The sequence below is a fragment of the Amblyomma americanum genome, chromosome 3 (assembly GCF_052857255.1).
Source record: "Amblyomma americanum isolate KBUSLIRL-KWMA chromosome 3, ASM5285725v1, whole genome shotgun sequence".
Lineage (NCBI taxonomy): Eukaryota > Metazoa > Arthropoda > Arachnida > Ixodida > Ixodidae > Amblyomma > Amblyomma americanum.
In genome coordinates this window covers 202,017,139-202,304,017 of record NC_135499.1, presented here as the reverse complement: position 1 = coordinate 202,304,017, position 286,879 = coordinate 202,017,139, and the positions used below count along the sequence as shown (strand labels likewise).

Here is a 286,879-nt window from a genome sequence, read left to right as displayed (position 1 = left end):
ATTGTCTTGCACCAGCCTGCACCAGAATTGTGATTATGGCACTAATAGCACACACTAGAAAGGCGAAAAGCTTCGCCCTACGCTCAGCACCAGACATGCCGCTGTGTGTCATAGTGGCGGCATCAGCTATAGTGACGACGAAATAAATCCACGCATCTGACAACCCACGAGTGCAACAATATACGTTCGGTACTGCATTTTACCAGTTTATCAAACAACTAAAAGGCAAGCAAAGTTAAAAGACCAAGCTACAATGCAGTCAGGTGCGCTGTCTCGAGCCCTACAACGATTAAGACACGCTGATCGCGACACAATGTGCGCCATCATGTTTTTGCCTACTCACTTTGCGGCTTGTTATCAACGGATTTCACAGCAAGATAACCTTAAGATCTAAAACAACCTACAACAAAACATACTGAAACTTTATCATGCTACCTTACACTTTATGAGACATGGAGTTGTGAGCAAAGCACACCGGCTATTTAGGGCGGGATTCTCGTTCTTGTGAAATATGCAAAATTTTTGTTCTCTAGAGTTAGCGGTTTTCGAGATAAAAGTGGGACACAGGAGTCCCCCTGCCCCATGAGTGCGTTTGAGAAAAAGGGACATGTGTGTCCCGCTGACCACTGAAGCACAGCCACTTAAGAAAAAATAGTAGTTTTATCTTGTGATGTGAAATTGCTTTGGGCATAGGAGCAACAAAGGACAGAGCATACAAAAGCATACTTTCTAAGAGGGAAAATCTAAAGAATGTCATTCTATATCTATGCACTCACTGTCACATTTGGAGAACGAACACTGGCGCACCTTCCGCTGTCTACTTTCTGTCATGGAAAGGCGAGAAGCAAGTTGCACAAAGGGGCACGTCACAGACTTTGCAGGTTAACCGTGTTCTTACTTCTTTGGCTTTTGTAGAACACCACCTGCATCTTCTTTGGTTTGCATTTGGAACAGGGTGGCTTACCTCCTGAGAAACACCAACCATCTTCTGTCCGGACTCGCTTCCACGTTTCTTGTACTGGAATGCAGGCAATACATTTTTCTGCCTGAAGGTTTGCCCAGCGATTAGTTCTGTACTGAGAACCAACAAAAACCACAAATGCTCCGATGGTACTGAATGAATGTATTCACGACTGCAGCATCCAAAAAATAACAGAACAACTGGTGCCATCCTTTTTTGGGCCTCCTGTCGACACATGGGCATTTCTGTTCTGGTCGAAGGGGTCGACTTCTCCCATGTACTTATTGTAGTCAGAGACCACTTTTGGACAAGACTTGTTGGATAGTGTGCAATTAACTTACACTATCTAGCAAGAATCATGAAAGTTGGATATCACAGTGACAGTTCTGTTGTCTCTCCATTGATATGCTGACACCTGTCTGCAAACATACTGTCCCCTCTTTAGATGCTGGCCGTGATTTATTTCAGAGGGTATGTCCTTTCCGTTCTTGCGAACGGTACCAGCGGCCAGGATGTTTTTCTCAGACAATTTTTCCATTAGTCTTGTAGTAGTGAAAAAATTATCAAAATAGAGCTGAGTGTCCTCTTCCAATTCACTGCTGAGCGACAAAACGACATGCTCTCCTAGGGTCAGACTGGCCTCTCTTTCAGCAGATTTTCCTTCATAAATCTGAAATTCGCACAGATAGCCGGTACCGGCTAGCTGTGTGTGGAGGCTACAAAGTGTTGTGTCGCTCTGACTCTGCAATGTTGCAGAGTCAGAGCAACACCACACTTTGTAGCCTCTCTTTATCGGCTTCATGGGTGCATACTGCTTCAGTGCTGATCGACCTTTGAAGCGAACCATGGACTCGTCGATAGCTTGGTGGTTTGAGGGCTTGTATTGAGTACGGAAGCGCTCATTTTGAGCGTTCACAAGAGGCCGGACTTTGGCAAGTCTATCAAAGCCTTCTTCACCCCGACGCTTGATTTTCTCAGTAAGGTGCAAAGAGTTCATTATGGCCTGGAAACTTTTGAATGTCATGATGTTGGCGATCTCGGCAACATTGAAAAATCTATCATTGCTCCAGTAGAGGTAAACATGATGCATAGGATTGCCACTCATGAGGAGCATGATTCCGAAATATGCTTTCAGCTCTTCTTTCGTGACGTCACGCCAACCTTTCCTCGATTTTTGCGACGCAAAGCGATTTGTCTCCAGTACTACCATTCCAAGTACTAGCTTCATCGTCGAAGTATAAACTGAACGTCTGCATCGGCTTGCAAAAATCAGGCAACTTTTCAGAATACAGCGGGTCGGTTGTCACCTCGCGTTTCACAACAGTTGGTGGAGTCACTGTCCAGAGAGTAGCCGCATCGCTGTCAGCCTCTGCACATTCCTCGTAATATCGCCTCCTGCACTTTTTTGGCTTTTTCCTCGCATATGACTTGCGCCTTTTCATGCCCGCACTCGTGGATGGCTGATCAAGCTCAGCACCTCAGTCTCACACATCCACCGGCGCTAGCGTTGAAATTGCCTCTTCGTCACTCTCCACGCCGTCAGCATCAATTTCGCATCACATGGGTCGTCTGGGAGGCTGAATAGCAGTTCAACTGCTTCCTCAACGGAAAGCGATTTCCCTGCATAAATCAGAATGAAAAGTGGTTGCGCTAATGAGCTGCACACAACGCTAGACTAGCTACTTTCACTTGGTACCAGTTTTGAAGGAAGCAGTATGCGCAGGAGAGCACAAATGACTATTATTAGCAGAGTTAGAAATTCGGCAGTAAAAAGAAAACATGAAACTTACCAATGCCTCCTGAAGAACATGCCTGAAGCGTCTGCTCGGTTTCAATGGGCCCCGCTATCGCCTCGACATTGCGCCGACTGGCCGCTAGACGGCACTAAAAGATGACCCTCAATTTCGGTTTCAATGGCTGGGAGACTGTGCTGCGCGTCGGCCAGTCTAGCTGTTTCATCCTTTTTTCAGGCTTTGAGCAACAACTTTTAGTTTGTTAATGACAAAAAACACGTTTCTCAAGGTCTTAGAGTACAGCAAATTCTTCAGAAGTCTGAGCTGACTTCCAAAGGGGATCATCAGTTTCGTTTTCGAAATCTGAAAGCGTGCTGTGCACGCCGTTCTATCATGCCATTAGGGCCTTTTGTATGCGGCATAACCATTAACTTTAGGACGGTTTACAACAACATAAACATGTTCGAAACATCCATATTGCAACAAGTGCTTGAAGGGGCTAGAAATGCCGGAAAATAAGTATTTACACTGCATGATGCATGGTCGTATATATTGCACTGTTGCCAATAGCAAAAAATAAACTACTTCGGACAAGCAAGAAGGAAAAATAATCCACGAGATATAATAAGGACAGGAGGAAGTCCGGAATTACCTGAGCTCTCAACTGTAGCCAAGTGACCCCTGGCAAAAGAGGACTGCATGGCGCTCAATGGATGGAAGCCGGAGACGGCGTGCGGTAACCTGCCTAGGGAGTCGTTGGCCCGCGGGGACACATCCCTCATATCTAATGTTCTTAGAACTTTGCGAAGCGCGCGTCTGTTACAATCTTGCTGCCGAGCATTGCGAGAGATATGTTTCTATCGGGTGAAGCAGATCTTGGAAGGCCAGCCTGCGCTGTTTCTGGTAATTTTTCCGACGAGGTTTCGCCGAATGGTACCTCCTTGAATAACGTTGAGAAATTTCAAATAAACCCATGCCTCTCTTCTCTATTCTTTCCGCAAGAAACGCAGCTCACTAGGTTCCTGTGTGATGCACACGCGCACAATGACTTTGGGAGTAACACATGCAGCACGCCTGACTGACCGGATTTCTCCAAATGACAAGCACGTGCGTTGATGAAATGAGAACTGGAACAAGCGGAGTATCAGACACGGCGAGCGACTTGTGAATATTAAAAAAAAAACTGCGCTTGAAGGCACAGACACGTGCACACTTACAAGGAAAAATGGCATGCGTCTGTGATGAAGGCGGCGGAAATCGTTTCTTACTGCCGTTTCAAGAATTTTCGGGAAAAAGGTTACCTGTTGTACATCTTCGCAACTGCGTTCTTGTCTGTTATATGTCAAGTGCATGGTTTTTTAGCAACGTTTTAGTGAAATTCTTGCATATAATGCGCAGCAGTGTTTCCCTGTCGCCGCTATCCTTGTTCGCACAGGTGCGGATCGACAGGCAAACCAGCGATTTTATTCACACTAGAGCACGCATATATATTGTGTCCAGTGGCCTTTGAAGATGCGTTCGGTCTTTGAGCATGATATCGACGAACTTCTTGAGGCCATGTAACACTCTTCGGAGCGCTGATGTCGGCTAAAAGAGTCTACCCCTGTCTTGGTGGGCTGTCAAACTGTCGTCAGCTGCAGTAGCATTTCCTTGGCTGGATATGCAAGCTACAAACTGCAAAATAATTTTGATGTGCTTGGCTGCCAGTTTTTTCCTCTACTTACCTTGAGCCGTCTTCCCCGGAGTTCTAAGTCGGCAGGAATTTCGCGGAACGAAACGTCGGGATATCTTGTTTCGCTGACTGGACATGCAAAACAGAACGCAACAGCAATGCATTTTCGCTCGCTACTCTCTCCAGCAACTGCAGTCATCGACACGTCACTTCTCAAGCGGTAACACTAAACACACCACACAAATAATATAAGAAACATCGCACCAGAAGGCAAAATTTTGTGCTGCAACGGCAGTCACAAGAAAATTCTGTGCTGCCTGCGTGTCGTCTGCTAGGATGGGTGGGTGGATGGATGGATGGATGGATGGATGGATGGATGGATGGATGGATGGATGGATGGATGGATGGATGGATGGATGGATGGATGGATGGATGGATGGATGGATGGATGGATGGATGGATGGATGGATGGATGGATGGATGGATGGATGGATGGATGGATGGATGGATGGATGGATGGATGGATGGATGGATGGATGGATGGATGGATACAGCTGCCACCTAGCCATGACTTATGAAATTTTACTCTTGCTTTTAGCCACCAATCAGATAACCTTCGCTTGGTTATTTCTACCCGCTTAAAATCTACTTTCCCTTCACTGTCCTTAAACCCCAATGCCTTGGATAAATCAGCCCACCCCGCTTTCCACTGTAGGGGGAAGCCCTTTACAGAAAGGTATCAAGTGTTCAGCCCACGGTGCAAGAATACTTACACCGTGGTTCAGCCGTTTCTTCCTCCTCTCCGCACGCAACGCACAACGTGTCTATCTCGTGGTACCTGACTCTATATGTCTTAGCCCGCAAATCTCCCGTCCTGGCCTTAAACAACAAAGAGCTTCCCCTACAATTATCATAGACATTTTCTTTGGCAATTTCCTGCTTAAAAATCCTGTATGTTCCCAGTGCTGATTTCGTCAGCATATCCCTGTTTTCCACAGAGCTCTCTCTGTTTCTTTAATCTTTTTCTTAACCGATAATTGCTGATTTGCCCCCCTACTGCTGTCCAGATATTTGCTTGTCAATTTTCTAGTTCGCTTTCTCCATTTCGTATCAACATACCTTATATACAGGTATCTGAAAATTTTCCTAGCCCACTGCTTTTCCGGCCATTCTTCTCAATCGCTCCTCAAATGCTATCTTACTGCTATAGCTTCTCTGCTCTCGAACGACGCCCATCCCATATCAACCTGTACCCCTGATTTGTGTATTGCCATGTGCTCCCAAAGCTATACCCTCCCTACGCTACGTTGTTTAATTTCTAACCTTGCTTGAACATCTGGTCTCATGCACAGGACCGCATTACCGAAAGTCAGGTTAGGAATCATCACCCCTTTCCAGATCCCTCTTACCACTTCATACCTATTGTAATTCCACAGTGCCCTATTTTTCATGACAGCTGCATTCCTACTAGCTTTATTCATTACATATTTTTCATGCTCTGTGAAATACTCAGCATCGTTATTTATCCACACCCCAAGATACTTGTACTCATCCACTACTTCTAGCGACGTGACACACACACACACACACACACACACACACACACACACACACACACACACACACACACACACACACACACACACACACACACACATATATATATATATATATATATATATATATATATATATATATATATATATATATATATATATATATATATATATATATATATATATATATATATATATATATATATATGGGCATGTTCAGATAAGAACGGTAATCGAGGTCCCATGACCATTTTTTGTTTTCAATTATATTTTTATATGTGATGGGTAAATGTGTCCACACAAAGGAATGAACCTTAGTTTTGCAAGGAACTTTGTAGTTTTCTCGGAAAAAAATCGTATGTCACAAGAGGTGGAGAATGTCGTTTTTGCCACTTCTCAAAGTTGCAAGTTTGGAGCATCACTGCATGCACAATAAGTTGTTTTCGCGCATAATTATTTTTTCAGTACTTTATTACAACTTGTACTATACGAAGAAATAAAAAAACGTTTTCTTTCTCTGTCAATCTTCTGAGTAAAAAATCGCAAATTTCGCTTCCGGAGCTGTGCGGTGCCAAAAAGGCACTTTTCAGGGCAGCCTTAGGGCAAGATGCGTAAAGATCTCCCGGCTGAATCTTTTTCTCTGTATTTTTCAGCTACTTTTAATCACTTCAGGCAAGTTTTGTAGCTCTACACTTGACCTATGTTTTTCAATATGGCCTCAAAATTGGCAGAAGTTCAAAAACGTCAAAAAAGTGACAACTTTGACTTGAATTTAAAAAAAAAACATCATCATCGAATTTTATTAAAATTTGCCCTAATAATACTCAACATTTCATAATTCTAAGGCTTTAAAAAAGTATTGCATTATATTGTTTTAAAGTATGGAAATAAATACAAAACGGACTTTATGATTTCAATCCCTACGACTGCTCAGTATTCCCTCTTAGAATGCGCAATCGTCAGAAGCTGGTTTTAGTATTGGTATTTTGTAAGTAAATTTTAAACGCTACAGTTGCTGAGTTCATAAGTGTAATTTGTAAGCATTTTTTTCAATTACAATCAAAGGTATAAAGCTCCTATTCGCTTTCGTACTGTTCTAACGGTGGGACCTAAATTACTGTAAGCATATTCCAACACTTTATTTTGGAGTGACGTGTGTGTAGGAGTAGTTTATGCAAACAATTAATGCACCCGTCGCACTTTCAAGGTGACTTTAACTGCTACTGCCGCTCCAGGGATGAACCGCGCTTTGCAGCCGCTCCTATAGCTATATAACGCCCGGCGCGACCCTGAAATTCACAGCATCATGTGTGCCGCCGCCGCACCGAGGCTTTAGCCGCCGCTATCATCTTTTCATCGCAACGCACCGAACGCCTAGCAGTTATGCCTCAGCCTTCGACCTTCGACCGAGATAACCCTTGTGAGCGGATGTTGTTCGGATATCGAATTTTGTGTGTCGTTTTCCAGGCCTGGTAGACCCGGTGGGGTCGTTTTCTGTACTCACGTGTTTTCTCTGCGCTGGAGCGCTCCCTCGACAAGCATACTTGGTATATCAGTCTCAGCTCGTACGCCAGACCGAAAGAACGTCAGTGTCGACGGTGGGCAGCCTGTGTTAAAAATCCATTCATCTGTCCATCTCCTCTTTTTGGAAAAGCAGCTCTGGGCCCTGCATCCGTCACCTGCTCTTCTGTCTCGCGATAATCTCCGGAAGCGGTGAGCTTTTGCATTCATGAAGAGATTTCCGCGGCGAACGTTTTGTGCCGACTACTCAAGAAGGCACAAACAGAGAATTGAAAAAGGACGTAATTTTCGCAGTGTAAAGACACTCAATGTCGCTGCTCTCAATAAAGTCCTACTTCCCGAAGAAGCTCTCCGAGTACGAGAAAGTGACTTCATCTGTCAGAATTGTTACCGTCGGTTCAAGGAAGACATAGATAATATGCAGGCAGAGTCAACCGAAACATTAGAAGAATTCCGCCCTGGGTAAGAAATCGTAGAAAATTTAAATTCAAGTGTCAGCCTTACCTCCGAAATCTCGCCCCTAAAGCCACCGAGCGCTCTAAAAAAACGCCTCAGACTTTCCTATGCAAAGCGAAAGCAGGAAGAGGTGGCAAGAGCTATGGTGACGAAAATACGATCGGGGATACAGGCAGCATATAATGCCCCAGAGACTTCGCGTGCGTCAGAAGAAAAGTGTGCGCAATGCAGCAGTTGGGAGGACAACCTACATGCTGCCTACAATAGGTGCACGTCCTTTCAAGAGCGTTGCCAGCTGCTGACACTGCTACCACGCAACCTAACCGTGAAATATGTGCACGAAGTTATTCCAGAGGCAACGAGGTACGTTATCCAAAAATCGAAGAAGATGGTGGATGAGGAAGGCGTATGGTCAACACAGGAGAGATATACAAGATGTAAACTACAACAGGAAGACATTACCACCGTTTTAGAATATTACACCATGGATGAACTCGATTGCTCTAGACAGACTCCGAACAAAAAGGATGTTGTGAGAATCGAGAAGGAAGGAGAGAAAGAATGGATACCTAAACGCTTCATGACGCGGTCCTTGCGAGAAGCATTCCGCCTCTACAAGCAAGCTCACCCTGCCTCCCAGGTTGGCCTCACAAAATTCATATCCTTGCGTCCTAAGTGGGTGAAATGCTCGCCACAGTGGCAAGTGTGTGTTTGTGTGTGCTGTGCAAACTTTCAGTTGTGCCTCGTGGGACTGCAGAACGCGTCCGGAAGGTCGTTTTTTCCCGAAGATATGCAGAGCCTCTGCGTATGCCAGGAACCTACTGCGTCGTGTTTCCTTAGGAATTGTGAGCACTGTCCACAAGATGGCATTTTCACTTCGGAAAATTTTGAAATGAGCAGCGAGGACGAGGTGTTGATTGCTTCATGGGAATACGGTGAGCTCGTTAAAAAGATTCTGACCGCTTCATCATTTATGAGAGAATGTCTAAGAATGACCATGAAATGGATTCCCCACAACTATATTAGATCTGTGCAAGCAAGAGCAATACATGAAGAAAAACACAGCTGCAAGAGAGGTGCAATTGTTTTGCATTTTGATTTCGCCGAAAACTGGACAGTTGTGCTTCCAGACGCAGTACAAGCGTACCATTGGCAGAAAAAGCAGGTGACCGTGTTTACCTGCGTTGTCACGTCAAGAAAATCGACTCGGAACTACGCCGTAATTTCCGACGATATGTCTCATGATTCAGCTCATGCATGCTTGGCTCTGTCAAAAATCAAAGCACACCTCGAAGACAACGCGCCAATCTACACCAAGATAACATATGTGAGCGACGGGGCTCCCGCTCACTTCAAGAATAAATATCAGTTTCATGAGCTACAACGCAGTGAATGTCGAGAGACGAAATGGATGTTTTCGGCCACTGGACACGGCAAAAATGCTTGCGACGGCGTTGGTGGGCTTGTCAAACATCGAGCATCACACCACAACTTGCGGAAGCCTGCAAGTGAGTCCATACAAACAGCCAGCGGCTTCGTAGACGCAATTAAAGGAACGCTTAAGAACATCACCATTCTGGAGCTCCCACAGAGGGAGCTTGCAGACTTTCGCGAAACGAAGAAGGAAGAATGGAAAATGGCAAAGAAAGTGCCTGGAGTTCAGACGCTCCATATGTGGAAGTACGTTCAAACAAATGAAGGCAGTGCATCCTACGTGGCCTCCACCGCTGCTTCGGAATGGAAGAGACTGTGATCTGGTTTGTGCTTCGTGCTGGACAATATACTGTGCGCATACCGACTTCAACTGCTGCCGTTAATTTCTTGTTACGATTTTCTGAATTGCAATCTGCATATAAAGCGGCATCCCATTTGTAAATTGCGTTCCTATTAAAACTCCTCCTGATTAAAAATCTCGCAGATAAATTGTTCCTCTCAGAAGACGACGTTCTGTCTCCTGACATTGCCCTGTAGAACCTTTGAACACAGAGGTAAACAGATGCAGGTACGGAAACGTCGGCTTCAGAAATACATTAATATAAATTTTTATATATAAAATTTTTTCTAGGAACCCACAAATTATCTAATATTTTTAAAAAATCGATTACATACCAATGTACCTTACGATGATAAATTAGAGAATACAAAAAAAAAAACGTTTGACCGCCAGCAGTCAGTTCATCAGGTGAAATAACGAATTTATTCCCATTTTGACGCATTAAGAACGCCGCTAACAAGCGAGTAGAAGCTGTACAAACATTCAGGACGGTTCGCATATTGTGGTAATTGAAATGTAACCACGTTCAGTGAGGGCTAAATCAAATTTCTGACAGTTACTATTTCTAAGAGGCAGTAATAAGCAATTCTAGGTAACAAAAACATGAACTCAGTTTTGTATTTATTTTTATACTTTAAAACAAAATAATGCAACACTTTGTTGTGTTTTAAAATTATCGAGTATTGAGTATTATTAGGGAAAATTTTAATAAAATTCGATGACGATGTTTTTTTTTAAATTCAAGTCAAAGTTGTCACTTTTTTGACGTTTTTGAACTTCTGCCATTTTTGAGGCCACATTGAAAAATATAGGTCAAGTGTAGAGCTGGAAAACTTGCCTGAAGTCAATAAAAATAGCTGAAAAATACAGAGAAAAAGATTCAGTCGGGAGATCTTTACGCATCTTGCCCTAAGGCTGCCCTGAAAAGTGCCTTTTTGGCACCGCACAGCTCCGGAAGCGAAGTTTGCGATTTTTTACTCAGAAGACTGACACAGCAAGAAAACGTTTTTTATATTAATCGTATAGTGCAAGTTGTAATAAAGTGCTGAAAAAATACTTATGCGCGAAAACAACTTATTGTGCATGCAGTGATGCTCCAAACTTGCAACTTTGCGAAGTGGCAAAAACGACATACTCCACCTCTTGTGACATACAATTTTTTTCCGAGAAAACCATGAAGTTAATTGCAAAACTAAGGTTCATTCTTTTGGTGGACACATTTACCCATCACATATAAAAATTTAATTGAAAACAAAAAATGGTCATGGGACCTCGATTACCGTTCTTATCTGAACATGCCCATATATATATATATATATATATATATATATATATATATATATATATATATATATATATATATATATATATATATATATATATATATATATATATATATATATATATATATATATATATATATATATATTGCTAGCTACCTTGACAACCGATCTCAAACAACTATCATTAACGGTATTTCATCTGGGATTGGTCAGATTGTGTCTGGTGTGCCACAGGGCTCCGTTCTAGGACCAACGTTGTTCTTATTATATATTAATGATATCGCCAACCTTCGTCCAGCAGACAACATTATAATCTATGCAGACGATACTAACGTATTTTTTTCAGGGCAAGATAGTAATATTTTGCAAGCAGCCTCCAATAGTTGGTTATCCCAATTGTCTGTTTGGTTAAAATCAAATAGGTTAGAACTTAATGTCAGGAAAACAAAGTACATACTGTTTAGAGCCAAAAATAAGGAAGTTCCGAACAACTTCCAAATTCACTTCGAACAAGCTCCTATAACTCGAGTCAGCTCTACAATGTTCCTCGGAGTCATTTTTGAAGAACACTTACTCTGGACAGATCATGTAAACTACGTTTGCACTAAAATGGCTCGCTCTGTTGGCATCCTAAATAAATTTCGCACAATACTGCCTCGAAAATTCAAACTACAAATTTTTTTCTCTCTAGTCTTTTCGCATGTACAATATTGTTTGTTGATCTGGGGAACGACTACCTCAACCAATCTTGTGAAAGTACTTACTTTACAAAAAAGAGCTGTACGAGCGATTGATAATTTACATTACAGTGAGAGCACGGGTCCTTCCTTCCTCAACCATAGACTGCTAACCATCACGGCCGCTTACCACAAGAAGCTTGCTGTTTATATAAGAAACCTTATGAAAGCTGGCAGACTTTCGAGAGCACCTATTTAATTGCCCAAACAGCTTACAGTCTAAGGCACCCTCAATACCATGCATCAAAATCCCGTACAAACTATGGGTTACAAAAACTAACTCACATAATTCCTCATACATTAAACACCTATCCATACTTAACAGAATTGTCAGTACAAAATATGTCCGAGGTCAGATTTAGGAAATCTGTTCATGAATATTTTTGTTATAGCTAGTTGTGGTGTGTTTTTACCTAATCAGTTTTTGTCTTTGTTATGTTTTGCTCTTAGTTTTGTTGTGCTTAATTAGCTCTATGCATGACTGATTTCTCTTTCGTTGTCAATATATCCGCTGCTTTTCTAGTTTCTGTTACTTATGAAAATTTTGTACCATTGCCAAGTGCCACTTTGTTTTTTTGTTTTTTTTACATGGGGAGGGCAGGCCTCTGTCAGGCGCTACTAGGCGCCTTTAGCTTGCTCTCCCTTGTTTGCAGTCTCTGTACTGGCCAAACAAAACCAATAAATGAAACACACACACACACACACACACACACACACACACACACACACACACACACACACACACACACACACACACACACACACACACACACACACACACACACACACACACACACACACACACACACACACACACACACACACACACACACACACACACACACACACACACACACACACACACACACACACACACACACACACACACACACACGCACACACGCACACACACACACAGTATTGTGCGTTTTTATCGCTGACACATTCAAAAATTTCCCCGCCTCAGCCGCTGGCTCATTTGCGGTGAAACTGCACGCAGAGCTTGCGTATTATGGTAACTTTTGTATCGTAGGAAGTTTGACAACGGTACTTACTTAGTTGAGCCGTGCATGATGCGAAAACATAATCGTCTACGTAGAGATCGGCAACCAAAACCCGCAGACGACGCTTTTTCGCTGAATGGCGGCAGTGGCGCCATCTGTTTGCGGTAGCGCAAAGCGTCACGACAAGGCCGTCGAGGAGAACGTTGCAAGGAGCGCGGGCTGTTTGAATATGCCGTTCCTGTCGTTTCGTCTGCTTCTACTGAAGCGCTTACAACATTTTCGACTAATTAAGGGGAAAAATATCAGAACAAATGATTTAACGAGGCTTTACCTTTTAAAGAATGGTAAAGCCTCGTTAAATCATTTGTTCTGATATTTTTCCCCTTAATTAGTCGAAAATGTTGTAAGAGGCTTTACCTTTTAAAGAATGCCCCGCCGCGGTGGCTCAGTGGTTAGGGCGCTCGACTACTGATCCGGAGTTCCCGGGTTCGAACCCGACCGCGGCGGCCGCGTTTTTATGGAGGAAAAACGCTAAGGCGCCCGTGTGCTGTGCGATGTCAGTGCACGTTAAAGATCCCCAGGTGGTCGAAATTATGCCGGAGCCCTCCACTACGGCACCTATTCTTCCTTTCTTCTTTCACTCCCTCCTTTATCCCTTCCCTTACGGCGCGGTTCAGGTGTCCAAAGATATATGAGACAGATACTGCGCCATTTCCTTTCCACTAAAAACCAATTATTATTATTATTATTTTAAAGAATATTGTTTGCAATGCTCGCCTCGACGGCTTGTCGTGACGCTTTGCGCTACCGCAAAGAGATGGCGCTACTGCCGCCCTTCAGCGAAAAAGCGTCGTCTGCGGGTTTTGGCTCGCCGATCTCTCGTAGACGCTTACGTTTCCGCATCATCTGCGCCTGAACTAAGTAAGTACCATTGTCAAACTTGCTACGATACAAATGTTACCATAATACGCAAGCTCTGTGTGCAGTTTCACCGCAAACGAGCCAGCGATTGAGGCGGGGAAATTTTTGAAAGTGTCAGCGATAAAAACGCACAATACTGTATATATATTAAAAAGATTAATTACTCCATCTTCCACATCCAATGTGCCCAGTATGTCCCACAGGTACTCTTGAAAGCGTTGTCGTAGGCTCCCTTAATATCCAGAAATGCAAGCCATAGGGGCCTGTGTTCCTTTTCAGCAATCTCTATACACTGCGTAAATGAAAACAGATTGTCCTCCAACCTCCTTTGTTTCCGGAACCCATTTTGTAGCTCCCCTAGCACCCCTCATTCTCCACCCAAGCCTGCAATCTGTCCTTTATACTCTGCATCACCACCCTGTACACCACATATGTCACTGTTATGGGACGGTAGTTACTTACGTCAGCTTTGTCCATTGTGAGTTTTTATCGTGAAGACTTTCAAAAGTTTCCCCGCCTCAACCGCTGGCTCATTTGCGATGAAACTGCACACAGAGCTTGCGTGTTATGGTAACTTTTGTATCGTAGCAAGTTAGACAACGGTACTTACTTAGATGAGCCGTGCATGATCCGAAAACGTAATCGTTTACGTAGATATCGGCGAACCAATACCCGCAGACGACGTTTTTTTCGCTAAATGGCGGCAGTGGCGCCATCTGTTTTTATCAGTCGAAAGCGTGACGACAAGGCCGCTGAGGCGAGCGTTGCAAGAAGCGCGGGCCCTTTGAATATTCTGTTTCGGCCGTTTCGTCTAGTTAAACTGAAGCGCTTACAACATTTTCGGCTAATTGAGCGGAAAAAATGTCAGAATGTCTGATTTAACGAGGCTTTAATTTTGAAAGAATATTGTTTGCAACGCTCGTCTCGGCTGTCGAGACGCTTTCCACTACCAAAAACAGATGGGCCACGGCCGCCCTTCAGCGAAAAAACGTCGTCTGCGTGTTTTGGTTCGCTGATCTCTACGTAGACGATTACGTTTTCGCATCATGCACGGCTTAACTCAGTAAGTACCGTTGTCAAACTTGCTACGATACAAAAGTTACCATAATACGCAAGCTCTGTGTGCAGTTTCACCGCAAATGAGCCAGCGGTTGAGGCGGGGAAATTTTTGAGTCTTCACGATAAAAACGCACAATACTGTATATCACGTTCATTCTACTTAATCGCCATTCAGCGGGGACTTTCCCATCCACTATCATTTTATTCACTACTTGTATTAATGTTTGCTTGGATTTTGGTCCTAGCTTCTTTATTAACGCATGCAAAAGGATCGGTTCGCTTGAGATACAGGTATGTGCTGCCACCCCTCGGCTGTCTTCTGAACAGCCATTAAGGCAGCTTTTTTGAACATCCACGAGGTGGCAGTAGAAGTTAAAACTGCAGTTAAAAGTGGTAGGCTCTTAGATGATCGCCTGTTCGTGCTTACTCAGCGCATAGAAATAGCTAAGGCGGAAAACAGACCTATATATTTAGCCTTCCTGGACATAAGCGTGCAAACGACAACGTGAACATTGAATTCCTGTGGAACACATTAAAAGATGATGGTATCGGTCTTGAGGTAATTGATTTTCTACAGGAAATATATCAAGAAAATAAAGTTGAAATAACGTGGGAAGGAATTAGAAGTACGGCAACTGTGTTGTCCTCTATCACCGCTGCTGTTCATGCTTTTTATGATAAGTATGGAAAGAAGGCTACAAGGAAGCAATCTAGGTTATAATTTGTCGTACATGGTAGGCGGAAAGGTTGTCGAGCAACGACAACCAGGAAGATTTGCAAACTCTGGTTAATTGCTGTGGAGATGAAGGAGACAGTCTATGTTCAGTTTTATCGCAGCTAATTCCGGTGTGATGATTTTCAACGATACAACTGATCCCGAGCTTACAAAGGCCATGAAATACCCCGAGTGGCCGAATACAAATATCTCGGGGTATGGGTAAACGAAGGGCAGATGTACACGGAAGAGCACGAGCAGTCTCTCAGAGCAAAATGGCGAAGAAATGCCGGGATAATGAAACATAGGGCATTGTGGGGGTACAGCAGGTATGAAGTACTGAGAGTTACTTGGAAAGGAATAATGGTGCCGGGCTTACTTTTGGGAATGCGGTTCTGTGCTTAAGGGCGGAAGTTCAGTCGAGATTAGAAGTCAATCAGAGAGCTGTTGGAAGAGTAGCATTAGATGCACACGGGAAAACCACAAACGAGGCAGTACAGGGCGATATGGGCTGGGCATGCATCGTTCGAAGCACGGGAAGCTCAGAATAAAATACTATACGAAGAACGGCTGAGGAAATTGGGCGATAACAGGTGGGCAGCTAAGGTATTTAAATACCTATACAGAAAGAGCGTTGACTCGATCATAGTGGCGGAAAAGAACTAGGAAGCTAACATGTAAGTATGCCAGACACGAAAACGGAGAAAGACAGAGCATTAAACGAATGGTGAAAAACGGGAAGGTAAAAATTGAACTATATCGATACTGGAAACAGCAGATCAGGAAGGAAGCGTTTTATGATAACTCAAGAGGCAGTGCCGTACTTTTTGAAGCTAGGTCAGGATGTCTTAGAACGCGCAGCTATAAAAAGAAATTTAACGTACTGCAGGGTAGCCAACCGGAACATTTTACTAGTTAACCTCCCTGCCTTTCCCCTACCACTTCTCTCTCTTAACGAAGAAGATGGCACATGTGCTGGGTGTGGTAAATCTGTAGAAACAATAGAACACCTCATACTAAAATGTGATGGTATCCATTCCGATGTCGATGCAGGCACAGTCACTCTTCGTGAGGCCCTAGGTTTTAGAGATAACAATAGTCATGTAAATAAATCTGCGGTGGAAATTAGCAAAAGGCGATTGGAGGATTGGTGGCTCAAAAGCAGAGAGGTAACATAAGGTTAAAACTGTAGGAAGACGTATTTAAAAAATGCTGAATTTTAATAACATCCAACACAGTTAAACAAAAATAAAGGGGAAAAAAAGCTGAGCATCCATCCATCCATTCATCCATCCGTCCGTCCTTCCGTCCACATTGAAGTTAAAAAAATGTGGATTAGCTCAGCTAACTCAGGACATACAAAGCGAATTTTTCGTCCGTTGATTCTGCAAATTTTCACAAAGCTGTTGCAACATTGCAACAGCGAACAATAGATGTATTCACTAGAAACCCCCCACACTGGCTAGTTCCCTATTTCCGCACCCAAAACAAGTTGCGGTGGCTCAGTGGTTAGGGCGCTCGACTACTAATCCGGAGTTCCCGGGTTCGAACCCGACCGCGGCGGCTGCGTTTTTATGGAGGAAAAACGCTAAAGCGCCTGTGTGCTGTGCGATGTCAGTGCACGTTAAAGATCCCCAGGTGGTCGAAATTATTCCGGAGCCCTCCACTACGGCACCTCTTCTTCCTTTCTTCTTTCATTCCCTCCTTTATCCCATCCCTTACGGCGCGGTTCAGGTGTCCAACGATATATGAGACAGATACTGCGCCATTTCCTTTCCCCAAAAACCAATTATTATTATTATTATTATTATTATTATTAAAGCATAATGTTCCATCACTTCCAAACAAATATCCAAAGGAATTTTTTCCATCAAAGAAAGAATGTAAAAATTATTTCTGTAACCTCAACTGAACTCTTACGTGTCACCCTGATTTGATGTATCTTGCCTTGGTTTTAAACTGAATAATTGTCTTTTGACCGCGTGTTTCCATATCATCTCATGATTTTCTTCTGTTTGTCTCACAGTCTGTTTCGTGTATATATGCGCTTTTGAGACCTGCTTTATAGCCCATATATTTTCAATGTGTGTGACTTTTTCTTTTGTTGATAATCTGCGTCGACTGCTGTCTTGTAAGGTGGCCCCTGGGCCGTCGTCAAGTTGCTTAGTGCAACTTTTAGTCCAGGGGACCATTCAGAGTTTGTGTTTGTACCGCTCTGAAAAATAAACGAATTGAATTGAATTGAATTGAAATATGTCGGCGTTCACTGTGTTCATTGGCGTTGGCGTTGACAATGTTCTAGACGGCGATGGCTTTGAGCAAAGGAAGGGCGCCTAACTGGCTCCCTGGATATGTGGACGCCTCATTCGTGCTTTGATACATGTGGCGGTGGTAAGAGAGAGATGTGGCCTGAATACATTAGCACTGACAGCGTTGTGGCTGACATGTGGCACTGCAGCAATAGTTAGGCCGCAGCGTTCATTTGGTGATCAATCTCTCGCGATCGACCATTAGCTGCATGCCACCTCCCAGGGTGGCAGGGAGAGCGCGCTGCCTATCCAGTGTGCGAACGCAATCAAAGCAGGCTTTTGCAGTTGGGCACGAACGCCACATACATGAAAGCGAGATTGAGGTCTCCACTGACCCAAGAAGCCGGTCGCGCGCCCTTCCTTTTTAGAAAATGAACGACCTTTGCAAAATTGTCAACGCCAATGAACTCTATGACCGCCGTCGGCGGACTTGTTTTGTTTGGTTTTTGAGAAAAGGAAATAGCACAGTAAGCGTCCCACATATCTCGGTGGACACCCGAACCGCGCCGTAAAGGAATGGATAAAGAAGGGAGGGAAATAAAAAAGAGAAAACTGAAAATTGAAAGTCCCCGCCGCGGTGGCTCAGTGGTTAGGGCGCTCAGCTACTGATCCGGAGTTCCCGGGTTCGAACCCTACCGCGGCGGCTGCGTTTTTATCGAGGAAAAACGCTAAGGCGCTCGTGTGCTGTGCGATGTCAGTGCACGTTAAAGATCCCCAGGTGGTCTAAATTACTCCGGAGCCCTCCACTACGGCACCTGTTTCTTCCTTTCTTCTTTCACTCCCTCCTTTATCCATTCCTTAAGGCGCGGTTCAGGTGTCCAACGATATATGAGACAGATACTGTGCTATTTCTTTTCCCCACAAAAACCAATTATTATTATTAAAATTGAAAGTTGGATTTTGAGGAAAGGCGCGGCGCTGCTCAGCGGCAGAACACCTGTGGCTCGGTGAACAGTCAGAGATAGAGGCCTTGCCTGCTCAACAGAAAAATCAGAACTCTTAAGAATCTGGAGAAGCTCGGTGAACAGTCAGAGAGGCCTTGCCTGCTCAACAGAAAAATCAGAACTCTTAAGAATCTGGAGAAGCTCGGTGAACAGTCAGAGATAGAGGCCTTGCCTGCTCAACAGAAAAATCAGAACTCTTAAGAATCTGGAGAAGCAGACAAAATCACAAAGTACCGGAGAAGGAGGAACTCAGGATAAACATCTATCTAAAAGGACAACCAATTCCGGAAAAACGGTCATTAGAATACTAGGAATGTGAATCCAATCGAACCAAAGAGCACACGCGCCCTAAAATTAATCAAACCCTCGGCGACGCAAGTGGCCCGCATAATAACCAGGGTCTCTAGAAGGAGGCACGGCATGCGGGAAGATGACACTTTAAAACTCGTCAGAAGCCTCGTAATAAACAGAATAACATACAGCCTTCCATACTACAACTGCACTAAGGGAGAAATAATTCAAGCAGACACAATAATAAGAAAAGCATATAAGATAGCGCTTCACCTACCGCAAGAAACCTCAAAAGAGAAACTCCTAGCCCTGGGTTTGCGTAACACCTTTGAAGAACTGAGAGAAGCCCAACATGTGGCGCAGCTACAACGGCTAAAACAAACCAAAGCGGGGATAGCGCTCCTTAACAGGTGCGGCTACGAAGGTGCGCTACAAGAAACAAAAATAACAGAGCGGATATCTGACGAATATCGCAACACGCTCAGGATAGCCCCGATACCGAAAAACATGGATCCAAACCTGCATAAAGGACGCAGGGAAGCTAGAGCAAAATATGTTCAACAAATCCTAGGCGAAAAAGAAAACACACTGTACACAGACGCGGCTGCGTGCAGGAGAGATACTCGAGAAACCAGAAACAGGATGGTAGCAACGGCAATAAACTCTGAACACAGGGAAATAGCCAGCACATCATTCAGGGACTGTGCGGCCGAGGAAGCCGAAAAGGCTGCCATCGCCCTGGCGGCGGCGGAGGGCTACCGCATCCGACGGTCTCTAACAATATTAACAGACTCGCAAGCAGCATGCCGAAATTACATGAATGGAAAAATAGGAAGGAAAGCACTCCATATCCTTAAATCAGCCAAAATGCCGCGAACCGAAGAAAATCAACTGCAAGACGTAACCATGTGGGCACCAGGACACAACCGGAATCGCCGGGAACGTAGAGGCAGATATGATTGCTCGAGAGCACACAAACCGAGCCTCCACTCAAACTGCCCTCAACAACCCAGGAGCCGACCCGGTACCCCTGAGCTACTCAGACATTCTAAACTATCACAGGGGAACGCGACTCAAATATTCGCCACCCCATAAAAGCCTACACCAACAAGAAGCAGTCGGCTGGAGGCTGCTGCAAACGGGGACTTTCCCCAACCTAAATACCTTAAGTAAAATCTACCCCACGCAATACAGCAGCAAATGCCCGTGGTGTGGATAAAAACCCACGTTAATGCACATAACGTGCATGGGGTCAGAAAAACAAGGATCTAGATGCGATAAAAACCCGAGTGCGGAACAGTGGGAGTGGATGCTCTCCAGTGAGGAACCGGCCATCCAGCGCGGTCTGGTGCGGAGAGCCTACCTGGCGGCATACCTCAGTGGAGCCCTGGACCAGGGGCCCCAACTCTGTTAAGACGGACTGAAGCAACTGATCGGACAATGAAGAAGCCAGCCCAAGACCCCTAATAACACATCCTACTAAATAATAATAAAGTTTTTCCTCCTCTTCCCGTGGTTCGGTGCTACTATAGTTGGATACAACTTAAGTCTGCAGTGAAGCTCCGCCCACAATTCAGGACCGCCGCACCGAATTCCTCCACGACAAAAAGTAGTCCGTTGCTAAAACTTCTGTCGTCGCCTAAACAAGATGCCCATCACGAGAAAAAAGTTAGGAGCTCTAGAGGTTTGATACCTGGCTCGTTTAATCACTCAAACATTAAAAAGTCGATTTCGTTTACTTTTGTGACTGGCTAGCGGAGTAATACAGTACGCCACGCACCGTGGCCCAGTGTTAACAATTGCTGTTTTTTAAGTTGCATCCTACTATAGTGGCGCATGCGCAGTAGTGACTAGGGGGCGAGAGAGAGAGAAATATCCGTGGCGAGGCGCGCGTTGTGACGTCATGTGCCTCCTCGGAGCACCGCCACGGCGAAATCGCAAGTTCGCGGCCTGTACAGCTTTCGCTTTAAATCTACACAGCCGGCCTCCTCTACGGCGTGGCGGCGACGGAGGCGAAAACCGCGGCAGCAACGGATCGGCGCGGTGTTCTAATCGAAAGAGGCGCCGGACACCGGCAAACCATAGTGTTCCTGTATATGTCCCAACGGGAGCATATACAGGAACACTAAAACTACATAGTGTTCCTTTATATGCTCCTGCAGACAGAGTTTGCGCTAAGGTCCGCCATCATGTTCGAAGCTATGCGGAAAGCCACTGCTCGGGCGTACAGGGGCTGCGTTCATGGACTCGCTCTGTAGAGCACCTGGGCTTGTTGTTTTTTTATTTGCTTACAAGTTGCACTCGATTCCAAGTTTTTAAACGTAACGCCGAAAACTAATCTGTGATTTGCCGACAGTGTGCATACAGCATGAAAAAAACACCGCCAAGGTTAACAGCAAATCGTATAGTCATGACAAACTGCCGGAAAAACAATAGTAACGGCCTGCTAGTTTTTTTTTTCTTTCTGGAACACATAATTTCAGATGAACAAGCAGTCCCGTTCCGGATGAGGCAGCGTCTGCCCCGTCCTGTCTTCTTGCATGCTCGTCTTAATAAGTAGAAAAACAAAGAGCATAGCGATGAATTAATTTTTTCACAACTAGCACCGCCGCGTGTTCTGCGCGAGTTATGCGCGGAAAATACTAAAACGCATCTCCCTAGACCCACATTAAAATAATTCTGCAGCTTGTTGCAGGCAATTAGCAGACTAAAGCAACACGAGTGCATTGAACAGGCAAGTCTGACCTAACGAAAAATTTCAAACTCAATTGCTTGCGTAAAACGTTCCACAAAATGCACCCCGTTGCTGAATGGAGTTGAATGACGAATCATTAAAGAACCTTGACAGTTTCTCGTCGATATTATTAGCTTTCCTAATTTTGTGATAATTTTGTTTCTTAACTGTGATCGCTCTGCTAGTTCTATTCCGTCTGTAGGGTTAAACGCCATCATGCTTTGACGTTTCTTAATAAGATCTTTCGTCTCCTGAGATAGCTTGCCGGTATCCTGTCGAACCGTCCTACCGCCTACTTCTACTGCGCACTCCGTAATAATAGCTGTCAGATTTTCATTCATTGTATCAACATTAAGATTGTCTTCCTCAGTTAAAGCTGAATATGTGTTCTGCGGCGATATCCTGAATTCCTCTATTATCCCTCTTATCGCTAGCTCGTTAATGGACTTCCTCTTTACTAGATTCTTCCATTCCCTCTTCAAGTCTAAGCTAATTCGAGACCTTACCATTCTGTGGTCGCTACGACGCACCTTTCCGAGGACCTCCACATCCTGCACGATATCATGCAGGGTGAGCGCATAGTATGAAGTCAATTTCATTTTAGCCTCACCATTAGGACTCTTTCATGTCGAGTTCCTGTTCTCTCGTTTGCGGAAGAATGTATTCACGATGCGTAAATTACTTCTATCTGCGAACTCTACTAATAGCTCTCCCCTGCTATTCCTAGAGCCTATCTATCCCATAGTCGCCTACCGCCTGGTCGCCAGCCTGCTTCTTGCCCACTTTCGCATTGAAGTCGGCCATCAGTATACAGTGTACTGTGCTTTTACTTTGTTCATTGCCGATTCCAAGTCTTCATAGAAGCTTTCAACAGTCTGTTCATCATAACTAGATGTAGGCGCGTAGGCCTGCACCGCCTTCAGCTTGTGCCTCTTATTGAGCCTAATTACGATAGCTGCCACCCTTTAGTTAGTACTATAGAACTCCTCTGCGTTGCCAGCTATATCCTGATTAATGAGGAATCCCACACCTTATTCTCGTCTATCCGCTAATCCGAGATAGCACAGTACGTGCCCATCCTTTAGCACTGTATACGCCTCACCTGTGCTCCTAACTTCACAAAGCCCTGTGAGTGACGTCCCATTTAATGCCCAATAGTTCCTCGAACAGCACTGCAGGCTAGCCTCACTAGAGATTCTAGCGTTAAACGTTGCCAGGTTCAGATTACAATGGCGGCCTGTCCGGAGCCAGAGATTCTTAGCGCCCTCGATCCGATGCGTCACAAGTCTGACCGCCACCTTGGTCAGTTGCTTCGCAACCTCTGGGGACTGAGGGCCGAGGGTTAATTGGTTTGTTCATATACGAACCACTAGATACGCATAAACATGTGCATGTAGCAAAATGCTATCTGAAAAGCTTACTGCCATATGAAGTCTTCAGCAATGCATTTCACTTCATTCACCAGTGTTTACTGATGTATTTATTGCTCGCAACGAGAGGATAATCTCACCTTGACCATGTGCTGCCCCAACCTGACGGTCCAAGTCCGTATAGAGCAAACGCCGGAATGGTCCGAAATGCAATAATGTTCGAGATCAGTGAACGTGATCGGTGTCCAATTATATAATTTCAATTTCTCTGCAGCGTTACCGCACATTGATGAAACGCTTCGTTACACGGCTGACAGCTGCCTCCCTGCAGAAAATACTGTACGTGGTACAGCTCGCTGCAACAACTGCAGCTTCTGCTTACCAAAATGCAGCCTGCAGGTGTATTATACCTAACTTGTTTATTGAATACTTTGTCCCGCAACATAGAGGCAGTGGAGTGGAAAATAGGGGCACAACAACGGCGCCCAACTATTGGCTCAACGCGTGAGAATGGCACATGAATAGGAGCGGTCGTCCTCGTCCTTTTCACACTAACTACAACTGTTCAGTCCGAAAGTGATACATGCTGATTTTAAAAAAGAAACTTCCTTATGGTCGATACACGTGACGTGTAAAGAGAAAATGCCAGACCCTTTGCAGATAAACAACTGCAGCGGCGACTCCGTGCACGTACGTTCGCGCAACTGTTCCGTGTTTACATCTGTGAGAGCCAGCGCAAAGAGACCGTAAAATGAGTAAAATGAACACACACCCTGCGTTTCCGGCACTCCCGACATCATGTTGTGCACTAGTTTTCGTACTGTTGGGCTCGCATCCAAAGAAAACTGGCTGGCGCGATTCATCATTCCGGGCGATGCGTCCAGGAGAGCAAATACGTGCAACGCACGTGGAAAAGGCAGGAAAAAAAAAGAAACCGCACATGGAATGCTGGGATCATTCGGATCCGGTCTCGTGTAGCGCCCTCTTCAGGGCGTTCCTTGCACCAAATGCTCACGAGAGAGCACCCACATTCCATTCGTAAAATTGGAGGTATAGCGATCTCCACTGGAGCTATACGCGCTCCGTACGTGATCCGATGGAGCGCTTCCGATCTGCCATTGGAATTCAAAACTAAGCTGAACGCTTTTCGTTAGCCTCCCCGTTTCGGCCCCGTAGGTGAGTACTGACAAGATACAGCTGCTGTACACTTTTCTCTTGAGGGATATTGGTAAGCTACCATTCATGATCTGAGAGAATTTGCCATATGCGCTCCAACCCATTTTTATTCTTCTAGTTATTTCCCTGTCATGATCCGGATCAGGTCCACAGGCTTAGCGTTAGACAAATGACGACAAGATAGGAACACAGGACGAGCACTATTAGCGCTAGTCCTGTGTCCCTGTCTTGCCCTTGTTTGTCTCGCGCTATAGCCCACCTGCAAATCATGAATTACCAACTGGCCCAAAACTCTACTTTGGACAAGAGGATATTGCATACAGAACATTAGGACCCACATATTCTTGTATCACTAATATGGAAAGCGATGTTAAAACAACCTTGGCTGCTTTAAAGAGACACTGAGGAGAGCCCTATCAAATTTTTTTTTTGTTACGAAAATCTGATAGTTCGGCATTTCATGGCTTTGTTTCCGCTTGTCCGGGAGCGAAAGATGCATTTATTTCAAAGAAATTTGGATTCGAAGTTGAAAAAGTTTTTCCCGCCGCTCCGATTCAAACTCTGGAACTCTTAAGACGACACGGAGAACTCTTATGACGTCACAGAACGGAGTGACGTAAAACGTGACGTAAACGGAGACTCCGTGATTTCTGGCGGCTAGCGGTGCGGTCTAGCAGCTGCCGAAATGAAAGCTACCGCCGCCGCACGTTGAAGGCATCTATCGGGGGTCGCTACCGTCGCTTCGTATACGTTTGCACCGGTGTCTTACCAGCGTTACGATGGATCCCGTTCCCGAACCCGACGACGCAGTTCTCGCAAAAACTCCGGCCTGCATTTCAGCGACCTCAGCCCCACAGAGCGTGCGATGCTTTTGAGGGAGCACGGTTAGGTTAGGCGCCGGCGGGTCGTTTCCCCCTTCCTCAGAGAGCAGCCGTTGCAAACTAAATATCATAACCCCAGTGCGGGGAGCCGCGAGGGGCCAGGACAAGGTTGGCGCCTTGCGGACATCGGAGGTTGGCCGGGGCTTTGGGGCCAACGGATTGCGATTCCTTGAACGGCGCGGTTGCACGGCGCAGCAGGCGGCGTCGAGGTCTCCCACGGTTGCAAGGGCCAAGTTATTTATTTATTTTTTTGCCACAATAAACGGATGGGTGCTCAAGGGCGGTCGCGTTTAAAGTCGGCGGCTTAAAACTAAAGCCGGCGCAGCTTAGGTGCTTCAGTATCGATGGCAGATGCCAGGGCTAGCAAAAATCTTTTCCTTCCTTTTTACAATTATTTTAATAAAAAAAACCACTACCACCACCACGACGCTTCAACGGCTTCCACTAGATCCAACGGGTCCACTGGATCGGGCTCTCTCGCCCACTTGCATGTACCTTCAGATATGTACTGTGAATGGATTAAATTAGCCGAGCTCGAAAAGAACAGCTCCGCCCAACTGCCGAAGCTATTGAATTACGTCACAACGCGCACCTCGCCGCGGAGCCGAATCAGTCTGGCCGGGCCGGCGGCGGCTGGCGCACTCGGCGCGAAATATAGACATGCTCCAAGTCTCCCAGCCAGTGCGGTCATAGTGCGCCGAAGCCGCCGAACGCGTCGGCGATCAAGCGCAGTTGGAGCATAGAGGGTTTCGCTTTGACCGACGTGACGTCGTCGTGCAGCGCGCGCGCGCGCGTTACGCCGCAGCATAAACGCGCCTTAATAGAGCCTGCGCTTAACCGCTAACCAACTTATTCGGTGGCGGCATCTATGGGAGCCACTGAAACCCCCCGCCCACTCACTGAACCAAAAAGAAAAGAAATCATGTGTCGAGGTTCGGAATCGAGCCAGAATCTTTGGCGTTTGAGGCGGAGACGCTACCGCTCTGCCACGACGGCTCAGGTTACAGCCGACAATAAAGGCGCATCTAGTGAATGCACTCTTCTGATGCAGAAATCTCCGCGCTTTCGCTAGGTATATCCTGGCCTAACAGAGCTAGGCCGTCAGCAATTTTTCTGAACTGCCTTGTACCTTGTCTTCCGTCCCTAATAAACGATTTCCGTTAAATAGTTTGGCCCCGCCGCGGTGGCTCAGTGGTTAGGGCGCTCGACTATCGATCCGGAGTTCCCGGGTTCGAACCCGACCGCGGCGGCTGCGTTTTTATGGAGGAAAAACGCTAAGGCGCCCGTGTGCTGTGCGATGTCAGTGCACGTTAAAGATCCCCAGGTGGTCGAAATTATTCCGGAGCCCTCCACTACGGCACCTCTCTCTTCCTTTCTCGAGAGCGGACGCCGGCGTCGAGGAGAGTGGACGCATCCTATGTGCGCTCCGCAAATTTTCGATGTTTTCGTCGGTTTTGTCGTTTGTGCTCGCAAACTACTGAGCTATTTCAACGCCGGAAGTCTTCGCGACCACCGGGATACCACTCTTTCGGCAAGTGCAGCCCTCTTTTGCAATTTCTACAGACTTTTGGACTCACGCCACCCGGCCAGGCTGCTAAGCCTAACCTGGTGAGCGGCTCTTCGAGCCGCCCGCCGAGCGGACGCACAGGCTGGCTTGTCGCGGTGTAACTCAGCTGCGCCATGTCTCGCATGGAAGTAACTGTGGAAGGAGAGAGTATCCAGCCTGAAGAGCTCCACTCTCAAGTAGGTTGGTTTAAGGTTAATTATTCCAAAGTCAAGGCCCTCTCGAAGACAGGGGAGGGAGAGCAAGCTGGCGACCCGACCCGAGATGGGAGGCAAGACAAAGCTTCAGCGCACATAATGGCGATAAAGAGAGAGGGAAGGAAGCTGGCGAGGCAATCTGTTGGCACGCAGCAGACGCGCCTCTCCCCCGAGCTTCATAAAATAGTGCTCAGACCGAAAGGGGGTCTCAAACTGATCATGGAACGCACTGACGCAACTGTGGCGGACGCGGTGAAGATAGCGGCAGGTTTTAAACCGGCGGAAGTTAAGGAAGATATCGTACTCGTCAACCACAAGCAAAACTCGATTCTCATAGGCACTGACAGCCAGGAGAGGATGCAAAAGTACCTGAAAATTGGCTCCATTCCAACGCCAAAGGGACGCGTTGACGCGTTGACGCGGAAGGCTGTGGGAAAGGAGTTATACATGGAATTCCGGTCTCGCACACCGTGGACTTCATTCAAGATATGTTGAAGTGCTCGCGTAACCCGGAGGTGATGGGAGTCAGGAGACTTGGGCGTGAGTCTCGCAGCGTGTTGTTACTCTTTGAAGATGAGACAGTGCCGCACTGGATTTATTATGGAGGTATGCCGCTACGCTGCCATCTCTACAAGAAAAAATATGAGGTCTGTGTGACATGTGGCCAACTCGGACATCGAGCCGACGTATGCCCGAACCCAGACAACATCAAGTGCCGAGGATGTGGTATGAGCAACCCCCCTCGGGAACATACTTGTGACCCAAAGTGTGCCCTATGTGGGAAAGGGCACATACTCGGAGACAGGAAGTGCCGGGAACTGTACAGAACCCCGCACATAATTAAGAAGCGACAGTGGAAGGAACGAACGCAAGACTATGAGAGCAAGGCAACAACAGACAGCGAGAACAACGCATCTGGACGACAGAGCAGACCAAGAACCAGGGCAGAAGGGGGATTTCACATGCGACAGGACTCCTTCCCACGCCTGGTGTCGGGGACAGGCTCTGGTGGTCATGGCCAGTCCACGGGACGCTCCAACTCCCGAGGTCGCTCGGGTTCCCGGGACCGCCTCAGCTGCAAGGGCCCTTCCAGCTCCCAGGGTCGTTCCAGTTCCCGGGGTCGTTCCGGCTCCCGGGGTCGTTCCAGCTCCAGGGGCCACTCCAGCTCTCGCAAGCGCTCCGCTTCCAGGGGGCGGGACAACACTGGCAACAAATGGAACATCGGAGCCCGGCCCAAAATCGAGGGACGCTCTGAGTGTCATCAGCAAGGGTCAACGCCGCCCACGGACAAGACCAACGTGCCGGACGACCACAAGAGGGTGAGCTTTGTAGATAAGGTCTCCCATACTCATCCACCCGGTGGGTCTGAGGACATCTTACAACTTAAACGCATGGTGGAAAAATTAACCGGGGCGGTTACGGCCCTTCAAAATGAAAACGCGGAACTTAGGAAGCAGCTGCCGCTTAAGATCCAGGTAGATAGGAAACGACAGGAAGCCGAAAAACCTCCACATAATACCCAGGAGAGTACGATGGTGGTGGAGAAATCCCTACCATCACCCAGCAAGAGAAAATCGTTGGAGGGCGCACAACCCGAACTTACGCTGGAGGAAGTCTGCCATAAACTGGAGACCAACATTCAGACCCAGATTCAGGCCCTGGATACCAAAATACAAGCGCAATTTCAGGCATTGGAAACTAACATGCAAAACCAAATTCAGTCGATTCTCTCCGCAATACAGGGACTCACAGACGTAACACAAGGACACAGGAATGAGCTCTTAGCCATCAATATATGGCAGCACACTGTGGAACATACCATTCAGCAAATTCAACATGGCCATATACAAAAAGAATAACAACTACTTGCTGTGGCAATGGAACTGCCGGGGGTATCGGCGGAAAAGGCCGATCCTCCAGCAGCTCCTTGCGTCTCTGAAGGTCCACCCAGAGGTTATCGCCCTCCAGGAGACTGGAGGCGCGTCAAAATTAATTGGTTATCAAGCTTTTAACGCCACAGGCGACAAACCTAATGTTACCACATTCGTTAGAAGGAACATTACGGCCATTGAACATGACACGGGCATCCGCCACATAGAGCACGTCCTCGTCGAACTTATTCCGGCCACAAAGACTCAACGCAGTCTTTTCATTCTGAATATTTATAGCACTCCAAGTCAAAAGAAAGTTAAATTCGACTCCCTCTTCAGGAAAGTGATGCGTATCGGCAACAAGCACGCACTGGTTATTCTAGGTGACTTCAATGCCCACCACCCTGCGTGGGGCTACCCGCGGCCCTGTACGAAGGGGAGAGAGCTATGGCTAGACATACAGCAAATGGGCTTCACCCTGCTCACGGATCCTCTTACCCCCACAAGAATGGGTAACAGCGTGTGCGCTGACACGTCCCCAGACCTCACCCTGGTGAAGAATGCGGGTACAGCTAATTGGTCCAACTCCTTGCTAAACCTAGGCAGTGACCATTACATACTTGTAACGGAAACTGACGTTGGCCCTGCCAAGCGCCAAACGCGCTCCCCGCATATTATCGAATGGGACGCTTTCCGCGACGCTCGTAACCAGGACGGGAGAAAGGCAGAAATCACAAACATAGAACAATGGGCGGAGGAACTCCGCAGGGACGCCAAGAATGCGACTAAAACGCTCGACGACAATGCGGAACTTGAAGTACTAGACAGCCGCCTTCTTCATATGTGGGAGGCCAAAGCTAGTATGGAAAAGCGATTAAAGAGACAAAAGTGGAATCGCAATCTCAGAAGACGCCTAGCGCGCCACAACAAAGAGATTGAGGCATATGCACTTAGACTCTGCGATCAGAACTGGGAAACGATGTGCGACCAGCTTGAGGGCAATATCGGCCTCGCCAAAACATGGAACCTCCTTCGGCACCTCCTCGATCCAGAAGGTAGCAAATTAACACAGCGACAAAATTTACAGAAATTAGGTTATAAATTTGAAGGTTCGGAGCAGGAACTCCTCGATGCAATTCGTTGTCGATATATAGGCTCCGCCACCAAAACTACCTTACCGCGCTATGAGGGTAAATCCAACAGCGAACTAGACGCCCCTATTCACGAATTCGAGGTTCGAGCAGAAATACTAAAACTGAAAACCAAATCAGCCCCCGGACCCGATGGTGTAACCAACAAAATGCTTAGAAACCTAGATGACAAATCTATAACGGCGCTGACCAATTTCATGCAAGAATGCTGGGAGAAGGGTGAGATTCCCCAACAATGGAAAACCGCTAAGGTAATTTTCATACCTAAGCCAGGGAAACCGCTCAATCTAGAAAATCTAAGGCCTATATCCCTCACCTCTTGCGTTGGAAAACTGATGGAACATGTCATACAAACGCGACTAACCAATTTCATGGAAGACAACGACTTATACCCCCATTCGATGATAGGTTTTAGATCGCATTTGTCCACGCAAGATGTCATGATACAGCTCACACATGACATATTAGACACTAAGTCGCTGGATGCGAAAGTAATAGTGGGACTTGATCTCACTAAAGCTTTCGATAATGTAAAACACGAGGCGATACTAGAAAACCTGGCTCTTTTAAACGTCGGGGAGCGCACATACAACTACATTGCCAATTTCCTTTCGGACAGGATAGCGCGCATCCACTTTGGTGAAAGTCAGTCTCAAGACATACACTTGGGCAGCATAGGCACCCCTCAGGGTTCGGTACTTTCCCCTATTCTCTTCAACGTGGCCATGATACGGCTCCCGACGAGACTGGAGGGGATAGATGGCTTGAATTTCTGCATGTATGCGGACGATATCACCATGTGGATGACCCGTGGCCACGACGCGCACATCGAAAGTACGCTACAGAAGGCCATAAATGAGGTCGAAAACTATGTCAGCCGTAGGGGCTTGCAATGCTCGCCGCAGAAGTCTGAACTTCTTTTTTATAGACCTCTGCATCAAAGACAAACTAGAACCATCCCTAACATCAAATTACAAACTCAAGGGGCGGAGATTCCTCATGTTGAAAAAATCAGAATTTTAGGAATGATTATACAAAGCAACGGGTATAACGGTGATGCAATAACTAAGATGGAAAACTGCGCGCAACAAACTATGCGGCTCATACAGCGGATTGCCAACAGAAGACACGGCATGAAAGAGCAGAATCTCCTACGGCTGGTACAGGCGTTCGTAGTAAGCCGTATCTCGTATGCTGCCCCCTTCCTTGATCTTAAAGTTTCAGAAAAGGAAAAGATAAATGGAATTATCAGGCGATGCACGAAACAAGCTCTAGGATTGCCCATCCGTACATCCACTCACCGCCTCCTAGAGCTGGGAATGCATAATACCCTGGAAGAAATTACGGAAGCAGTGAGAACGTCCCAAATCGAACGCTTAGCCGGGACCACAACCGGCAGTGCCATTCTAGAAAAACTCAATCTTAGCCGAGATAACAGAACAACCGCCAAAGTTGACATGCTCGGAAAAATTCGAGACAATATAGTTGTACCCCCATTACCCAGGAATATGCATCCTATTCATCACTCAGTGCGCCGGGCCAAGCGGGCAGAGGCGCTAGAGAAACGCTTCCGCTCCTACAAAGACGAGGACGTGGTCTACGTGGATGCCGCTGAGTATGGTAAGAACACGATGACCGTCGCGGTCGTCAATAATAAACAACTCCTCAAAATAAGTGCCTCCATACTCTCGGGTAACCCAGAGACTGCAGAGGAAGCTGCCATAGCACTGGCTTGTGTAGGCACAAAAGCGAGATACATCATCAGTGACTCCAAAGTTGCCATACTAAATTTCAGCAGGGGCCGGGTCTCCCCTCTAACGAATACAATTCTAAGCCGTCATGTAATAGACCGGAAAATTACGCTAGTCTGGACACCAGCACATGCATCCCTGCCTGGTAATGAGACGGCCCACGAGTTCGCCCGAGGCTTTTCTTTCCGGGCGGACCCGAGCGAGGTGGTCTTTACAGACAGGGATCGCATGGTGACCTACAGAGAAATTACACAACACTATCGTTTGCAACGAGCTAGACTTCCTCCAGCGGATAGATCCTTGTCCAGATACCAAGCCATCAACTGGCGCCGGTTACAAACTTACACATTTCCAAACCCGGCTCTCTGGAGTCTTATGTACCCAAGGCAATTTTCGGAAAAATGCGCGAATTGCGAACTTAGGGCCACCTTGGACCACATACTATGGGAATGTCCTCATGCTCCCCGGGAGGGACGAGGTATTAACACAAAAGATCAATGGGAGACCTTACTACTGAGCTCCGACCCGGCGTCTCAGTTACAACTCGTCCGACTGGCCGAAGCCGCCGCCGAGAGTCAAGACCTTTCGGCCGTCGTCTAGGCGGGTTGCCCTCTGGCTACCCTCTTTCTGTTGGATATTAAAAGTTTTCCTATCCTATCCTATCTCTTCCTTTCTCCTTTAACTCCCTCCTTTACCCTTCCCTTACGGCGCGGTTCAGGTGTCCAACGATATATGCGACAGATACTGTGCCATTTCCTTTCCCCCAAAAAACCAATTATTATTATTATTATTATTATTATTATTATTATTATTATTATTATTATTATTAAATAGTTTGAAGTTGACTGGCACAGCCGGGAATGTTTCGCCGGGCGAGCGTGCGAATACACAAGTGCTCTTTATACTGTGAACTGCCTTGTACGATTACCGACCATCGAGCCATCATAGTTTTTCATCGACCGTGGCGATCATCTGACAAGCCTTAACAGGCTCCTTCAAAGGTTCACTAGCACTTGAAGCGGCAGTTGGAGTTCCTCTGCTGTTCGGCGCTTACAAATCGAGGCGCGTCAAAAACAAAACCACGGGGCACGCAAAGCTCATAGACGCGAAGCGCCATAAAAAATCGACTCTCCTGGCCGCCTGTGGCGCCGCCAAGCATCGGTTTTCTTTGCTTGCAACATTCAGGTTGTCTTTTGTCTGCCTTCCTTGTGTGATAAAAGTGAACTATTGGTTTTAAAACAAAACTTACTTCAATATTGATCTGCGCAACCTACCTTTGTCAGCCTCAGAGATTCGTGAAACCAAGTAGGATGGAAAATTCCTCCATGGTGGCGTCTCTTGTCCTATGGCGTCACCACGCTTGTACTTGAGAGATAGGCCTGCGGCGGCGATACCTGTATTTTGGTTCTTGCTATTTTCTACCTTACAAGAGCTTTGTTTTCAGTAAGGGCGGCATTTTTGTGATCAGGAACTGGTATTCTATCGATACAAGCCAACTTCAATTTCTTCTCAGTGTCGCTTTAACCTGACATCTAAAAAGAAAGAAGAGGCAATGCACTAAAAGCGAAATGAACAACTCATAAAGGGCAGAGCATATGAAAAAAATAATGGGATGTTACTAAAAACATAATCAGGCTATCACTGTAAACCAAGTTACACCTTTAAGGGTAGATTGCAATGTATATAACTAAAACCCTTACACCCCTTGGAAAGGGTAACTTTAAGTGGCGAAGCCTCCTTATAAAGGGCACTTTTCTCACAATTCCACCCTTTTAGTTGTTTTACCTAACTGTTATAGCCCGCCGCGGTGGCTCAGTGGTTAGGGCGCTCGACTACTGATCCGGAGTTCCCGGGTTCGAATCCGACCGCGGCGGCTGCGTTTTTATGGAGGAAAAACGCTAAGGCGCCCGTGTGCTGTGGGATGTCAGTGCACGTTAAAGATCCCCAGGTGGTCGAAATTATTCCGGAGCCCTCCACTACGGCACCTCTCTCTTCCTTTCTTCTTTCACTCCCTCCTTTACCCTTCCCTTACGGCGCGGTTCAGGTGTCCAACGATATATGAGACAGATACTGCGCCATTTCCTTTCCCCCCAAAACCAATTATTATTATTATTAACTGTTATAGCATTTTAATGGGGCGAGCTTGGAAGCGAATGCCGAAACGGGTCACCGACGTGCCCTAAGGAGGGCGCGGGAAGAGGCGCCACCCGTAAACCGACAGCACACGTTGCTGGCGAGAGCCAGGCTGGCTCCTCTCCTTGAAAAGCGGTGGAGCGTTTATCTTTTTCCTTTCCATTTTTCCACGTGCAGCTGGGTACCGCTGAGAAGGCGCCTGCGGTGTCCTTCGCGTCTTCTACCTGGGGAATCGTCACAATGTGCTTTTAAGCTGCTTTTGGTTCATGTGTGTTCATTCCACATTTTCATATCCGGCATCTCTGACGTCTTCATTCCATGTAGGAAAAACAACTGCGCTAGCAGACGAAGACAGAGGCAGAACATAGACATAGTCTTCGTCAGTTAAGCTCGCAGTTGTTTTTCAAAGAATATGAACCAACTACCTCATCAAAAAGTTCGGAACACGGAAATATCAGCAAGAATTAATCGCTCAGCAGTATAAGCAAGCAGTCACAAACTGCAGTGTGCGCCGGATTAGTCCACCCTTCAGTTCATGGGTTCTGTTCTATAGGCAATGAAGAAATTTAGGTGCCTTATGATTTCAGTGTGCCAGAAACATTTGTGACCACTTGTACATTAGTAACCGTAACATTTGCGGCCACTTGTATTTAGTAACCATGCACAAGTTCGTGGATTGTTGATGTCAATATTGAAGAGTTCCAGAATAGTTGGAACGTGTTTCTGCATAATCATTGTCAACAGCATTTCGTTACTGGCAGTGCCTTGCTTATATACACACAGGACAGACTCAATTATTATTTATTCTCCATCGAGCCCAAATAGTGCTTCATCACTTGCAGCATCCCTTTCTGCACTTCTCTGCTCTCTCTCTCTGGATCTCTATGAGCTGCTTTCCTTCCAGCCTTAGCTGCGTATTCCTCAGCCTGTTCATGCATAGCCATGAGTTCACGAAGCACCGAGCTGGAAGGCCGCTTTCTGCGATTATTTCAACTGCTTCGCTCCCCACTCGTCCCCTGCTTGCATGCTCGCTGCCTGCCCTGCTCTCTTCCAGGGTGTAGGGAACTGTAGATTCTGTGGATACGAAGTGCGAGCTTGTCTGCAGAAATTCAAGATACACAATCTCGTCTCCATTTTCTGGTGGATCCTCTGGCATCTGTGAATGGCAAAAAAAAAAGAGAGAATGATACAGATATGTCAGCCACTAAACTAGACAAGCATATGATGGTTAGTAAGCAAGCAAAGCCTCGATCACACGCTCTTGGAACAAAAGATACAGACAAATCGGAAGGGGATAAGTGAGCTTAATTCCTACTCATTAGTAAAAACAAACTGCCTCACGGAGCAAAACTTCTGCATTGCCTCTTGTGCTTCTGTAAAAGACCTCTATTAAAGAGACTATGCAATGAAAAAAAAGTCGCTTGTAAATGTTTTCAATGCTTAGAAATGATCCTAAGAAGCATTCACACCAAGTATGAATCTTCGAAACTGAGCCGGCAATTTATTATCAATTTTTAAAAACCGTGTTTTTTTTTTTAATTCGCGGGCCGATTGGTGTGCTCGTAGTGACCGATTTTGAAACTGAAATCGTGAAAAAAGACGTCACTCTACCCATGACGTAGCCAGGCCACCACACGCTGTCATTCGCTGGAGCCACGGCAGCCACGACGTCACGGGCACACTTCCGGTATCCGTGAAAATCGTCTGCTCGTGCCGCCGCGCGACCCTCTCGGTCAAGCGCGGGCCAGGGCATGGCCTTCGCGCATATGGTTTCAATTTTCCTCTGCCGCCTCCTTCTGTCGGGAGTTCCGCAGCCACTCGCAGTGGCTCGCCGAGTCGCTACTGTCGTCGCTGGCGTTCAGCCGGTACGGCGTGAACGCATAGGGCTCGTTGGTGATGCGTAGTAGTGATTCAACAGCGCAAAACACACACAGACGGCCGTAAGAGCGAGCAGTCGCACCTCGAGGTCCGGGTCCATTACTGCTAACTACAACAGACGACAAGCAAAGAAACCCGACGCGCGCCGCAATCACGCCGCCGACGCTCCTGTTGGTGTGCTAGGAGGGACAACCGGAAGTTGCAAAAGGAACGTCAGCGGATGACGTATTGATGGGCGGGACCCAGTCCCAGAGCTATTTTCTTTATTTTTGTCTGGTGCCCCACGTGTACGAGTTGAGGGGGAGAGGAGGAGCGTAATTTTTAATCGTCTATATCTTGGTTGTTATTGATGCTAGCTTAAAAATTCTTGCGTGGGGGTACGAGTGATGAAATGTCTATTTCTCGTCTGCTTTACGTAATCTCAAATAATTTATTGCCTAGTCTCTTCAATGCTTGAATGTGAGAAAGTTCTTGTGCTGGAACACCATGTCAATTTTACACTGAACAGGACACGACTACCACATGTTGTGCAAAAATTAATTGTGATGGCCTAAAATATTTTATTTTGACCTGCCGCTACATACGCCACTCATATGTCAGTAGTGGCACGCTGTCCAATCCCTGCAATGAATTTCTTGTGCATAAACTTTTCTTGTCAAAGAGCTTATATGAAGCCTCATTGAAAGGGTCTCGGCCGTCACATTTTGAGGGGCATTGCACATTGCGCCGACAGGCTCAATTTCGTCCTCTGTGTGATGATGTTCAATAATACTAATACTACTACTACTACTACTAATAATAATAATAATTGTTTTTTTGAGGAAAGGAAATAGAGCAGTATCTGCCTCATATATCGTTGGACAACTGAACCGCGCCGTAATGGAAGGGATAAAGGGGGGATTGAAAGAATAAAGGAAATAAGAGGTGCCGTAGTAGAGGGCTCCGGAATAATTTGGATCACCTGGGGATCTTTAACGTGGACTGACATCGCACAGCACACGGGCGCCTTAGCGTTTTGCCTCCATAAAAACGCAGCCGCAGCGGTCGGGTTCGAACCCGGGAACTCCGGATCAGTAGGCGAGTGCCCTAACCTCTGAGCCACCGCGGCGGGTACGATGTTCAAGCACAAAAACCATTTTGTAAGGAGGCTATTCAAAACACTTTATAGAACTCTGCGTAAGGTCCTCCTTATCACCTATTGATTTGTCACTTTGGTTTTCAATGTTTTTGTTGGGTTTTAGACAAGTACGATTTCTTCATGTGTTCTTGCTGATATCTACTTTGCTGTTATGTACATATGCTTATCGCTTTCGTCTGTCTGTCTGTCTGTCTTTCTGCTGCTGCCAGGAAGAAAGAAAAGGAAAGTGCACAGGCCTGCTCACTGACTCAAGCCGAGCCACAATCGCTACCACGTGCAGACAGTAGGAGAGTTGAAAGATGGGATAGAAAGACAGGATAGTAAAGACGCGCTAAAGACAAGGCCGATGCCGGAAGTATAGTGCAATACCGGGCCAACCGGTGGCGGGAGTGAAGCATCCTTCAAACTCTCCGCCACATTTCCAAAAATAAGTCCAATTGGACCCGTAACAGATACTCTTTCGAGCATGCTCATTCTATTCTCTTTAATAAAAACACATGAAGCTCGGAGTGAGGTAGGTCTTCACGTTGTTTGTATCGTTTGCTTTTGGTGTCGTGTAGTGCTTCGATGCAGCCAAGATAGACGTCAATCAGCCCTTCTTGTATCCTTGTAAGCAACGATGTGGTCCAACAAAAATGGATAAAAAAATGCATGTTTGCATGCATGATTTTGCTTTCAACTCTCTGTTTACACCTTTTTCCGTGCTATTTCTCAAAGACTCTTTAGCAGTTTCTGAAAGATGTCTGCAAATTGGAATGGAAAGCAGGCACATAGTATTCACTACGCTGCTATCAGGCTGACCTGTGCTACAGGTTAAAAAAAAAAGAAAAGGTTACCTCCACGCTCTCCTGCATGCACTAGGCCACCGCCATTTACTGGCAGTGTGCCAAGAAAGGAGAGGAGCTGCCAATAAAATTGCCACTTGGCTCCTTTAGATCCTGTTGCAGATCCAGATCGCCTCAACTTCCTAGAAAGAAAGACTGTTTTAGTAAATGAAACTGCGTCACGAAAATACATAACGAGATACAATTACTTTTAAGAGAAAAATGAGGAAAGGTGACACTCGTGCTACTGAACGCAATCAGTGAATGAAGCTGTACGGCTCGGGTAGCATCTGTATTAGCACGTGTAACATGAATCAGGTTAGCTTCAGCTAGCGAAAAGGTACGTTGTTGAGCTCCTACTATAGGTGAAGCTATGCACGCATCAAGAAGAAAACACGCGTGTTCTGCAGGCGCAAGTCGCTTGTGCCAATGGGGCAGTCGATCTTTGCACGCTGTCGATGAAACGTTAAAATATTAACGGTTTGGTTTGGTTTAGGGGGGCTTAGCGTCCTAAAGCGACTCGGGCTATGAGAGACACCATGGTGTGTGGCTCCGGAATTTCGACTACTTGGGGCACTTTAACGTGCACTGACATCGCACCAGAGGTGGGTCGAAACCTCATGAGGTCGACCTCAACCTCATGTCGTGAGGTGCGGTCGGCACCGGCTTGAAATTTTGTGAGTGAGGTGAGCAAATCAGACCTCAACCTCACGCCTGAGTTTGAGGTTGATTGAGGTCGTCCTTCAGTGAGGTCGAAATTTTGAGGTCGAGACTTTTTGCAGTTGCCACGTCTTACTCCGACGAGTGCCGCTTCCGAAGCGGAGTTGCAGCGCATCACCGCAGTGTTCATGCAATGACGCTTGGGGTTCGGTTTCCCCTGTTTGGACAACCGGATGCCACAGTTCCCTCTTAGCTTCCGGTGCTGCGCTGTAATGTCCGTTCAGCCCGAGTCTAAAGGAAGACGCACCCCTCTGGTCTTCCCGGAAGGAGTGTTACTGTCACAGCACGCCACTCTCCCTCCCCCTTGCACCACTGGCGTAGCACCCGGCTGCCTTCCGGTCGGCTCAAACTCCCGGGAGCGCGCAAAGCACTTAACTATCGTTGACCGGCGGTAGCTTTGTTTGATGCCGCAAACAAATAAGTTCGATCCAACAAGCACGCAATAAATTCGTCGCAGCGCTGATGGCCCCAAGCTAGGCTGTTTCGTGTTCATGCTCGTTGTCGGCGCTGACGTCATGGCTCTTGCAGTCGAGTAAAGGGATCCTGCTGTACATTACAAGCCGACTTAACAGAAACTGGAGCTGTCGGCATAGGTGAGAGAACGTGGTTCAGGCGGTTCCTAGCAAGGACACCTGCTGATTCGATGACAAGAGAACGAAGCCAAAAAAAAAAGAACTATAACACCGTCGAAGCTTTTGATCGGTGTCTTCCCTTTTCGAATCTCAGACTACTTCTGCATATTCCCGTTCCGTAATGCAAGCAGATGCAAATATAATTTCACTTTTTTATCCTTCCGAATAACTTCTCGTTTGTCTCCGGTTCCTTGTTCATTTTCGGAAATTAAGTTATTATTCCGTAACACCAAACACGAGGCGAACGCACCAGCATAGCGGTGTTGCAGCGGCGAAAAAAATGCAAACTATGTGTAATGTATGGTGATGTGGTAGCTGATTCCTTTTCCTTCTTTTAATGAAGATGTGGGAATGGAATTGATTACAGGCTCGCGCTGTGCTGCTGCGTCGCTTTTTCAAACCTTCTAATATGACGTTTAATGGGGCACATTGTTGTTCGCTTCTGCTTTTATTGTGCCTATTTTCTTTGTAAGTTTCTACGCATTCTTTTTTTTTCTCTTTTCTCGTATGGGATCAGTTAGGTTGGCGGAGCTGCCTTGCAGACGACGAGGCACTACACGTTATCTTTCCTTTAACTATCTCACAGAGACCCATCGTTCACCTTAAACGGCTTCGCAGAATGCTCCCGCGGAGCTCGTGGGTAGAAAACGTCGAGGATGCTGGCGTACCATTGATTAGTTCAGTTTTGAAGGAAAACAAGTGACTGACTTCAAGCAGCTTGTCGCAGGCTGGTTGAGGAAATGGCGCCCAGAATTCTGTTGAGGCGTATGAGTACTTAGGCGGTTTTTTTTTTCCCCCCGGGGCGGGGCTCGGAAAAAGATTTCGCTGCGGGGAAATTTTAGCGGAGAGCCACGGTGCTCTTGAGAGAAAGAACGGTTCCCGCTGCCCAATCTAGGCCAGTTGTTTTGACACGTGTGATTTTAATAGTTGGCACAGTGTTCGAAGACGTAATCTTGCCATTTCTTTCAAAATACCGCGGGTTCACCGAGTCATCGGAGAAGTCCCAGGATTTCGAAACCATCACCATCGCCACCTGGAGGGAAGTGGCGGAAACGGGGGAGGGTCTTGACCTCCCAGGACCATCAGCATCATCATCCTTAATTATTAGCTGCAGATATTCCTATTTTCCCGCACAATAATTGTCTTCGATCGCTGGGTAGTGTACAATATTTAATCAATATTCTGGCAACATTTAATTTGGTAGCAGTATATCAGACTTTCCCGGGCTCATAAGGATACACCGTTAGCATCATCATCATCATCATCGCCATCATCTCGAGACTCAAAGGCATGTCTCGTTGCATGATCTTTGCAGTATGTCATACATCAGAACTGGCCCTTTTACCTGCTGGACAATCCGAATGTGATTAATGTGGACCGGGTTGTGGGCACTGTTTGTGATGCGTCATGCGCGCATGTGTAGTAATGTGGGATCCATATGTATCTTGAAAAGAGGGTGGATGGGGGCCTGGTATGACGAGAATATACATCGTTGTGACTTGTGTGATGTCACATTACAGCGTCGTCACGTGACTAGGTTTGATGGCACATTACATCGCTGTCACGTGACCCGGTATGACGTCACACTCACACGACGTCATCACTAATTATACTAATTAGTCTATGAGGTACATAATTATATTAATTAGCATTAATTAACTGCGTGCCGTCATCATCTTCGTCGCGTGACTCGTCGGCTCGTGAGGTCTCATGGCGCCGTTTCTTGCGGACACATTTTTGAGGATATGACTTTGAAAGGGGGCCATCTAATGCTTAATGCTTTCGCATTAATAAAAGAAACCGCTCGCTTCTACACAGACATAAATACAACGCGCCTCTGTTGGTGTACTACAGTCGCAGCTTATTAAGTGTTTTCGATAGGCAACATACAGAGGACTGAAAAGAGCATTCTCGCTATTCCGGATAGAGCTAGAAAAATCTAAAAATTCTGATATGCGTCTGCATGACCGTCTCATTGGAAAGTACATCGACGACCAGTTTCTTTATATTCGGTAAGTATTCTCAAGCCTGAAAAGAGTATCGTGAATACCTCCCCCCTCCTCCCAATTTCTGGTAGATGGTGCAGAAGGGCTGTGTTTGCCAATTGCCGGTTGGTGCGTGAATGAGCAAGAGGCTTCCAATACGAATAAGTATACACGAAGCAGGTTGCCAAATATTGACACATATAAAGTACTCACCAACATACTGGTGGTAACCGCGTATGGGACACCCTGCCCCGCAGGCCATATACTCTATGAGGGTTCATCCCAGATTATAAGCTTCTCCTATTGCGTGCATATCTATAGTGTCTGTACAAGCCTTATTAAATAATACCATCATCATTTTGGCTTTCCTGTCTCACAGGATTCTCAGAATTGTTTTTAACTGAAAAACTTCTTACTCGCTTTTTGTTTTGTTTTTCGTTTGTTTTCTGAGGTCGAACAGCCGACCTCAACCTCACAATTTGAGGTAGAGGTGAGGTTGAGTGAGGTCAGCAGTGGACTCAGGAAAAGTGAGATGAGGGCGTCTAAGGAGACCTCAACCTCAACTGATGAGGTTGGGGTTGAGTGAGGCTGGCAAATTCTTTTTGAGGTTGAGATGAGGTCCAGATTTTTGAGGTAAAATGCCCACCTCTGCATCGCACAGCACACGGGCCTGCAGCATATTGCCTCCATCGAAATGCGACCGCCGCGGCCGAGATCGAAGCCGCGTCTATCGGGTCAGCAGCCGAGCGCCATAACTTAGCCATCGCGGTGGCTAAGAAAAAAACACGGTACAAAGGAAATCTACGCGGTTACTGCAACCAAGCTTAGTTCAGGATGACACCGCATCCGTTAAGGAAATGACACGCAACTCGCACTAAATTGTGTGTTCTGCTGAATGCGGCGAGATTGGCACTCACTCGGACGAGCTAGGCATCACTACGATAGCGGCTGCCGCGGGTCACGCACACACTAGTGTTTACACGCGGAACCAAAATAGCTTGTAAACATCATTACTTGAGAAGGAAAAACAAAAGATTTCATGCTTACCGATACTTCTTGTTGACGTTTTCAAGCTCCTGCCGCACCTGCTTTGCCGTGGACGGTCCTTCGCTAGCCGGCAAGCGCGCGTTACACAACTCCGCCATCGCGTTATATATGCGCGCATTGCGCGTGTTTGAGAGTAGTGCGCTATGTTTGTCCTCCCAGATTCGTATCAACGCCTCTGTAGTCGCAGTAGGCCAGTTGACACGCTTCTGGGAGGACGCTTCGCTAGACGCGGCACTATGCTCTAGCGACATGGTGGCGGCCATCTTGTCAGTTAGCAAGGCTTGACTGAGGTGGCCGACCTCAGTTTACGAAAACCCGGTTACCGACATAAATGCGGTTAGGTTTTCCGCGTAACTGCGCATAACTATGGCTAGTACTAACTGAGATAATCTTTACCGTGGTTCAGTCGGTCGTGTAGCTAGGGTATTACTCGCCGTCGGTATATAGCCAAACACCGAGCGTCCCTCCGCGCATCATTGCTCTGTTATCGAGGCTGTAGCGCCATCGCTCAGTCGGCGTCCTGGTTCCCTCCCTCTCAGCTGGAGCGCTGCCGTTCCTTGCAAGCGCAGTGCCAGCGGGAACAGGCCGGACGGCTGTTAGCAGAGGAGGGCAACTTCATGGGGTTTCATCCTCATGAGGTCTACCTCAACCTCCAAATGACCGCAACCTTACGTCGTGAGGTGAGGTTGGCGACAGCTGAAAATTTTTTGAGGTCAGCAAATCAGATCTCAACCTCACGCATGAGTTTGAGGTTGAGTGAGGTCTTCGTTCACTGAGGTCGAAATTTTGAGGTCGACACTTTTTGCAGTTGCCGCGTCTTACTCCGTCGAGTGCCGCTTCCGAAACGGTGTTGCAGCGCACCACCGCAGTGTTCAAGCACTGACGCTTGGTGTTCGGTTTCCCCGGTCTAGACAACCGGATGCCGCAGTCCGCTCTTGCCTTTCGGTGCTGCGCGCCGTAATGTCCGTTCAGCCCGAGCCTGCCGGAGGGCGCACCCCTCTGGTCTTCCTGTAAGGAGGGCTGCTGTCACGGCACGCTACCCTCCCTCCCTCTTGCCCAATGGCGTAGCACCCGTAGCTGCCTGCCGGTCGGCTCAAACTCCCAAGATCGCGCAAAGCACACAACTCACGTTGAACCACGGTAGCTTTGTTTGATGCCGCAAACAAATAACTTCAGTCCAACAAGCACGCAATAAATTCGTCGCTGCGCGGATGGCCCCAAGCAAGATTCCTTCGTGTTCATGCTCGTTGCCGGCGCTGACGTCACGATTCTTGCCTTGCAGTCGAGTAAAGGGGATCCTGCTGTATTACACGGTGACTTGACATAAACTGGAGCAGTCGCCACATGCGAGAGAGAATGGGACCTGCTGATTTGATGAAAAATCAGAAAGCCAGAAAATACTGTATAACGTCGTCGAAGTTTTTGATCGATGTCTTCTCCTTTCGAATCTCACACTACTTATGTATACTTGCGTTCCGTAATGCAAGGAGATACAAATATAATTTCATTTTTTATCCTTCCGAATAACCTCTCTTTGGTCTCCAGTTCCTTGTTCTGTCTCGGAAATTCACATATTATGGCAACACCGCAGCACGGGGTGAACGTACCAGCATAGCGGTGTTATTGCGGTAAAAAAATTCAAAACTATAATGAATGTATGACGACCTGGTAGCTGATTCCTTTAACTTTTTTAATCAAGTGTGCGAATAGTACTGAGTACGTGCTGGCGCTGTGCTGCTGAGTCACTGTTTCAAACTTTCTAATATGACGTTTCATAAGGCCCACTTGTTCACATCTGTTTTTAATGTGCAATGTCTTCGTAAGTTTGTAATCATTCCCTTTGTTTTTTTTCTTTTCTCGCCTGGGATTAGTTAATCTGGCGGCCTGCCTTGCAGATGATCAGGCGCTATCCTCACCGTTAACTTTCCTTTAACTATTGTGAAGAGACCCATCGTTCACCTTAAATGGCTTCGCGGAATGGTCGCACGGTTTTTGCGGGTAAAAAATGTCGAGGATGCCGCGTACCATTGAGTAGTTCAGTTTTGAAGGAAAACAAGTGATTGACTCAGAACAGGTTATTTCAAACTGGTTGACGAAATGGTACCCAGAATGATACCCAGGGAGCTCGGAAAAAATGTTTTCCTTGCGGAGAAATTTGAGCGGAGAGCCGTGCGGTACTCTTGATAGAGAGAGCGGTTCATGCTGCCCACTCTAGGTCAGTTGTTTGGCCCATGTGACTTCTATAGTCGACAGAGTGTTCGAAGACGTAATCGAAACCGTTCTTGGAAAGTGCCGCAGGATCACCGAGTCATCGGAGAATCCCTAGGATTTTGAAACCATTACCATCGCCACCTGGGAGAGAAGTGGCAGAAACGGGATGGTCTTGACCTCCCAAGAACATCAACACCATCATCCTTAATTATTAGCTTCAGGTATTCCTGTTTTCCCGCAGAATTATAATCTTCGGTTGCTGGGTAATGCACAATATTTAATCAATTTTCTGGCAACTTTTGAATTGGTAACGGTATATCAGACTTACCTGATGGGCTCCTAAAAATACACCGTTATTGTCATCATCATCATCATCATCATCACCATCGCCATAATCCTGAGGGTGCACGTCATGTGTCGTTGCATGTTCGTTTCAGTACGTCATAGATGAGACCTGGCGCGTTCATCTGCTGGACAATCCGAATGTCATTAATGTGGACCGAGTTGTGGGCACTCTTTGTAATGTGGCATGCGCGCATGTGTGGTAATGTGGAATCCCTATGGATTTTGAAATGAGGGCGGGAGGGTGGTTGCGGACCTGGTATGGCGTGCATTACACGTGACTATGTGTGACGTCACATTACATAGATGTTACATTGTGCGACCCGAGTACTCCGAAGAGCGTCGCCCGGGAGGAGTCCGGGCGGAGCGGAGAGGCCGTCGCAGTAAACGAGCGGCAGCTAATCCCCAATGGTCGTAACTAAGTTGAGGGAACTAATGCGGCCTCGGTCCCGGTAGAGGACGATCAGCGTGGGAATACGGCGGCGGGCTGGCGGTCTTTGTCCGATAGCTTCGCCGGCCCGGCTAATGTCACAACCACTTTGGCGTCAAGTAGGCCGACCTGGAGCTCCGGTCTTGAACGTCGCATTCTGCGAATGAAGAGACAGGTGCCAGCACCACGCGGGAACTTTCGGCTGGCCGGAAAACATCTCCCCCTGCAGTCGACGTGGACCCGACGGCATCCTCCTCTCTCCCAGGCTCGACATGTGGCGCGGACGTGTCCCTATGTGCGGTGGTGCGGGTTTGTGCTCGAGAATGCAAGTTTGAAGCCACTGTCACCCTGGCGTGGGCGTCCTCAACCTGGGGAATCTAGGGACGAAGAACTGTATAAAGCCCGTCAGCAAGTGCAGTGATGATCCTCCTCCATTCTCCTTTTGCATCCTATATTATGATCCTAACTTAAGATCCTCTCTTCGGAGAGCAGCTCACTTTTGATTTCTGACTCTGTACAAATATGACTATGTAGAAAAAACTCTCTTGTAATCTTCCTCCCATCATGCAACTCCTTTAGCTCGTCGGAAGTCCTGTCCTGGTGGTGGTGGCGGTGGTGGTGGTCGGAGCAAGCGCCGTTCCCGACATCCGATCCCCACATCTAACATTAGTCATCACGTGACTAAGTTTGAGGTCACATTGCATCGTTGTCACATTATATACCTGGTATGACGGCACACTCACATGACGTCCTCACTAATTAGGCTAATTAGTCAGTGTTAATAATTGAATTATTAAACCTTAATTAGGTATGTTGATTAGCATTAATTGTTTATCTGACGTCAGCTTTGTCGTGTGACTCGTTGAATTGTGACGTCACATGGTGCCGTATCTTGCGCGCACTTTTTTGCTGATATGAGCTTGAAACTGAGCCATCTACTTACTGCTTTCGCATTAATGAAAGATGCGCTCGATTCTACACAGACCTAAATACAACGTGCCTTTGTCGGTGTACTATAGTCGCAGCTTGTTAAGTGTTTTCGAAGGCAGTATACAGAGGACTGAAAATAGCGTTTGCTGGGTGGCAAAATGTTTATCTACTCTGAATGAATGAATGAATGAATGAATGAATGAATGAATGAATGAATGAATGAATGAATGAATGAATGAAAACGTTATTGGTCCACTGAGAAGAAGCCCCCAAATCCCCGCTCCCGGCACACAGGCCTGGGACGCGGGCAGGGGATGCGCCGCTGACTAAGGACTATAGTGAATCAGCGCATTCCCAAATTACGTCTAAGCTGAGTCCTCTAGCTATGCCAGATAGAGCTTGAAGATCGAAATATACTGATATGCGTCTGCGTAGCCATCACATTGGAAAGTACATCGGTGAGCATACGTTCCCCCGCCTCCCAATTTCTGGCAGATCATAGAAGATCTGTGATCGTCAATTGCCAGTTCGTGCATGAATGAGCGAGAGGCTGCCAATGCAAAGAAGTATACGCGAAGCAGGTTGCCGAATATTCAATTGGCACTGATAAGCTCACAAATAGTTAGTGAAGCAAACTTAATGAAAAACCTACCCTCCGACGTACTGGTGGTAAACGCGTAATAGACACCCCTGTCCACTGGCCATAAACTCTCTGAGGGTTTATCCCGGATTATAAGCTTCTCCTATTGCGTGCACATAAATAGAGTCTGCACACACCTTAATAAATCATTACAGACCGCTTAGTGCCGCTATTGTTATAACTAGTCGTCACAATGGTACCATCATCATTTTGGCTTTCCTGTCTGACAGGATTCTCAGAATTGTTTTAACTGCAAGACTTCTTAATCGCTTTTTTTTTATTTTCTGAGGTCAACCAGCCGACCTCAGCCTCAAAATTTGAGGTTGAGGTGAGGTTTAGTGAGGTCGCCCCAGTGGTCTCAGGAAAACCTTAAGCTCAACTTATGAGGTTAAGCATTAGTGAGGTCGGCAGATTTTTTTTTTTTTTTGAGGTTGAGGTCACGTCGATATTTTTGAGATCAAGCGCCCACCTTTGGCTGTTAGAAAGCGGCCAACTGGTGGCGTGTTCCAGTAGAGAGCCAGGCAGAAGCGCACACAGCTCGACGAGGAGGTACGACGGGCAAAGCCATGCGGGTGTTGCTTTATTAGTAGCGTGCTGTGTTAGTGGGTCCGCGCATTGATCACGACGGTGGCGCCATGCATGGGAGGCAGTGGGGTGAGCGGGGGGCGCAGTCAGCGGGCTCTCCAATGCGGCGAGTGGGACGGCCACTGGCTCCAGCGGCGGTCGGCACCATAGGGCGGCCACCCTGGCCTCGGCTGTCAGCTGGGGCCTAGGCCAGCCTGGACCTTACCGTACAGCGCCTGGATGCCTTTGATGTCGTCCCGGTGCACGTGGAATCCAGGCACGAAGCCCATGTAGAAAGGCCACATCACGGACCGTGGCACGTCCGAGTGTGACAGGCCCAGCGAGTGGCCGAATTCATGCGCCGCCATTTGGAAGAGATTCACACCTGCAGCGATGAAGACAGGGGAAAAAGGGATGGTGTCAGTCTTGAGCCTTGCTGTGGGCAGGTAACACGAGTGCGCCTCGGAAAGAGCGAGCCAATGGTGCCTGTCACGGGCGGCTTTTATAGGCTACTACCACTCTTAACAAGGGAGTGAAGAGGGAGTAAGCTTTCCCTCAGTGCACTCTTTCTTACAGAAGGGAGAGCGGCAGAGTGTAGCTCACTTCCATTTTACTCACATTTAGGGACATTCGTCTTCAGAGTGCAGAGCACAGCGTCGACAGTCGGAGAGGCGAACGAAGCCCCAGCTACGATTGTTTGTCGCGCAGCAGAGATCAGTTACGGAACTTTTCATCGTCGGCAATGACACCTGACGTCCTTATTCATCTATGTAAGAAACAGTTGTGACTCGCTGAAGATAGCAGCAAAGATGCGCCCTCAAATTCGCTTGCACAGTAACATCCGCAGGAGGCGGCAGCACACGGTGCACACAAATCATTTCTGCGAGAAAAAAAAATCGTAGCAATCCTTTTTTGTAGCGATAGCTACATTACGGCAGCATACCGAGCCTTCGGCGTGGCGGCGCCGTGGCGATGGCGGCGCCACCACCGCCAATTTGTTTTTGTATTCACCGGTGCTCTCCGATGCAGGCTTGCGTGCGAATTATAATTCGCGAAAGAGATTCGTATCGAGCCAACGTGCACTCCTGGTCTCCGCTCCGTGCCTGTTTCCGCGCCATTCCCAGAAGCAATGACGGATGGGAGGGGGGGGGGGGGGTGCATGGCTTCCCTGGCGACAAGGCGGTCATTATCGAGGGCAACGGGTTTTCCCTTAATCACTCTGTTCTGCGTAAAGCGTTGTTTGCGGCTCTCCGAGCACAAAATCCAGAGGCAGTCGCCCAGAGGACACTGCACGCCTTCTTGGAAGCGCTCCCCAATGGGCTTGCGCGCCGTCCACGAAAGAAATTAGTAAGATGGCCAAAGTACGATGCTCATCGCGGAGTTCCCACGCTACTCACCGATCTCCTGAGTCGCTGCACACCATCAATCGTGCGAATTTATCCCGGAGGAGCATCGGTTATAGTCGGGGGAGAAATTGCACGCACAGACCTCATCAGAAGGGGTTGCAGCCGCCAGAAGGAAGAACAACATTTACAGTACGCGGCTGAGACTTGATAGAACCCTGCACAGAGCTGCCCACACCCCTGCTTGCACGGGTGACCCCAAAACAATACCTCGTGTAACATTGCACTCTGGTGGCCTCACCTAATTACTTAATTAGGGACATCCCAAGAGTCTGCATGAACGGCGTGCCTGATTACTGCAATGACATAGCCACTTTTGCAGCCTTGTCTCGGGGGTGAGATCCTTCTTATAATAGTGCCTACTGCTTCTTTCTTCCTGATTACGCTGCCGCTTGCAGAGGAAGGCAACGAGGGAAGAGAGGTGTGGTTCTTATGGGAAACTGAACGATCTACAGCTTCGCCGTTGTACCAGCTGATCATGGTACATAGAAGTATGCACAGTATCAGGCTCTCCATCTCACCTTCACTTTTTCAGCTTCGTTGCACTAAACCTCGAACGTCGTTCTTTAGAGTTTTCTGCTATGTAAACCAATAGGTCTGCTTCGATACTTAGTGAAGCATGTTGCCAGGCTAGATGATTTAGCATCTTAAAACTTGAAAAAACACCTTGGCACAAAACATTTCACATGCACAAAAGTTTCATGATGCTTGGATACTGTCATAAAAGCGTGAACCAGTACTCTAGTAATTTTGTAAACTGCAAGATCTCTGTGTTTAGCACGACTAAATTAGATGCATTCACCGGACACCTTTTGCACTTTGATTCTTTCGCTCAGTTGCCTCGCAAAGGGACAAGAAGAGAAAAACATAACAGCCCCCAGCTGCAGAATAAGGCGAAGTGGCTGAAATCTGCCGTAAATGCGGGCTCTCTCGTAGAAGGTTAACTAAGTGGTTTAGAAAAGCGTAATAACTGGCGAGTCTCGGACTTGTGCCCGCACATAGCGGCCACGGTGCTCACCGTTGTACTCATCGATGGTCCATTTCTCCTCGTCGTCAAAGTGCGCGTCGCCGCCGTAGCGCGGGTACAGGCCGTGTGCAAGGAGGCCTCCGGGTCCGTCGAACGGTTCCCAGTCTCCGTGCTCGCCGCGCACGAACTGGATGTCGATGTCCACCGGGCCGGTTTCCTTGTGCGTGAAGGTCAGAGGGGACACGTCGGACCACATCTGCATGTGTAGCAGCGGCGGTGAGATTTGCTCCGGAAGTGTACTCAAATGTCTACGTTTAAATGCGTATCAGAGGCAGTGATCTAGCTTCCTATGCTTGTAGAAAACAAGGCGCACGTAACGACAAGATTACGTGTTCGTTTGGTTTCAGTGAAGCCTGCACCACTATCACGGAATTCAGGCAAAACTACAAGATCCCTTCGAAACCTCTGATAGCGAAGCCCGCAGGGAGTGAATTCAATACTATAGATGCCCCTGGTCATCTTTAACACACAAAAACACGACGAGACACAGGTTTATGTGAGAGAGAGAGAGCTACGAATCCGTTCTTAAAGTCGATCATTGGTCTTTAGTTAAACAGTGTCTCGAAGCAATAGTCGTGCCTTGGGCACGACTTAAGGCCCAATGGTACGCATGCCGGCTTCACGGCTCTGCTCTGTCCGGAAAAGGCGCAGTATAGCATAATTACACGACATCACCACCAGCAACCGTACGATGCGCGTACCTTGAAAGCCCGGGCGATCTCCCTGTCGACGGCCACCCGGTCCGTCCAACTTTGCGGGTACTTGCTAATGCGGTACGATAGCTCGTTTCTGGGCCACTTGGAGCCCTGCAGCGTGTAGCGCCTCCTTCTGCGTCGGGCGTCCAGGCCGAGGTCCACCTTGTCCCGGACGCCGCAGCGCGGCAGATGCATCGTGGCCGCGGTCTCGTTGTCCACGCGCCCTGCAGCGCACAAGGAGGAGAGGGAGGGATGCTCGTTGAAGGTAGGGGCAAGCGTGTATAGGACACTTGTCACGACGGAATTAAATATCTTTGCTTCAGAACCACTCAGCGGCAGAACCACATCAGGCCATCCGAAGCAATGGGCGAAATTGGTTTCTGGTATGTGTTGCCCGTATTTTCAGATCCAGATGAAAATATTGAGCAATTCAACTAGGTTATAGTACAATTCCCAGTTGGTCCCAGTTGGTCCCAGTTGGTTCCAGTTGGAACAGACCGGGAAATCAATTAATCCCAGTTGGATTTGAAGAAATGACAATAGCGACATATCAAATGGGGTTAGAACAAATACTCATCTTTTCTCTAATCTTGCTCTGTTGGTTTTGAGACGTTGCTGAACTGACTATATCATAACGGATACTATAAAACGAGGGGACTTCGCAGAAAGCGTAAAGCCAATGTCCCGGCAGTGCCTTGAAGGCAGGAGACAACACGGAAGCGTTTGTTCTGTGAGTCAGAATGTGCCAGAAAGCTCGCGCAGAGCCCACTTCGTCACGACATATGACACAGCCACTCCGCCCCGCGTAGACGATCGAGTAAGGTAAGCGGCGCGTCTATAATCCCCGTCCGGCTGCACAGCCCTGAGTCATTCAGAGCTTCTCGGCGTGCGTTACCTCATCGTCGTGGAGGACTTAAGCGCTCCCTGCGCTCTTCGTATACGTCCGCCGCTCTCTCTTTCGGCGACGACCGCACTTGTGAACCACATGCGGCACGACCCCAGTCGCGTGCCCCAGTTAACACACACGGCGACCGCACTTGACTCACACACCAGTGGAGCAAGGTCAGCGGCGCGACATTGCGGAGCTGCTTCCGGAGAGCGCGCGGAGGCTCCTTCACTCATCGGCGATGGCCCGCGCTCGGCCCGTGTACAAGCTTCCCACGCGGGGCTCGAGGCGGCCTCTGTTACTGTCTTGCCAGGGAGTGAATCAGCGCCCGAGGCTGCTGCTCTTAGGCTGCCGTCAAAGCGGCATCATCAGTCATTTGACAGGCTCGCCTTCCAAGAGCCTGTCGCCTTGTGCTTTGTTCTGAAGCTCGTTTGTCGATTTTTTCTTTATCGCATTACACAACGCAGGGCGGACGCCAGTGCTGCGTTGTGCAACGGGGTCGTTTCAGTTGCGTTAGGTTTCTCGCATTTTTACGGTCTCATATCGCTCACCAACATTTATAAACCCTTCAACACACAATTCTCCATTATAAACTATCACGCTTTCTATTCTAGACACTAACAGACTGAGAGACAGAGAAAAAAGGAAGGCGCAGGCACAGGTACAGGCTACATGTCGGCCTTCATTGAATTGTATGGCGGGCTTTCCTCCCTGACACAAACGTAGCGCGGTTTTTTGTTCTTTCCCCGCTGCTTCAAAACCAGTGGCTGCGGTCACGTTCAATGTCGCAATACCACAGCTGCCTCAAATACCGCGGAGCCGTCACGCCAGCTCCACACGACATACATGTACCCACCAGTAGGTATGAATTCAGCGAACGAGTATATGCATATATTTTTACTTTTTTCTTCACCCGTCCTTGAAGCAGTCTTTTTTTTTCTTTTTACTTAACCAGAAAAGGGCGACGTGCATTTTTGCTGCAATTAAAACTTCTGATTTATTTCTTCTCATTCTCTCACTTATTTCTTAGTCTGCCGCCAACGCGGGCGGAAACGTTTCACACTGTCTATCTCAGCATAATAATAATAATTGTTTTTTTTGGGGGGGGGGAAAGGAAATGGCGCAGTATCTGTCTCATATATCATTGGACACCTGAACCGCGCCATAAGGGAAGGGGAAAGGAGGGAGTGAAAGAAGAAAGGAAGAAAGAGGTGCCGTAGTGGAGGGCTCCGGGATTATTTCGACCACCTGGGGATCTTTAACGTGCACTGACATCGCACAGCACACGGGCGCCTTAGCGTTTCGCCGCCATCTAAACGCAGCCGCCGCGGTCGGGCATCTATTTTCGTTTTTCTTATCACACATTTGCGCCAGCCTTTGCTCTTCACATCTACGGAGCGGCGACCCAAGGCTACCGGAAAGGAGGTCGGGTCTTTGTTGCTGAGTGCGTGGATTCACTCTCTCCGACACTCCGAGCGAAAACGGCGCCGTCGTCAGAATTAAGCCAGCTTAATGCACGCGCAGCCTCTTAATCGCGAAGTGAGCTTCGGTGTAGATTTATAGCGGAACAGACGCGGAGTTTTCCAGACCAGCTCATGAATAAATATAACCGCTCTGACTGGTGTGGTACGCATATAGTGTAGGCTATGCAAATACTGCATATTATTGCGGGAAACCCATCTTTATTTTGTTTTCATCTTACAGTAACTTGAACGTTTCAGAATAATTGGTGCAAATGTTTTCCGAGGTCTGTTTTGGAACAAATCGGTTTTCTATTGGAGCTCATTTACTAATTTATGCGCGGCATGGGTAAGCGTGGCAGTGTAGTTCCGGCAACTAAAAAGACAATTAAATTTGAAAACTGCCGTCTCGTTGGTTACGAAGCAACCGTTGAAGTGGAAAAACCAAGTTACAAAGACAGAGACCTTTTTTTCTTTGTACGCGTCGTTTTCTTGCGGTAGATAGCTAACTACAGGGAAGAGTCTGCAACTCAGCTACTTCTGGTAAAGCACAGCTTGTTATTAATCTAAATACAAATTAACCATGAGAGCTCAAAATTTTCCCGCTGTAAGCTCGTATTTTGTTGCTTCTTTGTTAGTGCAACAATCGCTTGTCTGTACTTTCCTCCTGTCCTTACGCCCAGCTTCTTCCTGAACCAGTTCAGCCAGCGCATTAAAGGGCTACTGACCGCCCTCTGGCCGAAAATATTTTCTACTTCTGTGGTAGCGAGGCATCGCCGGTTGGACTTGGGGAGGGTTCTCTTCGGTGGTGGAGGTGGGGGGTCCGTTTGGGCGCGACACGTTGCAGGAGGAAGATGAGGGAACTTCTCTTTGGAAACGTACAGGTGGGTTTATTAACAAACTATTTACACTTTTTACACGTCGACCAGGGTGGTCGCGAGCATGAAGAACGATCGGGAACGTCAGGGCAAAGCTTGCCCCTACGAAGCTCTGTCCTGCCTGACCTGCATAAGTCGCGCTATACTCGTAGCGTCTCTTCGTTCTTCGGAACGTTGCCAGCGCAAAGCTCGGCCCTGTCCCTACTCTCACGACTCCGACTCTGCACCAATAGCCCCTGCCCAAGTCTCCCCTTTTTGGCGCCAAAATGCCTCCTGAATTTTTTTTAAATTGGTTTTGGGGGAAAGGAAATGGCGCAGTATCTGTCTCATATATCGTTGGACACCTGAACCGCGCCGTAAGAAAAGGGATAAAGGAGGGAGTGAAAGAAGAAAGGAAGAGGTGCCGTATTGGAGGGCTCCGGAATAATTTCGACCACCTGGGGATCTTTAATGTGCACTGACATCGCACAGCACACGGGCGCCTTAGCGTTTTTCCTCCATAAAAACGCAGCCGCCGCGGTCGGGTTCGAACCCGGGAACTCCGGATCAGTAGTCAAGCGTCCTAACCACTGAGCCACCGCGGCGGGTAAACCTCCTGTAATAATAATAATAATAATAATAATAATAATAATAATAATAATAATAATAATAATAATAATAATAATAATAATAATAATAATAATAATAATTGGTTTTTGGGGAAAGGAAAATGGCGCAGTATCTGTCTCATACATCGTTGGACACCTGAACCTCGCCGTAAAGGAAGGGATAATGGAGGAAGTGAAAGAAGAAAGGAAGAAGAGGTGCCGTAGTGGAGGACTCCGGAATAATTTCCACCACCTGGGGATCTTTACGCGAACGCGACGGCGGCAAGCGACGTCGTCGCGCGAAGCAAAATGCATGTGTCGCTTGCCGTGTCGCTCGAATCTGCACCCACAGAAAATTTCGCTCGTCGCCCGGAAGTCTCCCACGCGACTGGCCAATCAGAGCCCCCCAAAGCCGTTTCCGGTTTGTCCACGGTTTCTCACGGGTACATCTCACGAAACCATCCCGTCGTCTTGGTCATCGCCACCGTCGAGAAAATATTTGGTTTTGTAGCTGAGAGGCAGACCCGCACGATTTAAATAATTAAAACAATCTACTTGTTGGGTGCGGAGGGCTAACAGCATTTGGAGCGGGCTACGCGAGCGGGCGTACTGCAGGGAGAGATGCGTGTCGAGCCGCGGGTACCGGCGCTCGATCCACCGTGCCGCTGCGCTCCAACTGTGCAGAAACACTCGCGGCGCGCATTTATATTATAGTTTGCTCACTTACAATCAGGTTGCGATGACAGTGACAGTTTATGGGAGTGTTTTTACTAAGCCGGAGTGCACAGGCACCGAACGAAAGCACACCTCCCCCGTGAACCCGTGATGTGACTTCGTCTCCGCAAGCACGCCTTTGGCTATCTCCACTGCCGCTACACCGCTGCCGTAGAGGAAATATTCCTTTGGCCCTGACTATGAGGCACACTCACAAAATTTTAAGAGAGAGAACAGGTTACGGGCGTGTTTCTAAGCTTGAGTGCGCAAAGCACGGAATCCGCTGCGCACGTCGCGGGTTGGCGTCGCCTGCCGCCTTCGCTTGCATGGAGGTTGCCCACAAGCGACAGAGCGAACGCCAGCCGTCGCCGCCGCCGTCGCCTTGGCGTGAGTTTTCGCGTACATGGAGTCCAGGCTTTAACGTGCACTGACATCGCACAGCATACGGGCGCCTTAGCATTTTTCCTCCATAAAAACGCAGCCGCCGCGGTCGGGTTCGAGCCCGGGAACTCCGGATCAGTAGTCGAGCGCACTAACCACTGAGCCACCGCGGCGGGTTCCTGAAATAATAATAATAATAATAATAATTGGTTTTTTGGGGGAAAGGAAATGGCGCAGTATCTGTTTCATATATCGTTGGACACCTGAACCGCACCGTAAGGGAAGGGATAAAGGATCGAGGGACTGAAAGAAGAAGGGAAGAATAGGTGCCGTAGTGGAGGGCTACGGAATAATTTCGACCACCTGGGGATCTTTAACGTGCACTGACATCGCACAGCACACGCGCGCCTTAGAGTTTCCCCAGCATTCTGGGGACCATTTTAGCGTCCAATCAGCAATGAGCTTCTTAGAGCCAATCGGAGCATTTTCTCTTAAATTGAAAACGCCAATGGCACGCCGGTGCCCGAGCTTGTTTGCTCGCGAATGCCGCGTGCATTTCGAGAAGCCGATCGCGCTTTTCCACAAACTCCGAACACAACATCAACATAACAGCAAAATACACAACTTCAAATAGACAACCAAAAATTGCCTGTGGTTTAGCTCTGGTTAACCCTAGTTGAACTGCGAAAGCTTCGTTCCCTCGGCGAATCGTCTACGCAGCGTCTCATTCCGACGCTCTCAAGAACTCAAGCCAGTCTCTTCCGCAGTTGAAGAGTCACCCCTGGACGTGGCACTACTTCTAGCCGCATCTTCGTTACGACGCTTCTCGAATCGTGCGGCGCGTTCTTCTGGCGTCTCTTGAGCGCGTTCTCTCTTCCTCGCTTCGTTCTGTCGTTATTGCGTCTCTTTCGCACTCTCCATAACGACTCCAATACACTGAGGCGAAGCGCATTAATATATACCCCCCGCGAGGCGACACCTCCTCTCCCTCTCCCCCTGCGGAGCGCATCTGCAGGAACGAGCAGTGACGGCAGCGGCGTCGACTGCGGCGCCATCTGTTGGAGCGCGGCTGCGGTGTTGCTAGGCAACGGCGGCTCAATATTGTTCGTGGGCCGCGCATATGACATACGGCATACGGCCCGACGAGCCGAAATGGCTCGCTGGCTAGAGTATAGTAAAGCTTTCGCTTTAAAAACACAACTTCCATCAGCCGGGGCTCCAAACACAGATACAGGGTGGCGTCTAGCTGAGCCCCGCTGGCCAGAAGCAGAGCAAACACAGCTCATTAACCGCCATCTAGCTGCACGACTGCCCGTACGTGTACCCAGAGGATGGCCCGCCAGTAGCCTTCCAACTGAGCTTCATTCTTCAAGCGGCGTCCTCAGAGCTTTCTTCGACATCGCGCTCGAAAAGCCATAAAACGGATACCAAACAATGCGCCGGGCCCCGCCGTGGTGGCTCAGTGGTTAGGGCGCTCGACTACTGATCCGGAGTTCCCGGGTTCGAACCCGACCGCGGCGGCTGCGTTTTTATGGAGGAAGAACGCTAAGGCGCCCGTGTGCTGTGCGATGTCAGTGCACGTTAAAGATCCCCAGGTGGTCGAAATTATTCCGGAGCCCTCCACTACGGCACCTCTTCTTCCTTTCTTCTTTCACTCCCTTCTTTATCCCTTCCCTTACGGCGCGGTTCAGGTGTCCAAAGATATACGAGACAGATACTGCGCCATTTCCTTTCCCCTAAAAACCAATTATTATTATTATTATTATTATTATTATTATTATTATTATTATTATTATTATTAATATTATTATTATTATTATTATGCGCCGGGGCGCGAGACAAGCACGCACTGTCCGCGGAGCGGGTCCCATGGACTCCGGCACCCCTCGCTGCCGTTCCTGCTTTTACTTTTCAGCTCGGCAGCCCTCTGCCAGCAGCATTTGCTCTGTTTGTTTTAGAATGGCCGGGCGACCTTCGCCGGGGTGGGGGCCACGCGACGAGCCGCTTAAAAAAAATCGGAATACAATGATCAAATCAGCAGCGCCCGAGGTCACATGTGGATAGCCCACTGCACCGCGCACGGCCCGCAAGCTCAACTTCGCCCCCGGAAGGCACAGCCGCATTTTTTTTAAAGACTCATTAATAGCGTAGTTACAGCCATCGAAATCAACATACTTCGCCATCTCCTCTCCTTCCGTTCCCTCCCCGAGATTTTTCTCTCTCGCGCCTAGTCGAGCAGACTCCGCAAGGGAAATTCGCCCTTTCTTCTTCGATGTTAGCGGGAAGCGTGGAGTCTGGTGGAGTAGTCACTGCCCTGCTTTGAAAAGAATTCTTTACTTGGTTTTTGCTACCCGGAATATTTCCAGGGAGGGGGGGGGGGGGGAGGGGGCGGTGGCGACGGCTCGAAATTTTGTGAGTGAGATCAGCGGATCAGACCTCAACCTCACGCGTGAGCTTCAGGTGGATTGAGGCCGTCATTCAGTGAGGTCGAAATTTTGAGGTCGAGGCTCTTTGCAGTTGCCACGTCTTAAACCACAACTCGATGGACACATCCTACGCGTACGGGCGTACGCTGGATCCTGTCTGCGCATGCGCAAAGCGCGACGCGCGTGCAGGCGCGAGCACGGCGCAGATACCCGCGCCAGAGCGCGCGCACTTGCGCGTGCGTCGGAGGCGGGGTCCGGTTTACAACAATAGGAGAACCGCGGGGCTCTCGGGGACTCTTTTCTTCATGGCTTGAAACTTTTTCAGGTTCCTGGAACTTTTCTTCGCGGTTTAAGTTGTCTTTTCAGCGCCCCCCAAATCCCTTTTCTTCGCGCTTGAAATTCGCACCCGCGCTCACGAATGGGCGCGGCGCTGCTCGAGTATGAGCAATTGACCCAAGGCACACCCCCCTACGGCTCCTGCGCGCCCTGGCCTGCTGCCTCGGAGGTGCAGCGAGAGATCGTCGGCATTGCGGGAAAGCGGAGCACACCCCTCTGTGCTGTGCAGCAGCTGGCCAGAGCCGTCATACACGAGGAGCTCCAGGACCATCTCCTCGTGTACACCGACGGCTCAATGGCCTGCGACAGCTGCTCCCTTGCAGCGCCGGCTACCATCCCCGCCCTGCGACAGCCCAGCCAGCAACACGCAGCCTTCCTGGGCTCCTCCACCACGGCGGAGTTGATGGGGATCCGGCTCGGGCTGGACCTGCTGCTCACCCTCGGCCCACCGCCGCCCAGGAGTGCTCTGCTGTGCGACTCCCGCGCCGCCCTCAGCCGCCTGCAATCTAACGGCCGCGGTACCCCACTAGTGCGGGAAATTCGCTCGCGCATCGAGTGCCTCGCGCAGAGAGGTTGTGCCGTGCGTGCACAGTGGGTGCCCGGTCACTGCGGCATCGCAGGCAACGAAGAAGCTGACGACCTCGCGACCGCTGCACAAAAACTACCTGCCGGCGATCTGCCCCTTGCGCTGGAGGACGTGCGTGCGGCCATCCACGACCATCTCCGAAAGCAGCACCCCGACCCACGCATCGCTGGAGGTGAGCACATCGATAGTGTCACCGGCTGTCGCGCACTTACACGGTCACAACGTGCAATGATCCTCCGCGCGCGCATTGGCTGCGCGTGGCCCGGGGAACGACGGGTGCGTCACGGAATCGCGACTAGTGATGTGTGTGACGGATGCGGTGCAGTGGAAACACTAGAACACCTGCTCCTTCACTGTGCCGCGTTCGCCGATGCTCGTCGCGATATGCTCGCGGCCTATAGGGCGCAGGGCATACTACCAGACTCCATCAAGACGCTATTGTGGCCGCAGGGCAGTGCGCGCACTCGTGAGCGAACTTTGGTGAGCCTCTGTGCATTCCTCGAACACACGGGCTTGACGTCCCGTCTGTTCTCCGTCAGGTAGTTACACGCAGTGACCGAACGCCCCGCGAGTTCTACATTGAACGATTAATAACTGGACGCCCCACTCCAGTTGTAACCAACACAGTGCTGTGCGCGTGTGTGATTTAATTCCTCAAAAATGAACTAATCACGTGCACAACCTGGACACATTTCTGATTGTGTAAATAGTTTGTACATATACTTCTCCCCCTATCCTCTCTTCCTGTCCCCTCACCTCTTTCATTTCATTTCTCCATTCTGCCTGCTATCCTTTATTTCCGCTACCCCAGCTCAGGTGCTTCAGTATCGATGGCAGATGCCGGGGCTAGCTAAAATCTTTTCCTTCCTTTTTACTATTATTTTTAATAAAAACCACTACCACCACCACCGCTTGAAATTCCTTTGGTCTGCACGAGAGGGGTAAAGAGCCAGCACAGGGAGCATGGAGGTGGATGCCTTTTTTCGACGCTCGTTGCGGCGCGGCGCTGGGCGAGCAGGCGCTCCGCCGTACGCCCAGGATGTGTCCATCGAGTTGGGGCTTTACTCCAAAGAGTGCCGCTTCCGAAGCGGAGTTGCAGCGCATCACCGCAATGTTCATGCAATGACGCTTGGTGTTCGGTTTCTCCTGTTGGGACAACCGGATGCCACAGTTCCCTCTTAGCTTCCGGTGCTGCGCTGTAATGTCCGTTCAGCCCGAGTCTAAAGGAAGACGCACCCCTCTGATTTTCCCGGAAGCAGTGTTACTGTCACAGCACGACACTCTCCCTCCTCCTTGCCCCGCTGGCGTAGCAACCGGCTGGCTGCCGGTCGGCTCAAACTCCCGGGAGCGCAAAAAGCACGTAACTCACGTTGAACCACGGTAGCTTTATTTGATGGCGCAAACAAATAAGTTCAGCCCAACAAGCACGCAATAAATTCGTCGCAGCGCGAATGGCCCCAAGCAAGACCGCTTCGTGTTCATGCTCGTTGCCGGCGCTGACGTCATGGCTCTTGCCTCGCAGTCGAACAAAGGGGATCCTGCTGTACATAACAAGCTGACTAAACAGAAACTGGAGTAGTCGGCACAGAATGTGATTCAGGTGGTTCCTTACAAGGACACTTGCTGATTTCGTTAAAAAAAGCCCGAAGCCAGGAATACCTGTATAACACCGTCGAAGCTTTTGATCGGTGACTTCCCCTTTTGAGTCTCGCAACAATGCTGTATATTCCCGTTCCATAATGCAAGCGGGAGCAAATATAATTTCACTTTTTTTATCCTTCCGAATAACCTCTCTTTTGGTCTCCGGTTCCTTGTTCCTTCTCGGAAATTCACTTTTGCCGAAACACCGCAACACGAGGCGAACGCACCAGCATATATAGCGGTCTTGCAGCGGCGAAAAAATGGAGAACTGTAATGATTGTATAGTGATGTGGTAGTTGATTCCTTTTCCTTTTTTTTTGAAATGAAGATGTGTGAATAGAACTGATTACATGGTCGCGCTGTGCTGCTGAGTCGCTGTTTTAAACCTTCTAATATGACGTTTAATGTGGCACACTGTTGTTCGCTTCTGTTTTTAGTGTGTGATTTTTGTGTGTTTCTAATCATTGTTTTCTTTTCTCGTATGGGGCAGTTAGGTCGCGGCGGCCTGCCTTGCAGACGACCAGGTGCTACACGTTATCTTTACTTTAACTATCTCAGAGAGATCCATCGTTCACCTTAAACGGCTTCGCAGAATGCTCGCACGGTGCTCATGGGTAAAAAAAAACGTCGAGGATGCTGGCGTGCCATTGATTAATTAAGTCTTGAAGGAAAACAAGTGATTGACTTAAAGCAGCTTGTCTCAGTCTGGTTGACGAAATGGTACCCAGAATTATGTTGAGGCGTATATGAGTACTCAGGCGTTTTTTTTCTTTTTTCCCAGATCCGCCGCGGTGGCTCAGTGGTTAGGGCGCTCGGCTACTGATCCGGAGTTCCCGGGTTCGAACCCGTCCGCGGCGGCTGCGTTTTTATGGAGGAAAAACGCTAAGGCGCCCGTGTGCTGTGCGATGTCAGTGCACGTTAAAGATCCCCAGGTGGTCGAAATTATTCCGGAGCCCTCCACTACGGCACCTCTTTCTTCCTTTTTTTTCTTTCACTCCCTCCTTTATTACTTCCAGCCGCGGTGGCTCAGTGGTTAGGGCGCTCGACTACTGATCCGGAGTTCCCGAGTTCGAACCCGACCGCGGCGGCTGCGTTTTTATGGAGGAAAAACGCTAAGGCGCCCGTGTGCTGTGCGATGTCAGTGCACGTTAAAGATTCCCAGGTGGTCGAAATTATTCCGGAGCCCTCCACTACGGCACCTCTTTCTTCCTTTTTGGAGGCGCTGCGATCGTCGAAGAGTACGGACGTGCCTCACCTGCGCTCCGCGATTTTTGGGTCCTCTGACCCGGTTAATCCCTACGGATCTCCAAAATTCTTGCTGGAACCGACGCCGAAAGTGAAGCGGACCACGAGGATACCACTTCCAAGCCGGTGGGTCCATTTTTTAGGATTTTATCGGACTTTGAAGTTCCCACGTGGTCGGCCAGGCGTTAAGCCTAACGAGGCTTAGCACGAGCTCGGGGCTCCGCGGCCTTCCCGGCCTCGGCCCGCGGTGAAGACGCATCGGAGCGATGTCCCGAACGAAAACTTCGAGTCAGGAACAACCCACAATCACAAGACAACCAGGATTTTTTACAGAACCGCCCGAAAACATGGAAGAATACTTCCACGACACCATCGACGTGACCCACGTACCGCGAGGCCACGACGGCCTCGTCGCTACAGGGACTCAAGCCCCGGGATGCAGCACCCCATCGACTCTACAACGACCACAAGTTAACGGAATGGACGCAGACAAAGCAGAAGGCTGGGCGGTCGTCCAGTCAAAGAAATCGAAGAGACGCCAAAATGGCGGCGACAAACCGCAAATTTTGGCGGGAAACGGCGCAGGAAGGTCGCCATCTTCCGACGAAGCGGGAAGAAGCGCAGCTGGCGCACCGGAGAAGAAACAATGGGAGGGAGGGCCGAGGCTGCGACTGCCTCCTCTCCCGAAAGACGACATCAAGATAGTCCTCCGGCCGAGGGGACTCGCAGTCAAGGATCTACCGCAATACAAAGTGGTGGAAGCGGTGGTTGCGGCCACCGGAAGAGGATGCAAGGAAGAAGATCTTCTCGTCCGACTTCGCCACGGCTCGAACATCATAATCGTGAGCACAGCTAACGAAGACGCAGCCAAGAAGGTTCTGCACATCAGGCAGATCAACTTTGGAGGCAAAAGCTTTGCAGTGAACACACACGCGGCGGCCCCGGAGGGAACGCTACGGGGAGTTATTCACGGCCCAGCACCGAAAACCACATCCGAGGAACTCAAGGCCCACATACGACTTCGCACCCAGGGCGTCAGAGTCATAACGGCAAGAATGCTTGGAAATTCAAGCACGGCCCTCATCACTTTCGACGGCCCTACTCTTCCGAAGTTTGTCATCTACCACAGCAGCGAATACCGGTGCCACCCGTACAGGCCAACAAGGCAGGTATGCTACACCTGCGGCCAACAGGGGCATCGCATGGACGTCTGCCCAAACCCAAACGCCAAGGTCTGCAGACAATGCGGACTTCAGAACCCAACGACGGACCACCAGTGTACACCCAAGTGCCTAGTGTGTGACGGCGACCACATCACGGGCACGAGGGACTGCAAACAACGACTCAAATCAGCGAGCGAGCTGCGGTGGGGCCCCCTGCAGCAGCAACGCAAGAGCCGGGACCGCAGCCGCAGAAGAAGGCCGCGGTGGTTCCGAGACGAGAGCCAGGAATCCGGGCGCAGCGGCAGCCGCGGACGCAGCCGCAACCGGAGCCGGAGTCGAGGATCCGAGCGGGACGAGTCCTTCCCGCCCCTGGGACAACAGCAACAGAAGCAGAAGCAAGGACAAGAGCAACAGAAGAAAAAGAATACCGGCGGTGTCAAGGTGAGCTGGGGAGACGGCCCTCCCAAAACGCTCTTTGCTCCGCACTCAAACACAAACACACAATCCACTCGCGAGAAACAGTTAATGGAAGAGAACAAAGCCCTCAGACAGGAACTAGGCCAACTCAGAAAGCAGCTGAGCGAGGTCCTTAAAGAACTCCGCGAAATCAGGACAGGGCAGACACAGCCCAAAACTCAGACCACACCACCCCCAATGGTGGAAGCAACACAGCCACAAGATGGGAAGCTCGAGGCTCTCATAATGAACATGCAGAAACAGACGCAAGAGCAGATGCAATTTATGCAGCAGAAATTTGCCCTTCTAGAGCAAAACGTTAGAACACACATTAAGAATCAGAACGCGCAGAGAACGACTAACGACGCTAGAGAACGCCTATATAACGAACGCAGGTTCGGCGCAGAAACCCTCAACTCCAACCCTAGTACACCATCATGGCAGAACGCCTCCAACAATTAGAGATATGGCAATGGAACTGCAGGGGGTACAGGCAAAAACAAGGCCTCCTGCAGCAGTACATTTATGCCAAAGGAACCCCGCCAGACGTAATTATATTACAGGAAGCCAACTGCACACCTTCGCTGAGGGGCTATACGTGTCAGGAAGCTCGCCGTACGGCGACCCTCGTAAGCAAGAAATTGGTAGCCACAGCACACGACGAAATAACGGACACTCGGATCGACCACACGATCACAGAGATTATACCTAAAAAGAAAGCACACTCCAAGAGCACCTTTATTATCAACCTATACAGCCCGCCTAAGCAGAAGGATGGGGACTTTAGCAGGCTTTTTACAGAGGCTAGAAAACTAGCGGGCAACAACACCCTAATAATAGCAGGCGATTTCAACGCCAGGCACCCAAAATGGGGTTACAGCAAAGACGATAAAAAAGGAAGAACAATCAGCGACGCTGCAGAGCAAACGGATTGCGATCTCCTAACTGACGAAACCCAACCAACCAGACAGGGTAACAGCGTCAGCCCAGACACTTGCCCCGACCTGACTTTTGTGAGGGGCGCCAGACAGGTCGAGTGGGAAAACCTACTCGAAAACCTAGGAAGCGACCACTATATACTGAAAACCAGCATCACAGCCGAAGACACAAAACGAAAAATAGGCAAGACCCGTCTCGTCGACTGGGACGCCTTCAGGGCCCACTGTAGACAGATGCAAGGAGGCGACATTGTATCTGTGGGGGAGTGGAGCCAACAGCTCAAGGAGGTCCAGGAACTCTACACCAAAGAAGTGGACCGAACCGAACACGCCCCGGAGGTGGATAAGCGACTCCTCAAGCTATGGGAGGCGAGACGCGGACTCACCGCACGGTGGAAAAGACAAAAGCTGAACAGGAAGCTCAAGACCAAGATAGCTGAAATCACCAAGCAGGCGGAGGAGTACGCGACGCAGCTGGCCAGACAAGGATGGCAGCAGTTTAGCAACGCGCTGAACGGCACCCTGAGCACGGCCAGAACGTGGCAGATCCTCAAGTCCCTCATGGACCCAAGCAAAAACAAGTCGGAGAGCGGCAAAGCAATACGAAGGCTGGTGCACCAATACACCGGTACAGATAAACAACTACTGGAGGAGGTCCGGGTCAAATGCTACGGCAACGACCAGGTCGAGTGTTACAAAGAGGAATATCAAGGCGAAGAGAACCCCGTCATGGACAGGCCCATAACCAGGGAAGAGGTGGTCGATGCGATCAGGTCGGCAACAAGAAACACGGCAGCAGGAGCAGACAGAATCCGCAATTCACTGATCAGAAACTTAAGCGACGGAGCTATTGACCAGCTCACCGCGTACCTCAATAAACTATGGCAGGAAGGAACAGTACCCGCCGAATGGAAACACGCGGTCGTGGTGATGATTCCGAAGCCCGGTAAAAAACTACAAGTGGAAAACCTCAGGCCGATATCCCTCACATCGTGCCTAGGCAAGATGTACGAACGAATAATAACGAAGAGAATTCAGTCACACCTGGAGAGAAACCAACTCTACCCTGATAGCATGTACGGGTTTCGAGCCCACCTGTCCACGCAAGACGTACTCCTCCAGCTAAAGGAGGAAGTACTTGAAAAAATGCCGAGAAGCGGAGAAAACGTTGTCATGGCCCTCGACATCAAAGGAGCCTTTGACAACGTAAGCCACGCCGCCATCATGGAAGGCATAAACGACACGAACTGCGGAAGGAGAGCCCATAACTACATCAGGGCCTTCCTAAGCAACCGAACAGCGACCGTAGGGCTAGCCGAGCTGCGAAGTGACGTCTTCGCCACACCCTGCAAAGGAACACCCCAAGGCTCAGTCATATCGCCGGTGCTCTTCAACATGTCAATGCTAAGACTGGCAAGAAAGCTCAAAGAGATCCCGGGTATCAAACACGCCATGTACGCCGACGACATAACCGTGTGGATCACCCAAGGATCGCTAGGAGAAAAACAAGACCGACTACAGGAAGCCGCCACCTGCGTAGAAGACTACGTGAAGGAGAGGGGCCTGAAATGCTCGACCGAAAAATCGGAGCTCATCAGAATAGGGAGACACCCTACCCAAGCCCCGCTGGACGTCGTCCTCGAGGGACAACCGATCCCGGAGAAAAACATAATCCGCATTCTGGGCATGTGGCTACAGAGTAGCCGCAAATGCAGCCACACCATCACCCTGCTCAGGAAAGCCACGGAACAAGTAGGAAGAATGATCAGCCGAGTATCCCAAAGAAGATACGGAATGAAGGAAGACGACACCCTAAGACTCGTAAACAGCCTAATCGTCAGCAGGGTCACATACTCGCTGCCCTACCACGCAACAACAAAAGCGGAAAGAGAGCAAGCCGACTGTATACTAAGGAAGGCCTACAAGATCGCTCTGCACCTACCCAGGAACACGTCAAATGAAAAATTACTCCAGCTCGGAGTCAGCAACACCTTTGACGAGCTAGCAGAGGCTCAAATGGGTGCGCAATTGACGAGGCTCAGGGGCTCCCCCACAGGAAGGGCGCTCCTAAAAAGGCTAGGTCGGAACGCAAGTGGTCTGGCTGACAGATACACAGAAGTTCCAGACGACCTCAGAAGAACTTTCAACGTGGGACCCTTACCTAAAAATATGGATCCCAACCTACACGAAGAAAGGCGGAGAGCCAGGGCCGAACAGATAAACAGAAGGCTAGGCCAATCCGAAAGCACACTATACACAGACGCTTCTATGTACGCAAGAGCAGAGAAACGCACAGCCGCGGTAGCGGTGGTCAACGGTACAGGGGAAACTATCACCTGCGCTTCAGTAGGGGTGTCAGGGATAGCAGAGGCCGAAGAAATTGCCGTCGCGCTAGCGATAGCCGAAGGCTACAGAAAAGGTCGCTCCCTAAATATCCTAACGGACTCGAAAGAAACATGCAGAAACTATACGAAGGGCAATATCAGCGGCACTGCCCTCAGAATAATCAGCGAGGCGGCAGCCTCATCTGAAAGAATACCCATACAACATATAATCTGGGTGCCAGCCCACGCAGGCGTAGCAGGAAACGAAAGGGCGGACAGTCTAGCTCGAGGGCTCACTTACCGAGCAGGCTTATCGATCGTCTCGGAGTCACGGCTACTCATATGCGAGGGGGGCTACACAGAGACCCTACAACTATATAGGGGAATCAGAAAGAGATATCCATCACCACACAAAGCACTAAATAGGGAAGAGGCTGTAGGATGGCGTAGGCTACAGACGAACACCTTCCCTAACCTACACACATACAACAAGATATCACCAACGCAATTCAGACCAGACTGCCCCTGGTGCGGCAGTACGCCCACACTCTATCACATCACCTGGGAATGCAAGAGAAACATAGCATTCCACAATCAACAAACACCGAGTGCGGAGCAATGGGAGAGCTGTCTCTTCAGCAGCGAGCTTGAGGTCCAGAGGGCCTTGGTAAAGCACGCAACTGAAGCGGCACAACTCAGTGGAGCCCTGGACTGAGGGCCCACTCTTGCTTGAAGACTCAAGTCGCCAGCACCCAAGCAAGACGACCAGGAAGTCTTCATCCCCGCGAACCTCTTGGAAAGAAATAAAAGTTTTCTCTCTCTCTTCCTTTTTCTCTTTCACTCCCTCCTTTATCACTTTCAGCCGCGGTGGCTCAGTGGTTAGGGCGCTCGACTACTGATCCGGAGTTCCCGGGTTCGAACCCGACTGCGGCGGCTGCGTTTTTATGGAGGAAAAACGCTAAGGCGCCCGTGTGCTGTGCGATGTCAGTGCACATTAAAGATCCCCAGGTGGTCGAAATTATTTCGGAGCCCTCCACTACGGCACCTGTTTCTTCCTTTCGCTCGGTGGCCACCGAGCGATCGTCCCGATCGGTGGCAAAGAGACGCGCGAAGTCGTTACAGGCTTAAGGGGATGGTTGGACTGGAACGAGAACGAGGTGATGTGCTGGCCGCCACGATGAATGAGATGGCTGAATGATTTCTGTTTCACGAAGCTTCCGGGCCGCAGGTCGCCAAGAGCCGACGGTCGAGGCCCCAGGACGCGCCGAGCGGCCTGGGCAGGGGAACGGTGTTTTCAGATGTAAGAGGCGTCTCGGGTCGGTAGGCTCGATAGGTCAGGTCCTTGCGTAGGGTTCAATTCGTCGTGTTGAGTGGTCGGGCGGAAGACTGGGCGGGGGACTGGGCGGGGGGACAACGGCGAGGTCGGATCGGGTCTGAAAGGCTAGGGCACGGCCGAGCGACGCAGGCCAAGAACTCATGGCCGACGGCCACGGCTGACGCACGACGCCGAAGCTCCCCGGACGAGGATGTCCATGATGCCCCGCAAGCTCCACCAAATGTTACGTGGCGGCCAGCCGAAGAGACACGATGATCGATGGCAATGAGATGATTGAATGGCTGCTGGCCTATAGCGCGAGCGCTCCTGCCCGCGCCACTGCACAGTTCGTCGTCTTCTTCGTCACAATATGAAATGACGCTGATAGTAAAGTATGAACGGTGTCCATTCTTTTCGAACGCAAAGGAGCTGAAAGTCTACAAAACTGAGTATATATAAAAAAAGTAAGGCCTGCAAGTGGTCTTCGTAACTTTCGCAAGTGTTTTAAACGAGAACGCTCTAAAGATGACGCTTATGATGCCTGAACGGGACAGGAAAAGGCATATGTTCCTTACACTTTAGTATATTGCGAATATGTATGCACCCAGTGCTCGAGCACAATGTTCTTAGCGCGCTTTTCAGTCCGTTTGCATAGTAGTGCTGTGCTGCTATATACGCAGGAAATACAATACGCTCAAGAGCTCAAGGCACAGGGAGGCGGTTTGTCGCGAGCTTATTACAGACACCATAATATTATGGGTTCGTTCGCGACAGCGCTAACGCTATAGACGGTAGCTAGGACTGCGGTGAACAGTGCTTGAAGCTGCTATGAAGGGAACAGGCTACGGCGGTGGCAACTCACCGGTAACCCTGAGCCAGAAGAAGCGCTGGAACTCCTTGACAGCATCGACGAGCGCCTCTTGGGAACGCATAGCCGCTGTGCCGTCCTTGGTGGGCGCGATGTACCCGAACTTCTCCAGGTAGTTCTGCTTGTGGAGAGAAAAGCGGGAGACGATTGGTTATATCGGCGACAATCCCTAGTTTTCGAGTGCCTCGTGTTGCTTGTTTGATATTTTTTTCTTTTCTTTTTGCGAGTACACGTGTAGAGACGCTATTGATTCACGCGTGGATAGAGCAACGCAGCGGTACGCGAGCAAGAAAAAAAAAACCGGCATGCACTCGATTCTCGGAAACCATCGATCGACATTGCTCCATTCGCAATGTGGCTTCCAGCCGACTCATATCAGTTGCGCAATGAGTACACATTCGCTAACGTCGTTATATACACAAGGTCGCTGTGTCAGGCACGTCGTAGGAGCGGGACAAAAACAAACTGCGTCATAATTCCGCACGTGACCTAAACCACAGGTCCGGGAATACCTCTCGCGGCTAGCGATTAAGCTTAATCATGTGACATAAACCGGGCAACCCGTGTTCTAAATCGATTCACCCCAAAGCACGGTGACTCGCTAAGGCCTTCTGCTGCTGAGAGAGAATTCGCGGGTTTGAAGACGTTTCAGGCGAAATATTGCAAAAACGCCCGATTACTGATATTTCGGCGATAGTTATCTACGAAAAGGGTTATTAGGTTGAATCTTATCCAGAAGCTGTCATTGAAGCAAGTCTCATAGTCCATTTTGAAACATTATATATATATATATATATATATATATATATATATATTAAGGAAGCCAACAGTCACCGATACCAAGATGCATAGGGGAATTTTTTAATTTTTTTTAATTTGTAGTGCCTGCTTTACAATCACGTATATATATATATATATATATATAAATATATATATATATATATATATATATATATATATATATATATATATATATATATATATATATATATATATATATATATATATATATATATATATATATATACGTGATTGTAAAGCAGGCACTAAAAGGAGCATTATTACTCCTTGATGATGAAAACATTTACTCCAAAAAGAACCCCTGTCCAACGAAGACTAAAGTTTACACTCCTTTTAACACGAAAGATACCTCTCCGTATGTCAGAGTAAAGTACTACTTGACCAGAACATTTAATCAAAAAAGAACTCCCGTCCTGAGAACAGAAGTAAAAGTTTTACTCCTCCGGCAACACCAAAAGTACTTCTACGTACGTAAGAGTATAGCAAATACTTCTGTCTTGAGGGGAAAGTGAAACACCTTTTTGGGAGTGCGGTAGACGATCAGCCATTCACTCCTTTCTGGGTGATTTCCGTTGGCAGTGTGGTCTGTTTCCGCGATAAAGACCGTCGCTTTTTGGAGAACGGACTTGGTCTGGCGAACAAAGTGTGAGGGAAGGCTTCATTGAACGCCCCGGACGAGCACATGCAGTTATTTTGGGCGCGACACTTCAAGCTGGAAAGGAGATTAGAGAACGCTGAAAGCGAGAACCGGTTGAGAAAAGACATCTGACGTGATTCCCAGACCACGGGAGTACCTAAATGCACGCGTTAGTCCCATACGGGATGTGCGACTCCGCATGCTCGAACAGAGTGATCTCGCATCAGAAGGCGCCAACGAAAGGCGCCTGCTCAGCCTCCGACATTGGCAATATAGGGCTCACTATATAAGCTAGGTGTGCCCAAATTTGAGCTTTTAACATATTACAGACTTGAAAATACCACTTATAAAAGGAAAGCTTGATAAAAATGTACAGCAGAATGATGACGTGGCTAGTGGCATATGTATGAATAAGTGAAGAAAAAGGTCATCAAGTTGGTGCGTTTTGAAAGCCTCGAAGAATCCACCAACCCACTCAGCCCCAGCGACAGGGACAAATAGGTCCGTTATAGAGTAGGTAAACACTGTTCTACGGGCACCGATATCTCCGAAAGGAGAGAGAGAGAGAAAAGAAGGTTTGGTTTGGTTTATGGGAGTTTAACGTCCCAAAGCGACTCAGGCCATGAGAGACGGCGTAGTGAAGGGCTCCAGCAATTTCGACCACCTGAGGTTCTTTACCGTGCACTGACATCGCACAGTACACGGGCCTCTAGAATTTCGCCTCCATCGAAATTCGACCACCGCGGCCGGGATCGAACCCGCGTCTTTCGGGTGTGCAGCCGAGCGCCGTAACCACTCAGCCACCGCAGCGGCTGAAAAAGGACTGCGCGTATGATCAACATTAAGCTTTCCGACCTCTCTCGCTCGCCCGTCCAAAACGCTGTCCATGCGCGCATCTGAGTTCTTATTTGTTAAGAAAAATGGAGTCGGTCGCCGCCTGGCCCCGTGGTTCATCTGGGACGCCCATTTGGCTGCCGTCCGGGGTGTGGACAATACACGAGGCGCACACGGGACACATGCGCGCTTCGACTGGAACGGCTTTGTCCACTAACGACCAACGTCGGCTCTTTGCTTATACGAACCGCGACGGGCTCTCCAAAAGCGCGTCGCGCCGACGGCGCGGCAGCCCTGCACTGCAAGCTCTACCCCGCATGGTTGGGTGCCTACCAAGGTAGAGACGCGCAGGGCACGCGGAAGACGAATAAACAAAAATGGCGGCGACTCCCCAAGGGAGCGAATGCCTTTATCGCTGTCCAGCCCAAGTTGATGGACGGTCGGACAACGCGTGTTATACGACGCAGAGGCCGAGACAGCTGCTGCAGATCTTCAATGAGTAGCTGATTAAAGAGTCGTTCGCAAAAGAAGTGGTGTAATTCTTGCAACTGGCTCTGTCTAAAGACCCATATCCAAGCCACGAGTTTCAAGCTGAGATTAAGTGACTGGATGGCGTAGACCTGTGTGGTTTTGAAAGCCATGCGATGCGTGAATCTGCGACGAGAAAAAGGTGAGCAATGAAGGCTCACATTTAGCGGAAGAACATAGTAAAATCAAGGCGATATGGCCGGCACTATATAGTAGAAACACAAACCGTCAGTGATGAAGGAGGTTGCGTGAATGTATTAAACGTTAGGAGGCAGACTTGTTATGTCTTCCACATGTAAGCATGCTGCTTCAGCGCATCAAGACCATGGAGGAATGGCCCCGTTTACAACCATGCTAGCGGAGTATATGTCGAGCTAGGTTTGTTCGCGAGTCGTGCAGCACTCGCGTGCTGTCAAGCACTGCTGCCACAGGAGATATGAGATGGACGACTTTCTCGCATGCTTAAAACAAGTCAGCCACCTCCGTAGCCCTCCCTCTGTTGCATCCAGCCTGCTGAATCTCAGCGCCTGCGTCCGCCGAAGCCAGACGTCATCCCTGCTTCACTTTTCCCGCCATGATTAGAAGGGGCAAGGCAAGGAACCACCCAGCATCCATTATAGGGCGGGAGCTGGAGGTAAACACTTGCGTCGCATCAAGCAACGTGGCACAGTGGGCGCCGCAGGAGGATAGTATGAAACAACTGCCACGCTACGCGCATAGGGAACGTTACAGCGTTGCCAACATAATCAAGGCATGCCGGAGAAAATGTAGCTTCTGTCCACAGCGACGGACGAGCAGACAGGTTGAGGGAAGGAGAGATAAAAGCAATAGAGAGAGGAAAGTTAAGCGATGCCAACTACAAGATCCGTCGGAATGAGCCCTCCTGGTGAATCGCCTCCTCGGGCACCTTCCGGTAATGCCGGAGCAAGCTTGTCCGGAGCGACCAGCGAGAAAGGGGGGGGGGGGGGGGTATTTCTGCACAGAAAAAAAAAAGGGGGCCGACCTTGAACCCACCACCAGCGGCAGCAGCCTCGCATGCTGCCTTCTCGGCACCTTCTCGGAGGAGCATTGGCCAATGTTGACAAACACCGCCGAGAGAAACCGCCGCCGCGCGATTCTCACCTTGGCGGCTCGTCAAGCGAAGCTGCATGGCCAGAGGCGCGAAGTGCGAGTGCCGCCAACATTCATCATGCTCGACCGTGTGCTGGCCGCTTTCCCCTCGAGAGAAAAATGCCTCGGAAAGGAAAATGAAAGTGGCGTAGAGGAGAACGAAGGATGTGCCTTGCTTGCACTTTGCGGAAGAACTGTGAGGTGGTAAGACCTTTCATTACGGCTTGAAAGTTAATTGCTAGAACTTAGTCGAAATGATTACGTTATCTGGATCACCAGCTGCTAATGAACTAGGAAAGACAGGCCCTGCCAAAAGAGAGGCATATTAGGGAAGAAAAGGTGGACATCTATCTGAACGAGTAAAAACGCAATTTACTTGATTTCCCGCAGTTCCTTGTCGAAGCAACCATTGTTAAGAAAACGATGCCTGGTGTGGGCCGTAGAACAATACCTGTCCCGCTTGCCGCCTGCATTTTAGGTGTGCCAGAAAGGGCTCGAGGCACAGTTGAAGCAGAGCGAGACGCCACGGACGAAGCGGCGAAGACGCAGATCGCGAGCGCGCCTTTCACCGGGAGCGCTGGTCGATAATGAGGGCACCCAAAGGAAGGCCAAGGGCACGCGGCCGAAGCACGGTCAAGACCCTTCGCCTCGGCTCTGCGGGCAGAAACAACACAGCGACGGGCACACGGGTCTCCGGGCAAACCTGGGTGCCGGGCTCAGAGGCTGCGTCGTTGGGCTGTTTCTGTCGGGGCCTAGACGTCGGCCGTGCAGCGGCAAGCGGGCCGGACACTGAGGATGGGGCAACAACTTCGCAGACACGACGCCGGTGGCCGCGGCAGTGGTTCGAACGAGCGTCCTTGCTCCCTTTCTTTTGTCGAAGCAATGGGGCCTCGAGGCCACTCACCATGGCCATGTCGCCGGGGTCCGAGGCGGCACCGGCGAGCAGGGGCGACGACGCCACGATAAGCACGAGTGCAAGCAGCAGCGGCATCGCGGACAGGAGGAGCCGACACGCATCGACGGCGACGAGTTCCCGTGCGTGCGCCGGCGCTCTTGTGAACGGCCTCCTTTCCCACGGCTCCGCGTGAGGGAAACAACGCCAGGGGCGGGCTCGGGCCGCCCATTGGCGGCTCTCCGGGACGGCCAACACCACCTTGACTCATGGAGGAAGGAAAGGAACTGCATGACCTTTAACGTGACCTTGACTAGACCATGACCGGTGTGGAGAGGAGTGCGCGCTCTTTCGTACGGCCTCCGCACTGAGCGCGTGGACGATGGGTTCTCCTCTATGCGAGTCGCGCTCTCCGCCGCCGCTAGGGGCGGGGTGACCCTACCGTTGTTGTTTGAGGTGAGGACTGGGAGTTTTGCGGACTAAGACATATAGAGTCAGGTACCACGAGATAGACACGTTTTGGGTAGCGTGCGGAGAGGAGGAGGAAACGGCTGAACACTTGATACTCTTCTGTAAAGGGTTTCACCCTACTGTGGGGAAAGCAGCGGGGGGCTGATTTATCCAAGGCATTGGGGTTTAGGGACAGTGAAGGGGAAGTAGATTTTCAAGCGGGTAGAAGTAACCAAGCGAAGGTTATCTGATTGGTGGCTAAAATCAAGAGAAGAGTAAAATTTCATGTCATGGCTAGGTGGTTTGAGCCACCGCCAGATTGAAAGGGTTCAGCCGTATCCATCCATCCATCCATCCATCCATCCATCCATCCATCCATCCATCCATCCATCCATCCATCCATCCATCCATCCATCCATCCATCCATCCATCCATCCATCCATCCATCCATCCATCCATTAATACCTTATCCTTTCCCAATATTCACATTTTTTTAAAGAATCTTGGAAATTGATATTCGTGAAAAGTGTTAAAGTACATTCCAGGAAGGAAGCACAGGTGTGGGATGTGAAACTGATTCCAGCTACATGCCTCAATGCATTTTTTCTGTAACACAAATAATTTGTTCAGATTTTTTCTATGCGGCTCCCAGAACCAGATGGCAGTAATTTAATTAGTAAATAAGTAGGAATGCAATCTTAGGGGTTAAGAAGAAGTGAAATAAACGGTTAGTTAAGCTAAGGTTGTTGAAATGCAGGTGAAGTTACAACACTTGGGAAGGAGTATTTGTTCCATCTCGGAGTCTCTAAGCCACTGTATGATAATATAGATAATTAGCTTCTTGAGTTGTGCTCATGGTTGCGTCTCACCAGTCTCAACCTGCCAGAGTTAGTTGTCAAACGGGCACCCTTGGGCACCCTTGAGCATTTTTTGATGCATAAAACATAGCCACCGATATGCGACGGGGCAACAGTCTTTTGAAATTACTTTGGATAAAAATAATAAAGCACAAGCGAGCAACTTGCACACTGTTCCTTTCTTGGCCGAGCCAGAGCGAAATCACTGTGCGCTATAACCTCACGGATCGAAATTTTGTGAATGAGGTCAGCAAATCAGACCTCAACATCACGCATGACTTTGATGTTGAGTGAGGTCGAAATTTTGAGGTCGAGACTTTTTGCAGTTGCCACGTGTTACTCCGCCGAGTACCGCTTCCGAAGCGGAGTTGCAGCGCATCACCGCAGTGTTCATGCAATGACGCTTGGTGTTCGGTTTTCCCTGTTTGGACAACCGGATGCCACAGTTCCCTCTTAGCTTCCGGTGCTGCGCTGTAATGTCCGTTCAGCCCGAGTCTAAAGGAAGACGCACCCCTCTGGTCTTCCCGGAAGGAGTGTTACTGTCACAGCACGCCACTCTCCCTCCCCCTTGCACCGCAGGCTTAGCACCCGGCTGCCTGCCGGTCGGCTCAAACTCCTGGGAGCTTGCAAAGCACGTAACTCACGTTGACCCGCGGTAGCTTTGTTTGATGCCACAAACAAATACGTTCACTCCAACAAGCACGCAATAAATTCGTCTCAGCGCGGATGGCCCCAAGCTAGACTGTTTCGTGTTCATGCTAGTTGCCGGCGCGGACGTCACGGCTCTTGCCTTGCAGTCGAATAAAGGGGATCCTGCTGTACTTTACAAGCCGACTTAACAGAAACTGGAGCTGTCGACATAGGCGAAAGAACGTGATTCAGGCGGTTCCTAACAAGGACACCTGCTGTTTTGATTAAAAAAAAAGCGCGAAGCCCGGAAAACCTGTATAACACCGTCGAAGCTTTTGATCGGTTACTTCTCCTTTCGAATCTCACACTATACTTCTGAATACTCCCGTTCCGTAATGCAAACAGATGCAAACATAGTTTCACTTTTATATCCTTCCGAATAACCTCTCTTTGGTCTCCGGTTCCATCTTCCTTCTCCGAATTTCACTTATTATGCCGAAACACCGCAACACGAGTGGAACGTGCCAGCATAGCGGTGTTGCAGCGGCGAAAAAATGCAAAACTATAATGAATATATGAGGGTGTGGTAGCTGATTCCTTTCCCTGTTTTTTTTTTAATGAAGATGAGTGAATAGAACTGATTAAGTGCTGGCGCTGTGCTGCTGGATCTCTGTTTCAAACCTTCTAGTATGACGTTTAGTGAGGCACACTATTCGTTTCTGTTTTTAGTCTGCGATTTTTGTTTGTATGTTTGTAACCATTCTATTTTACTTTTCTTTTCTCGTATGGGATCAGTTAGGTTGATGGCGTACCTTGCAGACGACCAGACACTACCCGTTTTCTTTCCTTTAACTACTGTGCAGAGTGCTCGAGCGGTGCTCGTGGGTAAAAAACGTCGAGGATGCTGGCGTACCATTGATTAGTTCAGTTTTGAAGGAAATTAAACAAGTGATCGACTTAAAGCAGCTTGTCTCAGACTGGTTGACGAAATGGCACCCAGAATTCTGTTGAGGCGTATGAGTACTTAGGCGTTTTTTTTTTCCCCTGGGGGAGGGGCTCGGAAAACGATTTCGGTGCGGAGAAGTTTGAGCTGAGAGCCATGGTGCTCTTTACAGAGAGAGCGGTTCACGCTGCCCACTCTAGGCCAGTTGTTTTGACCCGTGTGATTTTAATAGTTGGCACAGTGTTCGAAGATGTAATCTTGCCCTTTCTTTCAAAATGCCGCGGGTTCACCGAGTCATCGGAGAATTCCCAGGATTTCGAAACTACCATCGCCACCTGGAGGGAAGTGGCGGAAACGGGGGAGAATCTTGACCTCCCAGGACCATCAGCATCATCATCCTTAATTATTAGCTGCAGATATTCCTATTTTCCCCCACAATAATTGTGTCCTGTTGCTGGGTAATTTACAATAGTTAATCAATATTCTGGCAACCTTTAATTTGGTAGTGGTATATCAGACTTCCCCGGGCTCATAAGGATACACTGTTAGCCTCATAATAATCATCATCATCGTCGCCATCATATCGAGAGTCAAAGGCATATCTCGTTGCATGATCTTTGCAGTATGTCATACATGAGAACTGGCGCTTTTACGTGCTGGACAATCCGAATGTCATTAATGTGGACCGGGTTGCGGGCACTCTTTGTAATGCGTCATGTGCGCATGTGTAGTTATGTGGGATCCATATGTATCTTGAAAAGGGGGTGGATGGGGGCCTGGTATGACGGGAAATTACATCGTTGTCTCGTGAGTAGGTGTGATGTTATATTAAAGCGTCATCAAGTGACTAGGTTTGATGGCACATTACATCACTGTCACGTGACCTGGTATGACGCCTCACTCACATGATGTCATCACTAATTATACTAACTTTCTTAGTGTTGCCTGATTATATTAATTAGCTATAATTCATTATGTGACGTCATCCTCTTCGTTGCGTGACTCGTCTGCTCGTGACGTCGCATGGCGCCATTTTTTTTTGTGGACACTTTTTAGCGAATATGACTGTGAAAGTGAGCCATCTAATGCTTTCGCATTAATAAAAGAATCCGCTCGCTTCCGAGTACACAGACATAAATACAACTTGCTTCTGTTGGTGTACTAAAGTCGCAGCTTGTTAAGTGTTTTCGAAGGCAACATACAGAGGAATGAAAAGAGCATTCTCGCTATGCCGGATGCAGCTAGAAAATCGAAATATTCTGATATGCGTCTGCATAACCGTCTCAATGGAAAGTACATCGACGACCAGTTTCTTTATATTCGGTAACTATTCTCAAACCTGAAAAGAGTATCATGAATTCCCCCCCCCCCCCCCCTTCCTGTTGTCGGTTCGTGCGTGAATGAGCGATAGACTTCCAATACGAACAAGTATCCGCGAAGCAGATTGCCAAATATTGACGGATATGAAGTACTCACTGACGTACTGGTGGTAACCGCGTATGGGACACCCTGCCCGCAGGCCATATACTCTCTGAGGGTTCATCCCAGATTATAAGCTTCTCTTATTGTGTGCTCATAAATAGTGTCTGTACACACCTGATTAAATAATACCATAACCATTTTGGCTTTCCTGTCTCACAGAATTCTCAAAAATGTTTTTAACTGGAAAACTTCTTACTGGTTTTTGTTTTGTTTTTCGTTTGTTTCCTGAGGTCGAACAGCCGACCTCAACCTCACAATTTGATGTTGAGGTGAGGCTGAGTGAGGTCAGCAGTGGCCTCGGCAAAAGTTAGGTGAGGGCGTCTAAGGAGCTCTCAACCTCAACTGATGAGGTTGAGGTTGATTGAGGTCGGTAAATTGTTTTTTAAGGTTGAGGTGAGGTCCAGATTTTGGAGGTCAAATGCCCACCTCTGGCCAGCAGTACACGGCGTTCAGCTTAACTAAAACAAGGATTTAAAAATCACAGAGTTTACGAGAAACCAATATCTTAGGGCTTGGAATTGGGCTTTCCTGTTAGTTTTCTCGACGAATATTATTTACTGTGTAAGAATTACCAGTCTTTCACCCCTGTGTGCTCGCAAGTCCACGAATAGTTCATCTTGCCTGGTTTGTTATTAGCAGCAGTTTATGTACAAGTAATTAATGCACAAATAGTCTAGTAGTAGACTATTGTAGTAGTAGGTCTAGTGGTGGTTGCAATATGGAACACTTTTGTCATAAAAGAAAAGAAATAGCCTGGGAGATGTGCGATCTGACAGTAAGAGAAAAACTTAAACGGTGGCAGTCCATTTCTGAAATCTGGGTTGCGCAAAGGATTAAATAAACAATAAAAACAAGCAGGAGCAGCAGGAAAGCAGCACATGCATTCACTTGCTTCATTTAGGCATGTGGATCTGTCTGTCTACAGTGGCCTTCATGTCTTATCAGCTTTATCCATTTATTGTACAAATACAAATACCTTTATTTCAACATCAGGGATGTTAGGGGCGCACCCAAAAAGCCTGTGACTGCCTTGACAGAGGGGCGCGCAAGCAGGCGCATTTGTTGCTTTTAACACACTGCTCTGTCTATATCAGCTAGGAAACTAACTCTGAAAGCAGCAAAAGCTTCACAGGAACGAAGTTTTTAGGATATGAAAAGAATAAAATGTGACCGCGGCCGAAATTTAGAAGGAACCAGAGAGCCTCTGATACACGTAGACCGAATGACGACGGCAATGACGGAACTTACAGCGCTGAACCGTCGCGGAAGACAAAACATGACTACGCTACATGACATTCGACCATGATTTCAACTTCTCAGTGACTTGTTGCCGTTGCAAACGTTGCCAATGCCTTTACACGCAGAACGAAAACTGCGCACCCAAGTACCTGCTTTAATAAAGTGATGGGCCGGTTGAGTTTGTGGGCAGGTGTTTCGCTAGTATAGAAGAAGCTTGACGAGCTAGTGAAGCCTCTCGGTCTGCACCCGGCGTTTGTATAAACTAAGGGAGCAATGACTCAGAGCGCACAGCTGTTCTACTTAATGCAACGATCGCCTTTGTCTCACCGCGCTTCTGCAGTTCGTGAATTCCTCTTGTGACAGACTGTGGCTCGTACTAGCCAGCAAACTATACCGTGCGTCTGAAGGATACTGGCCTTTTTAGGTTAAAACCGAATGTGCAAACTGCACCCTGCAGCAGCTGCCAGTATATACCAGACAGTGCCATAACAGGTCGCGCTTCATTCGCGGAAGGACGAATGAGTGAACCCACGCGTCCTCTGCACCTTTCCTTCCCCGCCCCTCACCCTTACCTCCATCTGCACGCAGATTCTTTCTGCTTCGCTGCTTTTCTTTCCCTAAGCCGGATCTTACGTGTGCCCAGTGTATGATTCCTTGGTAGAGGGATTTAGCATACGGACACGTACTAGAAGTTTTGCGTACGCCAGTTGTGCACGTTGTTGGAGATGAGGGGTCCTTGAGTGAGCTGACTCAGCGCTGCAGGTCCCTTCTTCGAATAACGTTGCCGGACTTGGTTATGAAGGAAACTGTACAGGGGGTTTATTTACATTATTTACAAGATTTAGGAACCCATTGGAGGGTGATGGGGGAAGGTCGGAGGATCTGAGTAGATCTGAGGATGATCGAGGATTCCTTTCTCACGGCACTCGTCGTCCGGTTTAAAAAGGGTCCGGTCCCTAGGATTGCCCAGGTTCGAGGAAGTCTTCGCCAGGTTGGGCGTGGCCTAACTTGCGTTGTCGCGCGCGCGCGCGCGCGCACACACACACGCGCGCACACACACACACACACACACACACACACACACACACACACACACACACACACACACACACACACACACACACACACACACACACACACACACACACACACACACACACACACACACACACACACACACACACCACACACACACACACGCACGCACACACACACACACACACACACACACACACACACACACACACACACACACACACACACACACACACACATACACACACACACACACACCACTTCACATAGGGACACGCCCTCGTCACATGTCTCGCCAGAGAGAGAGAGGGTGCCGCTGGACCCCGGCCGCCCCCTCAGAGAGAGCCTTGTCTTCGCGTCCGAACGAGGCTTCTCACGCTGTCAAGCCGGGCACGTCTTCCGGGAAGTCCGAATGGGCGAGGCGCTGGTGAGCCGGCACAGTAGAATGGGTAATACCCGTGTTACACGGGCGTTTTCAACGACAGTTCAGTTAACCGCCAGTTGAGGATTTCAACTGCCGTTGAACTCAACTGGAATCGCCAGCTGTTACACGAGCACTTCGCGTTCAGTTCTGTTAGCACTCTAACCACATGACCTCGCGTCTAGAGCGAAGTGTAAATAAGAAAAAAGCAGTGCGTGCATTTTTTTTCTTGTTGTAAATGATCGTAGTGTATATATTCTTTACTATAGCGACAATTATTTTTGTGTACTTTTTTGGTTTGAGGTAGAAATTTGCGGGCTCGAAGCACACTGAGCCAAGACAATCCAGTAAGAGGGCAAGTTTTTCGGTCCGTAGGTCGCCATCTTGTCAGTTGGCCGTTCAACTGGGATCCCCGATCTCAGTCGAACTCAACTGCCGTTGAGATTTCAACGGCAGTTAGCACTGCCGTGTAAAACCGCTAACTGCCGTTCAGTTCAACTGAGAATCAACTGAACTGCCGTTGAAAACGCCCGTGTAACAGGGGTATTAGCCACCCCTGCTCGGGTTGGTGGTCGCTAACTGCCTCCGTACCGCACGGGTCGATCTTCTGGGAACAATGTTGTTTACAAACGGCAGCAGAGTCCTCCGTCTCGATTCCAATAACCCAAGCGGGGACAGGCTGTGGGAACCAAAATGCCTATCGCCGTGCAGAGACCCCGGCTGCAGGTGTCCCGGGCCGACTACGCAGCTAAACCAGACGGGCTGTCGCCAGAATCCTTACAGCTCCTCCGCGGCCGAAAAAATCTCGAATGTCCAGCGTTGACGACCGCTGGGCAGGAAGAGATGAGATGGCGTCCGTGTTGGTCCCCTGGATTGCAATAGCAGCGCCCCCAAGGCAAAACCCAAAGCACAACCAACAAAGGAAAGCGCAGGTGGGACGTTCCAAACAGCAAAGCACTGCCCCACCCGCAAGTACTCGGAATTCTCCAAAGAATCACCAGGCTTCTTCCATTGACAACAATACAATGCATGGCCAGCGGCGCGGAGTGCGAGTGCCGCCAACAGTCATCTTTCTCGACCGTGACGGACGGAAGAAATTGAGGCGTTGCACGCGCGAGCGTTGAAGGGCGCCTTTCTTCGAAGCTGTTGTGCTGGCCGCTGTTGTGCTGGCCGCTTTCTTCGAAGCTGTTGTGCCTGGGAAAGGAAAATGAAAGTGGCGTAGAGGAGAACGAAGGATGTGCCTTGCTTGCACTTTGCGGAAGAACTGTGAGGTGGTAAGACCTTTCATTACGGCTTGAAAGAGAATCGCTAGAACTTAGTCGAATTGATTACGTTATCTGGATCGCAAGCTGCTATTCAACTAGGAAAGACAGGTCCTGCCAAAAGAGAGGCATATTAGGGAAGGAAAGATGAGCATCTATCTGAACGAATAAAAACGCAGTTTGCTCGATTTCCCGCAGTTCCTCGCCGAAGCAACTATTGTTAAGAAAAGGATGGGTTGTGTGGGCCGTACTACAATACCTGTCTCGCTTGCCGCCTGCATTTTAGCTGTGCCAGAAAGGGCTCGAGGCACAGTTGAAGCAGAGCGAGACGCCACGGACGAAGCGGCGAAGACGCAGAGCGCGAGCGCGCCTTTCACCGGGAGCGCTGGTCGATAATGAGGGCACCCAAAGGAAGGCCAAGGGCACGCGGCCGAAGCACGGTCAAGACCCTTCGCCTCGGCTCTGCGGGCAGAAACAACACAGCGACGGGCACACGGGTCTCCGGGCAAACCTGGGTGCCGGGCTCAGAGGCTGCGTCGTTGGGCTGTTTCTGTCGGGGCCTAGACGTCGGCCGTGCAGCGGCAAGCGGGCCGGACACTGAGGATGGGGCAACAACTTCGCAGACACGACGCCGGTGGCCGCGGCAGTGGTTCGAACGAGCGTCCTTGGTCCCTTTTTCTCTTGCCGAAGCAATGGGGCCTCAAGGCCACTCACCATGGCCATGTCGCTGGAGTCCGAGGCGGCACACGCCACGGTAAGGGAGAGTGCAAGCAACAGCGGCATTGTGGGAAGGAGGAGCCGGCACGCATCGACAACGACTGGCAATAGCGCTAAAGTAGAAGCCGGACTGGCTTTTGCTTTGCGGCTGCTCGCGTCGACCGGCGCTCTTCAGAGCAGCCTTCTTTCCTTCGTGGTGCGCCGGAGAAAGGAGACCGGGGCGGGCCGGGGCCGCCTATTGGAGCGGGGCCGGGCGCGTATTTTGCCCCCTTGGACACGAATGCGCCGCGAGAGAGAAACCACTGAAACGAGGAGGCCGCTGGTTGGCTGCACGATTCTCGCGGCCGGTTGCTACCAGCAGCGGCTAGCAGCCCAACACCCACTCAGCAGCCCCCGCGCTGCCGCTGCCGCCGTGGCCGCGCGGGCCGGCCCAAACCGCGGCAGCGAGCCACTTCGGTGCCGCGGCCTGTGGCGGCCGCGCGGGCTACGCATGTTTTCTAGGTGGCTTTGCGCGTACACCCGCATAGGGCCCGGCCCGTTCACACTTGTCCAAAAATCCGGCGAGAGAAGCGGAATCGGCCGCTTTTGACGCCGAGCGAGGCCGATCGGTCCGTTCGGCCGGTTTCGAAGGGAGCGCGCGCTATTCTTCTTACGGCCTTCGCAATGGGGTCTGTTTCCGCCTCCCGCCGCACCTCGGTAGAGTCGCCACTGCCCCCCCCCCCCCCCCCCCCCACCCACCCCACCTCCCGCTCCCCCGCTGCGTCCGCCGTTCACGGGGAAGGAGAACGCGCTCCCGCTCCCAGTTCGGCCCGCGTCAGTGGTAACCGTCAAACCTTTATATTTCACCTCATACACTTTACGCAAGGACCGCGTAGTCAGACGCTTTGCCCTGAGAGAAATCTGAAACAACGGATTGACATTTGCGCGTTCTCTTTGGGCCCGACTGTGCATGGTCGAATGTATGCTTCGAGCACAGACGTCAACACGATCTACTCTTATATTTGGCTAAAAAGCAAGGCGACCAGCCTCTGCAGTTCGTCTTGGGGCAGGTCTGAGTGAGTGCGTAGAATGAGATACGATGTGTAACACTTTGATGGCAAGTCTCAAAGAGTAAAGGATCCTGCAGCGTAAATATAGCTCCTGAAATTTCAAGCGCAGCTGCTTTAATTTTTCTCAACAGCAGCATTCAAAATTCATGGTGTTCCCAGGAAAACGCATCATGTCATTCGCGAAAGGAAGGCGTATAGACAGAATCCAACCCTGGCCGCAGGAGCAGAGCACGTTGCACGCACGCGATGTCCATGATCTCCTCTTGCAAAGTCAGCTTGAAGTTTGCTAGCGTCTCCGGACCGCTCACCCCATCCGATGACAACGCAAAAATTAAGTCAGTTGTTGACAGTAACTGCAAGCACGAACTAACTGCCAGCAAAGCAAATTAGTTTGGAACTGCACTATGTCTCAATAAAATCGGCCTTCACGAGCGAACAGACTTATCTGAGAGGCGAGTACTACCAGCTTTGCATTATTCTCCTGCATTTCTGCAGCCTCGTGATCGCTTTCGACAAACCTCCCGAGAGCATGAACTTTCCTCACCTCATTCAGGAAACAAATTTAAGTAGCACACCAAAACGAAGTTTTCCGCAACCTAACGGAGCTCCACTAATAAATCTCACAGCAAAGCGCATAATACAGTGCTGACTTAGCTTACAATGTAAGGAACTAAAGTTGAGATTTGCGATGCTTAGTTGTTAATGAAAGTCCCTGAATTTAAGAAAATAGAGGGCATTGGACAGTCAACTGCATAGTCTGAGGGGTTTTACAAAGATATTTAAACCAAATATTTTTAGGCAGCTTCAGGACACGCCGCAGGTTTAATGTATAAGTGCACAACAAAAGATTGCGCTCTTTATGGTATAGCTGAAGTCACTCATAGGACATACATAATTTCTGAAATCACAATACTCAGTACGCGTCAATATCTTTGGCAGCATATACGCAGCTTGTGCTGGCTGCTTCTCTAATTACGTTCTGGTAATGTTAGTCAGGCCAGAATGACGACAAGAAAGCTTGCGCGTCCAACTCGAAAACTGTTTATTGGGCGACCTCGACGTGTCTCAAACAGAAAGCAGTTCGGCACACAGCGATAAAACAAGTGCTCGATTAACTGAGGTAAAAAGGACGGTCGCTCCCGGCCTTGCAAAATTTTAAGGTGACAAGGAACTCAAAACATTAGACGCCTAATGTGCTTACGGCAATTTTGAACATGAAGAGAGACTTGGGCGCGGCTATAGTCATTCCAGAGAAATCTGGCGGCCTCTCGATTGACAAAAAAGGAAAGGCCGCGTGCCATTGGCTTCGAGCAGAGAACAATGCATTACTATTCTTCTTGACACTTGCTCGCGCATTAGTAGTTGATATTCTTTTCAGCTATCGATACAGGCCTCTCGTTTAAGGAAGTTAAGGCTAGTAGCGTCGACTGACTGTCATGACGTAGCGATTGACCTCCTTTTACTGAGGCACTTGCCAATCACCTGCTATTTCACGCTATACTCGCGGACAACTATCTGTGGCAGTGCAACAGCCCACATCAAGGTGAGAAAGGACCGTCCCTTCCTTTTCCTGCTCAGCCTCTGCTGCACTGCAACTGCGACGTCATGAGAACCGGTCGAAGCCAACGTTCGACTCAGGCTCGAAGCTAGTGAAACTAGAATGTGTCGGATCGGCACCGAAACATCGGTTCTCTAACGAATCTTTGGTCGAGTGTTGCTCTTTTCCCCCAATTCTCCCCCCGACCAGGCATATCTCTGCCAGAATGTTCGCATTATCAGTGCACGTGCTGTCCGCTGTACGCGGGTAAGCGTGGGTGCACCTTGTCTGCAGAAAGGAGCTCGCGGATTTCCGAGCCCCCCACTCCAGAAAAGACATCTCCGTGGTGTAAATAACGTGATGTCAAACGTCCATGGCCTGGCTGGCGAAATCATCCAGTTTTGCTTCTGAACTGGTTTCGCATGTGTCAAGCATTCCCCAACCGTCTTCATTTTGCCGATTAGATACGCCTTGGTATGCGCCACACCTATAGTCGCACCTCCTTCACTACGCTTCCAAAAGTCGCATATTTCAATAAAGAAACGCTCGGAAGGGGCGCTATATGAATACATATATAAAATATCGAATATATATAAGTATATAATATATAAAATATATGAAAACCATAAAAAAGCAGGGCGCATAATGAGACTTTCCCGGAAACCACAGTGGGTGTGGAATTTTCGCTTTTAAACCCGTGACGTCATGACAATTCAGGTGCGCTGCCGTTTTTGTGTACAGAAAGAGCGCACGCGGTTGACGTAGTTCCAGCGCCCATCTTTTCTTCTATTAAACTTTAATTTCTATTATTTTTCGAAATAAATCACTAATAGCAACTTTGTCCACAATAATTGGAAGTCGCTTGAGCAATGACGAAATTTGCGTTCAAAGTCACCACGAACAGCAACAAGACGATCTCAGTGCTTTTGCAAACCACACATCTCACCCATTTACCCAAGTTTGATTTGCTCCGTTGTGAATTATGAGCAGTGGACAGGAAACGAAGTATTTAAGCAGTAATTTAGTTACTGAAGTGAATATATCGCCCATAAATAAACTGGCCGCCGCGGTGGCTGAGTCGGCCCTACTTTTTGTTCGCGGAAGAACTAATACTTTCGTGGCGCGGTCAAGGAGCTGTCGCGGTAGAATTTACAGACCAGGAGGGGAAATAGTTCCCCCCTTTTTGTGGTACTTAGGTGCTGCCATCAAAAGTTCAAATCTGAGTTGCCTCGTAGCTGGTGAGCCCTCTTAGGGCCGTTGTACGATCGTTTCGGAGCGCCTTCCGCCTCGTCCGGTTCGGGAGCGGTCCGCCAGTTTTCGGCCGCCAGGCGGACGTGAGGCGGAAAGGTGTTGTACGATCACTTTGGCGCTTGCGAGCGAGGCGGATGGTCCCAGCATGCCGATTGGCGCGCCGGGCATATCCGTCTGTCCAATAGCCTTCTCCGGCTGGTGGCAACCTAGCCGGCGCGAGCGCACCGCCAGCATCGCTCCACGCGCCGAAACGGGCTCCCGCATCCCAAGGGGCAGATCGGTATGCGCCCGACTACCTTCTCCCTTGCCTCCTTTCCCGCCCCCCTCTCCAAACCCCGATATCCCTGCACACTGCGCTCCCCCCCCTTCCCTACCTACTTCCCGTACGAGCGCCCCCCCCCCCCCCCCAAATAATAACCTCTTTTCGTGGTCACGTGGTACTTTTTTCCGTTCCTCGGCGACCTGCACCTAGGCCTAGTAGGCTGCGCTTCGGCATCGCCATGGTGTGCGTGTTGAAGTTCCTGCTTTTGTCGGCGGCTCTCGTCAGCGACCCTTGTGTAGAGATTTTGCGCACTACGAGACGAAAAATGCAATGCTCTGGTTTCAGGCATGCACGTTAGGCAGAAACAGAACTTTGTTCCAGTGCAAAGTGGAGAATCTGTGAATGCTAATGACCACAACCATTTCAGCCGATCCAAGCAAAAAAGAAATGGGTTCAATTTATATCTGGTGTCAGCCTCAACTGATCCAGAGTTGCGTCAATACTGCAGGGCTCGCAGGAATGAGTGCAGACTGGTATTGCAAAGCCAACCGCCACGCAACAGTGCATAGCACATTTCAAGGCATTAAAAAAGCCTTGTAACTGTTGTTTGATAACATCTGCAGGAATAGTGCTGTCATGACCATGAAACAGATGGGATCGGATAAGTGTTGCAGGCAACTTATATAAGTGAGGAATGTTCAATTATGAATTTACTGATGAGCAAATAAATTTCTGCTCGTGGAAAATGCGAGGAGGGCTAAGAAAATCCCGGAACATACTACATTGCCGACACAAGTTCTTGCAGGCCAACCAGGGTTATCATCACCCTGCAGGCAAATAATCGTGTTCATAGGCAGTCACAAACAAATGAAGGCAGCATATGAACATGCAAATGTGCATGGATTACATCTCTTGAAGGCTTCGATAATGCCTCATCAAATAAACTAATGCAGCTGATAGCATTAAGCGCTGCTGCTCAACAACTGCTCGGCACTGACAAAATCATGTTGGCAAACAGGCCTCCAACAAAAGCATAGAGACAGCTTAATTCACTTTGGTACCTTTGTTTGACGTGTGGCACACACACACACACACACGTACAAAATGACGGTGCCCCCGAACTGACATTTGCACTGCGCACCGATTTTTTTCACACAGGCTACATAATGCCGCTGGCACACTGTCTCAACCTGCGCACCCATGATCATAAAACGTACCACTGTATCGTGCACCAAGACGCACAAGACTGGCGACGCTGCTGTTGTCGCAGCAGAAAACACTGCGACGGCCGTGCAGCCAAGATCGTGTCAAGTCGCACACGCAGCAGTTTGATATGTAGCAGAAACAACGTCGTGGGCTCGCCTCGGTCACGATCACTGCAGCCATCGCAACGGAAGCGACCAGCTGCACAGCTCCAAGTTCATTTCAACATTCGGAAAACGGCGGGCGTCGCGAGTTTTTCGCAGATGAACATATCGCTGATTTGACGGGAAAGCACTCGCACCGACCATAATCACTTTCACTACGCGGACACTTGTCGCTATGCTGTGAAACTTGCGCACGCACAGGAAAATAACTCGCAGCAGAAATTCAAAACGCTTGCCACAACCACAAACAGCTCGAAATAAACACTTCGTGACACCGCCATTGCACAGGTCTTGCGTCGGTTTGCAGAGCCGCAGCAGGAATTACAAACGCATGCAAAAACCAAAAACAGCTCGAAATAAACACTTCTTGACACCGCCACTGCACAGGTTTGCATCGGTTTGAAGAGGCGCTCTGTCAACGTAGATGATTACACAATTCAACTAGTGGAACTATCGCTCGCCACTGCTGAACGCGGCGAAGTTTGCAGTCGCTCTGAACACTGGTAATATCAAGATGTGTACAATATAGTATGCTTCGCGACATCGCTGCCACTGCCCAGGCCGCGCTCCCCAGTTCAGTCGACGGATGGCCATCTTGCCCCGGCAGGCCGGGGCAGAGCAGAACCGAGACGGAGGGAGGAGGGGCTCGGACGTCACTGACGTCACGGGAAAAGCAGCCAATAGCTGCAATCCGGTCCCCGGCCGGATGCGCTCGTCCGCCAGAAAGTTGAAGTTCACCAACTTTCCATCCGTTCGCCGAACGAGGCGGATCCGCCAGCTCCGCTCCCGAACCGGACGAGGCGGAAGGCGCTCCGAAACGATCGTACAACGGCCCTTAAGCCGACGAATGCCGCTTCCGAAGCGGAGTTGCAGCGCACTGTGATGACCCCCATAATGCGCAGGTCCACACGGGACGGAGAGGCAAAGAGACACCGTATGGCTCAGTTTAAACAAACAGATATATTCAATAATTATACATGATTAAGATTCAGAGGCTGGGGCGTCCGAGCTTACGTGCCGACGACTTCATGGGGGCGATGGAGTGGCTCCGGAGTTGGGCTCGAGCGGTTGCTGGCAGAAGCTGCACGCCGTCGGGCTTCGGCGCTGAAGGCCCTCGTGGCGAACGATGTCGTCCTGAGCGTCCCTCTTCCGTACTGCTTGTCGAGATTTTTATATCCTCTTCTCCCCACACTCCCTAGGGTGAGGACGCCCACGCCGGAGGGGAAGGAGGGGGGCTAGGGCTTTCACTTGGGCGCACAAACACACCACCGCACTTATGGTCCCGCCCCCCTCACGTGTTGAGTCCGAGGGAAAGAAGGTTGTCTTCGAGGTAGCGCATAGCGTCGGCTGTGGTAAGGCGCGCTCTGGCCCGCTGACAGTTCCCGCGGGTCACCGGCCTCCGTTCTCCATCCATCAACTGACACTCGCTCCTCAAGGTAAGGCGCGCTCCGGCCCGCTGACAGTTCCCGCGGGTCACCGGCCGGGAAAGTGGTCCCTTGTCCTGGGATGTGCTCGGGAGGGGCCAGGCCCGCCGAAACGAGGCCGCCCCTGGAACCACCACGGCAATTGGGGAGGATAAAGCCCGTTTCCCCGCGGCGGCGGCGGCGGGTCCGGTTGGGTCCGGTTGGGCTTAAACCCCTTCATTCTGGTCGTCACTCTCAAAGAGCATGGCTGGGTAATTGATGATGCCGCTGTCATCTGGGTCTCCGTCTACGCCGCGCCGTCGAACGCGGAACCTCGTAGCACACACAAGGAACGTCACAGCACCATCGCAATGTTCATGCAATGACGCTTGGTGTTCGGTTTCCCTGTTTGGACAACCGGATGCCACAGTCCGCTCTTAGCTTTCGGTGCTGAGCCGTAATGTCCGTTCAGCCCGAGCCTACAGGAAGACGCACGCCTCTGGTCTTCCTAGCAGGAGTGCTGCTGTCACGGCACGCCACCTTCCCTCCCCCTTACACCCGTAGCTGGCTGCCGGGAGGCTCAAACTCCCAAGAGCGCGCAAAGCACATAACTCACGTTCAACCGCGGTAGCTTTGCTTGATGCCGCAAACAAATAAGCTCGGTTTAACAAGCACGCAATAAATTCGTCGCAGCGCGGCTGGCCCCAAGCAAGACTCCTTCGTGTTCATGTACGTTGCCGGCGATGAAAGTGAGCCATCTAATGCTTTCGCAATAATAAAAGAAGCCGCTCGTTTCTACACAGACATAAATACAGTGCGCGTCTGTTGGTGTACTACAGTCGCAGCTTGTTAAGTGTTTTCGAAGGCAGAATAGAGGACGGAAAAGAGAGTTCGCTGTTCCGGTGACACCGGCGACAAAATTATTATATACGCTGACTCCGCTCGGGATGCCGGATAGAGCTAGAAGATCGAAATATACTTATATGCGTCTGCGTAGCCGTCTCTTTGGAAAGTAAATCGACGACCAGCTTCTTCACATTCGATAACTATTCTAAAGTCTAAAAAGGATATCGCGATGCCTTCCCTCGGCTCCCAATTTCTGGTAGGTGGTGCAGAAGGTCTGTGTTCGCCAGTTCGCGCGTGAATGAGTGAGAGGCATTCAATACGAGCAAGTGTATATATATATATATATATATATATATATATATATATATATATATATATATATATATATATATATATATATATATATATATATATATATATATATATATATATATATATATTGGAGGGAAGCCCACAGTCACCGAAACCATGGTGCGCAGGGGAATGTTTCTATTGCTCTCTTTAATTTTTTTAAATGCTTCGAACAATCTGTTGCTTAAAGAAAATTAATTATAAAGCAGCAGAAAAATCAAACTCTCAAGGTTCATTTACGCGCAATACACATAAATACCCACGAGAGCAGCAGGCTGGACAGCCGTCGCCGTAGCACAGTTGGTAGAGCACAGGACGCGATATTCGGAGGTCGTGGGTTCGGATCCCACCGGCGGCAAGGTTGTTTTTTCTGCTGCTTTATGATTATTTTCTTTAAGCAACAGATTAATCGAAGCATTAAAAAATAAAGAGAACAATAGAAACATTCCCCTGTGCACCATGGTTTCGGTGAGTGTTGGCTTCCTCCATGTTTGTCAAACAAGCCCCTCATTTCGTTTACCTTGTCTGCTAATATATATATATATATATATATATATATATATATATATATTATATATATATATATATATATATATATATATATATATATACGTATGTATGTATACACGAGGCAGGTTGCCGAATATTGACGCTCACAGACGTACTGGTGGTCATCGCGTAAGGGAGACCCCTGTCCGCAGGCCATAAACGCTCCAAGGGTTCATCCCAGATTATAAGCTTCTCCTACTGCGTGCACATCAATAGTGCCCGTACTCACCTTAATAAATAATACCGTCATCATTTTGGCTTTAATGTCGAACAGGATACAGAAATGTTCTTAACTGAAAAACTTTACCGTGTTTTGTTGTTGTTGTTTTTTTCTGATGTCGAGCAGCCGACCACAACCTCAGTTTTTGTGGTTTAGGTGAGGTTGAGTGAGGTCGAAAGTTCGAGGTCAACACTTTGTGCTATTGCCGCGTCTGACTCCGACGAGTGCCGCTTCCAAAGCGGAGTTGCTGCGCACCACCACAGTGTTCATGCAATGGCGCTTGGTGTTCGGTTTCCCCTGTCTAGACAACCGGAAGCCGCAGTCCTCTTTTAGTTTTCGGTGCTTCGCTCCGTAATACCGGTTCAGCCCCAGCCTACTGGAGTACGCACCCTTCTGGTCTTCCTGAAAGGAGTGCTGCTGTCAAGGCACGCCACCCTCCCTCCCCCTTGCCCCTCTGGCGTAGCACCCGTAGCTGCCGGCCAGAGCGGCTGAAACTCCCAAGAGCGCGCAAAGCACATAACTCACGTTGAACCACGGTAGCTTTGTTTGATGCCGCGAACAAAAAATTCAGGTGGCCACTTTGTTCACCTAAAGTCCGGTGAGGCGGAAGCCTTTAGCGCGGTGTTGCTGCTTGCGTCACTGATGTGTGGTTAAGATGTTGATTAAGTACACAATTCTTTGTGAATCTTAAATTCTGGAGACACTGCAGTGCGTTTGGGAAGCAACCGTCTGTTTCGACGCCTTTCTGCAAACACTCTGCAGCGTCCTAGACAAGGAGAACTACATGTGCGTTGGCAGGAAGAAGCATAGTCGTTAGCACGCTCGGCAGCGGAACGAATGGATGATAATTCGAATCCAATCGGGCATAAAAATTTTCTTTCCTATCGAGTTGAAGAGCGTAACGTACGGACGGACGGCATGACATCACTTCCGTTGCGGTGACTTCCGGTTGGCGATGTAACGGACGGACAGGGGCCAGCACTTAATCAGTTCTATTCACACATCTTCATTAAAAAAGCAAAAGAAATCAGCTACATTACCATACATTAATTATAGTTGTGCATTTTATTCACCGCTGTAACAACACTATGCCTGTACGTTCGCCCCGTTCTGCGGTGTTTCGGCAAAATAAGGGAATTTCCGAGAAGGAACGAGGAACCGGACACTAAAGAGAGATTCTACGGAAGGATATGAGGGTGAAATTATATTTGCATCTGCCTGCATTTCGGAACGGGAATATGCAGAAGTAGTGCGAGATTGGAAAGGGGAAGACACCGATCAAAAGCTTCGACGGTCTTATACAGGTTTCTCTGGCTTCATGCTTTTTTTTTAATCAAATCAGCAAGTGTCCTTGTTATGAGCTTCCTTAATCACACTGTCTCGCCTGTGCCGACTGCTCCATTTTCTGTTAAGTCAGCTTGTAATGTACAGCAGGATCCCCTTTACTCGACTCCAAGGCAAGAGTCGTGACGTCAGCGCCGGCAACGAGTATGAACACGAAGCAGCTTGCTTGTGGCCATCCGCGCTGCGATGAATTTATTGCGTGCTTGTTGGAGTGAACTTATTAAGGCGCAAGCCTTTACTGGCTCATACTCCCGGTTGAGACCCTGTCCGACCGTCGCATCGCCAACCGGAAGTCAGGACAACGGAAATGACGTCGTATCGTCCGTCTCTCCCTGACGCTCTTCAACCCGATAAGAAAAAAAAAATCTTTGTGCACGATTCGATTCGAACCACAATCTTTCCGTTCCGCAGCGGAGCGTGCTAACGACTACGCTACTTCCTGCCAACGCATATGTAGTTCTCCTTGCCTAGGACGCTGGACAGTGTTTGCGGAAAGGCGTCGAATCAGACGGATGCCTCCAAAACGCTCTCCAGTACGTGTCTCCAGCATTTTAGATTCACAAACAATTGTGTACTTAATTAACATCTTAGCCCCACATCAGGAACACAAGCATCAACACGGAGCTAAAGGTTTTCGCCTCACCGGACTTTAGGTCAACAAAGTGGCCCCCCTGATTTTTTTTGTTTGCGGCAACAAACAAAGCTACCGCGTTTGAACATGAGTTATGTGCTTTGCGCGCTCTCCGGATTTGAGCCGACCGGCATGCAGCTACGGGAGCTACGCCAACGGGGCAAGGGGTGGGGGGGGGGGGGGGGTGGGGGGGGGGGGAGGCTGGCGTGCCTTGACAGCAGCACTCCTTCCACAAAGACCAGGGGAGTGCGTCATCCTGGAGGCTCGGGCTGAACCACGGTGTAAGGGTATACGTTAGGTGAGGGAACGGCACGGGCGAGCCGCTACGCAGAAAGGAGGTCGGGGCATTCTGCTTACACGGCGGTGAACAGAGGGCGCTACCGACTGTTCTCCGGTAAAGCCCCTTGATAATTTGAAGGGGCTTTATTTTTCGGGTCTCCGGCTTTCGCGCTTCGCGCCGTTCGACTATTTTCGTCTGCCTCGGCTTGCTCTTTCACGAGCGCGTTTAGTAAAATCTAACTCTCAGATCCACTTATTCCATGCGGCAGTGCGATGGTGAAGTGCTTCGTGCCATTTTGTGGCAGCGGCTACAAATCGTGTCAAGAGAAGAAGTACTCTCTTCTCAAGCCGCCCCAGGATGACGCAAGGCTCGAAGCGTGGCGGCGAGCAATACCTCGCATGGACCGTGTACTACGAAGAACAGATCGTGTTTGCATTTCGCTCCCCACTTCATCTTGAAGACGTGGTCAACGGAAGTTGATGGCCACGTGCTATTGTCCGGCAAGAGAAGAGCGGGCCTTACAAAAGACGCCATTCCATCTATCTTCGAAGGGGCGCCAGGCTACCTTTAAAAACGGATCAAGAGCCCTCGCAAGACAGCGAAGCGACTATATGGTCGCGCGGCTACTTCTTCAGCCACTCAAAAGAGCAGCAGCGTAGTCGGATCAAGACTGCTCGCCGACACGACTCAACCTGTGGCCCCTTCCGCTGAAAGCGACTGCATTGCGAAGTCCTGCGAGGCCTCGCCGTTTGAAACAACCTTCAACGAAGCGGGCAGCATTTGCGTACCTCAGCGTTCATGGGCAGCACATCGCACCGACGTTGAAGGGGTGAGAGACATTGTGTTTATTGACGCGCAGGTAATACACAGGCAAAGGGACGGTTCGTCGGTAATTTTCAATAGAAAGACCTTGCATGTGAAGAGTGACCTCACAGTTGAGGTGCATGTCTTTGGCAGGCCAACTGATTGTGCTGCTGTTGGTGTAAGTTCGTTTGCCACGTCGCCATCTGATATCGAAGTCATGCTCAAAACCATTGAGAGCCTTAACGTGTGCCGGGGAGGGCCGAGTTTAAAGGACTTCCCGAGTGTGCATCCGGAGTGTGCTTCGGTAGACTCCCAGAAGAGCTGGAGACACAACAAGTGCCTACTACTATTGAATGGAGGAGCCATGTCATCACTGCAGCGGTCTCGCTGACACCTTGAGGTTGCACGCCGACCGCCAAGCTGCGAGAGCGAAAGAGGAGCGACCATGGAAACAGATAAATCCTTTCCGTGCAGCCTTCCCAGTAGGAAAAGCTCAAAGCTTTGCGCCGGGCAAAATCAGTGCTCCAGCAGTCACGAGCGCGACTTATTAAGCGCAACAAACTGTTGATCAAGCAGATAAAGGACACCAGGACAGAGCTAACAAAATTGCAGGAGGAAGACGTCAAATATAAACTCCAGGCACTGGATATGCCACCAGCGCAGTTGCTTTTGTTAAAGGAATGCATTTCAGCTGCCAAGAGCACAACATAAAGAAACCGGCGATACACAGATGACTGGATTCTCTTGTGTCTCCTTCTACACATCCGCAGTCCTAATACGTACTCATTTTTGCGAAGCAACGACATTTTGCCTTTGCCATGTGTTAGTACTGTAAGGAAGTACATAAGCATGGTGGGCTTGAAAAGTGGTTTCGATGAAAACTTCTTTCAAGCCTTAATTGGAGCTGAAAGTCTCCAATAAAACTCCTTTTCATCGCCGAGGACTGCTGATAATGGATGAAATTCAAGAGAGGAAAGAATTGGCTGTAAACTCAAAAACGATGACCTACGCTGGTCTCGTCGAACATGGGGAGAGAGCAAATCAAAGCAGTGAGCTGGTGGATCATGGTCTTGTTTTTGCTTTTTCTAAATTATTTACAGCCGGTGGCTGTGTTTGCACGGAAAGGGTCAACAAAGGGAACGGTCCTTGCTCAGCTCTTGATTCAGTGTATTGTACATTTAGAGAAAGCCGGCTTGTTCGTCGACGGAGTTGTGTGCGACGGCGCTTCCACAAACCGCGCGATGTGGAAACAGCTCGGCATCAGTGGCATATTCGGACAAGTGGTTAACTGCTTTGAACACCCAACGGACACTTCAAGAAAGGTATACGTTTTTTCCGACGCACTTCATCTCTTTAAGTGCACGACAAGAAAGTTCTAAAAAAAAGATGGCCACTTTATTAGATGGTCGTGCTACGACGCTGTTTTTGTTGCCGACAGCAAGGACACCGGTGCGCTTCGAGTCTGCCCCAAACTTACTCATAATCATGTAAACCCATCGAACATGCTGAGCCGCCGCGGTGGCTAAGTGGTTATGGTGATCGGCTGCTGGCCCGAAAGACGCAGGTTCGATCCCGGCCGCGGCGGTCGAATTTCGATGGAGGCGAAATTCTAGAGGCCCGTGTGCTGTGCGATGTCAGTGCACGTTAAAGAACCCCAGGTGGTCTAAATCTCCGGAGCCCTCCACTACGGCGTCCCTCATAGCCTGAGTCGCTTTGGGACGTTAAACCACCATAAACCATAGACGAACATGCTGAAGATTAGAGTAAAGCTGGCCACACAACTTTGCAGCAATTCTGTTGCCAAAGGAATCATGTTTTATGCACGCAGAGGTGCGCCAAGGTTGACTGATGTGGAACCGACAGCTAAATTTACACTTTCTTTGAACGACCTGTTCGACGCTCTAAACCGCCGGTACCCTGCAGAGGGCATCCGATTAGGAAGCAGAGATTTCACTACTCTCCAAAGTGCATCTGAATAGTCAACACATGGGAACAACAGGTTGCAAACGGTGACATTCCAAAGGACCTCTTTTTGACCCTGTCTACTGCAGAAGGTTTGCGCGTTACGCTGAAATCTGTCCAACAACTTTCCACCTACCTTCTAAAAGACTGCGGTTTCAAGTACGTGTTGTCGTCCAAAATGAACCAGGACCCCTTAGGATGCTTCTTGGGAATTACCAGACAGGCGGGAGGTCAAAATGAACATCCGGCCTTTCCCACATTCTTGCAGTTATACTGGATGCTAAGCATGTATTCTTTGTTAAAACCTTCACAGTTTGGAAACTGTGCAGCGCCTGATAACAGTCAGGCTGCCGTTGTTACTCTGGCGGATTTAAGGTAGGTTTATCAGAGTTCAGATATGCAGCGCCCAAATAAACTGCAGGAATAGAAGCAGAAGCTTGATGGGCTGATCAAATAGGGAAGCTGGGAATGTGATGACATATTTGAGCTAAACGACTGCGACGCAGACGTTGTAGACTGCATTGTATACTAACTCACTGGCTTTGTCTCAAGAAAACTTGCAAATGAGGCCTCCTGTACGATTTGCTAGGAGGCGCTTGAGGGAACAAAAGGGATCGCAAACGCGCCTGAAGCCGACCTGATGAATTTAAAAACGACGGGCAGGCTGACGCACCCGAACATGCATCTTTTTGAAATTTTCAGATACACTGTAAAAAAAAATGCTCCGCAGTACAGAGAAACCCGCTGGTAATGCGTTGCCGGAGGGTTTTCCGCAACATGAGGTACGGGCTAAATGTCAGAAACAGAGACTCCGTATGACGACTGTCACATTCTTGGTAACGGAAAGTTACGCCATGCTATGCACGAGACCGAAATCGTTTTTTCACAACGAATGCTTGTTTTGTTCTTATTGAAGTTTCCGCAATGTGTATGCATACGTCCTCCGTTCACTCGGATGTCATTTCATCTAGAGCGGAAATTATCTGTATTGTAATTATGTACTTTCTGTAGTACATGAACATGCGTCTTCGTATAGCTTCTGCCCGCAATGTTCACTGCAGATATAGCCGTCCAGGTGCTGAAGAAATAAGTATTATGTACAAGGCTTTCCTTTACGCATATTATGTAGTGCATACGTACAAAGAATGCAGCTTAGAATGAAAGAGTGGTAAGTGTTTGGGTGAGTACAAGTACATACGTTTTATTTTCATGGCAAACTACACACATTGTACATCTGCACATTGCTGTCGGATCCATCTGAAAAGCATAAAAAAAATCCTCATTTAGTGGTCACACAACACCAAATATAAATTTCACAAATACATTTCAACCATCCGCTATTGAACAATCTGCTTTCGTAGAAGCTTTCAAAAGCCATTCACCGAGAACCAACCCGTTATAATTTATTGCCCAAAATTCATTTCTCATAACAGTAAACAGTAAAAACCACAGGTCCAGAAAGAAGCAGACAAAATGCATTTTCCCGGGCGGCACTGTGCGCATGAAAGTCTTTACAGTTGCTTATCATTTTGTGCAAATAGAAAGTAGCTCAGGATGGGGGCCAGATGCAATTCAATGCAGGTGCCTTTCTGTACATAGTACTAAATGCACAACTTAGCGAGCAAGGAACATTGGTAACATCTGAAAAAGGTGGGAGACGCTTGCCGAATTTATCGTTCATCCAATTTGTTATAGGCAAGACAAGACGAAGCGAAAGTCCCGCACTCAGTTTATATCCAGTTCCCGGGCATGCCCGTTGCGGCAGATTATGACGCTTTTTATTATGACACAAACTTGGAATACGGCCCCAGGAAGCACACTTCCCCAAAACCGCATGTTTTCACTCATAGCTTCCATTATCTCAGCATGTGCAAGAAAATGTACTAATATCTGATGTCAGTGAAAATGCAGTCACACGTACCGGAAGCAGCTCACTAGGCATTCCAATATCTCTGCAGTGTGCCTCACAAGAAACGGATGCTCAAGTTTCAAAAAAGGGCTCTTGGCAGAAATTTAACCAAAGGCCGTTGCAATGTGAACCTTTTCAAAATGATGACCCAGAAAGACGAAGTGTCCTCATGTGTCTGATGCAAAAGAAGGATGAAGGCATGAGTCTTTCTGCTTTTTGAACAGCTGTGATAAGTTTTTTTACTGGTACTGCTTGGTGCAGCTTCAGTCTCCTTCTTGACATTTTGTGAAATAATTATATACCGTAAAAACTGGACTATAGGTCGGACCGGAATATAGGTCGACCCCCTAACTAACCAAATCAAAAAATGAAAAAGATCTTTTTCAATGGGAAAAGTACCGAAAGACATCCTTACTTTGAAACAAATACGACTCGAGAGGTTGCACAATGGTGACAGTATTTAATTTCATTTAAATGCTGCTTGTATGTACACCCGGCAAATTTTTTAACAATATCGCGCACTAATCGGCCCGCGTGTTTGTTTCTGGCACAGGCAAGTACGGCGCCGTAGAGCAAAGCCCTCCTCTTCATGAATCGCCGCAACCAGGATGGCGAGCCTTTGAATTGCGCCCTCGTGAGTCTAGAGGCACGCGCGATCTCTGCCGCTTTCACGCGGATGCATTTGGCAGTCACAGGCAGCGATCTTGCTCGCAGCGCAACGGTTCCTTCCTATTCTCGACACACTACGGTCTGCCCACGAAATGATGTTTTCTTCTGGTTGCTGCAAGTTGTAATACGCAGCTTCTGCCTCCGCCAGTACTGAATTCTATTTTCGGATACTCCAAATTCGCGCTGTGCCGCCAGGTTCCCGTGAGCTTCCTCGTACTCAATCGTGTTTTTCTTGAAGGCGACGGTAAATTGCCGTTAGCTTCCGCTTTGCATCTACTGAAACGCAAAATGGCGGCACTGCTGCTGATGGCGATGGAGGCTGCTGACTTCATCCACCCATTGTTGCAAGACTTCCGTATTTTTTCCGCCAATGACCGGTATATAAGACGGGGATCGACTTTTCACCATGATTTTTTGAAAAAAAGTTCGACCTATATTCCGGTTTTTACGGTATCTGCGAAAGATCTCGCTAGCAAACATTTTGGCACTAATGGAGAAGCAAAAAGACCCATGTCCTAGGCCTTTTTTTGTGACACTAAAGGAAGGCTTGCCTTTTAGAGTCATTGATTACGAAGAGGTCCATGCGGCAACAAACTTTGAGAGAATTCCTTCAAGGGCTCTTTGTTCTCATGAGGTGCCCTGTAGATATATCACAACACCTCAGTGAGCTGTTACCAGCCCTGTGAGTTCACTGTCACTTGACATCAAGGGTATGTACTTTTCCTCGCCACATGCAGCAATGATGTATATGTCAAGAGAAAGCATAAAAGATTTCTAAGTGCAATTCCAGATTGCTTGCGGAGGAAAGCACAAGAGTGGCCATGCTCAGCTGTTACCTTTGCTTCTTGCTCGTGTTCTACAGTGAGTACTAAGTAATGACAGGTGTGTGCATCAACTCATATTTAACACCCATCCTGTGCGACCTCCATCTTGCACTACATGACAGGCAACTTTATAACACCCTTCATGCAGTGTCATCAGGGTCGGTGTGTTCTGTCAGTTTCCTGGTCCTGTGGTTTGTGCTGCGTTTTCTACTCTTAAATTATTTACTGCCTTCATTCTCCACTCCATGAAGCCTGAATGTGCTACACTGGGCTGCTCCACGTGTCGTGGAGCAGCCCAGTGGCCATTTTTTTTCATACGTCGGAGGCACTCAGCTCGAAAGCCATGCTTACTATATTCAGCAGACAAGGGTACATGTGAGACAAATCATTAATAACTAATTCTCACAGTGGTATCTGGTGCAAGAATATCTAAATACTACTCAATTTTTGCTAAAGTTTTCAGATACACTCTTAGATTAAAAACATAATTTGGCTACATTAGCAGAAGCACAGCACCAAGGTACTCACCAGTTGCCTGAAGCACTGTACGCAAGTTCTCGTGCCATCATGAATACAGCACACTGTCCACGTCTTCATAATGGCATGTCACTCCAGCACTTCGGTAGCAAAATTTTCCTTAAATAAAAAGTAGTTTTGTTTATGTTAGACTGGTCATATATCATTGTACTGCCCCAGACTAAAAAATACCAGTGATCACGCTTTGAATTATGTCATATGTGATCATCAAATTATGTGATCACCAATATTTTCTTAGAAATTCTGATTGAAATAAATCTGACAAAATATTATTTCAGAAAATGTGGCACAAGGAAGAAGGACGCTAGCTAGATAACCTGGACGAATGTTTTCAGTTGCATGCAGCCACCGGCACCATTGCACACAAAATGTACAATAAAGTGGGTTTTACCTTTCCGAATAGAATTTAATGCTGCAAACATTTAAGTAAAAAAATTTCAACCTTTCATTCCGCATAAAGGAAAGAAAATTCCTCTCGTTTTTTTCACAAGCCTCTGCAAGTACACAATTCAGTGAATCTACTCTACAAGTACTTGAATCTATCAGCACGAGACAGGGACGAGAAAAGAAACAAAACAGGCACTGACTCGCAACTGAAGTTTATTGAAGTGAACAGAGAGTATGCAGAAAAGCCACATGCCACAAGCTACACAATTACACATAAGCTACATCACAACATAAGCAAAAGATTGACCTTAACATTCCTCTCATCTAGACAGTCCAACCCGCTGCATGTTAACGCTATGGGCAGCACACTCACACATTCGTCACAGAGTCATAAGATGTGTCTAGCCTCGATAATTTTCTGGTTAATCTGCTGTGAACGTAGTGCCAAAATGCGTGTTGCCGAAAGGAATGGCTAGCAGCCTTCACATCCCTTGTAATATGCAGATAAGTTACAACCCCTACCAATATCCAAATACCTCTCATGCTCCTGTAGTCTTACATTGATACACATTCCAGTTTCACCAACATAAACCCAACCACATGATAATGGTATGCAATGCATGCAATGGTTGCAAGGCACATATATGCTGCCACGTTTCACTCGACACATGTGCTTTTCCCTAACGAAATTCACAAAATTATTAACAATTTTACAGATTGTAGACAACTTAATAGGGGCCGAACACACTATTTTTACGTCATACCTTCTGGCCACAGTTTTCAAATTTTGCAACAATCTATGTATGTACAGTAACACAGTCAGTCTTTTGGCATCTCACTGGCTGGCCTCAGCCTGATCATGCCAGTCCCTGCGAAGGGGTTTCAGCTTTTAACATGCTAAAGGGAAGAATGGCACAGCATCAAGTAACGAGGAAAGCAGGACAGCACACCTACGCACAAGTGCCAACCCTGGAGCAGATACAAAATCCAAGAGCGCGTGCTTGACATTCAGCGTTGACAGTCAAGGAAACGAGGAAACACGGATTTGAACGCTAAAGATTGAACGAGCCCGATCCTTGGCTGCCAACGCTGAATGTCAAGTACACGCTCTTAGATTCTGCATCCGCTCCAAGGATGGCACTTGTGCGTGGGTGTGCTCTCCTGTTGTCCTCGTTACTTGATGCTGTGCCATTCCTATCTTTAGCATGTCAGACCAACTTGCCCAATCTTATATGCACAGCTTTAACAATTCATCGCACGCTTCTGCAATAGCATGGTTGGGAAATCATGCTTTCATTAGCCTTAAAATCTTCTCTTGGAAACCAGTTGTCACGCTGTAAAAGCATGGCTTCACCAATACCGAGCCTAGACTTGACGACGCAATGCTATCTTTCACTAGCTTAGAATCGTTCGACCAACAGTCAAGTAGCTGCTTAACACTCCTGGGTGAATATCGCTAGCACACATGGCGTGTGCAGAACATCAAGGTAAGGTTCAGAAACCGCAGCTCTTTTTGTTGGGACATTTTCTCCAAGGTAAACTTAAGACAAAGGCCTTGCTCCTTAAACAAGTTCATAATATGTACAGGTCCCACACTATCACAACCTTTGTAAAAGACCAGAAAATCATAGACGTAGTGAAAGATTTCCCCCAGCCCATGCAATTTCTTGGCAATCATTCCTTCCACCCTGCTTAAGAGAATATTGCTTAGCACAGGGGCAACCTTCGAATCGATACATTTAGCAGACTTTTGAACATATGCCGCACTGCCATACTTCACAAACATGCTCTTCACTTCAAATAAAAAGAGGCAAGTGCCAAAAAAGACTTATGTTACACACCCGTTCCTAAACACGAGCTCATCGTTGTGCTCCGATGTACACATTCATAAGCTTTTCACAAGATCTTCATACGGGATAGAATAAAATAGTTCTACATCGACACTAATCACAAGACAATCCGCTGGATTGTCATTCTTAAGATACTCAACCACACTGCGAATTGAGTACAAGAAATGGATCTTCAAGATGCGAAGTAGACAGATGCTTTTGCAAATAACCAGAGATAATTTTGCATGAATCCTTTTCTGAAATTTATCTGAAGAGCATGTTATTGAATAGCATTTATTTGAAGAGCATGTTTGTAGAGTAGCGCAGTGCGGTATGTGTTCTAAAATCTCGAATATGTAGTGGTTCGAAGGTTGACCTTGTGCTAAGCAATATTTTCTTGAGTAGGGTGGATAGAATAATTGTCCAGAATGTGCATGGGCAGGGGGAAAAAATTTTGCTATGTCGATGATTTTCTGGTCTTTTATAAAGGTTGTGATAGTTCGGGACCTGTACATCTTCTCAAGTTGTTTAAGGAGCAAGGCCTTTATCTCAGGTTCACCTTGGAGCAAATGTCCCAGAAAAAGAGCTGTGGTTTCTGGACCTTACCTTGATGTTCAGCACACTTCATGTGTGCTGGCGAGTGTTAAGCTGCTACCCGGCTACATGTCGACCATTCCAAGCTAGTGAAAGATAGCATTTCACTTTCTAGCGCGGGCTCAGAATTGATGAAATTATGCTTTCACAGCATGACGACTAGTTTCCAAGAGCAGGATTTAAGGTTAACGAACGCAGGATTTCCAAACCTTGTTGCTGCAAGAGCATATGATAAATTGTTAAAGAAGCTGAGACAGTTTTGCGGTGACCGGCACAATCAGGCTGGGGCCAGCCAGCGAGATGCCAAAAGACCAGTTGTGTTACCGTATGTACATAAATTGTCGCACAAGTACACGTGTAGAGTGAAATGTATATGCACCTTGTAAAATGAATGTGGTATCAAATATTATTATCTTGTAGTCTGGTTTACGTAGGTGCAACTGGAAGGTGTATGAATGTAAGACTACAGGAACACAAGAGGGTAGGGGCTTGTCTAGGTGGTTGGGGTAACTCTGCTGTACACTGCACGGGATGTGAAGTCTGCTACCCTTTCCTTTTGGCAGTAAATTCAGAGAGATTAAATGGGAGATTATCAAGGCTAGAGACATCTTATGACTCCGTGAAGAATGTGTGTTTTGTCTATCGTGTTAACACACAATGAGTTGGACTACCTCGATCAGGGAAATGTTGAGGGCGATTTTTGACTTATGTTGTCCTGTATGCTTATCTGTAACTGCATGGTTTATGGTATTGCTTGGCTGTTTATATATTTCCTGTTCACGCCAATAAACTTTAGTCGCGAGTCAGCACCTGTCTTGTCTCCTTTCTCATCCCTGTCTTTCGCGCTGGTGGATTCACCGCAATGGCTCACCTCTGCAGAAATCCAAGGCGTGACATTTTCCTCTTCACACTCGTGGTTCAGCGCATAATACGGCAAAGGCTTTTCAATTCCAAGGAAAGTTCATGGCTCCATTGAACACTGCCTCCTGCTTACAAGACACAGAGCAGCAATCATTGTAGATTCTACCTGTGACACAAAGAGCAAAGTTTTAGTTTGAGTGGACTAAACTAGGAAAGCAGCACAATATATCTATAGCCAAATAACTGAACTGAAAGAAATAGAGGGTAGTGTAATAGTGAACACACTGATATATTGCAAGTGAGATATATGCATAATATATTGCAATATCCAACACTGCTACCATTGCCTTAGCCAACTACTTCATAAATAACAATAAATGCAGTACCAAAAAATACTGATAACGTACTATTAGTGTTAATAGTAGCAGTGCAGGTTCCATGAACAAAAAAGGGCCCAGTGCTGACTGTCGTTCCCACAGCAGCCTTGTGACCAATGGCCGGTGTAAAGGAAAGAGGAGGAATGACTGAAAAGAGAAAGAGCCAAGGGGAAGGAAAATAGGTATAGAAGGGCTTAGGATATCATAGGCAAATAAGGTTGTTTAGACAGTGAGCACAAAATAAACATTACCACACAAGTAAAGACATACAAGACCAAACATATATATCATTGTGCAGAGTGGCAAACTTGATGCCATTTAGCCCAAAATATGTTTTCAATAAAGTGATTATAGTTATTAATAGAACAACTGACCGAGTGAAACCATAACAGGGATGAACAAGGAAGTTGTTAATATTCTGGCAGAAATTAAAAGAAGAAAATGGATCTGGCCAGGGCATACAATGCAGAGAATGAATCACCAATGGTATCTTAGGGCAACAGAATGAATTTGATGGATTTTAATGGCACAAGGGCATCTGTGGCCAAAGAGTGCCTTAGCACAAGTTAATTTCGTCTACTGAAGGTGAAATCACGAGACCCATTTCCCAAGCATTTCATTCCTGATAAGCTGAGCACCACGCCAGGAAACAGCTTGTGCATTGTATCGCAACAAAATGAATTTTACCCTAAAGGAAAATATAGCAGGAGATAGCTGATAAGCTCACTAGATAAGATTAGGTGATTTCTGACAGTGGGGCATGTAGCTGGTGCAAGACACAGATAATTAAACTGGAAAAGGCCATTGTCCTGAGGTGAATGTAAACTAAGCAATGAGGATAATGAAATTCGCTACACTAGAGCTGTTAAGAATCAGCTCAAGTTCCATGCTTCAAGATGGTGCAAGTTTGCTCAGTGAAAAAAAATCATAAGTTCACCCAAGAATTGGTATCTTGGCGGTATCAGGCTGCAGGTGCAGATGAATTAATCCTGCCTCAGAGAAGAGCTACATAGAGCACAAAAAATTTAGGCCAGTCCTACACTGACAGCTCTTAATAACTATTTTAAAACTGTTTTTCATTGCACAAACAATAATACCGAGTTTGTGTTGGTCATGTGATTATGTTACTGAGGCTCTCCTAAAAATTCTAGCCAGAGCTAAAATGCAAGCTGTCTCAACTAAGTTTTTATATCAACAATGAGAACATAAACACATGCAGATTATTCAAGTAGAAGTTTTATTCTTCATGACGTGCCCTACAAATTTTAAATTATACTGATAAGTAATAGAGTGGAGTGCTTGTGCCAAAAATACTAAACCTCAACAACAAAGAGAACACAAGATAAAGGCAACAACATATTGCCCAAAATTTAAATGTTTGACAGAACAAATATGAAAAGAAAACCTCTCCACAACTGGAACAAAACAGCGTGATACCGAGCACACATTTGAAAATTGTTTCATCCAAATCCCCAGTCTGGTGCTCCAGCACTCTTCAGCCAGCATGTCATGAAATGTACCATAGTTCTGGTAGCTGTAAAGAGTATACAGCTGATCCGGCATTTTGATATGTGAACAGTAACCCTCAATGACCACCAGGCTGAATACTTTCAAGAGGCTGTTCTAGTAACAAGACTGCAGTGAAACACTTAGCAAGTTATGCTGGCGTAATAATGCAAACCGTTAATCTGAGAGTTCGCTACCACGCAACTCTGTAGTAACTCCTAAAGTGTTGCAATCGAATGAAAAAAAGGACTGCCTATTATATAAACAAAAGTCAAGAGGCTGCAATGCAAGGCCACGACAGAAGTGCTGCAATACAGCAATAGAGATACAATGTACACTTTAAGCAACACAATGAAACATGATCTTTTATCCTTAATTATCAGAATTTAAATATTCGTTTTCCTTGCTCTCTTGCAAAATTAAGTTTAGATCGTGAAAGCGCTCAAAAAGACAAGGATACAGAAAGAGATTTCCACACAGTGCGCTAACTTCCAGTGTCTTTTTGAGCACATCCACTATCTAAACATGGTAACCCAACTAGTCTAAACGTTGTCGTTATTCCAAAATTAAGCCTTTCACAAAGTGGGAGCCCCTTTCCCCATACAAGGTGCACCATAACTAATCCAACACTTTTTTCATGATATGTTTTCTCTGAGAATAAACACTGAAGATTTTGCAATAGTACTTGTCTTTTCGATTCTACGAATGTATCATGCAAGTTTTCAATGAAATGACCATCTGCCTATCTTGATCATTGCTCAAAATCAGGGTATAATGCACCATGAAGGGCAGGCTCTGCTTGATTTTTGTTTTCCTAACGAAGCATGTACGTGCAACCCTTCTGCTGGCTTGTATGCAGCAGGTTTGTCTAGCTAGGCGAACTGTGGTTTTGCTATAAAGATGAAATGGTACTTTGGAAGTGAATGGCTTTCTAAAATGCATTTAACATACATACCGGGGCTTTAACAGCACCTGGTGTAAGCAACATCAGTGGGGGGACCGCAGGAGTGGCCTAGTGGTCCGAGCATCTGCCTCGCAAGCAGGAGGTGCGGAGTTCGATCCCCAGTGCCACCGGAGCGGTGATACAATGGGTCGTTTCAATGGCCAGTTTAAAACTTGAAATAACCATGCTGCAATATATACAAAAAATGATTTGTGTGCTCTCTCTTACATGACATAGTTAATCATATCATAGTGTTGGTAGTACACAAAATGCATGTGTGGACCATATACATGCACTGTTTTTGTTCACATCTTACCTGCTATGTGCTGTTATGGCATGTTATGTGCTGGGAAAGCAACAGGCAGTGAGCAATGTTGTGTTGCAGCCTTTCTTCTGGTGGAATTTGAATCATGTGAGGTGCAGCTGAAAGAAATTGTTTCATACATAAGTATATTTCATGTAACACAACAAAAAGTGCACAGCCCCATCATGAGTTGTGGTTTAAACTAACAGAGAGCTTTTTACTACTCTATTTAACATATGATGCAAGTCAGTGATGCTGGAGGCACAAAACTAAATACTGTGAGGTAACAAGAGCTAATATGGACAATCATGCCTTTAAGAGATATTGTCAATATATATTTTCCTGAATGAACTAAAGTTATCCTTAGAAGCATTCAGAGGAATATAATTTTGCTAAATGCCTTTTGCCTGAATAGGCCTTTTAGGAACCAGTTGCAAATGAAAAGAATAACTTTAAGACCATGCTATGCATGCTCTAATGCCAAAGTAGTTGCATACAAGCAGTATACTATGCCCCTAGTTTTATGGTGGGCCTGTACTGCACAATTTTCATGCAAGGTAAAGGAAAGTTTGTGCCATGAAACAGACCTCTGCTTGCTGAAACTGGCAAATAAGTACTGGGTTTTTAAGGCAGGAAAGAAGTTACATAGTTCCTTCTGCAGGTTTCGAACTTCAGGTTAGTTATTTGAAAAATATCAATCCCTGAACTGCAATGATTGAAGTTTTTAGCAAATAACATTTCCATTGTAACAGTGGAAACGCTCTTTTATTTGAGGAACGACTCTTCAAAAGCCTGCGTTTCATGGTGGCTGTCAAGTAGCCCTGATAAAGAGAAACCAGTCACGACACACAACCAAGCCCCCGTAGCACATTTTCAACTATACCCTCATGATATAGCTTTAAAGTAAGTGTTAAGCAATACAAATACAAATCCCTTGATTTCCTTCATGATTTTTCACTGGTGTATACATACAAAGATAACCGTACAAGATGTGGAGTGCATGGTAGAGAGAGAGTAGGCAGATGGTTTCTTGACACTCAAAAAGTGAACAAGGGAAGGAAAAATCTCAGGGTGCTTGCCGTTTCGACAAGACAACTTGTTTTCGTCTGGGGTCAACATATACAGAGGAAACTTAGAATCAAGTACAGGGTTGTCCACTCTTAGTGCGAACACGCGAACACATGTCTGTGCTCTTTGGGCCACTGTGTCTGACATTGCCACACATCGAAGTGTAACATGACACGAAGCACCACATCCAGGTGCATCTCCTCTTGCGCCATTTTGCAGCGATGAGTGGCTGCGCCGCACACAGTGGACCTCTAAAGAGTGCGGCCATGCGCTCACATGTTTGCACTAAATGTGGCCAGCTCTGTACATTCCGGAATTGGCATAATTATTTGAAAAGGCCTTGCACATGATAAGAGGTTTCCCAACCCATAATTTCCCCCTCCTTTCCTGCTTTCTTTAATTTATCCTTATACTTTAACCTTACGCCCTGCACCTCCTGACATCACTTCTCGGAACCTTGGCTGCCATACTCCTCCCCCTCCCCCTTCTTTTTGCCTTTTCTCCGAACCTGCCCTCATTTTCTCTTTTTCCTTCAAATTATTTTGCCCCCCCCCCCCCCCCCCCCGGTATTTTATTCTGCCATGCTGCTTAATTCCTTTATCCTAGTTTTTCAGGAAAAGGCAGCCAGCTATACCAAGCCACCTGTTGCGGCTGGACATAAAGCCATTCAAGCCCACTATCCACACTTCATACCCCGAGATTCGTTTCTACTGAATTGGGCTTTTTTGTTTTCACAGTTTTGCAGGTCAACCGGTTAATCTTCTTTAGCAGCTATCATGCCTGGTCAAGGTTCTCGCTCCCCATCGTAACGCCCTTCCCATATCGCACTCTCGTCCCACACAACAGGCCTTTCGCCTCGAAGTGAAAACCTTATTTAAACCCCACCAATGATGAACACTTTGCCAGACAAAGACAAGTCCTCTTGTCGAAACGTCGGCAAGCACCCTGAGGCTTTTCCCTTCCTTATTCAGTTTGTGAGATACCAGGGACAGGTGTTCAAGCAGCCATACCACACTAATACCCCTGTCACACGGGCACCGCAAAGGCCTTTGAGAATCATATCCAAAGGCGTAAGGAGTGCAGCTACCCGGTACAAATGTTGCGCCTTTGTCGCTAAGGGCTTTGGAGGCGAAGGCGCTCAACCGAGACCTTCGGAGCCCGAAGACGTGGCATTCGAGAAGCTGTGATCGCAGTACCATCCAAAGTCAAAAAGTAAAAGCAATAAAAAAAATAGATAAGCTAATAATGTTTGAAAACATTTTTTTCAAATACGAAAGGTGTGTCTGGCTTTGGTTTTTGTACGGGTGTTTATGTTTTATGTTGAAATTTCAAGACAGTGAAGGTGTTGCGGCAACACCGAGCGCCCATGGTGGCCAAGGCAATACACGTACAAAACCTGCTCCTGCTGATGAGAGTAGCTGTTGCAGTACTTTTAAGGAAGCAATCAGAATAAAAAAATTGTCAAAGCTCAACGAATGAACAGAATACACCACTTTAATTTTAGAACACTCACTTCAGCCACCTCGAGTATAGCAGCGGGTGCTAAGCCTGAACGACTTTCACCTTTGGGCTGCACCGTGTAGCTGCATCGCTGCTCCTTTAAGCTTTCGCTCCTTTGGTGAAAAATGGTGCCTTTGCTGGAAAGGCCTTCGAGGAATGCCATGTGACAGGGGTATAAAGCACATTTTTTACTGACACGAAAGACTCAGTGCCTTTAGTTCTGACAACATTCTGAATCATGCTTTGGTGGCTTAGCATATCAAAATACTGGACATGACAAAATCAGCTAATTAGTGAGGGCTATTATTTGCTATAGGTAAAATTATAACATTCTCCTAAAATAATGAAAAGAAACCACCAGCACTGACATCAATGTACAATTTGGCTGTAACATACTGACATGACAATATAGTTACACGTAAATTCCCTTTTCGCACTTCAAAACTGCATGCATTATTTCTAGAAAGTGCGAGAACAGAAGCTCATACATAGTGCCAAAGAAAAGAGTGCATAATAGTACCACTTATGAGGTGTTTATCGGCAACTGCAATGAGCAAGGCTATGTTAATGGCAATCCAGAGTTATTATGTGTCTTACGAGCGCATGCACTTGGGAGGTGATAGCAGCTGTGGACGCAGCTGTCCATCGCAGTTTTGAGTTTGTCGAGATAACACATGGGGTAAGGTATTCCCTGTTTTGCTGCCGAAGGCAAAACCGTCAGCGAGTGGAGTTGCCTTGCTATTCACTGTCAATATCTACTGCTCAAAGTAAAGGAAACTAGGGCATAAAACATACAGCATTTCATATTATGCTTTGGCCAAATGCAGTGAGAATGAAACAGACTACAGACTTGTCTTATGACGTTTGCACTCTTTACTTTGCACCAGAGGAAAATAAATTTATGTACAGTTGACCTACTGCTTGCCACAGTCCTAGAAGAAATGAATCCAGGTCTCAGAAATTCTACCGAGAGAATACTGATGCTGCATGTGCACTTCTCTGAACTGTTCTGAAATATGCAGAAGTTGCCAATTTTTTTACTACCTGATTACATACTGTAATCTTTGCAAGGAATATGAGGTTAACGGACTGGGAAAAAATGTCAGGAATGGTACCTTTGGTACTGGGCACTTGGACAAACAAATGACCCACTGGGCGTCCCCAGGAGCTCTGCTACCAGGCACCCCTAGCAACAGTGGTCAATTTTCCAGATCCAAAGGAGCCATGCGAATGATTGCCGAAAAGTCAAGTTTAAGGACAGCAGATGCATGAACACAAAACAGTTTTCCAACTTTGTTTCAGTGTGATAAATGGTTTAAAATCTCTAGACTATATCTGGTAGTACACAAATTATCAGAACACCATCTCCCGCTCAGAATCGTCTCAAAACACATTCGACACGCAGTACCAACATAGGCAGTTCGTGCTTAATTGAATCCAAAAGTTTACGCTGATCGACCAATATTACTCTAAATAGAGACAGAAAGCGCATGCACGTTGTACTGATGTTATCGTGAACATAACATGCGACGAGACGCAGGGTTACAATACAAACAAAAAACCGCTTTCAAAATTTGAGAACAAAAGGCTCACCTTCTCACAAGTTCGCCAAACCGGAGACGTTGCCGAGTGGCTGCCGCCAAAGTCACTCGCAATGCACAGAAATAATAAAAATGCAGTGCCGCTGACTTTCCTTGAGCAATTCCAGTCGATTGAACTTCGAACTGTTCGCACCGACTACCTCCGCAAGCATGTCTAAAAGTTAGCGACGCAGCCACGCCATTTGCAATTTACGGAGCTACACGGGAAATTCATAGCGCCATTCGCGTATTCGCGCTCAAGCTGGCGTCGCTGATGTCGCAAAGGCGCACAACGGCAAAAACATATAAGATGTATTTAATTTTACGGTAGCTTTTTAGCTGACAACTTGAATCGTTTGATATATTGTTTTTTCTTTTCGTTGCATGAACGTTACTACCACCAGCGGCAGCGCAGCTTGGCCATGGCTAGCCATGGCGAAGTCGAAGCGCTAGCCGAGCCCGCAGTCGGAAACATGTGCGCAGTTAGCGCAGTGTGGAGTTGAATGAACAGGCGCTTTGGAATGGGTTTTTGTTCTTCCGTGTTCGCTGCGTGCGACCTGCGCGTTGTGTGTCTTTAGTATGTGTGTGTGTATGTGTGTGGCCGGAACGCTGCATTAGAGTGTACATACAACAGCTCGCTGTCCCGTGCGGCATCGGTGCGTAGTAAAACGATCATGCAGAATGTGCGTTACAATGCCAGTGGCCCTGCACGAAAGAGGAGACTTGAAGCCGACGGAAAAGCTGCTCTCCCTCGTGGGACTGCAAGAATCTGGCGAGTAACAGTAGACGCGCGTTTCGGTGGATGATTCCGTTTACCACGCCAAAAAATTCAGCACTGGCCAACAGCAATGATGAACTGCGGCTGCATCATCACCTGTGTGATGTTTGTGACAAGCTTGTTGGATGTGAACGTGGCCATGAATGGTATTCGCCGAGCAGTGGCCCTCAGGGCGTGGCACCAGTGGATACCTGAAGACGATTACTGTTTGCCCGCGCCCTGGCGCCTCGCATTCAACCGAATGCTTTGGCGTTAATTATTTATATCTGAATTTCACACGTAGTTGGACTCGCAAATATTACAGCGTACAAACGTACCGTCGGAAGAGCACCCTTTTTCATTTTTTTAGGGAGGGGGTGGGGAAATTACCGTCTGCTCAAATTTAATGTCACTAATATTTTGAGCTTATTTTCTAAACAGGTGCCGTGGTGGCACTGTAAGCAATGCATTTACTGGGCAGAAGTTTATTTTATGTTGTGTTGGCACAAGGTTAATGATTGTCATTGTACTGTGGTGCCATGTTCAAACAAAACACATAATTGTACACTCTCTTTGAAGAATGTCTAATGAGGTAATAAATTACTGAGCAGCGAGTATGCACTGTGGTTAATGCGACGAACGTTACTGAATTACTTCACACTTGTCATGTTCTGTTGTCGTTAGTGATTATGTATGCCTTGGTGTCTGCTGCTTTCCAGTGCAGGGGTCGAGAGGCATGTCGAGCTCCACTTAGCAGCTTTTTTTCCTTCCACTCTCTACTGGCCAACGTGGTAAAATAAACTCAACATAATGCGTGATTGCTCAGACCTAGATTAGACTACCATTTCACTTATTTACTCTCAGGGCCAATTGGCATCGAAGAGAGGAGAGCGACTAACATAAATACATGTGTAGGCAGATTAATTAAAATGATTATACACAGCAGACTTGAAGGCATTGGATGCAGTGGTGGACATGACGAAGGCAGAGAAGATGTGACAGCTGGAAACGTAGAAAAGTGGAGATCTGCGTGAGTTTGTACGCGACTTAAGGTGAACGCTAGCAAAAAATTAAGAAGGCGCAGAAGACTGAGGCCAGAGTTAAAACTAGTTTAACAGAGGAAAGCACCTCCCAGCAAGCCAAAATGTGCACATGCAAGCAGTTATGTGAACACAGAACATAGAAAATGAAACTCCTTTTTGGACAGAAGGAAAGCTAAGGCACATTGCTTATTGTGATGTTGCTTAAAAAGTTGGTGTCTAGTTGTTGCCCTTCATATCTGGTCCTTCCACACCCAGCAACTGAAATGCCATCAAAAAGGAGCATCTCCACTCACTCTAATTAAATGGGAGGTACACATCGCCAGATGTCAGAGGCTTGGCGTCTCATCTTGCAGACTAGCTAGTTTGGCAGATTTAAACTTTACCGCATGTAAGAGGCACGCGGTAGCCTTGAAGGGGAGTATTTCATAAGTGTTAAGCATATTGTACAGTGCTGGCATGCTTCATTATTTACATCACAGTAATATGCTAGCACAGGCTGGAAAGTTTGTAAGTGAACAGAAAAAAACAATGTGCATGCCATATCTTAGCCACATTCTTGGTATTGTATAAAAAGTGCAAATAAGGAATTCCTCATTTTTTTGTCAGCTTTTTCTTTCTGTGCATTGATTTTTTGCAAGTTAGCAAGGTTCTACAGTCTTGTGTGCCTATCGGCTGGCCCCTTGTTTGTCAAAGGTACCGAGTACACAATGGGTCGTGTCAGTGCAAGCTAAGTAAACGATGAATAGAAAATTCGTGCTTTCAGAGTATTTCCAGAAAAAACTGCTATTATTTCCTACTCAGGATGGGGGAACAGCATCGATGGTGCACATCCTCCTTGTCACTGCAGCAATTATGGCTGCTCGCTGCTTTTTGGTGGCGTTTCATTTATCTGCAGGAAGAGCAGGCATGAATGGGCGGCAATAGGTACCTACTAAATTAAACATTGCATTGAGCAATATGTTGTTGTGTCGGTGCTTTTGTTATCCATGAAGGAGTTGGTGTTTTTGATTAATGGTTGTGTAGCAAAGATGTAACTGCTACATTGCACTGCATTCACAGATTTGTTTGCCCATGCTTTTGGTTTACTCAGTTGTTTATTTCCTTACCAAATGGCAGATGGAAATTCGGCTTTCAACTTGTGCACTTTCATCATGTTTGCAATGTATTTTCAGCTGGTGTTCAGTTTCACTTTGGAGAAGTTGTCCAACCATTGTCTGTGTCTAAATGTTTTCAAACAGTTGACCTCATTACGCAGCATTTCTCACAGAAAGCAAATGTTGCAGTAACATTTTTATTAAATGTTACTGTATCATGTGGCTAGCAATGTAGCGAAAAATTTTTTCAAGTCAGCTTTTAACATTATAGCAAATTAAGGCCTTTGTTATTTAACGTTGCTCACAATTTGTACCAATCACTCAACCTTGAAGCAACGTAATGCGTTATCACACTTCCTCGGCTCTTCACTGTGTTAATCACATTAGACATGCTCACGGTCGTTCGCCATGCTAGTTTGCGGACATTGTTGGCTAAGAGTAAACCAGACAAATAAAAAATCGGACGTCATGTGATGCCTATAGTCTGCGGGCCAGCAGTTCATCGTGTAAAAGTGGCGTCACATCATAAGCATCTTCTGTTTTTGCTGCCTTTAAGCAAGTTATTAGTGCGGTTGGTGCAACACATTGTCGATGGGGTCAACCGTCCTGTCGTGTTAAGTTTTGATCCCTTAAATTGAATGTTTAGTATTTTTCCCTGCAACGACTACAGAGGAACACGGACGTTTCCTTCAATACTGGACTGAATATACGGTCATTCCCTACGTTTCATTGAAAGCGGAAGTGGTTCTGTATTTAAAACGTACATAGTGTTCGTTATAGGTACGGAATTTTTTTACAGTGTAGTGTGAAGAAAAGTTTGAAAAATATGCGAGTGACAGGCATGCGTTCGATAGGAAAATCGATGCTGTTCCGGAAAAGTTCCAGTTTACATTTCTGTGCAGTCTTCACAAACAAGACACATTGCTTGCGAAACTGATCCACTATTACGTGTGCTTGCGTATGCGTGAATACTGCAGGCAGTTGAAAAGCCAGAAGGACAAAAAGAGCCAGGGCTTGCGAAAATTGTCAAAAGTTGTGTGAGCACGCGTGTTTTGAAGCGACTGCATGATACCTGAAATTTACTTTGCCATGCACATTTTTCCTCACTTTATTCTCTCATATTAACCAGTTCTTTCCGAACTTGTGCTTCTGTCAGAATTGTTCAATAAATTTCTAAGAGCTTTGACTTTTATGCAGTGAAGCGTCTTCATGATCTTTGCGGGGCGAGTATGGATATAATTCATGTTATCGTAATATCACGCTAACATCCGAGGCGGTGCGCCCGCGTACATTTTCGGCATTGGTATGGGTCTTTTCCTTGCACAGGGTAATGTTCGGCAATACCTAATAACTGGCAGAGTTAGTAAGAAGCCTGCAATGCGAAATAAAAGGCAGTGTTTTATTAAGCGTATATGCATGCCACGAACTCCACGCCGGCTAGGCCCTCGTAAGCGGTTGCTTATACTGATTTGGACGCTTTGTTCAAAAGAAGTGAATTTTTTTTGTCTAAATAAAGGGTACCTTACATCCCCAAAGTAAAATATCAGAAGAGGAACTCTTGAGGACAGTTAACCACGCAGTTCAAGAAAATACGGGTCCAAAGCACCGTACAGCGCTCGACCCGATGTGGCCCGGTCGCTCGCGGAGCGGGGAAAAGTTGGTCGCGCCATCTGTCGGCTGCCTCCAGAAGTAGAATGTTATGACATGGCGCTGGGCGCGGGCGTTCTCTCACCTAAACTACTCTTACACCGTGGGCTTAACCGATATTACGGCGCACCACCGAAAGCTAAGAGCGGACTGCGGCATCCGGTTGTGTAGACAGGGGAAACCGAACACCAAGCGTCATTGCATGAACATTGCGGTGGTGCGCTGCAACTCCCCTTCGGAAGCGGCACTCGGCGCCGTATGACGCGGCAACTGCAAAAAGTGTCGAGCCTCAAAATTTCGAGCCGTCTTCGACCTCACCTCAACCTCACACCACAACGTGAGGTTGAGGTGACAACGTGAGGTTGGGGTGATTTTGAGTTTGAGGTCGACCTCATGAGGTGTGACCCACCTTTGGTCGGTACACACCTGATTAAATAATACCATCATCATTCTGGCTCTCCTGTCTCACAGGATTTTCAGAATAATTTGAACTGAAAACCTGATGGCTTTTTGATTTTTTTGTTTTCTGAGATCGAGCAGCCGACCTCAACCTCAAATTTTGAGGTTGAGGTGAGGTTGAATGAGGTCGGCAGTGGCCTCAGGAAATGCGAAGTGAGGGCGTCTCAGGAGACATCACCTCAAATGATGAGGTTGAGGTTGAGTGAGGTCGGCAAATGTTCTTTCAGGTTGAGGTGAGGTCGACATTTTTCAGGTCAAATGACCACCTCGGGTGAGGAGCATCGAAGTCTCAAGCTGTACATGTCTGTCAGTGATCATCAAGGTGCCCCGATGTCGTTACTTCCATTTCATCAATAAATGAGATTGAGTCAAGTGTCGCGTGGCAGGTACCCTTGCGAATGAAGCGCATTCCTACAGAAAAGAATGCGAGATGTGATAAGAGCACTTCAAGTTCAAGAAAAATGTTCGGTGTGGTGTAAGTTTAGCCTCAAAGCTTTCTGTATATATGGCCAGTTTATATGCTTCGGTTGTGTTATCGAGTTAACATGTATATTGGCTGCCCACGTGCCATTAGCTGTACCAGTATGCGCCAGCGTTGAAGCGTCCGACATGTTTAACGAGTTTCACACAACTGCAGCTCCCTGTTCAGCACCTAACAATTTTCACTACTACTGCCTACCTACGGCTCCGAACTTAACGGGGTGCAGGAGCGGGCGTTTGCAAGAAATAATCCAACTACCGAGCTAATTCCCTCAGCTGTGTGCTACTTTGCAAAGCTGATCCCATTTCCCCCAGCACCGCCGGATTCATGGGCGCATCCTTCGCTCATCTACCACCGCTTCCTCGTGCGTGCAATCTCGCCGCCGCCATCTTGACGCGGCGCATTCTTTTTTATTCTCTTCGCTCGGAGTGACGCCTCCGATAAGTGTCAGTGGCGGTCGCGCAGTGCGGCGCTGCCAGCCCTTGCGTCAAAGGCGGCTTCTTGCAGGTTCCACAGGAAGCCGGACGCGACGTTTGCAGCAACCTTTTCGCTTCCCGCAGATTGCCTCTGAGACGGACGATACGAGAGGCGGCGGCTGCTGGGAACGGGCCAGCAACTGCTTCCATATATCAAGGTATCGGGTGTTCCCGGAAAGTGCGCGCTTCGCGATATATGGCCAGACCGCACCGAGCCGACCGGAGACGCATAACGTTCCTTGATGTGCGCAGTTACAGACGTAAATGCTCTGTACAGCGTTAATCAGTGATCTTATCTCACTTCCGCTTATGTCCGGAGCAGCTCACGGTGCACTTTGAAGGAAAGGCGTTGCCGGTATCTCTGCTCGGCTCTCGGTCCAAAGCTGTGCGCGCTGTATAGTTTGAACAAACTCGGCTTGATGGCAAACAATTCAGTTTGTTAGCAGTTTGCTATTCCGGCAATAAAGCACCAAGACGATAAGCGCGCAAATATATACGATTTCAGCTTTGGACGTTAGTGGTGAAAGAATTGCGTTAGCACGTGTGCCTGCCTATATATACTGAAACTCGTTATTTCGATAAACTGCCGCCGTTACAGACAGTTACAGAAATAAAACAATTTTCGCCACGGGGGCGGTTAACAAGGTTGTATATGTCAACGTGCACGCTGACATAAGCGTTTTAGGGCACTTGCCATGTTATAGCATAATGCTACTGCAATGCGAGGCCAGCCATACGGGTTCCCTGAGTGACTGCGCTATCGGTGTTCATATCAGTGGAACATTAACGGAACACGTTCACACAGAAGTTCTCGGTCGCTGCGTGGCGCAGGAAGCCGGAGAGAACAAACCGGGAGATGTATAAACCTATACGAAAGGGGCTTGCACTCATTGTGTGTCCAGGATCGACATGCTTTCACGGACGGATGCTGCTTTGGAGATGGGATCAGCGCGCACTTCCGAAGGGCCGACAGGGCAGTCGAGTCGTCCAGTAACTGCACGCGTATTCCTACAGAAGTTCTGAAAGGATCCTGCGTAAAATTGCTTCAGGGGTATATTTTACGGCGATCTGGAAGGCGTTCGCAGAGCTCCAATTTAAAAAAAAAAATGTTTACGAGTGGTACGCCGGCATCGCCGCATAAGGAGTAAAAATCATTATGCACAGAAATGAGCCTACAGAACTTGCTACCGTGCAGTCAAAAGGAAGTTCCACTAAAAAGACAGGTTCCACACTGTAAGGCAGGTCTGGGGTAAAAGAGTTGAAAAAAAATTCGTGTAAAGAAAAAATACAAATGGTAACAAGTAGGCGAAATGAGCGCAGGGCGCGTCGGCCCCGGAAAGTTCTCTACCCTTTGTGCTGCCAACGCATTTCTTAATTAGGAAGCCTTTGTACACATGCGAGACGGCCAGATGCTAAAATTACGGCGGTTTACGATACGTTTGATGTCACCCGTCTGGGGACATCTTTTTCTGCTTCACAAATGGGGACATTTTCTCCGGGGATGTATGTTCCGGGGGCGCTTTATCCGGCGACGTATCTTCCGGGGACGTTTTTTCTGGGCACATTTTTCCGGCTTCCCCCGATTACATTCACATAAGCAGCCGCCGCCTCTCGTATCGTCCGTCTCTGACGTGATCGGCGGGAAGCGAAATGACTGCTGCGAGCGCCGCGTCCAGCTTCCTGTGGAACCTGCAAGAAGCTGACTTTGACGCAACGGCTGCCAGCGCCGCACTGCGCGACCGCCACTGACACTTATCGGAGGCGTCACTCCGAGCGGAGAAAATAAAGAAGAATGCGCCGCGTCAAGAAGGCGGCGGCGACATTGCATGCACGAGGAAGCGGCGACAGATGAGCGAAGGATGCGCCCAGGAATCCGGCGGTGCTGGGGGAAAAGGGATCAACTTTGCAAAGTAGCACACAGCTGAGGCAATCAGCACGGTAGTTGGATTATTTCTTCCAAATGCCCGCTCCTGCACCCCATTAAGTTCGGAGCCGTAGGTAGGCAGTAGTAGTGAAAATTGTTAGGTGCTGAACAGGGAGCTGCAGTTGTGCGAAACTCGTTAAACATGTCGGACGCTTCAACGCTGGCGCATACTGGTACAGCTAATGGCACGTTGGCAGCCATTATACATGTTAACTCGAAAACACAACCGAAGCATATAAACTGGCCATATATACAGAAAGCTTTGAGGCTAAACTTACGCCACGCCTAACACATTTCTTGAACTTGAAGTGCTCTTATCACAGCTCGCATTCTTTTTTGTAGGAATGCGTTTCATTTCAAGGGTACCTGCCACGCGACGCTTGACTCAATCTCATTTATTGCTGAAAGGGAAGCAACGACATCGGGACACCTTGATGATCACTGAGAGACATGTGCAGCTTGAGACTTCGATGCTCCTCACCCGAGGTGGTCATTGAGCTCAAAAATATCGACCTCACCACAAACTCAAAACATTTGCCGACCTCACTCAATCTCAACATCCGTTGAGCTTTAGTTCTCCTGAGACGCCCTCACCTCACTTTTCATGAGGCCCCTGCCGAACTCACTCAACCTCACCTCAGCCTCAAAAGTGCAGGTCTAGGTCGGCTGCTCGACCTCAGAAAAGAAAAAAACGAACAAAAAGCGATTAAATTTTTCAGTTAAAAAGAATTGTGAAAATGCTGTGAGACAGGTAAGCCGATGATGGAAAGATGATGGTATTATTTAATGAGGCGTGTGCAGACCAGAGGTGGGCAACCTCATGAGGTTTCGACCTCACGAGGTCGACCGCAACCTCACGTTGTGATGTCACGTTGAGGTAAGGTCGGTGACGGCTCGAAATTTTGTGAGTACAGGCAACAAATCAGACCTCAACCACAAGCGTGAGTTTGAGGTTGAGTGAGGTCGTCAATCAGTGACGTCTAAATTTTGAGGTCGAGACTTTTTGCAGTTGCCGCGGCTTACTTCGACAAGTGCCGCTTCCGAAGCGCACTCGGAGCACACTATACCGCAGTCACGGTTCATGCAATGACGCTGGGTGTTCAGTTTCCCCTGTCTAGGCAACCGGATGCCACAGTCCGCTCTTAGCTTTTGGGGCTGCACCGTAATGTCCGTTCAGCACTAGCCTACAGGAAGACGCACCCCTATGGCCTTCCTGCGAGGAGTGCTGCTGTCACAGCACGCCACTCTTCCTCCCTTTCCCCAGCTGGCGTAGCAGCCGTAGCTGCGTCCCGATCGGCTCAAACTCCCGGGAGCGCGCAAAGCACATAAAAGCGCGCTCACATTAGCGGGAAAACGCGCAACGCAGGGCGTTTTCCGCGTGCCGCTTCCCGCCCAAGCCGGTTTTTCTCCCGCGGACAGCCTGCTGTGCCGTCCCGCGGAGCGATGGGCTCGGTACCTATTTTTCCCGTGCCGCTAACGAGAACAGCCAATGGGCGCCGACCGTGAACCGTGACGTCGGTCCCAGTTCAGTGACCCCGTCGGCGGAGGCTGCGCGCGTCCGGCCGGCCGGCCGGGCACTCGGCGGCTGCTTTGCCAGGGCGACGGGACAAGGTAGATGGACGGGAGGGGAGCTAGCAGACGATCAAGACGACGACGCGAGAAAAGGCAACACCCTCTAAATACTTTCTTCAGGCCTCTCCAGGCCCTCCTTTCCACACGCGCTACGTCACGCCAAGTGTCCGGTCAGGCTGCTCACCAAGCGCGGCTCCGCTCCGCTCGGTTGTCTCCCTCGATGTGCTCGCGCTTGCCCGGGCAAGCACAGACACGAACGCAGTCTTGCAGTGAGCGTCTAGCTGCTGCTTGAGTCTTTCAGCCTGGCGTTGGGTGCATTTCCGTTCGCTCCTCGCACGGCTGTGTCTGTTTCGTGTGGCCGTTTCTTGTGTGGCGTGCGTACCTGTGCTAGCGCACGAATGGGAAACTGATTGCCTGCCGTGTAGCGAGTGCAACTTCGTGAAACATGGGCCGGTGCTGTGTTCCCGGGTGCCGCGGGAACTACCAGAATGGTCCCAAAGTACGTGTTTATTGCTTCCCAAGAGACGAAGTACGAAGAAAAGCCTGGTTGCGAGCCATTCCACGGAAGGATTTCACACCTACAGAGCATTCGAGGGTAAGACTCTGAAATATTGCTTAATAGGCGCTGGTAATTATCTTAGTTGTGAGCTGTCGCTCCCGGAAAGGCATGCTGTCTTTGTAGGCAATGATATCACTTCTTACACTTATGTATGAATTGTCCAGGAAGCATTTAGTTCTGTGGATGTGCATAAGGCTTGTGTAAAAGCTGTGTAAATATGTAAAAGCTGTTCACTATTCAGACTCTTTTTACTTAGTGTTTTAGGCAATGGAGAGTCATGGCGAATGGCCTTGCTTCATTTTCTCGTGCAGGTGTGTGAACTGCACTTCCACGCAGGCGACTTCATTACGACGTTGTCACACCAAGATGAACTGACAGGGAAAATAATAGAGGTGAAGCGTGACAGGCTACAGTTGAAGATTGATGCTGCGCCTTCTGTTTTTCCAAACTGCCCAAAATACTTGTCCTCAACGCCTGGACGGAGTGAATCGCCAGAGACGAAAAAAGCAAGAAGGGAAAACGCTGCTTTGCAGGAGGCTATGAGGAAGTCACTTCAGTGTAATGAGCTTGAACAGAAAAGAAACAAAGTTTCATCTTACGAGGAGTTCAAATCTAAGTTGCCTGGAATCTGCAACACGAAATTCTGGACCGTTTCTGTCGATGAGCAGTGCGTTAGGTTCCTTCTCATCGAGAATGATCCTTCACCTAATGTGAAATGCGCCTTGGTAGTTCTCCCTGATCTGTCACTTTCTGTTTCCTTGAATGGAGTGAAGCTTCTGTCGCTTCCTTCAGGCAGGATTCTGCCAGCTCAAGTATGCGACACCTCCAACGTTGTTCTAAACAACTTTTGCAAACTAAGAAATGATGCCATACAAGACAATGCGCAGCAGAAGGCCGCAGCCCGGAAAGCAGCAACGCTTAAGAAGAAGTAAGTTTTATTCCCAAGCAATAAAAATGCTTTGCGCACACTTCATTGCTGGTGTCTCGTCGTTTTTTATTGTAAGGGTCAGATTAGCTGTACAAATACTCAACAGCGCAACATTATTGTGAGTGTCATTATTGCTGTGTGTGAAAGCTTTAAGCAAAACACAATACAGAATAAAACTAACACAATGCGCAGTAGACGGTGTTTTTTTTTTTCAATGTTCACGAACTTCTACTTTAACAACTAGATATACGCATGTGCGGTCTGTGCGGATGGATTTTACCGCACGGCAGACATCATGTACGTGATAGAACCTAATAATTAGATGATTAATTGAAATTAACTAATCAATTTTTTATTATAATGACCAATAATGCGAAATTGGCGGACGTATGTTAAATTGTTTATTATAAAAAACTGTATTAGCAGCTCGAACTTTCTTGACAATAAGGTGTTCTGCAATAAAAAAAAATATATAAAGCAGATAAAATGATAGCCTAAGGCGCGCACAAACTAGCGAATTTCTTTTCTGCAGCAACGACAAAAATGAAAATGAAGGAATCACTTATAAGGCAGCTACGTACGGCAGTACCCGAATAGTGCAGACGGGCGCGGCGCGCTGAAATCGCGGAGCGCGGGGCCTGCACGGTCCCTTGGCGTGACGTCACGCGGCCGATGGAGAGGCCTTAGCATTGAGAGGGTGTTGGAAAAGGGCGCGCTTTCCAGTCTTCTCTGGTGTCACGTGACTATCCCCTTCTCTTTCTGCTCGTTCGGGTCCTCCCTCAGCGCCTCCTCTCTCCACATTCCAAGACAACCGCAGCGAGAAAACGCGCGCAGTGTGAGCGTCATTCTGAGGAGCTGCGAGGCAGCGTCGACGTTGACGCTGTGCCGGTGCGGGAAGCTTCCCGCTAGTGTGAGCGCGCCTTAACTCACGTTGACCAGTGGTAGCTTTGTCTGATGCCGCAAACAAATAAGTTCAGTCCAACAAGCACGCAATAAATTCGCCGCAGCGCGGACGGCCCAAACCAAGACTGCTTCTTGTTCATGCTCGTTGCCGGCGCTGTCGTCTCGGCTCTTGCCATGCAGTCGAATAAAGGGATCTTGCTGTACATTACACGGTGACCTAACAGAAACTGGAGCAGCCATCACAGGACAGAGAATGTGATTCAGGTGATTCCTAACAAGGACACATGCTGATTCGATGAAAAGAGAACGAAGCCAGAAAAACCTTTATAGCACCGTCAAAGCTTTTGATCGGTGTCTTCCCCTTGCGAATCTCACACTACTTCTGTATCTATTCCCGTTCCGTAATGCAAGCAGATGCAAATATAATTTCACTTCTTTATACTTCCAAACAGCCTCTCTTTGGTCTCCTGTTCCTTGGTTTTTCTCGGAAATTCACATATGTAGAAATACCGCAGCAGGGGGGAACGTACCCTGCAGAATATAGCGGTGTAATAGCGGGTAAATATGCAAAACTGTAATGAATGTATGGTGATGTGGTAGCTAATTCCTTTTACTTTTTTTTAATGAAGATGTGTGAATAGAACTGATTACGTGCTGGAGCTGTGCTGCCGAGTCGATGTTTCAAACCTTCTAATATTACGTTTAATGGGGCACACTGTTGTTAGCTTCTGTTTTTAGTGTGCGATTTTTGTTTGTAAGTTTGTAATCGTACACTTTTTTTTTGCGGATATGACCTTGAAACTGAGCCATCTAATGCTTTCGGATTAATAAAAGAAGCCACTCGCTTCTACACAGACATAAATACAAAGCGGCCCTGTTGGTGTACTACAGTCGCAGCTTGTTTTCGAAGGCAGCATACAGATGACTGAAAAGAGCGTTTGCTGGGTGGCAACTTTTCATCCAAGCTGAGTCCTCTCGCTATGCCGGATAGAGCTAAAGAAATCGAAATATACTGATATGCGTCTGCGTTGCCATCACATTGGAAAGCACATCGGCGACCAGTTTCGTATAATATAAGCAAGTCTAAGAAGAGTATCGTGAATACTCCTACAGCCCTCCTAATTTCTGGTAGATGGTGTAGATGGTCTGTGTTTGTCAATTGCCGGTTCGTGCATGAATGAGCGAGAGGCTTCCAATACGAATAAGTATACGCGAAGCAGTTGCCGAACATTGACACTGATAGATAAACAGGAGGAGGGAAAGGCAGGGATGTTAACCAGAAAGGGGTTCCAGTTGGCTACCCTGCACTGGGGAAGAGGAATTAGGGGACACTGATAAGCTTACAATTATTTAGTGAACCAAAGTTCATGATAAAAGTACCCACCGACGTGCTGGTGGTAACCGCGTAAGGAACTTTGTCCATAAACTCTCGGAAGGTTCATCCCAGATTATAAGTTTCTCTTGCCGCGTGCACATCAAGTGTCTGTACGCACCTTATTAAATAATTACAGAGCGCTTAGTGCCGCTATTGTAATAACTAGTAATCACACTTGTACCATTATCATTTTGGCTTTCCTGTCTCACAGGATTCTCAGAATTGTTTTTAACTGAAAAACTTGATTTTTGTTTTGTATTTTTTTTTGTTTTCTGAGGTCGACCAGCCGACCTCAGCCTCACAATTTGAGGTTGAGTGAGGTCGCCAGTGACCTCAGGAAAAGTGAGGTGAGGGCGTCTCGGGAGACCTCAACCTCAGCTGATGAGGTTGAGTGAGATCAGCAAATTTTTTTTTTTTTGAGGTTGAGGTGAGATCGATATTTTTGAGATCAAATGCCCACCTTTGGTACTGGGAAAGTGAGGGGTCTGCCACCGAGCCACTCCTTGTTCCTTCGTGAGCTGCAAAAAGTTGCTTCGATGAGCTAGTTCACAGATAATATATAGTTAGTAAACGTTACTGATGACCTAGCGAAATAGACGAAGTCTAGATAGCAGAGTTTTGCAGACGTTTCTGATATCAACTCCCACTATACGCGTACATAATAGGAGCGTCACAAGCATTGTTAACGTCGAGTTCTGTAAGCAGCAATGCCCTGATGTGAGGAAGCGATCTTCAAGGTGAACAGAGGCCAGCTTCAGTCGTATCTGGCTCTTGCTCGTCGGCGGCATCCGTGGTTGGGTGACTGCGTGCATGTTACTATACCTGTCGGCACCGGCAGGGACGTTTTTATTCCTTCTTGTGACCCACCAAGTTGTTTAGTTTGCATCCCGGAGCTGCCGAAAGAGGCGTCCTGTGATTCCTAATGCTCTCATGCAGTAACCTTTAAGATATACTATTACCAAACTAACGCAGTGTTAAGTTCCGGTGGTGGGCCATACTATAGTATGGCGCTTTATACAGGCCCTGTATAGTCCCTGTATGCAGGGACGAGTTACGTGGTTTTGCGAAAAGTAAACAAATGATAAAAAGCACGTGGTCTTAAGATTCGCTTCCTTTGGTCGTGGTTTGCGCCTGCGCATCAACTCAAGAGAAAATTATCGGGCGCGTACGTACTATCAGCAATGAATGAAACGCGAGCAAGACAAGTGAGGTATCGATACAAAAACGCCAACATATTAGCTCCTGGAGAGGAAATAAAAGCAAGGTTGATAGACACTTCTGAAGAATTAGTCTTCACACCTTCGAAATTAAAATATCCTGAGCAGATATTGAGCTTCCCTTTGCTAAGAGCTTCGTATTTTGCTGTCCACGGCTCAGTTGTCTTGTTCGCGTTTCATTTCTTGCTGACAGTGCATACTACACCGGTATGTCTTGGGACTTTTTAACGCCACATTCATAACTTTGTGCTTTGGTTCTCACCTAAATAAGACCGACAGCCTTCAGGCACTGTTACAAGCTTAAATACACAGTTTAGTTTTAAACAAACTGTGCGTCTCGAATTCAATTCGTCCTGGGAGTCCGAAAAGCGAGCTTACTGTGAAGTTTCGGTTTCGGTTTATGGGGGTTTAACGTACGTCCCAAAGCGACTCAGGCTATGAGAGACGTCGTAGTAGAGGGCTCCGGATAATTTAGACCACCCGGGGTTCTTCAACTTGCGCTGACATCGAACAGTACACGTGCCTCTGTAGCATTTCACCTCCGTCGAAATGGGACCGGCTGGGCCTGGATCGAACCCGCGTCTTTCGGGTCAGCAGTCGAGCACCATGCATAACCAATGAACCACCGCGGTGGCATACTGAGAAGTAATCCAGGCCGTATTTGGTTTGGTTTATAGGGGTTTAACATCCCAAAGCGACTCAGGATATGAGGGACGCCGTAGTGAAGGGCTCCGGAAATTTCGACCACCTGGGGTTATTTAACGTGCACTGACATCGCACAGCACACGGGCCTCTAGAATTTCGCCTCCATCGAAATTCGACCGCCGCGGCTGGGATCGAACCCGCGTCTTTCGGGCCGGCAGCCGAGCGCCATAACCACTCAGCCACCGCGGCGACACCAGGCCGTATTATGAGCGAAAATGAGCAACGCTGAGCACGTTCATAAGCCCTCCGTGAAGGTCCAACCGCTTCGTAACTCTTTCTCAGCCATTAGTTACGGTTCACTACACCAAAGATTATTACTTACGTTCTGCAGGGCTTGAACTTTCGCAGAGAAAAAAAACGATTAGACTCTTCCGCGTGACCGTTAATGTGAACTTCTTTGATTTTGCCGCTTACATTATCCTCCAAACGTGACAGCCTTCGAGGTATGTTTCCGGTTCCAGCTTTGGCACCATTGCCCCCTTATTGTGAGCTTATCCATTGAGACAGTTATTTCGCAGAAATACGACTTAGTCAAAGCAAGCGCATGGGCATGAAGTTGAAGACAACAGGGCAGGGCGTTATTCACGCTTAGAGAAGACAAAGGCTCAACAAGGACACGGGACTGGGGCTGCTATGTCTATGTTGTGCCATTTGCCGTGTCGTTTTGTGCAAAACAAAACAAACAAAAATTAGAACAAAAAAAATTTAGCAGTGGGACAACTTAGCAGGACAAAACTCCCAGCCGTACATCCGCACTGGCAACAAGTTAAGCTCACGGCTATCACTGCAGTATTCAGCGTCCCACGCCCGCAGTGCACCACACAACCGTAGCAGGCTCACAGTCGCTAAATGCAACAGGTTTCAGTAGAAACTGAGCGCATAACGAAAGGTGCCACGCAGATCTACACACAGCTGCGACGACGCTGGAAAGACAGAGGTTTGCTTGGTCGGGCATCACCTTAACTACAAGATAAGCAGTGCCCCTCTTGCTTCCAGTGATGGATAGACAGTTCAGAGTTCTCTGCTCTTATATCGCACTGCAGCCGTTGCTTTCCGGGGTTTCTCAACCCTCGATGATTTGTCCGGTCGACAGACGCTGCCAGAGTTCTGTCACGCGTCTACTCGTTAGATCTGGCCGGGTCCGCTCGCTTGACCACAGTGAGCTCAGAGCTGATCACACCAGCAAAAGCTGCACGAGGCACCGGGACGTCTGCTCACGCCCCCTGGTGGGGCGCTTCGTCGCCAATCAGCGGCAACCTCCCCCTGGCGAAGACCTGCTCCAGCGCCTGCGCCGAGGGCGCCAGGTGGAGCGCGAGCAGCTTCTCGGCGGCCAGCGGGTGCCAGTCGCCCAGCGTGCATCCCAGGTCCTCGTGCACCTCGTAGTAGTGGCAGCGCTTGGTCAGCCGCATCGAGGGCACCAGCTCGTAGGCGTCCACGTGGCGGCACTGCTTCAGCAGCAGCAGCAGCCCTGCGCCCAGGCGCCGCTTATACGTTTGCACCTTCTACATATCGACCACAACACGAGAGCATTTCACGGCTATAGTCGTATGCAAGTCAAGAAGGAGGCGGCTTTTTCCCCGTCAATGGAACCGCTTCCAGCCGATAGCGTCGGCCGATTCTCATGAACCTGCTAGCTGCAGTAGCACAGCATTGCAGGGAGTGGCGTGACAATGCAAAGAGGGGACTATCTCCTTTCATCCCCCACTCCCTGCATTGTCACGCTGGCAGGTTCACGAGAATCGGCCGACGCCATTGGCTGGAAGGAGGTCTTTTGACGGGGAAAAGCCGCTTCGTTCTTGAGTTGTATACGTGTATAGTATAATACACTATCGCATTTTCGTTCAACTCTATTTCATTCCTTTCTGTGCCACTTCATTCGACTGGCGGACTCTGGAAATAGCGGTGACGCGGCCCTTGAGCCCAATAAATCAAAACGGAATAAATTAAATTAGAATAATTTTCTTATAATATGCCTACTAGGCTGTTTTGATTAGAACAGAACGAGGAAATGGAAAAAGCGAGGCTTCCGGAAAATGTATGTGCAACCTCCCCCCATCCCCAGTGCAAGCTCTCCTATGTTCCCAGTTATGCTTGACGGCAGAAAAAGTGGGAATATTTGAGAGAGACAGCGAGCGAGCATACAGAGCTTCAGATGCGTGGGGGAAAAAAGAACAGATGAAATGACGCTTGTCGTGATAGGTCATTGCGCATTCAGTCAAGTATTTAATTACACTTTATCCGGTATTGAACATATATGCTACGCTGCCTATGTACCACTCCTCTCGCGTGTTCCTTCTGGCGTTTAGCTTTTCTTATCAGATTAATCTCATATGCGCAGCTTGGTTTCGAATATTCTCATTCCGATTTGCGTTAGACGAATGGTGCTACTTCCACCTTTGGTTTTTCTCTGAATTATGTCTATTTCCAGCTGACAGGAAAACCAAAACCCAAAGTGGGTGTCATTGGAATCCGGTGCCGCGGTGCTGTGGTAATGACGACCTCGCTTTGCGACGCGTCCAACATTTGGTTGCGCATGAGCCGAAGCCACGACTTACGTTTCCAGTGCGTGAGCACTATAGTTCACTAGCAGAGTTGAGAAACCAGTTGTATGTGAGAAGCCTCAACCTCTGATCCTTTGACTTGACCTTGAACGCTGACCTTGATCTTGCATGCGGTTGCCATTGAGGCGGCGCTCCCTCAAGTGCTTACGCATGTCCTATACTTGGTTTAACTAAGTTAAAACCCCACCATTTTTTTGTCGTTTTTAAGCTCTTAGAGAAAAACGGTGTCTGCAGTGCCGGGGGTTTCTATGTAAATTGCATGTCATAGACAACTATATATGCTAGGCTTAAAAGTGCCGAACGGCACCACAATCTGTGCAAATTACGGATCCACTTTTGCCGGCAGTGTTCACGCACCGAGGAATCCGCTCGAGGGTGGGTTCCTGAGCACGGGCCCCGGGTTCTCGCCGTCCAGGAAGTGCCACGCCTCCCAGACCGACTCCGGGTGAAGCAGGTAGAAGGGCTCGTCGGGCAGCACCTCGCGTCGAAGCCAGTAGGCCGGGAAGAGGTCGAACTCGGGATGCTCCACCCACTGCGCAGAAATCACCGGGGTATACATCACGAAGCGCACTTCGGCCACTAGCGTCTTAATGCCACCCTTTCTTGGTGCGATATTCTCGGCGTCGATTTTTATTCAGACAGTCCTCGCACGGCGACAGCGCAAAAAAGAAAAAAAAGGTTCGTGACCAATCATCAGGCGATGAATGAAAACCCTGCGTCGCTGGTCAGTCCGGGAATCGAACTATTGACCTCTAATTTTGATATCTAGACACCAGCAAATTATAGATACTATACATAGCAGCTTCATCTTACCGGTACTCGCCTATGGGGAAGAAACGTGGAGGCTAACGAAAAGGGTTCAACTTGAGTTAACGAGCCGCCACGGTGGCTGAGTGGTTACGGCGCTCGGCCGCTGGCCCGAAAGACGCGGGTTCGATCCCGACCGAGGCGATCGAATTTCGATGGAGGCGAAATTCTAGAGGCCCGTGTACTGTGCGATGTCAGTGCACGTTAAAGAGCCGCAGGTGGTCGAAATTTCCAGAGCCCTTCACTACGGCGTCCCTCATAGCCTGAGTCGCTTTGGGACGTTAAATCCCCATAAAACAAAAACAAATCAACTCGAATTAACGACAGAGCAGCGAGCTACGGAAGAAAAAATGATAGGTGTAACGTTGAGAGACAGGAAGAGGGCAGAGTGGGTCGAGGATCAAACACGCATTAATGACGTCTTAGACGAAATCAAGAGGAAGAAATGGGCTTTGACGCAGCTCGTAATGCGAAGGTAAGGTAACCGATAGTCCTTAAGGGTAACAAACTGGATTCCAAGCGTAGCAGGGGCGGCAGAAAGTTAGGTGGGCGGATGAGATTAAGAAATCTGCAGCCATAGGGTGGCCGCAGCTGGCACAGGACATGGTTAATTTGAGAGATATGGGAGAGGCCTCTGTCCTGCATGGGGCGTAGTCGGGCTGATGATGATGATGCCTATACAGATATTCAGCTGCTTCCCTTACAGTTCGGGTGGTGAGAGCTGTCACCTTGTCAATATGTTCCGCTCCTTTTTCCAAGAGCGTTGCGGTAATTTTTTTTTCCAATTCCTGCCAAACTCCTCCACCAGTCCTCTAACTTCATATTGCATGCATTTCCTGCGCATTCACTTCAAATTTGCTGTTTTCAAACTTCCTATAACATCCCAGCCGTCATGGCCGCCTCGTGTATTGCAGGCTGGTCGGCCCTCGCACTTGACAACATGCTCCATTGTTTCCCTGTATTGCAAGCAGCGGCAGCAACTATTTAGCCAAGGGTCCATCAGTGCCACCACGCGCTAAGACGAGCTTCTGGTGTAGTTCAAGCAGAAGCTCTGTACATCAATATATGGCGCCATCACCCTGCGGCGCACTCGCCTTGTCGAGCGGTTGGTGGTCCCCGGACGGGTCCCAGGCCACCAGCGTCACGTTGCGGTACAGTGGCGAGTTGAAGAAGTCGAACTCGGGCCGAGCCAGCACCTGCGAGTTGAGCAGCCGCACCGTGGTGCGTCCTCCCACGTCGCCCTCGAAGCCAGCCGTGGGCGCGTCGTTGAAGCGGAGCACCGTCTCGTGGCCGTCTGCGGAAGACACGCGGGTCCCGCATCGCTCGCGGCAAGGACGGAGGGCATTGTGGCAAGCGTGTCGTCTTCGCGCAGACCCGGACAACTTCAGCCGAAACAAGACTATCAGGGATTTGAAACCGGATTCCCTGCCCTGCAAATTGGCTGGCGTCAGTGCAGCAGCCAGTCGTCGAAGTGATAGGAGCCAGAAGGCTGGTAAATCGTGAACTGACTTGAAACCACGGAAGCTAGTTTAATCCCGGTCTGTATATAGGTTCCGCTCGACGGTCGCGAGAGATGCGCGAGTGAGGCGCACACAATCGGATCCTTTGGACGGAACCACTCAAAATGTGTTCAAGGAAATGGCCACTGGTCACTAGCTCTTCGCTGTACTTAGGAATAACTGGACGCTAACAACAATTCCAGACTCTGAAGCTCCGTGAAAGCCTGTCCACAAGATGTAGGCCTCGCCACTGCATATCTTGCATGTCTTGTGTTACTTTCGTGTGAAAAGCGCCCTTTTTGGGCATTCCCAAAAAGTGCAGGTGCCACGTGGCTGGCACGCATTGTCGCAACACCCGCAGTCAATGGAACACTTAAGCCGCACGCCCTCACAGCCCTGGTATACGCGTACGAAATCATCGGAGAAGGCAAAAGGTGCAGCGCCATGCATCATCATACTCGCTCACCGATCTCTGGTCCCAGCCTGGAGCCGAGCATAGATCCTGCGCTGGAGACCAAGGCACAGCTGTTGAAATGGCTCGCGTAGAAGTCAGCCGCTGGGAAGTATCGACCGTAGCCCATCCGCCGAAACGGTTCCGTGTCCCTGTTACACCGAGGGAATTGAAAATAGCTTCACTCGGCCCTCAAAGACGAGCGCACGCACAGGTACAGGTAACATTTACATAAAGGCAAAATGATTGCGGGAGATGGCCCGTCAGTGCCAGAACGTTTATTGCATCGTAAGCCACAGTAGAGAGTCGTGTCGCTTTGTGGTATAGCGATGACACCCAAATAACAAGCAATAGAGGCGCTAAAAAAATTCGTTGGAGGCACTTAGGTATCTCTGAACTGCGGGAAGGCGAAAGCCGTTTGCGACTCATTGCACTGCAAAAAGACAACGAGCGCGCACGACAAATGGCATGTGCTATGGCTGCGACAGTAGCACAAGGACTGTGGCGTACGTTGATGAAAGGGCCCGTTGTACTAGAAATGCACTGATTTGCACTCAGTGCACTGACTTGAATTTACCGCGCTTGAATTCATTTCACGACAGAGGAGAAGAGCAGCTGGCGCGAGCGTGGCGCCACGTGACCTAGGTGGAGATGTAACGGACGGACGGTCACCGCGAGTATGAGCTATTAAAGGCTATCGCCTTAAATGTCTAAAAGCTTACTCTTTATCGAGCGAACTGGATACAACTCTAGAACACAGCGGTAAATTAATGCCCCTCAAAGGAGTACTTCAAGCCAATGACGTCCATCGATTGGCGGTTAATCAGGTTAATCCATGTTAATTCCAAGCTTGCACCTGCCAGCCCCATGCTATTTCACGGTAGCAGGTGCAAGGAGATTAACCGCAACGTTAGGACACTCGGTCGACGCCATTGGTTGGAGGGCATACCTTGAGGCGCATTCGCCGCTGCGTTCTTGAGTTGTATCTGACTATAGAGCTCGCAAAACCAAACTCGGCGGAAGCCAAGATGACAAGCGCAGACGTCACTCGTTGACTGAAAAGCGCCTTACGTCAGGGAACAGTTTACACGTCGGACATTTCGGCTCCCTCAATATCGTGCCACGACTGCTCTAAGGAAAAAAAAAAACACCTTAATCGCCTTCGTGCGCGTGTAATCTGATGCCACTAGGCTCGATTACACCGTGTACGTATCTGCGCGTCATAACAAAGATGGGAAAAATAAAAACCAAACACGAAGCGTCGGACAACGTGGTTCAAAAGGGCCTTGAAACACGTTTCCTGGCTCATCGCAGCGTTTCAAACGCTTGCCGTCCTTCGTGGCCTATGCTTTTTGCCTTATTGTATGTGACTGATACACGCTGATTTTTCTAGTCTCAAGGAAGTCAGAGCAGCCGTTTATTTCGCAGCCTGTGTCAGGAAGTGCATTGAGCTGCTGTCCATCCTCATTCCTTCACACGACATTCGAGACGACAGCCCGCAGTGCACTACGCGACACAACTATTACCCCCCCTCCCCCTCAGCAACACTTGGAAAGCACTTCGGAGCTCATCCACACCTCGGAGTCACCATTCAGCGGACTCCGGGTCCCGCTATGGTTTGAAGAACCAGTTGGCACGTGCCTTGGCCTGCGACGCTATATACCGTCCACCCCTTCCGCGTTCCGACCATTATGACCTTCAAACGCGCTGAAACCTTTTGAAGGATCACCACAAGGACATCTTCACAGACCTGACACTCATCCGATACACCTTATACGCACACCATACTTCCATTTCGTGAGACAGTACAGCAGGCATACTGGCGTGGGATGCTCAAATTCAGTCATTCGATCCCTCCTCACTGACCACTGCATGCACTACAATACACCGCACAATCCAGATCATTCTATGGCTAAAAATACTGCGGGGGATACGCTGGTAACACCAAACAATTTGGCGTCTCTCATAGCCTGAGTTGCTTTAGGACGCTAAACCCCCATAAACCATAAACTAAGAAATTTTAGGACTGCTCGCACATTCAAGCCGTCCTCGCCCAGTGCCTGTTATCGCAAAATACTTGCGCGAAACAGCCCCATTTCGGGGGCCGAATTGGCTCCCTGCACCGCCCCATGCGCTTCGCATACTATGAAGCGCTAGTTAAGCAACGTCAAAAAGCTACCCTCGTTTCTTAACACAAGACTTGATGTTTTTTTCGCTCTCTGCTGCAGAACGGTTGCTGCTGCACGCCGCTGAGTAAGGATGCGGGCTGAAATAGTTGAGAAGTCTTATTTCAGTTACCACGCTGCGTCGCCGGATTAAAAGCTACGTAAAAAGAAGGCGACGAACGTGCCATCGTAAACGTTTCTAACAACTGATTCAGTGAAGAAATCAAAATCAAGGATAAAACAGGAAAGTCGGCATGGGCAGACAGATGCGAAATCACCCTACATGTCGGCTGCACACGCGTGCTTATCTTATTGCCTCACTAACTCGAAACCGCAGAGCATCAAGCAATTAGCCTTGCACCAAGTCTGCGCTCTCGCGTTTTCTTTTTCTTTACCAGGCTGGGTGTCCTTGCTTTCTGCACCGCCCTTATTATTTCTATTTTTTTTTCTTCCGTTGCGTCGCTGGAAGTAACGTGTTCCAGTGGTTGGTTTCCCAGTGCGAGAACACTGAAAGATAGGAGGACGTCACTCTCGCAAGAGAAAAGGCAAACAAGACTCGGTACGGTCGCGCATGATCAGCCGCTGATTGCGCGCGCGTTTCCCGAGCTGCGGCGGTCGTCCCTGCATCATGTACACAGTTAATCCACAGTCCCGTTTTTTCTAGGCTGCTATAGTAGTTCAGCAAGGCGGAAATTTGGGCGAGTTGGTAAGTGTTCATTTTCGCTCTCAGCGCAACACGAAAGGGACACAAGACGAGGGCATTGCCGTATCTTGCCTGCAATCAGCTCTCAGGAAATCTTGCCATGAAAGGACGCGAGAGAGCATTTTGGCACAAACAGGCAGGTTACGTGTGAACGGGTACCCTGATCAACTCATTTCCAGGGCAGCGGAGAAACTTCTTAGGCAGCTCAAGAATGGGGCTCAACCGAAAGAAGGCAAAAAGAAGAAAAAGCCGGCTGTGGTCCCGTATGCACACTGCTTGACACATGGGCTGAAAAAAGTTGCGGGCAGATACGACGTTGATGTCGTCTTTTCTGCACCTAGAAAACTTAGCGCAATGTACAAACAGGTCAATCAGAGGCACTACGGCAAGAGCAAGAGGAATGCTTGTCAGGTGCGTCATGTGTCGCCATCTATACCTTGCGAGGTAGGGGTGGTATACCAGGTCCCCTTCTCCTGCGGTGCCATGTACATTGGCCAGACTGGCAGGTGCGTTAACAAACGCTTGATGGAGCATGAAAACAGCAGGAAAAATGACCCCCTGTCTCACACAGGCTCCCACAGCAGGCAATGCCAATGCAGGCATGAAAAGGATCATGCAGAAAGAACTAAAGGGGACTCCCTTGCCCAGGCGTCTTTCCAGTGCAAAAAGTGCCAATGTGTTCCCGATTGCATGAACACGTGAATCCTGTTCCGACATAACAATAAATTAACACGCGAGGTAATGGAAGCTTTTTATATTCACCACAACGGCACAAATTGTATCAGCAGCCATTCCATAACGTTATCCGAGAGGGAATTGACCTATCTGACCTCCTACGTGCCTTCCAGATAACTTTTGTTGATTGATAAGTAGTTCACTGTTTGTATTTATACGCTTTTCGTTCTTCAATAAAAAACCAGTTGATAGTCAGCGCCTGTTTGTGCTAGTCCTTCGTCTTGTGTCCCGTTCGTGTTGCGCTGAGAGCGAAAATGCTATAGTAGTGCCAGGAGGAAATGGAAAGCTCGAAAGACGAGCAATCCGCACCGTCAACGAATGATGTTCGCAGGGAACTAAGCGCTGTCCAGACTCGGTCGCATCATCGCTGTGCCTTGTGCGTGCAAGGTCGGGCATATTACCGAGGCGTATGCATTTTGCACACGCCGCCCACATCATCTGAGGCACGAGAAAGTGCCGATTCGGAAATGACCGATTAGCGTCGAGCAGCCATTGCTTACAGCCACGGGCGAAGTCAACGCAGGACGACTTGCATGTATACGGGGCGAGTTTTTAAATGATGAAAGGAAAAAAAAAAGAGCAAAAGTGCGGAGATGTAAACTGCGTCGGTGGCGCCATCCATGGTCACTACGTGGAAAGAGTGCGATCCCGGTCTCGCCACCGTATATGCTTTCGACCCACTGGCGAGCGCTATAAAAGGTTGAGGAGGCGCTGTGGGTCACGTGATGCGTACGTCATGTGGCAATATTTCAGTCGTGTTTTATTTGCAAATTTGCTCAACGTAATCAGCTACTGGCCACGCTGTTTCTATAGCGTGTTGCACAGAGCAGGTTGTTTTAAGAAGTAATGAAAATTAAAGGAATTTATTTGGCAAGACGTGCACCCATTCCACAAGAACTGCTGCCCGCGCACCGACGGACACTTTTGAAAAGATGCGAAGCCTGACTTCCCTCTATATTTGCGTGTTTCGAAGCCATGCACTTTTCAAGACATGTGCATCGGACAGACTGGCCACATTCTTGATGACTGACTTTTCTATAGAATAAATCCATGCACGACTTTCAGTAAACGACTACAGGGGACCGAGAAATCGGCAGCCACCTCATTTTTGCTGTGCAGAATTTCCATCATGAAGCTTTTTTTTTCCCTTTTAAACGATATATTTATTGCCTGAGGGCATACAGGGGTATGTAATGATAGCTGAAAGAAAATGGTGCTTTAATGCATGGAAAAAGGTTGGCCGATCTAATGAAGTCGAGGAGAACGCGATGATGCGGTCCCTATGGGTCCAAGGAGTATATATGACGAAGGAATATTGTTCGGCGAGAGACCCGCTGCTGCCAGGTGCAGGATTATCGTCCGGAAAACCCATAGCAAATGGTGCATATCGGCATCAGTATTGCCGGTTTTGAAGATTGGACACCCGAAGAGGGGATAATATAAGTCCCGAAATTTAGGCCACTTTCGAGTTATTGCTGGAGTGAAGGCAACCCCAATCCGGATCATCTGAAGCGCAACCACCTCTGCACGTGTAAAACCGCGCGGGACGGTTACCGCAATGAAGGCATGCGAGCACGTGTGCTCCTTTCTCGTTAAAAAGAGGTTGGCATCATCGAAATTTTTGAGCCGAGGCACTGAAGTGGTTGGTGTGGCTTGGCGTGCCGCAGAATCTGCACGGCTTTGGGAGATCAGGAGGAATTCACTCGATACGAATTGGCTGCGGGATACGAGCCACCGGACGATGGATGCTTTGGCAAATTTCTGAACTGCGACTCACGCGTCGGAGTAGGCGTGTTGCTTGAAATGCGTCGGTGCGGATGACGACGTAGGCCGTATATATAGGGAGCCACATGGGAATGGCGGCCACAGAGCAAAGCGCCTCTTGAGCTCACCACAAGGGAGTAGGGAGGTTACGGTAGTCGAAATCTGGATGTCTTATTAAGGGCAAGCTTGCAAGGGAAGTAAACGGCAGTTGCTTCTTAGGCTTGGATGCTTGTATCTGTGTAGACCACGATGAAGCCATTCTACAGCTGAGCATCTTGTTCCGCAATTCGGTTGTGAAGTGACAACGCCGCATGAGTTGATGTTGGTCGACTCATGCGGCGTCGTCTCTCCGCGACAGAATTACGCAAAACAATGTAGAAAGTCGAAAAAAATTACACCGCAAAATAGACGCTTCGACTGCGAAAGGGTACTTCGGACCAGCAGTAAGTTGGTGAAACTGGTAGATATGTCTCCGGCGCTCGCTATAAAAAATGCGCGAAATTATCCTCCGCAAAAAAAAAGTATATACCGCAAGCAAGTATGAAACAAGGAAAACTATGGAAATGGGCGTGCTGGCACACCATACATAGAGGACGAACCACTACTGCCAAGGTAAGTCATTGGTACACTGCTCTGGAACTGCGAGCACCGCAGTGGGGTCGAGGCAGAGGTCGCGTGTCAAGCGCGCCACGGAGACATAAGTGCACTAATGAGCGTTGCAGCGCGAGCGTCAAAGACGGGCGATTTTCGAAGTGTGCAAGATGTCCAAAATTTGTTGGCCCCAGGTCTGAGGGTAATTGAGTTTTTGAAATTCCAAAAACTAATACGGGTATTACTAACGGTCAGCTACAATCTCCAATTGAAACCAGGTGGTTAACTGTAAAAGTAAAAAGCCAAGTACAAAAAATATTGTAATGACCTTATTAGTTAACATGATGCACCTTTTTTCTGATGTTCTCCAGCACAGGTACTATGCCGAAGAAGCCTCCTCCAATATGACGTCCTTCATATAGTTAACAGCCGTTTCCGTAATTTGTTGGTGCCGCCAAGTAGCATGTTAGCGCAGCACAGCTTGTATTTACCTACCACGTTTTCTGGCTCACAACTTCCTCTCCATATTTTTACGAGGACACCACCGTGTCGTATGGTGGGCCCGACACAGCTCCATTCCAGCTCGAGATTCGTTAAGACTACTCGACTCCACTTTCGCAATCTACCGTCAACCACGCCGCCAGTGACTTCATCGATCACGTATCGGCGACATTTCGCGACTTTCGAACACATCTGGTGAATTTATTTTATCCCTCATGGGAGACTGCTCCTTCATGTGCCGCATTCGCCGATGCTCGTCGCGATATGCTCGCGGCCTATAGGGCGCTGGGCATACTACCGGACTCCATCAAGACGCTATTGTGGCCGCAGGGCAGTGCGCGCACTCGTGAGCGAACATTGGTGAGCCTCTGTGCATTCCTCGAACACACGGGCTTGACGTCCCGTCTGTTCTCCGTCAGGTAGTTACACGCAGTGACCGAACGCTCCGCGAGTTCTACCTTCAACGATTAATAACTAGACGCCCCACTCCAGTTGTAACAAGCACAGTGCTGTGCGCGTGTGTGATTCAATTCCTCTAAAATGAACTAATCACGCGCACAACCTGGACACATTTCTTGTTGTGTAAATAGTTTGTACATATTACTTCTCCCCCTATCCTCTCTTCCTGTCCCCTCACCTCTTTCATTTCATTTCTCCCTTCTGCCTGCTATCCTTTATTTCCGCTGCCCCAGCTCAGGTGCTTCAGTATCGATGGCAGATGCCGGGGCTAGCAAAAATCTTTTCCTTCCTTTTTACTATTATTTTAATAAACAACCACTACCACCACCACTCATGGGAGACTGCGTGAGCTTGTGAATTTCGATAGTTGTACCGCTCAGCAGTCCGCAGATACGGAGTGTTTCGCGACCTGCACGACTAAGTGAGTTTTGTGCCGATTTCTGAGCGACAACGTCGAGACTGGGCGTGAGTGCAGAGCATACCGTTGCAGCATGCGCATGCGCAATGCCTTGGCTCCAGCCAGCAGCTGCTGTGGCGGCGCGAAGCGGGACGGCTTGCGTCCGCTCGGCCGCACCCCGTAGCGGTCTGTCGCCGGCCGGCCCCCGGCGCCTACGGGCCGGACGCTGTCCCACTGGGCGCGGCGCATTTGGCGCACCAGCTGCGTGCGGTACGCCTCCACCTGCGCGAGGACAACTTCTCCATGCGTCTGCTCTAGCCTCCGACCTGCTCAGACAGCTGCGAAAAAGCACGTGTAGCCAGACAGAAGAAGGACACACTTATACAGAAATAGCCTGCTTGCCGCACGGACATGGGCCCAACTGTAACTAAGAAAAGTAGAGATGTGGGGAAATTTGAAGTTTCGAATATGAATCGAATATTTTTGTTAATAATTCGAAAGCATTACTTATCGCATTACGAGAAAAGCCGGCGGCGCGTATGTATGTGTGTACTCGCATGTGGTAAAGAAACCAATAGCGATGGCAAGAAAAGAGCAGGCCATCAGCAAGCGGCCGTATGACTCACACAGCAAGCCACCGCCACTTCAGACAGTCCTATACATGTCTGTCTGTCTGTTGTTGTTGTGTTGTTGTTGCCAGGAAGAAAGAAAAGGAAAGTGCACAGGCCTGCCCACTGGCTCAAGCCGAGCCACAGTCGCTACCACGTGCAGATAGTAGGAGAGTTAAAACATGGGATAGGAAGACAGGATAGAAAAGACGCGCGGTGTAATAACCCAGGCCGATCCCGGAGGCAGTGCAATACCGGGCCAACCGGTGGCGGAAGTGAAGCATCCTTCAAACTCTCCGCCACATTTCCAAAAATATATGGGGTTAAAATGGGACCCGGATCAGATATTCTACGGGTCCCAACCCATCTCTCAACAAAATATGCCTATACATGTCGTTCGTCTATGTATACTCACCACTGGCCGACTTCCATGTGGCGCCAGTTTTCCCGAGATTCGTACCAAAATTGTGACGCAACCATTTGTCGTACAGCGTCCCGGATGGTGTCATGCGCGCGTGTGTGCGGGTGGGTATCACTGCAACTAGGGAAAGTAATGTTTTCGCATTCCCACAAATAAGCGGTCTTAATCAGTCTCTGCCGAATTTTTCGGTTGATATTCGATTCGAGAAATTGATATCCGAGATTTTCCGAATATTACAAAATTTGCGAATATTTGGCAGCAGTCGAATTTATCGCCGACTTTCAAAGTCGACAGGTAGCACCGCACATTAGAATAATAATATAAAAATTGCGAATATTCGTCAATAGTAGAATTTCTCGCCGGTTTTCATACGTCCTCAGGTAAAACCGCGCATTGGAACGGTATAAATGTTTCATAAGTTGCGGTAAAGTTATATGTTTCATTGCAACGTTACATTAACGTTGTAAATTACCATATACACGGTATATGTTATATCTAAACCATTAGTTTAACGTTCAGATAAAGCACTATTCTAATGCTGACTAGCAGCACATCGCAACTAAATCGCTTACATTGTGCCCGCCATAGACTGCGTGAATAGACCTATTATTTTGTTAGAAAACTTCGCATGTTACCCGTTCGCCACTATCACTAATGGGACACCCCTCAAGCTTGACTCCATTGTATCATTTCGGAGGTGAGTGAGTGCGCAGCGATTGTCCGGACCCCGTAGAGTATCTTTTACGGGTCCAATTGGACTTATTTTTGGAAATGTGGCGGAGTGCTTGAAGGATGCTTCACTCCCGCCACCGGTTGGCCCGGTATTGCACTGCCTCCGGGATCGGCCTTGTCTTTAGCGCGTCTTTACTATCCTGTCTTTCAATCCCATCTTTCAACTCTCCTTCTATCTGCACGTGGTAGCGATTGTGGCTCGGCTTGAGCCAGTGGGCAGGCCTGTGCACTTTCCTTTCCTTTCTTCCTGGCAACAACAGACAGACAGACGGAGGTGAGTGTATACGGGTTGCACGTTGTGTAGTATTGTGGAGCTGAAGAGTCATCCTCGTTGCTGGTGCTTGTAAAAGCGCTGAATAAATTGTCTACCGTCATATTGGCACGCCTGCATGCTCGCGCTGGGTTGCTTCAACGTTTCTGAAGCGAAATCTACATTGGCCATGGAACTCGCAATTTCGCCGTGCTCGCATTCCCACCGTGGTCGTACCGCACCACGTGACCAACAGCGTGACTGGTCACGTGACCAACCACGTGACAACAACTAGCCAGACAACCAGACGGACCTGGACTTGCAATCAAGATTAACCAAGGCTAACCTTAGCTTTCGCTACGTATATCCTGGCATAGCCGAGCTAAGCCGCTGCGAATTAAAAATTTTGAGAATGTTACGTTTATGCTGCTTAAATTTTTATTTAATGGTAGGAAAAGGCTATTTCAAATTTTAGTACGATTACAAAATTTTAGAAGAAAGCACATTACGAACATTGAATTAGCTTTTGACTAAAACAAAAGTGTAACATTGTTGTAATGTATCGGTGCTACTTGGCAAAACCCACTATGTGGTCAAATTATCCGGAGATCAAGTGCAAAGTTTCAGGAAAGCAGTGCAAAGGCGACCTCTTCGCTTCCATCTCCATTTATTAGCGCGTGGACCGGTCACATTCGGACGCCACTATAGGAATGGCCCTCATGCGAAATTGCGGAAGTGAGCTTTCTCGCATATCACACATTATATGAGAAAAACATGGCCGACCATCTGCTTCGAACAACGCGAAAGCGCGTACATTTTTTTTTTTCATTTTTTCCACAATGTGTTACATATATAATGCCTACATCCGTGACGTTCGTTCTGTCGCATTTACAACTACTCTAGCATGACCTCCGTCGTCTTGCTTTGGTCAACTGCCATATGCGGGAAGCCCCATTTGCGGAATTTCGGCCGGGACTCCCGAAGGGGGAACCGTGTCACGGTGTCGCTGCTGGAGCAAGTGATCGTGTAAAAATTCCGCTTATTCCACAGTGCCCTGTAGACCGTGCATGCGATAGCAGGCTTGACGACGATAGGAGGGCCCCTGTCGCTATGGCAAAATATGGCCTGGCTGCATAGTTTCGGTTTGTGAGCTTCACGACCAGTCCGCGGCGATGACTGCACATTCGGCAGGGGTCCGAACACAGCAGCGTTCCGCTTAGTTAATGATTCAAAGTTCAATTAATGATTTGTCGCAAGAGATTCCTCGGGAACAGCGACCTGGGTCTCACAAGCACCACCGGCAGATGTGTCTGAAACAGCCACCTGCAGCCACATCGGTTAAAGGCTGCGCCACTGCGCCAAGAGCGGCAAGAGGACTCCCCGCGATCTGTGAACGTGAAGTATAAAGAATGGCCAATTCCGCATAAATGAGCATGTAGGCTGAATTTAGGCGACAGAGACGGTGTACTTGAATGGGGGATTAAGCGTCAAAGAGAGAGCAGCATCCGGGTCTGCGAAGTGATGCGCAAAGTGGACCCCACGTCGCTGATGGGACCCATTAATTAACGCTTTCGCGTAATACTCTTAACGCGGAGCTTAATTACCTTCAATTTTTTTCGACTCGAATATTCGAAGACATTTTTTCTTCCAATTTTATTCGATTCGCATTCTAAACCTTCATTATTCACGCACCCTTAATGAAAAGTAGTCTAGGACGTGATTCGCCCGTTCCTCTTTGGATCCGGAGTACTCGAGTTCGAACCTGACCGCGGCGGCTGCGTTTTTATGGAGGCAGAACGCTAAGGCGCCCGTGTGCTGTGCGATGTCAGTGCACGTTAAAGATCCTCAGGTGGTCGAAATTATTCCGGAGACCTGCACTACGGCACCTCTCTCTTCCTTTCTTCTTTCACTCCCTCCTTTATCCCTTCCTTTACGGCGCGGTACAGGTGTCCAACGATATATGAGACAGATACTGCGCCATTTCCTTTCCCCAAAAAACCAATTATTATTATTCCTCTTTGACCTCATCTGTACTAATGCGGCTGTCAGCAAGCAAACTGTCAGTAAGTCCTACTGAAACGTTCCGTATATGAGCCGCTCGTATGGAATTGTGGGAGTACGGAGTCCATATAAAAAATTATATAGATATATATGCTTTCTATACCCTTTACATATAATTTTCACAATATTTCCATACGGTGTGCTGTGTTTCCATATGCGTTAATTGTCAGTTAAGTCCATATATCGACTCCGTAAATTCCACATGGCTTCCATATGAGCCATACGGAAAACATGTAACTATGGAACTCGTCATATGGGATGTCCTGGCCCCCGGAAGCCCTGCCACGGTTGCAGCCAAGCTCTCTGCGGCCTGCATTCATATATGACGCGTCGGCAGGGGAGGAATTATGGGTCTACCCCGTAGGGGCGGTACCATTTGAAGCATGTATTTCTTGAACTTTTTTCGTCCAAAAAATGTGCAGTTCAGCACGCCTTTTTTATGCAAAATTTATCGCTTTGGGCGAGGGCGACCGCCCCCCTCCGGCCCTTCCTTTCTATGCTCCCGTCCACCTCCTGTGTCAGCTCGAAATCTAGGCCAGCCAGAGAATTAATATGCTGACTCTGTAAAACATGTAGCACATTGTCATTAGCCGTCAAACTATATCTCCTCCACGTACGTATTACGCAGAGGGATTGTGATGAGCTTTGAGATGCGCATTTGAAATATGCACGCTACCGGCCCTCCGGTTAAAAAGACTCACGAGCTGAACATGTCCAGCTTTCTCGGGCAAAAATTTTGAAAATTCGAAATTTGTATGACACTGTTAAGGAAATATTGATGGTAATGGCACATTATTCTGATATGTAGCAAAATATTTCTTTTAAAGTGTTTCCATCGATCGCATCGAACAGTTAAGTCTGCCGTAGAAAACCAATGGGGAACGTTATGACGATAGCAAAAACGTGAATAGAAAAAAAAGATACAAGACTGCCGTCGGATGATATGCTGATATATTGATTGTTGTAGAGAAATCTTACATTATGAGAAAAAATTGCGCTCATAAACGGTTTCCCCGCTCAAAAATGCTTTTGTCCAGAATTGCTGGGTATGCGTTGGAGAGTGCTTTAAGTGATTGATTATAGACATACGGCGATTAAAACAGCATTGAAGATTGATATCGCAGCAAGCTAGAAGTGAAGTCGACGCAAGGCGTACGCTTTTTATGTACAAAAATTTATCTCCACTTATCCGTCAGCGTTTCTTCAATTTTTCTTATTTGTTTTTTCGTTACCACACATTTAAACAGTTAGTGCTTTGTACCACCATTTTTTTTTTGGCCGGGAAAACGTGTAAACTCCGCATTATGCAGCCTAAACGTAAAATTAATTAAAGCCAATCTTGTCTGATTTATTTTTTACCTAAGCACTGAGCCAACAACACCGTTTAAGCATGCGAGCAGTGTGTGATCAAACGTAATTCGAAAATTAATATAATGGCATCAAAAAAGGGGACGACGCCCAGACGTAGCAAAACTTACGAGTCCTCAGCCTCAGCGGAGTTCTCAGCAGAGAAGGTTGAGTCTATGAAAATGAGACGGGAAGACAGTGATAGCCATGCGTTTTCTGCTGCTGGAATTAAGTTGGCCCGGCAATTCGGTTGTTAGCATATATATACCGTTGACATGCTCTCCCTAGGACAATTGAAGACCGTTCGACAAGAACCTTTGCAAGTAGCTTGTCCTTGGGCAAGGGGGCCATCCTATGAGGCTGCAGCACCCCACCGCTCATCGAAGCGTTGCTGTTCCTTCTAGAGGCATCCGAGCGCCTTCGGGGTGCCACTGCTCGTGCTTCGGTGCTGCGTGGAGCAGCCCACCTCCAGTATTGACTCCATAGCAGCAGCGTGTAGGCCAACACTCCCAGCAGTGTCACGCACACGAATGCCCACACTGTGACCGCGAGCAACCTCATAGCGTGAATTTCACGCAAATTAGCTCACAACACATACATGGTTCTGTGATACACAAGACGATCCCGAGGGCGAGGGCTCCATGCGATGAATTCACTTCTCAGCATCTTCGCGTCGTCTACTTGAATAAAAACTCGACTGTATCCTGCGGCGTGCTCAGTCTTTGATGCAGTGAGTGCCCAAAGAGCCCAGGGCGTCCGTTTTTTTAAAAGCAGTAATGTTGTCGGTACTTTCATTACGAGCTCAATAATGCAAACGTCCCCAGAAAGTGTTTTGCCACATTAAAAGCGCCTTGGGCATCCTTCTCGCGCTCTTCGGTGTGCGCAGGATGGGTCGCATGCAAAACACAGCCTGTAAACAAGGTCCGCCGTATCGAGGCTGCGAAATACAGTCATTGCAGTGAAGGAAGTCGAAAGTTACTGTCACGACACATCAAGTTTGTTGACACCTTCTCGGCGATGCAGCGACGCTGTACGAAGAACGAAAACTTTCTCAACCTAAGCCGTACACAAAGTCAAATATAGCCATCGAAATCCATTAGCCGAACATGGCTTGCCTAAGCCAAAGATGTTAGCCAATCCAGTATCCAATGTCTCTTCGCTTTGCGCATCTGCGGCCGTGCTGCCGTGAGAGGTTAAGGTAGCATGATAAAGTTTCGATATGTTTTGTTGTAGGTTGTTCTAGATCTTAAGGTTATCTTGCTGTGGAATCCGTTGACAACAAGCCGCAAAGTGAGTAAGCACAAACGTGATGGCGCACATTGTGTCTCGATCAGCGTGTCAGTAGGGCTCGAGACAGCGCACCTGTCTGCATTGTAGCTTGGTGCCTTTTCGTCTTTTCAGAAACTGGTAAAATGCAGTACTAAGCGTGCATTCTTGCACTCTTGGGGTGGCAGACGCGTGAATTTATTTCGTCGTCACTGTAGCTGATGCCGCCACTGTGACACACGGCGGCATGTCCGGTGCTGAGCGTACGGTGCAGCTTTTCGCCTTTATAGCGTGTGCCGTCGGTGCCATAATCGCGATTCTGGTGCAGGCTGGCGCAAGACGATTCTCAAGGTGGCGACGAGGAGGCGAGCCGGCGAAGAGCGATTATGGCCGCGCCGGTAAGCGTTGTTGGTTTGAACCATTGCTCAACTTTGAGCAACTTGTTCGCGCGAGGCCTATGTCTCAGGTCGGGTTGTTTTGCGCCGTCAGCCAACTTGCGCTGAGCTAGCCCCGCTTTAACGAAAATGTGATGAATTGAGGCCGTCGAACTTTTTGCCTGCTGCCATTGATGCCACCTGTCTGTTGTTGCTTGCGCAGCTTGTTGTTCTGAGAGCAGCGGTAACAATCAATCTGTTGGTCTACATTCCACGTTTCATTCTCTGGTTTCATTTATCCCGCGGCGCTAGTCATGAATTCCGTGGGCACAGCATTTCGCGTGCATCTTCTGTAGGTTGAGTGAGACGGCGAGAATCTGCGTTTTCTCCGTTCCTTTGGACAGCATTACTAAGTGTGTTGTGCTGCCGAATTACCATTGTCATTTTTTGTGCTAGTAATGCGTCATTTCACGGAGTCGGAATTTGGCGCTGCGTACAGTTTCCGTTGACCTTGCGCAGAGCTCCCGAGTGTTGTGCCGCAGACAAAAAGACAAAAATAATGTAGAGAAATTAGACTGCAGCAGCGTGCAGGTATGTATGAGGCACGTGCTTTTGACTATGCTTCTTGTAGGTCATCATGTCTGCACTTTTGCTGAGATGTTGTTCTCAGTATCCAGCAGTTGCCATTTTTCACCCTGTTTGCTACATATAGCATACCACTTGAGCGCTGTTTGCAAGATTGAAGGTGACTGCATCAAGGTGCTTTTTTATCCTTTCTACAGGCAACAACTCCCGAAGAGCGTGGTGAGCACAGGCTGCAATTTGCATACTCGCTTTGGTTTTCGAGGCGAGCACCTGGAAATAAGCCCAACAACCAACGTTACGACCAGAACCTCAAGCTAGTCTGCACATTTGATACAGTAAGTCTTTGCGATTATTGACAGATATGCATCAGCAATCTTCCAGTGCATTAGTTATGCGCTGTTGCTAATGGCAGTTCTGCAGATACCAAATGATAGCATAAGTATCTCGTAAGGGCGTCAAATCAGCATAGCTCCGCACTGTGTTTTCTTTTTTTGTTGTCACACATTTAAATGACTGATGTCTACGCCATGCATGTTTAGCCTTAGTCCAGCAGTTAATCAGTAAATAAGAAAATAGCGTGTAGCAAATGTTGAAGTGTATTTTTAATGACAAGAAAAGAAATCTGAAGTACGATTTGTGAAGGAGAAATTCCGTTAATTATTCTTTCATTTGAAATAATGGTTACTTGAGGTTAACAAGGTCACTCACTCAGTGTTACATTACAATAGAAAAAAAGAAAAGGTGAGGAGATGTCTAACAGCAGCTGACAGTACCAAGCCACAACTGCACTTGCCCGCGGTTTCGTCTTTGTGCTGTATACTATCTTGCCTGGCACCTTTATGCAACTTGAGTAAGGACGTTTCTGATTCCTGTGCTTTTTTTTTTGGTTAACCACTGTGCACATGAGCAATGTGGGCATCAGAGAGCAAAAGCTGACAGTGTGAAAGTGGAAGTGGGTTATATGGGTTTTCAGTTGATGTGGCTGCTGCAAGTGGACTAAAAGATAGGCATTGCAGCATCCTGTGTAGCCATGGGAGCAGCTTATTTAACCAAGCTCAGTCGGTGACATGGCCAGATGCAAGTGCAAAGAAGGAAGCATTGACGCTTCCTTACTGGTATACAGGTTTGGGTTCTGAAAAGCTTAATTTTTTTCCTCCGTTCTGCAAAAAGCAGCCTTTACACGACCTTTCATCCTGAGTCATCAGTAGGGTCTATTAGTCTCCTCAATCATAAGTGCATAACAGACCATTCAAGGTGTCAGTGGAAATGTATGAGCCAAGTGAAACACGAAGAGCAGGAGGGAATTGGCATGCACTGTAAATGGCAGTAGTGATGGTGATGCTTTTTCTTTTTTCAAAAGGAAATAAAGGTGATGCTGAAGATGGAATTTCTTGCTAAGCGGGTAGTCAGCACATTATGTGTGTTTGGCACAAACAAAAGAAAGACTTCTTTCTGGAATATTCGTGTTGTCATTACTGATCTCTTTTAAATGTTGGCTTTGGTTAATTTCAGGTGGAACAATTTTGGAGGCACTACAGCCATTTGATTCGGCCTTCAGAAATGTCAGGACACAGTGACTACCACCTCTTCAAGGAAGGCATCAAACCAATGTGGGAGGCAAGCTCTTTTTTCCTGTTTTTACATTTGCATTCCATCTTGGACACTGACTGTTGAAAAATTGGAATGGATATATGACATCATGTGATTCCAGAAGCGTTGAAGTTGCTTTGTAGTTGACTGAATTTTATGTTTACCACATTCCATGCGCGGCTTTGTGAGGCCACATGATAATGTGCCTAAGTGACTGAGAGAAACTTGATCATTAGCCGCCGCGGTGGCTCAGCGGTTATAAAGCTCGGCCGCTGACCCAAAAGATGCGGGTTCGATCTTGGTCGTGGCAGATTGATTTCGATGGAGATGAAATTCTAGAGGCCCACGTACTGTGTGATGCCAGTGCACGTTGAAGAGCCCCAGGTGGTTGAAATTCTCGGAGCCCTCCACTACGGCGACCCTCATAGCCCGAGTTGCTTTAGGACATTAAACCCCATGAAACCAAACCAAACTTGATCATTAGGCAAAGTGTTTTACATGACATTGAACAGCCCCGCTTTCATTGCACTTCTGCAACTTCTTTTGCTGTCTTCACTTCAGTTCAGTTTTCTTACATGCACAGTAATAGTTCGCACCGTAAAAAGGAAATAATTGCACATATATTTTAAAAGATCGTTTGCTCTGGTTATTCAGTGGATACCTTACTTCACACTTACATGTCAACTAATTGCATAGTGGGAGCCTCACTGTTGATATTTCTCTGCTGCAAAGCTGAGGAGAGCATCCTCACCATGCAGCTGCCTGCAATATAAATCATCATGCTTTCAAGAAGGAGAGAGGGGGGATTATAAAGTATTCCAAGGCAGTTGTAATATTTAGAGAATGTGACGAAGACAGTCTACTGGTGAACGTAAAATGATGTGTAATGTGCAGCCATCTGGAGGTAACAGCTGTTTCTTGCATTCACATTTTGAGCTCTTTATTGGCATGCAAGAGCTCACTGGTTATCCTGCAGGAATAAAATGTGCGATAATCATTTCAGCAGCATGGAATCAAAATTACAGTGTGCACACAAGAAGACTATATGGAAATAACATCACTTGGAAGAGGCCAGGCAGATGCGGTCGTTTGTTTCATTTACTTTCAATGAAATAAGTTTAAGGCAAAAGAAGAAACATGAGAAATAAGGTTATCATGATGAAGCAGATTAGTAGGTATCCTGAAATCTTCTGAGATTGAAGTGTGGTCTGAGAGTAAAAAGTAAATTTATTTCTCATTGTTGCAAGGCTGTGATTACATTAGTTATCAGTTTTTCAGCAAATAACATGTTTCTCACATTAAACAACTTTTGGGCGGCACGCCGTCAAGCTGAGCTGGCTGCTACGCGAGACCCTTTTTCGTCGCAGGCACGTACGCGATTACACTATCTTACAGCTAAGGCACGCAAATATGGACGGGACCTCTATCGACGGCAATGGCATTTTGAGTGCGAACAATTTTCTGCAAAATCCTCGAATGCCTCTCTCTGGCGAACATTCCGTACAATGGAATGCGGTCGCCGTTCGACTGATGCAGCAGCAACCGCATGCTTTGCGGCTAACTTGTCGCCAGATGATTTCGCCAAAGAAGCAGTGCGAAAGTTTTTCTCAAAATACGATGCTGTGCCTTCTTCAGCCGCTAGTTTAAATATGGCAGGTATCCCAGCGCATGTATATCAAATGCCGTCTGATGTCGACGCAGATGAAATTGCGTGTCCGTTCTCTATGCCTGAGTTGCTGGCTGCAATAGATGATGCGAAACGGAAAACAGTGCCCGGCCCTGACAATATTCAGTACGAGGTCTATAAGAACCTGAGTAGCGCTGCACCCCCTCAACTACTAGACGCCATAAACAATGAATGGCTGCATGGCGTCGTGCCCGAGAGCTGGAAATCCGCTGTCGTGATTCCTATCCCGAAACCAGGAAAGCCTCCAACGGACCTTGCAAATTTACGACCTATCTCCTTAACTCCTACGCTGTGCAAGCTGGCGGAGAAAATGCTAACCACACGATTGTCATGGTGGCTAGAGCAGCGCGGTTTTTATCACCCCGCACAAATCGGCTTTCGTCCATATATTGGTACAGAGGACGGGTTGGCTGTCCTGGCATCTGCAGTTTTGTCATCTACCCACAGCCGCAATGCGCATACCATTTTATCAATGGACATTGAAAAGGCATATGACAACATCAGTCATTCAGCCATTCTGAACTCCATTCACATGCTTCATCTCCCTCTGAGAATGCGTAGTTTTGTCGAATCATTTTTGGAAGGCAGAAAATTTGCAATACGCCTCAGCAGCGAAGCGGTCGGATCATTTGTTCCCCTCTGTGGCGTGCCCCAGGGATCAGTATTGTCGCCGACGTTATTTAATATTGCTTTCATCCCGCTGGCTTGGCGCTTACATGACATCCATGACATAAAATTTCTTCATTACGCTGACGACATCACGGTGTGGAGTACTCACCAAGATCTCTGTACTCAGGAGGCTGCCCTTCAATCTGCCTTGGATGTTACCTCTAATTACGCATCATCCATCGGACTTCAGCTATCCGTGCATAAAACAACATACACGTCAGTCGCCAACCGCTGTGGACGCCGTAAACTTGCGGCAAGTCCAATCCGTCTTTGTCTATCAGGCGCCCCACTACAGGAAAGTCAGAGTGTAAAAATCCTTGGGTTAATGATTCAACAATCAGGATCAGCGACTGCATGGCTTTCTCAGGCAAAAAGGCAAGCTATTCAGACATTGGGTTTGATTAGAAGAATTGATCCTAAAACTGGTGGCGCAGGCTCGTTCGTTCGTTGCACGGCAATTGGTGAAGGCAGTTCTGCAGCCACGTATTGTTTATCAAGCCCAGTTTCAAGATTTTACAAGAGCCCAATGGGATTGCCTTGAAGCCGTGAACCGAGAGGCTATGAGGACCATTATGTGCCTTCCACACATCACACCGGTCATAGCTTTACAAGAGAATGCGCAGCTCAATACCATTGATGAGCTGGTGCAGCAGCGCCGTGAAGCGCGCAGCCTTAAGGCCAGTCTATCGCACTCCACGCATGCACTGAGGAGTTATGCAACGTTACACTCCATTCTTCAGCCGCCAACGCCAGTTCTTCCCCCATGGGAGTTTGTACAGCTCGGCGACAGCAAGCCAACAGATAATCGCCGGCCGACATCTGCTAATTCGGCATCCTTGCTTCGCCAGAAATTTGAGGAACAAGACGTTTGCCTGCCTGAAGGATCCATTGTTGTCTACGTAGACGCAAGCAGACAAGACTGCAAAGCAACAACAGCTATCTACTGCCCGTGCAGACCTGCCCTGAATCAAACCTCTTGGTTTCAGCTTACGGAACCCCCTTCGTCCTTTTGTGCTGAGCTCGTTGCAGTTCAAAAAGCACTCTGCTCCGTGGCCGACATAACTATGCTCCCTGCGGCCCGCGTTGTCATCCGCACAGACGCCCTTCAAGTTGTCCGGTTGCTACGACGTGTTAGCCGCTGACCAACGATATGTCAGGATATCCACTGGCTCGCGGCACTCATCCCGCAGCCAGTACGTATTGAGTGGATCCCACGGGATCTGCTGACCTATCAAAGCCAGGCAGATTTAGCGACCCGCCTTGCGAATACAAACTCATCACCGCCTCGGTCCCTAATTTGGACAATTTTACCCTCCTTTCATCAAGAAAGGAACTCCTCCGGCACCGCACATGTGCTCTCATCCCTCTGTGTGCAGTAACCCTCCCCCGCGGTCTTACCCGTGCAGAGGAGGTTGCACTTAGGAGGATCCGGGTCAGGGTTGCCCTCACACCAGCCGTCACTCGGAAGTGGCCTCAGTACCGAGATTTGTTTCCTCGGCCAGGGTGTCCGATATGTAAACACGAGGACATTGAAGCCGACATTCATCACTTACTGTGGGACTGCCGAGCTTTTAAGCCTACAAGGATCCGGCTCCTGATGGTAGCGGGTCTTTTACCAAGGAACCCTGCTTCATACATTGCCTGGGCGCAGGGACCATACCATTGTTCTCAACTGGACTTCATCAAATCAGCTAGCCTTTTGCCATTCATTAAATCTCTAGTACATCATTCATCACACCTTCACCCATCATTGATGCCCTGGGGCAATAAATTTCGCTTAAGAAAAAAACAAGAAGAGAGGCAGCTGCAGCAACTACAGTATCGTTGCATGGCAAAGAAACAAGGCTGGCTGTTAAAAACATCAAGCTACATTGCTACAAAAACATTACTTTGAGCCAGACAAATAAAATGCTTTCTGCAGCATGTGTAACCTTTGTAAAACCTGGGGATTTACCAATATGCTGTGGCAGGCACTGAGGCCATGTCATGATAGTTTCGTACTGCTCCTACTGGTCCACTCAAAAGACGAAAGAGAACTTGAAGCTAAGGCTCCCACTACTACTATGCACCAATCACCATAACAATTTTGGCACAAACATCGCATCAGAGTGCCAACATTGAGAGCTAATAGCGTGCATCATGATGTTGGCAGTTTTCTTCAGTGCACCCTGTTTGATTTCCATGGCAGGATGAGGCCAACCGCACTGGTGGCAAGTGGATCGTACGGCTGCGCAAGGGGCTGGCGTCCCGCTGCTGGGAGAACCTGATCCTGGCCATCCTTGGCGAGCAGTTCATGGTCGGTGAGGAGGTGTGCGGTGCGGTGGTGTCGGTACGCTTCCAGGAGGACATAGTGTCAATCTGGAACCGCACAGCCAGTGACAGCCAGACCACGCTACGCATCCGCGACACCCTGCGGCGTGTTCTCAACCTGCCCGTCAACACCGTCATGGAGTACAAGACGCACACCGACAGCTTGAGGCACGTGTAGCCATTTCTTGCAACCATGCATGCCTTCAACGTGCCATACCCTGACAAATTTTCTCAGCTTGGTTTTCTTCAATATAACCATTTTAGTGCACATCTGTGAAGCAGGCCTCCTTCTGTTGGTATTTTTGTTTACGGTGAATGTGAGATATCCTCAGTGGCTTTGCAAAATAGGAATTAGAGCTGTGCACTACAGAGATTAAGGAGTTGCAATTTGGGAACTGCATAAAGTTAGCATGATAGGGAGAGTTTATAATTGGTAAAAGTAAAATTCCTTTCTTGCACAGAAGGGGTCAAAATATTTCTGGTCAGCAAAGGTCATATGGCTGAAATGAACGGTGGCGCTAACAAGGACACTAACAAGAAAGAGACACCACATGCGCACACTACCAACTCCATTTCATCATGCACTATCCCGCCCCTCGGGCCGTTATTCTGAAGTAATATGGCTGGTTTATTTCTGCGGCACATGTATCCTGGGCCTGTGGCAAGCTCTATTTATCCTCCTCGTTATGTGAGCAGCATTTTCTGGAGTAATAAGTTGAGCCTTCCTGCTCTACTCTTCTTTTTTCTTTCGTTTGGGCTTTTCTGGCTTCTACAGAAAGAGGGAATGTGTTTGAATAGCATATTTATTTCAATTGTGGCCTTATCGGATTAATTCGATTTTCCTTTCTTACCTGTTGGTCAGTTTGATGCCGTTATTTGATTTAGGTATACATCTTACTGTAAAACACTGGACAGAGTTAGCAGACACTGTTATGGTGCAAACAGGGCGTATCAAGTTTTTATATGTATCGTCTTCTTGTCTTTGCATTTCATGCAATCCCCGATGTAGATCATTTGGAAGCGAAAGTCCTGTGAGGTGCTAGTGTGATGACGGAGCGAGGCACGAGTTTCGTGGTGCCACCTGGATGACGTGCAAAAATTGAGTAACAAAAAAAATAAGGCTTGAGGGCAGTGTGGAGTGGATTTTGAATATTTTTTTTTTTAGATGACAAAAGAGAAGGCCATTGACACTGAAGACAGTGCGCGGCTAAGTTGGCAAATAATAAAAACTATAGCTCTTCAGCAGATTTAACATGACAGGAATTTTGACTGCAAAGTGAAGTCAACCGTTAACCGACGGTGTTGAACTGCGTTGATTCTTAACTGACTTTTCCGAGCATCGTTCTCCCTCTGCCATCATTGGCCTTGTCATTCACACGTCATGCAAACGCATGTTGTGGCTTGTCTCTGCAGGCACCTTCCTAAATAAATAGAGCCTCAAAATGAATACTGCAGCCCTATAAAAGTGAATCACATTGCTTGAGTGACTTCACTAAAGTCACAAATGAGCGGTACTAATAGAAGCTGCGTTGCATTGAACGCCGTGCTATATTCATTGCACACTTGGATCCATTGCAACATACTAAAAATAAATAAATCACGAATGGCAATAAGGTGACTATCCTGCATTCAGCTGCCATGTAGTCTTCAAACGTAGACCGTATTGATAGTAAAGCAATCTGAGCATTGCATCTGCAAACAAAGCATGGTCAGACTATAAAAAAGGCAACAGTTGCGTACAAGCAACATACCCCTTGTGTCAAAATAAACACCACCATGATAGCTGAAACGCTAGTGCGAAAACATAGAAGTATTAGTTTCTGGATAGGGAATTCAAACTGGGTTTGTTAGCAGTCAAAAAGAGCTATTCTTGCACTTTATAAGTGAAAATCACCTGCTCTATCGTTCAGTTACCTGAAATTTTTTGTCAAGCTGTGTTTTGCTCACATTTCATTTGACGCCAATAGAAGTCAATGTAAGCGAAAACGCAAACAGTAACTGAAATGCGCAGCAAAGCTAATGGATGGAAAGCTTTACAGTATGTCACACATGTCCTGAGGGCGACAAAACCTCGCCTTAAATGTGAAACACAAAAAAAAGTGGCACGCTACCAGTTGCGCAGCTGTGCATCCATAGAACAAGTCGCCACTTGCCGCGGCACCTTCTGGGGGGGCCACGTGATGACACGGCGTCATGGGAGCGTCTTAGAAGGCAAGCACGCAGGAATACATTTCTCAACTTGTGCTTAAAACCTTTGCCTTGCTGTCATTATGAACTTTAATTTACCTTAGCCAACAGAGCAAAATAAGAAAATGATTGACACATATAACCCACATTGTACAGAGACACTTGCAGAAAGCAACACGATGACAAAGCTGAACCAGCGCTGCTGCCTTCCTGCACACCAAAAAAGATTTCCGCATGGACCTTGTTTCATACGGTAAGCAGGCTGCCAGGTCTACAATACCGAGAGAGAGTGCGTGCTAGAAACAAGTTTAAAAAATATTACTGAAAACAAATATGGCTGAGGCCTCTTGTTCCCAGTGATTCCGCAAAAAATTACGCATTTAAGCATTTTTCTTAGGATGTATGTTAGTAGCCACATTCCCTTTTATAATGTATGTTGTTAAAGACATCGGGTGGTATGACACGATGATGATGTACTACTAATTTACCACATTTTTCCAAGTATAACATGAGGGGGAATTTTTAGGCACCAGTAAAGTTTTAAGGGGGGATGCTAGGTTGAAGAGTCAACTTTTGAACTACTGCACCAATTGTCATAAAATTTTCAGGGATGGTGTATCTTCTTCTCATTAGACTATATTAAAAATTTCAGCTCCCCAGCTCGAACAAAAAAAAAATTATAGCTGTCATATTGAGCAGTCAGGTGTGTCAGCTTAGGAAAACTATCGTTTAAAAAAAATGGAGATGTACTATTTGTTTGTGATTAGATGTCTTCTAGATGGTTTATAGTGCAGGGTAAGGCCACTCGCATATATTTTTACCATTTCTGTAAAAATGTCACCACTCTAAAAACAAAGGTAAATTTTTTTGTTATCATTATATGTCAGACATCTAAAAATATTTTGTGTTAGAACATATTTAGCTACCAAAAAATTACCTTATCTTGTTCCTGGGAAAATTTCAGTCGAGAAACCACCTTGAAACCAGGTTTTGGTGGTGCAGTTTGGAAATGATAGCTTTTCCTAACGGTTTTGTTTTCTCATAACGTGCAAACAGAGAAAAATGAGTTCAAAGATTTCAGAACATGCTATTTTGTTTTGGGGTAGAAAAAATTATTCAGTGTCCTGCTCCTTAGCTCGGGCCTTCCACTTCAACACGCCGCTGCTCTGTGGCAAATGCTTCAAGCTTTTTCTTTTTTTCAGTTTTAGAGCTGTCCATCGCCCTTGCGTTCACTCGTGAAATACATTGATGGGTTGCTTGCTGGACGTGCTTCATCGTGTGTACTCCATGTTCTAGTTACAGCTTGTAGAACTCTCTCTTGAAGCCACGTGTGCCCTAATTAAATTCTAGCACAGCCAAGGCTGCCGCAGTATCCACGGTTCTTAGTGATGCAGATTCGGTCTTTGGGTGACGAACCATCATCGCAGCTTGAAAGGTTCGTGCCGGCCGCTGGTGGCAGGTTTAGGTCTGGCGAATGCACAAGCAGACGCTCACTTGCTGGCGATTGCCCATGCTTTGTAGGCCTCTCACTTTTTTAGTGCGGTTTCGCTTCCCGAATGCTCTCGTAGTCGAAGCCTTCGTTGCCGGCATCTTCCAGTCACACCACGAGCCACCCGCTGATCACAATAAACTCACAGAAGGATGGAAAGGTAACATATAGCAAGCATCGAACACAACCAAAGAAGGAGCAACTACAAATGGCGCGAAAACAGCGTTGGGTAGTCACGTGGTATATTTCCGCCAATCCGAGCTCCTGTTTCGGTATGCCATCCACTCTACAGTTAGTGCAGCCAGAAATATGCCTTCGTTCTTTAGTTCTTTGTTAGTGGCCTTGTGTGTTCTCGTTAAGACCTTCCGTGACTAAAAAGCGCGAAAAACAAACTTTCTAACATGGGCATTCACTTCACGTTCGGTTTTTTTCCCGCACCACGGCTGCATCATGAGAAGAGCGTTCATAGACGCCTTCGACGGCAAATGCTTGCCACTGCCTTGTGAAAAGAATTATTTTATAACAACCAAACAATTCTTCATTAAACCAGCAGTCCAAAACAACTGAAACTTAACAATTTTTTCCCGAAAATCGGTATTTTAGCTCCACATCCCCCCTTAAGAAGAAAGTTATTATGAATTTATGATTATAACTTGATCTCAAACTGTTCAGGCTAACCTTAGCTGAGCTCCCCCTGCCTCAAAACGGAAGCTGCACACTAAAATACAGATGCTATGAAAACATTGCAGCTGCTACGTATTTCGTGCTGCGCACTCTTGCACATGTTCTTTCCTTTCCAGTCTCTTTCTGGGCCTTCTGTTTGTGAATGGCTTATGCCACCTTCTTTCCACATTTATAGCCACCCTTTCCTTTGCCATTGCAAGCCGTGCACTTTGTCCCAAGGTCATTGAAAAGCGGCTAGCAAGCCTAGTGGTGAAGAACGCTTTGCCTACCTTGAAGAGCCAGGAAAAAAGAAATTCACACTCTAATCGTGCCTTGGTTTCGATTATAATGCGAGATACGTCCTGGTGCAGGTGTTCTGAGGAAAGTTTTTGCGTTATATTTTTGCAGATGCTGCGATCATCTGTCTGAATTCTCTTGAAGCTAAGAATCATAGTGAATGGAGTTCTGCTGATGCCTTGACATGATTTTCTGTGTGCCTGAGCAAACTTCTGCCAAACTTGGCAACTTTAGTGACAACGCTAGTACTAAGGTCCTTCTTTTGGATACTGGCGCCTTTCAGAATCAATGTTACAATTAGTAGTGGCATCTTTAGTTTTGAGTAATTCCTAGCATCCATTCTGGAGGCTTCGCCTTGTTGCAGTATTCAGCTGTTCAGGAATAAAAATGAGCAGTAAGGGGTTGCCAAACTCTTGTGGGGCTGTATCCTGCTGGCAGGCACGGTCACCGCAGCCAGGGTAGGATTGTGCACCGGGGCATCATCAGAAAAATAATATAGTAGTGTGGGGACACTGCGTCAAATCAGTGCTATTCTTCAAGTGAAGAGAATGCTACATGCTTGCTGCCATTGAATTGCAACAACCACCTTCAGTTTTAATTAAGGCATATTTGCAGTGTGCGAGGCACGTTTAGAAAAGAACATGCAATTATTTGATGTCTCGAGTCGAATATTGCAGATTTTTAGTCCTCAGTTCACGGAATTTAAAACTGTTTTAAATGTGACATGTCCTTTTTTTAAGCAAAAAAAATTCAATTATGTTCATTCATGAGCATGATCATATTTTATTTTTGTATTTTATATAAATTTTTTAGTAAGTATTGTGGCAGAGTGGCAGTACTGTTGCCCTTTGAAATTGATGTTGCTAGCAGTAGGTTTTGGCTCGTGTTTAGTCCTTTCTTACATGACCATGTACAGCCTTTATCAAAAGCTTAGAGCCCAGGGGTTTCGCATCTTAGCCCTGCAGTGTGGCTCATTATGCATCAACAGCTTTCTAAATCTCTTGAAGGTAACAGGAACTCTGGTCCTCCCCTCTCCGAAGGTAAGGACTACCATGGATGCTGCTGGAGCCCTTCTACACAGCTTAGAAGCAAACCCCTCCTTGGCCTTGGAACATTTGACAGAGGCTGTACATGGACCTTGCAGACCCTTCTGTTATATATTGCTTTTTGGCTTTCCTTGCCTCCTGTATGTTTTGCTGTGAAGTTTTCAGGCATACTTTGCAGTCCCAGTGCCTAATTATCATGAGGATGACCTGTGTGAAAATTTAGTGAAATACTATGTGATCACGCATGTTAGGCTTGTGACATTATGTTGTGCATTTGGCATCAAGTTTGTGTAGGGTGCTCGAGCAATGTGCAGCTGACAAAAAGCAAAAGTTGACAGCAACTGGTCATTTTCACATTGTCCTTCTGGCTCATACGTCTGTGTAGCTCTTCTTTCGCTTGTTGAGCCTAGCGGCTGTGCCAACAGGTCGCTTTGCTAGCAAAGAAATGCACCACTTGAGGCCACAATGGTGGGTGGCTCAGTGGTTATGGCGCTCGGCTGCTGACTCGAAAGATGCGTGTTCGATCCCGGCCGCAGTGGTCGAATTTCAATGGAAGCGAAATTCTAGAAGCCTGTGTACTGCGCGATGTCAGTGCACGTTTACGAACTCCAGGCGGTCGAGATTTCTGGCGCCCTTCACTATGGCGTCCCTCATAACCCGAGTCGCTTTGGGACGTTAAACACCCATAAACAATAAACAAACAAGTACCACTTGAGCACTGTACACAGGTTTAATGTCAACTGCACAAAAGAGAACAGAGAAGAAAAGCTTGAGAACAGAAAGACAAATCGCTGCAAAGCACACACTCATGTTGACACGTTGGCCAAGTTGAACATGTAGTAGCACCTAATTGGGATTAAATGAGCCAATTCTACGACATAGCGTAATGTTTGTGGTTCATAGCATAGCTATTTATTTTTAAAGCCACAATTCTTAAGTGAAAGTATCGTGTAGCCTGTATTTCACAGCTTGTTGGCTCACGTTTGCAAGGTTTCGTGTTCTAGCAATAAAGCTGCATGCTAAGCTAAAGCTTGTGTGCCATAGGTGATGCCCAGAGAATTGTGCAATCAAATAACAGACATTTTCTTCTTTTTTCCAGAGATAATTCCAGTTTCCGCAACACTGATATCTTCCTGAGATGACAAGGAAGGAAGGTCAACGTACACAAGGTACTTGCTCGTGATATGGGACTTCAGAGCCTACCCTACTGTGCCATCGTTATTTGTGGTTAATGCCACCCAATAAAGTGAACATCACTTGACTCAATTAAGGTGCAAGTTTTGTTTGTGAGTGACCTTTTTTCTTCCTTTTGATCAGAAAGAGAGCTTGCTGTGCAAACTTCACATGCAAGGTTTTGTGGAAACAAAATGCATTCAGCCAACTGCAAAATTTTGCCACAGAAACCATAAAGCTAGAGCAGTTCTACACCAGAAATTTTAATGATGAATTTCATTAATATGCACCCAACTTGCGTGCAACCTATATATATGTATTATTGTGTGAATAGCGTATCTGTATACCTTACCTCTCCCCCTAACCTCTCTTTTATTTCATTTCTCCATTCTGCCTGCTATCTTTTTGTTTCCGCTTCCCCAGCTCATGTGCCTCTGTAGTGATGGTAGATGCCGGGGCTAGCAAAAATCTTTTCCTTCCTTTTGATTTTTATTTCTGAATAAACACCACCACCACCACCACCTTAGCAAGCATGGTATGTGTTGGGCCAGGCAGTTGCTTGCTTATTGCCCCCCCCTGACACCACATATTTTTTAAACATGCTCATAATGGTGATCTCCTGAGAGTGGCAGCAATGCAAGAAAAAAGGCTGTCATTGTGCTGATTTTCATTCATGGGGCTAGAGGATGGGTGAGGGATGATAGTGTTACTCCGCCGAGGTGCTGGGCAAACCTTTCCCAACTGCTACTGGAACCAATAGCTGCTGAAATCTGTAGGTGCCTGGCAGCACTGAAACATTAAAGTAGCTTCTCTTTGTTCAGATAAACCACTCATGCAATGTCCTTTTGTTTTCTAAGTTTCTGAAATATAAGTGCTGAAGAAGTGATAAGTGCACACAAAAAAATTAAGGAAAATGTTTGTTACCTCGACTGAAATGTTAAACTGCATGACCATGCAGATCTGACAGAAGTGAGAGCGCACATAGAGCCTCGAACCCCACCTGGCAAACAGCAAAAAGAAAGTACTGCAATATACATGATTTGCATGTGGAACTTGAGGGGATGGTACACTTCGAATAGACTGGTACACACATTCAAACTAATACCATAGGTGCATGCTTATGCTTTGGTGTACTAGAGGTGTTAGTGAAGAATGGTTAATGAGAAACTAGTAAAATTTTGGCACACTATGCAATTTAGAGCAGGTGCAATCCAAGAGAATCTGCTGAAAATTTCTATTAGTTGAACATCATTACCATCCTAGCAATGGATGAAGTCCTAAACTGAGCATCAAAAAGCTTTCAAGTGGAACCAGCAGATAACAGGTGAGAACCAGTGCTAACGGTTGGGACCAACAGACCTCGGCTGCAACAAGTTGGTTCCCTACGAGGGGAGCCACCCGTAATCCTAACCCCAATCAACAAAGTGACCTAGCCCTATTGTATCGCTTTGCCTGAAGCGCGCCTGCGCCGCACGACTGTGCTAGCATCCCATGCTCGCTTTTTTTGGTGTACTCGGTTGTAGGAGCATAAGTCGAGCGCTGTCGGTTGTGCTTCGAATCCCTGCTGGATGTGACGCCTGTCTGACGATGGCATTCGTTGCTCAAACTAAACCGCAGCTGCGCCTTCCACAATCGGTAGACGCGAGCAGAGCGTGGGGTGTGAGGGAGACAGCAAGGTGGAGACAGCGCGGCACGCGCGCCCAGTTTCTACCTCAAGGTGAAAAACGTAGCGCAAAGAAACGAGGACACAGAAAGACGGACAACACACGGCGCTTACTTGGACCAACAAGCCCAAGCATATACCCTTCTGAAATATGTTTCTACCTAGCTGGGCAAGTCTCTACATGTTCTGCGGCCGGAAGCAAGGTTTGCCGGAAGCGCAAGAGCCGCTGAGCGATTGCGAGGGTTGCGATATGCTCCCACCCTCTCTCTTGCTTCTCTTGCCCTACAAGGGATGTTCGTGAACTGCGTAAAGACGGCAGTTTCGAAGCAGCTTCGCTGACCCTTCGGCTTTGCGTGGGCAAGCTATGTATTTACACCACATTCTCCGAACAACCTACAATCGAGCGGAATGACTAGCAATAAAAGACAGATTCATAATTGGCCGCTGGTGGCGTCTAGAACATTTTTTCTTCACCAGATTCTTTTTTGTACTATGACCTCTATTGCTTCCAATGGTGTATCTCTCCATGGCAATTAAGCATATGGCGCCGATCGATGGCTGCTATGGCGTCTGCTCTGTGAATGTTCGCTTCTTGTGCGTGCCGGCGCGCCTCGCATGAGTTCACCTGAGAATATGTCGAATTGCCACATCGTGTTGTATAGCACATCAAGCTTAAAATGTCTTGATCTTGTTCGGAGAAGGGGAACTTTTGTTTAGATCGCCATCACAGCGTCTTGCCTGGAATATTTTTGCCGTCGGACTGGGGCCAGAAAACTTGTGAACAGCGCAGGCAATGGGTGTTCACGGCCTGTGGCAGGTGCTGGAGCCTGCAGGGAAGCCGATTGCCCTAGAAACGCTCGAGAACAAAGTTCTTGCTGTCGGTATCCTTTGGTTTCCGTGCGCTCACCTTCTAGTCCGAGCATGTGCATGCCAGTGTCGAAGCGGGGCTGATTTATTTTAGGGTGCTGAATGATGGCGTTTAGCTCGATGACCTGCATTTTTGTTGTCTTGTGTACTTTCCCCGTGAGCTACCGCATGGTCAGTTTTTGACCACACATTTACAAATACTGGTTTAGTGACGTACTGATAGTACGTAGCCCGAATCGGCAGCCCGAATCATCGCATTGCCATCTCCATTGTTGTTTCAATCGCGGAACAGTACTGATCATTAGTAAAAACATGCATTTTCCTTGACGAATCACGCTTGCCTCTGTAGACGTGAGCCTGTGGTTGCACCAAGCCGTCAAAGGATACCGCGATGCACAGGGAAGCCCCATGGCCAATGCGCATCTGCTGGGTTTACTCCAGCGTGTTTGCAAGCTCCTCTTTTACGGAGTGAAGCCTGTCTTCGTCTTCGATGGCGGCGTGCCACAGCTCAAGAAGCAGACTTTGGTAAGAGCAGTGCACTATGAAAAGAAAACCGAAATCTTCGAGGAATCTTTTGAAAGCCGACGCACTACCAGTAAGACGCAGGGCAGAAGTTTGTATACCAGCTAATTAATATACCCTTTTCAGAATTTTCTTTTCTGCAGTTATTTAGACACTTTATGGACTCTCATGAAGGTTTTGCATTATTTTTGTGCTATTTTTTTTATGCCTTTATTGTAATGTGCAGTTGTTTCCACTGGGACTGTTAATTAGATGTGCTGGTTGCACCTTTGGTTGATTATGGAACAGCGATGCACAATGAATGTAGCTGTGAGGCAAGAACAGCTGGAGTGAATTGCCCTGCTGTGGATATACGGCGGATGTTAATTACAATGGAGAAGTTGAGAAAATGCTAAGGCCTAAGCAAAATCTTGCAGGCTGCCCGCCAAGAAAGGCGCACAGTGGCACAGGAGAGTGCCCAGCGTAAGGCACGGTTGCTGCTTCTGAAGGCTCGACATCGGGGTTCTAAGCGACCAGCTCCAAAGGCTCCCGTGGATGACTTATATGTTCTGCCACCTCTGCCAGAGCACTGGAATAAGTTGTACAAGTAGGTCACTCAGTTTTTTTTCTTGTTCTGCTGAGGTTTACCCCAATCTGAGGTTTGTGTTAAAAACACAAGAGCAGTGACCAACAAGCACACTGAAAATTTTATCCTGTCTAATTTGTGAAGCGTTTTGATGCCATCGATGGTGAAAGCCAGTTAGCATGATAGCACTTTTTTAGGCTTCTGGCTGTTTCATTATGTCTTGTTGATGCTGCTTTCTTTTCGTAGGGTTGAACACTTGCAACATACTGGAGGTGACATGCAGGTGGAATGTATACACATATTTTTGTTAGAATTCACCTGTGGTGGCTTAGTGACTATGGCATTTGGTTGATAATTCCAAAGATGCAGGATTGAATCCCTGCTGCAGTGGCCACATTTCGATGGAGGCAAAATGCAGCAAAAATATTCATGTGCTCTGTGATGTCAGTGCACATTAAAAAATTGCAGGTTGTTGACATCAATCTGAAGCCCTCCATTGCAGCATCTCTCGCAGCCAGTATGCAGTTATGGGACGTTAAACCCCAAATATCGATAACAGACTGATACCAGTAACTGCAGTTCCTTGTTGCTGTCTTGCTTATATTCCCATAACCGTAGTTTTATTGGTAGCAGATTTCATCACCATTTATTACCCTTTATGCAGTTAAATTTCGATTGAGGAATAAACTGGGGGGACACTTAGCTCCGTCTTAAAGCTATTAATGCGGTAGCGTTAAAGGGTTAATGCCCAAATATGGGAGAGTTGGTAATTTCTACCTTATATTCATAGATCTTTGGGAGTCCTCATACCACTCCTGGCACTGTGGTGCATCGGTTAAGTAATGCGCCACTGCCCTGTGATGGCAGGTGCTGCCACCAGTAGGGCTTGTGAGACCCAGGTTGCTGTTCCCAAGCAACCTCTTAATCATTAATTTAACTACCACCTGCCACGGCGGGGCAGTTTGTTCGCAATCCAGTGGGCAGGTTGTGATAACGTCACAAGGTCACGTGACATAGGGGGTCCACCTGTCACTTAGGTTGCTTCTCTGGGGATTTTTTGCTCGCTGCCAGTGACAACAATGCCAGCGTTTCTGCGACGCGGGACCTGTCATGTTAAAATGCAAACACACCCATGTATTGAGATCCTAGCGCATATTACTGAACCCCAAGTGATCGAAATTAATATCGAGTTCTCTACTACAGCATGCCTCATACCCCACAGTGTTGCTTTGGTGCGCAAAAATCAATCAGTGAGTTGTTCTTCTTTAAGGGCACATAATGAGGTATCACATACAGTAGGGGCTGCGTGCAACAAGGTTATGCTTCTATCACAACAAGCTCGTTGTGAGTGTTTGTCAGTTTGGACTGTGGTCATTTGCATTTGTGGTATTACTGCTTGACTGCTGATTCATTCATCAGTTTCCTCACCCTTAGTGAATCTATCATTGCAACTCAGGGTAGAAGATGATGACTGGCTATCAGGAGGAGAAGCAGTGTGGGAGTTGGCATCACTGGACTGTGACTCGGAAGAATTTGCAGCCCTCCCAGCTGAGACCCGCCATCGAGCACTGCTTGCCATGCAGCACTACCATCGCTGGGGCCCTTCAAAGAAGGCACCCAAAGTAAGGCATCAGTGCAGGAGTTGCTATTGAGTTCTGTCAGAGTGCACCTAAAGGAATTTGGCTTTCTTTATGCATTCTGTCCTTTTTATAAACACTTCTCTCCTGCGTCCTCCTTGCACTGCCCTGTAGTTTAGGTGTCGGCAGTGTGGGTTTTATTTTTCATTGCTTCTCCACACATGAACCAGGTGCCACTAACTCCAGTGATGCTTTTGAGTTAAGCTTGGCGCATGATTGCCTTAGATGCTTTTGTGACAGTAAACCCAGCACAAGACAACGCTTCAGAGTAGGCATAGCTTAGCTGCTGCTGCTGATGATGACAACAAACAGAAAATATAGGGCCACGACAGTAAACACGTAACGTCCTCAAAGCGTTTGGTGCGTCTGCACCTTTGTCTCATCTTTTCCATGTCCTGTTCCTTTTCACTAATATTCCCACTGAATGTTGTAGAAGCTAGCACCTTCTTTGGACATCACTGATACTGTGGCTTCCTTTGCATGCTTATTGTCCTCAGCCGGTTTTGCGATCTCTGGTGTTATTTGTAATCACAACACCTGCTGGGTTTACAAGGCACCGGAGCTTGAAATTGAGCTGCGTGTTTTATAGTGTTTCAAGAAGTCAAAGCTTAAGCATGACAGGAACTTTACAGGTGTAGCCTGCATGAACAAACCGCAGAAAGCTTTACTGGTTGGCAGTGGCTTGTGATTTAAACAGCTAGCTGCACAAAGAAAACTGGGAGAAGGAAGTACGAAGAGACAAATGCTCTGGAACTGAAAGCTGTGCCCTAGTGGCAGCTTTGTACTTGCCCTCATCTTCTTTGTGCTGCCATTAGAATAATAGCTTGGCTTTCAGTTATTTGCACTTGTCTTTATGTCTTACCTGCTTGCGGCCATCTCTTTCACCGTTTCATTTGTACAGTGACAGGGAAAGACCGCCATCTTTCCTTCATGCTATGCTTTTATGAAGCACTCTGGGCAGTTAACGTGCAGCCTATTTCTGTTGCGCCCAGAACTCGGAGGCATTCTCAGCCTACCAGCTGCAGGGTCTCTTGCGCAAGCGCACACTGCAGCAGCGTGCTGAGGAGGCCCGACAAGAAATGAGACCTGAGCTGTCTTTCTGGGGTGAAGAGGCCCAAGTGAGCCGTGTGGCTTCGCAGCCCAACACTCACCAGGTGGTGCTAAACACAAGCTCCAGCAAGCATCTCCTGCTGTCAGAAAGCCAGGAAGGTGAAGCAGGTATGCCTTGTAACTAGAATTTATGGCTGTGATTGAACCATAATTGAGAATGCTAAAAGAAGTACTCTAAATTCATTTTCAAGCATCCAGTTTTAACTGAACAAAAAAAAAAAACAGTGCAACCAAGGGCAGCATGCTAAAGATAACAAGCTAATTTGTGTTTGGTTACTGCTTTATTATTGCTCTCATATGTTGGCAGTGTGAAGTACCACTGCTGGTATTCTTGCTGCCTCAAGAGAGCACGACTGCCTATTTTTAAAGCCAAGCCTGCTGCAGCAAAATACAGGTCAAAGAGAGCAGTAAAACGTAGGGGCACTAGCATAGGTTCTTGGTGGAAGTCCTGACTCTGGTGCTACTGCCCATGTCGAATCCACGCAAAAAGATGCAGAAAAGTGTATGCTCTTTACTGTACTGTAACAGCGCGAAGGACAGAGACCAAGAATGAGGCAACTCAAACACAATATGGCACAGTATGTTACAGTATGGCAAATTCAAACCAACTCACCCATCTTTTTGTTCTCTAGGAGTGTATGCTCCATGTCACTTTTGCTTGCCTAAATACAAAGGTTGGCGGCAGAGTGATCTAATGTCATAGCAATCATCGGCACAGCACACATTGAAATGGTTATGCAAAATTATTGTAAAAAATGCCGTCAGTCGAAGGTAATGCAGTAGACTCCCTTACGAAGAGTTCATTTTATCAAGAATGCCCCAGTAAAGCATGCTAGCAATATGCCAAAATATCTGTTACATGAGGAGAATGAATAAAGCTATCTTGCAGTGATAAGGTAATGAAAAATAGAGCATTATATATGAAGTGAGCTGAAGATTGAGGGTACAAAAAACTCATCCTACTTGAAAACATCATTGGTCTGGATTCTTTTTTTCACTATCTCTTTTAGCCTCCTTTCCGCGGTGACCACTGTTTGTGTTTTCTAGATGTCTTTTTGCCTTCCCAGTAGCTTCAAGCATCCTGAAAGTGCCCAGCTGGCTAGCCATATAGTAAGGCTATGAAAGCTTATGACCATCTTTCTCTCTTTTTTATTGCACTCCCTCTGCGGTAAGGCTGTTCCGTCCACCACAGGTGACGTGGGCTTGGCGCTGATGTGTGGCTATGTCAGGTCTCTGCGCTGTTGAAACCCATGCTGTAAGACCGTGTCGATTTAAAGTTTGGCTTCCGTCTGGGACTCCAGGCAACTCTATAAGTCCCAAGCCGACTGGCAGGTGTGCCCTGCGCCAATGCGCCTTTTTGTCTGCTGGAAGCAACGCACAGCACGTGATCTGTGCATGATGCCGAGGTCCGATCATGTCGGATTGCTGCGCCACGTGCAGGCTGGAGTGAAGGCTCCTTGCCTTCCTTACCTGCACCCGCAAGGACGCTTTTCCGCAACTTTGTGCGGAGGTGCGGAGGCGCTACCATGCTGTGGGGAGGAGCTGAATGTAGGGCAAAGCTCACTTGTGGGCTGGGCTTTCTGGTGAGGAAATGTTTTTCCAATTTTTCTCTCTAACTTGCCTTGAGAGTGCCTCGCAGACTCTTCACAAAAACTGTTGCGCGGAGACTCCATGGGTCGCAGTCACTGTGAAAGTTATTAAACGAAGGACACGTAAAACAGTTTGACTTAAGCAGTTTTTTTTTTTTTTTACATTGAGTCTGCGGGAAACCAAGCAAATGTTGTCATATTGGTTGTCTTGTCTGGGAAAATGATAGGTGTAATTGTTAAGCGACAGGAAGAGGGCAGAGTGGATAAGGGGACAAACGCGGGTTAATGATATCAAAGTCGAAATCAAGAGGAAGAAATGGGCTTGGGCAGGGCATGTAATGCGAAGGCAACATAACCGATGGTCCTTAAGAGTAAAGCACTGGACTCCAAGAGAAAGCAAGCGCAGCAGGGGGCGACAGAAAGTTAGGTGGGCGAATGAGATTCCGGGTCCCCACAATGTGGAGGTCGCCCAGGAAGGCAACCGCAGCCACATTTATTGAGGGCTGCCAGAAAAGAGATAGCAGCGGAGCGGTGGCGGCAGCGTCCGGCCCTGGCCAAGGTCCCGAGCGTTCTCTCCAGCGCATGCTGGGGGACACATCATCGTTTTCGCCATTCCGCCACTGCCGGCCGATGATGATTATGATCTGAGAATGAATCTTAAAAGGGCTATGCGGGGCTAAAAGACTGATTTTAAGAAAAAAAGTTGTGTTTTTATGTTTCAATTGTTTTGGATTCCTGGTTTAATGAAGAATATTCTCACACAGTTTGGTTGTTGTCAGAGCACTAGAAAAGAGTAAAATTAATTCTTTTCATAAGGTGGTGGCACGCATTTGCCGTCGAAGGTGTCTATGAATGTTCTTCTCATGATGCGGCCGTGGTTCGGGAAAAAAACCAAACGCAAAGTGAATGCCCATGTTAGAAAGTTTGTTTTTCGCGCTTTTTAGTCACGGAAGGTCTTTTCGAGAACACACAAGGCCACTAACAAAGAAATAAAGAAGGGAGGCATATTTCTGGCTGCACTAACTGTAGAGTGGATGGCATACCGAAACAGGAGCTCGGATTGGCGGAAATATACCACGTGACTACCCAACGCTGTTTTCGTGCCGTTTGTAGTTGCTCCTTCTTTGGTTGTGTTCGACGCTTGCTATCTGTTACCTTTCCATCCTTCTTTGAGTTTATTGCGATCAGCGGGTGGCTGGTGGTGTGACTGGAAGATGCCAGCAACGAAGGCTTTGACTAGGAGAGCATTTGGGAAGCGAAACCGCACTAAAGAAACTAGAGGCCTACACAGCATGGGCAATCGCCAGCAAGTAAGTGTCTGCTTGTGCATTCGCCAGACCTAAACCTGCCAACAGCGACCAACGTGAACCCTTCAAGCTGCGATGATGGTTCGTCACCCGAAGACCGAATCTGCATCGCTAAGAACCGTGGAGACTGCGGCAGCCTTGGCTGTACTAGAATTTAATGAGGGCACACGTGGCTTGAAGAGAGAGTTTTACAAGCTGTAACTAGAACATGGAGTCCAAATGATGAAGCACGTCCAGCAAGCAACCCATCAATGTATTTCACGAGCGAACACAAGGGCGATGGACAGCTCTAAAACTGAAAAAAAGAAAGAAAGAAAGAAAGCTTGAAGCATTTGCCACAGAGCAGTTGAAGCATTTGCCACAGAGCAGTGCTATGTCGAAGAGGAGGGTCCGAGCTGTGGAGCAGGGCACTTTGAATAATTTTTTTCTACCCATATATAAAATAGCATGTTCTGAAATCTTCGAACTCATTTTTCTCTGTTCGCACTTTTAGGGAAAAGTAAATCGTTAGGAGAACTATCATTTCCAAACTGCATCGACAAAAGCTGCTTTAAAGGTGGTTTCACAACTGAAATTTTCTCAGGAACAAGATAAGGTACTTTTCAGGTTGCTAAATATTTTCTAACAAAATATTTTGAGATGTCTGGCACATAATGACAAAAAAAAAAATTGAACTTGGCTTTTAGAGTGATGATATTTTAAACAGAAACGGTTAAAAAAATATGCGACTGGCCTTATCCTGCACTATAAACCATCTAGAAGATATCTAATCACAAGTAAGCAGTATATCTCCATTATTTTTGAAATGATAGTTTTTGTGCGCATTTGGTGCAGTAGTTCAAAAGTTGACTTTTCAGCCTGGCATCCCCCCTTAACAGAGTTCGTCTTAACTTGAGTCTACTGCATAAGAAAAAAAATTAGCTTTGCGCTTTATCATTGAGGAGAGCACGAATTTTGTCTGTGAAGAAGTGCAAGACTGCCCATAAGCACTACTGCTGCTGTTAAATAGGTAGTGTATTTGTTTGTGGGGTTTCATTGTACTTTCATCGACTTGAAAGCTGAGCTGTGCTTGCTGTGCATATGGAATACTTTGGGAAAGGCTCAAAGGCTGATGAACACATCTCACATTATATGCATAAGTGATGCATTTTTTGTCACCGTGTTTCTCTTCAGGCACTGCTTAGAATAGCAAGCATGACATGCCTGTTGGCAGAGTAAAGCAAGCTGAGACCTGGCTCTCACAGAGCCTTACCTAAACGCTGTCTGTGACTGGTAATCAAGGAATGAAATAAGCCAAACCTTGCAGTGTTGGTTCAGGCAGAAAGTCATCTGTTGACTGCTTGATTCTGGGACCATTGTTTAGCTGCTGGAATCATTAGTTTGTCAACACCTTGCAGTGAAAGAGAAAGCAATAATGGTGCAGAGTGTAAAATAAATGAGCAGAACGGATGATCTCTCTGCTCTTATTTATAGCCATATAATGTGAACCATCGTCTTTATATATATATATACGCTGAATAGCTGAATACTGCCTGGAGGTATAAAAAGATATAATGTACATTATATGGGAACAGGCTTGCTAGTTTCCTTATACCCACACAACATAAAGTGCTACTCGTGCATGTTGCTCATTTCCAAAATTAAATTTGCATTTGTATTTATCTCTCGATTTTTTTTCAGGGGAAAGCCAAATCAGAGACTGGAAGGCAGCCAGCCCACAGGAGAAAAAAGAGCGGAACATTAATGCAAGCCAAGCGTCCAACCCAAGCCCATCCTTGTCAGTTCATGATCCAGCTGTTTTAAAGTGGTTGTCTGAAGAATGCTCTCCAAACAAGACTACAGGCAATAATGCTGCAAACAGTGGTTCCACGCTTTCCCAGGGCATTAAATCACCCATCGAAGCCGTTCATCCTCAAGTAAAGAGAGTGGTTGATTTCACAAGTGAACAAGGTGAAACAGAAGAAAAGGTCACTGATCTCAGAGATGAGGCTGATACTTCTGTAAAGCGAACCTGTGAGCGTACCGAGCCAACTGTAGTGGAACCAGAAAAGGTGCACATGGCTGTAACCAAAGGGTTGGAAAAAACTACAAATGGCACAAGCACTAGCTCAGCACTGCCAACATTGCCTACAGATTTATCAGTTTCAGCTAAGCCTGACTCAAGAGATGAAGAGCGTCTGGTGACATCAACAGAACCGTCAGTGGAGTCAGGCGAGAAAGACGTGAGCCAAGATAAAAGGCAAGAGCCAGTCGAACAGGAGGACAGCGATGCAGCATCCGATAGGTCAGGATCACAGGATAGAGGCATGGATTCCTCTGGTGTTGTTGAGGGATCAGAGGCTGCATCGAAGGATGCATGCGACGTAGTGGGACTCTCGGATGAGGAAGAAAAAGATGAAGAGCTACTTGCTGCCATTCAAGCTTCTTTGTTGGAGCAAAATAAAAAAGAAGCTGACCAAGAACCCACTCCTAGCAGCAGCTTCTGGAAACCGCCTAGGACTGAGGAGGAGGTGAGTAGGAATTTGCACGCTTTCAAAAACTTTGGTATAGGAATGAAAAAAAAAAAAAACTGCACATGCTATATATCAACGTTACTACTGCTAATAATAATTTCTTTATTACACCAATGGACAGGATAAAAATTCAGGCCTGCAAAAGCAAAGGCTATGTAATCTAATTGCTTAGCTAGATTACTTAACATAGCCTAACTTGACTAGATAAACATTGCTTTCTGTGCTGTACCTCCTTCCTGGTATTTGCTTCCCTTCCCAGTATTCGGATTATGAATTAAGTCTGAAGTCATACATTACATTTCAGGGATGAAAAATATGCCAATTTCACCAAAATAGAGCTTTGTGGAGAAAATAGCCTGAAGGCCAAATATACTCCTCGTGATTCAGCGTTGCATATTTCTGCACAGCAAGCATTGATGATTTTGCAGCAAGCAAGTTGAATGGCTGTGCCTTGCAAACTTTTTGCTGAATTAGCACTCAGAACAAGATAAAACAACATACTCTGCAGATGGGAGTAGTTTCTTCTTTTAAGCTGATGTATGAATAATGGAATGCAGTGAAACTGACGGGAAAGAAACTTCCCGTGATGTTGCCACATGACCATCCGAGTTGTGGCCGGCAAATTCATAACGCGCTTGACATCACAAATTCGAATGCTGTAGAACGAAATAAAGATTCCTGTGCTAAGGCAGCACCATTCTGTGCCAAACAATAGGTAGATAACAGCAGCAGGCCATACATATAATTGTGCTAAAAGGAAGGATTTGCAGTCCCTTCAAGCATTTATGTACTTTGAATGTTAAATGCATTTCCATATGCCTTATGCCTGCATGCCTGCCATTACGTGTTGAAGAACATAAAGTTATTCTTTAAATGCATGTGGCCGTGTGATGAATGCAGAAACGTGAGCTTCAAATGAGGGAGCAGGATCTGGAGCAAGAAGCTGCCCGCCAGCAGCGTCATGCAGCCAGTCTCACCGATGTGCTTGTGAAGGAGTGTCAGGTAGGTAAATTTAAACCACGTTCATTTCTAATAGATAGTGTTGTTTGACTTGAAAGCCTGCTGTATCGTCTTTAGTAGGAGAGTATGTTTACAAGTGCGTTGTCAAAAAAGAAAAGATATTGAGGATGTGTAATGCCGTGTTGCTAGCCAAGTGTCATATTATTTGCACATGCTGCATTTGGTGTGGCCTTGTAGCTTGCAAAAACCTAGTGGTGCCCGCAGGAGTGGGAATGCCTCACTGATACAAATATAGCAGCTCCAAATCCCAGTTCAGTCTGTGACTCTGAGACTGTCATCTGTAATATTTTTGTTGTCTGTATGATGTAATTACTTTTTATAATAATAAGCCGAAAGTGAAAAAAAAAACACGATTCAGTGCCGCTTTAACAAATTTTCTCCGGTGTCATTCTGCAGGAGCTTCTTGCATTGCTGGGCCAGCCATATGTGGTGAGCCCTGGGGAGGCAGAAGCCCAGTGTGCCTGGTTGGAACAGCAAGGGCTCAGTCAAGGCGTCGTGACGGATGACAGCGATGCCTGGCTGTTTGGTGCACAGTGCGTTTACAGGCACCTTTTCCGCCCTGATCGACGGCCCACACGCTTCCTGCTCAAGGATCTGGCTTCACAGTTCGGTACGTGCAATGCTCCTGCAGCCATGCTCTGCGTTCTTTCTTTTAAATAGGTCACCTATATCTAAGTTTTCTTTTTAAAAACTGTCACGAGATGACCAACAAATTATTACCTATTGCAAGTTCCATGCAGTGAGGTGGATTTTGTTTTGCTTTGAATGTGTATGGTGATGGCAGTGATGAAAGAGGTAAATGCTAAGGCAACAATGGTGCCGAGATGCTGTGAAGATATTTTCATTCACAAAGTCCTTTACCAACCTCTTTTGCTCTGTTACTTTGCTACCCATCACACATATTTTTCATTGATAGGCGAGGGTTCAGAAAAGTGCTAATTGTGCAAAACGCTGGAAAGTTCAAGGCGCAGGTACCTAGATTTGCAATTGAGGTCCATAAGTGTAGACTTGACAGCCTGTTAAATAAGTGTGGGACTTGGAAATTTTTCACCAGGCCTTGACCGTCAAAAGCTGGTGGCGTTCGCCCTGCTGTGCGGCAGTGACTATACAACAGGTGTCAATGGTGTGGGTCCTGTGACTGCCATGGAGGTGCTCAGCGAGTTCAAAGGAGATGATGCCATTTCACTCCTCGAACAATTTCGGTCAGTTTTGTCTACTCACTTGGGCTTTCTTTATGTCTTAGTAACCAAACTCGCCTGTATTGTCCTTAAAATAGATGTTCATCAGTAGTTAATGTAAATAAAATTAGCATTTGCATTGTAGTTCTTCCTATTGCCTGGCACATTTGCTGCTGACACCAGATAAAAAAAGGAGCCTGGCACTGTTTATTCTGAAATGTACAAAAGGCATGATCTCAAAAAGAAACAAATCAGTGTCTAATATCAACTTGACAGTGTGTGCTAGTTTCTACATTCTTTCATGTCATGAACCCTTTAACTGCCAAATTAATTCCTACAAAACATATCAAAAGTGTCAAATTTTTAAACAGTTTTTGGTGAAAATGACTGTTGTCAGGTTTTAAAATGTGCTAAAAGCTTGAAACGTGTTTTTTCATGCACAATTATCGCCCTGTAGTGTTGAAAATTGCAGCCAATGTAACTGCCAACTGTAACTCGTCTTTGGCAGTTAGAGCAGCTCAAAATCGGGCCAGACAAGTGTGCTTTTTATTGGTTATATTGGTACAATCTCTTGTAATAATAATAATAATAATAATAATAATTGGTTTTTGGGGGAAAGGAAATGGCGCAGTATCTGTCTCATATATTGTTGGACACCTGAACTGCGCCATAAGGGAAGGGATAAGGGAGTGAGTGAAAGAAGAAAGGTGCCGTAGTGGAGGGCTCAGGATTAATTTCGACCACCTGGGGATCTTTAACGTGCACTGACATCGCACAGCACACGGGCGCCTTAGCGTTCTTCCTCCATAAAAACGCAGCCGCCGTGGTCGGGTTCGAACCTGGGAACTCCGGATCAGTAGTCGAGCGCCCTAACCACTGAGCCACCGCTGCGGGGCTACAATCTTTTGTGACAAGTAGAGTTTGGGGTTGGGGTTAAAGGGTGAAATCTCACATATGAACATATTCCAACACACCCAACCTCACATATGAACATATTCCAACACACCCAACTTTTTGTCTAGCTGCTGTGTATAGTTGTTGACACAAAGTTGTTGACAGCTAGCCAGAAAACCCATGTGTTGTCCTCTGAGGCAATGGGACTCTGCTACAACTATTCATTCTATGCACACTTTTTTTTTGAAAAGTCAGCATGCAGGCATACACGCATGCAAAATTGTGTCCTATGCTGTCTAAAATCTCATCACTGAGCGGTTGGGAGGAAAAACCTACCCTGCAGCCAGCACTAGAGCGAAGCATGCAGTGGCTAGAAAGCATGTCACAGATCTACATTCATTCAGTTTATTCAACGCCTCTTCATTACAAATCATGGTAGCCTTTCTCGTTACATACAAGCTCTTGCATTTCTCCTTCGACATTCACTATGTATACCCTGGGAGCAAAGTTAGCTCTTTTGAGTGCATGCTGCCGCTGCCTATATAGATCAGCTGCTTAACTTGTAATAAAGAGGTGTAAACGCAGATTTGTAGCTCTTGTAGTGTGATGCATGGCTTTCCTTGTCTTTTGTTCTGCTGACTGGTGACGTACTGTACTTCTGGAGTGATTGCTTCTGCCTTTGTGCATCGAATGCCTGGAAAACTAAGCACCAGTACATCAATACTATACTGTGTGACAGTTGAAGTTGTTAATGTGGCTTTTACCTTTTAGCATTAAAGCTGTGTAGCAAGGTACAGCATGGCTTTGTGCACTTTGCTCTTTTGGTGTGCCAGAGATGCATGTTGGGCTTTCATTGGGAAAAACTATCCAGCTGCATGTTTGTGCTAACTTGCTGCAAACTTATGTGGTGTGTGGAGACAAGCTCAACTGGCGTTGTGTGCATCTTTGCACCTTCCCAACAGCACATGGCTGCAACAGGCCAAAGAAGAAAAAGTGCTACCAGGCAGCAAGACACGCTCGCATCTGGTGCGCCTCTCCCTGGAGGCAGGGTTCCCCAGTAGCCGAGTGGTGCAAGCCTACCTCGAGCCAACTGTGGATGAGTCGCGCGAAACGTTCTCCTGGGGTACCCCAGACCTGGATGCACTGCGCACATATCCTTTGCAACTGTGACATGTCTTACAGCTGAGGTCTGCTTATTTTCTATCAAAATGCTTGAATTTTTCCTCCTGACCTCGTAAGGACAAGAGAAGAAATGACAGCACTTTTACTACTGTACTGCACATCGTAGTGACACATGACAGAGCAACTCCACTTGCTAAAAGTAACACCGACAGGGGTATAATTTTGGTGCAATTTTGGAAGCTTACATCAAAGAAAGCTGAAGGAACACTGCTGCATATGCTTTGATGTTATATGCACCCTTGTTAATTAGTTTTAAGAAACTGTGTTTTAGTTAATGACTTCGCTACCCTGACTTCTGTGCAGAACTGTACAGATCCAACTTGAAGGAAGAGTTTAGCTGCAGCTTTAAGCTGCATTGAAGAGTTGTTTTCATGTGTCACTGCTAGCCTGATGTACCTATATGCTGAGAACTTTTGAAACCTTATATTGATGCATTACTTTCATTTATGAAGAGAACTTTGATTGTTTTTTAAGTTATTAGTAGTCTGCAGACAGACAGCTTAGTTTGGCAAGATAATGCTACTTGTCTCTCATATGCACAAAGACAAGTTTGGTTGCACAGTCGTTTAGTCAGATATATCGCATCGAAAGCACTGCCACGTGCATATTGAGACCCAAAGGTCAGAACTTTCACGAGGCAAAGACGTGGGTGTGGTGATTGGTTTTTTCTTAACTGCACGTGGTGCACGTATGCATACCAGAAACTTGGCTGGAGCCGTGAAAAGCTGGATGATCTCTTGCTGCCAGTGTTGAAAAGAATGGGTATCAAACAAAAACAGGCAAGTTTTCGACTTTTATATTTGTGTGAATGCTGCAGTGCCTGTAATTTAATTAAGAGAGCACTGTGAAAAAAGAAATGCTTTGAATTTGGAGTGCTGTTTTATAGCACACTGGCTTTTTACTATTTTTGTTTTATGGGCAAAGCATGTTTACTTCAGGTTCTTTACATGAAAGCAACTGTCACTCAGTATTTGTGGGCAATGCATTGACTTTGAATGTATAAAGCTTCTGCACGTGTGTGACAACCACTATGAAATCAGCTGCTTATTTCAGTACCTAGATTCATATTGAAAAAAGCCCTGTGTGCTGTGTTTACTAACATAAAGGATGAGGAGGCTTTGTACTAAAGCTAGCTTTGTGCAGTCATGCAAGGAAAACTGGTGGGGATGTTCAAGACTCCCATACATAATTGACATCTGAGCTAGTTGGTTTTTCATTTTCAAAAATTATATAAAGCGCACTTAGGACAACAGACAAGCGCTTGTGTTGTTTGGTTTCCCTTGTCTGTTGTCCTAAGTGCGCTTTATATAATCTCCCATACATACTTGTAAAATTTATTGCACATGTGAAAACGAGGATGAAAGACGAGATGAATGTATTCACAAGCACTGAATGATTGCTGAACAAGTGCCGAGGCCTGGGAGCACAGGTTAAGTAAGCTCATTTGTAGTCCAGTGGCCCCTTCCTTTCCGTGTGCTGCACTCAGGGTACATTCATCTCTTCTTCTGCCTGTGTGTCCACATGAATAATATGTACTCTGCTGTTTGCCAAGTACTAAACAACTAGCCTGGCAATATGTGTCAAGTAACAACAGACATGCGCTGTTGAAATAAATTGTGAAATTTTCAAATTAAATGTCGCTACGGTACAGTCATTTAGTCCTAATTTCTTGCATTGCATATTAGTTTTTTTACCTTTGTGCACTGTGTAGCTTCCAGACTGTGGTGATGCTTCTCACTGCAAATTTCTATTATCTTTTTTTTTATCATGATGTTCTAATCCTGTGCAATCTTGTTATGGTCATACATGGCCATACCTGCATTTCAGTTGCCTTGGGAATCTGCTAATGCCTAGCATTTTGCAAAGTGAGAAACGGCATGAGCTGCTAGCACAGAATAATTGTGCATTAAACAGCATGAGTGGAACAATAATTTTGGTAGTTATCAGAGACGATCAGATCAGTGCAAGGAAAACATTTTTTTTTGTTAATTTGGCATAGTTTGTAGTTGCGAAAAAGTATTGCAGACAGAGTCTGTACATCCAAATACTAATATTATAATGTGTTTCTCACCATTCTTGCAGACCCGTATGGACCAATATTTGGACGCTTACCAGGCACCGCCCAAACCCAAGTTGTTCCCAAGCAAGCGACTCACAAAGGCTGTGGGCAAGTTGGCCCCCTCAAAAAGGGCTAAGGCCCAAGAACCACAGCTTTCCGAAGACAGTGACTCAAGTTAACACCTAAATGTAGGGCCACATCCAGCACAAGGAACTTGATGCTTCCTGCATGTAGACTGCACAGACAGACTCAGCACTCTTTTTCGACTGCTACAGTAACCATCATTGTGGGCAGGCATATTTGGCGGCAGTCACCACAATACATAATACGAAGTACTAAATATGTGCAGCACAAGTTCTCGCGGCCAGTGGCTTAGCCAGAAATATCTTTTTCTGTGGTGACATCAGTGCTGAAGGTTTGGGACGAACTGTCTCAGGGAGAATGGTGAGGGGGACGTGCCATATTTGAAAGGAACTGCCAGTGGCAGTTCCCTTCAGATATGGCACTTGGCCTTGGCTTTCATGTCAGAGGTGGAGTTTTGCAGGTACCCATGTTGTGAGTATTCTTCCCCTGGAACGTATCCCTTTGTGAAAACTCTCTTTATCCTCACCCAAATCCTCTCTGCTACACCTGGCACATTTAAAATTGCGTCAGCTGACTGCCAGATTTGTAGCAAGCGTTGAAGCATGCAAGTACAGTTGAACAGATGTTGTTTCAGTCCAAACATGTTAATATTGTTAACTATTTTGATATGCGTGGAATTGTGATAAGCATGCAAGCTTATCATGGACATTAGGAAATAACAATCGTTAGTCTTGGGCTGTCTTATGCTGGCTTAAAAGCTGAAGTGATCAAATGCCGCATATAAAACTGAGCGTAAACTTTATCTTGCTTGAAGCTTTCATGGATGATGCAACACTAGCAATGAACTGTTGATATAAAGGAATGCACTTGGTGCATTTTGCATAGAACACTTGCCATGTGGTACTAAACAAATTGAATTTTTTTGTGAATGGTTTACAAGGTATCACGGCAAGTTTGTCAGCATTTCTTCCCGCGGAGTCATTTCGCATTGCCTGGCGATATTTATGGTACAATAAACAGACAGCTGGAGGAAATATTATTGTCCCATTACTTTTATTATTTTTAATGCACTCTGTGCCTCACAAATTTTCCATGGAAAGCACATTAAGAGAGCTGGATGCTTGTGTTGTGCTTATTTGAATGCACGTTGATGGAACTTCTTGAAATAAAAACAAATTATCCATGAATACACTGTGTAATGTAGAAGTATAAGTTATGTTTTTATGTTTGATGAGCTGTATGAAGAAGCAGACTTGTTAAAACAGGAGTTTAAAAGCCCAGCCATAATTCTTCAGTTCACTAGCATCTTTTATAACATCTAAAACTGCACACTAACCTTTAAGACTTTGCGATAGAAAATCTGTCATGGATCTTTTTCGTGAACATTTATACTGGCAACCGCTGCAAGGGGTGTTGGACAACATTCCTTTGCCAAAACAAAAACCAGGGCTGTGCCTAGTCATTCTACTTGGGTAGCTCAACAGGCCATGTCTCAAACCTCAAAAAGCTGGTCAGCAAGTGCTACATCAAGGCTGTCTACTCAGTAAAAGGAATGGCACGTTGAGAGGCTTAGTGTATCTACTTGTACATTAAACACCAGTGAAACGGCACACTATGCAAGGCAAAAAATCTCCTCATTGCGGGGAATCCACGAGAGAAGACATGAGACACAAATGCTTGAAATTCGTTGCTGTATGTCAATGGCAGTAACCCTCCAAGGGTGTACGGAAAGCTTGATGCGACTACTATATTGTGTATGCAAAAGGCACTCCCACTGCTTTTCGAATATCTTGCGCACGATGACACTGAGCTCTCATGCTGCTGTCAAATTTTTTGACGCCTCCGCGGGCAAGGTGAAGGCTAGCTTCAGTGCTGCCGACAACGGTCTTCTATGATTGGGAAGCATGGCTTGCCTTGCAGCTGGGAAGTTTCGGCTTTAAGAAAAGGTCTCTATGGCGTGCAGTCAGTGCAGAGATAATGCAGTGGGCCCCCGAGCTTATCTTTGTATTGACTTTTGAAAGGCAGTCTCGAAAAGGAAGGGATGTATGAAATCTTAATGCAGTAATGGTAATGGCAACTGCCATATGTAGTTTGTGAAAGCTCACAGGTGGTCAGAACGGAGGACTTCCACTGTAACACTGTTTTCTCCCATCCTTTTCTGCATTTGTAGATGGGTTTGCACCTCGCCCTGACTGCGATTTGTGCAATGGTCGACCCCCAGTTTGGAGAACACAAATTTTGAAGAAACAAAACAAAAAACACTTCAACCTATATGCTAATTATATTTGCCTGAAACTTAAGTTTCCACAAAAGTACTGCAGGTTAGCTCAGCACTCTGCTCGCTTCCTCCATCTGTCTTTGCACTTTGTGCTGTTGCTCGTTGTGCCATCTGCCGAATGGCAAGTGCAAGTTGAACAAAATGCTCGGCTGAGCTTTGTTGAATGAGCAGTCAACTCAAAGCATTATAGAAAGAAATCAACGCATGTCACATATGGCTAAGGCTCCTAGTTTTCTGCGGCTCCAGAATTGCATGAAAAGTTGCGAATTTTGGCAGTTTTTGCGGAATTGTGAGTTAGTAGCCACTTTATTGTGTTTGTGCATGTCAGAAGGAATGACAGAATGATGAAAATGTGATTAATTTAATCGTCTGAATTCTCTTGAAATGTAGAATCTGGTAACAAAGTTCTGCTAGTGCTTTGAACGCTTGCTTCCCCACTTGCTTAAACAAGCTAGCATGTCAAGTGCCATGGTTATGGTTACATGCCCATGTGCTATAGAATGAGTTGCGCCACTAGCGCCTGTCAAAAGCAGTATTGCCGCATTTTCACAAATATAATGAGCGTTTTTCATTTTCTTCAATCATCTGCTTCAGAAAGCACCTTTCATTATATCTGAAACCAAATTAATATAGCATGAATTTGAGAGTGTTGGTTATTATAAGCTCGTTCCTCAATTTCATGTCGTCGTCGTCGTCAGCGCCCGCAGAGCCACCTGCTTCAGTTGACAGGTGGCAAAATGGAGAGGAAAAACCCTTTCCACTTTTAGGAGATAGGGAGATTGACGTTGAAGAGGGGAAAGGGATAGAGGGTGGAAGGTGACAGGTGGCCTAGGCATCTGCTTCAGCTGCAGATTGTGGTTGGTTCAAACTCCACCACTGGACAAGGATGGGTGCAGGCATCACCCGGCCCGGTGCCCAGCTTCTTTCTTTGCTGTCACACCACAGCTAACGCGAACATTCATATTGCACACTCGTAACTGTTCTGCGATTTTTTTTCCGCTGTTCTTCAAGGTGCCCACAAGCTCATGAGCTGTGAGAAAAAGCTAACTTATCTACCACCTTGGGCCATTGAAGAAAGCGGGCGGCTGCTTCTGCACAAAAGGCCGCATGCATTAACGCATAAGAGGCTACCTCCAGAATATTTCAAATTTCTGTTCCCGCTTCATGCAATTTGAAATTTAAGCTGCAGAAAATTAGGGGCCTTCCAAACGGTTGTGCACATGAATGAACTGTGTTGTACTTAAGCATTCCAAACCAGGAGCAGGATACAAAGATAAACAAGGATAAATGCGTGTGTATACTGCAAGCAGATGTAAATAGGAATGCTGCCACTTCCCAGCAGAGATAGCAATCCCACACTGACTCGCAATGTCATCTTCTCCACTAACGAAGTTTTCAGAGAACTGGCACTCTGCCATGCTGTGCCACTAGTAACCTCTGCACAGCAAACCTGGAGCTCATGTCACACTTTTCCATAACACTGGCTGAAAGGTTTCTAGCGACGCAGGGCATGTCGGCCACTGGCATAACCAGCAACCTTTCTTTGGGCGCTATCTCTTTTCTCATTTTGTGGGAGAAAGATTAATGGAAGAAATATGTGGCTGTGATGTGCCTCCACTGGTTGGCCCTCTAGCACTGCACGCACTACAATAAAAATGGTAACAAAGGGACTCTTAAAAAGAATCTTAATGTTTAAAATGCCACACCAGCAAACAGTACCATGTGAAAGCCTTCAGTACCAAAAGCCTCGTGGTCTGACACCTCCTCCGAAGGTAAGGCAGAAGGCACATGCAGTGATGAAATGTGTGACAAATATTCCACACAATCGGGAGTTCAAAAGTAGGAAGTTAGAAGGGGGGAAGTCCAGTTTTCACAGTTTATGAAAATTGTATTCCAAATTCACTCTACATATCTGTTTGAAATTTGAAAAGGATTTATTACCAAATGAGATAATAAAAGAATGATCCATGTTTCAAATGACTCACTAAAGCTTCTTTGAAACACGGTGCAAAAAAAGACAAGGACGACACAACAGACAGGACTGGTGCTGTCATCCTTGTCCTTTTTGCGCTGTTTCCAAGAACTTCAAGCCAACTAGCCCGAACGAAGCTGTTGCTCGCTGAAGAGCTAGTGAGCTTGTGAATTTTTGCTAATCAAACAGATGAATCCTTTATTACAACTATTATGGAGCAAGTGCATTTAGCTAGATTCCATTAGGATCACTTTGGTTCGGCTGTTGGGACTTTAATGATTTACATAGAAAAAGCACTGCTCTCATGGAATGCAAACACATTCAGCTGCACACAGCAACATGAGCAAAGCACAGTATGGTGTAAATTCTCATACAGCTGGAAATGATTGTTTCACGTATACTCTATGCACTTCAGACCAGTTTTGAAGCATCTATCAAAACACGCACCCAGTTCTCGGAGCAATGCAGACAGCATCACCATAAGAAGCACACGCATACACACATCTGCAGAGTTCTCAAGAGTCCTGCTCTTGCTGGGGTTGTTGTATCTGCTGCTGTAGTGGAGGCTGCTGCGGTGGCTGCTCCTGCTGCTGCTGGTGTCGCAGCCGTTCTAGTTCATTCATGCGTGACCGGGCATGCTCAAGCCGATGGAGGGCCATGTGAAATACTTTCTGTGCTGCATAGCTTGAGCCTTCATGTGGTTGCACTAGAGAAAGGGGAAGAGAGTTTCATTTATATCACTACCTCCTTAGTTGACAGAGTGTATTACTTAAGGGGATACTCAGGCTTTCAAATAAGAATTTTTATTATTAGATACAATGTAGTAAAATTAAACATTAGATGTATTTCTTCTTCCTGTTTTCAAAAATGTAACTAGTTTCAGTATATCTCAATTACATCTCATATCATGGGTAAATAACTGAAGCCTAATTAGTTAATTTCTTACGGGTCATTAAGAGAGCTTCTTTCAATATTTTTGGTTTCGAATGAAATGGAGCTGTGGCCAAAGGCCTGGCATCTGGAGCTATGCTATATATAGTGTTGTTGAGGTACATCACCCTATAAAAATGTTCAATGAAGTCCAAGCATTATTTCGTTTCGCTTTATTACCTTAAAGACCCGTTTCGAGGTACTACATAAGGGGTAATACCCCGAGATTTTGAAATACATAATTATGAAATATAATGTGACATGGTTCACAAAATTTGATATGTTCGACTCAGCCAAAAGAAATATAGCATAGCTGCACAGTCTAGTTCTTTCTGAATTTCAACGGTATAAGATTAATTGAAATTGTACCATAAAAACTTAGCACAAACTTCCGTAAGGCTACTCATGCTGGCGAAAAACGTGAAGCTGAGAAAATGTAATTTGAAGTGCGCACGCCAGTCATTTGGAGTTCGTTGTACAGGCCTAAAAAAACAGCGGAATGCAGACTTTCCAGAAATATTTCACAGCATTTAGTGATACCAGTATGTAAGGAAGGGCGCCAGCTTTTGAATAAGACCCAGATGGCGGCCATTGGGGACACGGTTGCGGGAAGCGAGGGGTGCGAAGTGCTGCCGCATTTTGCTCTGAGCTCGTGATTTCGGCGCTTCGGAGGTGCCAAATATATCCATTCTTTAGTAGTTGGAAGCTGAATGAGAAATTAAAGCTCTGTAGGCAGGTACTTCAGAATATACTGAATCTGAACATGCCACTTCTGAAAAATAAAAATTTGTTTTTTTTTTGCCATTCCAAGACCCATGTCTCCCGCTAAAGGGTCATGAGGACAACTCGATCAACTTTCTGTTCTCAGTAAAATCGAATAGCTTTCATGTTATTGTTAACGTTTATTCAGATGCAAAAGACGCATCCGTTGCCGAGATATTTGGGGTTAAAGTTGAAATCTTGTGATGCCCAAACTTGTGATGTTGGCGAAGATGTCAGAAGTTGTGGGCTTCCTATAGTTTTTCACATGTGGTTTTTGTTTTTGTACTGCTTGTGTAGGTGTGCAAGCAGTTTGCGATACCAAAGTTGGTAAATATTCGGGTGCTTGGTTTATGGTTTATAGGGGTTTAACGTCCCAAAGTGGCTCAGGCTATGAGGAACACCATAGCAAAGGGCTCCGGAACTTTCGACCACCTGATGTTCTTTAATGTGCACCGACATTGCAGAGTACATGGGCCTCTAGAATTTAGCCTCCATCGAAATTCGACCGCCATGGCCTTGCGTCTTTCGGGTCTGCAGCCGAGCGCCAAAACTACTGAGCCGCTGTGGCTGCAAATATTCGGGTGCATAATCCTTAATCTTCTGTTCTAGTCAACTTCTGCTTGGATGTGTAAAATGATCTGTACTATTAAATAAATAGAAAAAATAAAAAAGTTACCCGATGTCACATAGTGAAAATGGCTGTTTATGATATCTTCCATTTTTTGTTTTTTTTCTAGCTTATAAGCAAGGGTTGGTGCTATAGGTTTTTATTTTTTGTAAATTCGGCGGAATTTTTTTTATACTAATTTCAACGTATTCTTTTTTTTAGTGAATGTATGATTTTCTGAGGGCGAATTACTGAGGGTTTTTTTTTTTTTTTTGGTGTTTAATGTGGTATATATCTGTGCGGGCTTATCCTGGCCGTTTTGTCAACACGAGCAGTTAACTTATCAGTAATTAACTCAAAAATGGTTGTACTTAAAGGTGTCTCCGTAGAAGGAAGTGCTTTTGCCATTCAAGTAATGGAAGGTAAATAATACAGCCACCAGACAAAAATGCAAGTGGCAATTTACTTCTAGAAACTTGTTCATGTTTTCATTTGGTTGGGGCGAGGCATGTGGTCTTCATGTTGATGGCAGCAATGGAACTGCAGCTGAACCACCATGGTAGCCAGAAAATGGCATTTTTTCACGACGATTATGTATGGTATTGTGTCACTATTCTTACATACAGTGCGGAAACCCACTTAAATCAGGGGATGACATCGAAGGAACAGTGCTTTGCTAACACACGGTGAGGATCAGGAGCCTTCCAGTCTGCAGAGACATTTAAGATAGAGGACAAATGCCTCAAAACACACAACTGCACAAATCCAATGGTACTACCATTTCACTACGCCCCCTAGGTTCCTTACCACACATTGTTAATTTTCTCCTTCGATTGAGTGCAGCTCCTACTGAATAGCCGTCTAGCTGTGGTGCGCATGTCAAGGGCAGTGGCCTTTTTCGGTTCAAACAAATGTACAACTCCTACTTATAAGAGCTTCATTTTATGGGAAAGTAGCCGCCCTGTCATTAGATTTTGGTCATCTATCAGTCTGTACCAAATTAACCATGTGTCACAGTACTTTTTTTTTTTCTCTACAAGTGCTTTCGTACTCAAGACTCAAGGGGCTAATGGCAGGACTCCATTAGATCGCTTACCTGTGGACACTTGCGTGAGATAAAGTATATGTTTGGTCAGAGCGGCCTCGACGTTCTGCAGCGTAGTAAGGAAGCTCGATGTGTGTGACTCCACTTGCTTCATGCTGGGCTTTTCTCGACTAAGCTCGAGGCATGCCTGACCTGCAGCAAGAGAGAAGGAGCCTCATCTGCTTCACCTCGGTTACAAGGATCACTCGAGGAACGAAAGAACTTCAATGAACCACAGGGAATGAGAATATCGTTCCTGTAAGCCAAACTGTGGCATTCTGCATCGGTGGTTCCTGTTCCTGACTGCTACGTTGTTCACTGAAACTTCGATCTTGCAATGCTAGTTGTTGCCGCTGCCTCTGAAACAATGGCACATACTACAGTAGGGGATTGGCCAGAGTTTGGTGCAGATCCAAACCAGGAGAAAAATTATCTCTTAGAATCAAAACGTCTACCTTCATAGGCTTTCGTACTGCCCATACCATCAGAAGCTTTCGTATTTGGGTAACTACTTTTTTCAATTCCTACTCTCTCTCTCTCTCAATCTCCTTCTTTTAACTGATTCCCTTACCTAATTTTCAGTTTGTTAGGCCGCCCTAACCTCCTGCAACCTCCTCTGCTACGGAAACAGAGTTACACAATTTTTGTTAGGTCATCCCACGCTTGCCATATGCAATCTGCAATTTAAATGGTCACCGCCTGGTTATGTCCAATCCCCCTGGTGGGTATGTGCCATTTTGTGAGGGGAACAACAACAACTTATCTCAAGCGGTTAATAAATAAAAACTGAGGAATCCGGGAAAGGGAATAACGAATATTCAGAAGACTGGAATGAAAATCGAGGAAACAAAGAGGTGAGGGTTAAAATAAATAATTACCTGCGCTCTGCAAGGCCGCAGCAACCTCTTTCTCGATCTCTTCCAGCTCTTTGAGTTTCATCTTCAGTGTTGTCATAGAATTCTGCAACACCAACGTACACCACGTGAAGACATTCTGAAGTGTCCGCAGCAGAGTTGAACTTGTGCTAAACATTTAGTAATGCCAAACATATGTTCGAGAACTTACCATGGCGAAGTATATATCGCAGGTTCTTGTAAGCCACCCGATGAAAGGTGCGGACGCTCTGAAACTTGCCCCGCTTGCTGAACTTACTCGCGTCCTTAGCGCTTTGCCGCTTCAATGATGCTCTCCTGGCTTTGGCTTCGACTAAGGGCTTAACACACAAACTAATAGAAAAATTACTAGTTAAGTCTTTGTCGCTTTCATTTTCATTATAAAATTATTTACTGTCAATAACCTTACTTTATTGTGTTTTAGTGTGTTTTAAGAAAAAAAACTAATGGCTCAACACTTAGCGCAGAAAGCGTTGCGCAGATTAACCATGTGCTCCGAAGTTGGTCGGCCATCTTTCAATTTTCTATTTTGATTTGTGCAGTGGAATTTCGCGTGCGCCCGGTTGCCTGCAATAAATAAATGCAGCGCTGAAAACACAGAGCTATGTGCGCATATGTCAGCCACAAGCACCTTTCTCACCAGTGACGAGCCGAGCACAGGCGACCAGTCGGTTTTCAGGCGGCGAAAATTGTCGGGGAACCAGTCCGTCTCGGAGCGTCCGTGCAAAAGGGCATCTTCGATGACGGACACGACCAAAAGAGTCATGTACTCGGCTTTAGCGGGCTCCAATGGCGTCAAGAAGACCGTTTCGCCGATGTCCAACAACAAGCCCAACTCGGCTAAGAAGCTGGTCATCAAAAACTTCGGTAAGCCCACAAAGTCGTCGTCCGGCCGACGGACGCCTTTCGGTTCTTGCGCGCTTGATATCGCATCGGTGACTCGCACTTCTCGGTGGCGTTCGCATAGCAAAGAAGGGCAACACTTTCAATGATCATCACCGTTCGAGTCGCCTCAACTTCGTTCGCATGGCACTGTCACAGTGGTGGGCAATAAGCGCTGTCGCCGTCCGTCAGGACGGCTGCAGCCGCGGCGGGCGTTCGGTCTATCGCCAATGCGCACCTTCGACGAATGTAGGCGAGCCTACCGCTGCGGCCCACCCGTCCACTTTTGGTGTTTTGTGTAATACGCATTAAAAGGTAGTTTGGGTGTCCAGTTCAGGTGGGAAAGTTGCACGATTACAGCCCTGGACCCTCTTAGTGTCACGACGAAGACGCAGGGAGAACAGGCTCTGACAAGGTTACCGTGTTGATTAGCTGTAAGTTTTGCTGAAGATTACTCTTAACTTCACTTGTTCCAGCAGGTCCGCTTTGCCAGCGTTTTTAGAGAAACAAATATGCTACCAGGAAGCGAAGCCCTGTTACCAGTGTTGCTACAAGGTCTGTCGGAATGCTGCGTTTGCGGTTTTGTTACTGAAGTGTGTCGCAAATAAACCTGAGCTGATTGTGCGCTGATGGCGCCCCATCTGGTTTACTTGCTTCGTAGCGGTGAAAATTATTCCCTCGTTTTCGAAATCAACTACTGCTTTCCCCCCAAAAAAACCCCCAGCTTCTAACGCTGTAACATAAATGTAGTGCGAAAGAGTGTTTATTTTTGCTTGCGTTGTCAAGATCACTAGTTTTGCGTACTTGTGTTGTGTGTCCATTACCAGTGCGTGCTCTGCACAGTGACCATGGTTAATCAGGAAGTGTTGGCCTCACTGTGTGGGAGTACTCAGTTTCCTTTCTTTAGCAAGCAGGAATATAGAGTTCCTTGCTTTCACCTCATGTGCACAACTGCCAAACATACTTAGGCATCTGTCAAGATCTCTGTCGAATTGTCCACTCTGTGGCCAGTTGTGCCCGCTGTTTCTTTAAATCTGGCTAATGGACTGAGCTTTTGACAGATGTGCACTTTTGATTAAATGAGGACAATTTTCTGCGTGTATTGCTATTTACAAAGCTAAGATGCAGGGATGAGTTTTACAGCTTAGCTGGAATGTCTGTTAGGCAGTGTATTATTTTTTCCTATTGCAAAAACTGCTTAGGCTCAGTTCAGCAGGTCAGAGAAGTGAGGATACTTGCCCACAAACTCAGAAAATTTTATCACTACCTATGCGATTGCATTTATGGAACCACTATTAGTCATGTGCATGTTGAATTATGGTAGTGCCATAATTATATAAAAGTAGTCATTGAGGCGTTTAAATCCTGGGCTCAACATTTCCGCTATGTAAGTGGTAAAAAGCCAGGAAAGAGTTGTTTGTGTGTACAAAATAATGATATGAATAGTGCCATCTAGTGAATAAAAGTGGTGGAGTGGAAATCTTACCCCTTCATAGGATTAGAAAAAGGAAGACTGACATTGTCGGTGGTTTCTTGATGTGCCGCAGGCCTTTCCAACTCATGTTTCGAGCTATACAAAAAGTTTACCCAGTCTGCCAGGTGCTTTTTGTGTTCTTCAGTCAGTGAATGACAAGAGCAAAGGCAAGAATAAAATGTGTGATAACGGCAAGCTGTGCATCGCAAAAGCTTTAATGAATTACATTGGACGTTCTGCTTTTGATGCTTTCACTCGGTGCATCTTGGCAGCTGAGCTTGTATATGAAACGGACTTTCTAAGAGCACTGCGAAAACAGCTATGCAAACCTTCAATATTTGTCATTCATACATTCATTTTGCTTTCTGTAAAAACGCTACCCTTTTGTGCGCTCAACGTAAACATTTCTTAGGCTTCAGCTGACGTAATTGCTTCTTCAAGATTCACTTTACAAATCACAAGGCAAGCCTGAATTGTGCGTGATGTAATTTGGAATACTTTATTATTTCGTTCATCTTTCTGTTGTGGAAGCTGAATAATGAGGAGTTGCTATCAAATACAACTGGTGATCACTTCATGGCCAACTGTTGCTTATGGGTGTTTTTTGTTGCCTTTTTTGTTATTTTGCTGTTTTATGCTTGCTTTTTAAAGAAGAATGACACATTTCTGTTATTATCTCAAGACTACGCGGGGATGTGTCAGAGGGACACTGAGGACTCCTCTTTCCGACTATGCTGATGTTTGTCTGGCAGCAGAGGACGCATTTGTGGCCCAGAAACTTGCATTTAAAAACTTTCCCATTACTCGATTGTGATGTCCTTACTGAGAAGGGCTGGTTGCTTCCTCCTTGAAGTGAATTAGGGATCCGTACAAAAATTCCATGCCGACGCACGCAATTTACATGCGAAATTGGCCAGCGATGCCGGCTCCTGTATTTCAGTTTTTGGTCTTGTCTAGGTTATTCTAGGTTATAAAGGCACTGTTTTTGGGGAGAGTGCTCTCTTGGTCGTTAGGATGCCATAGTATATCGATACAGGCTAACTTTAATTTGTCTTCTGTGTTCCTTCAAGTGTATCAAGAGGCAAACATCGTCGTGCTCCTGTTTTGTTACTTCTTGTATTTGTTCACCCATCAGCACAGCCAACTTGTCTGTCAAGCAAAAACAGCTTGCGTGCTCCTTTTGTTGCCTTTTTTCTTCATTTTCTATTTTTGTTTGTTTTTTCTTAGGGTGGAAGCATTAACTTTATATATTCCCAAAGACTATAAGGTGGTATCAAGAGGTGAACATCATGATGCTCTTGTTTCCTCGCTTCTTGAATTTGCTGACGCTCCAGCACAGCCGCATTATGTGTCAGTTTATGTTCTCTTCTGGTTTGATATAATTGGTTCATGTTGAACTTGTAGAAACAGTGCGAAAAAATGAAGTTCGAAACAAGTTCAAATATGTGTCAGCTTTACCACACAGTTGTGGTATAAACTATAGCTGCCCTGTAACCACTTATTGTGAAAGAGTCATCATAAACCACTGTGGCTGCATTGAGCTCAAGGTTGTCTTACATTTTGGCAGCCTGTGGCTGCCATGAACCCAGTGCAGTTGCTGTTAAAACCAGTATCTTGGTTTCCGTGCCATAGGAGCTATTCAGTAGTTCTCTTATAGTGGCTTGCGCAACTCTGTTTATGCTTATGCTTGCCAACTGGCACAGAGCGGCCCCAGCTGCCTGAGAGGTATGCCGAGGAGGCATGGGCGCAGCTGCGTGGGGCAGTGGTGGCCATCCAGCAGTCGCAGCCCATATCAACGTCACAGGAAGAACTGTACCAGGCTGTGGAGAATCTCTGCTCACACAAGATGGCCCCCCAGCTCTATGAAAACCTCCGCTCTCTGTGCGAGCAGCATGTCCGCTCAGCCCTCGGCACTTTCTCAAGATATCCTTTGTCTGTGAACAGAGCATTGCCATGGTTTCAAGCTAGCTTGTTCTTTATGGTAGAAAAAGGCAGCCAAAGAAAGGGTGTATGGGTCTGGTAGTGTGGTGGCATTCTGATACAGTAATTGTTTGTATGCCCACAAAGGTTGCACAATAGTATGTGACAGAGTAGAGACAAGTATGATGCTGAGTCACAATGCACAATATTTTAAAAACAGATAGTAGTTGTGGCTAACGAAGATAAAGCGGTGAACTATCTTCTTGTTTATCGTTTCGTTTATTTTGAATGCACATTACACTGATCACCGAGAGTCTTAAAAGAGAACTTCTGCATCACCTTCATCAACTCCCACCTGTGGCACGAAGACACAGAGAATTCTTTCTTTGTCATCGTTATCGTTTATGCAGTTCTGCTTTTACATATTTATAGAATTTAGGCAAAAATTGTCATTTTTACTCCAATTGTGTGTGCTTTTAAAGGTTGAAGTCAATGTACTGAGAGTATGGTGATGCCCGCATAAACAATTGGTTATCAGCCAACTTTGATTTTGTCATTAGAACGTTGAAGTAAGGCACAGTCAAGCAGTTTCAGCACCTCATATGACATACATTTGAAGAAAAAAGCAACAGTCACCGAAAACAAGGAGCATAGGGGATGTTTCTTTTTTATTTGTGGTATTCTCATTGGATTATTAATGGCGCAGTTATTTAAAACTGAAAGATAATTTGTTACCGGCGGCGTGTGGTTATTATTTCTTCTGCTTTCTAACAAATTGTCTTAGTGATATTGTGTGAAGACGTGACTAGTGGTAAAAAAATGCTTTTGGTTAAGCTGCTGTTCTCTCTTCTATATCCCCTGCAGGTGTGAATTATGATCCAGAGGGAAAATATTCATACCTTAAGGTTTTTGTGAGAAGCGTGCCGCAGTGTTTAGAAGAAATTCCAACTTGCCCCAATGACTAATTATGCAATTTCTGTCTGGTCGTCATATATCCATATCGTGGCTCAGCATTACTTTATGTCTCATTTATACTTTTTTTCACTAATTACTGTCATTGTAAGTCGTTATGCAAAATATTTAACATCTTTTAGGCACTCTAAAATGTTTTTGATAGCAAAACCAGCAAACGAAAATTTTCATCCACTGGAGCCATACCAGAGCTGCCAGAAAACATGAAGCCATCCATTAGAAAAGCATATTCCTGCGTTCATTTTGCATGCCTGACTGGATATCTTATATTTTAGACTGCGACATTGTATTGAATGCACAGCTGTGGAAGTCTCCCCTTGTACAGGTGAGAGTATCATTGATAGTGTTCAGGTCACGTTATATATGTGGACACATCACCTGAAGGGGATATGGCAAAAAAAAAGGCAGAGTATCATGTCCAGCCTTTCAGGAAGGGAATTCAGGTGGAACAATATTGCAGATCTTCAAGGCTGTGTGAGACCGCACAAGAAAACTTGCATTTCTTTTATTGCATGCAGTAGTCAGTTTTAATGATGCTGTACTGATATGTAGCAGTGGCATGAGTTCTTTGAATGTCAGGTGAGGTGCTGTAAACCTGAACATTATGAAGCATCAAAATGGTACACCTGAAGCCTTTTTGCTTCAGAGTGAAAGTTTCACATGGGGTGCACTGCAGCTCCTGGGTTCTTCTGTATACAGCTTGCTGCGCTGACGTTACATCAGTGTTGTTCCTTTTTGTACATATTAATGACTGCCATAGTTTTTGCTTTTGTGATGGGCAGTTTGATGCATTGCTAGGCATTTGGCAAGTTTTTGTCCGTTATCCTTCAGAAAGATTTAAAGTTGTCACTGTAAAATATCAGTGTCAACAAATCTTTAGGATGCTTTGTTTATTCCTGTAACTGTGTGGGTTGCCCCCAATTTTTGTGTATGCAATTTTTCGCTTGTATGTTTTGTACCCAAGAAATGGCAAAGCAGTTTCAGTTTGATCTTTACAAAACAAATATTTGGGTTTGCCAAGGCTATTTGTATCAACATAAGTTTTTGCTACAGAGTCTGCATATATTCAGCTTTCTTTAACGCATATATGTGTCCTTACTTGCTTTTTTGGTGCTTTTGAGTGCACTTCCTTGACTTCATAGCACAGACTCGCTCGACAGCAGTTTGTTTCTGAAGCTTATGAACGCATGCTGGCAGTCACATTGTCAACAAATGGTAAGCTGCAGTTTCTTCACTGTATTATGGTTCTTATAATTTGTATTCTGGTGAGTCATATTGTGCTAACTTTTCTTATTATTATATTTCCAGATTATGATTCGAAGCATATTTCTTTTTCTGGATCGAACATATGTGCTTCAAAATGCTGCAGTAGCTTCTATTTGGTGAGTGTCACTGTGTTTTGCATGTGAGTAGAAAGGTTTGGCTTGTGATTTTCAGTTGGAAATTGTGTGTCATATGCCTGCATAATTTTTTGTATGTTCGCTGTGGCAAAAGCATTAAAGTGAGAAACTGTTTGCCGTGAAAAGAAATCATCATTTAAAGTGTGTACATTTTCTGCTGGCGCTTAGAGATTGTAATCATGCCCAATATTGGCTTACTCTGTTGTGCCTATCTGCTGAGCAGCTGAACCATTTTGTAGTAGATTATTGATAAGAGAAACCTATAGGTGTAAATACAAGCAGCATGTGGCATTTTTTGATCACCAAGGGCATTGGAGGGTACATTTTAAAACTTGCTTTCTCTTGACAACCAAAATTTTGAACCTCTGCCAACTTGCTCATGTACAAGTTCAGCCGTGCACAAACGTTGCCAAACCGAAGAACCTAGTCAACAGCACTTGGAGTTGTAGTAATAATCAAGAACAAGAGCAGAAAAGCTAGGTTGATATTATATACACATTCAAACTAAGTTTTTTTAGTATACTATTTCGATATTGTCATGAAAAAAAAATCTATTTAATTATCATTTATTTTTAACTTTTGCTGTCTAAGCAGAAATGCATGCATGAAATGAATGATTCGAACTACACTAGTGTACTTGTTCTGGCACAAGAAATTTAACAGTGATTAGTTACACTCATGGTAATGCAGATGGTCAGCACTGGCTGTTCATGTTTGTGATTTGCAGTTGCCACCGCGGTGGCTGAGTGGTTATGGCACTCGGCTGCTGACCCGAAAGACGCAAGTTCGATCCCGGAAGTGGCAATCGAATTTCGATGGAGGCGAAATTCTAGAGGCCCGTGTACTGTGCGATGTCAGTCAGTGCACGTTAAAAAACCCCAGGGGGTCGAAATTTCCGAATCACATCACTATGGCGTCCCTCATAGCCCGAGCCGCTTTGGGACGTTAAACCCTCTTAAAACCCCCTTAAATCAACAACAAACCAGTTGTTGATTTTGCTGCGTATGTGTGTGTGACGATTGCGTTTCTGTTTTCGAAAGGTTAACCTCCATCCTATTCTAAGAACCTGTGTCGACTGTGTCAATTTTTGTTTCTCATCCCTTCCTAACTTTATCTATGTGCAGGGATGCGGGTCTTGAGCTGTTCCGCACTCACATAGCCAGCAATCCCAGTGTGCAAAGCCGAACTGTGGATGGCCTACTTGAGTTGATTGAACGCGAAAGGGGTGGTGATGCAGTCGACCGTTCCCTTTTGAAATCTCTTATTCGGATGCTTTCAGACTTACAGGTAAGCAGCATGCAATAACTGCACTGTACTCTGCCAAGAGCTCCATAAAAATGAGGTTGATATCTGCTAGCAGTGTCTTGTGTGTGATATGGGTCTGCTTAGCACTCTTCCTGTCTGTGCTTAGAAAGGCTGTTGTGGGAATTGGAATGATCCATCCAGGTTTCATAATCGCCCACCTTTTCATTCGGTCAATCTCGCTCATTTTTGTTAAAAGCTTTCCGGGATCATGGCGTCGTCTTCTGTGTCTTCAGCGTCACTTATGAGGCAGTAAAGAAACGCGCGCGACAAAGTGCGGCAAAACTGCCTACTCAGTTCCGATGCGCCTCAGCTTCTTGCCGCCGCTTCCCCTCCCCATACTTCGCGCTGCCATGCTACGAATGCACGCCCTTTTCTTCCCTTTTCTACTCCTCACTGCTCTTTTACTGGCATTTCTTGTTCAGCGACCCGCGCCGCCTTCTTTTCTACGTTCATAGCCAGCTTTACTTTCTCCGTGTGCGCCGCGCGCTTTGCCTCACGGCCTCAAGGTCTTCGAATGAAGCCACCAAAAAAAAATTTGCATTTGGTATTTTTTTGCCTCGCGATTCTAGACTTCGCGCATGCCGCGATGTCATCATTCCGCGGAAAGTACATCGCCACGACTAGACGCTCTTTATTATAGCCGTTTCTTCTAAAAATATCTTTGCTGTAACAAAAAAAGAAATGTACGGTCATCTACTATAGTGGGGTTCTACTGTATGTCCGTAATGGATGTACCGCTGGTTGAAAGCACCAGTGTGGGAATGAGGCCCTTAGAAGCAGATCAAAATATAACTTTACAAAATATTTTTTCTTTTTACAATGCACGTATGAAGGCAACCGTTTGTTAATAACTTGCGAGTGCTCTTAAGAACAGCGTGAAAAAGTATGTAAAGCCATTTTGAAGCTCATATCTGTTTAAAATGCCATGAAAAATGAGTGTTGTCATGCTAGACGTATCCTTCACAGCATCGAGGCACTCGGTCAACTGGTTGTTTCTCCGAACTGTTTAGGCTTCTTGCACTGCACTTGCACCACACTTGCTCTCATATGCAGTCATTCAAACTACACAGTTGAACCCGGATATATTGAACTCCAAAGGGATCACAAAATAGTTATAACAAATTGGCATAGACAAGCTTATGTTTAACCTAGAAGCTAGATTATATTGCACCGATGCTAGTGACATGCTTGCAGTAGTGTACCGTCCGCTGGTACGCTGGCATCGCACTGCTCGCTAGTTGTTGCTAGGTCTAACCCTTTTCTCACCAAAGCTTATCTGGACGTTTCTTTGGAACTAGCCACTGCCTTTCATAAGACATCTAATCCTGTAGCCAGTACACTATAAATAGCATGATCGTGCATTAAAATTAAGGTGCAGTTGGTTTCCACAATACCTTTGTCAGCGAAGCATGCTGCCGGAGGGTGGCGATAGTTAGGTTGGCTTCATCACATGACAACAACATAGAAAATGAGTACTGGATACTGAAGGCCACCCTCAAGCACACCCCACATTCACCTTATCGCTTTTTCTAGCGCTGCCAGCAAGTGTCCAAGGCTCAGCTGCAGACCTGTCTTCACACTTGGAAAGTCATAGAAGAACGCTGTTAGGTGAAGTGCCACTTGCAGAGGTGGGACGCACAGTTCAGTATGCAGCGCAGCTTCCCTATGCCCTAGGATTTTCAAGGGTGTAATCTTGTGTTTGATATAGCCAATAAATTGAAATATCCGGGTTCGATATATCTGGGCTCAGCTGTACAGACTGGGCAGCTCTACATAGAAGGCAGCTCTGAAACGGCATGATAAGAGCACCATAGCAGATGGTGGTGTAGAAGATACCCCCAGCTGGTTCCAGCTGGCTCCAGTGTCTGCAAGCACCTTTATATTTGCAGGCATGGTGTTTGTCTGTAAAAGCTCTGTTTTCGGTGAAAGAATCCTCTTTTTCATCAGAACGCTGTAGTCTGTTGATTCGGGGCAACTTCAGTTGAACTTCAGCGTCCCCTAAAGAGATGCAAAAAAATCTCCCCTGCTTCTTTCCTCTAATGCCTTTGTTGTGCCTGTGTCCCTCGCTGCTAGTTTTCCCTGCCCTGTTCGCGTTGCATGAACATCTCACTGATCGGTGAAACCATGTGCAGATGTACGGGGAGGTGTTTGAGGGACGCTTCTTGGAGGCCACAGAGCGGCTGTATGGCGAAGAGGGCCAGCGGCTTCTCCAGGAGGCAGAGGTGCCTGCCTACCTTCAGCACGTCGAGCGACGACTGAATGAGGAGCAGGAGCGCCTTCTCTACTACCTGGACCACTCCACCAAGTGCGTGCTCTTGATTTGCACGAGTTTGGCCAGCGTCAGTAGTGGGTGTTTGTTCTTGTTAGTACCAGCGCATGATCTCAAATTATTGTAGCTACTTTGCTGCAGCCAGCAATAGGTTGCACCTGAAATTCCTCTGTGGATTGTTATTAAAAGTATTTGCTTTTTATTTAGGAAATTATGGGTGCACAACAGGACTAGCCGGCCTCATCTGAAGGGAATTGCTAAGGTTCGAGGCCAGTAGAGGTTTTGTATAGTCTTGAAATGTGTGGGTCGTTTTTTGAGCTTGCAGGATGTTTGAAATCATCGTTGGGTGTTGCCTTGAAGATGGCAAAAGTTGGCTATTGCAAGGTTGTGCTTTTAAGATCACCTTTGGACTTGCTCGCGTTTAGCAGCAATAAACCCTGAAAAAGAATCTGTCCCACAAGCTCGACAACACGAAGCTATAGTAATCATGCATGTATCAACATAGTAGAGGTGCTCACAAAAGCTTACGGAACACGAAAATCGCAAGAAAGCATACTTGCTGGGTAGTCTAAGGATGTAGCCGTGAACTGAGGAGTATGGCTTACATTTTCCTGCTTGACCTGTACAATGTACCCTTCAAGGCCTGGCTCTGCCTATAGGCTGCGAGGGAATTTAGGTTTTTCGTGATTTCGGAATTCCTGAAACTTTTGTGGACATCTGTACATATTAACAGTCTTTCATATTGTATCGTTCTCATTGTTTTTAGTTCCACGTTTGCTCCTGCCTAGGATAATGGTTGCTTGCATTGCTGACAGTAAGAGCTTCGTGCAGAAGCCATCTTGGCTTCACTAGCTTAAGTGGCCCTTACAAGCATGGCTGTTGACTAAATGTTTTCATTAGAGAACCTGCTACAGGTTTCGGAAAGGAACGTGAAGTTTGAAGAAAGCAACCCCTGAATGCCGAAGCCTTGACGAGCACATAGAATGTAGACATCATAGTTGATCAAAATCTTGGTGTGGGCTAGTCGGTGGTTCATCTTGGTGGTTCATCTTACGAAAAAGCAGTGCAGCACAAAAAAACAGGGACAGAAGAAGAAAACACAAACAACAGGACTGGCGCTAGCTAACAACTGAAATTTTATTGAAAATGGCAGAGCTTTAAATACAAACAGGACATCACATGGCCAAGTAGATAACGAATCTGGACAATATTGCCTAACCAGCATCAAACCCACTTAAACGTTTATCGCAGTAGGTGTGAACAAACATACAGTCCGAAAATCACATGAAGGCATATGCAGCTACTCAAAAAGCGGATGACTCGTGAAAAAACAACAGAATAAAAAGTCTTATCATGGCAACAGCTGAGTCAAGGAAAAAGGTCATATCTTAACAACAAAGGAACAGAATCCCAGCAACAACAACAACAGAGGAAGCCATTAAGCGTTTCTTTCTTTTCTTTGACACTGCTTTTGCTACGTTTTCTACTTCTGTTGTTGCTGGGGTTCTCTTCGGGTGTTCTTTCATTGTTTTGCATTTACTCGTGTGACTCTGCTTTTGCTGTGCTTAATGACTTCCTCTGTTTTTTTTTTTTGCTGGGTTCTGTTCCTTTGTTGTTAAATTATGACCTTTTTCCTTGGCTCAACTTTTGCCATGATATGACTTTTTATTCTGTTGTTTTTTCACGAGTCATCCGCTTTTTGAGTAGCTGTACATGCCTTCACGCACATGCCTACTGTGGTAAACAGTTCATTGGGTCTGATGCTGGTTAGGCAGTCTTGTGCAGATTCATTATCTACTTAGCCATGTGATGTCCAGTTTGTATTTAGAGCTTTGCCGTTTTCAATAAAATTTCAGTCGTTAGTTAGCTCCAGTCCTATTGTTTATCTCTTCCTCTTCTTTCCCTGTTTCTTGCGCTGCACTACTTTTACGTAAGATCATAGTTGACTTTTTGTCTGGCGCAGAAAGGCACATTGTCACATGTCACAGTAGTGCAACAAATTATTTCATGTACTCATGTCTTGGCTGCATGGTTTTAATGACAAGAATACACAAGGAGGTTCCGATGTGAACACAGGAAGGCCCTCATTGGCTGTGTGGAGCGCCAGCTGTTAGGCCAGCACCTGGGGCCCATCTTGCAGAAGGGCTTGGACCAGCTGCTGGACGACAACCGAGATCTGGGCCTTATGTACAGCCTCTTCGCTCGCGTCAAGGACGGCCTGCCCATGCTCTGCACACATTTCAACCATTACGTCAAGGTGTGTGCTTGCTTGCTTGCTTGCTTGCTTGCTTGCTTGCTCCTGCGTGTCTCCATTCTCATGTGCCGATTTCACTTAGCAGGGTTATTAGACCTTGTCTAAATATAGAAAAACTGTTGTGATGCAGTTGAAGATCCCAGGGCTTCACTGCGGCCAGTATTTGTTGGAAAGTTTTACTGTTGTGCATATTGTTGTTTGTTTTTGCCCTGTTATACTAGCAAAGGTGATTGAATGTTCACTGCAACTATTATTTACTTGCTGTTAGTGTATGAAGCAATTATTTGATACACATTGAATGTCACGTTCATGGCTTCGTGAGTTTGAAAGGCCTGCTCACATTTGTTTTCTTTGGTTTGATGATTACCTGAATTTGTGCTGATTTAATCAGTAAATTTACGTAACGTAGGCACAAAATGTGAAAATGAGATTTGTTACATGCTTTCAAGTATTAAAACGTACACAATAAAAAATACCTGAAATTTAATGCGGCACTAAAGAGGAATACAAAGTCAGGTTAATCCGATAGGTTAGCATCACTTGGTTGATATATGTCATTTTACCAAAAACAAAGCTTTTATAAGCCAGGACATCATGCAAAAGTGAAGTACAGTCCCGGCCATAATATTACGGAGCACGCATCGGTGATTCGAACTCTCCCCACACCTTACCTAACGCATATTAGGAGGTACTTATTACACAGCTTAGCACATGTCACTGGCGCGTTCGCATATGAACAGGAGAAACACTCATATCTCCTCTACAGAACACGTGAGAAAAATTTCAAACGCCGAAGCATGCTCCATAATATTTTGGCCGCACCTGTACATGTGGCACCACCACTAGCGGATTCTTACAACTTTGGCTGGTGACGTATTTGTGCACTTTCTCGATGAACTTGATTTCACCAGTACTGAGCAATTACCACCGAAATACGAGGAAAGCAGCATGGTGAGCGTAGCGAAGAATGCAGTGTCTCATAATTAAAACAGTGCAAAACAGATGGTGTCGAGAAAGGCTAGACACAAACATGAGTGCTGAATCTTTCGCCTTGTGTTCTGTTAACTCGGGCTGCATGCGGCCATTGTATGCCGCAAAGTAAGTTCTGAACGGCATTCGCACTCTGTTGTGCTTGTTAGGCGTCTGGTGAAGCCATTTCAATTTCATTCTTACCTGGAGTCCAATGCATTTGACTTCGTGTATACTCAACTCTGAATCCTGGGGGGAAAATGTTGCCGTAGTGTCAGTACGTACTGCCACTATTTTTGTGGGTAAAGGGTTCAGTGTTGGCACTTGGCATGCACTTATGTGGCATTCCTTGTACTTTGATCGCAGAAACGTGGTCGGGTAATAGTGAGCAACCCAGAACGGGACAGGTCCATGGTCCAGGAACTTCTAGACTTCAAAGACCAGATGGACCAGGTGGTGAACCATTGCTTCCATCGCAACGAGAAGTTTGTCAACTCACTCAAGGAGGCCTTCGAGTACTTCATTAACCAGAGGCCAAACAAGCCAGCTGAACTCATTGGTATGTTTTGTGTAGTTTGTTGTAGCGGAACCTTTACAATTCGGACTTGGCAGTTGGCAGTGTTTTACGGAAAAATGAATATTCAAACTAATGCTCAAGCACCATTGAGGTTGTTTGCATTTAAATGGATTGGAATCCCCATCAGCTCAAACCCTTACAAATGTCTTCAAGATTCAATCTTCAAGATTCAGATTCAATCATGATTCATGACTTTCGAGAGTGCAAACTGCTGCTTGTGAGTGGCAGCTCACGGGCAGCAGATGAGTGGTAGCTCATTTCTCTGGGTAAACTGGGTTTTAGAAGCAGGCATGAGCACTTTGTTCTGATTGGTCTTGTGTCTTTTCTTTTTCTCCTGCTAATAGCCAAATTCGTGGACTCAAAGCTCAGGGCAGGAAACAAAGAGGCCACAGAAGAGGAATTGGAAAGGCTGCTGGACAAAATTATGGTGCTATTCCGCTTCATTCATGGTGAGTGTGAGAGAAGACACACGGTTGAACCCCATTATAAGCGGCATGGCTGCAACAGACACTCGGGAATAAGACATTTTTCACACACTTGGTTGGCTGTCCTGTCTTCCCAGTTGACCTCTTTTCGTAACAGCGTAGAAGACATTTGGTAACGATGGGCAAGTTATGTTTGAACTTTAATCAATAATCTCGCATATAAATAGCCTTTTAGCCTACATCTGTGAGAGTCATTCCTTCTCCCCTCAACGGGTGCGGTGTCATCACCGTGCTCGAGGAAACAAAGAATATTGAGAAGCAAGCAAACTCGTGGGGCATTACAACTGCAGCTTACCCGGAGTTGGGCAGCTGGCTACAAAACATCAACAAGGGGCTCCTGAAATGTGAGTCTTGCGTAAATAAAGGCTTACAAATTTTAAGGCGGGATACAGGCGCAAGCACTGGCTACTGGTTTGTGCGGCCTGCAGATCATAATGTGAACTAACGAGCAAACCTCTGCTAGCATGGCAGATTGTGCTACCCTCGTCAGTGCTCTTTAGTCTGCACAATTTTTGTGCTGCACTGATAGCCGGCACATGCTTCATGCTCAATCGTCTTCGAAGCTTCGCGAATTTATGGCGGTGATACGAAGGGAGTCCTTGTCGCAGGGCAACAAAGGCCTGACACACGTAGGGAGGGGACACACTGGAAGCTGCAGGATTACAAGCCCCCTCCTTAGATAGTGGTGGTCACTGGTGCCTTATCAACATGATCATGCGCTTTTCGTCAGCTGGTCGTATTTCGTGTGCTGCGCGGGACTTTTGTTTGGTGCTCAGTGTGCATAGCTTAGTTCCCATTTAAATAAATTTAGACAGAAAAGGCTTAATTTTAAAGATTCACGATCAGTAAATTGAGAATTTCAGTAGTACTTCGCTTACTTAGTTCTTCATTTATCTCGAAATATTTCCTTGTTTTTGTGACTTCAAGCTCAGGAGGATTTGCTTTTTTTTTTTCTGCACCCAATTCACAACAAAACATCCTGCCAACATGCATAGCTGTGGCAGATGACATGACCTTTGTTCTGAGAGATTGCGTCTGAATTCTTGGTTGTTGGCTGACATCAGAGTAGGGGCAAATCTGTAAATAATGAAAACTCTGAACCTTGCTTATAAGAGACCTGTCATGTAACAGGCAAAACAACTGTCCAGTATGTGTCTGTTGTAAAGGGATTCAGCTGTATTATTTATGCTGGACCTCTTTGTGTGCTTGTTTGTTGGATTTGTATGTTTTTCACTTACAGCGAGGTCAAGTGCTATCTAATCTTTCTGCTGTCACAAAGCAACCCTGGCTTGCATGCTGTGTGGATGCAGTAGAAAGGGGGACACCAACTAAGTGCGGATAGTACTGTTAAAATAGTCTACACAGTCACCTTATTAAACAGAGTTGCGGTGTACATAGTTGCTACTCCAGCTTTTCATTTCAGTTACAGACACTGTGCCCAATTGATCTGAAGATGTTAGGTTTTCTGCAGTAAGGTTGTGAGCCATTTCTCCTGTGCATGAGTGCTCTTTTACGTTTAAGTTTACATTTTACTGGAGCATGTATTCGCTCTTTGTGTGTGGTGTGTAGTGTATTGATAGCAGAATTCTGCCCTAGTAGGCTTAGGTTTGTTGTTTCCCAAAATGGGCTTTTGATGTCGTGAACTCCTTGGGCCTACCTAGTAGATTTGTGTGTGTAGCATGTGAACAAGTAAATGCTGGCAAATGTAATTAAAAAAGGCCATTACTTTATTACACAAGTATACCTGTTGGAAGACTTCAGTAGGCTTGAAAAGCAAGTTTGTGTCTAAATATAATTCATATTTATGTGCTGGTGCTACTTTCGCACTATGAGGCGGGCCTTAGTGGAGGGCTGCAGTTTATTTCATTTTAACCACCTGGAGCTCCTTACTGCGCACTGTAGCCTCAGCACGTGGGCATTATTGTTTTTGTCTCTATCAAAATGTGCCTGCTATGACTGAAAATCGTAGCTTTGATCCTGTCCTGAGCATAGAACATTGTACCCGATGGCAATGCTTAGAGATACTGTTTTGTTGCTCAGAACATCACTAGGATGCTCAGACCATCATGATCATGACGATGCTTGTTGATACAGGCAAGGATGTGTTTGAGGCTTTCTACAAGAAGGACCTTGCCAAGCGCTTGCTTGTGGGCAAGAGTGCTTCAGTGGATGCAGAGAAGTCGATGCTGTGCAAGCTGAAGCAGGAGTGTGGGGCGGCGTTCACCTCGAAGTTGGAGGGAATGTTCCGTGACATGGAGCTGAGCAAGGAGCTGATGCTGGCCTTCCGGCAGCAGCAGCGTCGGGAGCGCCTCGAGCTGACAGTCAGTGTGCTGACAATGGGCTACTGGCCAAGCTACCCGCCCCAGGAGGTGGCCCTGCCTGCAGCCATGGTGCGCCACCAGGAACTGTTCCGCCGGTTCTACCTGGCCAAGCACTCGGGCCGCAAGCTTCAGTGGCAGCCCAGCCTTGGCCATTGTGTACTCAGGGCTTCGTTCCCGGGGGCAGGTGGTCCCAAGGAGCTTCAGGTCTCGCTCTTTCAGGTAAGTGTCTGAGCTGTAGATCAGTTCGAAAATTTATTCTCAGCGACAGTACTCAGTTCTCGCACCTGTAATTGATTTCCTCGAACAGTGCGTTGATGCATCATAATTAGTGTGTAGTTATGGTGACGACCGTGAGACGGTGCTGTCAGTGCACTACCAGCACTACCTATGCGCAAGAGTGGTGTAGGCTTTTAAGGATGCCATTGTTCATCTTTAAGTACAGTGTACACTGATGCACTTGTGCATGCCCACTCTTCAGAAGTGGGACTAAGCCAGATATGCTCATATGCTTTGTGTCATAATGTGGTGCAACCAGATATTGACAACAAGAGTGGTTAGGTCTGCTGATCAGCTCAGACTATGAGGAAAGGGAGAACTTCGAGTTTGCATGTGTGTCTTGCTCTACTGTTTCTGCTTTCCTCTATATTGAACTATGTAATTTTATAATGTCTTTGACGAACTGGAGCCAAATGTCTTGCAGCAGGGCTGTTCTGAACAGATTTTGTGTGTATGGCCTTGAGCTGCAGTCAACACTCGTGTTCACTGTGCAGGCTCTGGTCCTGTTGTGTTTCAACAAAACGGAAGGTCCCATTGGTCTGGCAGAGCTAAGTGAACAGACTCGACTGGAAGATGGCGAACTTCGGCGCACACTGCAGTCATTGGCATGTGGCAAGGCCCGTGTGCTGCAGAAGGAGCCCCGAGGGCGTGAAGTGCAGGATGGCGACCAGTTCGTGTTCAACGCTGACTTCCGCAACCGCCTCTTCCGCATCAAGATCAACCAGGTGCAGATGCGGGAGACACCCGAAGAGCAGAGCTCAACACAGGAGCGAGTCTTCCAGGATCGGCAGTACCAGATCGACGCTGCAGTGGTGCGCATCATGAAGATGCGCAAGAGCCTCACACACAACCTGCTCATCACTGAGCTTTATGACCAGCTCAAGTTCCCTGTCAAGGTAAGCCACAGCTATTTCTCGATTGTTCATGCCGTGGTCTGAATTTCCTATTGATAAGAGCCATCTGTGCGGCTGCTGTGGTACTTGAGGCAAAAACATAGTTTTGCGTAGACTTTATAGGGCACTCTGCTGTGGCACATAGCAGTGATCAATGCAAGACTTGCTGCGACCTGTTCATTGTTGCTATACCACTGCTTGTACTAACTGTGTGTATGCATTCGTTGTCTTGGTACAAAGGTGTTACAAGGTTATGCCATGGTGTCTCATATTGTCATCGATGCGGTCATGCACGAGGTTGGAAATGATGTGTAATTATGATTCAGTGAGTGTGGACAAGGAAGCTTAATGAATGTTATTTTTGAGGGGTGTAACTGCTCAATGTGTTTTGCAAGCAAAGATGCTCATCTGCTCATAACTATTGCTCGAGACTGAGAGGCATCTGCCATACATTTTAATGACTGGTGTGTGTTTGCTGCTACAGTAACATCTGATGTTGAGATCAGAGAGGTGTGGCACAGCTCATCGCAAGCGAAGCACAACAAGCGCTAGTGAAATAGGCTAAGAGCGGCAGCTTTTACTTCAGTGCAAGCTTAATGCCAAACAGGCAAACGCTGTTCGCTAGGTGGCCAAGGAATGACAGCTTCCACTGAAATGCAAATGAAGCCATATCTTCCAAGCTTCCTCGTGGCGCCCGAGGACAAGATGCGGACTGCTGAATGCCACCCCAGATGCTGTTTACAACAGGGCATGGCACTGATGGCAGAAGGGTTAATTGGAGAGACATGCCCTTGGAGAGACATTGGTTAATTGGAGAGACATGCCTTTGCCCTGCAGTGGGTGTAGTCAGGCTGATTATGATGATGGTGATGTGGCACACTTTGCTCTTGAGTTTTGATTTTGCTATGCTGTAAGCACCAAGGATGAGATCATATGGCTTTTTGCATTTCATTGACAATGAGCGCAGCGATTTCAGCAGCGATTTCAGCAGCTATTTCTGTGAACTCATCAGCAATGGTTGGCTGGCTTGGCAGGCATGAACTTCCATGCTGTTTCAGGTGATTTAAAAGAGTGTATAATGGTCGTACCCGATGGCATTAGAAGTATGTTTTTACAAGACCAAATGTACACTGTTCATTTGTCTTCCATTGGAACATCAGATTTTGGGAGGACTTCCTAATGAGACTCGATGTGCTGACAACGGGCATAAATTTTATTGCAGCTGTTAATACAGTTCCATCGCTAAGGTCAGGCAAGGGTGCACAAACCATGGTACAAAAATGAAGGTATGCCGCGAGTCACCCGGCATTGTTTATGCGCAAGACTCAGCGCTGTGCTGGATGTTAGCCTTAGCGGGTTCTTAAAGATTTAGCTCCTGTATGCACCTTTGAATGCTGAATGCATTTGGTGGCTTGTACACTGCTCATTCCTGTTCTGTTCGCAAATTGTTATGCTACATAAAACCGTCTGTTTATTCAAAATGCACTGATAAAGCGGTAGACCATTTGAGAGGTCTCTTCTGAATTTTTTTCTAATGGCACGAGTTCTGCAAGGAGTGATGGACCACTGCATTTTCCGTATGGTTGATTGGGTGTGCTGCACTTTCTTTGCTCTTAAGCTATATGCAACAGCAACAAAACGGTACATTAAGGACACAGAAGACGATGGCAATGATTTCATCGAAAGCATCTCATCACCGACACACATTAGTGTGGCACCTTGAAAATGACATTGCCTTGATGATAAAAGGAAACCGACGCTATATAACCAGGTTATGATTCCAGTCTCAATTGCACACTTCATTCGGTACTTGGTCTAATTCCCTTCGGACTTGGTATTGCACCACGCCAACGTGCATCTTGTAGTAGGTTTGACCAGTGGTGTGCGGACAATCCTGCCATTTTCCTGCTATTTTCTTGCCATCTATTACATTAAAAAATAAATATACAATTTGCAGATTCTAGGGGGTCAAAACTTGCGTAGGATGAAAGCCGTCGCCCTGGAAACGCCATGGTAACACGCTCGCACAGCAGAAGGAGCAGTGACTTAGCCAAAAGCCAAGGACTGCTTTTGTTGCAGGGATAACAGTTCTGTAGATGGAAAGTCTGCTTAGAGTGGCGTTTTTGCACCGCCATGCACCCAATGCTCAGCGCATGTGCGTTTGTGTCCACTGATCATCCACTTCAGCTCCTTTTCTTGCCATCTCGTCCAGTTGGATGGCAAGTAGGATAACAGGTGGCAGCACTCATTAGTGCTGCCTGGATCAAATTGCGATCAGAAAAGAATCGTTTTATGCTAATTCTGAAGTGCCCTGCTATTTGAAGTGGGATCAGGATGCTTTAGAACGCGGAGTTATACAAATGTGCATATCCAGAGTGACAACGCATGGGCACTGTGTGCACGACTGACTTGCTGAGTGTGAGTGTGCACACAGTAAGTCTGTATTGAGAACTGAACATGTTTTGTTTGAATACCGCTGTATCCATACAGACACCGATACTGTTATTTTAGGAGAATGGGAGTAGCCTGGATGTATCCGTGGTGGGTGGTTGTGAAAAAGGGTTGAGGGGTTGATGACCTCAGGCAAGGAAGGGATGTGAGGAGAGGACTTACCACTGAAATTTGCCTAAAAGGTCGCCTTCGTTGCCACCCTGTTTCAATGGGGATACTCTTGCCATCATCCAGCCTTTGTGCTGCTACCAGAGGGGAGAGAGAGAGAGCTCCCATGTTCCGCCAATCAGCAGTCATGAATGGAGGCCTTTTGTAGAAAGAGAAAGCAGTTGAGGCAGAGAGCATGGTGGCAGGCTGGAAACCTGGCGTGAGTTGACCAGTGCGTGGCGGCAAGAAGGCCTCTTAACTGATGAAGTGCAAGTCCCGATCCAATCCAGGAGGCGAAATTCAAAAAGCAGTCATATGCTGTGGGATGTCAGTGCACGTTGAAGAAACCCAGGTGGTTGGAAATATTCCTTAGCCCTCCACTGCGGCACTATTTTTCTTCTTTCACTCGCTGCTGTGGCTCAGTGGCTGTCGTGTTTGACTGCTGATCCCAAGGTTGTGGTTTCAATCCTGGCGGGTTCGATGGAGGCAAAGTACAAAAGCGCCCGTGCCCGTGTGTGCTGTCTGAAATTAGCAGGAGCCGTCCACTATGGTGTCCATCCTAGCCAGTGTGTGGCTTCGGGACATTAAACCCCACAATTTACTCCCTCTTTTATTCCTTCCCCCATGGCGTGGTTGAGGTGTCTGTCCACTCTAAAGTGAGACAGAAATTAGGATGGACGAATAAAAGAAATAAGAATAATATTGCCCAGCCAGCGCCCCCTTAAAGCACACTAAAATGAAACAGTTGTAATTGTGCTGTTTTTTTCCTCGAAACCAATTCTCTTCCCTTACAGCAAAATTCATTTGTCGCCCATGAGTGAGACAGGTGCTGCATCTTTCTTTTCCTCATAACCACCCCGCCTACAGTGGTTGCCAAGTCATATTTTAGCAGGTGTTTCCCCAGGAATTGAAATTAGCGTGTGCGTCTGAATTTCTAAGGGAAGAGGTGTTTAGTGTGAAAGAGAAGCGGTAGTAATTATAAATCTTTTACCTCACAAGCCAGCTATGGACAGTATTTCCCTTCGTGCGTGTGGCTTTTGTCCTGTGCTATTACACAAAATTCTTCGTGTGTGTAAGAAAAAGAGCATTACAGGATGATGGTTGATTTATCGTGCTTAGGTAAAATGCAAATTAGGTGCCCACATTTCAGTTTTTCCTTTGGTTTCGGTTTGGGGCTACGTTTCTAAGTCAAACAGGCTTCAGACAAAGATCGAAGAAATCTGTGAGGGGGGCCTTAGTGCTATTATTTCTTATTCTGTATTTGCTGAAATAGTAGCCCTAAGGCCCACCCTCACTGATTTTACACAACTCTTGACTCGCGGTCGTGAGAAGGCGCACTCCTGATGTGGTTGTATATATTCCTATCTATCCTCACCGTCACTGGTCATAACCCTCTTTCTCCTCCTCTTCCCCAGTGTTGAGGAGCAGGCCAAATGATGATCCTGCAGGGCGACATCTGTGTGGTTATCTCTTATAAGCCAGTCTCTTTAAAGAAACACACAAAGTGGCCTCATTCTAAATGCAAAATGTGCCCGTGTGCTGTAGGAGCTCTGTGCAGGTTAAAGATCTCCAGGTGGTTGAAAATATTCTGGAGCCCTCAACTAGGGCACCTTTCCTTCTTGCTTCTCTCACTCCCCCTCCATCCTTTCCCAATGGATGCTGTTGAGGTGCTCACCAATAAGTGAGATGCACCATTTCCTTTCCTGAAAAAAAAAAAAAAGTTTTGTTCGCCTTGGGTGGTGATTGCAGTGACAATAAAAATCATGAAGTTTCATCAAGGCAGCATGTTGGTCGTGACCTTGGTTTCTGAATATGCATTGCTGCAGCCCACAGACCTGAAGAAGAGGATCGAGAGTCTGATAGACCGAGACTACCTGGAGAGGGACAAGGACAACCCGAACCTGTACCACTACGTGGCCTGAACAGATGCCACTACACCCTTGTAATATAGACTGTTCTTTTTGTTTGATAAGTGTCACTTGACTGGCACTTGCAACTTGTCAAATAAAAGATGTACTAGAAGGTTGCGTTACTTTCGCTTTATCGTGCCCTGAAGATCAGATAGGAAAGACACATGTTTGCAAGCGTCTAAAAATCTTATTGCATTCAGTTGAGGGAATGGAACAGAGCTTTTTCTTCTTGTACTTGTCCAGCGCAGTGGTATGCACAGGTACAGGTAGAAGCAAAATGAAAGGGAACACGGGAGCGCGCGGCCTCCGCGCTTCGCAACGCGCTGCCACCGATCGGTGGCACCAGGGGCATGCGCATTTATCGCCGACTTTCGCGAGTGCGTTCTGTGAAGTGCGGCGCCCACGCGCTCCTGCTAGTACTGCTTGTGGCTGTACATATCAGCTGGTCAAGTCTTGAAGGTGAACAGCTAAGAATTTGGTTGGGCGGCGTGGGAAAAAGCTCGTGACAGCCGTTTGCAAGACTACTGTTTTGCCATCAACGTATGCACTAAAGCTTAGACGAACATACATTTACTATTTTATGCCATATCTACTTGTTACGCACATAATTTCATGCACTGTGCATAAACGAATGTACTGTAAGTACACATACGCAAGTAGCAGGCGTTAAACTGTTGGTTTAACACGGCAGGTTTAACACGGCAGGTTTACGCTAGGGCAAAGCAAACGCTTCTCTCGTGTCATACCTGGCCGTCTTTCGAAAAATATGCTCATGTGGCGTTTCGAAGTGCCGTATTGCTGTTGGATATTGGATTATTTTCGAGCGATTCACTAACACCCGAGTATAGTTCACTGTAACCCGAGTACCGGTCTCGCTGCTGAAGCTGACCGACGGCCGACAGCTGACCGAAAGAAGATGCCAATGATCTGCAGCCGTAGGGCCGTAGTTTCGGCGAAAGCGACGAAAGGCCCAAAATTCCTACACGTAAGGGACACATCCTAACTGAGGTTTTAAATTAAGGATTAGTGTTTTTTTGTGCCGTTTCCGCAAATAGCATAAATTTTAAGACTGCACGCCGAGCATTCTCTGGCAGTTCTTTTTGCAGGCAAAAGAAATGAGGTCACGTGGTGAGCTCCCTGGCGTTGGCCTGGCCGACGCCGCCAGTGAAGTTTGTAGCGGGGAGCGGGACGGACGCTTTGTCGGCGGCGTCTGCTAAGTGGGCTCTCTGCCCGAGCCTTTTCCGCCAGTGGACTCCCCGCGGGAACTCTCGGGGTGGCCAGCACTATGACCATCATTGTGTTTTTAGTGGACACGAGTGCTTCGATGAACCAGCGGACTTACCTGGGCGCCAGGTTGTCCGTGCTGGACGTCGCGAAGGACGCGGTCGAACGCTTCATCAAGGTAAGGAAGACCGCGCGCCGTCGCCTCTGCGATCGGACGCACGCTCACCGCCGCGCCCTGGATTTTTTTGCATGGGTATCGCCAGATCCGCCAGAGGGATTCGGCCAGTCGCGGCGATCGCTACATGCTGCTCACTTTCGAGGAACCACCGGCAAATATCAAGGTAACGGGACGAATGCATGCCGTGCGCTGGCTCGGGCGCGCTTGAGCTCCGATGATGACTGAAGCCTGCGCATCGCCTTTCAGGCCGGCTGGAAGGAGAACCATGCGACGTTTATGTCCGAGCTGAAAAACCTCCAAGCGTCCGGACTCACGACGCTGGGCCCCGCGCTGAAGAATGCCTTCGATCTGCTCAACATTAACCGCATGCAGACGGGCATTGACACGTACGGCCAGGGCCGATGCCCCTTCTACCTTGAGCCGTCCGTGCTGGTGGTCATCACAGACGGCAACCGGCTCACGTCTTCGGCTGGAGTCCACGAAGAGGTGAGCCCACCTGACTTTTCGACGGGTGCTCGCGTCGGCACACGGGCCAACCGAATCAATGCAGCCAGGGGCTCGCGATGGGATGACCTAGCTCCATCGAACGCCTAGGTAACGCTCGCTGTGGTCACTTTTAAACCTATGGAAGGCGTTGTGCTCAATCCGAAAATGTTTGCTTTTCCACGGACCAAGAAAATATCAGCACAAATGTTTGATGGAAGGCGTTGTGCTCAATCCGAAAATGTTTGCTTTTCCACGAACCAAGAAAATATCAGCACAAATGTTTGACAGGATATCTACCTTGCAGCATTACGCTTGGTTATGTGGGCTTCAAGCAAGTACCTGAAATGTTCAGCTTATTCACATAGTCAATAGGAGGCAGTGATATGGGCCACAGTTTTCACACACCCCAGCTGCATAAACTAACAAGGAAGTGCTGAAATATTTTTCTGTCGATGCTTTACTTTGTAGCTTAGTTTTGAAGCTAACCTGGAAAACCATGTAGTAATTACATAGTGCTCCGATTAATTTTGCTGTTTCTGTGAACCACGCAGCTGACACTGCCAATGCACTCCGCTGTGCCTGGATCGGAGCTGACAAAAGAGCCATTTCGGTGGGACCAGCGCATGTTTGCTTTGGTGCTTAGGATGGCAGGAACCCAGGCGCCTACACAGGATGCACCACTAACATCAGATGCGTCTCCCATTGATGACATGTGTGAAGTAACAGGAGGTGAGTGTTATGACCTGCATCGCTTTATGCTTGCCTTCTGCTGTCAAGACTACTATATAGTGCACTATTTGTTTTCTTTCCCAGCCCACTTGTCTTGGCTGTAAAGCCTGACAGGTTTCTTTGCTCCCCATCTTCGTAGTCTGTGACACAGGCAGCAGTAAAGAACATACACGTGGAAAGTCCGTGTTAGGTCAGCTGTGTGAAACAACCAGGTGATGTCGCATGGAAAGGAGGTGCATGCAAACACGACACCTACTGTTGCACAATAAGCACTTTTCACAGTGGGTGTAAGAGTGTTAGTAGAATGCACTGCGCAGCACACTTTGAAAGGCTCATGTGTGAGACCAATAAACCCCTGGAAGGTGCTGTTGTTCGATGCCACAAGGTTTGCTTTTTCACGGACCACGAAAACGTCTCCACAAATGTTTGACAGCTACATGTCGGTGACTCCAAGCTTCCTGTCGCACTGTCACACCACATCAGAGCACAAAGTTCCGGCTCTTGAATATTCCTGTTTTATATGTTTGTCATTGCAACTGAAATGTTCCAGGTAGCACTGAAGTGGCCAAATGTTAATACAATGTTCCAAATGTTGTTTTTTTAACGTTTGAGAAATATTACCAAAATGTATTGCAGTAACCTAACCTTAATTTAACGTTTCAACAACATATATGCAAAATGGTAAAGTAACCCTGCACGACCAGCTCCACCCGTTATGGAAGCGCACAACTTCAAACAACACTTTGCAAAGGACAACGAGGGGGACATGCACTACAGTACAGCACAACTAATACATGCAACTCATACACTCGCTTTCTAATGAATACTGTGGCCCAAGCTTATATAGCCAGCTGTGGAGGATGTTCCATAAACATTAGTGGTGAATGGGTAATATGCAAAGTTTGTTAATGAAAATAGGGTGCTGTGCATGCAATCTATGGCAGGCACCATCAGAGATATTTAACTGCAAAATTTTGGTAGCTGAAAAATAACATTACTCTAAGTATAGTGGGAAAATTTCTAAGAGACAGTGCTCACAACAGATTTGTAATGTTGTTTTTAATTATGTTTAAAATCTTATTTACAACTCGTAACATTGTTTTTTAATTATGAATTGAATATTAAAATAACATTTAGACTGCAGCATTAGTGTAATGTTTTTTGTTTGAGCATTGAACTCTTGTTTACAATACTGTTTATAATGTTTAAAAATATTAAGTTAGTATAACCTTCCAATGCAATACAGCATTACACAGCAATTTTATAACATTATTCTAATGTTCTGCGGTACCTGAGATAGTGCTTCATATGTCTTAATAAACATTTCATAACCCCATTGTCTGATGCGGCTGCTCTTTACAATGGCGGCAATATAACACGAACTAAATATCTGTAAATCAAAATTGATGCTTGTTGTGTCTCGTGGTCCAGAATAATTGTTCTGCCCTGTTGCACTCTTTTCTCGCATCAGCCGTATAAAAGTAAACTACACCGCTTGTGTTTGTCCTCACCTAGACCACACTGCATCCACCTGGGAGCCTAGCCGCTCTGCTCTAGCCAGTGAACTAGAAGTCACAAAAGCCTTGATGTTCATGTAATTTCATCCAGCTACTGTCATACAGTTAGTGTAATAACTTCAAAGTTACCTGTTGGTCTCCTGCTGCCTGATGCAAAATGTGGCACCTTTTGCTTCGTTCAGAGAAATTGCATTTATTCCTCGTTGTGTAACCTCCTGCCATGTACCGGGTTGACCGTTGTCTTAGGAAATACTTAAATTCTCTGTATGCATTCCTTCCTGCAACCTGTCTGCCAGCGGAGGGCTGGGATACATTTTTCTTTTTTTTTTTTTTGTAGTCCCAATATAATCTGTGTCTGCCAGTGGAGCCTCCACCCAGCCCCTACAAATTCTTCTTTCGGATAAAAGTCTCTCTCTCTCTCTCACACCCACACACACACACACACACACATGAATAGAACCATACCCCATAATCAGCGGCAACTGTCACTAAGCTGCTCTTAGGGCCATTTTGACTGACCTCTTTTTCTTGAATGTTTGTATGGTATAGATGCTTGGAAATTGTGTTTGTACAACTGGAGTTCATGGTATTTACTATGAATTTTTTATTATGGTTTTTGTATTGTGCATTTGTGCTTTGCGTGTCTATTTTCTCCCTCTCCTTTTTGTAATGTGGCTGCCTTCAGTTCATAATAGATGAAACATGTACTCATAGCAGAGCACTTGCTGTGGTATGTTTGTATGCAACGTACTGTGTGGCATTGTTGCTATTGTTTTCATTGCTGTCTTTGGTGTGAGGAATGATTTATAATTTCTGCATTTCCAACCGCTCACTCACAGGCCGCTCCTTCTGTGTGAGCTCGCACCGACTGCTTGTGCAGAGCTTGGAGGCACTGGTAGCCAAGGTGCAGGGTGGGGTGGTCATCAACTTTGAGCGCGCAGCTGAGGATGTCTGGGAGCCCAACTGGCAGAGCTGTCGTCGGCTCATCTACGTCCAGCGCTCAGCTCAGAAGGGCTACTCGGTGGGCCACTGGCCTCTCCCTGAGGCATTCTGGCCTGACCTGAACTCTCCTTCACTGCCTCCACGGACTGCGCACCCTCAGGTAGGGGTACCACCCTTGAAAGAGCAGCTTCCACTAGCATGGAAGTGGGGCAACCAGGAGAATCGGCGTGCCTTGATGTGTTCTGCTGAAATGCAGTGGCTGCATAGTGTGCCTTGCTTATCATTAAAGGGTTTCTCTCTCTCCTTAACTGCTCGGCTCTGTGCAGACAGTTTTCATCAAAACTGAGTGTTTGCCTCACTTTGAGGACAAAGGAATTGTAGAACATGTGTGCATGCGCGCATTTAGTTGCTAAGAAACGGAGTTGTTTGCCTGTAGGTGGAGCTTTACCTTGCAAATGTGCGCTATTGATTTCTCCTCCCAAGCACTTCTTTTTGCGTGATACTGAGTGCTGTGCAAGGTTTGAGAGCAGAGAAAGTTGGATAGGATTCATTTCTGAAATACCTTGCGCAGGAAGACAAAGCATCAGTGCGAAACAAACTAATCAAAGCTAAGGTTGATAGCTTTTGCTCAAAATAGAGCTAATTGCATGAACTTTTTTTCCTGCGAAGGTGCGTGTGTGCGGCTCACCAAGTGAGCCCCTCCTGCTGGACAACTTGCCGTTTGACAAGTATGAGCTGGAGCCATCACCACTGACCCAGGCCATCCTGGGTCGCAAGCAGCCCACAGTTGCCTTTGCCGTCTCAGTGGCTGGGGCAGCGGCACAGAGGGGTGGTGGAGCCTTTGGCTACCTCAAAGCCAGCACTAGCCTGGCATGTGTGAACCTGTTTGTGCTGCCGTACAACTACCCAGTGCTGCTCCCACTGCTGGATGAACTGTTCCGGTTGCACCGCTGCAAGCCACCACGCGAGTGGAAGCTGCAGTTTGAAGCATACCTCAAGGGCATGCCACTGTATTATGCAGGACCCCTAAAACGTGCCCTGCAGCGCATGGGTGCCCCTAACCTGGTGCCTGACTCCATGGAGAACTGCCTTAGTTACACCGTGCTCAATTACCTCAAGCGCCTCAAAAACCAGGTGCGTGGCTTTGCAGACTGGGGTCATGACATCTGCTAACTCAGCTTCTGGTGTCTGTTTGTATAGGGCATTTTTCTTGGAAGTGTAGCCAAGGTGCTTTCAGTTCCTAAGGACAGGTTGTGCAAAACTTAAATGTGGGGATTTTTTTATGGCGTTAGCCACATTTTGATTGCAAGGTAGGTATTGCTTTAATTCTTCTAGCCATTTCTTTGCTATTCCCTTGCAGACAGCCGACTATATAGATATATTGGGTAAGGCTTTCATCATCAAGTGCAAATGCTTAACATGCCTTGTTGTTCAGTGTGTGTTCACGTCAACTTTTTACAGCAGGAGCTGTTTCTACTAGCCATCCGCTATGGATACACAGGGGGCCCAGTCGATACACAGGTTTGCACCTCGCCTGTTTGGCAGTTCTGTGCGCAACACGGTTAGCGGCGCAGCTGATGGATGGCGCTGCTGCGCTCACGTTGGAGTCATTACATAATGGCAGGTGTTCCGTGCCATGCGCTTGCTTCGTTGACCACTTGACCACAATTGTGCACAGCATATATGTGAAGAGGATTTTCGAGAGTGGAGGGGAGAGCTTAGCGACGGGCACTTCACACTGCACTGCATGGCCGCCTTGCTCACCATGTGACCATGGATGGGTGAGGAGGTTTCTCAGTGAGTTTTTGGAGTAGACGACATTGGCATTGCTACATACTGCTCTGGTAATGCATAGTGGTGACTTCGGTGGTTTGGACAGGATGGTGCGAAACATGTGGGTAGGTACAGCTACAACAGCCACAAGGTAGAGGGCTACAATGGATCACAAATGATTACCAGTTGCACACAGCTCCCAATCAGGTTTAGTCACATGGTGTAAACATTGCATTTTTTTTTCAGCTCTGCTCAAAATATGCACCAATGGTTGGAGCAGTTTTTCCTTTTTTGATTTCTTGCAATCAGAAGCCTTGGCAAGCAGTGCCTATTTCTTTCTGGTCATGTAGCAAACTTTCACAACAGCGGAGTTTTTTGCAACATATATCATATGCATAAAATGCTGTTAGGCCTACACTGTCTCACAGAATTCTTTCTTTTTTTTTTCCCCTCTATTGCAAAATTGCTGAATGGTTAGTGTGTTCACAAGGGAAGGTCACATTATCATTTAATTCCATTTTTGAGCATTGTTACAGGGAATTGCGGCCTTGCAAAACTCAGCAGTTCTTTTTCAATGTAGATTGCTGTTTTCTCTGTGTAGCTCCTTGAGATTTCAGCAGTCCTGTTTTGCGAGCCAAATATTGTGTTGTCAGGTATTTGTGGTCATTTAGCTAAACTACATAAAACAAACTTCTCAATAGCCGAGTTTTTTGCTTGTAAGTTTATAAGTTTATTGAAAATTGAAGCTATTAATAGCCTTGCATGAACCCACTATGTGAAATTATTAGAGATGTGTGCTTCCAAGCATCTGTTGTCAGTGTCTAGCCTCAGTTTACCTTTTTACCTAAACTCATACATAAAATTCACTGTGGCCAAATATAATCATGCATGATGCCTGCTCGTGACACACCAGTGCCTGACATGCTGTTGCTCTTAATTGTGCATTGGCTGGTCAGCAGAAGTGAAAAAGAAATTAAATTGGCTGGCTCATGCATGCACCCATTAAATAACAAAGTGACCTTTCACTAAGAGTAGCACTTTTTACTACTTGGTGAAGCAGATTCATGAAAAAATTCGACACTGAATAGTGTGCTAGATGTCTTGAAGCTCAAATACCTGCAAGCAGGCTTTTCTTGTATAGCATTGCCTTAAACTATGCAGTGTAAGCATATGTCACTAAGTCAAATAATGCATTTCAGCTGAAGGTTCTGTCTCCATGACAGTTGTTCAGTGCTTGATGCACGCACGTATCCAAGACCCCCCCCTTCCCCGCCGAAATCCAGCTCACTTGCCCCTTCCACCCTAATCATTCTTGTGGAGCACGCACCGCGAAGTACTCCTCCCCAGCCCCTCCTGAAAAAAGTTTCTGGCTAAGCGCCTGGCTTGACGTCGCCTGGTCTGTATGTACAGCAGCAAAGACAGTACTTGCATTACAGTGATAATTGTTATGCTTCATATTACGTGTGTACTGTGTAGAAAAATTAACAAAAAAAAGTCTGTGTCCCTAGTGAAATAATGTATCCTCCTGCGATAATACCTTCAGGCCCGCAGGACTTCACAGACAAGTTCTAATCTGTGATTGTTGCTGTCCCCGTGCAACAGGCCAAAGCCGAGTATGAGAAGGTGGTGAGTGCAGTGGGCGGGCCAAAGTCGGGCCTCGGGGCGGAAGGTGTGCGAGTGAGCCCTGGAGTGCCACGGCCATCGACGGGCGAGGTGGCAAAACTCTCTGAGCTGGCACTCAGCTGGAACCCAGCTCTGCGTGAGCGCTTGCAGGGCTTGCGCCAGGAGCTGAACGACTTCCCAGGCTTTGCTCTGGCACCAGCGCCTCCACGGCCCCCTGACACAGCGGAGGCACCCCCGCGGAACCCTTTCGACATCAGCCGCGCCTCCCTGCTGCACCAGGTGGCACGGATGCGGGCACGCTACCTTCACCCGGGCACTGTCACGCGGTTGCACGATGCTGGTGAGACCTTGCCTTGGCTGGACCTTGCCTTTATTCATAACAAGAGGAGGTCGATTGTCTGACGTGGGCTGTAAAGAACTGAATCGTACTTGTTGTAAGGAAAGCCTGTGCTGTACAGTCACAGGCACAGCAAGGTCTTATATTGTTCTTTTTACTGTTTGCAGCCCTTTAATGCACTGGCGATGCATGCTAAGGTCATGGAGTGTAGCGCTTTTTGCTTGTCGCACCAAGATTACAAGGTGCTGGTTTGAAACTGCATTCATCCCAACTCCAGTTCTGGTAATTTCAGGCTTTTGAAACTGCATTCATCCCAACTCCAGTTCTGGTAATTTCAGGCTAACGAGCAAACGAGAAGAAAAAATAATGAAAACATCACTCTAAGAAAAATGCATAAAAAGTTAACTAGAAAGAGCAGGGTACATTTACTGGTTGCACGACATGCGAAATAACCTGCAGTGTTATTTATAAAGGTAATTGTTGTCACTGAACATGGATTTCCACCAAACATTGCACCAGCAGTCCAACCTTCCCACATTGGAAATTACCAGAAATGTGAGGGAAAAAACATGTACTTAAGCAAATTTCTACAAGATCCAGCTATCTCTAAAACACATGTCATCCCAGCGCTTAATTTATTGTAACACATAACACAATGGTTGATTTTTATTTAAAAACTTGCCGTCTCATTTGTTTTGTTTTTTGTTTTCTTTTTGCATTAGGCTGAGGTACTTTTGTAGAGGCGATAGCCTGATTGAAAAAGCTAGCGAAGTTGTGTTAGGAACTCCTTTACTTTTTTTGAATTTCTGCATGTCCTATACGGTGATAGGGCTAAATGGTTTCTTTGTGCTGTTGAGGCCACATGAAATAAAATGTAAAAGTAACAAAGGCCTTCGTGGTGCAAGCTGAAACCTTTGCTCTTCTGAGCTGTGGCGTTTGTAGCTCTGCAAAAAAAAAAGGGAGAAAAATAATATTAATGCACTGCGTGTATATGTGCTGTTTGCTCAGAACAACTGCACAATCTGCCTGTGAGCCAAATGGGCAACTACCAGGAGTACCTCAAGCGGATGCCCACGCCTCTGCGAGAGATCGAATCTACGCCTGTACGACAGCACATGTTTGGCAACCCATTCAAGATTGAAAAGGTATGCTTCACTCTTACATGGTTGCACTATCAGCAGGTTCATGGCATTGGCTGGTAGTGTGGGGAAAAAACATTCATCAGTAAGGCACCCAGCTAATGCTTGGTAAAGCTCTGAAGAAGGAAACGTTGATTTGCACAGCTGGATCAACAACTTGTGCCACCTCACTGCTGCTAACTCCTGACGTGAGAACCTCACGAATTAAGCCACGGTGAATTCAGTGGTTAAGGCTTTCGGAAGCTAAAGGCGTGTGTGGAGCACAGTAGCATGAAAGAAAAGTATGAGGGGAGGAATCAGTTTCGTGAAGCACATGAGTGTTTTAGTGCGGTAGCACTACTCCTGATGTACCAAACACGAGCAAGAATCTTGTCATCTTGTCTTGTGCTCCGAACTAACCCGAGTTACTCGGGTAAGCTCGCTTAACCAAACCACACACATTGCTTAACTGCTGCGCCATTGTGCTGGTAGGAGTATGATGACTCTCCACGATCTAGGAGTGTTCAAGTAAAGAATGACCTGTTCCACATAGGTATATGGACATTAGCCCACTAAAGATATCACGTCATACCCTTCAGGCCGAGCTTAAGTGTCCCCTCCAATTGAAGAATGAACACTTGCTTTCGCACGTTTACTTGGTTTAACTATGTTAAACCACTTTTTGTTTGCAGTAAAAGTGATCCATTGGCTCTTTCGGGGCGTGCTCATGTTTGTCCATCAGTAAAAGAGACATTTAGTGCCGATAAAATTGGATTTAAAAATCTTCCCGCTGGTCGGCTCAAACTCATGATGACCTGCCTGAAAAGGGTGGATTATCACCGTTTTGAAGCGAATGGCGGTGTAGCACAGCCTCTGATATCTGCACCACAAAAGTCAGTGTTCACACGAGCAGGGAGAGAGGGAGGTTTGGTGGGGGGGTGTTCATCCTGATGGTAGCCGGCGTACAAACAAGACAACAAAAGAGATGCACTAAATGCTGTGGCCCTCGAGTGCAGTTTTTGTCAAAACCTTAGAGCCCAAGGGGTTTTTGCTTGTAGGTCTTGCCATCTGGCTTATGTATTTTTCATCACCAGCATTCCAAGTCTTTTGAAGGCGATTGGACTTCCACGGTTGACAAGAATGCCACAACACAACTTAGAACTTAGAAGCAAACACCTTGATTTTATTACCTTTGACAAAGGCTGTACATGTTCTTTTGTACATATCCACGTTAATTTGGACTGGTTACCTGCCAGACTGAACCATTGCCAGCTAGTCCAGCTTGCCATTGAGGAGTTAATCAGTTGGGCTTGCTTGCTGTGCAGCGCATGATGGTGGATGAAGCTGATCTGGACCCAGCAGCCAGCCAGGCACGGGGCCACAAGCGGCCCGCACCCGAAGCCCCTGGGGGCCCCAGGGCCAAGCGGCGGCCAGGGCCGCTGCCACGCAACTTTACCCGCAGCCGGAGCCCCATGCCAAGCCCCCCATCTCCACAGGAGCCGCATGCAACCAAACGGAGCCCACCCAGAGGTGAGTTGCAAAGGCTGTGGGAACATTGTCGGTTGTTTTGACCTGGAATGACCACAAAGTTTGATGCTAATAATGGTGTGTCTGCAGCTGCAGTCAGCCTGTTGTGAAATTGCCAACTCATGCTGAACGCAGCGCGAAGTGACAGAGCGAGCAGTACTAGCTTATGGAGGGAGTCACTATGACGCAGACGTGAGAATAACCGTGACTGCATAGAGCAGTTGCGATAAAAATTTGCGAGATGGCGAAGACATACATTGCACTCCATCTCGACTAACCACACATACTGCTCTTTACTGCCCAGTGTGGTGAATTCCTGACATACCGTTTGCTTGCCATATACTCATTACTACATGGTGCTTGGATACGAGGTTTGATGTCTACATGTTCTCGGCAAATAGCACTTTCCAGTCAAAATGTTTGGCGTCACTGTGAGCAAGCTATGTGAAGAAAAAGGCGGCGTAAATGTGCGACTTCCAACAAGCATCCAAGTATTCGTTATCTCTCATTTTCTGACAAATATTGCGGGGAAAATACGGTGATATTTATTCAACGATATTTGCTGTCTCCAAGCCTTCAAGTTGGTTCAAGGCCTTTGATTTGTCCTTGCACACAACTCTGAGTAGCTGGCCAAAATGGACCAAATGCTAAATGGTGACACGCTGACTTCTCAAAATATTAAGTGCTAACAAAATTTTCATCTTGGCTTTTGGATCTGTGTACATTAGCTAGCATAATTTACAGGTAATGATTCTTTTCTTTGATTCGTTCACAATTTGGGAATTGTGAAGGAAGGCCCTTAGGGGAATTGCAAGGGTGTGGCCATGAAACCAAAGGTGCCCTGATGCTCCCTGCATAGGGACAGCACGATTGACCAACCACCAAATGCACCAGATCCAAGAATCGCATTGCAGTGGGCAGTAGTGGAATTGAAAGGCAGGGAATGGTCAGTACTTAGATTTTTTTGCTCTTGCATCCTTTTCACATGCTCTTTGGTTCAGACTTCTGTTGTTTTTTATGGTTGGTACTTTCACAACACTGATATTGCAATTGCAGTGAACCCTTTGGTGTGTCCTGCTTATTTTATTGTCGTGGAATTCAGCTGCATAGCACCTGACTGTATAGAAGGCACCCATGCAGCTTGTAGGCTGAGATTACAGGCTAGATTATCCACAGATCGTTATTGTTTGACTTTTGGTGCACATTCGAGTCGTGTGCATATTTTGCTTGGCTAAAGTGGCTGTCTTCGCAGCAGAGGAGGAGACGAGCAATGGCTGGGCGCCTAGCGAGCCGGCCTGGGAAGAGAGGAATGGCCAGGTGGCACCACCGTGGCGTGACAACGGTCTCCTCAGGGGGTGCCTGCTCAAGGAAGTTCGGAGGCCTGGCAGGAGTAAGTTTCTGGCATGCACTGCAAGCAGCTGGCTATTGGCAACGCTCAGTGGATGTTATCGAACCCAGCAATCCTCATAGCTGCTTGGTTTCTACCATGATAACAGTGCAAAAGGGCTGCAGTTTAAAAGCAAATGGGACAGATCACCAACTAACAGCTGAAACTTCAGCATGGAAGTGCAGTTTATACATAGTAATAGCCATCTTGCATGCACAAGATCAACAAAAGAAAACTGCAAAAGCACACACAGTTCAGATGTTTTCAAGCAAACATATTGTCTCAAATCCCAAGGGCTTGTGTATGTGGATTTCCTTTGTTGCTTATGTTTGCACATGGCGTTTGTAGTTGTGTAGTATTCTTCTTCCACATTAAATGTTCAGTTGTTAGCCAGTGCATTCCTTTCGCTCTGTGTAGCCATCCCTTTGCACTGTCATCCAGGTTGACCTTGCACAATTCACCCATTTGTCCACTCCATTACTGGACTGTCTACGGTGGAACCTCGATGATACGAACACGGTTGACGAATTTCGCGATGATACGAATTCACGAAATTCCCCGGCCAGAGTGCACTGTGTACGATTTGCGGAATTTTGGATGTTCCGAATTCTCTCCCTCAGCTCTACGGATAATATGAACGCGCGAAGCATGACTGCACACTTGAGCAATAAGCGCTGCCTGCACACCGCCAAAGTCGATTGCTAATCTCACTGCGCGCACACTGAGCGACGGTGCACGGCCCACGCATCGCCAAAGTCGCGATCACTAATCACACAATACGCACCACGAGTAGCGAGCTGTGGCTGCAAAACAGTGAATAAATTCCGTCAGCGGTAAACAGATCTGTGTGAATGCTTTCTTTACGCTTCTTCATACTAATTTTGTTCGTTTGGTTGGCACAAAATTTTGAATGATACAAATTTTTTCACGATCCCGTGAGATTCATATCACCGAGATTCTACTGTAGTCATGCAGTCATTCTCCAGGGACTAAGTTGCTGTCTCCTAGCAGTGTTTTTGTTGAGTGCCTGTTGTCCTGTTCCTTGTTGCAGATTTTGAGCGGCTCTTTGAGCTGCTCGGCCTTGTGCAGGGGGGCCTGGAGACACAGGTGTGCATGGTTCGCCATGTGATCCATGAAGCGGGGCGCTTCAAGCGCCGCCTGCTCATGCGGCTGCTGCAGGACTTCGAGCAGCGGCTGGTGGATGCTGCTGCCTTTCCTTCAGCCTAGGGTGCGCACACACACATGGTGGTACATTGAAAGAACCGGAGAGTCTCTGTCATGCACTTTTATTGCAATCACAAGAAAATGCACAGCCAGGCCAAGATAAGCACAGTGCCACCGAAGGGGGCTCCAGTCTTGACAGAAGGGTTGCCCGTCAGGGCATACACGTAGCATGAGCCGCAGAAGAGGCCCATGCCCACCAGCAGAAGGCTGCCCACCTGCAGAGGCAGAGAGGAAAAACTGAGTGAGCAAACGGAGGCTGGTAGCCAACACTGTTCATGGTGCATTTGCTGGCTGGTGTTTTTTGACCGTTTTCAGGGACCAGCTTGTTTTCTTTCTCATGCACACAACTCTTCTTCAATCACTGTAGTGGAAGGCTCTTGCATGAGCTACTAGATGGTGAACTGCAAAAGGGCCTATTTAGAATATGGTCCTTGCTGAAAATTTGCGTGTGTGGGTTGGTTCCAGGCTTGTCTCTGACACCCGGCAATTTGGAGGCTTTCTTCTCATCACTGTAGCTGCAAGTTTACTTTTGTTGCACAAAACACACAGGATTTCATGTTTGCAGCAGTGCAGTTTCCATTGATTCAGCATCAGTTCATCTGATTTCTACTGTATCATCAGCTTGCTTGTGAGAAAAGTGGCCATCATGCCAGTGACTATTTGTGACTGCTCCCAATCACAAGTTGCCTCTGTAAGGGTCCAGCCCCAGAAAAAAAAAAAAGCCAAGTAACAGCAATAATAAGAATGGCCTCCAGAAATTGTGACCAGAGGTGCTTATTGAAGATACTTGCATCTTCTTCAGCAAAGTACAGATTAGTTTTGTACATGACCAAATTTAACAAGTCATAGGGGACTTCCATACCCTTGTATTGAACAATTGCATAATCATGCTGCAAGTCTTATTGTTCTACACTAATGAATTATATAATTAGCAGAAAGTATCCATTGGATCATGCTTTGTACTAATGGGCTCAGTGCAGCTAAGAGTGTTTCCAAGCACAATTATTCTTCTTTATTGCGCAGTTCAGCTACACTACGTATTTGAGACTGTACCTGTTATCAAAGTTTCAGTGCAAAAATATTTTCCCTTTAATGAGCTCGTAAGACCTGTAGTTAACTTAATTGTTACAAGCAGTACTTGTCCATCTCACAAGTGCTTTCTTTCATTTGACATGCATTTGCAGTCTCATCACAGCGATTTATCTTCCATTCTTTAGTCTTATCTGGTGCATTAGTAACAATGCAGATTTTGGTTGTAATATAATGTATAACACTCAAAGCTGGTCAGCACGAAGTGCCATGTGTCATGTAAACATTGCATGTCCACCAGTTCTTCTTTAGCCTCTGTCTGCCTTGGTAGGTTGTCCCTCGTGCCCTTGCATTATTGTCACCATTCCATTTGCGAGGCATGGAGAAGAAGCCGTGCACCTTTTTGCTGACTGCACGTGTCGGCCTGCTGCTGGTTGAAGAGCCCCGGTCGAGCATACATTATTTTCGCAGTTGACTGGCAAGGCACATTTCCATCGTCACATGTACAGTGAGCGCGCACTGCCTTTCACCTGGCACTATCATTGCTACCTGTGCATTCGCTGTGGATTCACCAACAACCGGTTTCTGTGTGTACATACCAGCTTCATTTTATACTAAGATATTCAGCTCTGTGATGGACCGGTTCATTTCATACTCGAGGTACCTGTACATAGGAGACTACTAACAATCATTAACTCTTCAGCAGCAAAAACAAGAAGAGTGTCATGTACAAAGTATTGACTGAAATGTGTGCCTATGTGTCATGCCATTTCATTGCCATTGCCCCGACTCACAGTGGAGTGTAGAGGAAGACTTCTTTATTCTGAGTTTTGGATGCCTATGTCAATTATAAGTTACCCTTCATGCTTTTAAGTCTTTGTTGTACTACTGTATGAAACAGTAAACTGCAATGCCAGGGTAAAGCCATGATTTTTATTCAGTGCCGGTGGGTCTTTGAGTTTTAAATAACATGAACTGCATTCACTTGGGTGGAGCATGCAAATGTGTTTAGAAAAGGGCAAATGGTAGAGAAAATTTTGAAGGTGGAAAGTGATAACCTCACTCCTTTGGGGTTTGTGTCCCTTCTCTAAAAGAAAATGTTTGCAATGAAGGCTGTTTACATCGACACTTCTGCTGGAAAACAAACATTTTAATAAAATATGCTGTAAGGAATATGCCATTATTGATGAAACATTTTGCATTGCTCTTTGGGAAACTTCTCTTTTGCTGTCCTCATGTAAACATTATCTATGTCAAAGAAATGCATGCCGTTACTCAGAGTTATGCTCTCATTGGGAATGCTTAAATGCATATGAACAAGTTTTCATAATCAAGAAGCTGCCTGTCGCTGATCACCTATATTAACTAGTATAAAGTAGTACAGTTCATGAGTATGAACATCTCTGCAAGCTAGTTAGAAAAATATGCATGCTGCTCATTTTGTGGCATGTGGTCTCATCGTTACTCAACAAACCAATGGCTCTACTGTTGTTCTACAATCTCTACATGCTGCTGTCTGTCCTGTCGAGCAAAATGTTTTGCAGCAGTACCTGTTTCAATGATCTCGAATAATGTTGGGTGACTGCTGCAAGTGATAAGACGCCAGACCAATGTGTTGTGTGGCATCTATCAATGGTATGTTAGAGCACCTCATCATAGCCAGTACTAATGCGCATGACATACTACTGAATTATATGTGTGCGACATTACACCTCACTGAGCACAGTTGCACCTCGGCATTTGAGCTGCTTTGACTAATTCCTTCACTAGGCATGACTACAACGGAAGAGATCTTTAGGAACCTAGCTCACCATTTTAAGTGTTCTGCGATGAATCTAGGTATTGTTGTGCTTTCTTTTTATATCAATAATTCTCTGCTCTGGCGTTTTTTTGCAGCTGGAAGCCATTGCATGTAAAGTAGGAGAGGCGGTGGAGGCTTAATGCATGAATCTGGTCTGGCACTAAAAGCAACTGTGCTTTGATTCTTCCACACATGCTTGCAGATACAATCCATGCCCAGTGTAGCGGAGCTCTCTCTGCATCATGTTTACGAAACCATCAGGGTTCACATGGACACCGGAACACGGCCTTAACATTTATATTTCAAGTGAGAGCTAAGTGACAAATTCAGTAAAAAGTATGGTATAGCTTCAATGGCAGCTACAGCAGCCCTTTTTAATGAACCATTTACCTTAGAAACATCAGTTTTGGTTAAGGAGGAATGTGCGAGCTGAAATGAAGCCAATGTCAGCTTGACAACCTGGCAAGCACTCTGCTGAAAAGTGCACGCTGCCACGCTTCACCATTGTAACTTCGCCAAGACCATGCATGCGGTTGCCTTGTCTGGTTACCAAGCTGCTGTACAAACAAGCGTGCGCCTAGAGGTAGCTGTGTTCCCACTAAATTATCTGATGGCTCTTTGTCCGTGGGTGACAGCTTGTTGCAAAACAGTTTCACAATTATAGAAAGCACTCCAGAAAACGCACAGCTAGAAGGATTTGTCATGCAGCGACAGCACTTCAAAAGTGAGTCTCCATCACTGGGCACACCATTTTTTAGCAGAGCTCTTGCAGTAAAATGGCTATATAGTATACTTGGTGCGTACTTCACAGCATGCGTGTGTATTGCTGTGTCCAAGTTTAAAATTAAAGCGGTGGTGGAGACTTCAACCAGTATGCATGCATATCCCAGCAGTTGCATGCCCCATCAGAAATTGGCAATGTAAGTGCTAAAATCTGGCATGGCCATATATGTGGCTCTTCAAACATCTGCAGATGTTGTTAGTCTTGCGAGGCCGACAAAAACTGTGTGGTGGACTGGAAACTTATTCGCAGGATGGCACTGCCTTGTTTCCACCCACTTATCAATGGACTTTGCTAATAACACAGCCAACTAGGCGCAGTCGTGCTGCTAACAGATTTCATGCAACTTTACGAGGACGCGAAGGAAAGGGCAGGAATTCCGTCCCAATCATGAACCGAAAAAGGCCAAAAAAGTCCCCGGTTCTATGTCGGGGATGCAGCACGAGCACTGACCAGTGCTGGTCGTCTTGTCAGCGGGACACCCAACAATGCCAGCGTGTGGAGGAAATGGTAGTGATTGGCCCGGTCGTAGGCCTCCTTTAGCTCCTCAGGAACATCGTCTCGTTTGAAGAGAACTGCATCGCAAGGTTGAAAATGAGATTGTCTGGTACTTCTGCATATGACAAGCTTATTTTTGACGCGTAATGCACACAGTTTGAAGCTTCGAAAAATGTTCTGCGTTTCCACAAGCTATTTACTAGCGATACAGTTTAGTCTATCTGCTCAACTCCAGGCTTCGCATGTGGCTGTAGCCGCACGTCTATTTCCGAGTTTCAGATTTTAGCACACAGCAAATAAGCACCGGCTGAATCCAAATTAAAAAAAAAAAGGAAGGGAAGGCAAAGCAGCTGCTCTGGCACCCGAACGATCGCATACCGGCAAATGACACTTGACAAGAGTCGAAAAAAATACGCAATTCACTGTTCCATGTAGAGCAGCTGTGTAGTGTCGCTTCGCACGTACGTACCTACGTTATAAAATCGGGTCATATGAGGAGCGTGCAGCCCGGTTCTGCCTCCCGAGGACTGTGGTGAGAAAGATAACTTAGACCACATGATCTGGGCGTGCCAAGTCCGTAAGCCTACCCCAAAACTCTTGCCTGATCCCTCCAAAGAAGCATGGGATAAGCTAAGGTCCAGCGATGACCCCGACTTTCAGTCCAAGGCCGTCGAATGGGCCGGCTTCGCCAAATGTCTCCACGGCCTGCGGCACGCTAGCTAACTTGCCTTAATCCCCTACGCTTATGCGCAATAAAGTTTTGTCAGCCTCAGCCTAGTCACGACTGAAGGTCACGTGAAAAGTTTCGGCACGGCGATAGCGCCCCACAGCAAAGGCGCAGGCTCGCGCACATGGCCTACCGTGTGCGCCGTAGGCGCCAAGGGCCACGGCCAGGGCGCCTGAGAGTCCCGCAAGCCGCACAAAGGTGCCACCACTCTTGACGAGATGACACGCCCACACGGGTGGCTTCGAGAGTTCGTGTGAGGGGCTAGCAGGAGGCGGCGACGGTCCGTGCGTGTATCCGTGCACGTAGCGCGTGATGAAGTTGTCCGTCACCGCATCCGACACGTACGAGACAAACTTCATTCTGGATAGCGCGGCAGCTTACTTTGGATCTCCAACAGGGCGCGTACAGGTGCTCAGCAAGCTGTCCGCACAAAATCAAGCTGCTGCGAGGCTGCGATCACAGCAATGCAACACCGCCGGATCAACACCAATGGCCGGACTCGGCTCCGCGTTCGTCAGCTGTTTCCGGATAGTGTCTGGATTCTCAACTCTATCGCCGTTTGTGCCGTTTGCGGATCCAATGTGATGTTTCTGTTAATCAAAAACTGAATTTAATTTTTTTAGAAATTATTTGTAACCGGTGCTGTGCAATAACCATATAATTTCTAAATAGTAAGATACTCTATGGCTAGAACATTATGGCAAGCATGAATATCAAATTGCGTAACAAATAGCTTCAAGGTATCAATTTTGTCTGCGAGTCTCGAAATTAGCTCTCTGCACAAACGGTCTCGAAGGTTTCCTTCCCCCAAGACATCGCAAGATGAAGACGACCTCTGCACTTTGAAGTGTATAAAAACTAGAGCAGTAAAGTTTATCCTATCCTTCCGCCATGAGTCTGTTCAGTGTATGAATATCTGGTAGTATTTGAATGAATGAATGATATATTTTATCAACTCTCTCAAGGTTGCATCAGCAACAAAGAAGAGAGGACGCAAGGTTAAAAGCTGCGTTGTTGCAGCTTGAGAGCCGTTTGCGGCTTTAGAAGCTCTATATTCGAACCTACGTGTTTCAGACCTCATATAACCTCGTATAAAGTTTCATAAGTTTGTATTTGTTTATTTGCTAAACCGTATCGCTGATCCATTATTTACAGTTTCCAGGAGCTTCTTTCCGTGATGCTTCGGGTAGTTAGCTGAAAGCATGTTAACGCATTTCTCCATACGGCTTATTGCTGATACTGATGCTGATGCCGCTTTGATGTTTGTGCGCGTTCGATCTGTTTTCCACGCCTCTGCGGCGCTGCTGCTGATCGTTTCGCGAGTCGTTCTGTTGCATTGCGCTGCTCGGAGGTTATGGTTCTGCGCCAGCGCTGCGGTGCCCTCAGTAACTGCTTGTGAGGCGATCTCCTGAAGAGGCGGTACCTCCGACTTCTCTTCAAACGCGCTCGTCAACAGTGCATGATGAGTGAGGAGGATCCTGTTATACAGACTAACATTGACGCTGCCTTGAGCAAAAGAGATGCGGTTAGCAAGGGCTACTGGCACGATCCGTACATACAGTACTTTGTGAAGTCGTCAGAACGCAAGACACCGGAGATCAGCCGAGGTTACTATGCCAGAGTACAAGCCGTCAAGATGCTTCTCGACAAGTTCCTCAAGGTGAGGGTAGTAATCGGTAGTTGCGGATTGGGAGATATGCAACGTCTGTTATAGACACTCCAATGATGTAAGCACTATTAGGTCTGCAATTATTTATTGTGCTCTGTATGCACGCATAAATGATGTCATACGTGAGCGGATCTCTGGTGGTGCTCAAGAAACGCGCTACTTGTCATTTGAGCTGCAGAGAGTTACCGGTGTTAACAAAGCAGATGCATGACGTTGACGCTTACGTCTACGCAGAAGTGTGGCCTGTTGTATGCATAGCTAAACTGCCGCTGGGTGGTATTTCGTAGGCGTATTTAGCCTGTGCTGACTATGTGGTTAATTCGTGTGTGAAATTTGTGCATGTAGCTTTATGGTCCCGAGTGCCAAATCGTCAACCTGGGCGCGGGCTTTGACACCCTGTTCTGGCGGCTCATGGATGACAAGGCCCAATTCAGGAGCCTTGTGGAAGTGGACCTTCCTGCCGTGACCACCCGCAAGTGTTACTACATTCGCCTGCGGAAACAGCTGCTCAAGGGCATAGCCACAGAAGGTTTGATCTTACTTTTGCCACGTACACCATTCTAAAGCATCATCTCTTTCTGCAAACACTGTTTGAAAGCAGCCACGCCAACGTGTCGTATGAGTTATTTTTTCTATTGCTCATATACATTTGTGACAGACTGCCCTGGTAGGTTCTGATGTGACAAAAATATATGAATGTATTTATGTATCTAATGTTTTCTCCTGTACTGGCTGTGGTTGAATAACTGAAGAATAGGACCAGTTGTTTGGTGGTGGTTGCTTTGCTTTACACCCCGCACTCACCAAGGGTCCTATCACTTTCCCTTCCCTTCCTTCACCCTCTCAGTCTGCCGGTGTAAATGCTGATGCACCTTTTCTTGTCAGCACTAAACAATGTTGGTCATCTCATCACTTCAGTTCTCTATATTAATTGCTGTTTAATTGCTTTGTAACTGTATTTGCTGAACATGACAGACTTTTAAATAGCAGTGCATGACGCAGCTTGGTTTTTGTGATTGTTCATTCTTTCTCTCGTCTTTATTTTTTTCGCACATCACCTTTTTAACTGTGACCTCCTAGTCGTCATAGTTTCCCTGGAGCATGTGTCCTGATCCCTTTTCTTGTCCTCATTGGAATTATGGTGTTGGTGTCTTTTGTTCTCCCCAGGCATGCTGGGTGTGTTTTGCACTGTTGTTCACCTGCTTACCTGCATGTTGCCACCTCCTTTTGCCCTTTTTAGATGTGTTTAACCAGCTGCTGATCCATCGGTCATCGGGTCTTAGCACGCCAAACTTCGGTTAAGTACAAATGTGCTGCTGCTTCTTTCCAATTTCATGGTGAAGAGCTTCTTTGTAATTTTGTGATTGCCTGTGTGTGCAGATGATGACGTCCGGGTCAGTGCATCGGACTTGCACGCTGGCCATTACCACCTGGTGGGCTGTGACCTGCGCGAGCTGGACGTTTTTGAAGCCAAGGTGGTGCACGAGTCAGGACTAGACCTTAAACTGCCCACAATGTTCATCGCAGAATGTGTTCTTGTTTACATGAGTTGTGATGAGTCATCGGCACTGCTCTCCTGGATCACACGCAACTTCTCTAATGCAGTGCTCGTCTCCTATGACCCTGTAAGTTATTATCTTCGTGTGCACAAGTAAGCTTAGAGTAGTGATTGTTGTTGGTGAAGTCAATTGACATTGCCTTTCCTCCACTCTGGATTACATGTCGGAATCTAATACAAAATAGCATTGTTATTCATCTGAAAATTTGCTGACCTGGCTAGTGTGAACACAAATCTAAAACTTGAACTAAACAAATATGTATGAATGTTCAGGCATGCAAAACAGTGCCATAAAAACCTCAACCAAGCACTGAAGCCTAACTGTCTATTCATTTGTTCTTGCTGTGTGCAATGTTCACTTTTAATGTGCAAGAAATGCTAACATTGCAGCTCATTAAATTAGAATGTAAAATAAGTGTTTTAAAGTCAAGGATAGCACAATACAAACAGAATTTATTAATAAAGCTGTGCATGAATGTGACCTCAGGATCAAGATTTTGAACTGGGTTTCATAGGAAGTGCAGTATAAACACAGCTGAATTTGCAAAGGCTAGCTGTTGTTCGATACGATGGCAGTCGAAACTGCCTACATAACTGGGACTGTGCATGGCTGAAATAGAAGAACAATTGCAGCTGGTCACTGAAAGTGTGCTGCAAATGACAGTGGCAGCTACGCTCTCTCCAGTGCTCTCGATCAATGCTTTTGACATTGTTCTTGTGCCCCTGCTTCACTGCATCTCTTCTCAGTGCATCACCCTTACTATTGCCGGTCCCAGCACGGATTGCGAACGTTGCATGGCCTAGGCATGCCTGGAGAGATCAGGGCTGACTGGGCTTCCCCCATACCAGCTGTGTCTAGGGCGCCTCGGGGCACGCCCACTGCAGGCGGTCAGTGCATGGGCACCGAGGCATCCTAGCTGCAGCAGTGAGGCAAAGGGAGTGAGAGCACGTTGTCCCTCTGTTCACAAACTCCTATTCTTCGCAACACAGGAGGACGCTCCTGTCATTTTGGGTTCATGAACAGTAGGTCCACAAAACTCTATGTGCTCTGCAGGGCTATTAAAGAACCCAACATAGTCGAAATTAATCCAGAGCCCTCTAATATGGTGCCTGTCATAACCCATCTGTAGATTTGGGACATGTCTTGTATTTAAAGGATTATAGACACCCAACTTTAGTTGCACGTTTTCTTGTCTGTTATGGCACATAAGACATTAGAATGCATTAATCAAAATGTGGTATTTGCCTATGACTACTAATTAATTTATTATTGAGCTTATTCTCTAATGCTGTTTCGGTGACATGTAAGGTGTGTAAGTCATGTGAGGCATGAAAAAAAAAACTGAAATTTAGCTGCTGATACGTTCTTGAAGCAGGATGGTTTAAGCATTGTAGTGAATTAAAACTATGTATTCGCAGTTATATTTCACTTTTTTAATGCCTAACTTTGCCTAAACATACTTAATAAATTATTCAGCAGTCGTAGGGGAGTACCATGACTATCCATGTATACTTATGTCTAACGCATCATTTAAAAGAAGAAAACATGCAGAAGTCCTTTGTGTCAAGTACATGTGCATCCCTTACCATACCAAAATCCAAAACCCGATAACAAATTATGTTGTTTAGCTATGCATGATGTTACATTGGTTTTCTCGTTCTGCAGCAAATTATTTTTTGTGTGCTTGGGACATCGTTCTGTGCATGCATTATATCCCCTCCACCATGTGCAGGTAGTGCAAATGATGAGAACAAGGTGATTAGGTGTGCATTATGGTGCAGATGTATGCAAATTTGTTTGTTGTCGAAGGCAGGCAAGGAATGAACATCCCAATGAGCCTGCTTTCTAGTTTGTCTGCACATCATTAAAGACATCAGGGGTGGTGTTTTATTTATAGGCATTGAACTTTAAGAGCAGAAGTTGAGGCCAACTGGCAGAATGTCTGACCAGGGAGTAAGAGCTCGAGCTGGAGTCTTGCGCTCAAAGTGGCAGCAACAGCAAGCCAACCAGATTCATTATTCTTACGGTCATTATCTTCGTTATGCATTTGCTTTCATGTTTGTGCAGCGACATGCAGACATGCATAGCAGTGGTACTGGTTGCATTTCGTGCAGGTCAACATGGGAGACAAATTTGCAGAGGTGATGGTGGAAAACCTGAAGCAACGCAACTGTCTCCTAGCAGGACTGCAGGCGTGCACAAGCATCAAAGCCCAAGAAGAAAGGTCTTTTTTAAATTATATTGCTGCCACTGAATCTGGATTACTGGATGCCACTGAAGCTTACAAAAATGATGAACACAGTAATCACGTGCACTTAGCTGTTATCATACACAAATGAAATATGAATGGGAAATAGCATTGAAGCAAAAATGAAAACATTTTGGTTGATGAAGGCTGCAAATCTCCAAAATCCCCACTTACAAAAAGGGTTAGATCCCAGGTGGTGGAAATTACATATTCCCGAGCCCTCCACTACCCCACCTCTTTCTTTCGTTCTTCTCTCAGTCCCTCCTTTATCCCTTCCTTTATTGGGGGGGGGGGGGGGGTTCAGGTGTGGAAATGTGAGACAGATACTGTGCCATTTCCTTTCCCAAAAAACCAATTTTCAAAATGCACCTGTATCATATCACAAGGAAAGACCAGTTATGCCATTATTTTGCATAACATCAACTAAAACCTTTTGCGTTTTCTTTTCTGCTGTTCTGTTCATGTTATAATTGGCCTTGATTATGTATGTGTGGTGTCTATGAAATGCTTAGCCCCCTAATGTCCGCTGTTGGGTGTGGTCATGTGTAGGCTGTAAAAATTTGAGGCCAGTTGCAGAAAACTGTATTGGCATTGTATGAACAGCACCACCTTGTTAGCAGAATTTGGATGGAGTGCAGCCATGCTTTGTGGATGAGGCATACTGCTGCTGAGTTTGAGGATGCAGGATTGAGCGACGGCTGTGGCAGTTTTATTTTGATGCCAATGAAATGCAAAAGTGCTCATGTACTTTGCAATGCCAGTGCATGTTAAAGAACTGTAGAGAGTTATTATTAGCTTGGAGTCCTCCACTTTGGTGCCTCTCATAGGCCATGTCAGAGTCTGGCCGCATTCAGCTTCGTTATGTTACAACTGTCATAATTCATAACTTATTCAAGATTATCTGCCCCTTTTCTAGTGCTTGTGGCTTGTGTTACATTAGAAGTAGCAACATAACACTAATAGCCATTACTGTGGAAATCTTTTTAGATGTGACACACACAAGATACAAGCTGACAAGTTGGAGTCCTCGGAAGTAGCTGTAGGTGTTCGGTTGTATGCAGTAAGGTGACTTCTTGCTGACTGCATGATTTCATCGCAACAAAATTTCTCACTTTCATTGGCATATTCTTTTCTGGAGCTCCAATAACTTTATGCAAACTTTGTGTGCTTGTCTGCAGTCATGGAAAACATGACCAACATCTTGATGATTTGTAATGAGCTAAGTTTATCTCATCAGCTATTTCTTCATTTGCCAATTCTAAATTTAGCTTCTGTATTCACAGGCATGCATGGTCAATAAGAGATGCTTGCTTGTGGTTTTACTGGTTAATTAAAGCTTTGCTTGTGCAAACAAATTACGGAGAACTCGTGGTGGTGTTCTGTTTTGCTGCTTCACCAAGTTGCTTGTGCCGCAGGACTCGGCATGCAGGTTGGGAGACGTGCAAAGTCTGGACTATGAACCAGGTGTACCAATCGTTCCCTTCCATGGAGTTGCACAGGTTAGTCATACCAGAAGAGGCACTGGTGCTTAATTTCTTTATCACTTTCTACAGCTGCTGACCAAAGTAGGGACAGCTGGGGAATGTGGTATGCTGTGATTATAAAAAACACACAGTGCAAAAGGCAGGGGCAGAGCAAGAAACAACAGGGCAGGTGCTGAGGCCAGTGCCTGTCCTGCTGTCTTTTGTTTGCTCCATTTGTGTCTTTTGCATGTGGTGTTTTTTAAAATTATTGTTCAGGCATTGCTGTAGAGGCTTCCTATCTGCAGCATATTAACAATGTGACACTGCAGTGTTCCTCGCTACTTATTTGTAAAGCGGATGCTTTCACAGTTCATTTCTACAAACGAAAAAAATCGAGGATTAAAATTTTTTTACGGACTTCCAAACCTGATGGCACTCTTGAACTGTAGTACCTCCTTTCTTAAATTAATTTCTTTCATATTGTATGAGTTAATGTTATAGGTGATTGGCCTCGTTCTTGGAGTCTCTTCGAGGTGTTTCAGTGTAGACTGAGTAATATTTGAAAATGGGTTTTGTGTGATGAAAATACTGTTCTTTGTAGTCATACTGTACAGTACACAGCGACAAACATCACAACAGATGCTGCAGTTTTTATTGGTCACTTGGGATGATACCTGTAGCATGTATGCGTGTAATGTCATTGCCTTGCTAATACCCCTGTCACGCGGGCAATCTCAATGCCCATTGAGTCAATGGCCATCGAAATTTTTGAGGGTCATCCAGATGCACCGCTGCCACACAGCAAATTTTAATGATCATTGAGTGAGCATGAGATCCCACAGATGGCGCTAGGGAAAGCAACATTTTAAAAAATATACGAAGTGGAGCGGAGTAAAACGAGCGGAATGTTGGAGTAAGTGCTGTTCAAATACTTCACAGTTTAGCACAATCAAGAGACATCGATGGTGGGGCGACGATGGGTAGGTATGTGCACTTCGGTTCAGAACTATTCACGTTTTGCTGGTGAAGCAGCCACAGATCAGTGACCCTCTTTGTCGTGCTCATAGCTACTATCGTTGCAGCATTTGTGGGGCACTTTTTGGTCTCGGTTGTCGCAAAGTACACCAAGAGGCAGAAAAAAGAAACGAAACAGAACGCCGCAACACTGCACAACGAGAAAAGCGTCAGTTTGTTTACATATGACTGCCCTATGCTCTGTGGAGCTGTCGTTTTGACTACCGAATAAAAATTTCCTTATGAGCTGGCTGATGTCTTAAATTTTTCCGTTAAATCAAGAAGATACTCTTGTTCATTTTGAGTTTTTATGTGTTGTTTTTTCAGCGTATGGTGAGAGTGATGCTTTTCTCAATGGCCCTTAAGACTCCAATGGCCATTTGCGAACCTCCATTGAGTTGATGTCCATCAAGTTCAATGCTCATTGAAAACCGCCGTGTCGCATTAATCGATCTCCATTGAAATCAATGTCCATTGACTCAATGGGCAATGGAACTGCCCATTGGGAGGGGTATAAGGTACTTAGGAGATGAACTGCAAAGCATGATCAATGAGTTAGACACGCAGAGCAGAGCGGTGCGTCTAAAAATTAATATGTAGAAAACCAAAGTTATGTTCAACAGTTTTGGAAGGGAACAGCAGTTTACAATAGGCAGCGAAGTGGTGGAAGTGGCAAGAGAATACGTCTACTTACGGCAGGTAGTGACCACAGATCCAAATCACAAGAGCGAAATAACTAGAAGAATAAGAACGGGGTGGAGCGCATTTGGCAGATTGTCTCAAAGGTGGAGCGCATTTGGAAGATTGTCTCAAATCATAAATGGCAGTTTTCCAATATCAGTGACGAGAAAAATATACAACAGGGGCTGGAATGTGTGGGCTAACAAAAAGGGTTCAAATTAAAGACAGTGTAGCAAGCTATGTAAAAGAAAATGATAGGTGTAAGATTAAGAAACAGGAAGAGGGCAGAATGGGTCAGGGAACAAGCACTGGTTAATCACATTCTAGTTGAAATAGATGAAGAAATGGGCTTTGTTAGGGCATGTAATGCAAAGGCAAGATAACTGATGGTCCTTAAGAGTAACGGACTGCATTCCAATAGAAGCGAAGCATAGGAGGCGATGGCAGAAAGTTGGTTGGGCGGATGAGATAAAGAAGTTTGTGGGGTTAGGGTGGCTGCTGGCACAGGACAGGGTTAATTGGAGAGTTAAGGGAGAGGCCTTTGCCCTGCGGTGGGCATAGTCAGGCTGATGATTATAATATGTGTGTAATGGATTTTTACTGTTAACATTGGACAGCGGTTGAAAACATATTCTTGTGCACAACAGAGTCGCTGGATGCTGTTTGATAAAGTCAGCAACTGTGCTGGGTTGGTACAAGCAGTTTGTGATAGCACTGTCATCTGTAAACAAGGCACTGTGCAGAGGTGTACGTGGCACCATATCAGGCAGCTGGTAAGGCAGAGCCAGCTGTCTTTGGCACATTTTAGGTGACAGCTGGCTGCAGCACAGTTACTGTGCCTTTCCTTTCTCCCTTCAGCACGGTGGTCTGCGCTATTGTAATGCTGCTCATTCATCCCTCCAGCAGTTTGCATATGGACACATATCCAATTGATCTAATCACAGTTGATTCCTGTCATCTTATGCTTTTCAGTGACATGCAATGTGTTCAGGTTCATTCATTGCCTGCTAGATGCAAAATGCTGCGACAGCTTAGGTGGACAGATTTCACATGGAGATACCATGCTTGTGGCCATCGGAGGCATACGTGCCTTTGTAGTTAATTTCGTTGTCACTCCCAAGCCTACTTGAGCTGGAAATTGGCATGTAGTTTTGGGAAGTGCATGCTGTCATGTAATTAAAAATAAAAAGATGTAAAGTTTCAAAAAGAAGCTTGATGCATGGGTTTCGTCATCATAATATGGCATTTTCACTTTCAGGGTCGAGAAGCTGGAGATGCTGGATGAACGGGAGTTGCTGGAGCAGTTGCTGTCGCACTACTGTCTATGTGTGGCCTACAAGGGTGGGGGTGTACCCTCCAAGTTTGAACAACTATCCTTTCCCCTTGACCCCCGCTGATGTGCCAACTGTTGTGAATTAGAATGGCAGAGAAACTCTTCGGTGCTTACCCTGTCTGGACAACGCAGTCGAACACCTTACATGACATACATTCTGCAGAAGAAAAGGAAGTGCACATGAAATCTTAGCAGTGGCAGGAATAGGCACTCAGATGAAGGGTTCCTTTGTACTAACACATGCAAGTGTCCTGGTGGGTGGGTAACTTGTCTGGTCTTGCTGCTTTAATTTCATTGTAGCAAAGTTGATTGTGCCCTCTGTTTAGCTTTGTGTAGTTACCACAGCATTGGTTGAATTTGGTTATGATATTCCCAAGTCTGCTTAGTCTTTAAAAAATGTTAATTTAAATTGTGTTTAAATTCTTGATGTTATGTCATTATGAAAGATAGGATCAGAGTCTTTTATCAAAACTATTGCTTGAACACATGATTTAATCCTAAATGCAATTTGTGCATGTGGCTGTGTCATCAAGTCTACTGCTGAGCTGTTGTGAGTTGCATCATCTGTTGGGCTCATGTTACAAGTGTGGGCTAAGGTTGTTCGTGTTTATACTGTTAACTGCCATGGCATTTTTAGCCCACCATGTGTCTGCAGTGTTGCACTTTGCGCTCATCACATTTGTTTGCACACTGACACCCATGCTCTAGTCCTTGCCATTTTCTGTCATTTGTAAGAGCAAGTGTTTTGTGTTTATACTTTTCATGGCTAACCCTTGCGAGAGATTTAAAATTGCTCTCTTCATAGTGTTTCAGACATGGCATACATTGGACAAATAAAAGCATGTCAAACTTTGGAGTGTTTTGTTGTGTCCGCAAAAAAATTATCCACTCGTCTTTTAACCTTACTTTGACATCTTATGCTGTGTAGCCGCATTCAGTGTTCATTATGAAAATTTTCCCAAGTTTTAGTTAAAGCATGGCACACATAAAAGTGCAACTGAGCACAGTTGTGCTGAGTATGTATAATTGGAACTGCTTCTTTTATCACCCATTTATCTCCACTGAAGAGTTATGAGTGAGGATCAGCATTTTTGGATACTAGTACCAAAAAATAATTACCCGAAAAATTTTGTTTAATCCGAAAAACTGATTTTATAGCACATCAGGCCTAGGTGTGCCTGTGGAGGCTCCTTTTTGATGCCCTTCATTCATAGTGGACATGTAAAAGTGTGACATGCTGCAAGCAATGGCAAAAGAGCTGAAACTCTGGCTAAAGAACTCTGCAGATCCTTCAGATTTTGTAGATTGAACATTTGAGACAAGGCATTGTTCTCTCTTGTTATGCAAAAAAGAGGTTCCCCATCCTGTACTGAAGTCCTTAAGGTCTCGAATCCATTATGTGAAGAAAGATTTTGAACAAGTACCATGCTAGCATATGCATGTCCTGTGCTGGCCCGTTCTTTCAAGTTGCCAACAGAATCCCCTAGCTTTTTCTGTAACCAGTGAAAATTAACGAGGCATTCTTGGTGTTCCGTGCACTAAACAAAAGTGTACTGCAGTTGTGGCCACAAATTGTAAAGCATGCTTGTACATATTACAAATTGTAAAGAGTTATGTATTACTTATTCTGCTAGTTGTTTAATAAAGCTTTTTGAAGCAGCACTCCATATTTGTGCATCATAAGTCTGTTAGCTCAAACTTGGAATCAAATAAAACCTGATAAACTCTCTATCCTGTGCACCATAAAATGAATATTGGTAATTGATCAATTTATCAAATAATACAAGCTTAATTTAAACAAAAATGAACTAAAAAATGCCCACATGTGAGACTGTACACCTGAATGAAACAAGTCCAGTTGCAAATGCAGTCAAAAAGATCTAGCTACTTTGCTGTACTCTCTGCTTGGCCAGCATATCTGAACACCAGTATGATTATGTCCAGCTAACGCTTGGTACACGTTTATAAGTTCATCTATCGAGTCACTGCCTGGCATGAAAGAATTCGTGTTGGTTCACCAACCCGCAACTGAGTACACGTGTGTACAGGCACGAGAAAAAAAGTGGCACCACACGGCTGTTGTGATTCATCACTCCTGCTAAGGTTTTTTGCTGCCGAGCATGTACTTTACACAGTAAAACCTCGTTGACACGTTCCCGGTCCATACGATTTCCCAGTTCGTGCGCTCAAAATCTTGGACATTGAAAATGTCCCATAGAGTTGCAAATATTTTTCCCGATTAATGCGTTCCCGGAAAACATGATTTCCCAGCTGCTACGTTTAAAATTTCGACAAATTGTGATCGTATAATACTTTTATTGACCAACCGCACATTTGCAAACATGGCCGGACGAGAGGGCACACGTTTTTTGCGGCAGTCACCTGCCGTGGTGGCTTCTCTGCAGTACCTCGATGCAACAAGGCGAACCATTATCACCGCTAAGAACGAAAAAATAAAAACTGCGCGCTAGCATTCGCGACGGCCGTTTCTGCGGGGACGCGATATGAAGAGAAGAAACGCTGAGGTTTCTTCGCGGTGCATAAGGGAAAGGAGACGAAGCTTCTACGAACTACAGCGATGCGTTTATATACGAACGGGCATGGTCTGGTAAGCTCAAGAGCACAGGCCTTAGGGCGGGTAGGTGCATTGCAATCACGTACAAGCGCAAAAAACATAGACAAAGAAAGACTTGGACAGCACCAGCGCTTGTACAACACGAGCGCTTGTGTTGTCTGTCTTTCTTTGGCCATGTTTTTGTTGCGTTTGTACGTGATTGGTCTGGAAAACGCAGCTTAAAAAGCAGTAACTGCAACAATCAGCCGCTGCGGTGGGTTTTCCACAGTACTTGTGTGCGAAGGGGCGAAGCACCCAGAAATGACAAGGAAGACGGACCGGATGAGATGCGAATTTCCCTTCGCGCTAAAGACAACACGAACGCGGACTGAATTCAGCGAGCACTGGAATAGGATCTGTTCAGCTCTTGTGCCAAGAAATGCCAATCGACAGTTTTATAAAAGTGAAATTGTCAATAAATGTATTTTTACCTCAAGTACATTTTTACCTCAAATACAGTTATATTTCTCAAATCGGGCGGTTTTGATCATACGTTTTCCCGGATAATACGTTTTTCTCGCAATTAAAAAAAAACGTATCAACGAGGTTTTACTGCCCCTCTCCATTAGGTTTTGCCAGCAGTGCTTTGCATTTTGTTGGGAGGGATTTTTTTGGACAGCTTTCATTCAACTAAAGACAACGCTGTGGTGGGATGGGTAGTCACTGTAGTGAACTGAATTCAGTGTTGGGGGTAGTCTTCTTGTAGTAGCTGCCATGACACATTGATATAACGCATTCAGTATAGATATTATCAAAAGCACATAATCATATCTCAAAGTTTAAGCTTTCTTGGTCCCAAATTTTGGGAGATATACCCCTCCATGGTTTGAACATTTTTCGAAATGTAAAAGGAATTGGAAGACTGAAAATTGGTTTTTGGGGAAAGGAAATGTGTCATGTTTAATTTTTTTTCTTTACACGACACCCATCCCAGGAGACAAAATCATACCCATTGCCTCAATATGCTGTACGTAGAGTGTAGACAGAAAAATACCTGGACCTGAAACTAGAAGACCTGATTACGTCCTCTCTGGGTGAGTCCACGCGATATATATGTGCGCCTACGCCAAGATCTACTATTGACGTGGAATTCGAGAGACTGCGCGTAGTCCGTCGGCGCGCCGAAAGGAAGTACAGAAGAACTAAATCCACGTATGATCTCACCCTTGGTCGCCGAGCTCAACGACAAATAAAGCGCCACCTAGCAAGATTAGGGAGACAACGCTGGAGGCAGTTAGATCTGTTCTTCGCTGGACCCACGCAAACCGCTGTCGCATTTTTTGTATGTAGCCAGGAGCTCGCGTTCACTCCCACAAGAACGGTATCCTTTCCATGCCCTGTCTCTTTACCAACGCAGTAATAATGTAGAGGTAGCAGAAAAATTCTGCAAAATGGTTGTGGGCACAACTCCGGCAGCATCAAACAGTTTGGAGGCGTTTGTGCCACCTTCACCAGACGATAACTACATGCTATTCACGATGCCTGAAGTAGACGCTGCTCTTTCCTCGTGTAGGCGTTCATCTACACCAGTTCCTGACAGGATTTCGTACGCGTCTCTCTCACCTTGGCATGGAAGGCCGAACTGTGCTGCTCAGTTACTACAGTGATGCATGGGTGGGCTTCCGGAATTTTTCCAGAACACTGGAAGATCAGCCACCTGATTGCTCTTTTGAAGCCTGGAAAGCCTCCTTATGATCTTACCTCATACCGGCCAGTTGCACTAGCAAGCAGCGTCGGTAAGGTTATGGAGCGAGTGGTGCTGGCGCGGCTCGAATGGTTTTGAGAGCAGAATGCTCTCTACCCGGACATGATGACCAGGTTCCGGCGGGGACGTTCTTCGATTGACAGCGTAATCGACCTCATATCGACAGTGGAACAAGTAAAACGTAACCGCCGACTCGTCGTTGCTGTCTTCTTAAACATCAAAGAGGCCTACGATAACGTAATTCATGACGCAATTCTCGATGGCTTTACGACATGGGCGTTGACGGCCGGATGTACTCGGGGATAGTGAGCTACCTGAACGGCCGGTCTGTTTACATGTCTACGCCTGATGGAGAGACTACCCGTCATCAGGTTTGCCATGGAGTTCCTCAGGGAGGAGTCCTCAGCCCAACCCTATTTAACGTAGCGTTGATTGGACTTGTGAGTGAACTTCGCACTCACATCCACATCAGTGCCTACGCTGATGATATCTGCATGTGTGCTTCGGGTTCGACACGTCCGCAAATGCGCGCGAGATTACAACGTGCCGTGTCATCTACTTCAAGGTACCTACGGCGTCAGGGTTTGCAATTAGCAGCTGAAAAATGTGCTGTGGTCTTATTCACGCGCAAGTCTGCCGCTACCCGGTAACACATCAAGGGGTTGCAATATCATACGTCTTCCACCACAGATTTCTGGGCATTATCTTTGACCGCGATCTGTCATGGTCGAGGCATATAAATATGCTAAAGAAAAGACTCACTCTTTTTTGCCATGTCCTTAGCTTCGTAGGAGACATTAAATGGGGTCCTATTCGGAGCGCTCCCTGCTAAGACTTTACTATACTCTCTTTATAGGCTACGTTCTTTACAACCTTCCTGTTCTCTCTACAATGAGCATTTCCTGCTTGCGTACATTAAATAGTGTTCAAGCACAGGCGCTCAAGATACGCCTCGGATTACCCCGTTGTGCCTCGAACAAAGGCACGATTGAGGAATCTCGTGCGTGCCCAGTATCGATCTACCTGTCACACGAACCACTTCGGGTATATTTACGCGCGCTTACACGGCACCGCTGTCACCCACTGACGGAGATTTTTGATGAGCGACCGGACAGCAGTTTTGCACGTGCACTGCGCTGCCATCAATCCGAATTGCCGTCAGACTATGCCCTGCCGCATAATCCCTTGCGGCCACCATGGATGATGGCTCAGCCTTCAGTATGCCTGCATGTCCCTAGCATACTAGAGAAATATGTGATGCCGGTTGCCGGTTGATTCCGGTTGCTCTTGCCTGTATACATCTTGTCAGAATACCAAAACTTTGTGCACGTATACACTGATGAATCTGCGTCACCAAAGGCATCGACAGAAATTTGGTAATCCCAGCTCCGCAAACGACTCGGAGATTCATTTTAGGACACAATTATACTTCAACCGCTGCAGAGCTTGCGGCCCTTCGGGAAGCAATTCGCCACATCTGTGGAGAACAGCCTCAGGAGTGGTGCATTTTCACAGACTCTAAACCTGCGCTACAAATTTTGGGACGCTTCCTACGCCACACCGCCTACCAGTCTCTGGCTCTTGATATCACTTGACTCCTTTCGTGTGCTCAGGAAAAAGGCCACCGTATAGTGTTTCAGTGGATCTCTGGACACTGCGGACTCGATGGAAATCAGACCGCCGACGCTGAAGCAAGGAGCGCCTTCAGCAGCAGCCTGCGAAGAGCTGTGCCGTTCTCTAGACCCGGCACCACTTGTTTCCTTTCGGGATCTATGAGGAGTGCGACGGCTAGATACTGGGCCCTGCCAGACACGCGACACATCCGCCTTAAACGGCTACGTTACGTTACGTAAGCGGACTCCCCGGATTGTTCCACATGTGGCGTGCTAGAGACTGTAGAACATGTTTTAGTGGCATGCCCAGCATATGCACGAGAAAGACTCATGCTAGCATCTACTTTGAAGCCTTTTGACACCAGGCCACTCTCGGAGGATTTGATCCTCGGCGCTTGGCCAGATAGCTCGAAAACTCTACAGGCAACGCGAGCGTTTTCACGCTTTTTAAGCGAAACGGGCCTTGACTCGCGTTTGCAATGTTAGAAAGTGTGCCATGTCATTTTTCATCTGCCTCCTCCCATCATCATCATCCCCCATCGTGACCCCCTTTTTTTCTGCTCTTCCCGTTCCCCGTATAGCAGGCCAGATATTCATTTTTTCCGGCCAACCTCTCTGCCTTTCCCGTCAATAACCCTCCCCCCTCTCTCTCTCTGGTCAGAACCACCGGATTAGTGCCACGTGGAAGACGAAGACGATGTATGGAGCGCTAGGCCAGCTGCGGACAAAGGAACAGACAAAGGACGATTTTGCTCGGGGTTGGCATACCCATCGGATTAGTGCTTGCGCGCTAAAATTACTTGTACCCAACCAGTTTTAGTGAAAACACTCCGTCGAGAGAAGAGCCTCCGCCAAAGACCCTCCACGAGGATCCCGAAGACGAAGAAGAAGGCACCGGCTGGTGCTGCGCGCGGCCCGCGCTCGCGGCGGGACAGAAGAAGAGCGAAGCTTCCAACGGACGGCGGCGGCTACATTTCCTCCGTCGTGCGGCCGCCATGGCGTTTCCCCACCACGGGCTGACGCTGCACGACGCGGACGAGAAATACAACATTGCCCGCAAGCATCTCCCCTTGAAGGTGAGCGAGTCGCGCACCACTCTTCTCGTCAAAACGACCGCGCTTTATCGGAGCGTTCGAATGCGGCCAGATTCCCGCAAGTGCCGGGGTGCCCTTCAGTCGCTTTGAGGTTGTGGAAGGAGCAAGCACGCTCGGAAATGTTCGTATGTTTGATCAGCGGAGTGCCAGCTGCAAACCAATGTGTTTGTCTGTTGCAGGTCACTACATTCTAATGAAACGCATATTGTAGCGCTTTTCTCTCGTTCCTTGTCACCGTCCATCAAGTTCGGCAGCAGTGATCCTTATCAGTCCGACTAAAATCAATACTAAAGTTTGCTGTTTCCGCGACCTCATTGCAGGTGATTTCTACGGGCCACACTCATCCTTTGTAGTTACTACTTCACATTCAAAGCCCGTACGAGTATTTTCTTCGCTAAGCCTAAGCATGCGCAGTTGGGCTAGTTGTCGATTTGTAACACTACGAGTGATCTTTACAGAGCACATAAAACAGCGACAGAGGGAGAGTACACACCTCTAGCGTCCGTGGTGTCTACTCTCTCTCTCTCTGTCTGCGTGTTTTATGTGCGCTGAAAAGATGAGTCATGGAGCTCTTGCCTTCCTCCGTGAGAGAGTATTTTTTCCCCTAATGTTTGGTGACGTCATCGCGATGATGCATGATGCAGCGATGACGTCACCAAACATTAGGGGAAAAAATACTATCATGATGCATGATGCAGCGATGACGTTACCAAACATTAGGGGAAAAAATACTATCTCACGGAGGAAGGCAAGAGCTCCATGACTCATCTTTTCAGCGCACATAAAACACGCAGACAGAGAGAGAGAGTAGACACCACGGACGCTAGAGGTGTGTACTCTCCCTCTGTCGGCGTTTTATGTGTTCTGTAAAGAGAAAAAAGCAAACCAGCATGATGCATGCATCATGCTGGTTTGCTTTCTTCTCTTTGAAATGATTCTACGCGGTATTTTTAAAAACGGATTGAGGACTCAAAATTATTCGACTGTCAACTTTACTTGCTTGAAAAATCCCCGGAGTTGCCGTTTAACGAGGCCCTGACCACCCTCTGGTCGAAAATTTGCTCCGCTCCGGCATTTGTGAAGCACCATGTCTAAAACGCACGGCCGAAAAAAAAAAAAGAAGATCATTATCAGTATAGTTGCAGCCGTCGTGCAGTCAAGAGAAGCGCCACGCTTCTCTCTGCCGTGCCTCTCTCGAGTGGATTTCTTCTACCCGTATGGTCTACAAGCCCTCGCAAGCGCGATTTCTTCTGCGTTTTTAGATTTGGGCGCACAGTATGTCAGATGTCTGCATCGTGGCCCTCCATGGCCAACTTTTGTTTTGTTTTTGGCTTCCCGGCTTCACGTTATATGCGTGGAACAGGATTACCAGCATTTGAGCGCGGGACACGGAAACGCACCGGCAGCAGTACCCACACCACGCAGACATAAATCAGGTCCGGGAACTAAAATTTGTGTTTTTTCTTCTGCTAAAACAAATGCCGCAACGAAAAAGAGCGAGCGCAACTGGCAGACGACCAGAAGTTGCCCGTTATTCGCCCGTGAATCAGAATGACGGACCATTTAAATGCAATTAACTACAGCTGCATCACAGTGAAGAAAGTTGGCTTTGCCGACAGAGTGCGAATGGGCGTTGATTTGAATTTTACCACTTTTTGGCGCGCATAGCTAATATTTTGCAGAGAAGATCACAACGGCATGGTCTATGCGCTAGCTTTATTTACTTGAAATGTGTAAACCTGGTCAGGAGCCGTTTTTAGTTAGAGCCACAATGGGTAGCTGGACATTTTTCAGGCCGCTGCCCTATAACGCGACGAGCGTTTCGAGTGTTCATAGCGAAGTACGCTCTTCACAAGGACTTGTTTTCAGGGTTATATACCGTGACGCGACGTCTTTTCCTCCACTTGCAGCCCGGGGCCGTTGCATTTAAGTTCAGCTCCATGTACCTCACCGTCCCGTCCGTCAGGGTAAGCACTTCCAAACTAGCAACTTAGTGCACGCACCACTAGAAATAAGGGGTCTGTACAGAGGAATGAAGTACGAGGACAGAAAACCAGGCCATCCTTCGCGAGCCATACTTATACATCTGCCCCACGCTGCTGTCGGCCTCAGCCGTGGTCACCTCCTTGCATGCATCAAGTTCCATGCATCTTGCGTGATCAAGTTGGGAGGGAAGCATCCTGAAGACCCTAGAAAAAAAAAACATCTACAGGGACTGCATATATAGCGACCGTATAGTTCTCCACAGGAAAAGTTTTTTTTGTTTGGTTTTATGGGGGTTTAACGTCTCGAAGCCGCTTAGGCTATGAGTGACGCCGCAGTGAAGGGCTCCGGTAATTTCGACCACGCGGGGTTCTTCAACGTGCACTGACACCGCACAGTACTCGGTCCTCTAGCATTTCGCCTCTTTCGAAGTGCGACTCCCGCGGCCGGCATCGAACCCGCGTCTTTCGGGTCAGCAGCCGAGCGCCATTACCACTGAGCCACCGCGACAGCACAGGAAAGGGATACAATAACAATCGGAAAGGGTGTCCGGAAATGAGGCACTCTCTTGACTGTTATTCCACGCAAGTCTACAAGAGGTATTCAGTGAGTTAGATCAGGAAGAGCTGGGGATAAAAGTGAACCCAGAACAGCCTATAGTAATATCCGATTTGCCCTTCAAAGTAACGCAGGTGACGAAATAAAGCTCGTGAATAATGACTTAAGCATTCAAAGCTGGACGTTGGGACGTTGGGATTAATATTAAATTTGAAGGAAACTAAGGCACATTAAATAAACTGTTTAATTTAATTTATTTACGAAAAATAATATGCTCCAGTTTGGATGCGGTAACGAAATACGTCTATTTAGGGCAAGTATTGATCACAGATCCGGAACATTAGAGAGAAATAGCTAATGCGGAGTGCATTTAACTGTTATTGGCAGATCGTGAGTAGCAGCTTGTCAATATCCGTCAAGAGGAAAGCATACAAGAGCTTTATCTTGCCAGTAATCATTTATTGGGTGCAAACTTGGAGGCTAACGAAATAGGCTTGCAATTAAATTCAGGACAGTGCACGTACCCATGGAAAGGAAAATTGTGGTAGTAAAACTGAGACAAGAAAAGAGCCAGTGGGTTCGCTAACCCACTGGCTATGTCCGGTAGGCTATGTCCAAAAACCGTTCAGATGACGACTTCTTAGTTGCCTCTGCAAGTTGTCCGTTACCAATTTTTCGAATAGCGTTAGTCTGTATGTATTAATCATGCATGGGAGATAAATCGCAAATACGACAGCGAATGAAAAAAAACTGCAGATTCTGAACTGACTGCTAAATGATTGAAGCAAAATGCTTAAAACTAGCGCCAAAATAAACGTTCAGACAACAAATGTATTATATGCGTGATTAACTTAACTACAGCTGAGGTAAGTAAAGTATAAATTAAAGAGAATGTTTCAAAATATTGCACTTGCCATCACAGCGTGGTGGGAAATCGAATCGCACGTGTCTTAAATTTTCGACACCTACAAAAGAATGGCGTCGCATGTGCGCAAAATAGAAATATTGTCGATGCCTTTCACTGAACTTGCTCCAGCTATACTGAATCCCCGTCGCATATGTCGCGTCAGTAAACAGAAAGTATTGGAGAAGGGATCAGTTCTAGTTTACATGGTTACGAAGTCAACGGATGTGAAAAGATGCATAGAGGAGGAAAGCTGTAACTTGTTTTGATTCGAGGTAATTAGGTGAGGTGCGACTTCGGTTTTCTTCAGTGCTCCTGGCAAGGAACAAGCTAAGGTTGCTGAGAGGCGGGTGCATTTTGCGAGTCTACAACACCACCACCACCACGGAAGAGAGGTGTCGGCAGTGCCCACCGTGGATGTTGTGCCTCTGTATTAGCGAAGGCGGGAGAACACACAAACAGCGCAGACTTCATGTTTCGAAAGCTGCTAATGTCCTCAGTGTTAGGGTTACGGGTCCTACGTCCGCAGTTAAGGCACCCAAACGACGTGTCGCATTGAACATGCATCTCACCAAGTGTCTGACGTAGCTATTGACACCTGGCGTCTAATGTTACGGGTAGAATCCGCCGCCACACGGTATACCACTTTCGGGAGATCACCCGCGCGCACTGAAGGGGAAGAGCACGTGATAGCTTTCATGCCTTTATTCTGTGCTATTCGTTCGATGAAATGCACCGGCGGAAGCGACTTCTAGGTTCTTCCCCATGTAGTGTGACAAAACAGCGCACCTTCCTATTGCGCATTTTCTCCTGTTACGCGAATGCGATGCGCTTTCGAATATCGATCCGACGCGCTGCGGTTGCATTCCCGCAGGTGATGTTCGTGTTCGACACAGAGGACGCGCAGTGCAGTGTGCTCCGGGCGGCCGCCGAGAAGATGCACTATGAGTGCTCGCTGGCGTCGACCTCGGAGGAGGCCGTCAACTCCTACCTCATGCGGCACCCGCACCTGGTGTTCGTTGACGCGAGGGGAAAGAGCGAGATCGATCCCCTCTCCCTTTGCAGGCACGTCCTCTCGCTTTTATGCGGCGACAGCCAGTTCTGTACTCGCGTCGAATTTAAAAAGATCGGTTCAGTCGGAATGCAATAACAATCAATTTTAGACGGGAACATTCAGTCCTTCTGGAAACGCTTACTTACTGTTATTGAATTCCGACTGCACTAACTTTCACCGCGGTTATTACTTTTCGCGTGACTGATCGTTGGGAGTCACTGAACTGTTCTGGTCGCTATTGAAACTGAGCACGGCTGTGTAGATTGCAAAAGTATGCAGAGAATTGGGTGTTTACAACGAACGCAACAATGGTTGTACAAAGAGAGACAACACAAGACGCTGAGCTTTTTAGACAGCTCTGCGAAATGCTAGGAGCAGTCAATGGATGCATGAGCCAACCTAAGTGGTGCACCTCTCGTGTTTCCCAGAGAAAAGGTGTACCAACAACAGCAGCAGCAGCGACAAGCAGCTGCCGCTGAGTTCTGCGTCTTACCCAACGAGAGAAAGCGTAGTGATTTCTTTCACTTACTCACATGAGGCGCCTTGTTTGAAGGAAGAATTCGAAATGGTTTTCCGCAAGCAGTGCATTGAGAAGCTCCACGTAAGGTTCCCAGGCAACCGAAGCCCAGCAGCTACGAAGAGTGGGTCCTACCGAAGGGACCACCACACTCCGTCGAAAGCACGTCCTCGATTCTTTGTTGCTAAGTTGCAGGCCATTCTTATTTGTTTTTCTTACTCAATCCACCACTCCGCCATACCTATTCCAAGCACACAATACTACATACCATGGCGTAAGTCAAGGATGAAGGTGCATCCTTTTTATTTCTGCCAATAAACTTATTCACCACCACCACTGACCTAGGTATATTAACGATTCCAGGTACCTAGAGTTGTCATCTACGTTAGTTCAACCTCTGGCCTGGCAACCAGGTTTGAACCTTGGAGAGGTGAAAATAACCCGAATTATCAGGCTAGATACGAAAACGGCCGTGTCGGGGCTGTTTATTGTAAAGGCACGTCCGCTAGTTGTGCTTTGTCCTTGGTACGTCCTGTACAGTGCAGAAGCACTCTCCCGAATGAGTATGTGCTCGCCGGGGAACGAGCGTATTCGTATACTTGCGAGGGAACGCAAGCTTTCAGATTCCAAAGGCAAATAACCAACGCACTGACAATGAGGCGCTGCTGCTTCCCTGATGCAACGCCTTAATCAATAGGCTGAATTATTTACACTTCACCGACTGTCATACTGAAAAAGATTAGCGACAGATAGGAGGGAAATCCTGGCGAAAGTCTAAAGATCTGGGGAGAACTTATAGCCTTGGGAGATATGTCTAAAGACCTAAGTGAAAGTCTAAAAGTGAGAGTTCACAACTTAAGATTAGCAGTGCAAGTGTGCGATTTGGCTCTTTTCTTGTTTAATTTCAAACTTTTTCTTTCTTTTCTGGATGGGAAGCATTGGGCATTCCCAGAACGTGTTCGCATTTCCCTATATATTGCGGTTTGACAGACGCCATGTCTGTCAACCCATACGCCAGCGTTTAATCTTCATCTCTTCCTTTTAGAGCTATATATTTGCACACTCTCCGCCCTCAGCAACTGGCAGCGCGACTCGCTTCGTCGCTTCCCGCTCTCTGTCCGTGCATTCCCCGCCAAGCGCCGACGATTCACAGAACCAAGCCTTTCGCCGTCTTCGCGAGAAGAAATTGGATTTTTTTCCCCCAGCGATGCATGCTTTAAAGACTTATTACCAGAAGTCGTTACACTTTAGCAGCTACTCGTGTTTGAACTTGCGGTTATTGATCCTCCCTCTGCCGCAGTGACCGGCCGATTATGGAGTTCTGCTGCTGGTCACAAGGTCGTAGGGTAGCATTTTGGTGGTGTAAAAACACACACACACACACACACACACACACACACATGCGCACACACGTGCATACACCCACACGCACGCACGAGCGCACACGCACGCACACACGCGCGTACACAAAAATGTCATGAACCCAAACAGATTCACTTTAAAGACCTCAGATGCCCAGCGATGGCGTGTTCCACGGTCCGGGTGCAGCTATGGCAAGTAAAAAAAAAAAACATTAACGATAGTCTGTTGCTCGGTATACGCGAAACAAGCGGAGTGGAAAGGAGGACGTAAAGATCACGAAACGTTTTGTAGATGAATGCAGGTTAGCCCATGTTGGATACAAACATTTCTTCTGCTTCTTTTCTACCGCACAGAACACTGCGAAGTTTCAAAGGCTGCGAGTTCTCCTGCATTGTAGCCGTCGTAAAGAAAGGGTGAGTGAGTGTGTTTTTGGCGGTGACCTTTCCGTCAGCTTGATTTAGAATTGGTTTGGTTTATGGTTTATGGGGATTTAACGTCCCAAAGCGACTCAGGCTATAGGAGAGACGCCGTAGTGGAGGGCTCCGGGAATTTCGACCACCTGGGGTTCTTTAACGTGCACTGACGTCGCACAGTACACGGGCCTCTAGAATTTCGCCTCCATCGAAATTCGACCGCTGCGGCCGGGATCGAACTGATTTAGAATTCGGATAGATCTTGGTATAAATAATAAGAGTAGTTATGCAATTGCTGACATACGCAGGTGTGACTCCACCGTGGTGGTGGTCGTGAAAAACATTTATTAAGGAGGTCCCCTGTGCGGGGACATGCAAGCCAAGCCTTCGCAAGCCAAGTGGTCATGAAGCCGTTCCCTCCCTTTCCGAATCAGTCCCTAACGTGTCTGTTTTAGTGAGCTCGTCTGCGCGGCCTATGGGGCAGCAAGGAGTTACAGTCCCTTTGCCGCGCTGGTTCGTGCATGTGCGCGCGCAGCAGTGACGAATATCACCGCACGCCGTCACGTGGTTTGATCACGTGGGCACCGACAAACTCTTTTACTTTCTAAGACTAGGCTTCAAGGTTATCGCCGGACGCTCCCTCCCGAGTTATCCTCCATGCATGCATACGCTACGAGTGTTTCTGCTTCTACTCTCTGTCAGCTGATTGCGTTGTTACGGGCTCCCTCTTTGTTTTTTGTTTTTTATCTGAAATAACTATCATGGAGATATATCCGATGCGATACGGTGTAGTAGCCTGCTGTCGGCGTAGCACATGCAACTGAAAGCTCATGAGGTCACGTCTCCGCTATCATGCAATTCAGGAGGGCCTGAACTAAGCCTCCTGGAGAGGGTCTACATCCCGATAGCGCGGCCCCAGCATAACCGGATCACAAGATCGCATCTGGCACGTTCTCATTCGCCAGAAGGAAGTTACGTGATCTCTGAGCTGTGACGTAATGTTTTCGGTTACGGCGGGCGTACTACAGCTGCTATGCTATTACAGGGAAGGGCCCTACTTAGGGCAAGAACACTGAGCAATATTTTCTCTTATTGAACGTGAATTCCTTATCACAAGTTACGAGTGGCATTTCCACCAAGTGCGACCGTTCCTACAGGTACCTGCCTAGAGTAGGCATAAGAGAGCACCTTTTTATACAGTAGGCTAGGCACAGGAGTTGGTCAAAAGTTCACAGGCCGCCGCAGGGTCTGCTTTTGAGACTATTTAGAGGGGGGGGGGGGGGGTATATTTGCGAGACTTTCGAAGACGAAAATCTCCGGGTGCTAACGAGGAGTCTCATCTACACTCATGAAGAATTTAGTAGCTCCACTGTCGCCCCGAATATATATTTCTCTAAAAGCAAACCCTGCGGTCTCGAAACTTGTTTAGTAAACAACTCTATTTATTCCGAGTGCAGGTATACTAACAAAATGATCAATCATGTTCTTGTTGCTATGCGCGCTTATTAAAAGCATCCTAGCCGTTACGGCCTCCGCTCATGCGTTCTTTTTCGCTCACCTATTCCCCGCTACCTTTTCATTCCTTTTTTTTTTTTTTGTGGGAAGCCGCGACATCAGATACCCTTCCGACGGCTCCGGAAAAGCCCCCGTACTCACGATATATTGCCTGTAAACGTATCTAGAAGCGATACAGGATTACACAAAGGGAATAAAGTTGCAACAACCATACTGTAATTAATATAACTAATGTAAAAAAACAGTTATGAATGTAACTAATACAGTTTCATAGTTTCGTAGTATTTTTTGAGTAAGCTTAGCCGCTAAAGTATGTGAGACCGGTGGGATGCGATGTACAGTTATCTCTGCTTTTTTAAGCAGGGGCAGCTGCTGTTGGAGAAATTACGGGCCGAGAGTATAGCGAGGCACAGTCGCGAAGTCACGAAAGTTTTGTTGCTCTTTGTAAAGCGTACAATCTGTAGAAAATTAGAACAAATTGTAGCTAGCACTCCCCATGTACAGAAGTGCAGCATAGTGTTCGCTCCAACTTTTCAACTAAGCCATAACTTTTTTTTTTTTTTGTCCCGGTTTGCTTGTCCCGGTTTGCAGGCTGGCTGAGAGGGAGGAGGCAGCCATCATTCCGCTGATCACATCCGGCTACAACAGGGTGAGCGCTTTCGTCATTTTCGTCTTTCTAGAGCTAGCTTCGGAGGCGACACCATCATTTCTGTGCTTTTCCGCAACTACTAGCACGGTGCCGTGCAGGCATGTCACGCCCCCCCCCCCCCCTCTCTCTATCCACAGTGGTTCCTGGAGTCGTGCTCACCGGGCGTCTGCCTGAACGAGATGGTCCAGATCGAGCACAACGACCTGATCAACCTGTGGAAGCTCATGGCCTCCGAGGCACTCTTCTCCGCGCTGCAGTCTGCTCGAGACGGCATCATTGTCACGGGACCCAAGCACGAGATTCAGGTGGAAAGGCATTTTCGCAGCCTTGCATCTTTACTGTCGTGCAGGCCCTTTCCCGATGTTCACAAACAATCGCGAAAACTGTCGCCCTGTGAGACAGTGACCTAGAGAAAAATAATGGCAATTTGGGCTTTGGTGTCCGTCACGTGCATTGTTTCGATCTGTAGCACTGTCGCAATTTCAGCCTATTCTCGTGGTCTCATACTTGTTGCAATAGCCGCACTTAATCGGTTGATCGCACAGGGGCAGGATTCTCAAAAAGCTATCGAGACACTTAAGTCGCTTTAAAGGGACATTGAGGAGAAATCGAAGTTTGCTTGCATAGATAGAATACCAGCTCGTGATCAAAAAAACATCACTCTTGCTGAAAACAAAGCTCTTGTAAGGTAGTAAAAAGCACGAACTATAATACAGGTACCGCCGTCACAGGCAAATCTCGCAGGTACAAGCGTGATGACGAATTAGGCGAAAAGGAGCCACGAATTTCATGACAGACGTACATGAAGGTTACGCGTCTGATCGATACTGAAGTTTTCTTTTAAAACCGCTAGTGCACTTTTATTCCACGAGAAATACAGAAAAATGACAAACTTAATGTTGGAAGCCAAAGAAAACCTGCAATTGGCTGCGCAACAGGCGGCCAGCTGAGTTTCGGTATGTTTTGGGGTGCCTCGCGGCTATGCGCTTCGCGTGCCCACGTGTTTTTATTTTTGACATGCCTCGATTTACAAGAGCAGAGCACCAGATCTCCTCCAAGTGATTTTCTAAGTGCTCCTCGGACAAAGTTCATGCAACGGCACGCATCTGCGACAAGGAAAACAACTGTGGATAGCTAATGTTCCTCGCACCTCCATGTAAGCAAATGCACCACTCGGCGTGTTCGCTTCGTCAACGTACCAAGACAATAAGCTGCACAGTCAGCCCCACTTGGATTATTATAACGGAATTTAAATATGCCCGCATGTAACAATCTCTACACATCAGTCGTGACGGTGGCTCTTCGGTGACCGCGACGCTGCATACTGTTCGGCGCTCAGACTCTCCTGCCAGACCCGCCGCCTCAGCTCTCAAGCATCGCACGCTGTGGGGGGTTTGAGGTCCCCGAAGTGCAGGCCGCAGTTCCCCGTCAGAACTTCTTTGCCGGAATCGGGAACGGGACTCATCGTAACGTTGGCGAAAACGTGAACGAAGCGACAACGTCTGATGGAGGCCTTCAAGCCTTCAACGTCCGGCCGGCTGTGATACTGATTTCGGCTGCAGCGCAGCGCTCGGCGCCTGCAATCACGGAGTCCGCGTTTCCGCCAGTTTACGTCATTTCCCCCCTATTTCTTCATCAGATAGCCCCGAGTTTGAATCAGAGCGGCGCCAAAAAATTTTACAACTTCGAATCAAAATCTCTTAGCAATAAATGCATCTTTCGCTGCCGGACAAGCGGCAACAAAGCCACGAAATGCCGAACTATCGGATTTTACTAACAAAAAGATATTGGTACTATTGTCCCCAATGTCCCTTTAAAAATGGAATGCGATAGCATTAGTCCCCAAATTTGTCGGAGCTTCTGTTGGAACTTCACTCCGTCCGTCCGTCCGTCCGTCCGTCCGTCCGTCCGTCCGTCCGTCTGTCTGTCTGTCTGTCTGTCTGTCTGTCTGTCTGTCTGTCTGTCTGTCTGTCTGTCTGTCTGTCTGTCTGTCTGTCTGTCTGTCTGTCTGTCTGTCTGTCTGTCTGTCTGTCTGTCTGTCTGTCTGTCTGTCTGTCTGTCTGTCCGTCCGTCCGTCCGTCCGTCCGTCCGTCCGTCCGTCCGTCCGTCCGTCCGTCCGTCCGTCCGTCCGTCCGTCCGTCTGTCTGTCTGTCTGTCTGTCTGTCTGTCTGTCTGTCTGTCTGTCTGTCTGTCTGTCTGTCTGTCTGCGTGCGTGCGCGCGCGCGCCAGTTCTTTCGAAATTGTCGGTCCATCAGCTGCCATATTCGGACTACTAGCTGCAATAGCTGGTACCCGCTATGCTTTGAAGGTGCCGACATTTGCATGTATCACAGTTTATTATGGTTTTTGATTTCGATTATCTGTCTAGGTTGCCATCTAGAAACTAAGTTGCTCACAACACGTTATGACGTCACAACGTCACTTGAGCTCTCTCTGCCAAGCATTAATTTATTTACCACCTGCCACGGTGGACAGGTTGTGACACACGGCACAAAGTCACGTGACCTCTCTCTATTGGGGTGGCCCATCAGGGAAGGCTGTGATGACGTGACAAGGTAACTTGCCCTCTCTTGACCAACCGGACATCGGCGGGGTTTTCATGAGCAACTATAATGCTATAGCATCAATGTGCTGGCTAGTAGTAACGGCGCGTGATTCTAAACTGCCATTGCAGAGCACAGAGCCCAGTGTCCAGTAGGTAACGAACCGTTCTAGCTTTGAGAAACCGGGCTCTCGTTAATCCCTGTAGCTTCACAGTGCTGCATGCTTCTAGTGGGTCTCATTATACACTCTAGATAGGACCAAGAAAAAGTTCTCGTCCCTTAAGGTCTAACTGCACAGCCGCATCCATTGGTCTAACAGCTTTGAAGTAATTGTTCCTTAGCTGCACATGACACGCATTACTCGCAGCTATTTCCCCCCACGGGAACGCAAACACTGGCGCGGCCTGTATGCTTGCACTGCTTCACTTTAAGCCACAAATACTAGAAGGGACACAATGTTTAGTCCTTGGGCAGAGGAATCACCAGTTTGCCACGGCACGGACGAAATGTTTCTCGTGAAAACTAAGTGGGGCAATCAGTCTGTTTTTGCAAGGTGTGTCGGGCTTCTGCGACTGCGCAGTTCATGAACAGTGCTGCTGAGAGGCTGGTGGGCTACACCGTGGAGGAGATGCTGGGCATGGACGCCCAGGAGCTTCACCGCAAGGACTCGCTGAACGCTGACGTCGCCGGGAGCATCAGCACGCAGCTTGAAAGCGGCAAGGAGTGGAAGGGCACCCTGTTCCACAAGCGAAAGAGTGGAGAGTGCGTCCCCGTAGTCAGCAAGATCGCCCCTGTGGACATAAACATCACTGGGTAGGGATTGCTTCGGCTGCTGATTAGCCCTTAAATGTGCAAATTATGAACAGGTCGAAGAAAAAAAAATTACTTCTACATTACGTTATCTACTTGACCCCCATTGGAAAGCCAATATCCAAAGTTTGCTAGCGCAGCGAAAGTTCGAGAAATCGGTACGTCGCCAGTTAGCAGCAATTCATCATCATAATCATAATCAGCCTGACTACACCCACTGCAGGGCAAAGGCCTCTCCCATGTCTTTCCAATTAACCCTGTCCTCTGTCAGTTGCGCCCACCCTATGCCTGCAGACTTCTTAATCTCATCCGTCCACCTAACCTTCTGCCGCCCCCTGCTACACTTGCTTTCTCTTGGAATTCACTCCGCTACCCTTAAGGACCATCGGTTATCTTGCCTTCGCATTACATGCCCTGACCAAGCCCATTTCTTCCTCTTGATTTCGATTAGGATGTCATTAACACGCGTTTGTTAATGTTAATGTTAGTCCGAGCTGCGTGAAAGACCAGCTCGATGGCCTCGAACCAACTGAAAGACCCAGATACATTAAACAATTTTGACCACAAAATTGTTGGAAAGTGAAAGACGAGAAATTGTTGTACTCTTCTAGAGGTTGCACACTGGCGGCCCCTTTTTTGTCTCACAGAATTCTCACCGTGACGACGCACTTTAACAAAAAATTCTAGCTACAAAGAACATGTTTGTATTACAACAATTTTATGCAAGTTCCACGTTGTACTGTGTAGGCGGCGTCCAAACGGTATGTCGCGATTTCGCGGCACTGCACTACAATGGTTTAAGACATAACCTCTTTAGCGAATGACTGGTCGTCACTGTCTCACACAGGAAGCAAGACTACGTTGTGTACGTCAAGGAATACCCTTTCTTTATGGACAAGCCGTTCCCGCTGGATGGCGGTAAGCTCCCCGGCGTGCACGGGGCTGGGCATGCTAGAAGATCTTCGCAATAGCGACTGCAGCGGCATTACGAATGATAAAGTGTGGCACTGCAGGAGCTGTCACAGCGGCAAGTAAGAAACGATGGTAAATTTGTCCACCAGCTGCCGGCTGCCAAGACGGACCAGTTGTATCTGGCCTTGCGAGAGAGAACGGTGAAAGTACTATTAATCTCGTAGGACTGCACTGGCCTAGAGCTCGTTTAAATACCATTGATACTAAGTAACCACCCTTAGCAATGATAATTGTTTAAGGATCTTACTGCATATCTGGCACAGAAGGGTTTTCACCATGCCTTTTGTACAGGATGTCATAAATATCTGACATTCCAGAAAAACCCAGTGATATTCCATTCGGAAAATTTGACGAGGAGGGATCCTCATGGGTTTTCAGGGCGCTTTAAGAACAGATTTTCTCGTTTGCTTCCAAGTTTCTGGATTTTACAAATTTTCGCAGGGAAAAAGGGGCCAGAAATAGGGAAATTTCTGTTACAGCATGCAGCATCATTGTAAACTCCGCATGAAAATTTCCGGGAGTTAATGCAGCCTTTTCCTCTCTACCAACAGTTCGTATGAGCAGGCGGCAGTCGTTTGCGAAGTCCAACCTGATGGCGATTGATGCACCCATAACTAAGGCAAGTACTCCGAACTATCCGCAGCCAGAAGGAAACCTCATACGCTATTAAATATCCATCGAGTCGCCACCAACGTTGAGTGTCCAAATAGCGAAACTGCATTTAAGAGCGGCATTTTAATGCGCGTGGTTATGCAGATTGAACCGCTGAGCAACCTTACGCACTTCAATAGGGCCTTGTGCACGGATTCTATAGGAAATATTGACCCAGAAGCACTTTGAGCTCATATTAAATGTTCTATAACTTTTCGTCTAATTTTTTTATTTTTACGACTGCAAGGTTTGTTTTCAATGACTTTTTTAGCGTAGCGCTGCCAGTCCTCGCGACCGCCAAACGCACCTCTCACCTCTGCAGGACAGAATACAGGGAGATTTCAGAGAGGGTCAGTAGCGCTGCTTTGTTCTGGCCGTTGCAGGTCCTCAACATGCTGGTGGCGACTCAAGAGAACAACTTGCCGCCAGTAGCGGCCCAGCAGATTGAGCGTGTTGTCGACATCCTTCGCTCCACCGATCTGTTCAACCCGCGACTGGGCGTAGGCCAGGCGAAAGGCGATGAGCAGCCGTCATCGGACCAGGTTCCGCCACTTGCCAACGTGCGTTTCTACTCCGCCTCCCCGTGGCCCTTTTTGCTGTTTTACTGCCGCAGAACGCCTTTAGATGTCCACAGTGCTAACGAAGGACGCTAGCGCGTTTCTGATATTAGAGAGTTAGAGGGTTATAGCATAGCGCGATCCGCTACCGGGATCGCTTTCGCGAGGTGCCACTGCGCGTGCGCAGAACGCCATGGGGGCGCCAGATGGCGCCACGTTCCCGTCAGCTGTAGGGTGCCTCGATGCCAGCGCCGACGGCGCAGCGCTGGCATCGAGGCACCCTAGTCAGCTGCGTGTGCGCCTACCGCGTCGGGAAAGTCGGGACCAATCAGCGCGTATGTAGTGGTGCCCCGCCGAAGAGGAACACGGTAGCGGATCGTGCACCGCGCTATGCTATGTAGCTCTCTATTTTGTTCACAGCGCTCTTTCGAATTACAAATAAGTTATCGGCTAGCTATCATGCACAACCAGCGCAAGCCGACATGCAGTGATGACTAGCACGCGCTTCATTTTATTCGAGAAAAGAGCTAGTTTTACACGCTGCTCTCTCATCTCTTTATTCCGTGGCTGTGGCCAGTGATTCTATTGCGCACTAGATTTTAGAGTTAACTTTTTCGTCCAAAAGCGACGCAAGACATTAAAACATTATAACCAGAACAGCGCGCTCTAAGACACGGACACGAAGGGAGACACGACACACACGAGCGCTGACTTTTAACTGGTGTTTATTGTTTGGAACGAGGCATATATACAGTTCCAACAACACAAGGAAACCAAACCATCCATTCATAGATTCATAGTCAATTCATGCATGTCGCACTGAACAAGGATGATAACAACATTATCATTTTCCCTTCGATAAAAATGCCAATTCTTTAGGACTGATTGATAAAGAGGGGCTACTGACGCATGCGTCATTAGACCAGGCGATGTGCGCTGCTTCGATTATTTCGCGTGTTAATTGGTCACTGTGTTTACTTCAAATTTGTGTGCTAGTGAAGTCAGGGTGGCAAGTTTTGCTTCCACAGTCTCTACAATGGATCCCGAGATGCCCTTTTACTGTGTTATGCACGTTATTGTGCTCCTTCAGGCGTTCATTGAGGCATCTCCCCGTCTGACCCACATACAGCTTGCCGCATGACAAGGGAATGGCATACACTACACCTTCTTCACATGATACGAATTGATTTTCATGCTTGATGTCGCAATTTCTGGGAACGTATTCAGTGTTAACCATTTTGCACATCTTCCCAAGCTTATCCGGAGCCGAAAACATAACCTTTACACGTGCTCCATTCGCTATCTTTTTTAGTCTGTGGGAGAATTGATGAATGTAAGGCACAACAGTAGATTTTTATTTTTTCTTCCGCGTCTCTGCCTGCTCCCCTTTTCCATTTTTGCTTAAACTACTGAGAATAGATTCGGACACTGATACTAGTAGCTGCTTGGGATAACCAGCCTTAACGAGCCGATCAGTTTGGAGAAGGAAACTATCTTGCATGGAGTGCATGCAAGATTTGTTAAGCGCGTTGTGGTAGCATGACTTCGCCACGGCACGTTTTACCAGCTTAGAATGAGATGACATAAAAGAGAGCAATGGTTTACCAACACATGTGATGGTGCATTAATCTGAGTTTGAGGTCTAAAAATTGAATCACATTGTTTTCTGGCACTTCAGTAGTTAGTATGAGGGGGTGAAGGCACTCAACAAAGTTAGCTTTGATATGCGTAAAGACTGCGTCAAATTCTTCCACATTAGAGTCTATAAGAACAAGAAAGTCATCAACATAGCGAAAACATTGTACAACCTTTGACCCTTTCAATTTTTCCTGAAGCCTTCTACCCTTTTGTGCTAACAACAAGTCACTAAGCACGGGAGCTATGCATGACCCGATGCAAACTCCTCGTTTTTTGCAGGTAAAACTTGCCATCCCAGGAAATAAAGGTAGAAGTTAAATACACTTGAAGTAGTTCTGAAAAGCCCTCGGCGGATATCCCGTTCTCGTTTTGGAATTCAATTAATCCTTGCTGGTCAATACATTCTGCTAAGCACGCGAAAAGCTCATCATGTGGTAGTGAATAATATAAGTCATTGACGTCAAAAGAGCAGGCCTTCAGTCCTTTGTTCTTGTTAGTTTCTAAAAACTGGATTACATCCTGCGAATTTTTTACCTGGAAAGGATCGTCCAACGTAAGCGAATTTAAGATCTTGTTTAGAAAAACGGCTACAGTTTTCTGCCAGGTGCCTCTCTCAGATACGATCACACGAAACGGACATTCTGGTTTGTGGGTTTTTGCGCTAAAAAACATTTGTAAACTAAGTCCTTTACTTTTATCGGCTCTTTTCGTTAACAGTTCAAGTTTAAGTTTTTTGCACACTCTCTTGGCCTTAGCTTTAATTCTTTTCAGGTTAAGGTTCTTGGCCACAGCATCCGTTTTAACATTAAAACACACACACACACACACACACACACACACACACACACACACACACACACACACACACACACACACACACGCACGCACGCACGCACGCACGCACGCACGCACGCACGCACGCGCGCGCGCGCACACACACACACACACACACACACACACACGCGCGCGCGCGCGCGCACACACACACACACACACACACACACACACACACACACACACACACACACACACACACACACACACACACACACACACACACACACACACACACACACACACACACACACACACACACACACACACACACACACACACACACACACACACACACACACACACACACACACACACACACACACACACACACACACACACACACACACACACACACACACACACACACACACACACACACACACACACACACACACACACACACACACACACACACACACACACACACACACACACACACACACACACACACACACACACACACACACACACACACACACACACACACACACACACACACACACACACACACACACACACACACACACACACACACACACACACACACACACACACACACACACACACACACACACACACACACACACACACACACACACACACACACACACACACACACACACACACACACACACACACACACACACACACACACACACACACACACACACACACACACACACACACACACACACACACACACACAGAGCTAGTGTCAAATATTTGCGTGGTTAGGCATACGATGTTTTTACGCATCCGACGAATACGATTCGTCTTCTAAAATTTTCTTACCTGCTCAAAGGTGACAGCTGACGCACTGCGATAGCGCATGTCGGTCATCACTGCTTGATTTGTCCTGCGCATGCGTGTAACATAGCCAGGTGGTTACCACGAATCTGTGCTGCAGGCATTGGCAGCTTCGTACTTGCGCAATATCCCCATTGATTTTTCGGAGAAGCCTCCACTAGGGCGCAAAGCCCCGCCACAGTTGAAGCCATAGATGTGGCCATGGCTATTAAACACCAAGAGAAACTCGCTAAAACGGCCACACAGAATACGCACAGGATACCATTGCACGCACCGTCATGGCGCGCCAAGTTGCTCACGCTCGTACCTCCGTCTCTCAAGTCAAGCAGAAGGCCAATTACGACCACCGACATCGGGCCGTCCACTTCTTCCCATGATCCCTCGTCCTCTTGTGGTGTTCCTCTCGCCGCGTTGGACTCTGAAAAGCTGCTGCCCCGATACACCGGCCCTTATCGAGTCCTCCGCAAGGTGACCGACTTCATGTACTAAATTAGTCCTGTATCTTCTGCTATGTCGTTCATGAGGCTCGGCTTAAATCATACCATGCCCCTGATACGTCTTCTCCTTAGCACCGGGGCGGTGCTTTTGCCGACGAGGATTATGTTACGGTCGTAGGCTTGGACAAAGAAGATGACGAAGCATAGTGCTTGTGGGCGGTGGACGAGGATGTCGAAGTGTATTCGGGCGCTGGCTCTCATTGTATGCCTCCTTGGCTGTCTATTTCTGTATACATTGAGGCGAAAGCCTTTAATGGCTCATACTCGCGGCGTCCGACCGTCCGTCCGTTCGTGCCCTGGAACGGTGCCAGCTGTGGCCTCCCCCCCCCTCCCACTCTCTCAGCAATCACGTGATGTCACAGCGGCGTATAGCAACAGTTGCGCCGCCACAGTGATGGCCTCTCCCCCTTACACTCTCTCAGAAATCACGTGATGGCACAGTGGCACGCGCGGCAACGCTCCTTCGTCAGACGTCTCGTTGCAGCAGTCGAGTTGCTCCCAAGCGGCACGGTGATTATTCCACGGCAAGCGGTTCGGAGAAGCGCAACAAGAGCGTGGATTCCCCCGATACCAAACGCCAGAAGAATGAGCGAATGCGCATGGCATAGTCAGTCGAATGGGCACAGGCTTTCGCTGAACACACTTTTGAATTTACAAAGTGTCCTTCAATTTTTTAATTTCCTTCTGTAAATATATATTTCTGGCCGTTACATTATGTAAACGAAATAGCCAACGAAGCTAGTTTTTGGGCGGCTATCACTCATGAGTGTTGAATGATTGCCGCGAATGATTAACGTTATTGGTATCGGAACTAAACCTTGAGCGATGGAAACGTGAGAAACTTTCGCGATTCTCGCACAAGATTTTGCATTTCCAAAAGCAGTGGCTGTGGCAGTGGTTTCGGCAACGACGAGCTTACTAAACATTGCTGTTTCTTCTTACAGTTCTGCGAGCGATGCGTCGGCTGGGCTGCATCAGGACGACAATACACCTGGACCGCCGGCTGATATCCTCGCCGCTTTAGATTGATGCGCCTGCGCCTTCGTCGGCTGGTCCATCTCCATTGGACATGCGCGAATCCGGAAGCCGCGCAATAAAAGCTCGGACGCTGCTGGCGGGATATCACTTTGTGGCAGTTGTTGCAGCAGCGACAAGCTTGCTAAGCACTCCTGTTTTTTTCGTACAGTTCTACTACCGATGCGTCGACTTGGCTGCACTGAAGGACAGCACACGTGGACCGCCGGATGATATCTACACTCAAGGCCGCCCCCCCCCGCCCATCGCTTTAGATTGATGCGCCTTCGCCACCTGGTCCATCTCCACTGGGCCTGCGCAAATCCGGCAGCCGCGCTATAAAAGCTCGGACGCGGCCGACGGGACCTCACTTCGCTACAGTGGTTGTTGTAACGACCAGCCCACTAAGAACTTCTGTTTCTTCGTACAGGTTGGAACCTTTTCTTTACCCTTAAACAATTGGCCTTCTCCCGCAACTGCTGCCATTTTTGCCACGCCTACCTTAGCTGAACTAGCTAGGTGGATTGAAGCTCTGGACAATGCCTTTCAGGGCCAGTTGTACGCTGAGGTTGACAAGGTTGTCTCAACAGCACTTGCTAAGCTCGATGCTGATGCTTATTTGGTTATTTTCAATTGAAAAAAAAATTGATGGTATGACTTTCAGTATAACTTTCCTGAACGAGTCTTTTGAAACTATGAAAGCCGAGAATGCTGAGCTGAAGGCTGTCAATAAATGCTTGAGTGCACGAAACAAAAACCTTCAAAAACGTGTAAGTTACCTCGCGCAAAAGCAAAATAGAAACCAAGGAAGGGTATTCCGTGCACCAAGGGCGAAGATTGCATTACCATCCTGGAAACAGTTAGCACAAAGATTAGATGCCTTGTTACCGCCAAATAAGTTGACGCGATACACCGGGTTTTCGCAAGAAATGATTTTGAAAACCTAATAGCCCATTTCACTCGCCAGCAAGAGGGCTGAATTTATCAAGGCAGTTCGAAAGACCTGGCTACAGACTGCTGATAGTTGCTTCCAATCTAATCAGTCAACAGCAATCTCCGTCAACGGCCATCTGACACAAGAAAACAAACTTCTCTTGGCAAAGGCACTGGAACTGAAAAAAAAAGCGAGAAATGACAGTTACTCTGGACTGTTTGCATGATCAAAGCCAGAAAGTTTACTGATAGCCATGTTTTCTAATCCGCAAAGAGTCTGATGTATTTGAATATGCAATTCTCTACTATTATGCCTCTTACATTTCAACCAACGACCATACCTTTTTTTTTCACAATCGCACCATTCCGCTATTCATTTCAACTCGTTTAGCCTACACATACATCGCATCCAATTTCAAGCGCTCTTATTGTCAGTACGTCACTGGTTTTCCATCGTCTGTGTATCTGAGACTTGGCTTGATCAGTGACCGTGACTGAAATCTTTACGGCTTTGCACCATATTCTGCTGAGTACTGCCATCGCACATCATGCTGCTACGATGGTTCGGCCATTTTGTTCTGTCAGGAATACGTGATTTTAACAGAAATCTTCTGAACGGTTCACTTGCAATTAACTGCCTTAGTGGCTACGGCTTTGAATCTTTAATCAATCAACCTACAAGCTCTGTTAACGACTCGGGTACTCTCATTGACCATGCTCTAACTAATCTTCTCTCACTCCCGGATACTGTTATTTTTCGTACCAGAAACACTCGACCAGCAATCACAGTTGGATTCAAACAACGTTCTTCTGGGAATCAAATCTAGTTCCTCTTTGGATTTGTTTAAGCGCTCATATCGATCTTTTATTATTCAGTCATCCAATTCTAACATCTAACGAAACATTTCGCTCTGTAAATTTACTACCTCACAATTTAACTACTGTGCATTTTTTTTCATTTCTAATAGTATTTGTAAGCCACCGCGGTGGCTGAGTGGTTATGGTGCTCGGCTGCTGGCTCGAAAGACGCGGGTTCGATCCCGGCCGCGGCGGTCGAATTTCGATGGAGGCGAAATTCTAGAGGTCCGTGTACTGTGCGATGTCAGTGCACGTTAAAGAACCCCAGGTGGTCGAAATTCCCGGAACCCTTCACTACGGCGTCTCTCATAGCCTGAGTCGCTTTGGGACGTTAAACCCCTATAAACCAAACCTAATAGTATTTGTGCAGTGTTTACTAGTGTCCTGTTCAAGTATTATTTTTACTCATCACTGTTTTTGTTTTTCATTTTTGCAATGTTTCTACTCGTGTTGTTCTTATTAAGACTGTTTAGATTGAGGTTACTCTTAATTTTCAGCTCTTAAAGCTTACTGTCTTTTCTCTTGCGTTATTGATGAAGTTCACTAGTCACCGACCATGGTCAAATGACGTTTCGGGAGCGCTACGGCTCCCTTGTTCACAAGGGAGCCATCATCTGTCATTTGTTTTTGACCATGGTCAGTGACCAGTGAACTTCATCAGCCAGATTCTTGACCAGACGGTATGCCGTGAAACCATTGACTACGTCTTGTGTTATATTTGTTATAATACGTTACATCCTAATCAATAAGTAAAAAGGTTGCTTTATTGCTGCTGTAATCTTACTATTCATTTTACTTAGTTCAAGAGTTGCTGATAAGAGTTCCTATTTCTGTACTTATTTCATATGTATCTACTAATCTTATGCGTCCAATAAACTTTAAACTTTCTACCTTGCAGATCCCACAGAGGCCAACAGGTGTCCGGCGGCTGTCCCACGAAGTGATGCTGAGAAGAGGTACTCTGTTTTTTGTGCCCTTTCGCACTACCTTTTTGCTTGCGCATGCGGAGGACGCTGCCTTCACACACTTGGCTTGCGGCTGTATCGCTTGCAGTGAGCCCGGCGAGCCCGTTGGCCACTGGCGTGGTCCCGGACCTGGACAACCCGCCACCCAAAATTGCCGAGCTCCTGGAGACAGACGTCAAGTGGGAGTTTGACATCATCGAACTGGAGGTGCTCTCGGGACGAAAGTGCGTACTGGCGCCAGGGAGAGGTCTGCGGCCGAAGCATTGGTTCGGTGTTTGCGCTTCCCATTGTTTCCCACTGTTCTCACGCTTCCAACGTGTTCAACAATACATGAAGTAACAAAAGGAAGAAAATCTTGCGTGGACCGCTTGTGGCGCGATTTTATTATCAAATTATGAATTAAAAAATTATAGAAGTAAACAATTATAATGAATGTAAGTTTATTCAGAAAGAAAAGATACAAACAAGGTGGTCTGTTTACGAGGCTGAGAAAAAGGCACGGATGCCTGACTAGTGTCAGTCCCGTTGAGCATTACGCACTAGCGTACGGTGCAAGAAAAAAACATGGATTGAAATACTGAAACAGAGGGTAAAAGCGATGCATATTACACGGGCACTGAAAACAGAACGCAATAAGGAGTAAAAAAAAGATAAGGCACCGAAGGCAGAATGCGATAAGGAAATAGTTTCTTGTAAAGCGACAACAAATACACGTTGACCCTTTTCTTGTAGACTTTAAACTACTATGCTATGGATGATTACTATGGACGATGACTCTTTTACAGTGAAGGTAATAGCAGGATGGCGATTTAGAAAATCTGCTACAATAAATGATAGCGTTTGTGCGTATCTTGCCCTTGTTGTAAGTAGCGCGTATTATAGTCGTGTTCCTTCGGAAGGTATTTTATAAAAAAGAGTCCTTCTTTAAGCTTTAATTATTTCTTGGAGGATGGCAATGGCAGTTTTTTTATGTATTATCTTTGATGCCCCACTAAGACCTCTGTATTTTAAAACTCCGTTGTAAATTAGAAAAGTTTACTTCAGTAAATGTAAAAAAAAAGCGTTTTACTCAGAAAACAGGAAAACTAGCGGTCATTGTCTGCAGTGTTGTTCACAGCGGCATGGTGTGTATCGGGCTTCGACTCTCTTTGGGCGCTTTGTGCAATGGAAACCAGATCAGCTTAAATTTCGTGTCTTGCTTGGATACAACGAAGCAGTTTCATTGAATAAAGAAATTTGGCGCTTACTTAGCCTCGTTATAACACTGTGTAAAATTGAGTAGTATGGTTCAATGGCGTGCACTTGTTAAGCGCGGCTCGCGTGTGACCCTGACCAGCTTTGCCTCCCCGTGCGAATTAGTAGCAAAACGAAAGCCATCGAGGCTATTGGTGATTCATGGTGCAAGGCATCAAATCGGCGAAAGAGAAACCGCACAACGAATTTTGAAGCGAAAGCTTCACTGCCCTAGGTAGAGCCGCGCTTCGCGTGGCACTAAATTTGACCTTCACCGAGTTAGAGGTCATGTATGGCTATAAGTCGCACCACAGCTAAGCCCTTCAGCCTAACCTTGTTGACCATCTTGGTGTCGCACCACATGGGCATGACCTTTGACCTTTGGGTGACCTTTAAGTCTTGTGTTAGGGAAAGAGGAGGGGTTCATGTGATTAGTCGCGTGGATGACGTCACGCAACCATTGTTGTGAAGCTTTTGCTGAATACCATGTTTAACTATGCTAAACCCTTGCCAATTTTTTTTTCTGCAGGCCACTCATCTGGTTGGGCATGTCCCTGTTCACCAAGCTGGACGTTCGCGCTAGCCTGGAGTGCGACGACGCCACCATGCGCAACTGGCTGCAGCTGGTTGAGTCGCACTACCTCGACAATCCGTACCACAACTCGACGCACGCCGGCGACGTCATGCAGGCAACCGCCTACTTCCTGCTCAAGCTGCGCAAGAAGGTGCGCCATGTGACGAGATTAATTGTAGTTTGGACTCTCAAAGCTCCTTTCTCGTCTTCGAACATTCCGAACTGTCACGCCAAATTGCATTATAAGCGTGGTTGTTAGATACCGCTCTTATGCGATGTAGAGTGGCTGCAAGGCGTGTTTATTCAAGTAAGGTACAAATAACTTGGACAGTATTCATGCTGTTGCGAGCGAGCATATGGGCGAATTCTAATGTATGGGGAAAGTAAGAGTGCCTTTTCGAAGGGCCTGTCCTAGAAGCTTATGTGCTCACATGAAAAGCTGCCTTATCTAACGTGCTGGGCAATTTCGTGAGAAATATATTGGAACTATAAGTTCCTAAATAATTGCAGGGATAAGATTAAATATTTCATATTTCAGATCTATAAAGATACATAACGAGCTTGAAAAAAGAAAACTGTACGGAAAAAGTCGCTACACGAAGTAGCCAACCTTATGCAAAGGTTGCTTTAATCTGGCTAATTTTCTCTTATGATTTGTGCCAAGTGCGCCCGATACCTAGAAGCGGAGCTTGATATTGCTGGGGAATCGGAAAACACAATCACTAATTTGATATGTTCTCTTGAGGGCTAGGCAGAAGTGGTTAGTCTTTTTTTCCATTCAGCACTTTGTTTCCTTTTCGTGCAAAAACTTCGAAGATTCATCTGTGATCACTTTCTTCATGAAACCTGCTTCACCTATAAGGACACTGAGGACGAATTGAAGTTGGCATGTATTAGTAGACTGGTGAATTCTAACGACAAATAAGTTACTTCCAGTAAAAACGGAGCTGTTATAAGCTAGAAAAGGCTAAAAGATTTAAGGACGATCAACTCAATCGATGCGGAGGAAATGCGATAGCATGCTTCTTTCACTCACTAATCTAGTGCAGTTCTGATCCTATTTCAACTGCGACTACGCCACTACGCAAAATATGTATCATTCATAGATCGCGACGAGTCCTCATGCCACTACCGGCGCAGTGGCGCAGCGGTTAAATGATGCACCACAGCAGTGGCAGGTGACAGGTAGAAAATAGCAAGAACCAAAATACAGGTATCGCCACCACAGGCCAATCTCGCAAGTACAAGCGTGGCGGCGTCATAGGACAAGAGACGCCACCTTGGAGGAATTCTCCTTTCTACATGAAATTCGCGAATCTCTGAGGCTAACAAAGGAAGGTTGCGCGGTTCAATATTGAAGTAAGTTTTGTTTTAAAGCCGATAGCGCACTTTTATCACACAAGGAAGACAGACAAAAGGCAACCTGAATGTTGGAAGCAAAGAAAACCGATACTTGGCGGGGCCACAGGCGGCCAGGAGAGTTTCGATTTGTTATGGCGCTTCGAGTCTATGAGCTTTGGTTGCCCCGTGGTACTGTTTTGACGCGCCTCGATTTGTAAGCGCCGAACAGCAGAGCAACTTCAAGTGCCGCTTCAAGTGCTAGTTAACCTTTGAAGGAGCCTGTTAAGACTGGTCAGATGATCGCCACGGTCGATGAAAAACTATGATGGCGCGACGGTCGGTGATCGTACAAGGCAGTTCGCAGTATAAAGAGCACTTTTGTGTTCGCACGCTCACGCGGCGAAACATTCCCGGCTGTGCCAGTCAACTTCAAACTACTTAACGGAAATCGTTTATTAGAGACGGGAGACAAGGTACAAGGCAGTTGAGAAAAATTGCTGATGACCTAGGTCTGTCAGGCCAGGATATACGTTGCGAAAGCGCGGAGATTTCTGCATCGGAAGAGTGCATTGACTAGATGCGCCTTTATCGATGAATTTACCCTGAGACGTCGTGGTGGAGTGGTAGCGTCTCCTCCCTAAGCAACAAAGGTCCTGGTTCGATTCCAAGCCTCGGCACAGGATATTTTTTTATTCAGTGAGTGGGCGGGGGTTTCAGTGGCTCCCATAGATGCCGCCACCGAATAGGTTGATTAGCGGTTAACCGCAGGCTCTGTTAAAGCGCGTTTATGCTCCGGCGTAACGCGCGCGCGCGCGCGCTTCACGGCGACGTCACGTCGGCCAAAGCGAGACCCTCTATACTCCAACTGCGCTTGACCGCCGACGAGTTTGGCGGCTTCGGCACACTCGGACCGCACTGGCGGAGACTTGGAGCATGTCTATTTCGCGCCGAGTGCGCCAGCCGCCGCCGGCCCGGCCAGACTGATTCGGCTCCGCGGCGAGGTGCGCGTTGTGAAGTCATTCAATAGCTTCGGCAGTTGGGCGGAGCTGTTCTTTTCGAGCTGTCGGCTAATTTAATCCATTCACAGTACGCATCTGAATGCACATGCAAGTGGGCGAGAGAGCCCGATCCTGTGGACCCGTTGGATCTGGCGGAAGACGTTGAAGCGTCGTGCGCCGGCTTTAGTTTCAAGCCGCCAACGCGACCGCCCTTGAGCACCCACCCGTTTTTTGTCGCAAAAAATAAATAACTTTGCCCTTCCGCACTGTTCAAGGAATCACAATTCGTTGGCCCCAAAGCCCCGGCCAGCCTCCGATGGGTGCAACGCGCCGACCTTGTCCTGGCCCCTCGCGACTCCCCGCACTGAGGTTATGATATTTAGTTTGCAACGGCTGCTCACTGAGGAAGGGGGAAACGACCCGCCGGCGCCTAACCTAACCGTGCTCCCTCAAAAGCATCGCACGCTCTGCGGGGCTGAGGTCGCTGAAATGCAGGCCGGAGTTTTTGCGAGAACTTCGTCGTCGGGTTCGGGAACGGGATCCATCGTAACGCTGGCAAGACGCCGGTGCAAACGTAAACAAGGCGACGGCAGCGACCCCCGATAGATGCATTCAACGTGCGGCGGCGGTAGCTTTCATTTCGGCAGCTGCTAGACCGCACCGCTAGCCACCAAAAATCACGGAGTCTGCGTTTACGTCACGTTTCACGTCACTCCGTCCTAGGACGTCATAAGAGTTCTCCGTGACGTCATAAGAGCTCTCGAGTTTGAATCGGAGTGGCGGGAAAAACTTTTTCAACTTTGAATCCAAATTTCTTTGAAATAAATTCATATTTCGCTCCCGGACAAGTGGCAACAAAGCCATGAAATGCCGGACTATCCGATTTCGCTAACGAAAAAAATTCGATAGAGTTCTCATCAGTGTCCCTTTAAACCCCACATACCGTATCATCTATTTATTGCGTATCGCTGCTCCGAGTTAGCTAACACTTCCCCCCAGGAAGGTTCTCAACATGACTATACTGTAGCAAACATCTCTACACTGTAACAGACCTGACATACTGAAAAGTTCCCCTTATATAGTTTCGACAATAGTGAATGTGACTACGGGACCTCTTCTGGAGTGGAAGCTATGTATTGCGCGTAACATTCCCACTTTCCATTTTTTTTGCGAATGCATGTCGCACATGCATGTAACATTGCGCATTCTTTTAGCGCCTTTTTGACGGTATATATTTTGAAAATGTCTCACTACCTTCTTTTCGCTTCTTTCAAAATTAATGATTATGATTTCGTTAAGCAGGATGTGACGCAAGCAAGTCCTGATAAGACAGCAGCTGCAAAATTACGTTAAATCCAGGGTGGCAGTGCAAGCAAAAAAACTTGCCCTTAATTTTGGCTTGGTCCGTATATATATAAAAAAAGCTCGTTATCCGCCTTCACCGGAGCGATGGCCTAGTCGTTTGAGCATCCGCCTTGCATGCAATGAATGTTCAGTCGCCAGTGCCGCCGGGTACTCACTGGTCATACAGTGGGTGCAAGCTTTCACCTGGTCTAGTGCCCATCTTCTTTGTATTAAAATGCTTGGGAAATATGTCTGACTCCACCTTGAATAATCTACAACACTTTGTGCCATTGCGCTCTTGGCTACGGATGCCCTTGCGCCATAAATATTCATCGTCGCCCGCTGCCTTGGGATCTCATGCCGAGAAGACGTAAGTGCACTTTGGCGAATGTTGGTGCTTAGATTTTTTTAGTTTATTGAACGTAACCCCGAAGGATCCCAAACTAATCCGAAAATATGGCGCGTTTAGGCATTGGTGGTGAGGGCGAGTGTTTCTCCTTTACACCAACCTACTATCTGTCTGGGCGAACTGCTGCTGCCATGGCTGGAGAGAGTCTTGCCCCGTCTGTCCGCAGGAAATCTTTGACCCCCTGGACGAGACCATATGTCTCATATCTGCTGTAGTGCACGATATCGACCACCCCGGAAGGTCGAGCCCGTTCCTCTGCAACTCGGACCACGAGTTGGCCATCCTCTACAACGACCGGTGAGTAAGCAGGGGTTCAACGCTCCTCTAAGCTTGCCACGTTTAGTTGGCGTCCAGAATTAACAGCAGGCTCCCTCGAAGTGCACAATAAGAACTTGAAGTAAAGTCTGTTCAAGTGGAATAGGAGATCACCTTTCAGGCTAGAAGAAAGTTACGATTTTAAACCGTTCTGACTTTGATGCTCTTTGAGGCAAGAGTTTTGACAGAATTAACGGAACTGTGCTGGTATGGCTATTGTACCATTCAATAGGTGCGGCTGCTGCGATAAAAATATTATTGATATTGTCTTCTCTTCTAGAATAGCCATAACCACAAAAAGCCTTAGTGTGGTTCGCTCATAACTCTCCTCAACAATCGATAAATCTACGAACCGACATTCTCTAACTTAGTGAGACTGCATTGTTGCGTGGGGCGCAAAAATTGAGCTCGTAAATGTTCTTGGCGGAAGCAGATTTTTAGTTAATGCTTCTACTGTGTTTGCAAATGAGTTATCACGCTTGCACAAGTAATAGTGGAATCGGCAACTAAGCAGGCTTTTAAATTTTGCAGTGAACGCAAGCTTAGTTCAAGACCGGCTAGGTGTCTTTCTTGTACTCAAAATTTTCAGAACGTACTGTGCGAAAGATTGCGGAACGAAAACTTCCACTCTTAATACAATCCTCCTTTTGATACCCGACGCGATTTCTAGGATTACAACCACGCGTCTCTCTAGCGGCAACCCATACATCACCGCGGGGCTGCAGGGCATTTTTTTTTATCACATGTAAGAGGGGCTTTGTTTCATGCTGACTCATAGTGCAACGAAACACACTTGATTTTGTTGTTGTTCTGCAAGGTTTTCAGGACTTCACTACCTGTAGTAGCCGAAACTACGGGAAAAGTAAGCAGTCGTGAACGGATTGTTGCCGTCATATTAAGTGGCCCGCTTCTTTTTTTTTGCAGCTTGTTCTGAAATTTTTTCTAGCGGCTGATCTTAATTTCCAACGTATGACGGTAGCGTTCCTCAGTTGATTTGCGTGTGCAAGGCTTCTAGAAAAGCGTGGCGTGCAAGTACAAGCACGCAAGTGTGCCTTGGCCTAAATTGACATTCAGTGTATCAGCTGCATTCGTGAAATGTGGCTGAACCAGGGTGTTCGAGACGGTGTTATGTGCTCCACTTCACACATGTATGCTCATTAAATCAGTGCACTTCGGGTTTTGCCTTGTTGCAACGTGCATAACTGGACCCTAAGCTGGCTTTGTCCATCACACTTGAAATGTGGCCATGCCAAATGCGGCTGTGCGCTTATCACCCAAATATTGATGTAATGTCCGCTTTATATATAGACTTAACAATTGTAGGAAAGCCTTATCTGTTGACATGCACATTGTTTGGGCCAACGTGATGCATCCACAGACTCCTCGAGGCCTTGCCAAGACGTGTTCATTGACCTCAACGTTCTACGCTGCGCTGTCGACGTCAGTGCACTGACATCGCGTAGCACCATGACTTTTTTGCATCCCGCCTTTATCGAAATGCAGGCGTTGCATCCAGGACTTGACCCCGCGACCTTGGGCTCAACAGCCGAACGCATTAGCCACTTAACACTTGTAGGAAAGACTTATGTGTTGACATGCACATTGTTTGGGCCAAAGTGATGCATCCATAGACTCCCCGAGGCCTTTCCCGGACGTGTTCGTTGACCTAAACGTTCTACGCTGCGCTGTCGACGTCAGTGCACTGACATCGCGTAGCACCAGGAATTTTTTGCATCCCACCTTTATCGAAATGCAGGCGCTGCATCCGGGACTTGACGCCGCGACCTTGGCCTCAACAGCCGAACGCATTAGCCACTTAACACTTGTAGGAAAGACATGTGTTGACATGCACATTGTTTGGGCCAAAGTTTTTACATCCAGAGACTCCCCGAGACATTTCCCGGACGTGTTCGTTGACCTAAACCTTCTACGCTGCGCTGTCGACGTCAGTGCACTGACATCGCGTAGCACCAGGAATTTTTTGCATACCACCTTTATCGAAATGCAGGCGCTGCATCCGGGACTTGACCCCCGACCTTGGGCTCAACAGCCGAACGCCTTACCAACTTAACAGTTGTAGGAAAGACTTATGTGTTGACATGCACATTGTTTGGGCCGAAGTGATACATCCAGAGACTCCCCGAGGCCTTTCCCGGACGTGTTCGTTGACCTAAACGTTCTACGCTGCGCTGTCGATGTCAGTGCACTGACATCGCGTAGCACCAGGAATTTTTTGCATCCCGCCTTTATCGAAATGCAGGCGCTGCATCCGGGACTTGATCCCGCGACCTTGGGCTCAACAGCCGAACGCCTAGCCACTTAACACTTGTAGGAAAGACTTGTGTTGATATGCATATTGTTTGGGCCAAAGTGATACATCCAGAGACTCCCCGAGGCCTTTCCCGGACGTGTTCGTTGACCTAAACGTTCTATGCTGCGCTGTCGACGTCAGTGCACTGACATTGCATAGTACCTGGAATTTTTTGCATCCCGGCTTTATCGAAATGTAGGCGCTGCATCCGGGACCTGACCCCACGACCTTGGGCTCAACAGCCGAACGCCTAGCCACTTAACACTTGTAGGAAAGACTTATGTGATGACATGCACATTGTTTGGGCCAAAGTGATACATCCAGAGACTCCCCGAGGCCTTTCCAGGACGTGTTCGTTGACCTAAACGTTCTACGCTGCGCTGTCGACGTCAGTGCACTGACATCGCGTAGCACCAGGAATTTTTTGCATCCCACCTTTATCGAAATGCAGGCGCTGCATCCGGGACTTGACGCCGCGGCCTTGGCCTCAACAGCCGAACGCATTAGCCACTTAACACTTGTAGGAAAGACATGCGTTGACATGCACATTGTTTGGGCCAAAGTTTTTACATCCAGAGACTCCCCGAGACATTTCCCGGACGTGTTCGTTGACCTAAGCCTTCTACGCTGCGCTGTCGACGTCAGTGCACTGACATTGCGTAGCACCTGGAATTTTTTGCATCCCGGCTTTATCGAAATGTAGGCGCTGCATCCGGGACCTGACCCCACGACCTTGGGCTCAACAGCAGAACGCCTTAGCCACTTAACACTTGTAGGAAAGACTTATGTGATGACATGCACATTGTTTGGGCCAAAGTGATACATCCAGAGACTCCCCGAGGCCTTTCCCGGACGTGTTTGTTGACCTAAACGTTCTACGCTGCGCTGTCGACGTCAGTGCACTGACATCGCGTAGCACCAGGAATTTTTTGTATCCCGCCTTCATCGAAATGCAGCCGCTGCATCCGGGACTTGACCCCGCGACATTGTGCTCAGCAGCCAACCGCCTTAGCCACTTAGCCGCGGTGGCGGTGGGTAGGTGTAAACTGGCGAACCTGCTTCCTTGCAGCTCTGTGCTTGAGAGTCACCATGCGGCGTTCGCTTTCAAGCTGACGCTGTCGGACGAGAAGGCGAACATCTTCCACAAACTGGAGCGGGACGTGTACCGCACGGTGCGCTCGTCCATCATCGACATGGTGCTGGCCACCGAGATGACCAAGCACTTCGAGCACCTCTCCAAGTTCCTCAACGTCTTCCAGAGGCCTGCCCAAGGCGATGACGGCTCTAATCCTGAGGTATTTGCTGTGGGGCAGAGCGAGAAAATGTGAACGCGAAAACGGGAGAGAGTGAAAGGTGATAGTGACATCACCTTAGCTGCGATCTTCGATTGATTCTTGTGTTTTTGTGACGGAATTTTTCTTGTTTTTTCTGACTCTCTGTTTTACACACACTAATAAAAAAGCTTTGGAACAGCATTTTTTAAATGTAGTGTTGCGAAAGCATATGCCGCATTATGAAGCTTCAAGACGGCACTTCTGAGATGGTGGAAAAAAAATCTGTTCTGTTGAACACTACTTCAGTTTATTTACTCGAACAGCCAAAAATGAGTAGGTTCAAACCAAAACGAATTAGTTGATTTGATCTGACCGTAGGTTATACATTTGTCAACTTACTTAAAACGTATACTGGAAACTTTCATGGTCGTTTTGATGTAAAACAAAGGAAATAACCGAAATTTAGATCAAACTGATAGACGTACAGCTACAGAGGAAAGGAAGGCTTTCTCAAATCGTTGTAGTGGAAATTAGTTTTCATTAAAATTATCGTGTATCACAATTTATTCAAGGTGGGTATTGTGGTTCCAAGAATCTGATGGCTGCACCAGCCTAGGAGACAAATGGTGTGGTCGTGTAAGACTGCTTGAGCACGTCAAGGTTCTAGGTCGTATGAAAGTGTCGGCCGCTAATTTCTTCAATGTGGTCATGGACTGTTTTTTTTCTTCAGAATTGCACCACCCTAAAAACGTAAGAGAAGGGTGTTTTTAAAATAGATCAATATGTTTTTGCAGGTTTTCCTGGATGTTCGTGGCTAGTTTCACCCTGAACACGCACCACAAAATTGTAGCAGTTAGGCTGGCAAGCCAAGTGCTGGGATGACACTCCTAAACAAACCCTGCTTCTGAGCTAGCCGGCGCTTACTGCCACGAAATAATTAATGACCTCGCATTAGCAAGAGGGCAACGACACACAAGGGCTTTGGAGGGGCTCTCCGCCTGTATTAGAATTAGGTGTGCGGCTTCTCTCGAGGGGAGCGCTTTCGAAATAACGAAAGAGCGCAGGAACACGACAGACGAAGGAGACGAATGAAGTGCTTGATCGTGTGTTTCCGCACCACGCAAACAAAGACGCACAGAAGCCTGCGAGAAGTACGAACAAAAAACAGTGGGCGAAACAAACTGAAATGGATTTCAGGTTCCAGCGCTACTCTCTCTTCTTTGTCAAGCTGTGTACTAACCCGCCGCCTGCTTCAGCACTTTTGCATTCCCCCTAGGGAGAAAACAAAGCCGAAAGCAGCGTAGCAATGTTTCACCACGCGGGACAAAGACAAGACAAGCGCTGATCAACAACCGAGTTTATTGAGGAACGAAAAGTGGTAAGATTTAGTGAACGCCAACAATCAAATATAAAAAGACAGAAAAACCGACAAAAAGGGTAAACAACCTGTGGCACGTGCGAGACGAGATATTCAATTTCCTTGCCATTTAATGTCATGGAAGGATTGCTCAAGCATTTTTCTCCAATATTATGGATGTGACACGCTTCCATGATTTCTCGCGTCACCTTGTTTCTATGATGGAAATTGAATATCTTGCCTCTTTTCTGTTTGATTGTTGGCATTCACTATATATCACCAATTTTCGTTCTTCAATACACTCGGTTGTTAGTCAGCGCTTGTCTTGTCTTTGTCCCGCCTTTGTTGCGCTGTTCACCCACCATGAATGCTTACCAACTCACCAAAATCTCAGGATTACGTGTTCGTGGGCTACCTGTTTGTGGGCTCCCATCGGGCCGGAACAATGTCAGCACATGCACTGCTGTTGGCTCTGGGAGGTTACAGCCTCCGCGCTTTTTAATGTACTACGCCCTCTTACGTTTCGTCCCCGCAGGCTGGTCATCGTGGCGATAGCGAGTCTTTACGCAGCCCGGAGAACGTCCTCCTGATCAAGCGCATGCTCATCAAATGCTCTGACGTGTCCAACCCTGCGAGGCCCATTCCACTCTGCATCCAGTGGGCGCACAGAATTGCCGAAGAGTATTGCGCACAGGTACGGAAAAGCGTCAGCAGGGTCGGTACACTGCGAGGATGTTTTCCCCCTTACATTCTGCTTCACGAGAGCGCACGGGAACAGCTTGAGCTCCTGATGTCTTGCCGGCCCGATAAGAATTCCTCTGCCAGAAATTGCAGGCCACAGAGGCTGATATAGTGCCGAGATAACCGGCATCAATGCATATGTAGAGTTTCGGCCACTATGTTGCGGCTGGTCACGATTACGGTCTATTCAGTTTGGTTTTTTAAACAATATTTTTTTTATCTCAAGACAGCTTCTCTCTAAATTCGTTAAGAACACTAATAATAATAATAATAATAATAATAATAATAATAATAATAATAATAATAATAATAATAATAATAATAATAATAATAATAATAATAATAATAATAATAATAATAATAATAATAATAATAATAATAATAATAATAATAATAATAATAATAATAATAATAATAATAATAATAATAATAATAATAATAATAATAATAATAATAATAATCAATCAATCAATCAATTAATATTTACTTTTTTGGTGCCCAGGAACAACCCAAAGGTCTTGGTGCTGGTACACCATTCACACGCACAAAATGTACATTTATTTCACTACAAAGGAAGACACTCAGGGGAGGTAATGCAGCAGTCAAGGCGATAGAAAAAAAGACACATAAACTAGGCGCGACAGCAAGCATGAAACAAAAAAGCGAGAACAAGGAAACAGCGAGAACAGCGGTAAATGAAAACAGCTAGAACAGGCAACAGACATATAAATAACTAATAAAACAATAAACAAAGAGAATGAACACAAGAACGACCGATAACAGCCAAGTACAGCATATATCAAAATACAAACAAGAATAAAGCCAATACTAATATGAACGAATAAGAGATCTCTGAAATACAAGCTAGAAATACAATCATACACAATAAGAAATGTAATTAGTGAACGCGTTACAGACAATCAGGCGTGAGTACACAGTATTAAAGAAATAATATTAATGAAAACAAGTACACGTGATGTACAATTAAGGAGAGAAAAAAACAATATAATACCGGTGCAAACGCACAAGTGTAGTAAAGACAAAATGCATGAAAGGGGAAGTTAATAATAATAATAATAATAATAATAATAATAATAATAATAATAATAATAATAATAATAATAATAATAATAATAATAATAATAATAATAATAATAATAATAATAATAATAATAATAATAATAATAATAATAATAATAATAAATTTGTTTATTTCTTCATTCCAGTACAAATGCAAGCCTGTCAAAGCCTTATAAGGCTTGAGTGGCAGTTCCCGGCAGCAGACAGCACCGAGCAGACAAGTTGCCAATCAAGGAAAAATAAAAGGGGAGAAGGATTCGAAAAGAGCGGATGCAAAATATACAGACAAACGGAGAGAAAGCAAAGAACATGTAAAATCATAGCATCAAAACCGAATACTGGAACTAAGAACCTAATTTCACAAGACAAGCTTTCACTATCTTTTTGGAATTAGCAGACATATTTATTTGGGTAACCGGTTAAGAACAGAGGGAACATAATGTTTTTGAAGACGCTCGCCGTAACGGGTTCGCACTCTAGGCACGAGAAAACGAACGCGAGTTCGCAGATCTTTAACAGGAACATATGGTGTACAAAAATCGCTTGCCCAGATGTGCTTAAAAACTACTGTTTCAGAAAAAAAGGTGAAAGAAGTCAGGAATGTGTAACAGTTCGAAAACGCTACTATCTTCATTTCGTGCCCTACCATACAATACTGATTTAAGGGTAGATTTCAGTATGCGGTTGACTTTCTTTCGCCAAAAGGCAGAGCAGAAATAAAAGCAGCAAATACCATAGCGCAACACACTGTAGGCTAAGGTGTATACTATTTGCTTGAGTACATACATACATACATAGGGCAAAGGGTCTTAATAGAGTGCATAAAAAAGCAATTTTCCGAAGCTGAGAACAGACGAAAGACAGATGGGTATTCCAAGACATGTCGGAATCGAAGAATACATCTAAGTATTTGACCGTTGACACAGGTATGATTGATGGGCATTTGCAAAGAGCACAATTTGGTCTGTGCAAACGAAGAGACACATAATTAGGAATTCTCTTTAAATAATTGTGGAAAAATACTAATTGAGTTTTTTTATTGCTAACATTAACTAAGTTATTGCTGAACCATTCAATAACCAACTCGCTGTCGTGTTGGACAAGAGATAATGCTGTCCTATAGTCATTATGTCTAGCAACTAAGAGCGTATCATCGGCGTATTGAAAAACACGGCACAGTTTGCAGGCAGAGCTCAAGTCATTGGCATTTAAATTAAACAAAATAGGTGCACGTATAGATCCTTGAGGAACACCTGATGTAATCTGCAGCAGGCCACTTCTATATTTACCTAATACAACGTGCTGTGAACGATTGGATAGATAATTAGCAAGAAGGGACAGAAAAGGACCCCTAACTCATAACTGTAGAGTTTATCTGACAACACAACATGATTAGCCGAGTAAAATGCCTTGGATACATCCAAAAATAAGCATAAGAAAATTCATTTTCTTCAATGCAGCTGTTTAGAAGATCACATAGTTCATCAAGCACGTTCAGCGTACCACGACACTTAATAAACCCGAACTGATTACCGGAAAACACGTCATGAGCTTCAAGAAAACTGACCATCACCGTTGAAATGTGTTTTTCTAAAACAAGCGCAATGCATGGTAGTATCAAAATACCACGATAATTTTCAACTTTATTTTTTACTCCATTCTTATAGATAGGGACCACCATCGCCTTCAAGCCATCAGGTACTATTTGGGTGGAAATTATACCATTGATAATCGCGAGCAGAACGTGCTTTATTCGTTCAAAATTTCTGGAAAGTTCACGGAAGGTGAAAATACAAGCTTCTCTACGGAAGGTGCTCTTGTCTTATTGGCCAACCAACCTTGTAGATTAGAGATGATGGCAAAACAGTGCGTTGATGCTGGACTCAAGACTACGCAGCACAACACAGGGCTTTGTGTCCATCAGCTAGCTCACCTACCTACTGCCGGCAACCGTGCAGCTCTTTTCAGCGATCTTTTCAATCCTCGCCGTATTCTGTCAAACACATACCGTTGCTTGGATCAACTCCATAAAATGTCTGCATTAACCGTCTCATTTGTTTGAGAAAGATGCCACATCCACGGTTTCTCATAGATCTCTGCACATACCTTTGTGAGAAAAGCCCGTCCTATGTACCCCCGTCACAGTGGCTCAGTGGCTCAGTGGCTGTAGCTTAGGGTGCTGCTGGAAACCAGTTTGCAGGTTTGTCACCGCGTTGGCTTTGTTGGAGGAGAAATGCAGACACTCCTCTGCACTGGGATATCGACGATCGCCAATGAATTTAATGTAGTCTAAATTAGCCTTCCACTACAGCGTTGCTAATAGCCTAAAGTGAAGGTGTACCGCTCAAATTACCCGCGAACCTATTAATCCACTAGCCCGTTTGCCATATTTGAGGCTGTTTGCATTTCACGCACCTACACCGTGATTGTTTACGTTGACGCCAATGTAATGGCACTAATGGTCAATTTTTGGGTGGAATTTGTTTAATCGAAACTGCCTGTTTGCGTTGGTTTGATCATCCTGGCGACGTTTCTTTAATAATACTATTTTATTGCCCCATAAATTTGTAATTGCTGCCGCAGCTAAGCACGGAGTGCTTGCGGACTGGTTGAAGATCAGTGTAGCCGAACCGGTCTAAGCGCCTATGATTAATGTACATAACCGAGATGACATAGGCCTGTGACACATAAAGTCCATAAATTAAATCACTTTGTTTTTAGAGAACTTTGGCGCTTTTATTTTTCTCGCCATAACTTCCACAGCTGAAGTTACTGTAGTAAAGGCGCGTTCTTCTCTTGTTCGCGCATGCGCAGACGGACGAGGAGAAGAGGCTTGGCCTGCCCGTGGTGATGCCCGCCTTCGACCGTGCCACCTGCAGCATCCCAAACTCGCAGACTGGCTTCATTGGCTACTTCGTGCGTGACATGTTCAGGGCCTGGTCAGGTGAGTCGCCCACCACCTTGGCGTGTCGTTTCTTGTTGTTTGAGTTCAACAGGGCTACAGGAAACGCTAACTTTTCGACAGTGGCTACGATGTGTTCTATGGGACCATGTTGTGGTTTTTAGTCCCGCTTGCTTTGGCTCGCAGTAGTTAGAAAGAAAAGTCTGCAAGGGCTGCATAACAGTCAGGTTTGGCCTGCAACTCGTAATCTTAACAGGGCGATTTGGCCAATTCTTGTTGCGGTTCGTTTACATATCTTGAAGCAACTGTGAAGATTTGTTTCTTGGAATGTGTAATGTCAGCTAAAGGTAAAAAGCTGGTAGTGGGAAAGTCCTGTCTCAGGTTAGGTTGTTGACGTATAGCTTGGTTATTTTAGCTCTGATTTTCGGTCATGTCCAAACACTCGCTGGAAGTGCTATCTGGTGTGCTCAATAAAACAACCGTTCCTGCCATATTTTATTTATGCACAGCGTGTGACATCAGCAAAGCACGTGCAATGAAACTAACTGGGTGAATGCCGGACGCAATAGTTGCTGTAAGAAACGACTAAAGTAATGGAAGGCATTGCGTAGGCTGAAAGCATTGCGCTAGATTTGGTACATGATAGTGCTAGAGGAAAGAGAAAGTTGCTCACAGCGCGAAGCGCACATAAACACAAGCATGCAGCTCCAGTCAAAGCAACGAATTTGACAACGGCGAACCGCGTCATTTCCTTTTCCCCAAAACCAATTATTATTATTATTATTATTATTATTATTATTATTATTATTATTATTATTATTATTATTATTATTATTATTATTATTATTATTATTATTAATGCCCTAACACATCACGCCACATGTGAGCACTCACGTTTTTTTTTTCCGTGAATAAACGTTTTGCTAGTTTGTGTCTTGTGTTGTTCGAGTTCCCGTCTTTCTGCGTCTCTTAATTGTGCCGCCGCGCGTAAGAGCTGACGCTGTAGTTTTTGCCACTGCCAGAACAGTCAGTACCTTCGTTTCTTTTCTGTTTCTTTTCTTTTCCAAGTGGACTATCGCTAGATTCCTACCACGAAATCGAGGAAAATGCTCTTGCTCAACATGTGGTAGCAGCTTCCTTGTTTTGTAACTTCTGATTGCGTTCATCACTTTAAGGCAAACTGAGAACAACTCCAGCCAATTTCTTCTTTAAAAGTAAAAAAAAAATCGATCCTATGGCTGTTTCTGATATGGTGATGTTTGCACGGCGGCAAAAGGCTCATTTATTGCTGAGAAAATAGCATTTAAAATCCTTCCTTCACTCGATTCAAACTCGAGACTTGTGCACCTATAAAGGCTCCGTGATCATTGTTTCAAAGTGAATCATAGTGTAGCCTAGCCTCTGAGATTCGCAAGTACTACAAATTGGGGAAAAGCGGTGAAATTAACTCGCAAAATCGGCAAGAGATGGCGAAACCTGCATTTCGCTTTTAGGTCTTTAAAAAAAAAAGCACTGTTTTCGGTTAGTGTGGTCTTCTTGTGACTAGAAAACGGCAATCTGTTCAGACAGACCAGCTTCAGTTTGTTCTCAATGTCCTTTTTAAGGTTTAAGCGGTCAGAACTGTCATAATGCTGGTTCAAGCCGTTTCACACTGCTTGGCCTCGCTTCATTTTCTTTTTCTTTTTTTCGCGTTAATACCGTCTGCTCACATTCTCTTGTACTGCCTCTGCCTGCTCCACGCGAGCAGACTTTGGTGAGATGCCCGAGCTGATGGAGTACATCGAGAAGAACTTCGTCTTCTGGAAGGACAAGGAGGCCAGCTCGCAAGCGAACCGGTCGTGACCGCTTCGTCGGATGCAGTCTTCCCTCTCGGTGTTTACCTGCCGGAAGACGCGCTGTTTTCGCAGCTGCGTAGAACTGCGTGTTAGAGTGCCGAGGATGGAGGAAAGTCTTTGAAGCAGGGTCATGAAATGAAGAGTTAAGGTTGCGTAAAGATCTGCCATTTTTTCCTTAGAAAAGGTAAACTAGCAGCACTGAAGTTTCCGTGCCGAGGAGGCCTTCGCATGTCGTTGGTTCTTAATCACTCTGCTATGAAAACATTACGCAGGACGAGGTCTCTGTGGGAAATTTTTTTTAACGGTACCTTGACGGGCTGGCTGATGCATGATGTTGCTAAAGTGAAAAAAAGACGTCGGGAAAACCAGAGACGCGTAAACACGAAACGAGAAAAAAAAATGTTGCTTTTGAGACAGGGATGAAAGCCACGAAGCTGCACCGTTCGCAGCACTCACAAGGATATGCGACTGGTGGAAAATAGAGCACCAGTTTCTACAACGGAACTAAGAATATGTTAATGTGGGATAGCAAACACCTAGCACGCTATCGGAACCTGCTTTGTTTGCTATTTCCCAGGATCAGTTTTTAGTCAAATGAACCTGCTAGGGCTCGGCGAGCATATCAACTCAAGCATCTGGATAACAATGCCCGAAGACGTAGCAACAGTTCCGATAAAAATTTACATAAACTTGCCAGGCAGCATGGTGAGCAATTTTTCAACACAATTCCCTGCGGTCGACCACACGTATTTTAGTGCTGATGATAACTAGCCCAATAGCTGTAGTTCTACTCTTGGCCGTTTACTGCATTTGCTTTACAATACGTTTTCGCCTGGTGTCTCTTAAACTACTTTAGTGTCCTGTGTGATATGTCTTTACATGGGCACTAATAATGTACGCTTTCATCACACCGACCTCGACTGCACATCCACGCAGTGCGATGAACGAAACACACGTAAAACAGTGCAATCTTGAAATGGACTGTAGTTAAAACGCTCCAGACTAACATCGACTGAACAAGAAAAGGCATGGAAAAACCACGTAGAGCTGTAGTCAGAACGTTGTCGAAGGCGCTGTGGTCTAGTTTTATGGTTTCTCGATGCTCCTCTTAGTGTAAAATTGTTCCTGCGCGTCGACAGATGCAACGGTGCCCTAAGAGAAATGGGTTCGCGTGAAAATGCCAGCAGAGTGCTGCGTCTTATAGCATATTAACGGAGAAAATGCAGCCGTCTAGATAGCTATTCGGCTTTTCACTTTCTTTTTTGTACTGTTGTAGTCATCGCTCTAGAATGCAGGGCTTCAAGAGCGAGCTGCGTTTATATGGGACAGTCTACAGATCTCAAATATCTATTGTTTTGTTTAAGTTGTCATTAATGCCATTTCTGCAGAATTCGTCTTCGCCAATGTGCTCCGATTGTCCCGTTAATATTGGTTGTCGGGTTGTTTCATGCGGGGAAATGCTAAATGATGCGCTATGGCAATGAGCATTTCTTAATATTATCTTAGTATATTTAAAATTCGCGGGCTGAATGTGCAGTAGTGAGGGCCACAGAGCAAGTGCCAGTTCTTTGAAATTAGGTTTTCCTCTTTCTTACCACTACTCCAAAAAGTACCGTGGTCGTGTCTACTCCACACCGTATTATCTGCCTACATTACACGACTTTATACTTTAGAGCTCTACGTTATATAACATAACCGGTTTAAGATCACGTTTAGCATTCCCGAGCAGTTTAAATATGACAGCACAATTTGACTTTTATTTCATGAGCAGTTAAGTTTTTTTTGTTTTTATAGTTTATGTCAAACGTTTGTCTTCGTTTTGTTAATATTGATCTTGATACTTTGAAACTTCGATTTAGAAGTCTGCCGCATAAATCTGTCATTGGTGCGATATTTGTGTTAACTGAATATAATGTATTAATTTAACTACGAGTTTTTAATTTTATCCTGCTCTCTCCTGACCCCCTGAAACTTGTTTTCACTTGAATAAAATATATACTGCATTCTTGCCGACGAATCATGCGTTAACGACTCTATCGCTCCAAAGCAGACAGCGAGATACTAAACGCGCTAGGGAATGCGTTGCACCGAGAAACAAAGCATGAACATGGTATAAATATGTTTGGTGACTGCGTATGCCTGTTTCGTCTGTTCTCTTCCTTCCCTGGAGTACACTGCACGCGTGCTCTTTGTAGTAGTAGTAGTAGTAGTAGTAGTAGTAGTAGTAGTAGTAGTAGTAGTAGTAGTAGTAGTAGTAGTAGTAAGAGTAGTATTAGTAGCAGTAGTAGTAGTAGTAGTTAGTAGTTAGTAGTAGTTGTTAGTTGTTAGTAGTTAGTAGTTGTTAGTTGTTAGTAGTTAGTAGTAGTAGTAGTAGTAGTAGTAGTAGTAGTAGTAGTAGTAGTAGTAGTAGTAGTAGTAGTAGTAGTAGTAGTAGTAGTAGTAGTAGTAGTAGTAGTAGTAGTAGTAGTA

General features: G+C 46.7%; 11 protein-coding genes, 1 long non-coding RNA gene and 1 pseudogene across 19 annotated transcripts in view; 7 read left to right on the top strand and 6 right to left on the bottom strand.

The window, feature by feature from the left end:
• The window catches only part of LOC144125897 (uncharacterized), a 12,225-nt gene extending 9,256 nt beyond the window's left edge, over window positions 1-2,969 (bottom strand). Inside the window, exons 1-4 of one of the 3 annotated variants that reach the window (XM_077659696.1) lie at window positions 2,752-2,969; window positions 2,269-2,581; window positions 965-1,018; window positions 1-16 (exon numbers count right to left, since the gene is read on the bottom strand). The exon at window positions 1-16 is cut by the window's left edge and continues 54 nt beyond it. In XM_077659696.1, coding sequence (XP_077515822.1) covers window positions 1-16; window positions 965-1,018; window positions 2,269-2,403 — 205 coding nt within the window. In that variant the 5' untranslated portion in view covers window positions 2,404-2,581; window positions 2,752-2,969. Of the gene's footprint in view, window positions 17-776; window positions 2,582-2,751 lie in introns of those variants that run through there. The other 2 variants (XM_077659695.1, XR_013313435.1) reach the window with 2 other exon arrangements.
• A 44,330-nt stretch (window positions 2,970-47,299) lies between these two features.
• On the bottom strand, window positions 47,300-68,550 carry LOC144124343 (interstitial collagenase-like). Its single transcript, XM_077656977.1, has 4 exons — window positions 68,429-68,550; window positions 50,237-50,454; window positions 49,527-49,731; window positions 47,300-47,490 (listed from the first exon to the last, which is right to left on the bottom strand). The coding sequence occupies exons 1-4, from the start codon at window positions 68,496-68,498 to the stop codon at window positions 47,300-47,302; spliced, it is 684 nt and encodes a 227-aa protein (XP_077513103.1). The 5' UTR covers window positions 68,499-68,550.
• A 25,084-nt stretch (window positions 68,551-93,634) lies between these two features.
• Window positions 93,635-115,155, top strand: LOC144123586 (uncharacterized; annotated as a pseudogene).
• Window positions 97,178-111,224, bottom strand: LOC144123585 (uncharacterized). Its single transcript, XR_013313117.1, has 8 exons — window positions 111,030-111,224; window positions 110,552-110,622; window positions 106,881-106,987; window positions 106,577-106,751; window positions 104,146-104,262; window positions 103,749-103,904; window positions 100,059-100,166; window positions 97,178-97,385 (listed from the first exon to the last, which is right to left on the bottom strand). It is a non-coding gene; the product is annotated as an uncharacterized LOC144123585 (long non-coding RNA).
• A 9,497-nt stretch (window positions 115,156-124,652) lies between the features above and the next one.
• Window positions 124,653-145,261, bottom strand: LOC144125895 (beta-galactoside alpha-2,6-sialyltransferase 2-like). The gene is made up of 6 exons (XM_077659692.1): window positions 144,524-145,261; window positions 138,875-139,071; window positions 131,490-131,626; window positions 130,619-130,818; window positions 129,075-129,249; window positions 124,653-127,624 (listed from the first exon to the last, which is right to left on the bottom strand). Exons 1-6 carry the CDS (start codon window positions 144,767-144,769, stop codon window positions 127,371-127,373), a joined length of 1,209 nt encoding a protein of 402 aa, XP_077515818.1. The 5' UTR covers window positions 144,770-145,261; the 3' UTR covers window positions 124,653-127,370.
• Window positions 145,262-145,343: 82 nt separating this feature from the next.
• On the top strand, window positions 145,344-159,637 carry LOC144125894 (eukaryotic translation initiation factor 4E type 2-like). 2 transcript variants are annotated; one of them, XM_077659690.1, is made up of 7 exons: window positions 145,344-145,498; window positions 145,803-145,872; window positions 146,631-146,768; window positions 147,946-148,050; window positions 152,568-152,857; window positions 155,033-155,129; window positions 159,471-159,637. In XM_077659690.1, the coding sequence occupies exons 2-7, from the start codon at window positions 145,861-145,863 to the stop codon at window positions 159,474-159,476; spliced, it is 648 nt and encodes a 215-aa protein (XP_077515816.1). In that variant the 5' UTR covers window positions 145,344-145,498; window positions 145,803-145,860; the 3' UTR covers window positions 159,477-159,637. The 2 variants fall into 2 exon arrangements, with proteins under 2 accessions (XP_077515816.1, XP_077515817.1); XM_077659691.1 differs by lacking the exon at window positions 155,033-155,129.
• Window positions 159,638-161,372: 1,735 nt separating this feature from the next.
• On the top strand, window positions 161,373-178,921 carry mus201 (rad2 superfamily protein mus201). The gene is made up of 12 exons (XM_077659680.1): window positions 161,373-162,088; window positions 162,424-162,599; window positions 163,013-163,182; window positions 164,618-164,783; window positions 165,791-166,016; window positions 170,485-171,314; window positions 172,218-172,319; window positions 172,734-172,947; window positions 173,392-173,539; window positions 175,372-175,560; window positions 176,280-176,370; window positions 177,674-178,921. Exons 1-12 carry the CDS (start codon window positions 162,001-162,003, stop codon window positions 177,827-177,829), a joined length of 2,556 nt encoding a protein of 851 aa, XP_077515806.1. The 5' UTR covers window positions 161,373-162,000; the 3' UTR covers window positions 177,830-178,921.
• Window positions 178,771-186,570, bottom strand: MED11 (mediator complex subunit 11). The gene is made up of 4 exons (XM_077659689.1): window positions 186,433-186,570; window positions 186,246-186,327; window positions 185,380-185,520; window positions 178,771-182,690 (listed from the first exon to the last, which is right to left on the bottom strand). Exons 1-4 carry the CDS (start codon window positions 186,433-186,435, stop codon window positions 182,500-182,502), a joined length of 417 nt encoding a protein of 138 aa, XP_077515815.1. The 5' UTR covers window positions 186,436-186,570; the 3' UTR covers window positions 178,771-182,499.
• Window positions 186,571-186,763: 193 nt separating this feature from the next.
• Cul4 (cullin 4) lies at window positions 186,764-208,877 on the top strand. The gene is made up of 12 exons (XM_077659681.1): window positions 186,764-187,127; window positions 190,320-190,540; window positions 192,655-192,723; window positions 192,817-192,890; window positions 194,033-194,195; window positions 196,346-196,518; window positions 198,559-198,739; window positions 200,072-200,264; window positions 200,627-200,731; window positions 202,862-203,307; window positions 203,859-204,260; window positions 208,682-208,877. Exons 1-12 carry the CDS (start codon window positions 186,875-186,877, stop codon window positions 208,775-208,777), a joined length of 2,376 nt encoding a protein of 791 aa, XP_077515807.1. The 5' UTR covers window positions 186,764-186,874; the 3' UTR covers window positions 208,778-208,877.
• Window positions 208,878-209,914: 1,037 nt separating this feature from the next.
• On the top strand, window positions 209,915-225,051 carry LOC144125890 (integrator complex subunit 6-B-like). Of its 4 annotated transcripts, none has more exons than XM_077659684.1 (11): window positions 209,915-210,167; window positions 210,253-210,330; window positions 210,414-210,653; window positions 211,205-211,382; window positions 213,739-214,001; window positions 214,511-214,975; window positions 217,217-217,577; window positions 218,583-218,719; window positions 220,018-220,222; window positions 221,472-221,609; window positions 222,696-222,830. In XM_077659684.1, the coding sequence occupies exons 1-11, from the start codon at window positions 210,051-210,053 to the stop codon at window positions 222,740-222,742; spliced, it is 2,229 nt and encodes a 742-aa protein (XP_077515810.1). In that variant the 5' UTR covers window positions 209,915-210,050; the 3' UTR covers window positions 222,743-222,830. The 4 variants fall into 4 exon arrangements, with proteins under 4 accessions (XP_077515810.1, XP_077515811.1, XP_077515809.1 ...); XM_077659685.1 differs by having other exon boundaries at window positions 209,916-210,167; window positions 221,475-221,609; window positions 222,696-225,051; XM_077659683.1 differs by having other exon boundaries at window positions 209,916-210,167; window positions 221,475-221,609; window positions 222,658-225,051.
• LOC144125892 (transmembrane protein 256 homolog) lies at window positions 222,876-228,182 on the bottom strand. The gene is made up of 3 exons (XM_077659688.1): window positions 227,800-228,182; window positions 226,895-227,016; window positions 222,876-223,045 (listed from the first exon to the last, which is right to left on the bottom strand). Exons 1-3 carry the CDS (start codon window positions 228,023-228,025, stop codon window positions 222,902-222,904), a joined length of 492 nt encoding a protein of 163 aa, XP_077515814.1. The 5' UTR covers window positions 228,026-228,182; the 3' UTR covers window positions 222,876-222,901.
• Window positions 228,183-228,886: 704 nt separating this feature from the next.
• LOC144125891 (leucine carboxyl methyltransferase 1-like) lies at window positions 228,887-238,489 on the top strand. 2 transcript variants are annotated; one of them, XM_077659686.1, is made up of 7 exons: window positions 228,887-229,326; window positions 229,681-229,864; window positions 230,576-230,632; window positions 230,716-230,960; window positions 233,009-233,118; window positions 234,558-234,641; window positions 237,559-238,489. In XM_077659686.1, the coding sequence occupies exons 1-7, from the start codon at window positions 229,126-229,128 to the stop codon at window positions 237,695-237,697; spliced, it is 1,020 nt and encodes a 339-aa protein (XP_077515812.1). In that variant the 5' UTR covers window positions 228,887-229,125; the 3' UTR covers window positions 237,698-238,489. The 2 variants fall into 2 exon arrangements, with proteins under 2 accessions (XP_077515812.1, XP_077515813.1); XM_077659687.1 differs by lacking the exon at window positions 230,576-230,632 and having other exon boundaries at window positions 228,928-229,326.
• Window positions 238,490-244,507: 6,018 nt separating this feature from the next.
• Window positions 244,508-284,738, top strand: LOC144123584 (high affinity cAMP-specific and IBMX-insensitive 3',5'-cyclic phosphodiesterase 8B-like). Its single transcript, XM_077656395.1, has 18 exons — window positions 244,508-244,641; window positions 246,570-246,626; window positions 248,979-249,169; window positions 251,391-251,450; window positions 253,557-253,614; window positions 253,752-253,919; window positions 256,738-256,970; window positions 257,815-257,885; window positions 258,491-258,558; window positions 258,974-259,150; window positions 266,630-266,687; window positions 266,785-266,920; window positions 268,459-268,654; window positions 272,762-272,892; window positions 276,291-276,516; window positions 278,388-278,546; window positions 282,488-282,617; window positions 284,323-284,738. Exons 1-18 carry the CDS (start codon window positions 244,561-244,563, stop codon window positions 284,415-284,417), a joined length of 2,295 nt encoding a protein of 764 aa, XP_077512521.1. The 5' UTR covers window positions 244,508-244,560; the 3' UTR covers window positions 284,418-284,738.
• Window positions 284,739-286,879: the final 2,141 nt, after the last annotated feature.

Coding starts and splice junctions, on each gene's coding strand:
- LOC144124343 (XM_077656977.1), bottom strand. CDS start 68,498: ATGCGTTCCCAAGAGGCGCTCGTCGATGCTGTCAAGGAGTTCCAGCGC. Junction 49,732..50,236: donor AGATCGCCCGGGCTTTCAAG/GTACGCGCATCG, acceptor CTACACATGCAG/ATGTGGTCCGACGTGTCCCC. Junction 47,491..49,526: donor GACCATCGATGAGTACAACG/GTGAGCACCGTG, acceptor TCATCGCTGCAG/GTGTGAATCTCTTCCAAATG.
- LOC144125895 (XM_077659692.1), bottom strand. CDS start 144,769: ATGAGGTTGCTCGCGGTCACAGTGTGGGCATTCGTGTGCGTGACACTG. Junction 129,250..130,618: donor ACCACCAACCGCTCGACAAG/GCGAGTGCGCCG, acceptor ATTTCTGCGCAG/TGGGTGGAGCATCCCGAGTT. Junction 127,625..129,074: donor ACCCTCGAGCGGATTCCTCG/GTGCGTGAACAC, acceptor GCCTGGGCGCAG/GGCTGCTGCTGCTGCTGAAG.
- LOC144125894 (XM_077659690.1), top strand. Junction 148,051..152,567: donor GCATCAAACCAATGTGGGAG/GCAAGCTCTTTT, acceptor TTTCCATGGCAG/GATGAGGCCAACCGCACTGG. Junction 152,858..155,032: donor ACGCACACCGACAGCTTGAG/GCACGTGTAGCC, acceptor CACATTGTACAG/AGACACTTGCAGAAAGCAAC.
- mus201 (XM_077659680.1), top strand. CDS start 162,001: ATGGGTGTTCACGGCCTGTGGCAGGTGCTGGAGCCTGCAGGGAAGCCG. Junction 162,089..162,423: donor GAACAAAGTTCTTGCTGTCG/GTATCCTTTGGT, acceptor TTGCCTCTGTAG/ACGTGAGCCTGTGGTTGCAC. Junction 172,948..173,391: donor GGATCTGGCTTCACAGTTCG/GTACGTGCAATG, acceptor ATTTTTCACCAG/GCCTTGACCGTCAAAAGCTG.
- MED11 (XM_077659689.1), bottom strand. Junction 185,521..186,245: donor TGCGGCCTTGCAGAGCGCAG/GTAATTATTTAT, acceptor CTCTTGCTGCAG/GTCAGGCATGCCTCGAGCTT. Junction 182,691..185,379: donor TCTCACGCAAGTGTCCACAG/GTAAGCGATCTA, acceptor CCCTTTCTCTAG/TGCAACCACATGAAGGCTCA.
- Cul4 (XM_077659681.1), top strand. CDS start 186,875: ATGTCAGCCACAAGCACCTTTCTCACCAGTGACGAGCCGAGCACAGGC. Junction 192,891..194,032: donor GCTGCAGTAGCTTCTATTTG/GTGAGTGTCACT, acceptor ATCTATGTGCAG/GGATGCGGGTCTTGAGCTGT. Junction 200,265..200,626: donor CAAGCCAGCTGAACTCATTG/GTATGTTTTGTG, acceptor TCCTGCTAATAG/CCAAATTCGTGGACTCAAAG.
- LOC144125890 (XM_077659682.1), top strand. CDS start 210,051: ATGACCATCATTGTGTTTTTAGTGGACACGAGTGCTTCGATGAACCAG. Junction 210,331..210,413: donor AACCACCGGCAAATATCAAG/GTAACGGGACGA, acceptor ATCGCCTTTCAG/GCCGGCTGGAAGGAGAACCA. Junction 210,654..211,204: donor CGGCTGGAGTCCACGAAGAG/GTGAGCCCACCT, acceptor TGAACCACGCAG/CTGACACTGCCAATGCACTC.
- LOC144125892 (XM_077659688.1), bottom strand. CDS start 228,025: ATGAAGTTTGTCTCGTACGTGTCGGATGCGGTGACGGACAACTTCATC. Junction 227,017..227,799: donor TGGCGCCTACGGCGCACACG/GTAGGCCATGTG, acceptor CTTGCGATGCAG/TTCTCTTCAAACGAGACGAT. Junction 223,046..226,894: donor TGACAAGACGACCAGCACTG/GTCAGTGCTCGT, acceptor CTGCCTCTGCAG/GTGGGCAGCCTTCTGCTGGT.
- LOC144125891 (XM_077659686.1), top strand. CDS start 229,126: ATGATGAGTGAGGAGGATCCTGTTATACAGACTAACATTGACGCTGCC. Junction 230,633..230,715: donor TCTTAGCACGCCAAACTTCG/GTTAAGTACAAA, acceptor CTGTGTGTGCAG/ATGATGACGTCCGGGTCAGT. Junction 234,642..237,558: donor CCTTCCATGGAGTTGCACAG/GTTAGTCATACC, acceptor TTTCACTTTCAG/GGTCGAGAAGCTGGAGATGC.
- LOC144123584 (XM_077656395.1), top strand. CDS start 244,561: ATGGCGTTTCCCCACCACGGGCTGACGCTGCACGACGCGGACGAGAAA. Junction 246,627..248,978: donor TCACCGTCCCGTCCGTCAGG/GTAAGCACTTCC, acceptor GCATTCCCGCAG/GTGATGTTCGTGTTCGACAC. Junction 253,920..256,737: donor GACCCAAGCACGAGATTCAG/GTGGAAAGGCAT, acceptor GCGACTGCGCAG/TTCATGAACAGTGCTGCTGA.